The following is a 288,358-nucleotide window of genomic DNA, read 5'->3' on the forward strand; positions in this document are numbered from 1 at the left end:
CTACAACTCTAACTTTTCCTCCCTGTCTCTCCATTTAATGAACCTTGTTGAGCTAACTATTTAATTTCTTTGTCCATGCATATCCCTAGGCCTAAAAAGTCTCTCCACATGCCATTTCCTTACTCCTCGTGGGGACTTGCTATTTATCTTTGAAACTCAGCTTAAATATATTCTTCCTCTCCCTCATTCCTTTGAATAATCTTTATACTTTAAACATATTTCTATTGTTATTTATGCCTATTATACTAAGTCAAATTGGTTTTATATGTGCTAGGTTGTTAGGACATGAATTAATGTGTTAATGAATTTATAATTCATTACAAGCATTTATAATTATTTAAACTTTCAGGGTCACAGTTCACGTTAGATGCCCAATAAATGTTAGCTTCTCTTTTTCTTTCCCCTTTTCTTCTTTCTTAATGTCAATGTTTTACTTACACACACACACACACACACACACACACATACACATACACGATGTTGTGGAAAAGCCTAAAAGACATCCTTGAGAAATGCTTGCTTTAGGGAAACCAAGTGAATAATAATTTCCATAGGAAATAGCACACTAGGTGCAAGAAAGCCCCCAAAGGTGCAGTGAATGATATGGAGCAATTCGTTTAGATTACTTTCTCATTGGTATGAATATTGGTAGGAAAAAAAATCTGTCTCCTATTTTCTAGCCCTTTACTAAGCTCCTGGAAGTTCACTGAAAGTGCCTTTCTGTAAGCTACTGTCTCTCTCTCTGGGATAGTTTCTCCCTTTCTTCAGCCAACTGTCTCCAATTTGAACCATAAATTAAGGCTCCCTTCCTCTGGGAAGCAGCCCTAACTTGCTGAGGCTGGTTTCATTACCTCTTCTCCGTGTTGTCCTATCCCCTGAGCTTTCTACCTTCCACTCTGTCTTATAATCATCTGTTTATACATTATTCTTCCCCATCTGGTTGTGAGCTTCTTGAAGACAGGGTTGGTGGTTCATTGGTCCCTATGTTCCCATGACCTGTACAATGCAGACATTCAATAAATATTTGAATGAATTATTGAGTCACAGAAGGAGGTCTTTGCCTGTCATTGTTTTTTCTATGTTCCCCTTTCCAGAGTGTATCCCTCTAGGTGGCAGTGACTGTTCTTTGTGTTCTGTGTATGCAGCAGCGCTTTGCATGTTATTCAGACTGAGTGGAGGCAAAAGCCCTAAAAGCCAGGAGTACCTACCCTAACTCTTCCCATACAAGAGAAGTGGGGGATGTAAAAAAATCAATTTGGAAAAAAGACTCAGAGATACAAGCCTACACTTTTTTTTTTAGTTTTTATTTATTTATTTATTTATGGCTGCATTGGGCCTTCGTTGCTGTGCACAGGCTTTCTCTAGTTGCGGTGAGCGGGGGCTACTCACGGGCTTCTCATTGCGGTGGCTTCTCTTGTTGTGGAGCACAGGCTCTAGGAGCGCAGGCTCAGTAGTTGTGGCACATGGGCTTAGTTGCTCCGCGGCATGTGGGATCTTCCCGGACCGGGGCTTGAACCCGTGTCCCCTGCATTGGCAGGCGGATTCTTAACCACTGTGCCACCAGGGAAGCCCCAAGCCTACACTTGATCTTGACATCCACTTGCAAACATTTGCAATGTCTTTCTCTTTTTGGCCTCTCATTAAACCTGCAGAAATTATGGGAAAGTTAAACAGCTCTTGGCTGGCACTTAACTTTTTCCTCTTTGAAGTCTGCAAGTTCTTGTTATTTCTTGCCCTCACGTGGGTCAGAGTTCCCTTCTCTGCTGGAAACAGCCTGCCCACTGATGCCCCAGCCCACCCCCACTCCTGCCTTTCTGCTTGCATTTTTAGAATGCTCTAACACTTAGGGAAACTTCTTCCGATTAAAAAGGTTTAAAATGAGTCAAGATGGCTGGTTAAAAATAACGGAAATGCTCCTGCTGTCCCAGTTATTAAACGATGTCCTGGCAGTTAAAACCTCCAGGCAGTGCCTCCGGCATACTGAGTCCAGCACCTCATCATTTTCCTCCAGAAATCCTTGGGTCGATTGAATCTGCAGCCATTAGCTAGAATGGAAAGGTTTTGACCTGTCATTTAAACAAGAAAAGTCAACCAAGCCAAGTTCTTAATTACAGGGAAGATTTTTAGTGTTATAAGACTAAATGGCCTCTCTAATTTGTAAAGGAATAATAGGGGAGCATCTTACAGCTTCCCTGACTATCCACCTTTCATTTGCATCACTGACAGTCTGGATTAGGTGTCCTTCCCATGCATTCTGAAAACACTTCCATGATCTGTGTATCACAGCTCTCACTGATGTGACATGTACCTCAGAGTGGTAGCTGGGAAGGCAGCGTCTGGAGTTGAATTGCTCAAGAGTGGATGTCAGCCCTGCCACTTATTAGCTGTGCCATCTTGGGCAAGTTACTTTACCACTCTGTGCTGCAGTTCAGTTGGAACAGGGGGATGTTTAGCTATTTTTGTGGTTGTAGAGTAACCTTGACTCTGCCTTGTTTTAGACATGGTCCCAGCATGGCCTTGTCTTATTACTGTTTATATGGCATGACCACAGTTTATGCCTGGTTGGGGAATTATGGCCCAGGGTTCTTTTGAACTGCTGATTCCATAGGAAGTTAAAAGTCCCCTCTCTCTACTTCTCCAGTGATTTCATTCACATGGTCACCTCAGGGAGCCTCCAGTACTCTCATTCCTATCCACCCCAACCAACCAATAGCAATTCATGTGCCCCACCTCCTCATTCTGACCACTATTGTGTCAGTTTAGAAATTTAACACTTCTTTTCTCTGTTATGAAAATATATTTTAAACAGTTTCTATATCTTCCTGTTTGTCACTACAACATCCTTAATTTATCTGAACATTGAACATAATAAAACTTCTAAATATAAATCTGATTATGACACCAGCTTGTTTAACAATGTTCCCTCCAGCACTGAGGAAATTCAGCTATTCTTGGATTGGCTTATGAGACCTTCCTGATAGGGTCCTTGCCAGTCTGCATTGGAAATACAGCTCAACCCATGCCCTCAGGCAGCTACCGTTTGTAGGACACGGAGATCAATCCTCTCCCCATGTGTGAGCTTCTTCGAGTTATATCCATTAGACCAGAAACATCTCATTGGCTGAAAGTGAAACTAAGCAGGACCCTGCAGGGCCTTCACAGGGACAGAAGTCCCCCGGTCCAAGTCCCCCACACCTTGTTTGTAAAAGAGCTTTAGCCTCCTAGGCCTTCCTCGAGTTCCAAAGAGCAAATTTAATCAGAGAAATGAAAAAAAAAATGCAGAAACAAAGGAAAACAGTCAAGCAAGACAAAATAGTTTAGCCATGAAACAAAGTCAGAGACCTTTAGTTACTTATCAAGTGGTACAGATAATACCCTGAGCTGTTGAGTTGTTTGCAGATACTAAAACCCTTACCAGGTGGAAGAAGTTAACTACATGCTGACCACCAGCACGTAGACCCCAGACAGGTTGGAACCAGAAGGTTGATGATTGAGATTCCGCAAATATCACCCTGTTACATCACCACCAATCAATCAGAGAATTGTGCACGAGCTGATCACGCACCCTGTGACCCTCTCCCTCACACTATCTTTAAAAACTCTTCCCTGAAAGCCATCAAGGAATTGGGTCTTTTGAGCATGAGCTTCCCAGTTTCCTTGCTTGGTGTCTTGCCATAAACTCTGTACTTTTCTTCACAACAACCAGGTGTCAGTACATGGGCTTTGCTGCACATTGGGAGAGCAGACCCAAGTTCGGTTCTGTTACAGAAGAAAGCTTTGATGAAAACATAGATGGATGGAAAGATTAATGATGAAATTTACACTTGGGGACAGAGTATGAGGGGAGAAGGAAATAGGAAATGGGAAAATTCGGTCGAGAATTGGAAGATGGAGAAGAAAAACAAAAAAAGAGGATTTGTGAAAGGAAGAAAGATAAAAAGCACAGGGAAAGTAAGAAAAAAAAAAAAAAAATCCCTGTATTGTGTCCCAGGTGTGAGTTCTTTGACTCTGACCATCCTATTGTTTCAGGTGGGCATCTTTATATTCCCACCAGATGATGCAAAGACTTGGCAGCAGGCAGACTTTGGGAATGACGGCTGTGTCTGCTACAGGGTTTGGGGCATGCTTTCTTGACAACCAAACTTTTTAATATAATTAGATTGATCTTTCTTATCACTTGCCGTGTAAATTACTTGTAGTAATTTACACTGAAAAATTAAAAAGAAGGAAGTTTTGTACTATGCTGTGAAATTCAACCAGAGGGTATTTTCTGTTGGGTGGCTGGCTTACAAAAATTATCCCCAAATGATTCAAACACAGTGTTGCACTGCAGGTCCAAAAGAGGCTTTGAACAGAGCAATATTTTCCCTTACTATCGCAAAAATCTTTTGGTCCACTAATAAAAAAGTGAAAGCAGTGACATAGATTGGGTCATAACTGCTAAACACGTGTTAATCCCTTGACCATTTTGACACTCTATCAGATTCTATGAAACGTGTTCAAAACACACTTCTGGGAAAGAGGAACATAATACCATCCAGATTTCCAAACCTGTGATGTGTTACCGGCTAGAGAAATAATTGAACTCTCTAAAAAATGTGTTTCTGATAGTTAGTTTTGCATTCACACTGGAAATAACAAGTGTGATATAACTAAACGTGTAGGATTTGATGCATGTTTCAGTTATAATTACCATCAGTAATCCAATTAACATTGCGAACTAGAAAAATTCATTAAAATTCGTGCAGTACAGTCTTCTCTCACTGAAAATTATACTTCTTGGGAAGATGCTTTTATCTTGATTATCAAATTTTGGTGAAATAAATAAAATTGGTGAATAAATGTTGCCATACCTGCAAGAGTCTGCTGTGGAAAAGTTCCATTCCATTAATTTCATCACTTATTGTCTGAACACTTGTTTATGCAAGATGTAGTCAGGTTTTGGGGGGGGGTACAGATCTCTTATGAGGAATTTATTAACCGTCAGAGAGATAAGAAAACTTATAAATAGCCATGGTTGGGTAAACAACAGGACACAAGAGACACACAGATGACACTGTGGAGCTTCAGGAGATGTAGATTAAGACAGTCTCTTCAATAAGTGGTGCTGGGAAAACTAGACAGCTACATGTAAAAGAATGAAATTAGAACACTCCCTAACACCATAGAGAAAAATAAACTCAAAATGGATTAAAGACCTAAATGTAAGACTGGCACTATAAAACTCTTAGAGGAACACATAGGAAGAACACTCTTTGACATAAATCACAGCAAGATCTTTTTTGACCCACCTCCTAGAGTAATGGAAATAAAAACAAAAATAAACAAATGGGACCTAATAAAATTTAAAAGCTTTTGCACAGCAAAGGAAACTATAAACGAGATGAACAGACAGCCCTCAAAATGGGAGAAAATGTTTGCAAACGAAGCAACGACAAGGGATTAATCTCCAGAATATACAAACGGGTCATGCAGCTCAATATTAAAAAGACAAACAATCCAATCAAGAAATGGGTGAAGACCTAAATAGACATTTCTCCACAGAAGACATACAGATGGCCGAGAGACATGTGAAAAGATGTTCAACATCACTAATCATTAGAGAAATACAAATCAAAACTACAATGAGGTATCACCTCACACCGGTCAGAATGGCCAGCATCAAAATATGTACAAACAATAAATGCTGGAGAGGGTGTGGTGAAAAGGGAACCCTCTTGCACTGTTAGTGGGAATGTAAATTGATACAGCCACTATGGAAGACAGTATGGAGGTTCCTTAAAAATCTAAAAATAGAATTACCATATGACCTAGCAATCCCACTACTGAGCATGTACCCAGAGAAAACCATAATTCAAAAAGACACATGCACCCCAATGTTCATAGCAGCACTATTTACAATAGCCAGGTCATGGAAGCCACCTAAATGCCCATCGACAGACGAATGCATAAAGAAGATGTGGTACAGGGACTTCCCTGGTAGCCCAGTGGTTGGGAATCTGCCTGCCAATGCAGGGGACATGAGTTTGAGCCCTGGTCCGGGAGGATCCCACATGCCGCGGAGCAAGTAAGCCCATGTGCCACAACTGCTGAGCCTGTGCTCTAGAGCCTGGGAGCCACAACTGCTGAGCCCACATGCCACAACTGCTGAAGCCCACGTGCCTAGAGCCCATACTCCACTACAAGAGAAGCCACTGCAATGAGAAGCCCGCACACTGCAACAAAGAGTAACCCCCGCTCACTGAAACTAGAGAAAGCCCGTGCACAGTAATGAAGACCCAATGCAGCCAAAAATGAAAAGATAAATAAATTAATTAATTAATTAAAAAAAGAAAAGTAGATGTGGTACATATATACAATGGAATATTACTCAGCCATAAAAAGGAATGAAATTGGGTCATTTGTAGAGATGTGGATGGATCTAGAGACTGTCATACAGAGTGAAGTAAGTCAGAAAGAGAAAAACAAATATTGTATTAACATATATATATAGAGTCTAGAAAAATGGTACAGATGAACCAGTTTGCAAGGCAGAAATAGAGACACAGACATAGAGAACAAACGTATGCACACCAAGGAGGGGAAGGGGGAGTGGGATGAATTGGGATATTGGGATTGACATATATACAGTAATATGTATAAAATAGATAACTAATGAGAACCTGCTGTATAGCACAGGGACCTCTACTCAGTGCTCTGTGGTGACCTAAATGGGAAGGAAATCCAAAAAAGAGGGGATATATGTATACATAGAGCTGATTCACTTCTCTGTACAGCAGAAACTAACACAATATTGTAAAGCAACTATACCCCAATTAAAAAATAGAAAGAAGAAGATGTAGATTCTGTTCCTTTGGTGTCAGAGATAGGAAGAGGCTGTGCAGAGGCGGTGGCACTGAGCTGAGACCTGAAAGGCAGAGACTAGAGTATAGGATATTTGAGGGGAAGGGTAGAGGGTGGGCAAAACCACCACTTTGGAATCATTTCCAGGTATCTGCTCTTTGATGACTTCGCTCATCTTGACTGCTTGCAGGGAATCACCTGACATTTAAAACTGCACTCCTTGAAAAAAAGCTCACAAATTAAGACAAAACTAACACTACACAACTCACAGCATGGCTGGTAAATTGAAAGTTTAGATACAATGGCATTGTAGGGGAAGGATTGGTAGAACATAGGGATAGTGTGAGTTGGAAATGGCTGGTTGGAGATAAAAGATGCCAAATTGGTCCAAGATAGTTCTAAGGATATGAGTAATAATACTTCACACCTTCAGCAAGTGTGAGTGAGTGCCTACCATGTATCATGGCAATTCTAAAAGCCTGGGAAATGAAAATGATGCGATATAGTCCTTATTATTGAGAAGGAAAGAACCTTTGCCTTTTCTGAGCCACACTTGTCTGTTTACATACTAGATATTTCCTGTGAATTGATTTCCATTTACCAGCCATGCTGTGAGTTGAGTATAATGTTAGTTTTGTCCAACAGCGAGTATGCAAGTGTGGCCCACTGTTATAGTAACGTAGTAACTGTGGTAGGTTGGTTCATTCAAGATGCCATGTTACACATTCCCTTCGGGAAAGAGACGGACGTGACTAACAATTCCGATGTTAGCTAACAAGACCCACAATTATGACCACGGGGGTCTTTATCCAGATCTCAGCTTAAATGGTGATTTTTCTCAAGTCATCAGGAGAGGAGGCAGGGCTCTGATTCCAGGGCCCCTGCTAAGGTAATGTGATCCTGGAGCCAGCTGCTGGCTCAGAGGTTTCCTGTTTCTCCTGCTTCCTGGTGTGGCTAAGGCAGCAGCTGCTTTGGAAGATCAGCCCTGCACAATTGCTCTGGGAGGATCAAGACGGTCAACCCAGACCTGGTCTCCAGGTTTTGAATACTTTCTGCTTAAAATCATGACATTGGTTTCTATTATCTGCAACTGTACTCTGATTGGTGAATACAGTAATAAATATAATTCACCATATGAATGCGTCATAAAAGAAAACAACATAGTATTACCTACATAAATGCTAAAAAAACATTTTCTCAAAAAATGTCTATGTGTGAGCAATAATCAGGTAGTGAAAATAAAATAAATACAAATTATGCACTTAGCAGTCAAGTATATAAACAGTGCTTTTGTATACACTTAACAAAAATGATTTATATGAAGAAATTTTAAAATTCTGCTAAACACACACACATGCACTCACATACACACTTGTACCTATAATAGTTAAATAGAGAACCATTGTACTTGCAGAAGACTTGTCATTATTTATTAATTTTATTACTTAAAAGTTCTCCTGAATTTTCTAATTGTTCGTACTAGTATATTTTAAAGTTGGATTTCTACCTTGCTTCTTATACCAAAATAACTTTAGGTTTGACACATTTTAACCTAAAAATAAACCACAAAAATGCTAAAATTAAGCATGACTGAATTGACATATTATCTTGAAGTAGACAAAGTATTCTATGTAAGATTCAGATTTCGTAAGATTTAAATTAAAATAATAATAAAAGTAACCCATAAAATCTCTGAACTTTGCATGTTAAAAACATCACAGAATCAAAACATAAATGAGAAACTAGAGAATAAATATTTGCAACATTTATTTCACTGACTCTATAGCAGTACTATAAAAATCTAGTACAATTAATAAATGAGAAAGTATCTTAAATGATTTTCAACTAAATAAAGTTAAAAAATAAATAAATGAAAATATGCTAAAACATACTCCTAATTAAAGACATCGAAATGAAATTAAAAATGGGATAAACTTTCTAATTTATTCAACTGGAAAAATTTTTGAATTTGATAATATTGATACTGAAAAGATGAGTTATTACTTCTCTTCAGAGGAAATTAAAAAGCTTAGTGCTTAGATTCAGCAATTCCAATCTCTTTATTTATACCTGGAAAAGTTGGCCAAGTTACTGGAACTAGAATGTTCACCACAGCTTTGTTTATGATATAACAAATAACAGAAAAGAAGGAATGGCCAAATAAAATATATTTTAAAACCTAAATAAATATTATAATAGACTATTTTATAACCATTAAAAAGTGTAGGAAGTCTAGGAAGAGGATATAGATAATATATGCTTTGTGGAAAGATCTCTAACGTATATTATTAAGTGCAATAAACAAAGATGTACATTATTATTTGTTGCATAAATATGAACAATTATCTATATAGTCACAAACAAGTATACATTGGTGCATGCACAAAACATATTGTCTTGAAGGAATTACATGAGCTTGTTATCATGGTGACTTTGGACTAGGGGACTTGGAATGTGCAGAAGGACACTTTGCTTCACTACTTGTATTTTTCTACATTATTTGAATTTTCCAAACTTGACCATGACATGTTTTAATTAGAAAATTTATCTACACAGATTATTTAAAATGTGAGATTGTAGGCATTTTTGCCTTTTTTATTTTATACATAGCTTAAAGAGTCTAGTTAGTGGGTATAGTGGATCAGATGTATGTAACCTTTCTTGAGAACTTACTAGGTGACTATGAATTCTCCCTATTCTATGCCACAGTGATGTGAATCACGGGAGACTGATGCCACCCCGCCATATGTGAAGCTTCAGAGACTCAGAAATGTCACCAGGACTTGGCTAATGTCACACACAAGGTAGGAAGTGGAGAAAGGATTTCAACACACACGTTGTCTCCTCACGTTGTACACATTCCACATAGATTTCACTTCCTACTGACCATAACGAAAATATATTTCCTTCACACAATACATTTCTAATGTTAAAAGTTATTTTAATTTCAAGTATGAATGAATGCTTAATTTTTGCCCATGAATAAAAATAGAAGATAATATGCCGAGATGACACTGCATCAGTAAAAAATGATAATCTATTATCATAGCATGTGTAGGTGTGATATCTTCTCATTAATGACTTGCTATGCATAAGCACCAGGAGATGAACTTCACATTTGATACTGATACAACCTTAAAGAGGAGACCTTGTATTGTTCTTAAGGAAAACTATTATACCTTCCTTAAAGTTTGAAGAGCTTTATTTTCCAAAAATGGAAGTATAGAATTGGTCCTAGTCAGAATGGAGCAGTCGACAGCCCTCTGACTTTATATTCTGTTCTTTTTCCCTCTGCAAGACCCTTTCCTACCTCTGTATTTCTTAGGCTATGTGTCTCTTTTTTCATCAGTTCTCTCCACTTCTATAGCCTCAGAGTCTCTTAAAGGGGCAGTGGCCCAACACAGGGCCATAGTGATTCACAACTCCTGTCTGTGGGGTTAAAGTTATGCTTTAATTTGAACCTATATCTGAATTCTGTCATAGGCGTCATTGGTATTTTAAAACATTCTTTCATCTCCCATCAAAAGAACTTCAGGAAAAGGGTGAGGGGTTCTTGTTTGGAACTGGAACCAAGGCATCTGAGCGGGCTGAGGGCTTGAGACACCAGAGGCTGCTTTGGTCTCGTGAGCAGTTGTTTCCATTTCAATGTTCTTGTAGCCCCAGCAGGGATGCTGGAGGATTAAGCTGGGCTTGATTGAAAGGCTACAGAAGAGAATGGAGACTAGATATTTCTTGCCCTACTTGTCTCTGTTCTCCTCAGTCTCACATTTATCTTCTTGCCACAGTATCATCTCAAATGTCACCTCTTCCAAGAGGCCCTTGCCTCACCTGGCAGAAGCAGAAGAGGAACAAGGAACCAGTCTCTGTAAATGCCGTTTCAGTGACCTACCTAACATAAGTCTTTTCCTATACTCTGTTGCTCCAAAGCCTCCTGCAGCATCTCCTATACCTGGGCTTGAATCCTCAGCCTGACAATTCAAACACTCTCCAGTTAGGCCTCCCCTGTCCTTCTAGTGCCTGTTCCTCTGGTACCCGGTCCCATCCTTGGCCCTCAAACACCGTGCTGGATCCCCTAACACCTGAGTGCGTGGAAAAGCCTCCTTCACTCATGTAACTCACACATCCCTCAGGGCACCTTCCTTTTCCATTCCTTAAATTAATTACATTAAAATGATTTTATAGGTTTGTATTATGAGTCATCAGCCACCATTTAATGGTAATATATAATCTCTCCCCATGGGGTGCTCTAGTCCAATTTCTCTACGGTGGTTTACAGCGCATTCATCACTAGACCATGTCCTGTGGTTACCTGAATAAACATCATTTCTCCTCTAACTTACTGCAAGTTCCTGTTTATGTCTGAATCCCCGCTCCTGAGGGCCTTGCGCATGGCTAAAGAAAACCTTTGTTCATCGGAAATGACTGAGGATATATAGGAGCTCTTTGTGTTTACTGAGGACCATACTGAGGACTTCTGCATACAGAAGGCATTCATATAGGACCCAGATTTTCTGAGATTTTTCTCAATTTCATAAATTATGTCTCATTGTCACATCATATGTCTTGACTTCTGGATGCAAAATATAGTGACATCAGTGTATTAACATTTCTCTTTATGTAAAACATAATGCTTAACATGGGAGTATCATTTCTACTTTGAACTCATAACAACGTTTACTTTATTTTTTCCTAAATTGTTCTTGATTTGTAGTTGCTCCAACTCACATGCAAGTAAACACACAAATACACAAAAACACAGTTTTGATGTCAGTGTTGTAGTATCTGTGCAAGAGGCTGAAATTAGTCCAGCCTTTCCCGTGACTATCTCAAAGGTCCTTTCCTGCCATCACTTCGCAAGAGCAGATCTGCAGTTCTTTCTTTAATACATGCCTCAAGTACCTGGGACATACCTTTCCAACCACTGGCATACAACTCTCAGAACCAGGACAAGAAAGAAGGCCAAAATGACTAGAGTTAATAATAACAGCTTCATTTAAAGGTTTTCTAAAGTCAAACATCTGGGCATCCTCCGGAACCCAAGATGTGATGGAGAGAATTTTTTTTTCCCTTGAAAATCTCAAAACTGTGAACTTGATGAGGTTAACACATCCCACAAATCAATGCCTTAAAACCAAATATCTTCTGCTAAGTATGAAAGTGGGTGCATTTCTGTGTTCATCTTGCCCTCTCCCAAATCCCCTTCCCTTCATCCTTCCTGTCATACAGTCCCTGCTGGTCCCCTGGTCCCCCGCTGCAAGCTCTTTCTTTACAGGACTGCAGCACTGAAGCAGCACAGTTTTAAAGCAGAATTTAGGACCTGGCACAGAGGAAGGGATCCAGCGAACTCTGCAGAGAGAATCTAATTAGGTAGATGGAATTTGAGGAGCTGGAGTTTTTCTAGGACACCTGGCTCACCCTTCTGTGTAATGGAAGTTGTCACTGGCCCTTTGCTGGCAGCTGAGGCATCAGGACGTGGGTGTCACTTCTCATCTGAATTAAATGCTGCCTCCAGCATGACATTTCAGGCAAACAGGAACTGCTCAGTGCTCAGGCACTGGGACCTTTACCTGAGGTTCTTTTTAACTAAGAGACACTGTGATTTTTGCAGAGGGAGAGAGCTGTCAGCTCAGGATAAGGGAGAACTTCCTAAAACTCAGAACTGCCTCAGACAGACTGTTTGGTTGAGTAGTGGGATATCCACTACTGGCCAAATTCAGCAGAGAGGTGGCTTGCTGGATAGATGAAAGGAGGGTCCACCTCAGAGCCACAGGACTTACTAATTTACAGCTTTCAGCCTCAGTCTCACACCCATAAAGTGGTGGATATTATATTCATTCATTCACATATTCAAAAAATATTTATTTATTGGGAATCCACTGTATGCCAGGCATTCTTCTAGGGATGGGGATAGAATGATTAACAAAAGAGGCGAAGCGCTTGTCCTCATGGAGTGTGCGTATTAATGAAGAAAGGCAGAAAGCCAGCCGAACTGGCCATCGTGTGGTACTATTTGGTATAAGGGGAGAGAGAATGATGGCGGAAATGCTGCCAAACCCGCAAAATTAAATAAAATTGATTTTTAAAATTTTCATTTTCTATTGGAGTATAGTTGATTAACAGTGTTGTGTTAGTTTCAGGTGTACAGCAAAGTGATTCAGTCATGCATATACATGTATCTCTTCTTTTTCAAATTCTTTTCCCATTTAGGTTATTACAGAATATTGAACAGTGTTCCCTGTGCTATACAGTAGGTCCTTGTTGGTTAAAAACTGAATGATGTTAATGAAAATAAGATAATAATGACTAATATCTATTAAGCATGTTCTGGGTTCCTGGCACTATGCAAAGCACCATACCTTAAATAAACCACCTATCGATGAGAACTAATAGTCTCACTTTACAGGCACTGCAGCTGAGACTTTGAATAGCTGTGTAACTTGTCAAGTAAACCTAGATAGTTAGCGGTGAAGCTGGTGATGGAATTCAGGTATGAGCACCGCGCTCATAGGAGGTACCTAATTAATTATGTTGCTGTTGATGAAATTTGTTAATATTCATATGCTATTGAGCTATTATGGAGGTTATGTGAAGTTAAAATTTTATATGTTTAACAAATATTGCCTATGGTGTAAAGCTAGAGGCTATGGTGCTTGCAAGGAAACATAGGACACTGTCCTTGCCTTGCTCTGGCTTTCTGTCTAGTTTGGGGAGTTCTGCCTCAGGAAAAAATAGCTTAAAGCAGCACGTGACTCCAGTATATAATAGTTCTAGACAGCAGAAGTCTATTGGCAGTAGGAGATAAAAGGAGGAAGGTAGCGATGGGGATTCTTGTGGTCAGGAAAGATATCTGGGTTTCGGGTGAGGTCTTGAGAATGATAAATATGCAAAGGAGTGGTGGGAAGGAGAGATTAAAACAGATGGGATGGCTCCTTTGAAAAAATTAATGAAGCTTTAAAAGAAAAAAAAAAAAACTGGAAACAACCCAAATGTCCATCAACAGGACAATGGCTAAACAAATGGTAGTATATTTGCCCAATGGGATATTATTCAGTGATAAAAATGAATAAACTGACACACGCAACAACATTGATGAATCTCAAATGCATTATGATGAGTAAAAGAAGCCAGACACAAAGGGTATGAACTGTATGATTCCATCTGCATGAAATTCAAAATGAGGCAAGCTAATCTATGGGGACAAAAGTTAGCAAAGTGATTCACTCTTGAGTTGTGGAGGGGATTCATTGGAAATGGGAATTAAAGAACATTTTGGGATAATGGAAGTGCTCTACATCTTGAACTGGGTGATAGCGACATAGGTGTATGCATGTATAAATGTCATTGAGTTTCACATCTCAGATGGTGCATTTTACTGTACATAAATTAAACCTTAATAAATCAAACACAATAGAGGAAAAAAAAAAAGATGAGAGTGGGAATACTCTAGAGAGCAGAGATTGGCTCATTTCACCAAGACAGAGATCTACAAAAAGCATTTTGGAAAAAAAATGTTTGGAGTCAGTTTCCAGAAGGCTATGAGTAAAAAAAGTACAGGAATTATGATTTATTCTATGAACAATAAATATCCTCTGGAGGTTTTGAGTAGAAAGCTAATAAATGATGTTTGTTAAAACGTAAATTTCTAGATCCCACCACAAAGGTGTTGGTTGGGGCCTGGAAATTTTCATCTCTTACCAGTTCCTAGGTGATGCTGATACTTCAGGTCTGGAGACCACATTTTAAGGACTCTAACGTTAGTCTGCTTCTCAGACATCTACGGGGTGCAGGTTGAAAGAAAGCCTAAGAGAGAGCGAGTTGTTGAGGATTTGTAAATGGTGGAGTTAGAGGCTCCGGAGACAATGAGCCTGGAGCCAAGTTGTGTTTTGAAAGAAGCCATATGGAGGCTACAAGAGAGGAGGGCTGGGCCAGAGGGAAGCCATCCAAGGAGGAGACTTTTGTTGTAATTTAGGAGAGGGATGAGCAGAGTCTAAACCAGAGTGATATCCAAGGGGAAGGATAAGAAGAGATTAATTCAGAGTGATTCAGGAGTTAGAATTAGACGATCTGAGATTGCATATTAGGAATAAAGGTGAGAGGGGAGTCTTAGATGTCTCAAAATTTCTAATTTGGTAGATAAGGTGAGTGATAGTGTCATTTGGATCGTGAAACAGGGTAAGAGAATTATAAGAAGCTTAGTCAGGATGTGTGTGAGTACCACAGAGGGGTGGTGTCATGGGTAGCCCCAAGTTCCTGCACAAGGACCAGAGATCCACCGGAACTGATAGCAATGATACCTGGAGGCTTATTGTGACCTCAAGCTGAGAATGATTCTGCCAGAACTGAGACCAAATAGGAAGGTCAGGGAGGAAGGTTTTAAAAGTGGGGTTGATTTTATTTTCAAAGTACATAGTTTTCTGTAAGGATTTTTAGAAAGATTTTGGAAGTTAAGTAAATAAATAATAGCAAGGTCTGGGGCAGCTAGAAAAAAGTGATAAAGAGGCAACTGTGTCAGCGGCAGCTAAAAATTCTCAAGGATAAAATAACAGTCATGAATAAGTCAGAAGCACACACGCGTACATATGAGATAAAAACAGAGAAGAAAGAAAGGCTGGGTTCTTTAAATAGTCTTAGCTTATATCTCAGATAAATAGTAGCAGTTTTAAATATAAATATGAATACATATATGTGTAAATAGATTAAAAACCTGAAAAGAAGTATGTTAATACATGAACAGTGAATCTGGGTGTTAGGTTTATGGGCTATATTTATTTTCTCATATAAACCTGGATTTTCTCAATTTTCTATGATCAACATGCTATACTTTTAAAACTTGAGAAAAAGTTATTTAAATGTTTTTTTCTTTTAATTTGTATTTGAATAATGGAAGAGGAAAAGCATGATAGAATTCTCTAGAGAAAGGATTAGAGTTTGGCTTTCTGGTTCTCTTCTCTCTGCATCCCAAGACAGATCTTGGCAGTCCCACAAAGAAACGTCTGGATCTCTCATTGCTCAGTGATTGGCAGGCAGTAACGCCCTGAATGCTGCAACCTCACAGGCAATTTGATCCATTCTCACTGGGAAGCCTGGGGCTAGGAGGCAATATTTAGAGTAACACAACGTTGAAATCAATCTGAAATACCTAGAAAAATGGTTAGTGATGCATAACAGCCTCAGCCACTGCTCACCCCACCTGCAGCCGCTGGGAGACCAGGACAGAGAGTGGTTCTCTGGCAGATTCCCTCGGGAGCTGTGGGCCTGCCTCACCAGCCTCCCTGGCCCCCACCCCAGGACTCCTGGCAACAAATGGCCCAGGGCAACACTCATGGAAGCCAATAATAAACACAGAAAATTTAAACAGGAAGCAAAACATATACCATTGCTCCTTACTAAGAAGTAAAATAGGTCTGACTTTAAGATCCACTCTTTATATGAGACAAAACATTCATGGGAAAAGGAAAGAAAATATAGATTTTGCTCCATTTCCCACTGATACTTGTGTTTTTCTTTTCATCCATCCCTTTGCTTGTCAGTTTGTTCTCATTCTATGGTCTGTGATCTCAGAAATGCAAACACTGGGGTTCAGAGTTATAGAGAATGCCTTCCCTTAGTGATTCATGTTTTCTGCCTTCCTTCTCTGTGGAAAGATTCAAGTTACCCTGACTCTTGGGAACCACGGGTCAACTGCTACCTACAAATATGCACATACTAATCCTCTCCTTTCCTCTCTGTCTTCCATAATCTCTCAAAAATGACCCACAGAACATTTCTAAACCTTTACTCATCTGCATTGAATAATTCTCACTAAGGTCAACACAGAAATCACCTTCAGCCTCTATTTAAACTCTTGTTTCTTTATATTGCACATTTCATAGAGAGCATGCAGTGGCCGACTCCTATCTTTCCTTCAACACTATCATCATAGCTGTGAAGTGGCTGTGATCACACAACAATGGGAAATTGATGAGGGAAGTTTCTTGTCTGTTGCTCTACAAAGATAACATCTTTCTAAATCTCTTTGGGGCTCAAGATTGGCTTTTTTATCATAACAGGTTCTCTGTCATTGGGTAGCCTTGAAGGGAAGGGTGTTATTACCAGAAGGAAAAGAGAGCTGTTATGTGTAGCCTTTGGTGGTGGAGGAACACTGCTAGTACCAAATCACAGAGCAGCAGGAAGGGAGCCCAGGGAATAAACATTACTTAACCTCTCCTTCGTCCTCCATGTAATCTCTAAGTAGTACTGCCCACCGGCCTAGACCAGGATCTGGATGGATTGCACTGCATATTTGTACTCACACACATGAAAGTGTAGATCTATCTATATAATTTTATTTTATGTAAATATGATTATATTATATATTTTTCTTCAACTTGCTTTCTCCTCTTAATAGTATATATAAGCAAAATAGCCAAGATCTCCACTGAAACGAAATGGGACCGGAGCAGTAAATACTGATAATCAGCTTGTGAGCAAAGGTTTATTTCTATAATATTACCAGAGTCAACCATTAGATCATTCCCTCTGTTAGGTCTATGCTTTGTCCAGTGTTATAAAATCAGATACATAAATGAAGGTTTTAAAGTATCTTAAATCACAAGAATGTTCCAAAATATAGTTATTCTGCAACAAACACCATTTTCCCAGGTGAAATAAAGAAAGGGGAACTTTTCTGGCTAAAAAGGTCATTAGTTAATTTCATAAGCACTTTAGTGAAAACAAGGAAAAATATGTATTTCTGTGCTGACTTACATAACTAAGTAATTTCTGAAGAGGCTGTTGGAGAAGATCATGGAGAGGACAAGACCACTGGTTGACCCAAGAGGGGACTTGGGTCATCAGAGGGTCCTCACCCCTCCCTCCATCCTTGGAAGGTATATTCTGCCCACCCCAGTTCTTGTGGTTTTTTGAGGGCACAGCCTTGAGGGAGTTACTTGTTGTTGACTGAACCCCATACTCCTCTTGGGGCTGCCCAAGCCCAGCCTCCTAAGTGAGTTCCTTTGCTTGTTAAAAATGCCACCTACCTAGCTGGAGTGGCTCTTTCTTAGGTCCCTCCCTACCCTCTGTGTACGGGGCTGGTTTCAGATTCCACCCTGGGAATTCCTGAGTTTTCGAACCAGTGAGGCTGCTTGAGGTGGTCAAGGAAGTTACCTTTATTTATCCAAGAGTAATTTGAAAACGGGTCATGATTTTAAATGTTTTTGCGGGGAGAGTGAGGAATCACATTCTAAATATTTTATATCTTATGTTCCACCTCAATATCTTATCTTAATATCACAGTGGGTTTTTTTGTTTCTGTTTTTTGTTTTTCTGGGGTTTTTTTGGCTATGCCATCTTAGTTCCCCTACCAGGGATTGAACCTGGGTCCTCGGCAATGAAAGAGCTGAGTCCTAACCACTGGACTGCCAGGGAATTTCCAGTATCACAGTATTTTAAATGACTGGAGATTATTCCATATTAGCTGTACACCATAAATTGATTCATCACTAACATACTGAAGGGGATTTACATTTGTTCCAATTTCTAAACTGTATCAAACATCCTTTTAAAAATTACACTGTATCAGTATAGAAATACACAGAGAAAAATGCATTAAAATGTAAAGGAAGTTCAGTATATTATTATTAACTAGATAAATAGTCCAAGGACTAGAATATGGAGAATCGGAAAGCTGTCCTCACATTCCCTCCCAAACATTCCTCTCTCTCTTTTCCAAAGTTTACAAGTACCATGGTTTCTAATACTGCATATTAGTTTTTCTATTTTTAAATTCCCATAAGTAGAATGATCCTGTAAGTAATCTTTTAAGTTTGTGTTATGTGGCTCATAACGTCGGATTTATTTATCTTTTAACATGTACTTGTGGTTTTAACATTTTTATTGTTGTATAGTGTTCCATTGATTTATCATTTAGAATGAGTGGATATTTGTCTGGTTACTCGTTTGTGGCTATTATAATTAATAACACTATAAGTATTCTTTCATGCACTAATGTATTTCTGCTAGACATTGCCAGATTATATGTCATGCTCAAATTTAGTTGATAATACCACTATGTTTTCCAAAATGTTTGAAGCAAATTCTCAGTATTGAAAAGGATGCCATTGGTCCACGTTCTCATCAAACTTGAATTATCAAAACTTTTATTTTTAGACATTTTGGTGAACGTGAAGTGATATCTCATTATTGATTTATTTTCCACTTTACTGATACTAATATAACTTCATATAGTTACTGCCCATTTGGTGAAGTACCTTTTTAAATTTCTTGTAATTTTTTTTATTAGATTGTCTTACTGATTGTAATTGATTTTAAGTTAAGCTTTTTTATTGATTTGAAAGTATTCCTTATATATCTTGATAGGAGCCCTTTTTTGTGTATGTATACTGAAAATATATTTTTTTCACTTTGTGGCTTACTTTTTTTTTTTGGCCATGCCACACAGCTTGTGGGATCTTAGTTCCCTAACCAGGGCTTGAACCCAGGCCACAGCAGTTAAAGCACCGAGCCCTAACTGCTGGACCCCCAGGGAATTCCTGTGGCTTATTTTTTAATTGTTTTACTGGAATATCATGATGAACAAAAGTTGACAGATAAAGGTAGTTTCCACGCCTTTCCACCCTGTGCTTTTTTGAAGCCAGTCACAAAGCCCAGCCCACAGTTAAGGACAAAAGGAGTACATTAAGGTGGAGGGGGTAGTACATACATAAAGTATTTGGAAGTTTGATTTTAGGATTGTTTCTCTTCCCTTCACCATATATAGTGATTTTTAAAAAATTTATTTTATTGAAGTATATTTGATTTACAATGTTGTGTTAACTTCTGCTGTACAGTAAAGTGATTCAATTATAGGTATATCTACATTCTTTTTCATATTCTTTTCCATTATGGTTTGTTATAGGATATTGAATGTAGTTCCCTGTGCTATACAGTAGGACCGTGTTGTTTATCCATCCTTTATATACTATTTTGCATCTGCTAATTCCATACTCCCAATCCACCCCTCCTCCATTCCCCCTCCTGCTTGGCAACCACAAGTCTGTTCTCTATGTCTGTGAGTCTATTTCTGTTTTGTAGATATGTCCATTTGGGTCATATTTTAGATTCCACATATAAGCGATATCATATGGTATTTGTCTTTCTCTGTCTAACTTACTTCACTTAGTATGATCATCTCCAACTCCATCCATGTTGCTGCAAATGGCATTATTTCATTCTTTTTTATGGCTGAGTAGTATTCCATTGTGTATATATGTATTGATATATAGTGATTTTAGACATGCCTCTGATTATTTGTCATATAAATTTTCTTGGGTTTTATTCTGCTTTGCTTATGATGTTTTGCTTCTTTGTGTGTTTTGTAATTTTATATTGCAAGTGCATTGTCAAAGGGATTTCATCTGTGGTGATTATGCATAGCCTGGCATATAAGATACTACTTAGGCTCCACTTCAGAGCCTCTCAGCCTAAACTGCCTGTTATTCCCACTGTCACTATGGTCATCAGCTCTCCCTGGGCTCCTACTGACTTCGTGTAGACACAACCCACATTACTTGGCCTCATGCTCACACCCCTTGCCTTTTGCCTCTTGCCCAGGACTTCCCTTTTGATGTCAGGGTTTGGAACCTTAAAAGCCTGGCTCAGCAAGCACTGGGACATTGGGATCTTTAATGCCTCATGGGGCATATGTTTGACAAATGAAATATTGAAGCCAGGAAATGGAGCCATCCCCTTGCTTCTCCTGGAAAGATTGGCGAGATGTAGTTATCTGGTTACTTAAAGGACAGTCCCCGAGGCATCAAGGAAGCAATCGCACTTCTCAGGGGCTGACCCCACAGCCCATCCTCAGATTGGCAGCTTTGCTTTCCTCCCAGCCTGACTCCCTTTTCTCTCACTGACCCTAAAACAATAGTAGCCTATAGGTCCTTTGCCACACGCTCTGCTTTCTAAGGAATCCAGGCTAAGGTAACTGCCTTTGCCTGACCCTCCTGAAGTATTACCAACCTAGAACCACCTTTTGTCTAAATGTATTACATTGGGTTTCTTGGACTATGCAGACATTGCAAATTTCAAACTTAAACCCTTATGAGCAGAGAATTATGTTTATAAATTCTTAGAGTATTTTTTCTTTTCCCTTATTCAGAATTCACAGCAAAATAGATTTTTTTCCCTTTCCTTTATGTCTGAGATGCCATTAAAAAAATCCTAGTCTATCATACCACAGGAAGATGAAGCATTTTTAGCATCCCAGGCTTATATGGAGATATTAGTATTCGCCTGTCCTTTTCTCCTAACCATATCTGGATGTTAAAACTCTAATTCTCAGTTATTAGGATTTCAGTTACCCCCAAAATAGCTGAAACCTCAGTGCCTACTCTTGTCTGATTTCAGATTCTTCTTCACTTTAGGTCCCTCAATATTTCCCTTATATTCTTTAGAGTCCTGCTATGCATTCTTTAGAGTTCATCCAATTTTTTCTAGGTGTTTTTATTGGTAGTACTTATATGATATATTGTCTTCCCTATTCCCAAGAACAGAAACCCTGAATATTTGCAATTCTGCCAAGCTTGGAGATCTGTTTTATAAATGCATATCAGCTTGGAAGCAGAAATTCAAGAGGAGAGTTTGCTACAAGCAAACACATGCCTGAGAAATAACATGGAAGTAGAGAAGACAGGAAACATAGATACAGACCAAAATAGTATGCATTGCAGTCCAACAACAGTTAGTGTAGGACAATCATCTCTACATATTTCAATAAGCCTGAGGGTCACACCAGACCTAAATTGTAACTCATGTTAATAATGTTGACATCAAGGAAATGTAGCGTTTAAAAAAATATTCACTGTACTGAGGATGGTAACACTATGTAAAGTATATTTAAAAGCATTTCTTCCTGAAATAATTCTAAATGTTATGTTACTTAAAAGAGTGGATAATAATAAGATTAAATTATAATCATTTCCAATTATTGAGCTTCTCATAGGTGTCTGGTACTGGGCTCTGTTTTTTACCTAATTCTTAACGCATCATCTTAATTCTCACAATAAACCTGCAAGATAACTATTATAAAGCCTTGCTTTGTAATAAGTACGTTAAAGTTACACAATTAGTGAATGGCCAAGACAGAATTATAGTTTCTCTGCTATTTCTATTTTACTGTATTCTTATTCTTTCCCATTCAGGAAAACCTCTTATTCTATAGACACATTCTAAGAATGTCCCAGATGGCTGAGTCATTATCTATCACGCTTCCTTGCCCAGGAGACCCCCTGACAATTCAGGAAGAGGCAGCCTATACTCAGTGTATCTCTTGACCTCTGTTTATGACTGGTCTCAAGCAGGTTCCCAGGGTGGTCAGAGCCTCTACCTGGAGAGGCAGTGATGGAAGTATTTTGCACACATGCCAAATCTGTGGCATTGAAACCAGTGGGGAGACGAATAAGGGGGCCTGGGTAGTGAGTCAAAAGTGACAAAAATAGCAACAAACAGGAGGGACAAGTTTTCAAAGGTGATAATTCTGTCTGGACAGTTGACAAAGAACAAATGCTCCCTAGCTCCCTGTGGAAATTATCATTTTAAAAAACAGACTGGGGAGCTTTAGATAATTATTTAGTCCTTTTAAATATTTATGAGTTCCAGTGTGCTACATACATTTTAAAAGACAGTTGACAACTGCAGCATATATCATCCCATTCCCTCTGCGAGCTAAAAATAGTTTTCTTTTTTCATGTAAAAACAATACTTTCAGTTTTGGTGTCCACGAAATAAAAGACATAAAAATACTAATTTACAGGCATGACAGCAAAGAATTTTCTAAGAAATTCTACTTGTAAACTTGCAGGTGAGTCATCTGGTCTGTCCGTTCTGCCTGGGAGAAAGAATGCAGAGGGCACCCGTGATTAGTGGCCAGGACAGGGGATGAGGGTTTGGCGGGCCTGAGGTTGAGGCAGTCAGTCTCTACCCATGGGGCCCTGGAAGCTTAAGGAACCAGCCCGGCCATTGCCCGGAGGAGTAAACTTAGATTTGCTTCAGAAATGAGAACCAAGCCTGGGAACAAAAAGGCAAAACATTGGCAGGAACAGGAGAAAAAGCAAGAAAATAGACTGCCAAGATGCAAGTTTTGACCATTGTTTCCAATCGGGCTAATGTTTCCACTCCTTTCCTAGGGGGCAGATGCAGGTGTGTAGATGAGTCTGGCTGATTTAATGGGGCAACTGGACACCTCCCACTCTTTTCTGTGTCTTCCTGGGGTAGAAAGCGTTCATGAATGCTGTCAGTGCCCCATCCACATCCGCTTCGCCAGCAGGAACCCCCTTTCTGTAGCTACTGACACCACCGGCTGTTAGCATCCCACCAGCACTCCTTTCTCTAAAGAATTACCTTTGCTCTAAAAGGAGCTACCTTACTTTATAAGATACTTCCTCCTTGAGTCAGAACTTGATCAGTGATTGACTGACGTAGGGTGCAAAATGCCAGCCCCTTTGCCTCCGTGTGAACCTGACTCTGCAGTACAGTTCGTGCTCCAGAGCTCCCAATGGGATCAGGCTGAAGTGCAGCTTCCATGGAGACCACATCCTACCCCTGCCCCATTGTGCTACCTTTACTTCTTCACATATTTTACCTAAGTGCACCCTCTCCAGAAATCTTTTGATGAGAGTCACCATCTCAGGCCCTTCTAGGGAATCCCACTAAGCCGGAAGGATAAGGAGGGCAGTTGTTCTGCCAGCCAAATGGGGAAACCGAATCTGTAACAAGGGAAGTGGCACTTCTCACACCATACTATACAAAGTGCAATCTATTATTTGATTTTTTGCACAGGAATGATTGGGTGACCCAGAATACAGCAGGAGCTGAGTAAACTGCACCACCCTCCATGTGTAAAATGCCCTTCTCCTCCTGAACACTCTACTCAGGCTTTAGGACTCAGTTCTCATGTCACTGTCTTGGCAGGTGCTTCCTGCTGGTCCTGACTCCCTCCCGAGCCTGCGCTGTTCCAGTTTCTTCTTCACTTGAGCTTCCATGGTGGTTTGCATTGCTCTCTGTCATTGACATATCATCATGTACCATGAGGTGAGCTCTAATGTTTGTTGAATGCCCCATAAATGCCCTAGCTTGCTTCAGCCAGAGGGGATGAGGCAAGGCCATGTTCTATACCTGAGGTCCTGTTTCTGAGGGTGGCTGTTTCTTTGCCCTTTCTCCTCCCTAATGAGGGCACCAAACTCCCCATCCACCCTTATTTCACACTGTCTGAGGATGGCAGGAATGCCCAGGGTCAACAGCCATTGCATTAGGTCTGTCTCATAGGTGGGTGTAGTGATAGAAGGACACTGGCATTATCCTGGGAACCGGTGTCTCCTTGAACAAGACTAAAGAGGAAGGTAGTTTATCTTCATGAACATCAAGCATCTTTGCTGAATTATGTGCTGAGTCATACCAGCACACAAGCAAGGATGTTATCCCATCATGGAGCTGGCTATAAAATTGCTAGGGTGCCATGTTGTCTTGGTAACACACCACGGAGAAGCTTCCAGGCCTAAGAAGGCCTGAGTCAGGGGTAGGTCTGCTGCAGCTGGGCTAGACGAGCAGACTGCAGAGGTGGAGCCAGCTCCTGCAGGTTCCAGGGCACGGAGCCCTGGAGCCGAATGCACGATAACCAGCACACTCCCTTGAGTCCCACTGTGCCCAGGGAGAGTCTACACGTATCGAAAGACACATGCGAGAGCACATGCAGTGGTGTGTGCACATGCAAGAGCGGGAAACCCTGCCTGCAAGTCCGAGCTGAGACCTCGGGACTACTCAGTACAGCCCCTAGGGGAGGGGACACCATAAAGCCGGCTTTAGGGAGCTTCCTTGACCCATAGGCTGGAGGCCCTGAACCTGTAGCTACTCCTCCTCCTCACACCAAGGCCTGGAGTCTCAGGCTAAGGGGACCTCATCCCCAGGTAGCTTGAGTTTTAGGTACACACCCAAAATCTAGTGGATGGACCAAAAGTGATGAGGAGGCCCATGGTCACCCCAAAAGCACGTCCTCAGACAAAGAATAGGGCTTGTTAGTGGGAAGGTGCAGACAAACCTGTGAGGAGCCCAGACCCACAGAGAGAGGTCAGTGCCAGCATGGGGAAGTGTCCGTCCTCAGCCTCAGTTGCCGCAGTCCTCCTGCAACTGGCCGAAACCCAGGGGCAAGAAGAAGAGTTTGATGAGTGTATGAAAAGGATTCCAGAGAGAAAATCCCTCATGTGCTCTGGAAACAATAAAGAAAGGTCTGTCCCAGTCAACACAGTGTGTGTGAGAACTGAGGTCTTGCATCTCCATCCAGTCTGGAAGGGGAGATTACGTCGTGAGCATAGCGCAGTCTCTTTCAGACCCGCAGTTCTTGTTCTCCACGCAGGTCAGTTCTGCAGGCAGAACGAGCAACGGAGGGATTAGAACTCTCAGCCAGGGCTCGCAGATGTTGTGGGAGGTGCCAGGGTCAGGTGCTGCACGGGGGCTCGGACACGAGGCTGCGGTCATTCCTTGGCGGGTTCAGGGCTTGCAGATGCTGTGGGAGGTGCCAGGATCAGGTGCTGCATGGGGGCTCGGACACGGGGCTGCGGTCATTCCTTGGCGGGTTCAGGGCTTGCAGATGCTGTGGGAGGTGGCAGGGTCAGGTGCTGCACGGGGGCCCGGACACGGGGCTGCGATCATTCCTTGGCGGGTTCAGCCCTTCTCCAGGCCTGAGTCTCAGCCTGCCCGTGGGCCTCTGTGACCATGGGAAGAATAATAGACTTGGAGGCAGAAGACTGAGTGGGACTTCTACTAATGAGACCATTTGTTGGTTGTCAGATTTTAAGAAAGTAACATTAGCCTCTTTCCTCATCTGCAGAAAGGGTACAATGACGCTCCTGTTTCCGGGTTATGGTGAAAACCAAATGAGATCACTTCTGAAAGTGTACGTCGCATTCTGCCAACTACACAGTTAAAAAATTGCAAGCATTTAATAAGCCTCTATTATCTGCTAAATTCTTCATTAAGCGAAGTAGTGGTGATACAAAGATGAATAAGACAAAATCTCTTCCTTCCGATGGCCGTACCACAGCTGCAGGTGATCAGATCACAGGCAGATTAGGACGTATTGCATGATATTTAAGGCCCTGTAAGAGGAATCTCAAATATGCCTGGAGCACAGAGGCCTGACTCTATTTCTCAGGTTTATAGAGTTAGAACTAAAGTCAGTCCGAAGCTGGTCCTCGCCCTCCTGTGGAGGCGTGTGGCTTCCTTAGTGCTGAGGCTGCAACAGGACTCAGACTTTCTGACTCCCAGCACAGAGGTGTTTTCTCTACATCACACTTTTTTGTTTTTCCATCAACAGTAAAGGCAGTAATCTTGGTTTCAGAGTCTAAATGAAAGCACTGGAGTTGACCTTTTGGGAAGCTACTATAGACCAAATACTTTTTCCCCGAAGCATCATTTTTCACAACCCTAATTAGAGTTATTTTATAGCAGCCTAATGCCAAAGCACAGATTCCTAATACACTTTTCCTTTATGATCTAGTAATAAACATCTGATGCTTAGTTAAGTTGACAATCTAGTTCCTTCTCTCAAGAGAGAAAACAATAACATTGCATCTGAAAAGCCGGCTCTCTGGTTTGAGAAAAGTTGATTTTTCATATTAGGCGGTTGAAAAGCTGAATAACGGAATAAACACCCCAGCTCCTTTTTTGGAAGCTGGGGGGCTGCCCAATGGAAATGTGCTGTGGTGTTATCTTCTGCCCCAAATCGCTCTTGGAGAAAGAAAGGTTACAGATTCAAAGCGAATCATAGGGACTTCCCTGGCGGTCCAGTGGTTAAGACTTCACCTTCCACTGCAGTGGGTGCGGGTTTGATCCCTGGCTGGGAATTAAGATCCCACATGCCTCGCGACAAAAAAAAAACCAAAAAAAACACAAAAACATAGAACAGAAGTAATATTGTAACAGATTCAAAATTCAAATGGTCCACATCAAAAAAAAATCTTTAAAATGAAAAAAGCAAATCATAGTTGTGGCTGACTTCACTTGGAGAGTTGCCCAGGTCAGTGTTGTTTACCCAAAACAAGAAATTATCTGCTGTATCCTTGATGCACCAACCTATTCCTGAGAGAGAGCTCAGGACTAGAAAAGGAGTCACATTATGACTGAAGCAAGAATAGGAACAATATTTAAAACTGATAAGAACAATTCAGCCAAATGGAAGCTGCCTAACACTTTGACACTCACTGTCATCATTCAAAGGGTATCCTTTACTTATGTTAATTAAGAAAAATAAACACCGCTTCATGTTGCCCCATATTGTCAAAGCAAATACACAGTGGGAAGCATAATCCATTTACCTCCCTGCATGTTCTTACTACTGAACCAAGCCATTTGGAGAAATTGTTTAGCTCAGCTCAGGGCGACTTTATCAATTGCTGATTCTAACCCTAATACCAACATTTATTAAGCTTCTACACTGGGCCAAGAACTGTGAATGCAAGGAAAGAGGTAACACTCCATTTCTCGGGGTCTTGCATTGTAACTAGAAATTTCTATGATATTTTATATTTATAGAGAGTATTTTATGTTTATCCATCCACTCAACAAATATTTATTAAGCATCTAATTTCTAAAAGCTAGGGATCAATACTGAACCTGAAAGAGACAGTTACTGCCCTATTTCTAATGCAGGAAGTCTGATAAACAAAATAGTTAAATATGTGGTGTGCTAGAAGCTAATAAGTAATAGGAAGAAGAATAAAGGAGTTAAAGAAGGATCCAGAGTACTAAGGATGTGGTTGGGAGTATTATTCCGTATTGAGTGGTCTTAGGAAGACCTCTCTGTTAAAAGACATACGAGAAATCAGAAGAAAAAGAGAAAGTCATGTGACTATGCGGGAAAAGGTATTGTAGGCAGAGAAAACAAGTGAACAGAAAATGAGGGGGGAGTGTTCTTGATCCAGGAGTCTTGGACCAGCAAGGAAGTGGGTGTGGCTGGAGGGGGGTGATGGGAAAAAGGGTGGGGAAGAGTTTATAGAGGCAAAGCAGCCAGATCGAGCCAGGCCTTGCAGCATCATTAAGATCTCGAAAAATGGTACAGATGAACCGGTTTGCAAGGCAGAAATGGAGACACAGATGTAGAGAACAAATGTTTGGACACCAAGGGGGGAAAATGGAGGGGGGGAGTTGGGATGAATTGGGAGATTGGGATTGACATACATACACTAATATGTATAAAATAGATAACTAATAAGAACCTGCTGTATAAATAATAAATAAATAAAATAAAATTTTAAAAAACAAAGATCTTGGCCATGACTCTGAAGGCTCTGGGAATTATAGGAGGGGTTCAGCAGAAGAGTGACATGATCTGGCTTAAATCTGAGAAAGAATGCTCTGGATGCTTTTGAAGAATAAATGGTAGGGTGACAGATAAGCGGAGAGACCAGATTAAAAACAAACAAACAAATAAACAAAAAACCAATCTATTGCAGTAATCCAGGCAAGAGACGCTGGTGGCTAGGACCAGGGTGATAACAAGGGGAGAGGCTAGATTTTGGATGTATTTTTAAGATGGAGACAAGAGGATTTATTGATGGATTTGCTATAGGGATTGGCTTCTAGGTGTGGGTATAAATACCATAACTCCCTCGCGTCCTGGCCACAATAATTATACAATTTTTTTGAAGTGATTAAGCTTCCCGTACTCACTGTAGTAGCTGATTGCGCCCTTTATGGGTTTCCTTTCCCTTCATTTCCTCATCTCCCTACCAGTGTTACCTTCACGACCTAAGTAAATTTTTGCACGATAGTGGTCTCAGTAATTGTTTCTAGAAGAACCTAAAACTAAAACAGCAGATACAATTTAAATGGAGACTAGACCATCTCTGTTGCCCTTTTATATTAATAGAAGTTCTGGTTTTTGCTGATGATTGCAGCGTTGACCTGTGTGGTGGTGGAGAATGTGCCAGCTCTAATTTTTAATTTGCATTTCCTGTCACCCAGAAGATGAACGCAGGTCTTGCCTTTCCTGCACACCTTCAGGAAAAGTCACTGATTTGTGTCCCTTTGTCATCTCATTTCAACAGCAAGGGCTCAGGTCACTGGGCCTGATGGGGGCACAGCTACTGCTAGCAAGGGGCAGTGACAGGCAGTGATACAACTTCGCTTTCCTCTTTATTCAGTAGGGAGCACACTAGAGTAAGCAAGGCAACTCTTTCCAATTTTAATTTAAATTAAAGAGCATTTGTGTCTCTGGCCAAGCTCTTGTAGCCATTCTCTCCGAGTTAATAATGGTGGGTTGGGCAAGAGGGGCTCTGATTTTCTGTGCTCCCCTCTTCTCTGGGTAAAGACCTTCCGTGGTCATTACTGATAATCTTATTTCTCGTAGATGGATCCTAATATCAGTATGAAATGCCTCCATAAGAGAAACACCCTCACAGAGAATGCAGTGAGAGGGTCTCCAAGACCTTAACTATTTAAAGAGGTTTTAAGTTGTTCCATCTTTGGTGGTTCAACAGGCACATGACTGAGAAATAAAGTTCTGAGGAAGGGAATTCACGTTTCTTAAGCACCTACCATAAATCATGTGAAGCTTCAGATTCTTTCTTATATTTTATATTACACAATTGCCCTTAAAATTAACAGATGAACAAATAGATCTCAGAGAGATTAAGTGACTTGCCCAAAACAACAACTGGTGGGGCCAATATCTGAATAGAACCTGCTCTGATTTCAAAGCCATGATTTCATAACAACATCATCCTGCTCAAAAGTAGATGGTAAAGAGAAGCAATGTCTCAACATGAATTTTTTTCTACTTTCCCAAAAGTGAAGAGATGCTGAGACAAGGTAACAGGGGACTTTGAGCCCAATGAGAAGGGATGGAGGGTTTTTGTTTTCCTCAGACTCAGAATGCATTCAGGGAAAGGAACGAGTGTCCTAAAAATTAACTCCAATTAAAGGAGACAACAGAGACTGTCCCTTTGGCAGGGAGCTAAGAGTGACACAGGCAGAAGACATGTGTGACCAGAATCCAAGGAGGATGATGCTATCAGACCTGGTGTCCCCAGACAGCAAGAGGTTTCACAGTTTTCTGGACACAGAAGCCATTCCCTGTAGTCCTGGGCATGCAGCCCAGAGGGAGGCTGGTTGGTAAAGACTGTGGCAAACTGGGGAATCTGCTTAACCTCTATACTAGATACTTTATGTAGCATAAAACACTATTGCAAAATTTTGGAGCTTAAAACAACCAGCGTTTATTTAGCTCAATATTCTGTGGATCAGTTGGGTGGTTCTCCAGGACTAGGTTGGCTTGACTGATCTTTACTGGGATCCCTCAGGCATTTGTCATCACCTGGCAGGTGAGCTAGTGGCTGCATAGGATAGCTTCGCTCATACATCTGGCAGTTGGTCAGCTTTTGTCCAGGTTGACAGAGGTGACTGCAGCCTATGTCATTCTTTATTCAGCAGGTTAGTCCAGGATACTTCCACTGATGAGAGAGCTAAGGTACCAGGAGCAGCAAGAGAGGGCAAGTCTCAATGGTCAAGTTTCCCCCCCCAAAGATAACATCTTGTAAAACTATAATACAATATCACAACCTGGATAACAACTTCGACACAATCAAGACAGGACTTCATTACCACAAGGATCACTCTTATTGCCCTTTTGGAGCCACATCTTACTGCTCTCCTGCCCCGACTTCTTCCTTAACTCATGACAATCATTGGTCTGTTTTCCATTTCTATCATTTTGTCATTTCAAGAATGTTATATAAATGGAATCACAGAGTTTAAACCTCTGCTTGAGATTCATCCAGGTTGTTGCATGTAGCAATAGATATTTCGTTTTTACTGTTGAGTAGTATTCGTGATATTGCATTTTAACTATTATCCGCTGAAAGACCTCTAGGTTGCTTCCAGATCTGGCATATTTTGAATAATGCTGTTGTAAACTTTTGTGCACAGGTTTTATGTGGACATAGTTTTCACTTCTCTGGGATATTTGCTAAGGAGTGTAATTGCCAAGTCATATGATATTTGCATGTTTAATTTTTAAAGAATATTTCAAAATGTCTTCCAGCATCAATATACCATTTTACATTCCACCCAACAATGGATAAGTGATCCAGTTTCCCCACATCCTCAACAGCATTTAGTGTTGTCTGAGAGGTCTGTAGTGATATGTTATTTTGGTATTAATTTGCATTTTCCTAATGGTTAATGATGCTGAACATCTTTTCATGGGCTTATTTTCTATTTGCATATCTTCTTTGGTGAAATGTCTCTTTATGTCTTTTTTTATATAAATTTATTTATTTATTTATTTATTTAGTTTTACTTATTTATTTTTGGCTGCGTAGGGTCTTCATTGCTGCGCATGGGCTTTCTCTAGTTGCCGTGAGCAGGGGCTACTCTTTGTTGCGGTGCGCGGGCTTCTCATTGCGGTGGCTTCTCTTGTTGTGGAGCACGGGCTCTAGGCACGTGGGCTTCAGTAGTTGTGGCACGTAGGTTCAGTAGTTGTGGTGTGGCATGTGGGATCTTCCTGGACCAGGGCTTGAACCTGTGTCCCCTGCATTGGCAGGCAGATTCTTAACCAGTGAGCCACCACAGAAGTCCCTCTCTTCATGTCTTTTGTCAATATTCTATTTGGATATTTTTAAACCTGTTGAGTTTTGAGAGTTCTTTATGTAGTCTGGATACTAGTCATTGTCAGTTACATGGTTTGCAAATATATTCTCCCAGTATGAAGCTTATCTTTTCATCTTCTTCACAGGGTCTTTCATAGAGCAAAAGTTTTTAATTTTGATGATGTCAAGTTTATCAACTTAAAAGAATACCTAGATGGGTGGGATTGGGGGGGTAGGGTGGGAGGGAGGTCCAAGAGGGAGGGCATATATGTTACCAAGGGCTAAGTTCTGAAGATTCTATTCTATGTTTCTTTCTGGATTGTTTCCTACTAAAAGTGTGGTTTTATGTTTACATGTATGATCTATTTTGAGTTAATTTTTGTATCAGTTGTGGGATTTGGGTCAAGGTTTTATTTTTGGTCTATGGATATCCAGTTGCATCATTTGTTGAAGAGATTATCCTTCCTACACTGAATTAATTTTGCACCTCTTTTTTAGAAAAGCTGTTGGCTGTACTTGTGTTGGTCTATTTCTGAGTTCCCTATTTTCTTGCATTGATATATGTGTCTATCTCTCTGCCAATACCACAGTCTTTATTACTGTAGCTATGTTATATAATAAGTCTGGAAGCCAGGTAGACTTATTCCTCTATTTTTATTATTCTTTTCAGAATTGTTTTAATTATTCTATTTCTTTTGCCTTTCCATATACATTTAAAAACAATATTTATTTTTCTATAAAAAAATCTTGCTGGGATTTTTATTGTAATTTTGTTGACTATAATAATTTGTAGAAAATTAACATCTTCATTGAGTCTTTGAATCTATAAACACTGTATGATTCTTCATTTGTTTAGAACTTCTTTGATCAGCATTTTATAGTTTTAAGCATACAAGTACATGTTTTGTTAGATTTACCCTGAAGTAATTCATTTTATAAGCAATTATAAATTGTATTATGTTTTTAATTTGAGTCCAATTGTTCATTGCTAATATATAGAAATATAATTTGTTTCTGAATATTTATCTTCTACCCTGTGACCTTGCTGAACTCACTTAACTCCTTTATTAGTTCTAGAAGACTTTTTTGTGGGTAGATTTTTGGGAGTTTTCTATGTAGATAATCATGTTATATGCAAATAAGTACAGTTTTATTCCTTTCTTTCTCCTTTGTCTTTCATTTCCTTTTCTTGCATTATTACACTGGCTAAAACGTCTAAAACTAGGTTGAATAAATGTGGTGAGAGCAGACATTCTTGTCTTGTTCCCAGCTTTAAAGGGAAAACAATCAGTCTTTCACCATTAAACATATTATATTATTCATACATGTTCCTTATCAAGTTGAGAACATTCTCCTCTATTCCTCATTTTCTGAGAGTTTTTATTATGAATTAGTGTTAATCTTTCATCAGATAGATGCTTTTTCTTTATCAACTTACAGGATCATGTGATTTTTCTTCTTTAGTCTATGAATACGGTGATTACATTGAATGATTTTTGAATTTTGAAACAGTCTTATCACCAAAATTCACCTCACACAGTAATGGTGTGCAATCCTTTTTATATATTTCTGAATTCTGCTTGCTAATATTTGGTTAAAGATTTCTGTCTACATTTCTGAGGGGAACTGGTCTATAGATTCTTTTTTATAAACTTTTGTTTGATTTTGGAGGCAGAGTAATACTAGTTTTCCTGTAAACAGTAGTCACAGAAGCACTTTTAAAGTCTCTGCTTATATCAGGTTTCTACTGTCTCAGGAGTCACAGTCACAAGACCAGTCCTAAATGGTGGAGAACTGACTCTACCACGTGATGGCAGAAGTATGTAGATGCAGGAAGGGGAGGAATTAGAGGAATTAGCAGCCACTTTTGTAACCTCTCTTATCTATCCAAACCTCTCTGATAGATAAGAGAGGAGGAGATGAGAAGAGAGTTGTGCAGCAGAATAGAAAGAGAAAGAGAGGTAGAGAGAGGGAAAGAGTGGGAGAGAGGAGGAGGGAGAGAGAAAAGAGGTATCAACAAAGTTGTTAGGAAGAACAAAAGAAAAACTATCATCCATAACACAATTGTCAAGAAAAAATAATTCCAGTCAGTTAAAGCTGCATATTGCACAAATGGGTAATAAGAAAGTCCGTAACCAGCCATTAAAGATGTGGAATACAGAATTTTGTGTAGGGGGTAAGAAGAACATGGGCATAGGGATATGGCATGGCCAAGGTACCCCTTATGGTCTTTCCCAGTTTCTTATCCCCTAGTATGATGAAAATGTTTCACTGTTTCTAATGTTGCAGAATGAATGGAACAGTAGCTAGTTTCGTGTACTTTTAGAATGGATTATGATGTTTTTTTAAGTTTCTGAGATCTAATTTTTTTTTCCACTTACAGAACGTCCAAGTTCTCCCACGTTATGTCTGTCAGTGACTGGGAGTAATTAGAGATAAAGTTTGAGATTCCTTGTAACTTTCTTCCTAAAAGCAAACCTCAAACTGTTCTGTTTCCTGTTGATTCATCCATTTTCCAAAACAGTATTTTCTCAGTTCAGTGGGCAGCACGAACATTTCCACAGAAGCTGGGAAGGTTCACTTCAAGTGAGAAGTGACCAACCTCACCACCATGATGTAGCCCAGACTGTCATGTCCAGGGGCATCTTGACACCAGAAACCTCCAGCAAGTGATTATAAAGTGCTGAGTCAACTTCATTCTGCCTCTGGGTTTCAAAATACCATGTGTTAAGTGATATCTTTGTGTTAAATAGTATGCTATGCACTCTAGATAAAATGTCTCACCTACTTTGATGTATGTATTCTAATCACCATTTCACAGGGAAGGGAACATATTTAGAGGAGTTAATGGCTATCAGAAGGCACATTAACAGTGACATAATTAGGAATAAACCTGAGTTCTCTCTGGTTCAAAGGTCAAGCCACTTAAGCGCAGTGTCATATTGTCTCCCCCTATGAATCTCAAATGGCAACAACAGAAAGTCCAGGATTCTAGGGCTGAGGGACTTGATTACACAGTTTTTGAAACTTTAAGCCTTAAAGTAAAATTTATGATAGTGAAGTTGAACATCAAAAATATGAAGAGGTTGGAAAGGCTGCATACTTCCAAGGATGCTCAAACATAGCATTTTAGTGATAGACGTTTGAGAGAGAAACTTTATCAGAGTTTTCAGCAGTCTTAGATACCTCTAAATGCTGCAATGCATTCTTATTCTGAGCTTAAATTAATTAATACTGACATACTGCTCCAAGATACAAGATTCAGAGTAACTTTACAAATAAAAATCCTTCATCTTATTTTTCTTGACGACTTACTTGTCCTGTTCAGGCCAGTGTTAGAGCAAATACATCTTTCTGTAGCATCTCGAGTAATGGCAAATCTTTCATCCAACCAATAAACGCTAACATATTTGAAATTAATAACTACAGAATGTCTGAAGCTTAGCTCTTTCTGAAAATAGATATTACAACTCTTACAATTCTCCTGCAGTTATGAGGACATCACAATTGTGAGAAAGGAATCATTAAATCAACAAATCATAAATTATTGCAGACCAATTCCGATTGTCTGCATATATGTGGGATTTGAGAACTGTCCCTTCTTTCAAAGACCCATTGACAGTGGGGATCCTATGGCAGGGGTGCTTTGGAAAGAGACAGAAAAGAAAATGAACTCCCAAGACTGGGAGATGAAAAAGACCCTAGAGATTATGTTTATTCATTGATTGCTTCATTTATTGGCATGCTCAGTCATGGTAGGCATCATAGCACAGTGGATTCATGCAGACAATTTTCATATCTAACTCTTCCACCTCCTGTTCATATTGCTCATCCTTTCTGAGCTTGAGTTTTCTCATCTGCAAAATGGATTTTCTTATAGAATGATTCTCTCATCATTATGAGATAATCTTCTTTATCCCTGGTTGTATTCCTTGTCTTGAAGTCTACTTTGTTTAATATCAATATAGCTACATCTGCTTCCTTTTATGCTTAAAGTTTGCATGTATATCAGTTTCCATCCTTTTATTTTCAATCAGTCTATGCCTTTATATTTGAAGTGTGTCTTGTAAACAGCATATAGTTGAGTCTTTCTTTTTATTCATTATGAAAATTTTTGTATTGAATTGAATGTTCAGACTACATTTAATGTAATTATTGTATGGTTGGAGTTAAATCTACCATCATGTCCTTTGCGTTCTCTTAGCTGCTTTTTTTTTTTCTTTTCTTCTTTCTGCTCCATTGTTGTCTTCCTTTGGGTTAACAAAGTATTTATTTGCTTATTTACTTTTTTAGAAATTTTTCTATCTCCTTTACTGTTTTTAGGCCAAATAGGGTTTTTAAAACTTTTGTTTTTGTTTTTTTGAGATGTTTATCTCAGTGGTTAGGATGTAACTTATGATAGCTATTTCTTAATCATAAAATTTTCACACAACATAATGAATAATCTACTATTGCTGACATCATGTGCAATCCAAATGGATGGAACATTGTTTTTGCCCTAAAAGGGACTGAGAATTTAATGGGGGAGTATAATATATAGACTACCTACAATGACATATGTCAAAATGGAAGTATATACAAGTATGTTCAAGAAAGCATTGAAACACAGGGTATGTAGGGTTTGGAGAGGAAGGATGAGAAAGAGATTTTTCAGGTGACATATTGAGAAGGATGGTTTATTTGCAAGTGTTCACATACAGAGAGGGAAAGGTCACGTTAGCAAACTCTGATTATTATAACTGGATTAAAATGTGACATATGTGTGCATGTGTGAAGAAGGTGGGGCATGAAAATGGCACATTACAGATCACGTGGTATTCTAATATCAATCTAGGGAATCTGTACTTCATTTTAGTGGTGATGAGGAGTTACTGGAGGATTTTAAATCGTGTGGTTGAGATGACCTGATGTATATTTACAAAAATCACACTGGTGGTTGTGTAATGGATGTTGACTGGAGGGAGAGAAGCAGAAAAGCCACACTCTCTTTTGTACATAAAGAAAATGAGACTCAGAGAACTGATATAATTTACTCAAGTCACACATTACTAAAAGGTGAGCATGGCATAGACAATCCTGATAAGCAAAACAGTTTTAACATGGTTGTATTCACCTGGTAATTTTAAAAATTACATATTACATACTCACATAATAAATGCTTTTGATGTTAAAAGTGTTAATATAATATGGTTGCTTCACAAAACAGATACATTGATATTTGCAGTCAAAACTACACTGACCTGAGTGGGAGAGATGTCTTAGTGTATGTTTACATAAGTCCTAAAGGGAAGAAGGAAAAATGGTGGAGTCATCGAAGTCATCCAGTGGCTGGTTTAAGAGGACAAACTTTCTGTTCCAAACCTAACCAAGTATAACGAATACATTTTTATGTTCCCTGAATAGATTTCTTATACATTGTGTCAGCCAAGTCATTTTAACTGCTTTTTGCCCCTCTTCCATCTTAAGCTAGATATATGATTGACTGGAGACTACATTTGATTGACAGATATAACAATTTAAATGTAAACACTTTATTAACCTGCAAAAGCATCTTAATAAAAGAACGTGATGGGGATAGACATAAAAGGTAGATGAGTTGATTTTGAAGCCAACAGCCTTGTAGCTTAATGTGGCAGAAGCAATGAATCAATTGGAATGCTGTGAACATAGTAGCTCCAAAGATATTTTCTCCACACTCTAAATCAGCAGCTCCCTGTAAGTAAGCAGTGCTAAAGGATTATGCAAAGGCTTAATGTTTTCTTGCCCTTTATAGGATTTTAACCTGAGTCATTATATCTAGATGAGTTGATGGGCCAAAAGAAGCAGTTTTGGTAATAAGGCCAAATGCACCTGGTGTCAGCAGAGACCATGTGTAAGACAGGAACTCCCACCCCAGCCCTGGATAGTGTTTGAGATTCTTCAAACACCAGGAGGGCTCTTCCTGGTCTCTTGCCCTGTTTCTCACTGACAGACTAGCTGGCCTACAGTTCAGCCTACATCATCAGTGAATCTATACATCTCCTCCCAGTTGTCTTTCAAGACAAATTCCACTGTTTTAAAGACCATTTTTAGGCTTGACCTTCTCCACGCTCTGTTGCAAATGAACTCAGTTTCTCTGGGGAGGGATCTAGAATTCTGGTCTATGGCCTGCTTCTTCCTTCAGGAAATATCTCTGACCCAGAGCTGGGGTGGGGAAAACGGTACATTAATGTCTAGGTGACAACCCTGCTCTAGGAGCTAAGACTCCATGGATGGGGGATCGGCAGCCCAGGTCTCCTCAGCTTGTCTCTTTTGGGGTGGCTCCTCCAACCCATGAGCTGGAGAAAGGGCAGTCAGGGCCCTGGGTATTCCCAGCTATGCCAGACCTAAGATGGAGCTCCATCTCCTGAGGGGGCACTGGGGAGAAGAAGGATGCGCCTACCTCTGGGCTGCACTCACCTAGAACTTACCCTCAACCACAGGTAGCTGGGGCAGGCTGACAACTGCTGGCATTCTACCCTTCCCAAGGAGGTAGCCCTCTGACTGGGAGCTGGGGGGAAGGGTCCCCGCACTTTGGGCCATACCAGTCTGTGTGATCAGGCCACCCAAGATGGCTGTTCTCTTGCTCTCTGTACATCCCCTGCTGGACCAGTCCCTACTCACCTGACTGATCTTCCCTCTTAGTCTTAAAGCCTAGTCAGTAAATGCCTAGGTACTTGCCCCATCCCAGCTAGTGACTGTTCTCATCTTAAAATCAAAACTGTCTCCACTATGGCAGTTTATCAAAGGGACAGTGAGAGGCATGCCCCTCTGCTGGTTTCCCTGGTAATGGATGAGCCAACCTGATGTCAGTTCCCTCCTGTAAGTGGTAATCGCCCTCTTGCCCTGGGAGCCAAGACTACTGCCATGTCCTGCCCACTGTCTGCCGCACCGTGTGGGGTGTCGCTCCAGGACCTCGCTTCACATGTGTAAGATCCCCCATCCATTAAACAATTGACGTCTCTGTCGCTGCCTCAGGGCTCTTTCTTTAGTTTTGAGGCTGGGCAAGTACAGGGCTTGCAGGCCTGTGGCGTGCAGCCCTGCACACTCCGAAGTGGAGTTTCTGTCCTACTGAGTTGGGAGGAGGAAAGGAGGGAGCAGGTTTTGTTTCCAGTACCACAGACTCACACAGTTCTTACAGAGTTTGAGCAGATTTTCTTGATTGTTTATTTGCTGTATACCCATAGGACCATTTCAGGAGACTTAATTTCTTTTTTTTTTAATATTTGTCATCAATTTCACTGGGGAGAGGCCATGAGGAGCTCTTCATGCTGTCCTGCAAACTCCTCTCTGTATTATTTCTTACAACTGCATTCTACTGTTGACTGGAAAAAAAACGTACAACCTGAAAGTTGAGAATTTTGTTTTATTTGGGACATTACTAAGGACTGTAGCCTGGGATGGCAGCCTCTCAGATAGCTCTGAGTGTTCCCATAGAGGTAAGGGAGAAGCCAGGATATATAGGAGTTTTTAAAAAAAAACAAAAACAAACAAACAAACAAAACAACACATAGTCAAACATCAAAAGATTATGGCAAATCACAAAAAAACCCCAGGTATCTCAAGTTCATGATTTCAGTGCTTTTCTCTGTATGGGAAGATGCATGAGTCTGGGCTTATTGAAATCACCCCTTTGATATGCATCTTAACTATCTAGGGCCAGTATCCTATGTTTCTCCATTCTGAATTCCTCTCAGGGTACAAGCTCTTGGGACGGTGGTGCTGGCCACAACATCCTTTGTTTACTGAAATGGCAGGCAACATTCTTTGTCTGCACTACAATTATTCCAAAAATTTTTTTAAAGTTTAATAAAAAGAAAAAAAAAACAGCATGGAAATGGTGTCTTAGATTAGTTCCAGGGCAGATGTTTTTGTGCAAGTGATTCTTTGGGTGGGGCTTTCAGGATTAGGGGAGTAAAGAAAGGAGAAGGGGCACGGGGAGACCTCAGCAAGGATGTGGCCTCAGCTGAAAACCAGCTTCCAGTTGATCCCATCGGAGTTCCAGAACGTGATTTACACTGTAGATTTGTCCCCATTTTGAGACAGGTCAGTCATTGATTAAATTCAGGTTATCCCTGAGAGATGACTGCCTCTTTGGCAGGGTGGCTCATAGATGCCAAGCACATGCACCTGGAGAAAAGGCCAGCTGTGGGCAATTAGTAGCCAACACAGGTGGGGGGCAGGTACACTCACCAAGTAAAGGGGATGTGAGTGGCACATCAAGAGCATCTGTTTCTTCTAGACATTCATTTGTTCTGTTATTCATTTATCGAGTTGAACACTTTCAGGGGCTGGAGATACAGAGATCAATGAGAATCAGTCTGTGCCTTCTGTATGTCAAGAAAGTGATGGAAATAGCAAGTTGTTATGAGAATGGGGCAAGCCAGGTGAATAGAACGGTCCCTTTTGCCCTATGGCATATAAAACATATTGTCAACTGAAAAATAATGTACAACCTAAAAGTTGAGAATTATGTTTTATTTGGTTGACAAAACTGAAGTCTTAAGCCCAGAGGACAGCTTCTCAGATAGCTCTGAGGGACTCCTCTGAAGAAGTAAGAGAGGAGCCAGGATATATGGGGAATTTTTGCAACAAAAACCAAGTAGTTGGAACATCAAAAGTTTACTGTTAATTAAAGAAAACCAGACATCTCAAGTTAAGGAATTTAGCGCTTTTCTATGTATGGGAAGATGCAAGAGTCTGGGCTCTTTGAAATCCTTTGATATGCACCTTAGGTATCTGGGGCCAATATCCTGTGCTTTCCCAGCCTGGGTCCCCTCAGGATGCACCACTGGGGCAGCGGTAGTGGCTGATGGCTTGATGGTCACAGCATCCTTTGTTTGCAGATATGGCAGGCGACATTTTTTCATCCACAATGTATAAACATATATAAAGCAATACAGCTGAATTGGCAGCTCTAAGGTGCTCCTTTCCCATTGAGGAAACAAGTCATGGCGTTGTTCAATAATCTCACGTTTCGTTTTCTCACTCACTCGTTTAACAAAGAGCTAATGAGCACCTTGCTAGGCACGATTGCCACGAAAAAATAATCCAAGCTCTGAGTTTAAGGAGCTAATTGCAGTGGGAACACTGAGGAAGAAGTGGGTGAATGCAGAACAATCCAGGAAGCGCCCGCGCGTGAGGAAGGTCAGTTTCAGGAACAATAGATGCTCAGGGGAGGCACTGCTTCCTGGCTGAGAACTTGCCCAGATCCTTTGATTTCTAATTCAGCGCTCTATTCCTAAACTACAAACAGAAACACTGGAGGGGAGAGGGTGCTTGAGGAATTCCCCAGGGTTTACATTGAATCGTAATCGTGTTAAGTACCTCAGCCATCACATTATGCACTGCTAGAGTAAACTCACTATTAAAATTTACTGTGGTTATAAATAAAAAATCGTGTTGTTTTTACTTCCATAAATTTAACTCTGCCTTCTGAAATAAATATAATTACATTTATTGGCACACTTAGAATGGGTAACCTTGTGAAAATTATGCCTAAGTGTTAAGAGAGACAGCAGGGGAAAGAAGCCGAGGGGAAGAACACACAGGATATTATCATAACAATTGGAAAATGATTTTTATATTTACTAGCAAAACATTATGAAAGCATGTTCTAAAACTCTTTCTTCACAGCATTTTGATCAAATTACCTGCGTAGCTGAACCCCTCCTAAGTGTTATTTTCCTATCAATTTAAATCAGAGCAATATTATAAAAATGAAAACACATTCAATACAAAACAAGGAAAATCTTTATGCTATTTTATAAAATTTTTTTCTATTTTATAAAATTTTATAAAGTATTCTATAAAATTTCTCATTTCTACTATATATCAATTAGTCTTACTTGGCCTTTCTCTTTTGAAGTATATACATATTTATTTAATAATATATTTATTAATTCTATGACATTTGAATTAATGCTTATAGCCATTTGAATTTTATTGTGAATTAGGAGTAAAAAATATTATATCCTTGATGAGTGCTCTTTTGAAGATGAGAGTGTATTTTTTTGTCACATTTTCTTTTCCATTTACAAGAAATTGCCTATGGAGAAGAAAGTACAGACACACTGACTTTCAACTATATCTAAGGATATGTTCTAAAATCAATTGAAATAAAACTGTAGTTTATTTTCTTGCTAACTGGTATAAGTAGATGGAATGTGGGCATTTCCTAGGGCTGCCGTTGAAAAGTACCACAAACTATGTGTCTTGAAACGGCAGAAATGGATTGTCTCAAAATTCTGGAAGCTAGAACTTTTTTTTTTTTTTTAACATCTTTATTGGAGTATAATTGCTTTACAATGGTGTGTTAGTTTCTGCTTTATAACAAAGTGAATCAGTTATACATATACATATGTTCCCGTATCTCTTCCCTCTTCCCTCCCTCCCACCCTCCCTCTCCCACCCCTCTAGGTGGTCACAAAGCATCAAGCTGATCTCCCTGTGCTATGCGGCTGCTTCTCACTAGCTATCTATTTTACGTTTGGTAGTGTATATATGTCCATGCCACTCTCTCACTTTGTCACAGCTTACCCTTCCCCCTCCCCATATCCTCAAGTCCATTCTCTAGTAGGTCTGTGTCTTTATTCCCGTCTTACCACTAGGTTCTTCATGACCTTTTTTTTTTCCTTAGATTCGTATATATGTGTTAGCATACTGTATTTGTTTTTCTCTTTCTGACTTACTTCACTCTGTATGACAGACTCTAACTCCATCCACCTCACTACAAATAACTCCATTTCGTTTCTTTTTATGGCTGAGTAATATTCCATTGAATATATGTGCCACAGCTTCTTTATCCATTAATCTGTTGATGGACACTTAGGTTGCTTCCGTGTCCTGGCTATTGTAAATAGAGCTGCAATGAATATTGTGGTACATGACTCTTTTTGAATTATGGTATTCTCAGGGTATATGTCCAGTAGTGGGATTCCTGGGCGTATGCTAGTTCTATTTTTAGATTTTTAAGGAACCTCCATACTGTTCTCCATAGTGGCTGTATCAATTTACATTCCCACCAACAGTGCAAGAGGGTTCCCATTTCTCCACACCCTCTCCAGCATTTATTGTTTGTAGATTTTTTGATGATGGCCATTCTGACCGGTGTGAGATGATATCTCATTGTAGTTTTGATTTGCATTTCTCTAATGATTAATGATGTTGAGCATTCTTTCATGTGTTTGTTGGCAATCTGTATATCTTCTTTGGAGAAATGTCTATTTAGGTCTTCTGCCCATTTTTGGATTGGGTTGTTTGTTTTTTTGTTATTGAGCTGCATGAGCTGCTTGTAAATTTTGGAGATTAATCCTTTGTCAGTTGCTTCATTTGCAAATATTTTCTCCCACTCTGAGGGTTGTCTTTTGGTCTTGTTTATGGTTTCCTTTGCTGTGCAAAAGAAAAGCTTGTAAGTTTCATTAGGTCCCATTTGTTTATTTTTGTTTTTATTTCCATTTCTCTAGGAGTTGGGTCAAAAAGGATCTTGCTGTGATGTATGTCATAGAGTGTTCTGCCTATGTTTTCCTCTAAGAGTTTGATAGTGTCTGGCCTTACATTTAGGTCTTTAATCCATTTTGAGTTTATTTTTGTGTATGGTGTTAGGGAGTGTTCTAATTTCATACTTTTACATGTAGCTGTCCAGTTTTCCCAGCACCACTTATTGAAGAGGCTGTCTTTTCTCCACTGTATATGCTTGCCTCCTTTATCAAAGACAAGGTGACCATATGTGCGTGGGTTTATCTCTGGGCTTTCTATCCTGTTCCATTGATCTATATTTCTGTTTTTGTGCCAGTACCATACTGTCTTGAGAACTTCTAAATTATACTTTAATGGCAGTTAATATTTGAAGTTTTCTAATCTCTTATGTATCCTCTAAGAATGGGGTTCTAAAAATGCTTCACCTATAGCTATAGCATCCTCAATAGAATATTTTCTAGTTACTGTAAATAATTAGAAATATATTTTCAGTGGGGAAATATATGGCAGCCTATATATGTGGATTAGTTAGGAAGATTCTACAGGCATCTCTGCCCTTATAAGAATCACATGAGGTGATTTTAGCAGCCTGTGATCTCAGACTGTACGTCTTGGTTTAAGGCTCAGATTTGGCCCTGTGTCTCTGTAACTAGGAGAGGATTTTGTTGTTTAATCAGACCATTAAATTAGCTTAGCTAACCATGAAATATTGCATCTTCCTCAAGAGAATCGTCTCTGCAAGATACTTTTCAGAGCACTTAGTTTCATAACTGAAACTTTATCAAGGTTACAATAAATGTTTTATAACAACAACAACAAAAATCAAAGTGTCAGTAGGGTTGCTTTTTTTTCTGAGGGATCTCAGGAAGATACTACTCCATGCCTTTCTCCTGTCTTTTGTTGATGTCTCCCAATCCTTGGTCTTCCTTCTCTTCTAGGTGCGTCATTCCAATCTCTGCCTCCTTCAAATGGCATTCAGAAAACAAGATGTCCGCTTCCAAGACACAATGGTGGACTTGTGTAGGATAGACAATCCCATTTCAAAAGGGAGAAATTCGAAGGAAAAAAGGCATCACAGGTCTAAAGCAAGTTTGCAGCTCAGCAGGGCAAATTCCATTAGGTTCCAAGACCTGAGAATACTTCTCTGTGACTTGATGCTCTGTCCTCTGGCTTTGCTGGAGTGGCCCCACTCCCTTTGGCTCTGGGTCACCCTTCCCTCTGGAGACTAGGAGGTCCCCTTGGTCCAGGTCTCTGCATCTGTGGCTCTGTCCTAAAAGTCATTCTTCCTTCATTTCATCTCATCTTCATCCTTCTCAGTCTAGGCATGCAGTATTTCTGCTAGTATAAAATTCTCAAAACCTTCTTGGTCTTCTTTGGATATTGAGGGGATTACAAAATAAGACAACGGGTCCCTACAGATCCTTCTCAGAGAACCACATCTTTATTCCTAGTTACTGCTGAGATGGTTGATTGGAGATTGATTGGATCAATGAGTCACATACCTAATATCTCTAGCAAATGGTTGTCCAGCCACAATTTTGACCCTGTTCCCGGAGCATGCTATCTGGGTATTCCAAATCATTAAGCACTTGTTCCTTTCTGCTTAGCAGCTCTTCTTTGATTTATCTCTTTTCTTTCACTTATTATAAGCAGCAAGGAGAAACCAGCCCACTTCTTCCACTCTTTGCTTGGAAATCTCTTCAGCTAAGTTTCTAAGTTCATCACTTGTTTTTCATAAAACAGCAGAGCAAAATTCAGTCACGTTCTCTGTCACCAGAAAGACAAGAAGGGTTCTCTCTCCTCCAGCATCCAATAACATTTTTCTCATTTCCATCTGAGACCTCACCAAGACCATATTTAATGCCCATATATCTATCAACAATCTCTTCGAGGCACTGTAGGCGTTTCGTATCATGCCCCTCAAAATTCCTCCAGCCTCTACCTATTACTGTATTTCAAAGCCACTTCCACCTTTTTAGGTATTTGTTACAGCACCACCCTACTTCTTGGCACCAAAATCTGTATTCGTTTCTTAAGCCTGTCGTAACAAGTTACTACAAATTGGATGGCTTATAATAACAGAAATGTATCACCTCACAGTCTGGATGCTAGAAGTGTGAAATTAAGGTATTGGGCAAGGTTGGTTCCTTCTGAGAGCTCTGAGGGGAAATTGGACCCTTGCCTCTTTCCTAGCTTCTGATGATGCCTGGCAATCCTTGGTATCCCTTGACTTGTAGCTGCACCATTAAAATCTCTGACTGCATCTTCACAGCATTCTTCTGTATCTCTGTCTTCACAAGGCCATCTTCTTATAAAGTCACAGTCCTATTAGATTAGGGACTTACCTTATTCCAACACAACCTCATTTCATCTAGTTACATATGTAACAACGCTATTTCCAAATAAGGTCACATCCTGAATTACTAGGGGTTCGGGCTTCAACATACCTTTTGGGGGTACAAAATCATCAGTTTTAGAGAAGAGAATATATTTTTCATCACCGCCTTTTCTTTTCTCACTAATAAAAACTCTCTGGCGAAGGAGGTACAGGCAAAGCAACCTGGTACTATATCAAGAATGTGTTGTAAAATCTGTTAATAAAACAGAACAAAGCAACAACTGTAATTATTTTTCTTGCTAAATGGTAGAAGTGGATTGAAATGAGTATTTATTTTGATACCTTTCTGAAATCTTACAGAATGATAGGAAAGGGATAAAATAGAATAGAAATAACTTATGATAAAGAAGAAGGGAGAGGAAATGAGAGCCATAAAATTCAGGAAGCTGGAGAGGAGATAGAGGAGCAATCATGGACTTAACAGACCTGGGGAAGCTGAACCCTAACTTGACAGTGTAGAAGCCTAGAGGCCAGTCTGTCCACAGTACAGAGCCTCCCCTACTGCATACAGACACAGACCCTTGTGATTGGAGTTTTCAAGAACATCCAAAAGTTGGGGAAGCAGGTGGACTAACAGCAAGAGGACTGAATGAAAGTCTTTGTAAAACCAGTTAGGCACCCAGATCCCTTCCCTGACTGTGCTCACCTGGGCATCCACTTCCCTATCTCAGCAGAGGGCTGGAGGCTTATTGGCTGGAAAGTTGGAGGCAGAGGGACTTTGGTCTTGGGGAATCCAACACTCACTTGAGTGTAAAAGCATAGAATGAAATCATGGAGTTGAAATGATAGTCCAAAAATGCTGGAAACCAACTTATACCCCCTGTCAAGAGAGGATTTCCCTCTGGAGAAACTAATAAGGCCAAGAAAACAGAGTTATAGAAAGTTGTGGAGTCCCCCCAAATCGGGGGAGCCAAACTACCACCTGGTAAATCTACACATGGAAAGCCATATCCTCACACACGGGTGGCCAAGCAAGTTCTTGCAATGTAAACACTAAAGCAAGGACCACCACACAGTTGAGGAAAGCCCAGAATCACAGTCAGAGGCCAAAACAAACAATGAAAATAAGAAAGAAGAATTAGAGATAATGCAGAAGGCAGAAGGAAACTTTAAAAATACTTTTGTGTACTGTTGGTGGGAATGTAAATTGGTATAGTTATTATTCAAAACAGTATGAAGGATCCTCAAAAAATTAAAACTAGAACTACCATATGATCCAGCAATTCCACTTCTGGGCATATATCCAAAAGGAAATGAAATTCTAACTCAGAAAGATATCTGTGCCCCCTCATGTTCGTAGCAGCATTATTTATGAGGGCCAAGACATGGAAACAACCTAAATGTTCATCGGTGGATAAGAAGTTGTAATATATACATATGCAAAATGGAATATTATTCAGCCATGAAAAGTAAGACAATCATGATATTTGAGACAACCTGGATGGACCTTTAAGGCATTATGTTAATTGAAATAAGTCAGACATAGAAAAACAAATATTGTATGATCTCATAGGTGGAATCTAAAACAAAAACAAAACAAACTCATAGAAAAAGAAATCAGACTTTTGGTTACCAGAGGTTGAGGGTAGGGAGATGAAGAATTGGAGGAAGGTGGTCCAAAGGTACGATCTTCTAGTTATAAATAAGTACTAGGAATGTACAGACACACCTTGGAGATATTGTGGGTTCAGTTCTAGACCAGCACAGTAAAGCAAATACCTCAATAAATTGAGTCACGCAATTTTTTTGATTTCCCAGTACATATAAAAATTATGTTTATACTATGCTGTAGTCCAAGTGTGCCATAGCATTATGTCTAAAAAAAATGTGCATACCTTAATTAAAAATACTTTATTGCTAAAAAACACTAACCATCACCTGAGCCTTCAGCACATGATAGTAGTAAAATAAAGATCACTGATCACAGATCACCATAACAAATATAATAATAATATTGGAAAATTTGAAATACTGTAAGAATTACCAAAATGTGACACAGAGACATGAAGGGAGCAAATGCTATTGGAAAAATAGCATTGATAGACTTGCTCAATGCAGGGTTGCCCCAAACATTCAGTTTGTAAAAAACACAATTATCTGTGAAGTGCAATAAAGTGAAGCACAATAAACAAAGTATGTCTGTAACGTACAACATGATGACTATAGTTAATACTGATGTATGATATTTAGGAAAGTTGTTGAGAGTAAATCCTAAGAGTTTTCATCACAAGGAGAACATTTTTTTTCTTTTTTCTTTTTTGTTGTATCTATATGAGATGATGGATATTAGCCGAACTTATTGTGGTAATATTTTCACAATATTTGTAAATGAAAGCATCATGCTATACACCTTAAACTTATACAGTGATGTATGTCAATTATTTCTCAATAAAATTGGAAATAAATAAAAATAATAAGTATCCTCAGAAAATGCAGAGGTCATTATATCCTGAAACAAAAATAAAATCCAAAGAAAAATGAATATTTAAAGAAAACAAATTGCCTAACAAATGGAAGTCACATATTTTAAGTAACATCATCCTGATTGATATTTGTTCTCCAGAACACCAGAGACAAATAAAAAATCTTGAAATCCCAAAGAAAGAATGAAATAGTAATACATGTAGAAGTGGGACTCTAATGACCTGAAACTTCTCACCAGCAGCACTGGAAGCAATGGCCTCCAAATTTTTAGTGATAAATAAAGTGTTCAACAGACTTGTAAAACCATCCAAACTATGAATGAAGTAAAAAAAAAAAAATGGATATTTTCACACAAGCAAGTTCTCAAAACGTGTATCTCCCCTGTATCTTTTTCAGGACATTACTGGACTCTGTGTTCCATCAAGGGAATAAATTAAGTTAAAGGAAGATATGGGGTATGAGAAAAAGGGACACAACATAGGACAAAAGAGAAAGATATTGTTGGGATGATGGAAAAGCGAGGTCCAAGGTCAATAGTTATAGAGGAGGTTGAGAGAGGTCAAGAAATGTGGAGCTCTGGTGGAGGGAGTGGGGCTGTTCTGTGGTCATTCTGGGGAACAATCCACTGGTACTTACCCATATCCATGGAAGCATAAATGTATAACCTGATCCAGCTCTTTTTGCTCCTATGAAAATGGACCTAGGTGTCCCTTTCTGTAATGTTGTTTAAAGAAAATGGGAGGAATCCACAGCAGTTAGAGTAAGATATTAGCTGCACACACAGCAACATAGTTTGATTTTAAAAGAGGATGCTGAGAGAACAAAACAAAAAAGATGAGAAATATTTATAGGCCAATGCCACTGATTGAACTAAGAACATACACAAAAATATATTACCCAAAGCAATCTACAGATTCAATGCAATCCCTATCAAATTACCAATGGCATTTTTCACAGAACTAGAGCAAGAAATTTTACACGCAAAAGACCCCGAATAGCCAAAGCAATCTTGAGAAAGAAAAACGGAGTTGGAGGAATCAGGCTCCCTGACTTCAGACTATACTACAAAGCTACAGTAATCAAGACAGTATGCTACTGGCACAAAAACAGAAATACAGATCAATGGAACAGGATAGAAAGCCCAGAGATAAACCCACGCACATATGGTCACCTTATTTTTGATAAAGGAGGCAAGAATATACAATGGAGAAAAGACAGCATCTTCAATAAGTAGGGCTGGGAAAATTGGACAGCTACATGTAAAAGAATTAAATTAGAACTCTCCCTAACACCATACAAAAAAATAAACTGAAAATGGATTAAAGACCGAAATGTAAGGCCAAACACTATAAAACTCTTAGAGGGAACATAGGCAGAACACCCTATGACATACATCACAGCAAGATCCTTTTTGACCCACCTCCTAGAGTAATGGAAATAAAAACAAAAATAAACAAATGGGACCTAATGAAACTTAAAAGCTTTTGCACAGCAAAGGAAACCATAAACAAGACGAAAAGACAGCCCTCAGAATGGGAGAAAATATTTGCAAATGAAGCAACTGACAAAAGATTAATCTCCACAATATACAAGCAGCTCATACATCTCAATACCAAAATACCAACAATCCATTCAAAAAATGGGCGGAAGACCTAAATAGACATTTCTCCAAAGAAGATGTACAGATGGCCAAGAGGCACATGAAAAGATGCTCAACATCACTAATCATTAGAGAAACGCAAATCAAAACCTCACACCAGTTAGAATGGCCATCATCAAAAAATGTATAAACAATAAATGCTGGAGAGGGTGTGGAGAAAAGGGAACCCTCCTGCAGTGTTGGTGGGAATGTAAATTGATACAGCCACTATGGGGAACGGTATGGAGGTGCCTTAAAAAACTAAAAATAGAACTACCATATGACCCAGCAATCCCACTACTGGGCATATACCCTGAGAAAACCATAATTCAAAAAAGAGTCATGTACCACAATGTTCGTTCAGCACTATTTACAATAGCCAGGACATGGAAGCAACCTAAATGTCCATCGACAGGTGAATGGATAAAGAAGATGTGGCGCATATATACAATGGACTATTACTCAGCCGTAAGAAGGAGCGAAATTGAGTTATTTTTAGTGATGTGGATGGATCTAGAGTCTGTCATACAGAATGAAGTAAGTCAGAAAGAGAAAAACAAATACCGTATGCTAAGGCATATATATGGAACCTAAAAAACTGGTACTGATGAACCTAGTGGCAGGGCAGGAATAAAGACGCAGACCTGGAGAAAGGACTTGAGGACACGGGGGGGATGGGGAAGCTGGGATGAAGTGAGAGAGTAGCATTGACATATATACACGACCAAATGTAAAATGGATGGCTAGTGGGAAACTGCTGCATAGCACAGGGAGATCAGATTGATGCTTTGTGATGACCTAGAGGGATGGGATAGGGAGGGTGGGAGGGAGGCTCAAGAGGGAGGGGGTATGGGGATATATGTATACATATAGCTGATTCACTTTGTTGTACAGCAGAAACTAACCCAACATTGTAAAACAATTATACTCCAATAAAGATAAAAAAAAAAAGAACATACACAAATAAAAGGATACATGTTGAACACATTAGAACACACCAGGGTGGGGTGGAGAAAAGAAGAATTGTGGCAATAAAGGGAAGATATAAATGAGTAAATAAAACCAGAGGAGGGCCTTCCCAGGATCAATGCACCTGGTCTAACTGCCACCTCTTAAACTCCAGGTAAAACCTCTGTAGCATCTGTCCAGTGTCTGGGCTTGAACTTCCTCCTGGGTCTTCCATCATCTCTGAAAATGGAAGAGAGCAGAAACGGCTTCTTCCCATTCTCTAGACTCTCCATGACACTATTTCACAGATAGCTAACAGAATTTTAATGAACTTAATCACTGGCAGAATTGAGTCCAATTTTCATCTTTGTAATACAATTACATAATCCAAGAGCTTAAAAAATGTAAATGGAAAATGACACCTCTAGGCACATATGTAAAAATTTTTGTTTCCTAACATATGAAAGGACAATAATAATTTCTGCTTTTAGGGTTATTTGAAACTCAAATGACATTATATATGTAAAATGCTTACCATAATACCTGGTGCAGGGTAAAGCACTCAATATGTAGTAGCTACATTAAGTGAAATTGCGGTAGAGAAATTGTTTTGAAGATGGTTAGTTGGAATTGTAAACATTTTTGCCTAAGAAACAATATTAAAAATGGAGATGGCTGTAAATCCAGTTAGATCCAAAAGACAATTTAGAATGTTAAATGATTTGAAATATTGCAGTCCTAACTAAACCACTGCTAATCAAATAACATTTATTAAGAGCCTGCTATGTACTATAGTAGGTGACTAATTTCCAATACGAGACAAAGTGTTTGGACCTCCAGAGGTTTCCCTGACTATGGCATGTGTAAGTTACTCCCAAACTGTGGTCTGAGGACAGGGGCCTCTGCAATCCATTTGCTAGTGGTCTGTGATTAGAAAAGAACAGTCACTGAGAATAGACATTCAGAAAATTTTATGGCAATTTGATGGAGTAATTTTATGTCTATTGAATCTAATAATTACAAAAATCGGATTTAATTTTTCGTAAGTTATTTATATTGTATTTTACAAAAGTTTTGGCCCATAATGGGTTAGGAAGTGGGTGTAAGAATAACATATCCTCAACACAGACCACAGACAGTTTGAGAAGCACAGATGCAAAGTACGTCCCTACTGCAGTCACTCCATCAGATCACCCTCATTTATTTTCTTTGTAGAAATTACCAGTGTCTGAAATTAACATGTTTGTTGAATTTTGTTTGTTTGTTTGTTGAATTTTTATCTTGTCTCCTTCCTTCTACTAGAGGGTAATTTTGGGGAGGGGCAGTCTTTGTCTTAGTACTAACAATCAGAACAGTGTCCAACGTACACTAGACACTAAACAAATTTTAGTTGGCCCAACAAGTGGGTTCAGTTTTAACTGCTGCTGTTAATACAACAACAAGAGTTGTCATTCAAGAGGCAGAGACCCTCAAAGCCCCATCCAAGTGTGGTTTCCAGCTGTCCTGAGGCAGCGAGAGGGGCCAGCGGCTCCCTCCTCCAAACCACAGGATTCAAATTTGTGACTCCCGAAAACCTTCAGAATTTAATGAGTAATTAACTGCTTTGAATGACAAAGCTCTGCTCTCTGACCAATTAGCCTGCTAATTATAAACCTTTTTTAAGCTAAAGATTTAGATTAGACTATAGTGTTAACGTATTTGAGCTAAACACCCTATGTGCCTGTGGTAATGAACTCTATTTTTAAAAAGAGTTTCCACGTATTTGCAGACCATTTTCTAATTCAGACCGACCTCCCTTGCCCTATTAGTGTGAATTACAGATCCTTCACTGTCATGGTTAAACAGAGTAAGTTAATTTAGACCCCTGGATGACTAAAGCTGGGAGGATATTCTTAGTGGTTCTAATGACTGAATCTTGTGGTTTGCTGCGAGGACAGCATTAGGAGCTTCTATCGAAGTTAGAAAGGGGTGATGAAGAGATGTGTGTTCCAAGGGTTTAGGGGGACATGGGGGGAGAGACAGGAAATAGGAAAAAAAAAAAACCTGTTTTCCAATTACATAACAACAAATGCCGTGGCTATCCTTATAAAAGGTCAGAAGCACAGCAACTGAAGCTGTCACATAATAGAAAATTTGATGATAGTAACTAAGAAAACACAAAAGGCAGCTAATCTCCCCCCTACTGCTAAAGCTGGCTGAGGTAGATCAATTTAGTCATGGTTGTTGTGAAGAAATTGGACTTGTTTGATGTTTCACCAGCTGATCATGTGGTTTCCTAGGAAACATCCTTTTTCACTTAAATCTAATTCTCCCACGTCGTGGGATCTGATGAGTCACTCAGCCTGGCTTTCTTCTCACTTCCTTCTACCCATTAAAGGGGACCCACCCGCTGGAAATCTACCAAATGAAATGAATTTATTAGTTCTTTTCACCTTTGTTCTTCACTTAACTCTTTTGCTTCTTCCTCATAAGTCTAACTGCTTCCCTGGTGTGAAGGGCCAGGGATAATGAAGAAGCCAGCAGGGCGCATGATGTGAGCCAGTGCTGGACAGCGAATTCCATCAATTTCTCAGTTATTAAACTGTATCTCAGCTTCTACCTTTAAATGGAAAGCATTACGTGCATAGAGACATTTTTGCCCTGTAACTTGTAGTGGAATTTGATGTCAGCTTAATTTTAGATTCCCAGTCACACTTTAATGTATGGTTATGAGAGAGAGAGAGACAGAGAGGGAGGGAACAAAGAAGTAAGAGAACTTATGCAGATGTTTTTATTCTTATTCGAAACAATTCATAGATGCATTACCACAACAAATCTAGAACTTCAAGGTAATCAAAATATAATTTTAATTTGTGAAGTGCAGATATACGATATATATTTAATATAAATATATAAAAATTAAATATAAATATACAATATATAAACATATATTTAATATATTATCTATATCTAATAAAGATAAATATATAATTATATATAATATATAAATATATTTAATTTCTCTCTGTGTAAATTAAAGTAGCGTGCCTACCCCTCCTAAATACGCTGAGCCACAGTTAACTGAGTTCACACATTCTAAGCAGAGCTGTCTCTTTGGTAACTGGGGAAGTGGCATAGACATGAGTGACAGAGAGAGGTCTGTCGAGATTCAGCATGACTAAAGAATTCTCAGAGCAAAACCTCACTGACTCTTTGCTCCAATGGCAGCTCATGGAAGAGCCTAGGCTGCAGACTGTAGGTACACCCTCACTGGCCTATGCTGAGTTAGCTGTATTGTCTTCTTCCCTTTTTGCTACACTCACTGGGCCTTTACTCTGTGCTCATTACTTTCCTTATGTTATCTCATGTGAGATAAGGTATGGTATTTTTACCTCCATTTTACAGATGAGAATAATCAAGGTCTAGAATTGGTAAGTGCTTTGCCCAAAGTCACACAGCTTGGGGCAGTTTTAGGGCTCATTCTCACCTCTGATGTCCATGATCTTTATAATTCTATTGAATACATTCTTTCTCTCATGGGCAAATGTATTGGTTTTCTTTAAGATGAGAGATTGTAGAGGCTATGAAAATGCCTGCATCCGAGCCATCAAGCTACTAAATTCACAAAAGCCATTGTAAATATATCCCAAGCCTAGATGGGTCTCACCAATATGGCTCAAAAAAAGCAGGATCAATATGGTTGGAAATTGAACTTTTGCAGTAAAGTTACCTGGGGCAGAGTGCCTATCAGAGACCTGCTAACATAGCATCAGATAATCCTGAGAATGAGCTTTCACTCCTAGGATATGAGCAAAAAAATGATACATTCTCAACCACCTCCTGTGCTGAGGTTTCCTCAGCCATTCGTTGCCGTTTGTTGTATCCACATGGATGGAAGGAACTAGGTTAGAGCACATTTCATGGGTGCCTAGGAATAAAGCCACCTTTGGTTAAAATCATAACAATCTGCTCACTTATATCTGCTTCCCACTTCAGGCTTCTTTTTTAAAAAAACTATATATATATATATATATATATTTATTTGGCTGCGCTGGGTCTTAGTTGTGGCATGCAGGATCTTCATTGCCATGTGCGGGATCTTTGTTGTGGCACACGGGGATCTTTAGTTGCGGCATGAGGGATCTAGTTCCCTGACCAGGGATCGAACTTGGGCCCCCTGCATTGGGAGTGCAGGGTCTTAGCCACTGGACAACCAGCGAAGTCCCACACTTCAGGCTTCTTAGTAAACACTGATCTGATTAATGGGCTTCATTGATAAACTCTTGAAAACCAGTAGTCTAACTCCAAAACAATGCATAAGTTAGCTCTTTGTCCATTATGAACCGCCATAAACTTCAGTGACGTGCAACGATAAATCTGACTGTGGAGTAAAACTGCTCTAGGCTTGTATGATCTTGGATACACTCACATGTCTGCAGCTGTCTAGACATCTAGGCTGCACTTGGTTAGGGAGCCTCTGTCTGCTCACATGTCTCTCATCCTTCTTCTGGGTCCAGTGGGCAGCCCAGGCCTGTTCTTTTCTTCCTGGTGACAAAGGCTCCAGAGCACAAGTATAAAGACATAAGGCCTGGTTGAGGTCAGAGTCAGAACTGACAGATCATCACTTTCACAGTTCTATTGGCCACACGGAGCTGTATAGTAGAACCCAAAAGACGCGTACCCTGCTCTCCACAGAGCACTGCAGCGCTCAATGGCAAAAGATGTGGCTACAGAGAGGATGCAGAATTGAGGTTGATCATGTAATCCACCAGAGACAACGGACCACATTTTAAACTCTACATCTAACACTAATGGTGTGAAATTGGGCAATTTATTTATAATCTGAGTCTTAATTTCTTTCTTTCTTTTTTTTTCCTTGTTAAACTGCATTATTCCTAGCACATGCAGTCCTTGTGAGAACTGAATGAGGAAAAGCACATGAAATTCCCCAACATGAAAATGGAAAAGTAGCTGCACTAGGGCTCCACAAAGCGCCATCCTCCTTCTTACCCTGACCAATGCGCTCCCTCGCTCACTCATTTCCTTTCAATGTTCCCATTTCAGAAATGTTCCCATATGATGTTCAAGGAGACTCCCTCCTGAGGTCAGGAGACTGCATTCCGAGAGTCTATATTCTTTGTTTTGTCTCATTTTAGGCCATTATATGCTACCATATGACAACTAAGACTATACAAGCAATTATTTTCCAGGAGGCACAGATGTTGTTTGTTTCATTTGAGAAGCCAAGTCCTTATTGGTCCTACTTTCAAGGTCCATTTCCCAGGAAACATTTTATCCACAGAACAATAAAGAGAAGCAAATGACATTATTAGTATCTAAAGACTCATTAAATTCTACTCAGTATTAAAATTTCCCAAACTCTCTAGAGAGTTCTGAATATAGATGTTCATTTAACCTTCCTTTAAACTGCAGTATTTGAATGGGAGACGGAATCAGATTTTGGTCAGCAAATGTTACATAACAGCTGCTTTCAGAGGGCTCTTGTCTGTTCCCATTTCTTTTGGATGTTTGCATTTGCAACTGTAAGAAGAAATCTTCTCTTGGATGTAAGTTTGCCTTTACCTTCAGGCTCAAACAGCTTCTCTCACTGCTTTTTGGGGACAGTCATTGGATAGACCAATGTGTCTTAAATTCCAGTAAAAATATCACAAACCCGTCTGGAATCCATCAATGACAGCTTCTGTCATGGCAGATGTAAAAAAAGATTAAATCAGAAAGAATAAGAAGCTTCGTGCATCTTTTGGGAGACCAGTCAGGACACCTTGTGACCTGGTTGAATCTGGAGGAGTTGTTTTTCTAAAGTTTATGTGTGTGAGTAGGCACAGATGTACTTTGCAGTGTGAGGATGACTCTGGATGTTTTGGAAGAAGGCCAGTAGCAGGCAGCTAAGCAACCAGCCAGGACCCTAGGGAAGTGGCAGTAGGAGGTATCCTTGGCCTCAAACATTGGGTGGATTGAGCATTGTAATGGGAAATAGCAGCAGGGTATCTGCAGGTTCACAGAGGTATGTAGAGAAAGGGTGGACTTATCCTCTGGAGCAAGATTGGGGCCTGGCTCAAAAACCAGGTCAAAAAAATTTACTAGACCTGGATGCAAGGTTAAAACTAGATTCACCACGTCATTACACTGATGCTCTCTGTTTTGATGCTGAACTGAACTGCTCTGACCCCCAACCCTATTACACGCTCAGGGTAGAAACACTTCTGCATACATGTGACTTCTCTTCCATCCATCTCCACCTCTGCATACATGTGACTTCTCTTCCATCCATCTCCACCTCTGCATACATGTGACTTCTTTTCCATCCATCTCCACCTCTGGTAGAGAATATTTGTCACCATTCACTCTGAGCACTGAGAACAAACAAAAGTGCGCTGTGGACCTCTTTACAACCTGAGCACTTGAAAAATCCCATAGGGCCTTAGAATAAAACAGAAAGTTGGAATTTCAAAGAGAACATAATTAAGTGACTACAGAGATGAGGTTGGGTTGTACACGTGATGCTAAAGCTCCCAGGGATTAGTGAAAGTAGAAAACCATTTACCACTCAGAGACCTGAAAGGGCAAGGAGAGGAAACAGAGGCTGGTGAGAGCTGAAGCTGAGAACTTGAGACCACCTGATGTAAGGCCATTCTAGAGGTACTGGGTTCCTAATACAACTGAGACACTGAGGTGAGGAGACAGCTAGGGGATAAGTACCTTGACCTCTCTCTGTCCCAGACTCCTGGTAGGACAGCCCATTGGGGAACCCAATCAGAACCCAGAGGGTAAGGGAACCTTGGTGATGTAAGGGGTCAGACCTCGGGGGACCAGGGCCTGGCAGAGAAGGTAGGGTTTGGATATGAGGAAGGACAAGTGGAAAATGATGTAAAATGTAGGCCCTTGAAAATCATTTAGTCTATCAGTCTGACTTCTCTTTTTCAAATAAATTACCCTCACTGCCTTTAACCATCTTCTACTTATCAATGCTGAGGCCTTGGAGATGAAATATTTCATAAATACATTCATATCATTTTAATAATTTCTTAGTGTAGGATCTCAGAGATTTGTTTGCATTGCTAAAAAAAAAAAAAAAAAAAAGCAAAACCAAAAAGCAAATCTGTGGTGCTGACATGTAATATGATCTTCATTTCACTAAGAAGGAAGCTCGAAGACCCTGCAGGAGCTGAGACCTGGACATATCCTTAGAGTGACATCACAGTGAGGTCTGATGCTAAGGTTACAGAACTCCCCGATTGCCAGAACACTTCCGTGCTGCCATGAAACCCTGTGAATGCCATAGGACCAATGCAATGGGACCAATTCCATTCCTCATTTACTGACCACTTAATATGTCCCAGGCACTGTGCTAGGTGCATAGTAGGGAGAGAGTGGCAGTAAGACATCATAGAATCAGAAACTTTAATCCTTTTAAAGACCCACTTAAGAGTGTCTGCCGTCTGCATACTGCTGGTGTGCCAATGATATTTTGCCTATTTTTACAATAGTGGAAAAGCTAGCATTTACTCATTTGCTTCAATAATCTTCTCCCTTCTCTATTTTAGGTCCTTCTATGATATCATTTTAACTCCTCTTTCTCCATCTCTTCCTTCCTACCCACACCCCCAGCCCCATCTGCCTTCCCACAGTACTGAAAGCCAGTAGTTCCCAGGGGAAGCACTGCACCAGGATGAGGTTGCCTCTTGACACAAGGGATTTGAGATATCCTTTTTGCTCTGAGACATTGGTCCTCTGGTTATAACACTACCTAGCTAATTACCAAGCATCTCCAGGTACTTGGCACGGAAACAGGCAAATTACACACATGATCTCCTTTAATTTGTTCCTATGCGTAAAATTTATTTGCACATATCAGTTCTTTGCTTATAGTGCTGCTGCCACCAAAATGATTAGTGTCATGAAACTGACAAGAAGCAAATCATCCTAATTTCTAACTTTGATGGCACTAAGTCTCAGTCTTCTCAGGTCTACGTGGTTCTCATTTGTTTGAACGCACGCAAGTCTGAATATAAAATCAAGTAAAAATGGCTAAGTGGGGAGGAAAGGCTTGAAAAGGGAAAATGAGACATCACATGGCATATGCTAGACTAACCTTGAACGAGTTTCATGAACACACATAACAGTGATAGAAAGGCAGCATGTAATCTAAGCCTGAATACTTGGTAAACCCCCCACTCTGTTATTCTGAAGCAGATCTCTGATGGGATTATATTCCTTTCCTTCTGTCTTGAGCCCTCTTTCCCTCTGTCTTGAGCCCTCTTTCCCTGAAACACCTCTTTTTTTTTCCCTGCCACTTTTTTTCCGCACTTTTTAAAAACCAATCTTGGCTTTGGGGAGGGTTTCCCCAGCAACTCTGGGAGAAGTTGCATTCAGTTACAGAACCGTGGAAGTTTAGAGTCAGGAAGTAGTTTGGAAATCATCTAGTTGATCTTCCTCACCTCACCTATTAAGAACCCATAGTCTAGCAATGGCAGAAATAGAAATTTCCATGATGATGGAAAATTTCCATATATGCACTGTCTGAAATGGTAGCCACTAGCCACATGTAGCTATTGTACACCTGAAATATGGTTAGTGTGACTGAATTCTAAATTTTATTTGCCTTTCATTTTAATTTAAATTCAGAGAGCCACATAGGGATAGAGGCTACCATATGGCATAGTGAAGGTCTAGAAAGTTCTTGGATTGTACCCAGTGTCACATAGCTTTAAAGTAGAAGAATTCACCTGATTGTACAGGCCTATGACTCAGTGCAGGGGTCTTTAACGGTTTTCAAATACTGGAGTAAATCAACCAACTAAGCCCAGCATGCATAATTAAGGTACAGGGGAGAAGTGTCAGCTGCCTTGGCAACGACAAAATAACATGGGAGCTGTCAGAATCTGGTAGGGCAAGAGGAAGAGGCGTCCACCAATAGCATCATCTTATGTTGTACCAGATATGATGCTCACACTGATGAAAAGAAAAATAAGTTTGGATGTATTTTAAAATTTTTATAAAGACAGCTGAAATGGAAGCTAAAATATTTATAGAACCATAAAAATTAGGAGATGGGGGAACAAGAAAGACAAGATTGAATGGTTATAAGAATGTTGAATTTACTATTGAGCAGGAAGTTAATATACAGTGTCCTAAAATGGACAAATTAAAGAATAAATAAGCATGAACGGTCACAACATCTCTGAGCAGAAGAGGTGAAAGCTGTCTCTGCGGATGGGGCAATGAGTAGGGAGGGATGCATAGACACAGTGAGTTAATACTTCTCTGCATTTTATTATTTTGGGCTATGTTCATGCTTTTTATTTCTTAAATAAATAAAAGCTATTTCTATGAGCTTCATGGGTTTGAAATTAGGGCAGAAAATATATTTATCAGATTTTTTTTTTTTTTAATGGAGGGATGCTCGGAAACAACACTGCACTCAGTGCAGGGGTCTTTAATGCATAACACTGCACTGAAGGCACAATTAAGTAGATCACTGCTTTTCCTCATGCATTTAGCCAGACGTACAAAAATATTTACCCACAGAATCATTTGTATTTGTCTAATATATAAAGCCAGTGATTTTTTGTCTGGCAATCTCAGTCTCTGGCTGCAGTAAGTTAGATCTTCTGAACAATTATTCAGTGCAGTCAGAATAAGATGAATCAGGCTGAATATCACACAAATTCAAACGCAGCTCTTAACACACTCCAGTCAAAGAACAGCAAATATAAAGGCAGATGTGATCTTGCCTATTAGAATATCCCAGGAAAAAGTGTTCCCAGCCTGTCTTTTTGACACACATGCTGATACTGAATGGGGGTAGAACAAGAAGGCGCTCACTTATGAGAGTTACGGGAAAGGAGGCAGAGATGCCCAGGTTGTGGCAATTAGAGCCCTTTTTTTATTGGCGGGGTGGGGGGAGGGGTTTGGGGCCATCAAACAGCAGGTTTTTTTGGGCGAGAACTCAGCTCGGGAGCTGGGTGTTGCAGAGCCTGCTGGGTCCTGGGCTGCCGCAGCGGCGACTGCGGCAGCTCGTGCCTATGTTTCTCCTCCTTGAGGCACTTGCGATGCTGCTTCTCCCGGTCCTGCAGCAGCTTCCGGAGGCGGGCATTGCTCGGGTCCACGTGGTACCCCAGGCGCTCCTGGGCCTCAGCTTGGAGCTCTTCCTTCTCCCTCCGGTCCTGCTGCCGCCGCCGGCGATTCTCACTCCTCTGGGGCATCTTGGCCATGCGCTCTTCCATGAACTGCTCCCCGGTTGACGCTGCTGCACCCTCAGGGACTCCCGCTTGGCCCCCAGGCTCGGGTACCATTCGCGCCTCTCAGCCTGTGGCGTCTGCAGCTGTTTCCGCAGTGGCCGCAAGAAAGCCACCCTGGAGGCGGCGCCAGTCCGCGTGAACTGCAGAGCCGCGTAGCGCGGCCCCAGCTGCCAGCGAAGGGTCAGCGGGTCATCCAGGCCTGGCCGCCAGGCTCCTGGGGTCCAGGCCGAGTGTGGTCACCAGGCCAAGCAGGCTGTGCGCCTCCGCACGGGCGCCGCCATCTTGCCTGTTAAAATCCACTTTTGAGCTGGGTGTTGAGAATTGTGGACACCTGGCTGTAGATAAGAGCTGAGGATAAGCAGCTGACCTTCTGCAGAGCTGTTGTACACAGACTGAGGGGCCAGAGTGTGGCGAGTCCACAGATCCTAACAGGGCATGGACATCTGGGCAAATGATACAGTTCATGGGCCGGGAAGCAGACTGGAAAGACCAAATGGAAGACGAGACCTCAGCCAGCCAGCGGGCGTGTAGGAACGCCTTGCCCAGCACCGTCAGACTGCTCAATCCATCCCTCCTCTGCAGGAGCTCACTCTCCAAGTTCACACCTGAGAAGAGGTAAGTGGGGAACAAATGGGGTGTACCATAGTGTGACCCCTGGGCAATAACCCCTGACCTTCTGACCATGGTCTGATAAGACTCTAGGTGTCATGAATTTATTTTTATATGATCCTCGTACTTAACTTTAGCATTTCTATTTTCTTTTCTTTTTTTTTATAAATTTATTAATTTATTTTTGGCTGTGTTGGGTCTTCGTTTCTGTGAGGGCTTTCTCTAGTTGCGGCGAGCGGGGCCACTCTTCATCGCGGTGCGCGGGCCTCTCACTGTCGCGGCCTCTCTTGTTGCGGAGTACAGGCTCCAGACGCGCAGGCTCAGTAGCTGTGGCTCACGGGCCCAGTTGCTCCGTGGCATGTGGGATCTTCCCAGACCAGGGCTCGAACCACGTGTCCCCTGCATTAGCAGGCAGACTCTCAACCGCTGCACCACCAGGGAAGCCCCTGGCATTTCTACTGTGAAGTCTCACTTCCTAAAATTTCATTTTGAGTCATTTCACATTCTTCAATATGATCCATACAGTAAACCTCCTGAAAAGTCATTGTACCTCTGTGGTCTAAGATGGTGCAGGATTCTCTCCATCTAGGCCTTATCAGGGCAAAGGAAACAAAATAAAAGCAATGTTAGTTGCTCTCATTCCGTAGTATAAATGAATTCTGGACACAGACTAGTCCATGGTTTTTCTGTGCCTGACAGGCCTAGAAAGAGAAACATTCATCTCAAGGATTTCATCCTCCTTCCTACGTTGACTGCGCACTGCCCGTCTCACTAACCCAATAGACATACTTCTTAGGCTCCAACACCAGAATTTTGCCAAAAATTCCCAAGGAAACTGTAAGCTAGCCCTATACAGGATCTAGACCTGCTTGACCTCATCCAGTTTCTTTTTTTTTTTTTTTTACATCTTTATTGGAGTATATAATTGCTTTAAAATGATGTGTTAGTTTCTGCTTTATGACAAAGTGATACATATACACATATCCCCATATCTCTTCCCTCTTAAGTCTCCCTCCCACCCTCCCTATCCCACCCCTCTAGGTGGTCACAAAGCAATGAGCTAATCTCCCTGTGCTATGCAGCTGCTTCCCTCTAGTTATCTATTTTACATTTGGTAGTGTATATATGTCCATGCCACTCTCTCACTTTGTCCCAGCTTACCCTTCCCCCTCTCCGTGTGCTCAAGTCCATTCTCTATGTCTGCGTCTTTATTCATGTCCTGCCCCTAGGTTCTTCAGAAACTTTTTTTTTTTTTTTTTTAGATTCCATATATATGTGTTAGCATACGGTATTTGTTTTTCTCTTTCTGACTTATTTCACTCTGTATGACAGATTCTAGGTCCATCCACCTCAATACAAATAACTCAAATTCGTTTCGTTTTATGGCTGAATAATATTCCATTGTATGTATGTGCCACATCTTCTTTATCCATTCATCTGTCGATGGACACAGGTTGCTTCCATGTCCTGGCTATTGTAAATAGTGCTGCAATGAACATTGTGGTACATGTCTCTTTTTGAATTATGGTTTTCTCAGGGTATATGCCCAGTAGTGGGATTGCTGGGTCGTATGGTAGTTCTATTTTTAGTTTTTAAAGGAAGCTCCATAGTGTTCTCCATAGTGGCTGCATCAATTTACATTCCCATCAACAGTGCAAGAGTGTTCCCTTTTCTCCACACCCTCTCCAGCATTTATTGCTTGTAGATTTTTTGATGATGGCCATTCTGACTGGTGGGAGGTGATACCTCATTGTAGTTTTGATTTGCATTTCTCTAATGATTAGTGACGCTGAGCATTCTTTCATGTGTTTGTTGGCAATCTGTATATCTTCTTTGGAGAAATGTCTATTTAGGTCTTCTGCCCATTTTTGGATTGGGTTGTTTGTTTTTTTGATATTGGTAGTTTGAAAAATGCCATTGGTAGTTTGATAGGGATTTCATTGAATATGTAGATTGCTTTGAGTAGTATAGTCATTTTCACAATGTTGATTTTTCCAATGCAAGAACATGGTATATCTCTCCATCTCTTTGTATCATCTTTAATTTCTTGCATCAGTATCTTGTAGCTTTCTGCATAGAGGTTTTTGTCTCCTTAGGTAGGTTTATTCCTAGGTATTTTATTCTTTTTGTTGCAATGGTGAATGGGAGTGTTTCCTTAATTTCTCTTTCAGATTTTTCATCATTAGTGTATAGGAGTGCAAGAAGTTTCTGTGTATTAATTTTGTATCCTGCTACTTTACCAAATTCATTGATTAGCTCTAGTAGTTTTCTGATAACATCTTTAGGATTCTCTGTGTATAGTACCATGTCATCTGCAAACAGTGACAGCTTTACTTCTCTTCCAATTTGGATTCCTTTTATTTCTTTTTCTTCTCCGATCGCTGGGGCTAAAACTTCCAAAACTATGTTGAATAATAGTGGTGAGAGTGGACAGCCATGTCTTGTTCCTGATCTTAGAGGAAATGGTTTCAGGTTTTCACCATTGAGAATGATGTTCGCTGTGGGTTTGTCATATATGGCCTTTATTATGTTCAGGTAAGTTCCCTCTGTGCCTACGTTCTGGGGGGTTTTATCATAAATGGGTGTTGAATTTTGTAGAAAGCTTTTTCTGCATCTACTGAGATGATCATATGGTTTTTCTCATTCAGTTTGTTAATGTGGTGTATCACGTTGATTGATTTGCGTATATTGAAGAATACTTGCATTCCTGGAATAAACCCCACTTTATCATGGTGTATGATCCTTTTAATGTGCTGTTGGATTCTGTTTGCTAGTGTTTTGTTGAGGATTTTTGCGTCTCTGTTCATCAGTGATATTGGTCTGTAATTTTCTTTTTTTGTGACATCTTTGTCTGGTTTTGGTATCAGGGTGATGGTGGCCTCGTAGAATGAGTTTGGAAGTGTTCCTTCCTCTGCAATTTTTTGGAAGAGTTTAAGAAGGATGGGAGTTAGCTCTTCTCTAAATGTTTGATAGAATTCGCCTGTGAAGCCATCTGGTCCTGGGCTTTTGTTTGTTGGAAGATTTTTAATCACAGTCTCAATTTCAGTGCTTGTGATTGATCTGTTTATACTTTCTGTTTCCTCTTGGTTCAGTCTTGGAAGGTTGTGCTTTTCTAAGAATTTGTCCATTTCTTCCAGTTTGTCCATTTTATTGGCCTGTAGTTGCTTGTAGTAATCTCTCATGATCCTTTGTATTTCTGCAGTACCAGTTGTTACTTTTCCTTTTTCATTTCTAATTCTATTGATTTGAGTCTTCTCCCTTTTTTTCTTGATGAGTCTGGCTAATGGTGTATCAATTTTGTTTATTTTCTCAAAGAACCAGCTTTTAGTTGTATTGATCTTTGCTATTGTTTCCTTCATTTCTTTATTATTTATTTCTGATCTGATCTTTATGATTTCTTTCCTTCTGCTAAGTTGGGGTTTTTTTTGTTCTTCTTTCTCTAATTGCTTTAGGTGTAAGGTTAGTTGTTTATTTGAGATGTTTCTTGTTTCTTGAGGTAGGATTGTATTGCTATAAACATCCCACTTAAAACTGCTTTTGCTGCATCCCATAGGTTTTGGGCCGTCGTGTTTTCCTTGTCATTTGTGTCTAGGTATTTTTTGATTTCCTCAGTGACCTCTTGGTTATTTAGTAGTGTATTATTTAGCCTCCATGTGTTTGTATATTTTACAGATTTTTTTCCTGTAACTGATATCTACTCTCATAGCATAGTGGTTGGAAAAGATACTTGATACGATTTCAATTTTCTTAAATTTACCAAGGCTTGATTTGTGACCCAAGATATGATCTATCCTGGAGAATGTTCCAGGAGCACTTGAGGAGAAAGTGTATTCTGTTGTTTTTGGATGGAATGTCCTGTAAATATCAGTTAAGTCCATCTTATTTAATGTATCATTTAAAGCTTGTGTTTCCTTATTTATTTTCATTTTGGATGAACTGTCCATTGGTGAAAGTGGGATGGTAAAGTCCCCTACTATGATTGTGTTACTGTCGATTTCCTCTTTTATGGCTGTTAGCATTTGCCTTACGTACTTAGGTGCTCCTATCTTGGATGCATAAATATTTACACTTGTTATATCTTCTTGTTGGATTGATCCCTGGATCATTCTGTAGTGTCCTTCTTTGTCTCTTGTAATAGTCTTTATTTTAAAGTCTATTTTGTCTGATATGAAAATTGCTACTCCAGCTTTCTTTTCATTTCCATTTGTATGGAATGTCTTTTCCATCCCCTCACTTTCAGTCTGTATGTGTCCCTAGGTCTGAAGTGGGTCTCTCTCTTATAGACAGCATACATACGGGTCTTATTTTTGTATCCATTCAGCTTTTCTACGTCTTTTGGTTGGAGCATTTAATCCATTTACATTTAAGGTAGCTATCGATATGTGTGTTCCTTTTACCATTTTCTTAATTGTTTTGGGTTTGTTATTGTAGGTCTCTTCCTTCTCTTGTGTTTCCTGCCTAGAAAAGTGCCTTAAGGATTTGTTGTAAGGCTGGTTTGGTGGTGCTGAATTCTCTTAGGTTTTGCTTGTCTGTAAAGGATTTAATTTCTCCATCGAATCTGAATGAGATACTTGCTTGATAGAGTACTGTTGATTGTAGGTTTTTCCCTTTCGTCACTTTAAATATGTCCTGCTACTCCCTTCTGGCTTGCAGAGTTTCTGCTGAAAGATCAGCTGTTAACCTTATGGGGATTCCCTTGTATGTCATTTGTTGTTTTTCCCTTGCTGCTTTTAATATTTTTTCTTTGTATTTAATTTTTGATCGTTTGATTAATATGTGTCTTGGCATATGTGTCTTGGCATGTTTCTCTTTGGATTTATCCTGTATGGGACTCTCTGCACTTCCTGGACTTCATTGACTATTTCCTTTCCCATATTAGGGAAGTTTTCAACTATAATCTCTTCAAATATCTTCTCAGTCCCTTTCTTTTTCTCTTCTTCTTCTGAAACCCCTATAATTCGAATGTTGGTGCATTTAATGTTGTCCCAGAGGTCTCTGAGACTGTCCTCAATTGGTTTCATTCTTTTTTCTTTATGCTGCTCTGCGGTAGTTATTTCCACTATTTTATCTTCCAGGTCACTTATCTGTTCTTCTGCCTCAGTTATTCTGCTATTGATTCCTTGTAGAGAATTTTTAATATTTATTGTGTTGTTCATCATTGTTTGTTTGCTCTTTAGTTCTTCTAGGTCCTTGTTAAACATTTCTTGTATTTTCTCCATTCTATTTCCAAGATTTTGGATCACCCCTGAATTCTTTTTCAGGTAGACTGCCTATTTCCTCTTCATTTGTTTGGTCTGGTGGGTTTTTACCTTGCTCTTTCATCTGCTATGTGTTTCTCTGTCTTCTCAGTTTGCTTAACTTACTGTGTTTGGGGTTTCCTTTTTGCAGGCTGCAGGTTTGTAGTTCCCGTTGTTTTTGGTGTCTGCCCCCAGTAGCTAAGGTTTGTTTAGTGGGTTGTGTAGGCATCCTGGGGGAGGGAACTAGTGTCTGTGTTCTGGTGGATGAGGCTGGATCTTGTCTTTCTAGTGGGCAGGACCATGTCCGGTGGTTTATTTTGGGGTGTCTGTGACCTTATTATGATTTTAGGCAGAGTCTCTGCTTTAGAGAGGGGTTGTGTTCCTGTCTTGCTAGTTTGGCATAGGGTGTCCAGCACTGTAGCTTGCTGGATGTTGAGTGGAGCTGGGTCTTAGCGTTGAGATGGAGATCTCTGGGAGAGCTTTCGCTGTTTGATATTACTTGGAGCCAGGAGGTCTCTGGTGGACCAGTGTCCTGAACTCAGCTCTCCCACCTCAGAGGCACAGGCCTGACATCTGGCCAGAGCACCCAGACCTGGTCAGCCACATGGCTCTGAAGAAAAGGGAGAAAGAAAGAGAAAGAGAGAGAGAGAGAGAGAGAAAGAGAAAAAGAAAGAGAGAAAGAAAGAAGGAAAAAAAAGTTATTAAAAAATAAAAAATTATTAAAAATTAAAAATATTAAAATGTAATTAAAAAAAAGAATGAACGAAAGAAGAGAGCAACCAAACCAAAATACAAATCCACCAATGATAACAAGCACTAAAAACCATACTAAAAAAAAAAAAAAAAATTGGGCAGACAGAACCCTAGGACAAATGGTCAAAGCAAAGCTATACAGAGAAAATCATACAAACTCCACCCCCTCAATTTTGGGATGATTCGTTGTCTCTTCAGGTATTCCAGAGATACAGAGTACATCAAGTTGACTGTGGACGTATAATCCACTGCTCCTGAGGCTGCTGGGAGAGATTTCCCTTTCTCTTCTTTGTTCGCACAGCTCCTGGGGTTCAGCTTTGGATGTGGCCCCGCCACTGCGTGTAGGTCACCTGAGGGCATCTGTTCTTCGCTCAGACAGGACGGGGTTAATGTAGCAGCTGATTAGTGGGCTCTGGCTCACTTACGCCCGGGGGAGGGAGAGGTACTGAATACGGGGCGAGTCTGTGGTGGCAGAGGCCAGTGTGACGTTGCACCAGCCTGAGGTGCACCGTGTGTTCTCCCGGGGAAGTTGTCCCTGGATCACGGGACCCTGGCAGTGGCGGGCTGCACTGGCTCCCGGGAGGGGCGGTGTGGAGAGTGACCTGTGCTCGCACACAGGCTTCTTGGTGGCTGCAGCAGCAGCCTTAGCATTTCATGCCCGTCTCTGGTGTCCGCGCTGATACCTGAGGCTCGCGCCTGTCTCTGGAGCTCGTTTAGGCAGTGCTCTGAATCCCCTCTCCTCATGCACCCCGAAACAACTGTCTCTTGCCTCTTAGGCAGTTCCAGACTTTTTCCCGGACTCCCTCCCAGCTAACTGTGGCGCACTATCCCCCTTCAGGCTGTGTTCATGCAGCCAACCCCTGTCCTCTCCCTGGTGTCTGACCTCCGAAAGCCGGAGTCTCAGCTCCCAGCCCCCACCTGCCCCTTGGGTGAGCAGACAAGCCTCTCAGGCTGGTGAGTGCTGGTCGGCTGCAGTCCTCTGTGCGGGAATCTCTCAGCTTTGCTCTCTGCACCTCTGTTGCTGTGCTCTCCTCCGTGTCTCTGAAGCTTCCCCCCAGCACCACCACCCCCCCGTCTCCGTCAGTGAAGGGGCTTCCTAGTGTGTGGAAACTTTTCCTCCTTCACAGCTCCCTCCCAGCGGTGCAGGTCCCATCCCTATTCTTTTGTCTCTGTTTTTTTGTTTTTCTTTTGCCCTACCCATTTATGTGGGGAGTTTCTTGCCTTTTGGGAAGTCTGAGGTCTTCTCCCAGCATTCAGTAGGTGTTCTGTAGGAGTTATTCCACATGTACGTGTATTTCTGATGTATTTGTGGTGAGGAATGTGATCTCCACGTCTTACTCCTCTGCCATCTTGAAGGTCTCCCCTCCCTCATCCAGTTTCTGTAGATCCTTTCTATCAAGTGTGGCTCTTCCTTCCAGAAACCCCCTTGCTTCCATTTTGGCCTCATTGCCCTTGCAGGATGCCAAGAATTACCATGGGTGTCCTACTTACTTCAAAACTGAGTTCACAAAAAGTCATGCCTACTGTCTTAGTCTTCTCAGGCTGTCATGACAAAATACCACAGACTGGGTGCCTTAAACAACAGATTTTAATTCTTTTACAGTTCTGGAGGCTGGAAAGTCCAAGATCAAGATGTCAACTAATTGATTTCTGGTTTAGCTCTCTTCCTGGCTTGCATATGGTTGCCTTCTCGCCATGTCCTCACATGGTCTTTCCTCTGTGCAGGCACATGGAGGGGGACAGAAATAGCTCTCTCTCTTCCCCTTCTTATAAGGCCACTAATGACATCATAAGGGCCCCACCCTCATGACTAATCAAACCCTAATTTCCACCCAAAGGCCGCATATCCAAATACCATCACACTGGGGATTAGGCTTCAATATATGAATCTGTGGGGGAAAACAAACATTCAGTCCAAAACATTCCACCCCTAGCCCCCTTCTCCAAATTTATGTCTTTCTCTCACACAAAATACATTCATTCCATCTCAACAGTCCCCAAAGTTTTCACTCTTTCCAGCATCAACTCTAAAGCCTGAAGTCCAAAATCTCATCTAAATATAATCTAAATTAGACATAAGTGAGACTGAAGGTATAATTCATCCTGAGGCAAAATTCCCCTCCAGCTGTGAATCTGTCAAACAAGACAAGTTATGCACTTCCAGAATACAATAATGGTACAGGAATAGGTTAGACATTCCCATCCCACAGGAGAAATAGGAAAGAAGTAAAGGGTGACAGGTCCCAAGAAGATCCAAAACCTAGCAAGGCAGATTCCACTTCATCTTAAGGCTCGAGAATAATCCTCTTTGGTTCAATGCTCTGACCCGCTGGGGTGGCAGTTCCATCTTCTAGACCCATGGTCCCATCTTCAGACCCCCTGGGGTTGATAGTCCACTCCTCAAGGCTCTGCCAGGTGGCAGTAAGCTCCCAAGGATGGAGCAGCCCTGTCCCCAAGGCTCTGGACAGCACCCAGTAGAGTGGAGGCAGTCCTGGTCATCTCTGAATCCCCTTCAGGATCAGTCTTTTCTTTTCTCAAAGCATGGCGCACATTCACAGCTGAGCAGCTGTATGGTTCAGTCCTGTAAGATCAAAGAATTTTCACAATTTCTTGTTTTTTTCTGTCCCCTTTATTACCAGATGGTAGTGTTTTACTTGTATAATCCCATCTCTATTCCTGGCTTCTGCTGAGATGGCGGCTTAAGTTCATGGATGGTACCCATGATCTCTTTTTCAAACGGTTGTTCAGTCATCCTCTTAGTGTTCTCTTCAGAACAAACTTTCTCATTTTTTTGCAGTATGGATAAACTAATAATTTTGCAATATCTGCATGTTCTGGTTCATTTTCGCTTAACTATTCTATCTTCATCCCTCTTCTTTTGCATTTTACTATAAGCAGTAAGGGAGACCCAGGCCACACCTTCAATACTTTGCTTAGAAAGCTCCTCTGCTAAATATCTGATTTCATCACTCACAAATTCTCTCTTCCACAAAACACTAGAACACATTTTAGCCACGTCCTTTACTACCTTATAACAAGGATCTCCTTTCTTCCAGTTTCCAATAACATGTTCCCCATTTCCATCCAAGCTTTCACCAGAATTGCCTTTGGCTTCCATATTTCTAGCACAGACCTCAAAACACTGCCAGCCTCTACCCATTACCAGTTTCTAAGTCACTTCCACACTTTTAGCTATTTGTTACAGCAGTATCCACTTCTTGATACCAAAATCTGTATTAGTCTGCTCAGGCTGCCATAGCAAAATATCACATATGGGGTGACTTACACAATGGAAATTTATTTTCTTGCAGTTCTGGAGGCTTGGAAGTCCAAGGTCAAGGTGCTAGATGATTCCATTTCTGGTAAGGGCTCTCTTCCTGGCTTGCAGGTGGCTGCCTTCTTGCTACACCCTCAACCCAGTTACCTCCCAAAGGCTCCATTTCCAAATAGCATCACATTGGGATTTAGGGTTTCAGTATGTGAATTTTGTGGGGGACACAAACATTCAGTCCAAACAACTACTTAGCATGAATGTATGTTTGTTGCTCACAGACCTAGCTGCTAAGGGTGGATAGAGATCATATTCCCTTGCTTTATGATCCAGCCCTCTGATTATCCCTCTTGATTTGTTTTCCTCCAGCCCCTCTTAGCATGAGTGTTTGAACTTGGATCACACCATCCACAGGAGAAGTTTGCGTGCATTTTGGTCCACATAACATAATTCATGAATTTATGTAATCACTGTTGTCCCTTCCCCAGATTATCTCCCACCTCAAAACCCAGCACTTACATTTTTTCCTCCACTTCAATTACATCTTCTGGCCAGTGTAGAGGTTTCCTTGGTTCACTAAGAAATAGTACAGGACCAGAACTCAAACATACTTGACAGGTGTGTGGTGCTGCTGAGAATTACCCTGATAATGGAGTGATGTGAAGACAGCCAGCCACAAATTTCACATTAACTCTCAATCTCAGGCTTTGTGTTAACTCTCGATCTATTTATTATAGTTTCCAGTGCTCTGTGTTTGCTTAACTTATGGCATTCTGTCTTTAGTGATTTGACCATTTGGAGGTCAGCTTGACCCAGGCAGACAGCAATCTGACAGTCTAATTTCTTTCATGCCACCTGAGGTGTCCTCTGAGTTGCAGCTGGGAGAAATTCAATGCTAATTGTTGATGTGTTGAAAGCTTGTGGTGTCCATCTTCAAAATCAGGCGAGAGACGTTTCCAGCTGGCTAGGACTTCAACAGAGTAATTCAACACTTAAGTCGTGGACCCATGACAAATAGATCCTATAGGTCTCTGCTGGTTAAAGGGAAATATCAGAAAGAGATTGGGTGGCTTCTTAAAAAATTTAGATACAAAGAGGGAAGGAGGAAAAGATGGGAAAAGAAAGAAAAGGATAACAAATGGTTTTTATACATGAACATTTTCTCATCTTAATATAAGAAATAGGGAGACTTTTTTTTCTTTTACTGTTGAATCTGCTTCTGATCTTAATCATGATTTAAAATTAGCTGTTGGCTACAGAGTATGGGTATTTCATCTTTGTCTTTAACATCGGTGAAGTTGTGGTAAGGTGTCCATGGACTTGAAAGAACACAAATAGTTCAGAGGTTTTATGGGAAGGTTTTCAAGCATCGGACAATTTGCAGTCAAGAAATCTTCATTAAATTCTAAACTCTTCAACTAAAGATGGTATATCAATTATTTAAGCTCCCGGGACCTTAATATCCACATTTGCCAGTTGAGAGGGTTGATGAAATGACACCTAAGTCTTTCAGAAATTCTAATAGAAGTATTCTATGCTATGCTATGATATGCTATTCTGTTCTTCGGTGTTCTTGAAATCATTCATAGATGGGAAAATCATTTAATTTATCATCCAAACCAGGACAGTTTTGATATCCTTCAAAGTCAAAATGAAATATTGCTTTGTAAAGGAATTAACCTTTTAAAAAGTTTGAAAGATCACAGAGGGAGATGGGAGGTAATTTAATTAAATTTTCTTATGGATTTTGGAAATAAAAATTCGATTGCTAGTAAAGAACCCTTTCTTTACATGTATGTTAGCACTTCTGCACCCCCAGCTTTAACGGTGTCGGGAGCCATGCCTGGAGTTGCCGTTCAAGGGGCTCCTTTGCTAAGAACCCTACCTTAGTGTGCTGTTCCCTCCCACCCACCTATGGGTCAGGAGTCCCTCCTTGGGGTTCCCACAGCACCAGTGCAAATCCCTAGCACAGTAGCCAGTACACTGTTTTATAATTGTTAGTTTCCTTGCTTGTCTCCTTCAGAAGATGGAGGGCAAAATCTGGCTCTTTCATCTCTGTCACCCTAGGACATGGGCATCAGGGCTGAGACTAAAGGAAGACAAGTCATTCCCTCTCAGGGTTGTGTCATGTCGTGTCGTGTCGTGTCATGCAGGGCCAGCACTTGTGTGGACCTGAGTGTGATGCCTCCTGACGTTTGGTCCCCTAGGTGCCTTGCTTGCCTCACTCTAGTCCAGGCCCTGATGGGTAGAGTGCTTAGCACATAATAATCCTGTAGAAAAACCAGTGACGTGAGCAAATACTGAACTTTGGAGTCAGGGTTTGTTTTTAAGTGTAGGTTTTATTATTATTTCAGAATGGTGAGGCCAACAGATGAGAAGATGATTGCCATTGAAAAGACGGTTTGTTACTCACAGTTCCCAAGAGGAGGGCGCATGCCACGCTATGCAGGGGTCACACGGGGAAGCATCAGGGTTGGTAAGCCACTTGTAGGCCAGTCCTTTACTAGCTCTGGAAATTGTCTAGTCCTGGGAAGGCAGTCTCTCCAGGTCAGCAAGGCTCCAAGATGTCAAAGCATCAGAATGAAAAGATGTTTGTAATCCAGGCCTCCCTCAGTTTGAATATGTGCTGCCATATATAAGCCTCATGGCCTTAAGCATACCAGCCTGTCTCAGAAAACAGGAGTGTTAATAATGCAACAACCTTACTGGGTTGTCATGAGGATTAGAGCAAGGAGCCTGGTACACAGTAGGTGCTCAAGAAGTGACAAACATTAGACAGTATGCACAGTAGAATATCTATAACATGGCATATGCATTTGTGCATACATACCACAATTTGTGTGGAGAGAGAGCTTTGTTGTTGTTTTGAAAATGACTTCCACTTTTGGCCACTTCTTTGAATCATATTCTGAATAATTCTGCAAAACAGACTAACTGCTCCTGGAAACTTGAGCCTCTCTCCAGGGTCCTAAAACTTTCTGCTTTGAACAAGGCTAAAAATAAGCCAAGTACCTTCCTTCCCTGTGGGATGATGGTGCTACAGACTTCACAGAGGAAGTCAGGAGATTCAGGGGACTGTGGACGTGTATTCCAAAGAAAGTTTCTGGAACTTTCCAAAGCTTCAAAAAGAAGTTAATTTTGAATGCTTTATGAGTTTCAGAAGAAGCTCTCTCTAGGCTGGTACGGTGACAGCAGCAGTTTCTTCCGACATCAAGCAGGAATTTTTATTAGCACAAGGGCACGTTAAAGAGAGGCCCTAGACATGGCACATGGAAGCAGCAGTGGACAAAGAATCAGTTTTGTCATCAAGCATTAGCTTTCACTTGACAACATTTAGGGATCGGGGGTTATATAGAACCATTAACTTCAGACCTTTGCCTCCCATATCAGGGTTAACATCAGTGGGATGGAAGAGAAGAGAAATCACAAATGATGTGTTGTGTGAGCTGCAAAGAAGAGGTGCTGTGTTTGTGGTAGAGAGAAACATAGCACCGTTCTCCGGGGACCTGTGCTCGTCTCATGCTGTCATTCTGTGTAAAATAGGATCCTGATCAGGCATCCTATGACAGTGAGAAGCCTTCCCCTGGGCCTCCTTCAGGGGTTGGAGTGGGTCTTTGCCAGGCAGCGTTAGGAGGCTGACACTGCTTAAGCTGAGCCTAAATATATACAAAGAGACTAGAGTGTGGGCAGCATAAACATGTTCTTAACTTCTCTCATTATAACAGTCTAAAACATTTCCTTGGAATCTTCCATTTCATTCCTTCCTGCACTAAGAAGCACCCATGCACTTTGGAACAAGGGCAGTGAGCCCATATACTATTGTGGCCTCGATACTCAAAAACAGCGTTATTAAATGTTAAGTGGTCTCTTTAGTCTGTTTAGTCATTTTTGTGTATTTCTTTGAAGAAATAGCTACTGTAGCATTTAATGTAACTTTTGCATTGTGGAATTTGTTGACAGAATATATGTTGCAGCACCGACCTTTGGAAAATTACTTTCCTTATGAGATAATTTATAACCTGTAGAAGATATTTGGTGTCTTAATGTTTTCTTTCAGTCTCTTACTCTGTCACTGTTTCTTTTTATTGCATTAAGTAGACCCAGTACACAGGGAAGCTTCCAGGATGAAAATAGTTATTTTCCAAACAGCTTCTGAGGGATAGACTGAGGTAAGGTCCAGGGCTACGCACCTGTAAGCCTGATTAACCTTGTGTTGTTCAATTAAAGCTCTTAGTTCAAGTAAAAAAGAAGGAAGAGGAGGAAGGGGCGGGGGGTAAAACGCTGATAAGTTTTTGTTTGTTTGAGCATTTACAGAATGCCAGGCCTCTTGCTATGCTTTTTACGTATTTTCATAGACAACCTCCATCACAGCTCTTTGAGGCGGGTGTTATTTTCATCTCCATTTCATAGATAAGAGCATTGAACCACAGTGAAGTTAATTGTCCAAGATCCCAATTACTGGGTCAGTCACAAATCAAACCTAATCCTGATGAAACAGTTCAATTATTTTTCTTTATCAGATTATACAAGTAGTTATTAATTAAAATCAAATGCCACTTAACTTGCAAAATCTTTCTCCACTCTTCAATCCTTCTCCACAGTGGAATACATTGTAAACTCTTCTTGATTTCTTTCCTGCACTATATCTCCATATTTCTAAAAACTGGGATTATATTGGGCTTTTTTATTTCTCAAGCTCGTCACCTTCCTGTGATGGTTCATATGAATTTATTTTGCCTACACGTATCCTTGCTCTGATTCCTCCCCTCTCATTCTCCCCATCACAGTGTTCATTATTTCTATATAAATGATGTCTTCTGCCAATTGAGTGATTCTTTTTTCTTCTTTTTATAATTTAACATTTTTTCTTAGACTTAATATTTACCTAATTACTTCATTCACTGAATTAGCTACATTTTTCTTACAGATTTCTTCTCAAATGTTCGGTAGATCTATCAACATTGACTCTTCAGATGAGCTCTGAGTCTTATCACATGTCCCCAGAGATCATCTTTTTCCTTTCCTTCCGGGAGAGGCTGGTTTCCTTTCACCACAATCCTGTTGGATACCTTGCATCCATGTCTTTCTAAGCTTGCACACTCATTTCTGGTAGCCCGTAGCCTCCAGTAATTTCTTTTAAAAAGGATTGTTGTTGTTTGTTTGTTTTGAGTTTCCTTTCTCTTACATTGTTGAGCAGTTTGGCTGAGTAAGGATTCTAAGTTGAAAATCGTAATTTAGACAGTGATGCTTCATTCTTTTTTAGTTTCCTATGGTGCTGTTGAAAAGTCCTATGCCATTCCAGATCCTCTTCTATTACATGTGATCTCACTTTTCAACTTTAAAAGGTTGTAGGAGGTTCTCTTTATGTTCACTTCTCTGACACATCCCTATGATATGCATTGGTGTGTGTGTGTGTGTGTGTGTGTGTGTGTGTGTGTGTATTTTGTGCTTTTTTTTTTTTTTTGTCTTGGAATCTCAGTTCTTTCTTTTTCTGATGTTTCCTATCCTTCAATACTGGAAATTTTTCTTGCATTATTTCTTTAATAATGTAATAATACTTATTTCTTTTATAATTTCCTCCCTTCTGATTATTCTATTTCTATTCTCTTTATCTTTTAATTTTCTTATCATATCTCTTCTTTTCAATCTCTCTCATTTTTTAATTTTGCTATTTGGAAGTGACCTTAAACTGTTGAGATTCAAAGCTTTCTATCTTCTGAAAAGGTTCCTGATGTAAGATTTTCAACATCTATGAGTTTTTTAAAAATTACTTATTTTAAAGCATTCTGGTCTTGTGATATCTTCTCTTATTTCTCCTGGGATATAATAGTCTTTCTCTTAAATCTGTTTTACTTTTATTTATCTAATTCTTGCTCTCTACATTTTCCCTGTGTCTTTTAGGTTTCTACTTTTTTGTTTGTTTTGGTTTCTGTTTTGTTTTTTATGTTGAAAATTTTATTTAGTTGTTGGCGTTCTTTGGCTACCCATTTTATTTTTAAAAAGGAGGCATGAAAATGCTCATTCAAAGCTCTGCGTCCAGGCACATGACATAAACTTTGTAGTTTCATTGTACGGTGATTTGTAGCAGAGAAAGCTTTTTACTGAAGAATTATCACTTAATATCATTGTCTGGAGATATTTTCTATAGAGCTATTTTATTCTTGTAGTGAGGAAAGCTTCTTTTCACATGGGATGTGGGGTGGGTGAAAACCTCAATGTTTACTTGGCAGATTTCAACTGTGTTCAGATGCATGCCTCACTCATACCCTCCCTGTGACCTTGGTCCTCCGTGTCCTACGCCTTTCTCAGGACTAAAGGTCGTGCTGCCCTTTCCCAGCGGGTTCCCTTCTGCAGGCACTTTACGTACAGCTTCCTTTACTTTGTTAACTCTAGTACCAATCGTCCATTTGCTTTACAACTTCCTCAAACTTTGTCAAATCTTTTCTTTACCATTGCTGTTTCTCCTTTTTCCTTTGCCTTTGTTGGAAGGCCCTGTTAAATTCCTCTGCTATTATTTCTTTAGAGTTTATTGCAAAAAAAGTAGATAAACATGCATAGCTCATCTGCTCTGCTTAATAGCAATCCTTACTGTTCCTCATTGCTTTTTAATATATACTCTGTGCTTGCAACATGTCTTTACAGTTTGTGTGCTTTTCTCGTATGCATCATGTTTTACATCCTTGTGATGATTTACAGTTTAAGAAGCACATGTTGGGACTTCCCTGGTGGTCCAATGGTAAAGAATCCGCCTTCCAATGCAGGGGACGTGGGTTCAATCCCTGGTCAGGGAAGTAAGAGCCCACATGCTGAGGGGCAACTAAGCCTACGTGCCTCCAACTACTGAGTTCATGCGCCTCAACTAGAGAGCCCGCGTGCCCTGGAGCCCACGCACCACAACTAAAGAGACCGCATGCCACAACGAAAGATCCCACACGCCACAACGAAGACCTGATGTAGCCAAAAATAAAAAAATACGTAAATAAATTTAAAATAAATAAATGTGCTTAAAAAAATAAAATAAAATACCAAATTTCAAATTGCTAAAAAAAAAAAAGAAGCAGCACATGTTTAGAAGCACTATCTTATTTTATTCCCAGAAAAATCCTTGGTGTAAGGCACAGTATATTATTCTATTTTTCATACTTGACAGATGGAGGGACTTCCACCCAGGGAGTTTAATTAACATGCCCAAGATCACTCAGTCAAGTTTTTCAAGCTTCCCCAGTTACAGGATTTTGCCTCCCCTCCCCTCTACATCTCAGGCCTAATTTGTGGCAACTTTATAAAATAAATAAATAAAGGGAAGAAGCGGATGAATTTCAAACACTTAGTTTGAAAAATCTTATTTCTAAACTAAATTGTGAAGTTTCAAAACTAGGTTGGATTTTGGTGTATTTTGTGACACACAATCATTATTGCAGTGAACAATGAGATTTGACTGAAATAATAGAACTATACTGTTCTGGTGTCTGTAGAAACATTTAGAGAAGCAAACAATTTGTTGAGTTGGGGGGTAGTTAAAAAATGAGGGGCACAGTTTACCTATTAAAGTCCTTTTAACATCAACATTAGGTAGGTTCATTGTGTAGCATGAACAAAATTGACAGCCACATCTGTAGGGCTTTTTCCACCTCTGGACATCATTTAATGGAGCTAATGCATGTTTATTACAGCATGGTTCCCATTAAACAACAGCCTGGCCATTAGACATAAAATTCCTGCAAGCGACATGATGCACTTTCTGCAAAGGAACTTCTTGACCACAGAGACCCTGCTGTGATAATGCTGACAACTTCGCGTTCTGTGGGCTGGAGGGATGCGAGGCAGGGGCCCTTGGCCTTCGTAGCCCAGTCTGCTCGGGAGCCCTCTGGTGGAATTGAGAGAGGTCTGTGTTGCTTCCCTGGAGGCAGGGACCGAGGATTGGCCAGGCTGACATCTTCCTCCCAGACCCTCTCTAGTCAGATGCCTGGATCCTGAGGGCTGAGCTCTAGCTGAGGATGCCAGCTTCCCCTTTTTCTGTGGAGAGAGCTTGCTGGGTTGGAGCACTGTCTGTGGAAAAGGCAGCCCTGAACAATCCCTGCGCAGCATTCCCCACCTCACTGGCTCTGAGACATTTGAATAATTCCTCAAGTCCTGAATCAAAGAACAGTCCTCATCTTGCTGAATCTTTAGCTAGCCACTCGGTCAACTGTCTGCCCTCTTCCACACCCTGCTGGAATACCATCGTGTCTATAAAAACTTCTCTTAGTCCAGAAAGAATGAATCTCTCCAATTCTTACTGTCTTCATGTGCTATTTATGCTCTGTCTGGTACTTATTTCGCTGTGCCCTGCACGGTGAGGACAACAGTGGGCTGATGCCAATGATGGTGCTGTTAGGACAACATGTGCTTCAGAGGCAGCCTTCTGTTTGAGTCCTCTCTCTGCTTCCCACGTGGTCCAGTCTCCCTGTGTCTCGATTTCCTCATCTGTAAAATGGAAACAGTAATACTCTCCTTTCCAAGTTGTAATAGAGATGTAGGATAAAAATGTACATACATTGTCTGACACTAACATCATCTTTCTTCTTTTTTTTTTTTTTTTAATTAATTAATTATTTATTTATTTATTTATTTTTGGCTGTGTTGGGTCTTCGTTTCTGTGCGAGGGCTTCCTCTAGCTGCGGCAAGTGGGGGCCACTCTTCATCACGGTGCGCGGGCCTCACCATCGTTGTCTTTCGTTGCAGAGCACAGGCTCCAGACGCGCAGGCTCAGTAGTTGTGGCTCACGGGCCTAGTTGCTCCGCAGCATGTGGGATCTTCCCAGACCAGGGCTCGAACCCGTGTCCCCTGCATTGGCAGGCAGATTCTCAACCACTGCGCCACCAGGGAAGCCCCATCTTTCTTTTTTTTAACGCTATTTATTTATTTATTTTTGGCTGCGTTGGGTCTTCGTTTCTGTGCGAGGGCTCCCTCCAGCTGCGGTGAGTGGGAGCCACTCTTCATCGTGGTGCGCGGGCCTCTCACTGTCGCGGCCTCTCTTGTTGCGGAGCACAGGCTCCAGACGCGCAGGCTCAGTAGTTGTGGCTCATGGGCCCAGTTGCTCCGCAGCATGTGGGATCTTCCCAGACCAGGGCTCGAACCCGTGTCCCCTGCATTGGCAGGCAGATTCTTAACCACTGTGCCACCAGGGAAGCCCCCATCATCATCTTTCTTTCTTTTCACTTTTGTGTTATTTACAAATGATTTATTAGTTTAGATTATACTTTTTCATTAAATGTAATGTTATATTTTACATTTGAGAATCTGCCTTTTGAAAAACCTATGTTTGCACCTACAGATCCTACCTAAGTCTACCTGTGTCTCTCTTCCTGAATTTACCCATCAGTAAGAAAATGCTGCTATTTTACCATTAGGTTGGTTGCTTTCTGTCATGGGCCCAAGTTTGGGCTGACTCCTCTCCATTTCCCTCTGAGCTCCTTTTTTTTTCACTTGTGCACATCAGTGTGATGACCAATTTGGGCTGTTGGATGTTCTGGATGGTGATCAGATGGACCTCCTGAGCTCATGATCTACATCGTCACCCAGCAGGGGAAGCTTCCTAAGAATTAGAGCTTCATTCCCTGATGCCTGGATCTCAGTGCTTTGCCCTGGGAGAAGAGGACCAGGTTGCCATTGGCCACCACTAATATCAAAGAATAGTTCTGTGTATAGCCATCACGACTCCTTATCTTGTGCTTTACAGCTGTTACAGTGTTTTGATAGGTACTCTCTACTGCAATTCATACTACTGACTTGGAGGAGGTCACATACCGCCTCTATGGGTGGGGACATTGAGACTCAGGGGCGTATGAGATGACCCTCAAGTCAGCCAGCAGATGCAAGCCTGCATCTCACATCCTCTGATTCCCAGTTGGTGCCTGGTCTCCGTCTTCTCCACGGTGCTATAGAGGCTTCTGCTGCTGGTACCCACTCTCATCTTGTCATACTAATCCCACAGAGACAGACCCCCAGAAACTCACAACACACTTGCAGAATGTGATTCATTCTCCCTAGAACAGGGAGACCAGAAAGACGTTTTGTTTCAGACCATCTTCTTGAAAGAACTCCTGCCTGATCTCACCCTGGGCCTATTGTTTAACTGTGAAGGAGGGTTGCAGCTTGAAAAGGCATCTTCTGTGATTGCTACATATCACTCTAGGGGGAGATCTCCCTCCACTCAATGCTTTTGGCCTTTTGGGAGAATGTTTCCCCATTTACTAAAGGCCAAGTCCTTTGAGAAAAATGTACTGCTGCGCATACTGATTTATACTGATCCTTCCAGCGAGCTGTGTAGAAGGTTCATTTATCAGTTGGATGGTTGGGAGTTTATGGGGATTCTTACATTAGACCCAACTGTGTCTTTTAACCATTGAGTTCTATTATTCTGTAATTTTTACTTCATCTCTTTAGGAAGGGAATTTCTTGTCAACTAGGACTATATGCCACTTTTTACAACATAAATATAGTCTCTTAATGACAAAAGGAAGTGCAGGGTCTAGAAAATATAGCTCAGTCTGAAATCATGCAGAAGAAAATGCAAGTCTCACTGGGAGTAGGGGAGTTAGAAAGAATGACAAACCCAGACTTGCAACAGAGGCGTGGAGCCAGCACGGCAAGCTTGAGTCCTCTCAAGTAGTCGGGACCTGTGTGAATTGCTGTGTGTCTGTGTGTGAGGGGACATTCTGAGTCAGAGTCTAAAGTGACAGCTGGGGGACTTCCCTGGTGGTGCAGTGGTTGAGAGTCTGCCTGCCAATGCGCGGAACATGGGTTCGATCCCTGGTCCAGGAAGATCCCACATGCTGCGAAGCAACTGAGCCCATGTGCCACAGCTGCTGAGCCTGCGCTCTAGAGCCCGTGAGCCACAACTACTGAAGCCTACGTGCCTAGAGTGGGTGCTTTGCAACAAGAGAAGTCACCGCAATGAGAAGCCCGCACACCGCAATGAAGAGTAGCCCCCTCTCGCCGCAACTAGAGAAGGCCCACGTGCAGCAACAAAGACCCAATGCAGCCAAAAATAAATAAATTAAAAAAAAAAAATCCTCCTGGGTTGGGGCACATAGTTTAAAAAAAAAAAAAGTGACAGCTGGTGTTTGAATCCTGCATCCATGGACACAGCAAGGGTGTGGGGCGTGGGTGAGCTGGCCAGGAATGTTTAACAGCCTGGACCAGAGTCCCAGTTTAACTCTGTCCTTATAAAGAAAGACTTCAGGTACTCTGGATCCAGCTGATGTTCTGGATTCTCCCAGGGCTAAATACAGGCTAAATAAACCCCAGCCTCCAAGCCCCATAGGCATTTGGCCAGTAGGTCTTTCAGAGAGGTTTTTATCCGTTTTGCTCATGGAGAGTCTTGGTGAGGTTATGTGGTGAGGAATCACAGGTCTGCATTCTAGACATGGTGACTTTTACATGACCAATAAATATGCCTGCTTGTCTGAGGCCAAAATTGGTCTCAGTGGATATAATTGAAATTGCTTTGTGTTTCTGATTTCTCATCACTTTTTTTTTCCCAGCACGACCAGCATGTATAGGAAATTTTGTTCTATACAGTTTAGTTGCATATAACTTTGGGAGAAAAATGAGAAATAATTCAGTTTAACTTCTGCTGCATAAATGAGGGCTGGAGCTTTGGGAATGTGTTAGGCAGTAATAACAGGAATCACTTGTTTCCTAAAAAGGCATTGCCTGGAACAACAACAAAACTTTTTAATATATGCCTGGGATGACTTTAAAACCACTCATGGGGGTTTTTAAAGGGTTTTGCTACCTGTAGTTTGAACAAACAGTAAAAAGCAAAAACTTGCATTTACTAATTCCCCGAAATGTGTCTGTTCTGAACTGGGCTGTTCACAGAGATGCATCTGTAGCTGAACTCGTGTCTTTGTGCTCAGCGCTTTAGTGCTAGGTTTATATGCATCCAGATTCCAAGAATCACGCTTCCAGAACACTCTGCTAGCATTTCCCAGAGAACCTTGTCTGGGCATAAAAAGGAGAGCTGAAATGTGCTTTTATGAATAAATCCTAAAACGCCTTGCTTTTGCGACGCATCCCTCAGGAATGACCCCTTCTGCTTTCACTGCCTCATTCGCTACCAATAATAGGACTGCTTAGAGATGCCAACTCATTGTCTTAGAACTACACCCAACACGTGAAGGCTTTGACTGTCCTTTAGCAAAGGCCCCCTAAATACAGAGAAGTAGCGCTGTATCCTACGAGTTTTGCTCAAGATAAAGAAGAAAGAAGTTGCCTGCAGATTCTCATCTTGTCCCTTTTAGGTCATCACTTCTTAGTCAACATGCTCTGGGGTCTGGCAGTACTGCTTTCTTTTTTCCTTCCTCCAAAAATCTAGGAGCTGAGATAGCTTCTTTCACTTATTTTGATTAATTCATTCATTTTCACCATGCGATCTGTCTTTCCTATAGGCAGCTGCATAACTGATTCCTTTTTTCATTGACCTTTCCAGAACTCTGCCTTATTCTTTCCTATCCAAGACCATCTCTTCCCAGGAACTTCTATGTTATGAATTTTTCTGTTCAAGAACACTTAGTACTCAATAGAATGGTTACATTTTCGTGTAATCTCGAGCAAATAGGTGGGAAGGAGGGGAGGCAGGTTGCATAGGTCAACATGTGGGAATTCAGGTGTTTTCAATTCCTAGGGGTTCCTCAAACAGTTTGTGATTGTACCAGCTGGAATGCCACCCTTCCCTCTTCAATATCGCCACCTCCTCTATGTCAGCATGGTCCCAGAGCTCAGACTAGAAGGGTTCAGCAGTCTTTGCCAGGCAGGAAGATGAGAAATGCTTTCCTTACATGGACTTCAGCACTTTCAAAGGCAGTGCATACAAATTACCTGGAGATTTTGTTAAAATGCAGATTCTGATTCAGATCCTAGGAGATTCTGATGCTGTTGGTCCAGGGACTACACTTGCAATAGTAACGTCTAAAGCCGCCCTGTGCAAATATAGTAGCTACGAGTCACATGGCCCTAGTAAGCACTTGAAATGTGACTAGTCTGATTTCAGATGTTCTGAAAGTGTAAAATGCACACAGGATTTCAAAGGTTTATTACCAAAAAAACCCCGTGAATTTGAAGTTCCTCATTAACAATTTTATACTGATTACATGTTAATAATAGTTTGGATATTTTGGGCTAAATAAACTATATTATTATAATTAATTACACTTTGTGTCTTAACATTTTAATGTGGTAATAGGAAATTTAAAGATACAAATGAACTTTTTTACAAAACAGAAATAGACCCACAGACATAGAAAACAAACTTATGGTTACCTAAGGGGAAAGGAGGAGGGATAAATTAGGCGTTTGAGATTAACATGTACACACTACTATATATAGAGTAGATAACCAACAATATACTGTATAGCATGGGGAATCATACTCAATATCTTGTAATAACCTGTAAGGGAAAAGAATCTGAAAAATAATATGTATATATACATATATATATGTATAACTGATATATATATATATATGTATAACTGAGTCACTGTGCTGTACACCTGAAACTAACACAACATTGTAGACCAACTCTACTCCAATAAATAAATAAATAAAGTTACACATATGGCTCGTATTATATTTCTGTTGGTTAGAATGACTCTAATACTCTTTGACTTCCATTTCCTCGGTTATCAATAACACTTAGCATATTTTATCCCAATGGTTCTCAAACTTTACTGTGCATCACAGTCAACTAGATGACTCATTAAAACAGATTCCTGGCCTACCCTCAGACTGTGATTGAGTAGTTCTGGGGTGGGGTCCAAGAATTGCTAGTCCTTACAAGTTCCCCAGTGATTGATACTGCTGATACATGGGCTACACTTGGAGTAGCAAGACCCTGAAGCTCTTTCCCGTCTTGCCTATCCAGTAGCGCTTAGCACACGCTGCTCCTCTATTTTGCAGTATAGTCTGTGAGCATATCTTCTACCTGTTCTCCTGTTCCCATCACCATCTCTTCACCTAGTGGTGTTGTAAAGCCCTTGAAATAGGTTGTGCCTGTTCTTCTTGGTATCGCCAAAGCTCCAAGTTAAAGAATTGGTTTTTCAGTTGAAATGAATTAAATGTAATGGAATTAATTCTTGCTCTTTGTTTTAATTCCCTTACTAGAAGCTCTGACAAGCACAAAATACTAAATCAGGAATGAAATAAAACAGGGATAAGGATTGGTCTGTTGGGCAATCTATTATTTTTTATTGAAGTGTAGTTGATTTACAATGTTATGTTAATTTCTGCTGTGCAGCAAAGTCATTCAGTTATACATATATATGCATTCTTTTTTTTATATTCTTTTCCATTATGGTTTATCATAGGATACTAAATATAGTTCTCTGTGATATACAGTAGGACCTTGTTATTTACCCATTCTATATATAAAAGCTTACATCTGCTAACCCCTACCTGCCACTCCATCCCTCCCCCAACCCTCTCCCCCTTGGCAACCACCAGTCTGTTCTCTATGTGTGTGATATATATTTTATATATAATTCTTTTATAGTCTTTTAATTATTTTAATATTCCATTGTATATATGTACCACATCTTCTTTATCCATTCATCTGTCAGTGGACATTTAGGTTGTTTCCATGTCTCGGCTATTGTGAATAGTGCTGCAGTGAACATAGAGGTGCACGTATGTTTTTGAATTAGAGTTTTGTCTGGGTATATGCCCAGGGGTGGGATTGCTGGATCATATGGTAATTCTATTTTTAATTTTTTAGGGAACCTCTGTACTGTTCTCCATAGTGGCTTTACCAACTTACATTCCCACCAACAGCGTAGGGAGGGTTCCCTTTTCTCTACACCCTCTCCAGGACTTGTTATTTGTAGAGTTTTTAATGATGGCCGTTCTTTGTTGGTCAGTTTATTGATTTACTGTTTTTAAGTACATTGCATTGCATTTTGTTTCTGTGCCTCTTCATCAATTTATCTCAATGTATATTTTTTAGCACTTAAGGTACAGATGCTTAGGGCAATGAGTTAGCCCAGTTTCAAGTGATATGCATAGCTAGTCGGAATTCCAGGAAAACACTACCAAGTACACTGATGAAATTACAGCTAGGGTGTCTTGGGAACCCAGAGATAGGAGACAAACTAGCCTAATGTGCTGATTAAAGCGTTGCTACCCAAAAATGTCCTCATCCTTAGACCAGCAGTATCAGCGTCACCCGGAAGCTTGTTCCAAATGCAGAATCTCAGGCCAACATCTGAACTTATGAATTAGAGTCTGCATTTTAACAAGAATCCCCGATTATTTGTAGACACATTAAAGTTTGATAATCACTGGATTGAAAGACAGCTGTAGACTCAGGTGCCATATAAGACTGAGGTTAGCTCTGGGCTTCTTTCCTGCTTTCCCTAAGGGAAGTCTGGGTGTTTGGTCTAAGACAAGTCATATGGCAGATGCCTCACACAGATGGAGATACATTTCCCTGGGATAAGCATACCACAGCAGAGCTCCGCCAACTGCAACAGCCTTGTTCACAACAAGAGCAAATCCCTGAAAGATCTGTGGCTAGGGGAATTAAAAGGAGAGAATTTCAATGTGACGGGGAGGCTGTGGCCTTCAACCAGCAGGATGCCGCTGCTCCTTGACAGCGTGAAAGGAAGCCCGGCTCCACCAGCCTACCTGTCTGGGAGCCACCTGTCACATAGGAGTGGGAAGCAGATTTACTGCCAGGTAGTAGGCAAAATGGCATCACCTCTCTCCAAAATCGTGGGCATGAGATAAGTGAAATGTAGGACTGAGGTTGCAGGGATGATACCACCATGGGAACATTTCCCCCAATTCATCTTCTTTATAAGAAGAATGGGGCATGTAAGGCCACCAGGAAGGTCAGAACCAATTACAGACTAACTCTAGCAACTTATAAGGCTCTGAGACCGTGTCGAACATCTGTGTTGAATATTATTTTCTCTAGTATATCTAGTGGAGGTTTTCATTTTTATTCATGTCTTAATACCACGTTATGATTATTATATGTTTAGTGGAATAAAGCAATTAAAATAAACATATAGAAGTGGATATATCATTGTGACTGAATTTCTTTTACATTATGAAGTCTTCATCAAAGCTATTTAAATATAATGAACATCTATAATTATAATGTTAGAAACATGGAAAAATAGGTAAAGTAGGTAGCAATGATAGAAAAGTAATTTAAAACAATAATAGGAAATATACTTTAACAATATACATAAAAGTTACTGAGGATTTCTAGGGAGCACTAGGGAGCATAAAAGTTATCCCTAATATAACTGGTAAAAATATTCGTTTTTATCTAGGTGCTTTTGGAACATTTATTTATTAACACTTATTCATCTAATCATGTGTTCATTTATTCAACAACTATTCACTGAGCCCCATCAGTGTGCCAGTTCAGTCAGTAAGTGTTTTGGATGCATCAGAGAATAAGGCAAATAAAGCAACCATCCTACATTTGCAAGGAAACAACCAATACGTAAGTAAACAACAAACAAAACAATACTAACAGCCTGTGACAGATGATAGTAGAGGGAAATAAACGTGTACCTATTAGCAATTGTTGCTTACTGAGTCACCCCAAAGCGAGTTAAAACAACTAGCAATTACTGAGCTCACAATTCTGGAGTTTGCAGTTTGTGCCAGGATCAGCTAGGGCTGTTCTTATCTGAGTTAGGCCCACCCGATCTCAGCTGGGTGTCACCTGTGCTTCCACAGACGGCTGCTAGATCAGTTTAAGGCTGGTGGGTCATCTCTGCTCCATCATTCTCATCCTCCAGGCTACCCTGAGCTTGTTCATTTGGTGATGGTGCAGGGATCTCAAAAAAGAGGATGGAAATACACAATGCTTCTTGAGGCCTGGGCTTGAAACCCAGTAGATTCCAGCTCTTGATGGAACTACGAAGAATTGAGGCCACTTTTGCAATTGTAACACATCAGAACAGAACACCCAGGACTAAGTGCCAAAGCATTACAGTGTTTGGAGCCTGGTTAAGTAAAGAGCCAGTAAGGAAACTAGCAGAGTGTGATGTTCTAGAAATCTCCAAAGGAGAGCAAGAGATAAAAGACTTGAAACTAATGAAACAGATACAAGGAGCACAGATAAGGAACCCCAAATAAATGATAACTTTTATGACCTATAAAGCATAAAATTATATAAATTATGAAGTGGTAGAAAACTATCCTAGAGTTTGGTAAAGTTACCAAGAAGTAAAAACTCAGTGGTCCTTCTGGTCTTTTCATTTTTCACCAAATCACCTGTATGGAATCTGTGAATTAGTTACGTTCTTGTATTTTGTGCTACTTATCAAAAAGGAATCCCTGTGGGGACCCAAGGGAGGAGAGAGTGTTCAAGAGTGTCCAAGAGGGAAGAAAAAGGCAGGAAGGAAAAAAAAAGCAAATTTAGTTTGATTGCTTATCTATGGATCTAACTCTAGAATTTAAGAATAAAATATATTAGATTGCATCCAAAAGTTTCAATGTCATTTCCTTTAATATATGTAATATATGTTTGTATATGTATATGTACATATATAATATATAATACCTATTTTATATATGTATAATATGTATATATATACACACATATATCTTTTTCATTGTATATAATTCCTTTTGGAAAAATGCACAGTTACTTAAAGGCTTTTGCTGGTCCCTTATTTTCCCACTTTTCATTGTGATCTGTCAGTGGCAATGTGACCTATTGCAGACTGCTCTCAGAAGTTTGATCATCAGGATTACTCAAGCGTTACTAATGAACCAGGAATGATGTGTCCTGTGGTATTGGACATCCGGTATTATGAGAAATAGGTCTACGCTCTAAAGAAGAAAGATACACTGCTATCCAGCATAAATGGAAGGACCCTAACCTTGCTTGATTCCACAGATAAACAGAGGTTGCTTTCTAGCTCTGATGAGAAGGCACATTTTGAAATGGAATTAAGAAGCTGACATGCACACCTGAGTCAGATTCACCCATGCCTCAGGGATTTAACCGTGATGATGGAGCTTATACTGCCTCTTCGCGTGCAAGCTGGAGTTCTTTCGTTATAAACAGTTTGTGTCAGAAAGGATGAAACACATATTTAGGACTGAACTCAGTGGCTCTAAAAAGCTTCTCCTTGCTTCTAAAAAATAAAGATGGAGATTAGCTGTTTTTATATAGTTCATCTCCTGACACAACTGAAACGGAAGAGGAGTTCCATATCTCTAACAATTTATTTCTGTGATATTATGTCCAGAGTCCAAATTTCCCAGTTAAGCATAATATTATCCATGTTCATGAAGATTCTGATGACATGATTATTTGAATAAATAAATAATTGGATAATTTAGCACTTCCCAAAGTTTATGGATAATAAATAAAAGTTTATATTGTAGAAAACACCTAAGAAATCCAGTGTAGTATACGTTAGCGTAGAAAAACTTTTGAGAATTGTCTTATTAAAGAAATTGGTTAAATATTATATAATCCAGAATTTTTACATATACTTTATAAAACATGGAGCTGTGTTATTTTCATAAAATGTCAATTTGAAGTTCATATTACTTGGTGTTCTGCAAAATACAATTTGGGAAACTCTGAGCTCTTTTGTTTTTTCACTTCCTGAGCAAAACACCAGCCCCTTTGGGAGAGGGCCAAGTCGTAAAAGAATTACCAGGAGTGGGTGCATGTGTCCATTTACTCAAGCAGGTGTAGCTCTCAGATCCACAGTCTTAAATCATTCTAGAAGAAAACTCCAGAAAACCAGGATGACAGGGATACAAGATCTCATGCAAAGAGAGCTAGTAGGGAGCATGGTGACAGAGAGAGGCAAAATAATCCTGAGAAACAATACCATAGAGCGGCAGGGTGGCCCAGTGGCTCAGAGCAGTTAGAGACACATCTTTGACACTTTCTGGCTGTCTGACCTCTGCCAAAGTATTTAACTCCTTTGAGCCTCATTTCCTATCTTAAAAAAAAAAAAAAAAAGGAGAGCCCTAATACTCAGTTCAAAGGATTGTTGTGAGAATTAAATCATGAGAATGATATCTGGCACATAACAGGCACTCAGTAAATTATTATATTATTAGAGAAAAACAGGAAATGGCATGGTCGGAGTCAATGTTTCATCCCGGGTAGATATTTATATCTATAGCCATTGTCTCAGATTTATTGACAATGACACCTGGAAGGGAATTTAAGTTCATTGAGCTCATCCCCTTGATCTTACCTCTACACAAACTGGAGCCTAGCAGTGATAGGGCTGGAAGCACTTAGGTCTTGTATATTTAGTCTCTCACTCATGGGACTGTAGGAATTTAAAGACACAGAAGACGTTCTTGTGCATAAAATTAGCATGGTATTTTGGAGCACATATTGACCTTCTTAATTCCCCAAACATTTTGAATAATCCGAAATATACTTTTGAAGTCAAACATTTCAGTGTTATTCCTGAGTTATTTGTAAGGCTTTTAGCATGCTGCCCTTTAACTTGAACTGGATGTCAATTTCAATAGAATATTCCTCATTTTTGGAAGGGGAACTCTATTTGCATTATCAAAGAGTTTTCATTGGAAATGGATGCTAAGGAATTTAACCTATCTGGACTGGATCATTTGGATCTGTCATCTGTTCTCCATAACTGTTACCTCTTCTCTAATTCTCATTCTTTAGCTTTCTCCATCAAATTTTAGGATTCTGCCTTGTTTGTCTTCTGTTCCAGTGATGAAGTTTTCTGCAGTATCAAGTCTACTGCCTCACTTTAAATTCAGCTCTCAGATTTTTCTTTTCCTTGTACATATTTCTGACAACAGGTTATTTTCAACTATCTGCCTTGGCTTTGTAAATACATGAATCTTTTTAACTAACATTCTGAGAATAAAAAGTCTTCAAAGTTGTCTCCCTTTTTTTTTTGTTTTTCCTGTAACTTTTTGGTTAAAATTTTGCTATTCATTCCTAGTCTTACTGCTTTGTTACAGAGAAAATGGCCTTCACATTTTCTAGTTCTTGGAATGTATTGAGATGTTCCTATAGTCTCTTATGCAATTAGTTTATGTCCACGTTCTAAGAAAATTACAAGATAATTTTTTACTCTGCATGTAGAAAGCCTATTTAACCATTGAATGATTACAATTGCTCCCCTAATTACAAAAAACTCTATATTTACTTCATTTTTAAATTTTTGAAAGATTGAGATTTTTGTTAAAAGCTACCATAATTATAAATTTGTCCATTTCTCCCATTTTTCAATTTTTTCCATATAAACTGTTTTCAAACTGTTATATAATCACCGTGCATTCTACCTTTTATAAAAGTAAATAACTACTCTTGTTTCACATAATAAATTTATTCAAAGTTTACTCTGTCTGATACTAATATTGAAACTACATTTCATCTTTACATTTTCTAATTCTTTCTCATCTTTACATTTTCTAATTCTTTCTATTCATACTTCAAGTGTCAGGTGTGTCCTTTTTAAGCAATACATAGTGGAACTTTCGATGAAGTGAGGTCACAGAGAGCTGAGGAAATTTTTGTCATAAACTGCGGGACACTTTCACCTTTAGTCTCACAAGCTCTCATAGACACTCACTCATCACTTTATCTGATTTTCTTTTGCAAGCTAGACCTGCTGTGTATCATTTCTTAGTAAATTACACAGTAGTCTAATTAATTAGTGAGGAAAATTTTCCTTTCTATTGTCTTAAGATAATAGACTTCTGAGGTTGATCTATTGAAAAAGTAGCTTGTAAGAAGGTATTGGTATAAATGTAATGAATTAATATGTCAAATTTCTTATTAAATGTGCTAGGGACTGTTGGACACACAGGGAAAAGTACAAAGCACGTCTTCGAAAATTTCTCCCGTGTTGACCTTTGGCAAATGCTGTGAACCATCTGAGACTGTTACCTCATGTAGAAGATGAAGCCATTGGTCTGTCTTGACTGTAAAGTGCTCCTTCTCACTAGGAGGTTTTATAACTCTGCAGCTCTAAAAATAAGACAGATCCACGTACTCAGCTAAGATACAAGCATTTGGGAGAAGATGCACAAACTCTTGGAAACACAGTTTAGACTTTAGTGTGGTTTATGGACAAAAGAGATGGTAGATGATTTGAATAAATGATGGCATGCTATTGAACTGTTTTTTTTTTTCTGGCAATTGGTTGTTTTTTTAAACAGATACAAAAGTCCAGTGTGATGAGTCCAATAACTAAAGGCGTTTCTCTCACAGAAAATATGTATTTCTAAGCTCTAGTCAGTGCCGAACGCATTTATTTATGTAATCATTGAATATTAAGTGATCACTGACTCTAAGTAAAACTGCATGCTGAGCACTGTGCAGTGATACAAACATGAATGGGCTGTGAAACCCTGGAGGCCTTTTGATAATTGTCACTGTAGTTTGATGACTCTGAGAGCAAAGAAAGGGACTTTGATTTTGGCCCTAAAATGATATGTAGTGATAATGAACAGATGTTTCATTAAACACTAGTTCTATAGGGCATTATAGATGTTATGTAAAAATTTATTATGTGTATTACACATTTTAATATCATAATGTTCCTATTAATCTCCAAGAGAAAGATAGAGCATTCAACATATTTGCCCAATAAATTCTTTTATTTTTGTGTTTGTTCATTTGGCAGAACGTCCTGATGGACACATGTTACATGGAAAATCTTTGGGGTGGAGATTTTAGTTAGAGCACCAGTATAAATGCAGATGGATTGAACACCCTACATACCATTCAGGCCAAATGCTGAAGAGCCTTATTTAAACAGACAAACAAACAAGATCAAGAAACAACTGTTTAAGGTAGGTAGAAATGACTTTCGAATGATTTATTCTTTCAGTGATTGGTACTGTATTTCCCTGAGGCTCTGAACTAAGTGTTTAATACGAACGTAGAATTAGACTCATAGGACCCCTACACATAGTTTCTTCTCTGAGTGTGTCACCAATAATTTTGTAGGAAAGCAAGGTCATATCACATTATCTTGCTCTATCTGCAAAGCAGTCTAGAAGTAAACTCAGAAAATGTCTACTGTATCTCATTTCACACCAGTCCTCAAAATAACTCTGATTCAAGTCATGGAAAGAACCTGAACCTAGAAGACAGAAGTTATTTAAAAAACCTTTAGATCCTGAGGAAAAGCTCTGCTGGCTTTGGACTTTTTATATTTTCATCCATGATGGCAATTCCTAGATGTGCCATTGGCCCACATGATACATGCAGCTCAACACTGTAGCTGCAAAGTAAATTAGGGGCCAGGAGGGGAAGCAGATGTTAAGGTCTTGCAGCCAGAACCACCCTAAAATCAATGGTAAAGTGATTAATGCTGATGACATACGGAAAAGTCAACAAGGCCAGACAGAGAACTCTGCCAGTGGGGACCCAAAGGTGAAGCGTGAGGACCTCCAGAGTGAAATATACAACAATAATAGAGAACAATTCACATGTGCTATTTATTTAAATGGGGAAACTGTAGGAAGAGACACAGTTTCTCAAATATAAATGGAAGTGGTGGGTACAAATGTTCTAGCCAGACAATGATGCTTCAGTGGGTCACTATGATGAGAAAAGAATGAGGCTGGACAAGTTTGTGTGTCAGTTATCCATGGGATTCACAAAAATAGGCTATCGTTTTCAATTAAATAGCTCTCCTATGGCAAAATACTCACTGATGCTTTTGTTCCTGTGCTTTTCTTTTTTTCTTTTCTCCTCCCTCAGGAAGCACAGGACAGATCTAGGTAGCATCACTGTTGAACGTCAGATATTTTAAGCTTTCTCCATATTTTTTTAGTCCTACAAAGAGTAAGGTATGAAGGATAGACACAGGATGGTGCCTGCTTCATTTTGCACAAAAGCCTTTTAAATTCTCCAAATCCTGGTCTCGAGATACTCTGCTGTGGAAAATACCAAGAGAAAAAGTGAAAACCCCAGGGACAAATAAAGGATGAGATGAATGATGAAGATTTTAAGATTTTGATATTTTCTCTCCTTTAAATAAGATTACCTACTCTCATGCTTACTGTCCATTACACATATGTTTTGGCCTTTAAATAAGTGAGTCAGAATGCCATCTGGGTGTGCCACTTCCTTACAATTAAGCTGTAAATATGTTGATTTAGGAATAAAGGTACACATTTTATATAGTGTTATGTAAATGTGGTTATAGTCATAGTATTATGCAGACCTTTCTTCAGAAAGGGCTTTTTAAAATTCCCCTGCAGAAGTTATCAAATAATTGTGAAACTATTTAGTTCCTGTACAAACCCATCTAAATATTGAAATCTTTAACCTTCCTGGTACATGCATGTGGCTCAATGCAATTGAGTTTTTTACTGTTCTCCCTCTTCCCATCCCAGGGAACAGGAAGGAAAAACATACAGAAAGATTCCACTGAGACATGAATTACATTCTCACTATAACATCAGCTTTTGCATGATCTTTTGGAATTGTGGTTTTGTTACTGAGTTCAAGCTTATACTGCTCTTCAGCATGACAGGCCAATAAATGGAGAAATGAGGTGTTGGGGCAAAGAACGGTGACCTTGTTCGGAAAGCCAGCAGACCAAGAAGATGGTAGACTAGTGTCCCAAAGAACCATCTTACCCCAGTTAGAATTCAGGCTTCTTTTATACTAAGAGGGGAGGGGATGTGGCAGGTTGTTGCAAACTTCTGGGCGCTGGAATTCTTTGTTCTTGCAGCTGTCCATATAGGTCTGGTCACAGTGTTCCTGTCGATTAGACATTGTTATTTTCTGTTTTGCAACTTTTTGTCTCTCTATGAATGGGAAGGTGTTTTACCTTTAAAGGTCAAGCCTGGAAGTCAGAGCCTTGAAATGGGTTATCATGTATATTTCAGGCTACAGGCAGGGTTCTTTTACAGAGGTGCAGAGCCAGCATGACTAAGCACAGGCAACAGAGCACAAGGGTTAGAGCTAACAGAAGAGATCCAATATGGAATCAGGTTTGTTCTTCTGTGTACCGATTTTGCTTTCAGATGTTAACGTATCTTGAGTTAGTGAATGATGTTAGAGGAAACAATCAAGGATAAGGCTTCAGTGGTCTCACCCACTGTCCTCCACCCTTCCCCCCCCCACACACACTGACCACCATCAGTGTTGCTCTATAGGTAATACAGCTGCGCTGAGGTAACCCATTGGTCTTGACTGCAAAGTAGTATAGCGTTAGGTTTCAAAAACTTGAAAAATATGGTGGATTAAAAAGAAGCATGTATCTTTGCCAATTCTCTCACTGGGTTTGTGATTTACTCAGAGTCTGTTTCCTCATCTACAAATAAGGGATAACCTTTTATTCTCTAAAGAATTCTTTTGAAAATTAAGGAGTCAAAGCATTTAAACATACTTACTCTAGGACCTGGGACAGAATAAGTGGTTAGTACCTGTTGTTTGACTTGATGTCTAGAAAAAAATTTAGTATCCCTGCCCAACCTGGTTATTCTTTAAAGCATCTTTGTTTCATGTTGTAAGTGGCAAAATGTCACAGGAAAATTGGTAGATAGAAAATAATACAAAAATAGCTCCCTGTTTTGCATTCCATAACACATAAAAATTTTTAGGATATTTTCTTCTAGTCTTTCTTCATTATCGCATGATGTTTCATTTTATCTTGGTAATCATTCTGTACACACAATTGGCATACTCCTTTTTCATACTATTTTCCATATTTTTTCATAACCATGAAATTTTAATACCCACAGAAAACTTCATATCAGAAAAATTACACTTAATATTTAAATTTTTTTCTTACTTTGAAATTTCAAAAATTTATTTAAAACAAATACACTTGTAACAATTACCCTCATGTATCTATTAAAATGAGTTCATTGATTTACACTGTGCATGGATTATTATATCACATCCTTGTTACAGAACTTTTATTTCTTTCTTTTTTTGTTCAGTTTATCTTTTCAGCATAAAGCAATCATTAAGTTACCTAGAGTTAAAAATGTATTATGTTTGAAATATCTTTCAAGCTAGAATAAATGCAGTATGCCAAAAAGATAGCACTAAGCCCTGGATACGCTAACCGATGCATTGTATGCGGAAATGATGGATTTTACCTGGAAGTAAATTACTCATCTGCGTGGTTATCTGAAAACATTAACCAAGCAAAAATATTTGCTGAGAATACAGTACATTTTCCAGCAGGTTTTATGTCCTTGATAAAAAATTTTGAGAAGTCTGTTGATCAAAGAAAATTTTATTTCTCCTTCCGTTCTTGTTAAAAACTATCCGTGGAGGGAATTCTTCATCTAAGATCCATGAGCCATGTGTTGGGACGTGGCGGGGGTGCATTTACAGGTGGACACTACTTAAAATTGTGTGCCAAATGTAGGATTTTTATACCCATGTGAATTGGTCTTGGGAGAGGGAATGGACTTTCTTCATAGGATCCAGTGCTTAATTTGTGGCTATCTCAGTTTCCTTCCAACTGTAAAGGGCAGTGGCCTCTGATGGTCTGCCGGCTCACCCTTGTGTTTGGAAAGGTGTGTGCCCATGCTGAGACTAGTCAGGCTAGTCCTACTCTTCATTGCCCTCTAAATCCTGCAGGAAAAGAATTGACCAGGCTGCAGGAAGAGAATCTGAGTATGGAAATCACAGCTGGTGGGATCTCCCTGGTATCATGGAGAAATGAACTAGAGAGATTTGGGGTGGGCTGCTTGAAAACAAGCCAACCTCAAAACAACTTCTCCCCCAGTGGCAGACTGTCCAGACCACACACTGTTGTTTAATTTCCCCTTCCACAGGTAAAATATATATGTGTGTGCGTGTGTGTGTATGTGTGTGTTTCTCTTTGGAGGGGCTCACAGCTTCTGAAAATGGAGCGAATGTGCCTCGTTATCCAACCTTGAATTCTCTTCTTTAAACTTACAAAAAGCCTTAAAAAACATTCTATCGCTCAGAGAATTGAGCCCAAACCAACACATTGTAAACACTCCACATTTCTTTTCTTCTACTTTTTAACAGTATAATATCTGTGCATGTGTCTAAAAATAATATGAATTCTTTCATGTCTTTAACATTTCAAAATATTAAAAATGTTTAAATTGCTGAGCACAGAAGGATATTTTCTAAAAGTCAGAGAATTTGTGCTGTATTTCTAGAATATACAGTCAGATCCAGGGGACATCAATTTTTATTTTGGTGCCTAAAATTTCCAAAACTGTGTCAAAGAAAACTAACATGGGAATTTAGTGGTGTGTCAGGCACTACGCTAAAAGGGTTACTTACATTATTTCATTTACTCCTCACAGCAAATTGAAAAGGCTGCTATTTTCAACCTTATTTTATTTATGGGGAAGCAGTCCCAAAAATATTAGGTAACTTGCCAGAAACCTCAAAGCTAGTACATGGTCAAACAGGGTTACACCAGGTTTTTCTTTTTCTTTTCTTTTTTTTTTTTAATTAATTTAATTAATTTATTATTTTTGGCTGCATTTGGTCTTCGTTGCTGTGCACGGGCTTTCTCTAGTTGTGGCGAGTGGGGGCTACTCTTTGTTGCGGTGTGTGGGCTTCTCATTGCGGTGGCTTCTCTTGTTGCTGAGCACGGGCTCTAGAAGTGCAGGCTTCAGTAGTTTTGGCACGTGGGCTTCAGTAGTTGTGGCATGTGGGCTTCAGTAGTTGTGGCTCGCAGGCTCTAGAGCGCAGACTCAGTAGTTGTGACGCACGGGCTTAGTTGCTCCACGGTGTAGGGGATCTTCCCGGACCAGGGCTCGAACCTGTGTCCCCTGCGTTGGCAGGTGGATTCTTAACCACTCTGCCACCGGGGAAGCCCACACCAGGTTTTTCTGATTCTACTGCCTTTACTCTTTCCAAACCTTACCTTTTCCTTAGAGAAACTAATGATTCTTTTAAGATCACATTTCAGAAAATGCATATGCTGGTGTGCTCAATGGAAATAAAACTGGCAAAGACTGGTGTGGTTATGTTGGTCTCAATCAAGGCTGAGCAGAAGCCACCTTGATCGATCCACTGTGGGGATGTGGAGGAAAGCAATTGCCTGGAATGTCTACAAAGTAATGCTTTCACTACTTGATTGGGGACCTGTGAGTTATGCAAATGATGCTCTCAGAGAATCACATCATTGATGTGTGTCATTGTTTATTCTCTTAGCAAAATGGATCTACTTAGATACGAGGTTTGTTATCACTTGAAATTTGGACCTAGCCGTGCTTTCATTTATCTAAAAAATCCCTCCAAAGTGAGAACTCATTCACTCTTAATGATTCTCCTATAAATTTGCTTATGGGTGATTTCAGCTGTGGGGTGTCAACGGGGACATGGAGATTTAATGAACACGGCTATGCCAAACCTTGCATTACAGTGGGCAAATGAGGCATTTTGTCCAAGACAGTTGTACTAAGTGTGCTCTGTATAATGAGCTCTGCATTGTAACAGAGTGAGCATGTGTCTCCCGTTTGGTTTAGAGAAGAGCTGTATCAGAGTTGATGGCTGACCACAGCAGCTTTTACAGTGGTGCTCTTGGGGCTGTAATATGACAAGCTTTCAGAACAGCATGGCACCACACTCACTTTTGTCAATGCTAAATTAAGGGCTCTTACCCTTATTCTTATGGGGTGTTGGGGAAATTAAAGAGATACACATCTTTAAAAAAATTTTTTTTTATTGAATTATAGTTGATTTACAATGTTGTGTTAGTTTTTGGTGTACAGCAAAGTGATTCAATTTTATATATATACATATATGTATATATACACACATATATGTATATTCTTTTCAAATTCTTTTCTATTATGGTTTATTATAGGATACTGAATATAGTTCCCCATGCTATACAGTAGGACCTTGTTGGTTACCCATCCTATATATACTAGTTTGCATCTGCTAATCCCAAACTCCTAATTTATCCCTCCTCCACCCCCTTTCCCCTTTGGTAACCACAAGTTTGTTTTCTGTGAGTCTGTTTCTGTTTTATAAATTAGTTCATTTGTATCAAGCTGTAGATTCCACATCATATGATATTTGTCTTTCTCTTTCTGACTTACTTCACTTAGTATGATAATCTCTAGGTCCATCCATGTTGCTGCAAATGGCATTATTTCATCCTTTTATATGGCTGAGTAATATTCCATTGTATATATGTACCACATCTTCTTCTCTTCTTCTTCCTCCCTCCCTTCATGCCCACTCTCTATCATTCTCTCTCTCTCTTTTTTAAACAAATATGTGTTTATGTTAGGGGTAAGTGTGGGAAGGAAATTATGTAGTCCAGGGAATAACACTCTTTTTCTGTAAAAGGTCAGACAGCAGATATTTTAAGCATTGTGGGCCATATAGTCTCTGTCACAAACACTCGATTCTGTTGTAGCATAAAAGCAGCCACAGACAATACTTGAAAGAATGAGCAGGGCAGTGTTTCAATAAAGCTTCATTTATGGATGCAGAAATTTGAATTTCATGTAACTTTCACACATCAAGAAATGTTCTACTTTGATTTTTTTTAACAATTTAAAAATATAAAGATTTCTTAGTTCACACGTCTTACAAAAACAGGCACTAGTGTAAGTTTCTGTCAAAGGTCAATTCAGCTCTGGTGTCTGCCTGATTCCATATGCTGATAAATTTGGTATCTGATGTTTTCCTCAAAGACGTTGCCTCTGCCCAAAAGATCTCTTTCCCAATTTCTATTTCATGCTTAAAATTCTCAGAATTATCCTTATCTGCTGACTATCCAGACTCTTTCAATCTTTAAGACTATTCAAATGACTTTGATCATGAAATATCTCCTTGCCCTCTGTATTAGTGTGCTAGGGTTGCCATAACAAAGCACTCACGGACTGTAAGGCTTAAAGAACAGGAACTTATTTCTCACATTTCTGAAGGCTACAAGTCCAAGATCAAGGTGTCAGAAGAGTTGAAGAGTTGGTTTCTCCTGAGGCCAATTTTCTTGGCTTACACATGGCCCCCTTCTCACTGTGACATTACATGGTCTTTTTCCTGGTGTCTCATCCTCTTCTTATAAGGACACTAATCCTATTGATTGAGGACCCCACCTTTTGACCTCATTTAACCTTATTTACCTCCTTAAAATCCCTATCTCCAAATACAGTCACGTTGGGGGTGCGAGCTTCAACATGTAAAGTTTGAGTGGACGCAATTCTTTCCATAACATCTTTGATCAAATGTGCAAAACCTAAGGGGAAAAGAAACTCAGTAATCAAGATAAAAGCTATTTGAATGCAATATTTTTAAAAATCAAAATCAATGCAAAAGGTTAATGATTTTTAAAAATCAAGATTTTAAACAAAGACAGGTTCTGTATTACTGATTTTTCCTTTTGCCTCAGGCTTCAATATGGCTCAGCATGACTTATTCCTCTTTGCTCCTTCAGCCTGTCCTTCTTTTTAGTCCCTTTTTCATTTATAATATATGATTTCCTTTTCCTTTATTTAGTGAATATTTTTAAAGCAGATATTCTATTTCATGACTGTATCCATCTCCATAGTTTCTAGTATACCACGTAGCACAGAGAAGGTGCCAGTAACTATTTGTTGGTTCGAATGCAGCCACTACATGCTTTTAAACTGTGTGCCCTCTGATGGGGCATTGTGGGGTTCATGAGGCATTTAAATATTTGGAACATTTTTCTTTAATCAGAAACGTGTAAACGAAGAGGCTGCAATGACCTTTCTTATGATCTTTATGATGAGGACTTTTTGAGAAGCTTGAAGGAAATGGAAGATGGGATGGGCCTGCAGTGAGATGGAAGGAAGAGCTTTATCTTTCTGTGCAGCAAGTGGTACATGAGGCTCATCATATAGGTGAGAAGACAAAGGAGCAGAGAAGGTGAATAACTTATAACCCACAGCCAATGAGTGAATTAGAGAGGATTTGAATCGCTCTGAATCCCATAAGAGCTACTTCCATAAAATTATATTTGTGTACACATTAAGGAATAGACATTCTTCTTCTTTTAAGGGATTTACATTTATGTAAAAGAACAGCAAAGAACAGTGCAAATCATTAATGGCTTTAGGGTTCTGGAATAAAATGGTCTCTGAATCAGCCATTCTGCCCTTTCAAATTTCTCCTATCAGATAGCAGCTTGAGAATAAGTCATGTTCTCCTCAACCGGGTATTTGCCATGATGTCGTGGATTATGATGAATGAATGTTGGACGAGTCCATTGCAGTTACGCATTGGTTGGAAGAAGCAGAGGGTCTGTCAGTTTCCCAGATCAACCCAGTGTGTCCACCCTTTGGATGTACTCAGTCATGGGGCCTCAAGAAGGATATCCCAACTGTGCTTATGGCTCCTTAAGGAATGTATGGCTTCTTCCTCCAAAACAATGGCAATGTTATTGTGAGTCCATCCTTGGCATCCATTCACTAGAGATCCTGTTCTTGTTCCTTTGTGACCCTGGACATATCTTTTAGAAACATTCTCTTACTTCCAGCCTCCCCAGCATCTTACCACCACTGCTATTCAGGAATCGAAATTTCTCTGATCTTTGTTTCCTGTTGTACAGTGGGAGACTTCCCTGTGTTGACAGGGAAGTGGTAACATGTGTTAGCATGTGTTAACATGCCCAATGCATGCTTCTAAGACTATATTTAGAACTCCTGATTACCCTTGCCCACATGAGTGGGATGATGAGACAGAGGGTGATCTAGGAGCTCTGAGGACACCTCCTGTTACAACTTTGAGGACTGTATGATTGCCTAACAATCATCACCCCTCGCTGGGGTTGTGTATTTCAACACTTGACATGGTCCCCAGTGATTCATAACGCAGTGAGCGTGACAGGCTTCCCCACATGACCTCTAGTAGCAGCGGCAGAAGCTTAAAAACTGGGGGAAAACCCATGATATGTGTAGATGTTGAGAAAGAGGCAGCTGAACGAAGGAGGTGACCTTGAGGACCCACATTTCCCTTCTGCCTATAAGAATAGAGGAAGCTGGAATGTGGAGGCAAAGGACACTGGTCTCAGAGCCAGGAAACTGGGGACATATCCCAGCCAGGACCCTCATTGTCTATGCAACTCAACATCTAGCAAGTTACTTTGTATTTCTTCATCAGTATGTGGGCGATAATAGCATCCTCATTTTAGGATTGTTGAGGATATTAAAGGAGATGCTGATGAAGCTTAAGCTGCAGGGCTTCTCACTTGCATAGGTCTTGTAACTCATTACATACTTAAAATGTGTTTGTGTGTGTATATATATGTATATATACACATACATATATATATATATTTTAAGTGTGTATATTTGAGGCCCAATAAAATCTGGATCCACGCTTGTTTTAAAACTTTTCATCATGGAACACCCTTAATATCAGATATTAGGAGAATGTAAGATCTTAGAGCAAGACATGAGATACTTATGTTTTTTTAACCAACCCTAAAAGAACAAAAGCACACGAGGTATAAAGGAAGGAAGATGTTTATTTAGAAATCTAACATTGTAACAGAAATCATATCGCTTTATTCCAGTCCCATCCCAATCTGTGTGTATGTATATATAAAGGATCTTGTGTACAGTTGTTGCCATAGCGTGTTTACATTTCGGCTTTCCTTGTGATCTCCCTGATGGCATAGCTGAAACAGATCTGAACACACAAGAAGTTAGCTCAGTGTAAGAGTAGAAGCACTTCTTTTATTTTAATCATGAATTGGTCATATGTCTAACATTTACTAAGCACTTACCATGTGATAAGGATTGCTCCAAGTACTTGAACAACATTAACTCACTTAATACCCTCAAGTACTTTGGGAGATGGAGTCTATCACTGTTTTGAACATAATGAGGGCAAAATAGAGGTGCAGAGCAGTTAAGCCACTCCTTTCTACCCACACAGCTATTGAGGAGAGGAGCTGGGGCTTAAAGCCAAGATGGCCTACTGTAGAGTCCGTGTCCTCAACCACCATGATGAGGAAGACTCATAGATTTCTGGGTGGGAAGAGATAACACTTCTATGTTATGAATTTCACTTATTAAATAAATAACTTGGCTTTTAATTAAAGAATGATGCCAAGTCAATAGTTGAGGGTACACTGGGGCAAGGAGAAGATATCAGTAGCCATGTTGGAGAAGGGAAAAGTGAATTTACTAGAGAAATATAGTAGGATTTTGGAGTAGTGCTAGTTTAGTTCTTTTATTGTCAGCTTAGTCTCATGGCAAGGGTTCCTTATGCCAGCCACATTGGTTTCTCATCCTGTTGTGTATATTATTGCTGTTTTTAAAATCTTAGCCTGTATTTGTTAATTTTTTATATTTTAAATTTTTTGAGATTCCTAATGTCTTTGTTATTTTATTTATCTATCTACCTACTTATTCCATTCAAAGTACTTTCCAGTTTTCTTTATAAAATTTATTCTCATACTACAGGAGATAATATTAAGAGATATTATTCTAGTGTTCAGGACAGAATTCCCTATTACGTGTTCCAGTCTTTTCTCTGCACAACTCATATTATGTATATATGCATATACATATATAATTTTTTCCTATTTAAAATGAGAGTGAATCTTTCTAGACATAATGTTTTCCTACGTGCAGGTAGGTGTATTGGCCATGGCTCCTCTACTTTTGATTTGGACTCTGGTTGGTTATTCCATCATCTGACCTATAGCTTGGGAGTATTACTGTGCCTCATTTTTAGTCCAACTACAGTGTTTAGCAGACTTTTTCTACTACGGCCCTGGGCACTTGAAGAATTCTCTCCTATCTTTATATTGTCTAAACTCTAGACCGGGGCGGTGCATTTTTTAAAAAAAATTAGCAGTCATTATGTGTTGTCTCTAGTGATTTTCCAGACTCCACGTACTCATGAAATATTTTGTTCCTGGGGATTGTGCCTCCAAAGATTTAACACACTGCTCCCACTTCTCTGAAAGTATCCCATCATTTGTTGTTTTCAGGAAGTCGTGATCTCTGAATACATGTAGATAGAAGGGAAAAGGAGGGAGGAACATCTACTCAGCCTCAAAAATAATATTTCCTCCTAATTTTTCCATTTGGTACAGCCTGAGCCAGGGAGCATTAAGTGAAAAGTGGGAAAAGAAAGTGTTTTGTTAGTGAGTGCTCTGGGGCTTCCCTGGTGGTGCAGTGGTTGAGAGTCTGCCTGCTAATGCAGGGGACACGGGTTCGAGCCCTGGTCTGGGAAGATCCCACATGCTGCGGAGCAACTAGGCCCATGAGCCACAACTGCTGAGCCTGCGTGTCTGGAGTCTGTGCTCCACAACAAGAGAGCCGTGATAGTGAGAGGCCCGCGCACCGTGATGAAGAGTGGCCCCCGCTTGCCACAACTAGAGAAAGCCCTCGCACAGAAATGAAGACCCAACACAGTCAAAAATAAATAAATAAATTAATTAATTAAAAAAAAAAAAGTGAGTGCTCTGGTGCAAATACCAGATACCCCTTCAGGACAGAGGCACGTACTCTCCCAGCTGTTTCAGGCACTGACAGCTGAATTGTCCATCACTGAATGCCACTGGATCATCAGAGGTTAAGTGCACCTCCTGGGGACAACCATGGTACTGTGACTGATCAGTGTAGGGGTGTAAAAGCCCTGCCCCCAGGTGAGGACCCTCCGCAGAGCCGTTCATGCTCCAGAGCTGATGATAACGAGATCACAGTTAAACTTCTCCCCCAGTCTAAACCCATTTCCCTCACTCCCTTGTAGGTGTTACTTCGTTTTAAAAAAAAAAAAATTTCTTTTCTTTCTTTTTTTGGCTGTGTAGGGTCTTAGTTGCGGCATGTGGTATCTTTCGTTGCAGTGCTCGGACTTCTCTCTAGTTGCAGTGCACGGGTTTTCTCTTCTCTAGTTGTGGTGAGCCGGCTCCAGGGCACGTGGGCTCTGTAGTTTGCAGCACACCAGGCTCTCTCAGCACGTGGGCTCTCTCGTTGAGGTGCGCAAGCTCAGTAGTTGTGGTGCGTGGGCTTAGCTGCCCCGCCGCATGTGGGATCTTATTCCCTAACCAGGGGTCGAACACACATCCCCTGCCTTGGAAGGCCAATTCTTTCATTACCACTGGACCACCAGGAAAGCCCCACAGGTGTTACTTGTAAAAACTCTTCCTAATAGAGCTAAGGCATGCACATTTCCACTCAGGAAGACCGGATTTAGGAAAGTGTTCTCACCTTATTTCAGCTGGTTAAGGTTATTTCTCGAGCCAAGTGTATGGTTACATTTCCATTTTTCTTCCCCTCAGTCTTGTTCAGTTGTCACCAGTAGGGAAACTTCCTCCTACTATTTGGCGATAGGCGGTCTTCTGATTGTGGTTTTTACTCTTGTGAATTTTACTCTGCTTATGTACCTTCATGATCATCTGTCAGTGAGATGCTAGGTGAGGCTGCTTCAGGCACTACTAGCCTTTTACCATTTTAAACTCAACCATTTTCTCATTAATCTTCAAGTGGTACAAACTATGTGGAGACTCCTGGCTGTTAAACACAAATGGAAGTGTCAAAAAAATTCTAGCTAGGTGATAATTTTAGTCATTATCCTCTGTCCTCCTAAATTATCCATGAACTTTCAGTATGCATACTTGAACCAAACTCCCATTTGTTTATTTTCTGGAGATTTTTTTCTATATTTTAATGAGATCAAGAGGCTGGCTAGCTCAAACTGAAGACTTCGATGTGAGCATATTCTGTGTGTACCAAGCCGTAGGCCTTCCTGAGGGGAGTTCAGGGCCCTGGAACAGTCAAGAAGTCCTTCCAAAACACGTTTATATGTGTGCAGAAAGAATCAACCATAAAAGCAGAGATGAAGAAAGAATGCATAACAGGCAAGCTGGTGCCTTGGAGCTTAAGGGGAAAGGCATAAATAAAGACCGGGGTTCAATTACAGCTCAATTTACCAACTCAATTTACCAGCTGTATAATTTGGGAACATTTTCCTAAACTTTATAATCCATTTTTTTAATCCACAATATAAGGATCATCATACTTATATTACTGGGTTATTAATGAGGATTAAATTATATAATGTAAGTAAAGCCCCCAGAACAGTGATGTTATCTTACTGAAAAGCTTGAGGTCAAAATGTTGTATATTGTAGACAAATCCTTTCACTCTCCTTGGCCTCATTATCCTCACCTTTATACAGAGAGGGATTGAGATTGAGTGCTTTTATGATCTCTTAGGTAGTACCTTTCTAGCTGTAAGTTTCTATAAATATACAATAATTTAAATATGATTATACCCATTTTTCAGAGGATACTGATAAAATTAAAAAGCCAGGTGATTTCCGCATAAATAGTCATACAAATAGAACGTGGCCAAGCTAAAGTTGGAAATTAAATCTTCGGGCTTCAAGTCTTCAGTTCTCTACAGTTTACCTTGCTTAGTGTATATGATATAGTGTGCTCTTATTGAATAAATGTATATTCTTATGGGTCTGCATTTATTTTTGATTATTTATTCATTTGAGTACGCAGACTTGCAATCATGCATATATGTCTGGAAAATTTAGAGACAGTGAATACAGAATTTGTTCAAAACAGGAGACCTTTGTTTCTTCTTTCTCCAAAAGCAGACCATTAATAAATGAAGCTGCAGCCCCATGATTTTATTTATCTCCCAGTGTGTCAGTTACATGATTTTCTGGGTCAGACAGAACTTGCCTGATTATTTTTTTGTCCTGGGATGACAGCACAAGTATCATGGGAGTGTGAAAAAATGAGGCAACATACTTGGACTTTTTTTCTCTTTTAGCATTACCCTCAGTAGTTCTGGTTCAGTTCATAATTGTACAACGCAGATGTGTGTGATTTGGGGGAATGGTATTTAGCTGATCTAAATTCTGACTTCACATTCTGAAAACAGAGATATTAATTAATTAAATCTAAGCAATTTACCCTGACCTTCTAAAACATTACAGTTTTATATTGAGGCAGCAAGTAGAATTCTGACTTCATTCATTTCACTAATGTTCCATTTTTTTCCCCCAGAATATAGACCGAAATCTTAAGAAAAGCTTGAAAGATAAGGCTTAATCTGGTCCCGGCCAACTTCCGTAGGCTGGACATGGCCATCCCTCCCCATCAATCACTATGGTTCAGGCACAGTAACCTTCTCTTTGGTCCTTGAACGCCCCAGATTATCCCCTGGGCCTCTTCATGGATGTTTCATCTGCCTGGACTTTCCTGGTTCCTTTCCTTGCCAAAGCCTATTTGTTCTTCTTGCCTTATCTATCTACCAGGATATCTTCTCTAAGCACTAAGACCAGATTAGGTACCCATTTATAAGCTCTCAAAGCATTCTGCAACTCCTCTCATATTCATAGCACTTTAATTATATTTTCTGTGGCTACCTTCTTAGCTAACTGTACACGATAAGATTATAAACACTAAGTGTGGCTTGTTCATTATTGTTTTCTGGGTGCCTTTCATGATGCTTGACATATAGTGGTTAAAAATGTTTGATGAGTGAAGGAATAAATGAATAAGAGCTCAATAGAGAAAAAAACACAGAAGAAAAAAAAAAGAACAGTAGAAGAAACAGATAATGCTAAATGCCTCAACCACCAGCATATTCAAGGAGAAAGTTGATTAACATTCACTGAATGACAACTCTGTAGATTAACATTTCATTCAGTTTTCATAATAACCATGTGAGATGGTATAACTAGCTTCATTTTACGGATGAAGAAAAAAACCCTCAAAGATTATGTAAGTCACCAAAAGTCACACAACTTCCAAGTAGCACAGATGAGATTTCAGCACAGTTTGGCCAAGGTCCACATGTTTTCTGCACAGGTCAAATGGGGGAGTTGAATGAGGATGTACTGGGAATCACCACTCCAGCATCTTCCATTCCTTGATGATGGTACTAATCTGTGCAGTCCCTGCAAGAATATGGTACTAATTTGCCGGTAGAGACAGTTCTAGTGGTTTCCACCCGGCCTCTCCCACTGTCATAATAGCCTTCACTCCACAAGTCAGAGAACCAATGTGGGCATTCTGTTAGTTGCTGAGTGTGTCTGTTTGAACTATGCATCCTAGAACTGGGGAAATAAACACAGAATGGGTTTGGAATGTGAGCTGAAACTTCATTGATGGCCTGACTTCCATATGTTCTTACTCCGGCTGGTGGACCACAGTGATGTTGTGGGTCTCCTGGAAGTAGTGTCAGTTCAGGGACAGTGTCTAGAAATCACCAGAAGTTCTGATTTATTGCCTTTCTCCATAGCACAGTCACCCTGGTAAGTGGCCTTAGGTCCCTTTGGGGGAAAGCTAAGAGAAAAATTAATAGTGTAAATTTTGGATGTTGTTCCAGGATCTTCCCTCAAGTGGACTTTACTCCTTCTTAATTCAGCGGGATTTGGATCTGCAAACTGGGTCAAGTCAGGGAATTGATTGAGGGGCCATGATTCTGTTCTGGTTATTCAAGTTAGACATCTGTTTACTAGACTTAGAACTCTACTGCATTTACAGATCAAGTGAGAATTAGTAGATTTCCCATGTGTTTCTTTTCTAGGGACACCTTGGTCAACTAGTTAATGTCATAGATCTCTGTGAGTCACAATATTCTGATTGCTGCTTTGGCTTTGGTATTCCTGTCTTTTTTTCAAGTTTATGTGGAAGAAAAAACATGAAAATAAATATACATAAATCAGCACCATAAAAACTATTTTCTACTCTCTTTTCGTAGAGTAGATTAAAATTAGAGATCAAAATAAAATAGAAAAAACAAAAACTCTTATGTATTTAAAATTATAACTATTATTTCTAAATAATTTGTAGGTTGAAGAAGGAATCATATTAAAAGTTACAAAATTTTAGAGAAAAATCACAACGAAAAAAGATATATCAAATATGTAAACAGTTTTATGGAAATTTGTAACCCTAAATGCATGTACTAGGGAAAAATCTGAAAGATAATAAATTAATGAGCCAAGTCACTAATCAACAAGTTTGAAGGTGAATAATAGAATAAAGCCAGACTAAGTAGATGAAAGGATAATAAAGATAAGAGACCCAAGTTAATAAAATAGAAAATTGAAAAATTGAGAGGATAAGGAAAATCAGAAACTGTGTTGGTCAGTTTTTTTCTTTTATTATTATTATTTTATTGAAATATAGTTGATTCACAGGTTGTGTTAGTTTCTGGTGTACAGCAAAGTGATTCAGATATATATATGTATATATATATTCATTTTCATATTATTTTCCATTATGGTTTATTATAGGATATTGAATATAGTTCTCTGTGCTATAAGTAGGACCTTGTTTTTTATCTATTTTATATATAGTAGTTTGTATCTGCAGGTTTTTTTTCTTAAATACATATGATTAAAAAGAAATCAGGCAAAATGTTACTATATGTTGAATATGTGGGTGTCTGTTTTATTATTTTTTTCATATTTTAATGGTTGATATGTTTCATAAAATTTTTTTAAATGAAGAAAAGGGAAATAGCTTGAACATTTTTCCTTGTTCTTCTTTTTTTCATTTTTAACATACTAAAGAACTAAGAATAAAAATGGAAACATGAAATATAATATCCTCAATGAACAGAGTAAGTATTTCTGTATCAAGTTGGAAAGAGACAGGAGAGAGAAGATCTGACAGAATAGTATATTTTAAAGCAGTTTTCTTTTTGTAATGGGGAAAAAGGGAACCTTTTAATAACTTTGTCAATTCTGTTCCTCTTTGTGTCTATTGAGAAGGAAGAAAGAATACTTTTATTTGGAAGATTGTATTGTGTTTATCATGAACTACTTGTCTAACTGCTTTGATGGCTAATTGTCCATTCTATTCAGAGGTACCAGACCTTACAGTCAATTTACCCCCAGTCTCCTGACCCCAACTGGAGCAGCTAAAATAAGGGAGACTCAGCTGTGGGCCCAGTTCACTTCTCTTGACTTCAGTTCTGAATTTTCTCTCTTATATAATTAAGGCAAGCTTGGGAAAATTCATGTCATGCACAAGGAGTTCTTGCTAGTCAAATTATTATCATCTGAAATTTTAAATTATTTATTTATTTATTTATTTATTTTCGGCTGCGTTGGGTCTTTGTTGCTGCATGCGGGCTTTCTCTAGTTGCGGCGAGCAGGGGCTGCTCTTCATTACGGTGCGCAGGCTTCTTATAGCGGTGGCTTGTCTTGTCTTGCCAATGTGTCCCCTGCATTGGCAGGCGGATTCTTAACCGCTGTGCCACCAGGGAAGTCCCTATCATCTGAAATTGATTACACCCATTCACTGAAAAAAAATTGTACTGAATGTTCAGTACATGTTAGACACTGCTAAAGAATCTGCCAGTGTTTCTTGTATTAATATTTGATACAAGGGGACTAAACTAGGCCCTTTTTTTTTTTCTGGCCAGAACGAAAAACAGCATCTTTTTTGGAAAGAATATCAGCGTGCCTTCCTTCCTTCCTTCGATTCTTTGTTTCTTCTCTGTAGGCTTTTCAAAAGATAACCTAAAACTGTCATGTGTTAAAGACGAAAACTGAATGTGAAGAAGGGCCATATCAAGTACTACCAAGAAGATAAATTCAATTACTGAAGTATTAATCGTATAAGGTCCGTGTTCCAATGCAGTCTCACTCCTTTTAAAGAATATTTATGGATTGTTTGATGGTTTGTAAAATGTTTTTGCATATATTTTATCATTTACATTCACAGAGCTTTGTGAGGCAGATATCATATCTCTTTTACAAATGACGGAATTAATGTTCCATGGTTTAAAATGTGTACATTTATATTGCTATCATTGGTGGAAGCAAGACTCAAGCCCCAGGTTTCATTCTAGGTCCTGTGGTTTATCTGTCACCCATGCTGTTTCACACAGGTGACCTCATGGCATGGGGTGGGGGCTTGGGGACTGTAGGGTTGGGGGGGCAGTTTTTCTTGGAGGCTTCTATCATGTTCTTGGTGATCTCCCCAGGTGGACCTTCAAGTTAAATAATATTTGTAAGGGCTTTAAACTTCTTTCAGTTTTTATTTTTAACATTACAAAATTTTAGTGTGGTATAAAGTTTTAAAAATCTCTAAATCCACTACCAAGAGAACTACTTATTTATTCAACATTAAAAATTATTATTTTCTGAATTACTTCACTCTGTATGACAGTCTCCAGGACCATCCACGTCTCTACAGATGACCCAATTTCATTCCTTTATATGGCTGAGTAATATTCCATTGTATATATGTACCACGTCTTCTTTACCAATATCATATATTAACACATATATGTGGAACCTAGAAAAATGCTATAGATGATCTTATTTGCAAAGCAGAAATAGCGGCACAGATGTAGAGAACAAACGTGTGGATACCAAGGGGGGGGGGTGGGATGAATTGGGAGATTGGGATTGACATACATACACTGTTGATACTATATATAAAATAGAACTAATGAGAACCTACTGAATAGCACAGGGAACTCTACTTAGTGCTCTGTGGTGACCTAAATGGGAAGAAAATCCAAAAAAGAGGGGATACATGTATGTGTACAGCTGATTCACTTTGCTGTACAGTGGAAACTAACACAACATTGTAAAGCAACTATACTCCAATAAAAATTAATAAAAAAATAAAAATAAAAATTATTTTTAAGTACATGCTAAGACCATTTATTTATTTATTTATTTTTGGTTGCATTGGGTCTTCGTTGCTGCATGTGGGCTTTCTCTAGTTGTGGGGAGTGGGAGCTACTCTTCGTTGCGGTGTGTGGGCTTCTCATTGCGGTGGCTTCTCTTGTTGCGGCGCATGGGCTCTAGGTATGCAGGCTTCAGTAGTTGTGGCACATGGGCTCAGAAGTTGTGGCTCACAGGCTCTAGAGTGCAGGCTCAGTAGTTGTGGCGCATGGGCTTAGTTGCTCTGCAGCATGTGGGATCTTCCTGGACCAGGGATCGAACCCGTATTCCCTGCATTGTCAGGCAGATTCTTAACCACTGTGCCACCAGGGAAGTCCTGTTGTTGAGTTTTAAGTGTTCTTTAAATATTCTAGATACTGGACACATTAGTTACATGTTTTGCAAATATACCTGGAGAAAACCATAATTCAAAAGGACACATGTACCACAATGTTCATTGCAGCACTATTTACAATAGCCAGGACATGGAAACAACCTAAAAATCCAATGATAGATGAATGGATAAAGAAGATGTGGTACACATATACAATGGAATATTACTCAGCCATAAAAAGGAATGAAATTGGGTCATTTGTAGAGATGTGGATGGACCTAGAGTCTATCCTACAAAGTGAAGTAAGCCTGAAAGAGAAAAACAAATATCGTATATTAACGCATATATGTGGAATCTAGAAAAATGGTACAGATGAACCTATTTGCAGGGCAGGAATAGAGACGTAGACGTAGAGAACAGACAAGTGGACACAGTGGGGGAAGGGGAGGGTGGGACGAATTGGGAGATTAGGTTTGACATAAATAAACTACCATGTGTAAAATAGATAGCTAGTGGGAAGCTGCTATATAGCACAGGGAGCTCAGCTCGGTGCTCTGTGATGACCTAGATGGGTGGAATGGGTGGGCATGGGAGGGAGGTCCAAGAGGGAGGGGATATAGGTATACATATAACTGATTCACTTCACTGTGCAGCAGAAACTAACACAACATTGTAAAGCAATTTTACTCCAATAAAAAAAAAAACGCTAAGACCATTTAAACAGAACATGTGCATATAAAATGGAAAATAAAAGCCTTGGTCTTCACATCAGTCATTCCTTTTCCTCCTAATTTAATCATGATCAACAGTTTCTGGTATATCCTACTAGAAGTTTTATCTATCTATCTATCTATCTATTTATCTAATATCTATCTTATCTTTCTATCATAGGTGTGGGAATATATGTGTTCGGTTAGTGTGAGTATACTTATTATATGCTATTTACATAAGAGGGATCATATGCTACATACTGTTTGTCACCTTATTTTTTCACTTAATATATCCTGAAAATCTTTCCATAGTGGGCAATGGTTCGTGAGGTCGGTAGCAAATCACTGTTGTAGCCTGACTTGCTCTGGCCTTAGTCCTCCACGCTCTTGTCTGCAGCGTCATCTGATATTGTCGTGTCTGAGCTCCTTCTTAAGTTTCCTCACTCTAGGGAGCAAGAGTGAGATCTTCCCAGCATGGCTTCTGCTGCATCCTTGGCACATGTGTTTGTGGGGTCATCCCTGTGCACTTTATATCCAAGAGGAGTGCCTCTCAGCCCCTCAGTGGCAAGTTCCCCATTTTTAGTCCTGATTGTTCAATGTAAGTAGGAGTCTTGGGTGCACTTTTCTGGATATGCTATGGACTGAACTGGATCCCCATATAATTCAGATGTTGGAGCCCTAATCACTGATGTGACTGTACCTGGAGATAGGGTCTTTAGGAGGTATTTAAGGTTAAATTTAAGGTTATTTAGGTTATAAGGCTGGAGTCCTAACCCACTGGGATTGTGGCCTTGTAAGAATAGAAGGAACACCCTCTCTCTCGCTCCCTCTCGCTCTCTCTTTCTTTCTCTCTTTCTTTCTCTCTCTCTCTACCATGTGAGGACACAGCAAGATGGTGACCATCTGCAAGCCTTCTTGCAGGATGAGAACTTTCCCTAAGAGCTGAATCAGCTGGCACCTTGATCTTGGACTTTCCAGCCGCCATAACTATGAAAAAATACATTTCTGTTGTTTAAACCACCCAGCCTATGGTGTTTTGTTATGGCAGCCCAAGCAGATTAAGGCACCAGATACGAAAAAATGCCTGAAGAAAATCCACAGGGCATGAAGTAGATGAAGGAGAGAGATGAGGGCCAGGATCGTATTGGTAGCGTGTACAATGGGGTCGGAATCCTGGGGCAGGGAGTCCAAGTAAACACTATGTTAAAAATAAAACCGCTTCAGGAATTAAAGTTTACAAACCCTAGTTTGCAGGGGACTGTGCCTTTTATGTGTAGTCACGATCATCTCACGAGGGCTGACGTGAACCTTTCTGGAGCAGGAATACTCAGATCTTTCAGCACATACCCCTCCCTGCAGAGCAAAAATGAAGACACATCCTGAGGGTTCTAGGGGAAACGGAGAAGCACAAGTAGCTTATGCAGGATGGAAGTTTTAATCCTACTATGTTTATCTTAATGTATGTGCAATTTGCATTCTACTTCTTAATATATCTGTATTTATTTTTACGTGAAATAACATCTGCATTTCCTTACTGAGCGATACAGTTGGTGCTTCAGAGATAGGACAATAAGCTATGTTTATCCTTTATTTCTGGCCTCCATTGCCCCTGCCTCACTTGCATACCCCCTGGAGATGTTCATCCTGCCTCAGGAAGCCCTATAAAGGAACTACGATACCCAGAGAGCAAAAGGAAGAACTTCCCTCTGCTTGGAGGAGCATTTTGCTGGCGTCTTACAATACAAAAACAGAAAATAGGTCACACGACCTTTCTAGATTCTTGCCAGAGACAGTTCTTCAAAATTTTCCATTCTGACTTTCCTTTTAGTGGAGCAGCAATTGCAAAGATAGAGCTCAAATTTTAACCACAGCCCCCTGAGGCAAAACCCTGCTCCAGAGGGTTGGAATGAAGAGAGCTAAACACAGAAAAATGATCTGAAGCCCTGTTGCTACTCATCTCCATCAGTTTCCAAGCACCGATTTGGACAGAAAGCTCTGTTCTGTCATTTGAACATGAGGCAGAAAGTAAACGCCTTCCACTGGACTCAGGCCATTCATCTGGTTTTGTACCTTCCACTTTACAGTGGCTTTTCAGGATTGATGTGCTGGTGTGTATGCACAGGATTTCATGCGATCAGAGGGATTCGAATGATTCACTCAGCAATGGGATCCACACTCTTTGTCGTTGTATAACCTTCACATAGTCTCTTTATCCTGGAAATGCAATGCTACATCTATTCCTTGTAAATAAACATTCACAGTAAATGGTACACTGTATCCTCATCTATTCCAGTTCCATGTAGCTTATGGAAACCGTGTCTTGCACTTTGCAGAACTCAAAACAATGAGAATTTAGCACAGTCCATTTTTTATTAGGTATGTCAGAAAATAGGCACAGTCTCAGAGCATCTGAGGGCAATGCGTGTTGTACTGTTGTGATGGTCATGGGTTGTGGAGGGACCTGTAACTCACTCTCCAAATTTAAGTATGAGTCAGGATTTGAGGTCAGAACTAGATCATCTGTAGAGAATGGTCAGCCATGCTAAGGTCTAAATTTGAAGGAGCAGTTTCTGATTTGCAGAGAAGTTAGAAGGTCTAGACACAGCATCCATCCATCCATCCATCCATCCATGCAGGCTTCCAATTAACTTATTCTTTCATACGACTTTATGAAAGTAATATAAAATCATTCATTTTCTCTCACATACTCTAAACAAATTTGCAGGCCGATCATTGCCTTTAAAAACCACAAGACATGAAGACCTTTTTGGTGTCTGGGTTCAGATTGAAGAGTTTCTTGTTTGTTTGGGTTTTTTAAAAAACATCTTTATTGGAGTATAATTGCTTTACAATGGTGTGTTAGTTTCTGCTTTACAACAAAGTGAATCAGCTATACATATACATACGTCCCCATATCTCCTCCCTCTTGTGTCTCCCTCCCACACTCCCTATCCCACCCCTCTAGGTGGTCACAAAGCACTAAGCTGATCTCCCTGTGCTATGTGGCAGCTTCCCTCTAGCTATCCATTTTACATTTGGTAGTGTATATATGTCCATGACACTCTCTCACTTTGTACCAGCTTACCCTTCCCCCTCCCCATGTCTTAAAGTCCATTTTCTACATCTGCATCTTTATTCATGTCCTTCCCCTAGGTTCTTCAGAACCATTTTCTTTCTTTTAGATTCCATATATATGTGTTAACATACGGTATTTGTTTTTCTCTTTCTGAATTACTTCACTCTGTATGACAGTCTCTAGGTCCATCCACCTCGCTACAAATAACTCAATTTCGTTTCTTTTTATGGCTGAGTAATATTCCATTGAATATATGTGCCACATCTTCTTTATCCATTCATCTGTCAATGGACACTTAGGTTGCTTCCATGTCCTGGCTATTGTAAATAGAGCTGCAATGAATATTGTGGTACATGACTCTTTTTGAATTATGGTTTTCTCAGGATATATGTCCAGTAGTGGGATTGCTGAGTCGTATGGCAGTTCTAATTTTAGTTTTTTAAGGAACCTCCATACTGCTCTCCATAGTGGCTGTATCAATTTACATTCCCACCAACAGTGCAAGAAGGTTCCCTTTCCTCCACACCCTCTCCAGCATTTATTGTTTGTAGATTTTTTGATGATGGCCATTCTGACCAGTGTGAGGTGATATCTCATTGTAGTTTTGATTTCCATTTCTCTAATGATTAATGATGTTGAGCATCCTTTCATGTGTTTGTTGGCAATCTGTATATCTTCTTTGGAGAAATGTCTATTTAGGTCTTCTGCCCATTTTTGGATTGGGTTGTTTGGTTTTTTGATATTGAGCTGCATGACTTGCTTGTATGTTTTGGAGATTAATCCTTTGTCAGTTGCGTCATTTGCAAATACTTCCTCCCATTCTGAGGGTTGTCTTTTTGTCTTGTTTATGGTTTCCTTTGCTGTGCAAAAGCTTTTAAGTTCCATTAGGTCCCATTTGTTTATTTTTGTTTTTATTTCCATTTCTCTAGGAGGTGGGTCAAAAAGGATCTTGCTGTGATTTATGTCATAGAGTGTTCTGGCTATGTTTTCCTCTAAGAATTTGATGGTGTCTGGCCTTAAATTTAGGTCTTTAATCCATTTTGAGTTTATTTTTGTGTATGGTGTTAGGGAGTGTTCTAATTTCATTCTTCTATATGTAGCTGTCCAGTTTTGCCAACACCACTTATTGAAGAGGCTGTCTTTTCTCCACTGTATATTCTTGCCTCCTTTATCAAAGATAAGGTGACCATATGTGCGTGGGTTTATCTCTGGGCTTTCTATCCTGTTCCATTGATCTATATTTCTGTTTTTGTGCCAGTAGTGTACTGTCTTGATTACTGTAGCTTTGTAATATAGTCTGAAGTCAGGGAGCCTGATTCCTCCAGCTCCGTTTTTCTTTCTCAAGATTGCTTTGGCTATTCAGGGTCTTTTGTGTTTCCATACAAATTGTGAAATTTTTTGTTCTAGTTTTGTGAAAAATGCCATTGGTAGTTTGAAAGGGATTGCATTGAATTTGTAGATTGCTTTGGGTAGTAGAGTCTTTTTCACAATGTTGATTTTTCCAATCCAAAAACATGGTATATCTCTCCATCTGTTGGTATCATCTTTAATTTCTTTCATCAGTGTCTTATAATTTTCTGCTTACAGGTCTTTTGTGTCCCTAGGTAAGTTTATTCCTAAATATTTTATTCTTTTTGTTGCAGTGGTAAATGGGAGTGCTTTCTTAATTTCACTTTCACATTTTTCATCACCAGTGTATAGGAATGCAAGAGATTTCTGTGCATTAATTTTGTATCCTGCTAATTTACCCAATTCATTGATTAGCTCTAGTAGTTTTCTGGTAGCATCTTTAGGATTCTCTATGTATAGTATCATGTCATCTGCAAACAGTGACAGCTTTACTTCTTCTTTTCCAATTTGGATTCCTTTTATTTCTTTTTCTTCTCTGATTGCTGTGGCTAAAACTTCCAAAACTATGTTGAATAATAGGGGTGAGAGTGGGCAACCTTGTCTTGTTCCTGATCTTAGTGGAAATGGTTTCAGTTTTTCACCATTGAGGACGATGTTGGCTGTGGGTTTGTCATACATGGCCTTTATTATGTTGAGGAAAGTTCCCTCTATGCCTACTTTCTGGAGGGTTTTTATCATAAATGGGTGTTGAATTTTGTCAAAAGCTTTTTTCTGCATCTATTGAGATCATCATATGGTTTTTCTCCTTCAATTTGTTAATATGGTGTATCACGTTGATTGATTTGCATATATTGAAGAATCCTTGCATTCCTGGGATAAACCCCACTTGATCATAATGTATGATCCTTTTAATGTGCTGTTGGATTCTGTTTGCTAGTATTTTGTTGAGGATTTTTGCATCTATGTTCATCAGTGATATTGGCCTGTAGTTTTCTTTCTTTGTGACATCTTTCTTTCGTTTTGGTATCAGAGTGATGGTGGCCTCATAGAATGAGTTTGGCAGTGTTCCTCCGTCTGCTCTATTTTGGAAGAGTTTGAGAAGGATAGGTGTTAGCTCTTCTCTAAATGTTTGATAGAATTCGCCTGTGAAGCCATCTGGTCATGGGCTTTTGTTTGTTGGAAGATTTTAAATCACAGTTTCAATTTCAGTGCTTGTGATTGGTCTGTTCATATTTTCTATTTCTTCCTGGTTTAGTCTCAGCAGGTTGTGCATTTCTCAGAATTTGTCCATTTCTTCCAGGTTGTCCATTTTATTGGCATATAGTTGCTTGTAGTAGTCTCTCTGATCCTTTGTATTTCTACAGTGTCAGTTGTTACTTCTCCATTTTCATTTCTAATTCTGTTGATTTGAGTGTTCTCCCTTTTTTTCTTGGTGAGTCTGGCTAATGGGTTATCAATTTTGTTTAACTTCTCAAAGAACCAGCTTTTAATTTTATTGATCCTTGCTATTGTTTTCTTCATTTATTTTTGATCTGATCTTTATGATTTCTTTCCTTCTGCTAACTGGAGGTTTTTTTGTTCTTCTTTCTCTAATTGCTTTAGGTGTAATGTTAGGTTGTTTATATGAGATGTTTCTTGTTTCTTGAGGTAGGATTGTATTGTTATAAACTTCCCTCTTAGAACTGCTTTTGCTGCATCCCATAGGTTTTGTGTCGTCGTGTATTCATTGTCATTTTTGTCTAGGTATTTTGTGATTTCCTCTTTGATTTTTTTCAGTGATCTCTTGGTTATTTAGTAGTGTATTGTTTAGCCTCCATGTGTTTGTATTTTTTACAGATTTTTTTCCTGTAATTGATATCTAGTCTCATAGCATTGTGGTCAGAACAGATACTTGATACGATTTCAATTTTCTTAAATTTACCAGGGCTTGATTTGTGACCCAAGATATGATCTATCCTGGAGAATGTTTCATGAGCACTTGAGAAGAAAGTGTAATCTGCTGTTTTTGGATGGAACGTCCTATAAATATCAATTAAGTCCATCTGTTTAATGTATCATTTAAAGCTTGTGTTTCCTTATTTATTTTCATTTTGGATGATCTGTCCATTGGTGAAAGTTGGTGTTAAAGTCCCCCACTATTATTGTGTTACTGTCGATTTCCCCTTTTATGGCTGTTAGCATTTGCCTTATGTATTGAGGTGCTGCTGTGTTGGGTGCATAAAGATTTACAGTTGTTATATCTTCTTCTTGGATTGATTCCTTGAGCATTATGTAGTGTCCTTCTTTGTCTCTTGTAATAGTCTTTATTTTAAACTCTATTTTGTCTGATATGAGAATTGCTACTCCAGCTTTCTTTTGATTTCCATTTGCATGGAGTATCTTTTTCCATCCCCTCACTTTCAGTCTGTGTGTGTCCCTAGGTCTGAAGTGGGCTTCTTATAGACAGCATATATATGAGACTTGTTTTTTATCCATTCAGCCATTGTATGTCTTTTGGTTGGAGCATTCAGTCCATTTACTTTTAAGGTAATTATCGGTATGTATGTTCCTATTACCATTTTCTTAGTTGTTTTGGGTTTGTTATTTTAGGTCTTTTCCTTGTCTTGTGTTTTCTGCCTAGAGAAGTTCCTTTAGCATTTGTTGTAAATCTGGTTTGGTGGTGCTGAATTCTCTTAGCTTTTGCTTGTCTGTAAAGGTTTCAATTACTATGTCGAATCTGAATGAGATCATTGCTAGGTAGAGTAATCTTGGTTGTAGGTTTTTCCTTTCATCACTTTAAATATGTCCTGCCACTCCCTTCTGGCTTGTAGAGTTTCTCCTGAAAGATCAGCTGTTGACCTTATGGGAATTCCCTTGTATGTTATTTGTTGTTTTTCCCTTGCTGCTTTTAATATTTTTTCTTTGTATTTAATTTTTGATAGTTTGATTAATATGTGTCTTGGTGTGTTTCTCCTTCGATTTATCCTGTATGGGACTCTCTGAGCTTCCTGGACTTGGTTAACTATTTCCTTTCCCATATTAGGGAAGTTTTCAACTGTAATGTCTTCAAATATTTTCTCAGTCCCCTTCTTTTTCTCTTCTTCTTCTGGGACTCCTATAATTCAAATGTTGGTGCATTTAATGTCTCAGAGGTCTCTGCGACCGTCCTCAATTGTTTTCATTCTTTTTTCTTTATTCTGCTCTGCGGTAGTTATGTCCACTATTTTATGTTCCAGGTCACTTATCCGTTCTTCTGCCTCAGTTATTCTGCTATGGATTCCTTCTAGAGAATTTTTAATTTCATTTATTGTGTTGTTCATCATTGTTTGTTTGCTCTTTAGTTCTTCTAGGTCCTTGTTAAACGTTTCCTGTATTTTCTCCATTCTATTTCCAAGATTTTGGATCATCTTTACTATCATTACTCTTAATTCTTTTTCAGGTAGACTACCTATTTCCTCTTCATTTGTTTGGTCTGGTGGGTTTCTACCTTGCTCCTTCATATGCTGTGTGTTTCTCTGTCTTCTGATTGTGCTTAACTTACTGTGTTTCGGGTCACCTTTTCACAGGCTGTAGGGTCATAGTTCCCGTTGTTTTTGTTGTGTGCTCCCAGTGGCTAAGGTTGGTTCAGTGGGTTGTGTAGGCTTCCTGATGGAGGGGATTGGTGCCTGTGTTGTGGGTGAGGCTGGGTCTTGTCTTTCTGGTGGGCAGGACCACGTCTGGTGGTGTGTTTTAAGGTGTCTGTGACCTTATTACGATTTTAGGCAGCCTCTCCGATAATGGGTGCGTTTGTGTTCCTGTCTTGCTAGTTGTTTGGCATAGGGTGCCCAGCACTGTAGCTTGCTGGTTGTTGAGTGTAGCTGGGTCTTAGCATTGAGATGGAGGTCTCTGGGAGAGCTTTTGCCATTTGATATTACGTGGAGCCGGGGGGGGTCTCTGGTGGACCAATGTCCTGAACTCAGCTTTCCCACCTCAGAGGCACAGGCCTGACACCCGGCCGGAGCACCAAGACCCTGTCAGTCCATGGTTCTGAAGAAAAGGGAGAAAAAATGAAAGAAAGAAAAAATAAAATAAAATAAAATAAAGTTATTAAAATAAAAAATTTAAAAATTATTAAAAATAAAATAAATTAACAAGTAAGAAAAGAAAGAAAAGAAAAAAAGAAAGAAGAGAGCAACCAAACCAAAAAACTAATCCATCAATGATAAGAAGCGCTAAAAACTATACTAAAAGAAAAAAAACCAGTCAGAACCCTAGGACAAATGGTAAAAGCAAAGCTATACAGACAAAATCACAGAAAGAAGCATACAGATACACACTCAGAAAAAGAGAAAAAGGAAAAAAATATATATATATCTTTGGGAAGTCTGAGGTCTTCTGCCAGCGTTCAGTACGTGTTCTGTAGGAGTTGTTCCACATGTAGATGTGTTTCTGATGTATTTGTGGGGAGGAAGGTGATCTCCACGTCTTATTCCTCTGCCATCTTGAAGGTCTCTCTCTTGTTTGTTTTTTAAAGCAAAAATGAAATCAGTGAAATCACTAAAAATATAGCTAAAAATTTTAAATAAAACCAAAATGGTATCTTACATGTTTTTGCAATGAAAGCACAAACAAAAACACAAAACAATACAATACAAAAGGCTGTTAAAAAAACTGAGTATTTTAAAGAGGATTATTTTTGGAATTGTTTATGTATGCACGCACGATAAATTTAGTACTTTGATAGTGGTTGTCTAACTATGTTTTCTTGAAACAGTAATATTCACCTGGTTGGACTGAGGTCATCTATTCTTAAATCATAACTGTCATATTTTTCTAAGCATGTGTGCTATTTGTCACCAGTACACAAGGAGATAGATACAGAGACTGAGAGTAAACAGGTGGAAACTTTGGTCGGCAAAGTAATTTAATTTCTGTTTAATCTAGTAATACAACTAAATGGGGTTTACATTTTTTATCTTTGTTTTTTCTTTCATTTTTAAAATAATTCTTTTATATCACATTTTACTAAAATATTGGTCCATGGTAGAGTGGGAATAAAACAAAACAAAGCAACAATAACACCAACAAAGAAAAAATCCATCTCGTTAGTTAGAAGAGCTTTGTTCTAGAATTCTCTTGATTAATCTGGAGTTTGAAAAAGAAGTGTATTTTCCAAAGCTCCTCGTCTCCATGACACATTCGGCACATTAATTCATTTCAGTGCAAGGCTAAAGGTAAAAGTGCCTCCTCTAATATCAACATTTCATATTTTCATTTAACGAAGCCTATTTAATTTTCCTGTTTTATAGAAATGATTTTAAATAGAGAGAATACTTATTTAGAAAACACTTTCTTCTGACAAAGTATACCTGACCTTCGAATTGACATTGTATGGCAGGCAGCCTGTGAGCCATAATGACGATAATAAGTTTTAATACAAAATATCTTCCGCTTTTCCTGGCAGAGTAACGACATCTTTGCTGACACTCGTGACACACTGTCTTGGTGGTGATGCCAGAGTGGGGGCAGCTTGTTTGAAACTGCAGAAGAGTCTGCCCTTAGCTGCCTGCTTCTCTGATGGTCCGGTGCTTCCAGGGGCTGGCTCATCACCTGTAAGCAGAGTGTCTGAGGGCCTGTCAAAGCTTTTGCCACATTTGGGGTGCAGACAGCCCAAATCCCCTGGGTTTCTCTGAGATTTTGAACCGGAGTTTCCTGCTGGCCTATTACAAGCAGCATCTCTGCAAGGTCCTCATTAAAATCGCAGAGAGGTGCCTCACAAATAAGGCTCTTGAGCATGGCCGTGAATAATGACTCCACTTCAGGCTGACTTTGGGATGTTTCAGCCAGAGAAGTCAGGATTTTTCTAATAAGGATTGGGGAGAGTACCGCCCAAAGGTACTCAGCTGTGAGCGTGATGGAGCTTCTGTTTGAAGTCCTCTGTAAATCTAGCCTGCCCCTGTGGTCCTCACATCCTGTAGAGGTCTTCTAAGGGGAAGACTCCTTTGAAATTCATGAGAGTTCTGTTTTATCAGCTTCACGGGGTATGGGGCAACATGAAGACAGGATGCCAGCAAGTAAGGAATGGAACCAACACAGTGCATACTTTTCTCCACACTTGGGTGAGGAAATTACTGCTTTCTCTACTGTTATGGACTGAGTGCCCCTCAAAATTCATGTGTTGCAACCTTAACTCCCAGGACCTCAGGATGTGACTGTATTTGGAGATAGGCCCTTAAAAGAGGAAATTGCATTAAAATGAGGTGATTAATGTGAGTCTTAATCCAACCTGGCTGGTGTCCTTATAAGAAGAGGAAGACCACTCCAGGACTCAGCAAGAAAGTAAGGGGAGAGACATCAGAAGAAACTAAACCTGCTGCCTGGGTGGCTTACGGCTCCAGAATTGTGAGAAATAAAGGTCTGTTGCTTAAGCCACCGGCCTGTGACATTTTGTTATGGCAGCCCTGGCAAACAAAAATGCTTACCTGGGCTGATCACAGATGAAACTACGCTCTACTTTTGTGTCTCACGTTGTTTGAACTAAGGATGAACAAAATATAAAGGTATATGAGTAAGGATGTGAATATATGGGCATACGTGTGATGTGAAGGTCAATTACTGTGACTGTGTCTTCAAGCCGTGCAAGTTCATTTCTGCATAGCTCTGCTCTATATCTGGAGAGGACAGTCCACCTTTGCAGAATGAGTTTGATGATTGAAATTAGTACCCTAAGGGCTGCCCTTGGATCTCACACCTGCCATAGCGTGTGAAGGGCCACATACAGGTAAGATAACTGATCTGTAGGGATTTTTCTTGGTGGGTATCAGTGAAGAACGTAGGCTTTGAAACTCTGGTCCTGTAATACAGCTTATGTCAAAAGCTGCGACCTGAACAGAGATTAAAGGTGATTCAATATGTCCTCAAAATAAAGAGTCTCCCTCTTGTTGGTGAAATCATCTTCCCAATTCCATATTTAGGTTGGAGGTTTTCTCCCTACTTTTGACTTTTGGACAATCAAAAAAATGTGTCATAGTTATTATTACTGTAGAAGAAAATGCCAACTTATGTAAATTTCAGAGGCCCTAATGTATTAATTAATTTATTCATTCAACAACTATGTATTTAGTACCTACTAGCATTATGGTAAATTCCTGGGACCATTGTTGTTTTCTTTATGAAGTTAAAATTCTGAAGTGTCTGAGAGAGGTGTGAGAATTGGGGAATGGAAAACTGCAAGCAATCCATCGAATAAATACAATTATAATAGATTCTCTAAAAAGAGAATACTAGAGGATGAGAGCTTTTTCTAGGAGGTCTAAATGGTGAGAATAAAAAGTCCAGTGAAGAGTTGAGGGAGGACAGCTCCAGAAGGGGGGAACATAAAAAGAACAAGACTCAGGTGCATGTGTTCAGCGATCAGGAGGGAGAATGTGTCAGAGATAAAGGAGATGGAGATGGTAGGAGGTAAGGTCGGCCTCATCAGCCCAAGCCACATAGTTTGGAGTTACTCTAAGAGCATTTGAAAGCCACTGGAGGGCTTTATGGAGGCAGCTTAATATTTTTAAATAATTTTTTTATTTCTCAAATACTCATGACATTATCTCAGTGGTGATGCTTGTGTGGGGTTGCCTCATTTAAACTACAGAGGAATAATTGCAGGGGATAACTGAGATGAATGTAATTTATATGACATTCTCACCTTCCCAAAATAGCTCTATAGGAATGGCATGACCATGCTAAGGAATTTAAACTACTGATAGTGGTTTCAAGGGAGACATTAAAAGTTTCCATGGTCAGAACTGTTCCCTGGGAAGATAAATAGGGCAGAGGAGAATGTGGTGGAAATAGAATGGGCTGTATTGGACTTGGAGAGTCAGGTCAAGAGGGCCTTTCAGTAGCTCAAGAGAAGAAGTGATGTGGGTTTCTGCCAAAGCAGTGTCAATGGGGAGTAATGCGAGAGTATAGGTATTGGAGTAATTGCAAAGGAAGAATCTATGTGATTAGTAACAGGATGGTAGGGCAAGAGAGAGAATGAATGAGTCCAGGCTTGTGAACCTCTAGATATCTTAGCTGATGGTAATGATGGTAGTAGAGAAGAAGGGACAGAAATGGAGGAGTCGTTTGAGTTCAGAAAATCTAATATGGAGCTATCTCTACTTGCATGTCAAACACACACAAATATTGCCTGAAACACATAAGTATTTGCTTTATATGAGAGTAGGATGGTCTTCCTAATGAAACAAGCATAGTATCAATGTTCAGTCCCTCCATCAACACATCATTAGTAAGGATTTAGGGACTACCAAATTATTTACCATTTTTATAATTTTCTGTTTGTACTGTGTAGGTAATTGTAGCTGCTTGTTTGTGGAACTGGCCACCATTATATATACCTCCTTGTATCCATGATCCTTTGAAGTGTGCTGACTTCTCTCATAAAGAGGTAGAATCTATTTCTCTACCTCTTGAAGCCAGGCTGGTTGTGATTTGCTTTGACCAGCAGAATGAGGGGGAAGTAATTTTGTACCAGATTTGAGACTAGGTCTCTCTCTCAAAACTCTCCCCCATGGAGCTTCCCTGGTGGCGCAGTGGTTGAGAATCTGCCTGCCAATGCCGGGCACATGGGTTCGAGCCCTGGTCTGGGAAGATCCCACATGCCGCAGAGCGGCTGGGCCCGTGAGCCACAACTACTGAGCCTGCGCGTCTGGAGCCTGTGCTCCGCAATGGGAGAGGCCGCGGCAGTGAGAGGCCCGCGCGCCGCGATGAAGAGTGGCCCCTGCTTGCCAGAACTGGAGAAAGCCCTCACACAGAAACGAAGACCCAACACAGCCAAAAATAAATAAATAAATAAATTTTAAAAAACTCTCCCCCTGCCATGTGAACAAGCCTGAGCTAGCCTGTTGAATGATGAGTTGTTGGCCAGACACATCTGGTACCCATTCAGACATCACTCACATGTGTGAAGCTATCTGAGACCACGCAGCCTCAATCATGTCAGCTGCCAGCGGACAGCTAGAGCCCAGTCAAGAACAGCCAACTCTGGGCTTCCCTGGTGGCACAGTGGTTAGGAGTCCACCTGCCAATGCAGGAGACACGAGTTCGAGCCCTGGTCCAGGAAGATCCCACATGCTGCGGAACAACTAAGCCCGTGAGCCACAGCTGCTGAGCCTGTGCTCTGGAGCCCATGAGCCACAACTACTGAAGCCTGTGTGCCTAGAGCCCATGCTCCGCAACAAGAGAAGCCACTGCAATGAGAAGCCCGTGCACCGCAATGAGGAGTGGCCCCTGCTCGCCGCAACTAGAGAAAAGCCCACACGTAGCAACGAAGACCCAACGCAGCCAAAAATAAATAAATTAAATTAAATTAATTTTTTAAAAATCTGAATCATTAAAAAAAAAAAGAACAGCCCACTCTGCCTAGATCAACAGAACTGCCCAGCTGACCTGTAGATTTGGGAACATCCGTAATATATAATTAATGTTTTAGGTCACTAAGTTTTGTAATGCTTGTTATACAGCAGTAGATAACTATAGTGTTATACATGTGAACCCAGTAAAAAATTTGAAATATAAATTAAAAGAAAAAAGATAATTAAAATCATCCATACTTCCACTCAGTTATCAGCTCTGTTATCGTACTGTGGTACAATTAAATCCTTTCACAGTTATGTACCCACAGTGCTATATTGGACTGAATGTTTGTGTTCCCAAGAATTCATATTTTGAAGCCTTACTCCCCAAATGTGATGGCATTTAAAGGTGGGGATTTGGGGGTGGTAATTAGGTTTGGATGAGGTCATTAGGGTGGAACCCCCCTGATGGTACTGGTGCCCTTATAAGGGAATGAAAGGACTTGTGTTCACTCTCTCAGGCATGTGAGGGAACCAGGACGGGAGCTCTCACCAGAGCCCCGCTATGCTGGCACCCTGATCACAGACTTAGCAATCTCCAGAACTGTAGAAATAAATATTTGTTGTTTAAGCCACCCAGTCAATGATATTCTTGTTTAGCAGCCTGAGTTGACTAAGACACAAAATGAAAATGGGATGACTCTCAATAATTTGATTGAAACCAACTTTTTTCATTTAATATACAGTATGCATCTCTCCATAAGAATAAATCCACTTCTACATCAGTTTACCGTTTATACTCTATCCATAGCCTGTAAATGGACATCTGGAATTCTCTATCTGTCTTATTCTACCCTGAGTGTAATTATTCCACCAAGTGTCTTCTTTGACCAAGGCAACTTATATAAAATATCCAGTATCTTAGCAGAAACTAGTACACAGTTTTGTCTGGAGTGGCCCTGGAAGTAGGAAAAATGCTTTTAATAGAAGAAAAGCGTGACCTAACTTATATTAAAGGTATCATGTTTGGTGAAGTGTGAGCTAGAGACAAAGGTAAGCAAGAGCTGAGTTGTCAGTATTTTTCATTTGTCAAATTAAAGGAAAAATGTTTTCTTTTTTAATAGGAAAGGAATGAGTGGGAATATTATCAAAAACAGTTTCTTTCTTTGGGATAGTAGTGCAGGCAAAGAGATTAAAAATTGACATATGATATTAGAGAGAGATCCAATTTATTTGACCTTCTGTAAAGGATAGGTTTGACATAAACAGTCAAGGGAAAATTGTTTTCAGTAAATGTTTATTAGATACCTTCTTGTTTATGATGTGGTATAAGGTGCTAAAAGGGATACAGATGCATGGATTGCATGATGACTGCATTGGTCTCTTACTGTATATCTGCAACCATAACTGTATGTTTTACATATTGTCTCACTGAATTCTTCCCAGACCCCTGTGCTCCAGGTATAATTTCCATGGCTTTCATAGGAGACACAGATAGTCTAGCCATTTTTTTTACATTGTTGTTTTAATGGGAATCTAGTGCATTATGACCAGGGAGAAAAGTCAGCCAATTAATGAACCTTTATTGGGCATAAATTTTTAGTGAAACATTTCATGAAGCATAAAGAGCATATGGACCTTGAAAAGTTTCCTCTTTTTGAAGGTTTGCAAAATAGTTGCCCATGCCCTTGACCGAACTCAACATTTGATGTGAAAAACTAGCATGAAAATTATGAAGAAACCCTGGGGGCAGCAGAAGGTTTGAAGTTCAAGTGTGTAGGAGATTGCTTCTCAGAAGGGGAAGGGCACCTCCATTAACAACCAGGGTAACAGGGGGAGTGTTTCCAGTTTTAGGTGAGCACTTCCCCTAACCCACCCCTGTCCCATTTCCCTAGGGGAGTCCTGGTTAACCCTCTCAGCACAAGGAAACAACAAAACAGCCCTGGATAGCTGAGGCAACCAGAATTCCAGATAGCAGTATGGCAGTGATTAGAGATGAAGCAGATGGAGGTGAGGGTATGCTAAAAGAGCAAGTGGCCCATTGGCAACCCTGAGTGGTTGACAGGTATCCGAGATGATAAGATCTAATGCCCTCCAGCAGAGGTGGCAGGGGCCGGTGTAGCCAGTGTTCCTGACAGGTCCAGGAACCTGGACCTCCAGCTGAATCTGAGAGTAGCCCCGTGCATTTACCCCAGGGTGCCAGTAATATTTCCTAGCGGATTATGACAACAGAAGGAATTGCTCCAAGCATCTAATTCTATTTAGAAGGAAGATATAATAATTAATAATCTTAATAAATTTATATGGTAAAATAAAATGTACTACTGCTCTTAAATACTTTATAGAGAATCACGAGAAGAATGAATTCAATCTTGACAATGGAAGGACAAGCAGGAGAATAAAAAACCACCCATGAAAACTTCTTGTGAGTGAAAACAAAACAAGATAGAGTGTCTAAAATACATTCAGATTTATCAGTTATAATAAATGTAAGTGGGATTAACTCACTGATCAAAAGATAAAGAGTTTCAGATTGGATATTAAATGATCCAATAAAAGCTGGTTCACAAGATGTATATTTAAAGTAAAAGTACAGAAAAGTTTGAGAATAAAAGAAAGAAAAAGTTATACCAGAAAAATATGTCTGCAAAATTTGGGTTAGTAGTTTAAATATGAAACAAGATAGATTTTAAGTAGAATGTTTTTAAAGGACAAAGGGGCATACTCTTAAAGGTCAATCCCACATGTTGTTTTTTAAAAAATATGAACAAGATGCGCACGCCTCTGGAAAGACTGAGCAAACAAATAAGAACAGAGAATAAAAACACTAGTAAAAATATCACTATGAATAAATATATGCTAATATATTTTAAAATCTAGATGAAATGTTTCTGGAAAAATGGAAAATACCCACACTGAAAGAAAAAAAAAGTTTTTCTTAATAGACTTGGAAAAAGCACTTAATGTTGATCATCATTTGCTAAGATAAAAATTATCAGAAAACTAGAAGTGGAAGGCAACTTCCTAAACTTAGTTATGGATCAAAACCTTCAGCAGATCTCTCACTCCACTTAAACCTTTGGGTGTATCTGCCTTAACACTGAAAAGCTAACAATTTTGTTTTCACTATTATTACTGCTCACTATTATTACTGCTTCAGTTTTGCAGGTACCAACCAATGCAGTAGGACAGGAAAAAAACAAAACAAATAAACAAAGATAAACAAATTAAAAGAATAAGATAAGACAGGAAGAGATTTAAAAAACTCTCATTTGTAGCAGAAAATATGATTACCTACATAGAAGATTCAACAAACGCCACATACAAATTATATAATCAGAGAGTGAGAGTAAATCAAATCACAGAATCAATAGCATTTCTATATACCATCAAAAATAAATAAATAATTTAGGTGAAAATATAATTTGCTGTATAAAACTATGAATTAAAGAATTTGCCTATCGGAATTCTCAAGATGCTATGGAAACAAATTTTAACATACCTTGAATTCACATGGAGAAAATCTTAAATAAGGAGAAATAATACTTCATCCACTTATAGGCGATTTAAGATTATAAAATATTAATTCTCACTAAATGAATCTACAAACTCAATTTAAATTCCAGATTTCAGAAGGGGTTTTACTAGAAATTTGGCTATGTTTTCTTAAATGTGTATGAAAGAATAAATTTTTATACAAAGCTAAGGCCACTTTAAAAAATAAAATAATGAAGTTGAAATGGATTATTTCAAAGTTAAAGACATTCTGTTAAGTCAAAGTATTTAAAATGGGTGACACTGATGTGATGGCAGAAAAACAGACCAATGGAAAAGATTAGAGAATTCATAAACAATGCATATGGCAAATGATATCTGATAGAGCTGGAAATACAAACAAGTAAACAAAGGAGTAAACAAGATATAATTTAGATGGACGGAAGAAAAATGTAGTTTTAGTCCTACCTCACACAACATAAATGGGGAACTAAAATTACAAAGCTAATAGAATAAAAATGTTAAGGAGTATGTTTAGGACCTTGGGGTGGAACATGAGCTTTTAAATAAAACACAAAAACATACAGAACACTTGATTATTCAAAGTTTTGAAAGTCACCATGAAAACTGAAACACACACTCACGCCCACATCCTCACACATTCCCCCTGCAACCTCCCCTGCACACAGAACGGTACCCGACAATTTAGATGGGCGGAAACCTAAATGGAAAGAACACATGTAAAGACATGCTCTCCCACACTGTTAATCAGAGAAACAATAGTTGAACAATAAAAGATACATCAGATTGGCCAATAATAAAACATCAGTTAACACAAATATGGACAGTGTGGTAGGACAGAGGAACTTTTAATAGACTTCTCATGTTAGTCCCTTACTGACATTGTGAGCACTTAGTAACCTGAAGTTCTCATATGTCCTAATATCTGAAATCCACACCAAACAAGGTCAAATATGTGCCCTTCTGGGGACATGTATAAGGATTTTCTTCACTGTGTTATTTGTGGTATTGGGAGAGTTGAAGACTGCCTAGGGTAGTGGAAATATGAAATATGGTGCACGCATCTATGGAATACTCTGCAGCCATCAAAAACAAATTACAGGCACACACCGTAATAAGAATGGATTTTTAAAAGCACATTTTTGAGTAAAAAAAAGGTTATGAATAAAAAAAGATTTATAGTGCAATAATATGTACATGAAATGAAAACACGCACACACATGTTCAAAACAACACTGTATATTTTTCAAAGACACATGCATAGCCAAGCATTTGTAACGAACACCTATGCCATAAATTAAAAAGAAAGAGAGGAGCCTCAGAATGGGGAGAAAAATACAATGAAACAGGAAAGTAAGTGCGGTAAAAACAAGGAATGTCTATAAGGGGAAAAAGTGCCTGAGACATATTATGGGAAAGGTCACTGATACCATGTGTGTTTTGCTTCCTGTTCATCCCAGATCAAATTAAATCCAGCTTAGCCCTCACCTGCTAAAACTGGCAGGAAATCTAATTTCAGTTTTTTTTTTTTAAGGTGTCATTCCTGTTCTAGTTGATTTTACCAGAACCCCATGAACCCCATACCCTTCTGTGACCCAATAAAGTTTCTAGAGGTCCCCATGACTTTAGCTTGCCATAGTTACTAAGCTCTTTGGCTTACCACCCTTCTGTCAAGAGCTAGACTTTTTTTTTTTTTTTTTTTTTAAGAGCTAGACTTTATTTTTGCTTGGTACTGTTGCTCCTACGGGTAGGTTGCAGGAATGCCTGCTTTCTGTATTCTGCCTTACGATTGTCAGTGGTCCTTAATGTAGCCTTTACCGGCACCTCCCTTCCTGTGAGTTTAGGCTCCTCCATAGAGTTAAGTACTTGTTCATCCTCTATCCTCCCAATGAGCCTTTGTTAATCCCCCTTCCAGGCTAGCCCAGGACAAATAAAGATGAAACTGACCCTTGGAGCTATCAAGAACCTGAACCATAGAACAGAAAAGCTCAAGTCTTTGAGTGAGGCAAGGGTGGATTGAAAGAAATGGAAAATATCATCATTTTATATAGCTATCCCTTACAGCTACCAGAGCCTGGTGCAAATTAATGTCTTCATGGATCAGCTGAACACAGATGTGAACCTGGCACCTTTAATTCAGGGTTTCCCATACTATTTATTTTGCTAAAGAATTGCAAGGGGATCTATGCACACAATTTCACCAATTTATTTATCCTTGGATTTTTTTTTTTTCTTGGAAATATGTTGTAAGACACTATTTGGGGAACTCCGGTTGGGAAAATTTTAACCTAAGGAATTGCTTTACCTCATTAGAGGTCATCATTGTGTGGCTAACTTCAACTCAGAAACTGAGCTACACATGAATTATTTGATGACCCAGAATTCATGCAAGCCCAAAACAGAGTTGTTCTTTCTAGTATCATTTTCTATATTATATATCTTCAATGATGAAACAATTATATCGTCCAGTTTTTCCAGATATGGCAGAAGAAATTGATTCTGCCACATGGATAAACAGGAATCAATAATATTTGATATTGTGCATTCCACTGGTGATTTACTCAATTAGTTCTTACAGAACCATGTTATTCGCTTTGTTGGATATAGAGTCATTTTGTGTTAAGTGCAGTTCAGTGATAAAAGCTGAGTTTTCCTTATAAGTGAAAGTGTTTTTTCATGTTATTACTGTTATTTACAGTAATATTAAGTATTAGGATCCCAATAATTGTCAATAATAAGGTAGCATTAAGGAACTTTTAGTTCAAACTTATAATTTTCTTGATAGGGGAACAAGCTTTTAATTGTCAGGTTCTCTATGTCTACATCAAAGATGACCCACCCCAGAGACACATTTGAAGAGAAGCAGGGTCAAAGTGAATACAAATCCTTTTTAGTTTGACTTGTGTAGTGATAATAATTTATATTTAAATAGCCTATAAGTTTATACAAAACACTATTTTTTTTAGAATTCTAGGCTGCAGTAAAACATGAGCTTAATTGCAAGGAGAAACATCAAAAGGCCTCCTGGATACTTTTCATGGAGGGACGAGAAGGTAAGCGATGCTACAGACCTATTTTTGCTGTGTTTTTCCTAAGTGGCTAGAAGTTAATAACATCTACTGCATTGCTTTCTGTGTGTGTGGCGAGGTGAGGTAACAGTTTAAAACAATATATATTTTTTGATGATCCTCATTAAACATAAACAATTGTGATGAAATGACAAGACCATAGACTTTCATATACTCCACGAGTTAGGTACAAAATTTAACAGAGCAGCATGATTTTAGTAGCTAAAAACTGGAAACTACCAAATACACATCAGCAGTGTAATGGATAAATCCATGTAGTATATCTATGCATTGGAATATTATCCAACAATGAAACTGAATAAACTACAGATACATGTAACAATATGCACAAATTCACAGTTATAATATTAGATGAAATAAGTCAGACGCAAACAAATACATTTCATACCTGAGAGTATGTGTGTGTTTGTGCGTATATTCCCCTTAATACAATTTACATAGGCATACATAAATAAATTATGATGTTGGAAGTCAAGATAACCTATAACTTTGGGGGAAAAGAAAGGGCAATGATTTAGAGAGGAAATGAATAGAGGGTATCTTCCAGATTATTGGCAATATTCCCTTTTTTGACCTGGAATGTGGTTACAAAGGGATGTTCATGTTGTCAATTATCTACTCAGCTGTACATTTCTTTTTTGCACTTTCCTTATGAAGGTCATATTTTATTAAAGAGTTTAACAATCCTACTTTTAAAAAAATGGAGAGAGGGTTTGGGTAAGCAGACCATTCACGTTTCAAATCCTGAATCTGCCACTCATTAGCTTCTGTGGCCTTAGGAAAATGTTATTTAATAATCTGCATCTTGGTTTCCTTATTTGTAAAATGGAATTTATTATAAATTCCTGGGAGTTTGTCATAGATTTAGTAGATTTCACATAACAAGTGCTTTCCGCTCAGTGGACTTCAATAAAATTAACGAAAGTTAACTCCTCCCCTGCCTCAACTTTTAATATGCTATTTCATGACAGTATACTGATAGCCGGGAGAAGACTATGTGGTCATGTTATTCTGCCATCTGAAAAAGCATTGAGATTCTAAGTCAGCTGGGCTGAGTAAACAAAGTTCAATACAGACTTATAGACACCTGCGATTGCTTGACTACTGCCAGTCTGCCCAGCATTAGCGCATCAGAAGGGACCAAGAGGGACCTGGTTATGAGACTGAGCTGATTAAAAAGCCTTGACTGAAAAACTCAATTTGATTCTTAGACCAACATTGATCTATCCATTTCATTCAGGGGTTAGCAATTGATCTATCAATGAGCTAAGACTCCATAGTTTTTTTTGGATCAAAATCTTCACTCCCAAGAAAATCCACCAAGTTTGCATTTCTTGCATGTTTACATCATGCATTTGAATTTACAAATGCATAATGCACTCAGAGACAGTTTTCTGAGTAATGTGGGGCTAACATGGTAAAAGTCATTACTTTATTGACTGATTGATTCAACTAATAAATATTTATTAAGCACTGATTTTGTGCTGAATCACAGTTCAGTTTTGGTTTGAAGACATGAGCAATTGTTAAGGCATGTCTAAAGAAGGTTATATTCAATAAACCACCTTCAATCACATAGACTTACTTGTAGTCTTCTATTTGAACAAAACTTACAAAGTTGATGTAATCTTGGGGCTTTACATAGATTTTCAAAAGTTGTTCGATACCTCTGTATAGAAGGTAGCCCAAATGTTATCATCATAACTTCATACATTAACTCTAATTTACAAATGTATAAACTCTTAACATATAATAAAGCTGGACTAGAACTGAAATCTCCTTGTTTTAAACCTACAACCAGCCCAATTAATATTTATTCAGAAAAACATAGTCTAAAAAGAATGACACAATTTTAAGAATAGGTATAGAAGATTTTATTTGTATCTACATTTTTGTTTAATTTTATTTTTAAATGAATCAAGGCATTGTGTTAGTACACGTTGCAAAATCAGGATAGCTCCTTAGTGTCAATGAGTAGAATTATATTTTTTAAATGTCTTCTTTGTGGTCGACAGCAGTATGAATGAGTAAGAAAGACTGGCTCAAGCATTCTATTTGACTCAACTTTATGAATGAGATTCTTTTTTTTAATTTATTTTATTTTATTTTATTATTATTATTATTATTATTTTTTGGCTGTGTTGGGTCTTCGTTTCTGTGCGAGGGCTTTCTCCAGTTGCGGCAAGTGGGGGGCACTCGTCATCGCGGTGCGCGGGCCTCTCACTGTCGCGGCCTCTCCCGTTGCAGAGCACAGGCTCCAGACGCGCAGGCTCAGTAGTTGTGGCTCACGGGCTTAGCCGCTCCGCGGCATGTGGGATCCTCCCAGACCAGGGCACGAACCCGTGTCCCCTGCATTGGCAGGCAGATTCTTAACCACTGCACCACCAGGGAAGCCCATATGAATGAGATTCTTTGGGGAATTACAGAATTTTGATACTGATATGGTGTGGGTATAGGCCAGCATTAAAATGACTGAAAACTAGAAGACTTCTGTATCTTCTTCCTTGGCCTTTGAATCTGGTGAGCTTCCTCTTCAGTAGCAAGAAGACAAACTAACACAACAGATGAGAATCCTCCTGGAAAGCCTGAGCAGAGTGTGTAGCACATCCTGAGCAGCTGGGGACATTAGAGAGTAGTAGTCTCAAGCTGGCCATTGTCTTTGCCTATTTTTGTGTCTGTCTCTTCCATTTAATGGTTAATTCCTTAACAAAAGGGATTGCTTCTTAATTGTCTTTGTATCCAAAATACCAAGCCAGGGACTTGTACATAGTGGACACTTGATAAATGTTAGTTAACTTCATTTAAAAAAAAATGATTGTCATGCTCAATTATGTTTGTCTCCCTACCTCTGCTGAAACCTCCATAAAGGCAAAGATCTGTCAGTCTTATTCTTTATTCTAGCTGAGTGTCTAATATTACATCTGGCAAATTATAGATGCTTAATAAATATTGATTATTGGAAACACACTCTCCTCTGCTTACACATCTCTCATACGGCTGAAAATGGTTGCTCCAGTGTTTGAGCTTGGACGGTATTCTAGATCCAGCCTCAATTAAAAAAATACAGCTCTCATTTGGGTTTGCTTGCTGTTAACATGGCTGGCTATTCCCTGAACAATGTATTATTTCTATAGACAGAATTACTTGTTAGAGAACAGATATGTATAGAGCCTCAGAATAGCTCACCCAAGAAGGAGGAGCTTTGGACAAGAATAAGTCAGTCAGAATTCCCAGAAAATAGTCAAGTTACAAGTTTCAAGTATGCAGCTATATATACTCATTAAATATAATGTTGGCAGTAGTCAGTTCTACTTCATTGAACTTTTCCAACAATCCAATTTGAAAAGCTCATAAGAATAATTGATGCCCAACTCATTGGAGACAGATATTAGAAAAGTCGAAGAACTTAGCATTTATTTTAGATGAGTTTATAACCTACTGGAAAGAACAAGGAATATACCCTTGAAGTGATATTACGGGCAAAGTTCCATAGAGTGAAGATAAACAAAATTTGGACTGTATCTAAAATGCCCACCTGTCTCCAATTCTGAGAGCAGGGGAAAATTGGTGCAAACATTTTTTTTCCATCTAGAAACAGAAAATACAGACAAATATGAAAGTATAGGATATATGAAATTATTTGTAGGACTGATGACATTTGAGGCAACTTCTTTCCTTTGATATTGCAATAAATATTTTACTTTTGGGGGAGTAAAGTCTAAAGGATTAATAAATATCAGAAGGAATGACTTCCAAATTAAGAGTATTCGGGTTAGATTAAAAGCATTTTTCTTTTATCAAGCAATTATTCTATGGCAGTATTCTCCTCTGTTCTTTGTCATTCGTCTTCCACTTATTTCTCATAAAGCCCTGTAAGTTGAAACGTTTATCATCATTAGTTTAGAGATGAGGAAACTGAGTCACGGAGAAGTTCATCAAGCAAGGAAGTAAGGGGGCCAGGATTTTCCCTTGGTGACCTGAATCAGAGTCCATACTTCTAACCACAAGAGGAGCTGGTTGCCTGAGCCCACTCCCAGGCCTTGATGGATGGTGGGAGAAAAAAGAAAGCAATTTCATGAGAATGGCTTCCGGAATAAGGGAGGAAGGTGAGAAGGTGCAGAATTAATATAAAGCTTATGAAAAATAGAGGACATAAACCTCCAAATACCATTTTTGAGCAAAGACCAGTTGTAGCAGTTCAGAGGTAAAAGGTAGGAGGATTCCTGTAAAGTCCTATAATCTAACAGATGCAGACATTTAGGCTTTGAGTGGGAACGGTATTTTGGAAGGTCCCGGTGCTCTGAGATATGGAAACAGTCCTGGAACCTGGATAAATCTTTGTTGAACTCCTCGGTTCAGGTATGTCGTGTGGACTAAACATTGGCAGATTACCAAAGACTGAGAATAACAGTAAGATCAGGCATAAAATTTAGGTATTAGGGCTGTGCAACTGGAAACCACAGTTATGTTATTCACATATATTGTTTCCAATTTAATGTTCATTTGAAAATATCACTTACTCTACCCACCTAAAGACTTTAGAAATAAGCAGTGGCTAATTAAAGAGCCTGGGAATATGATTTCAAAAGATATACACTCTGGAATCACATAGCTGAAAGTAAAATGCAGTTTCGTTAAGTACCTAATGCAGTGATATATCTAAATTGCGAAGCGAGATCACTAGCAAGGAAAAAAAGCCATTTGGAGACTTGAAAAATAGAATTGGATGTCTCTCCTGTTTTTGTTTTTGGAAGATGTCAGATATCTTTTCACTGTGAAGGTGTATGCTTTTATCCACCACTTTAAACCTTCCTTAAAATCTGCAGGAAAAATTAGCTTGAATCCTGTATTTGCTGTATGTCATGGAACCTCATTACCACATACCTGGCATTCTGACAGAAGCTGGAGAAAATTAGTACCTACAGTTTAGCAATGCTTACACTTAAGAGGTTACTCCGAAGAGTTCTTCCCACTAGCCTGATTGTCCTTACGTGCCAAAGGGGGAAGAATGCAATCTATTTCTTGCTGCATAAACTACATGAAATATTGTCATAAATGAATTCCTTGCTCCTTACGGAGAAAGCCTGAGATTAGTGTATTCTCTGGAGTAAGGGGGCGTAATTATTTCACCATGTGTTTGTTTACTAAAACATTTTTTTATGAAGGGATAATTTCCCTATGGAACCAGCTCCTGAAGAAAGTTCTGGATTTATACCCACTGATAAACCTGTCTTACTATATCTTCTGCACGAGGCTGTATAGTTTTGCAGCAGGCTCCATATTTGGGCAGGTGTTTCCTTCAAATGCTGCTGGGCTTTGTAGCTTTTTTCCCCTCTGATCAACTTTTCCCCCCTTTTTAAACCTGTCAAATTGAAAACTATCAAGAAGGTGTAAATAATTACTGGTTGTTATATTTGTTTAAGTGAATCTTTCATTAAGAGTGAGACCACATGCCTAGAATTTCACACATTTTCCACTTCCACAGATGAACCTTTCAGAGAATCTTAATTTGGAACTAAATAATAAACTGCAGGGGGAGATGAGAAATCTTTGAAAATACTTTGGGGAATAGCCATTCAATGAAAAGGGTTAAAGATGAAGAGCCTACCAACTTCAGTCCTAGGAATGAACTTGGCTTTTCCTAGATGGAGGCTTTTAGGAAGGAGTTGAAGTTCGCTTAGCCTCAGTTTGCTTTACTGGAAAGATGAAAAAAGGAGGCATGATTTTTTTTTTTAATCAAATGAAGTTACGTCTTAAATTTCAGAATATTAGAAAACTATTATTTTAAAAAAATTTTTATTGGAGTACAGTTGCTTTACAATATTGTGTTAGTTTATACTGTACGGCAAAGTGAATCAGCTATACATATACATATATCCCCTCTTTTTTGGATTTCCTTCTCATTTAGGTCAACACAGAGCACTGAGTAGAGTTCCCTGTACTATACAGAAGGTTCTCATTACTTATCTATTTTATACATAGTATCAATAGTGTATATATGTCAATCCCAATCTCCCAATTCATCCCACACCCCCCTTCCCCCTTGGTATCCATACGTTTGTTCTCTACGTCTGTGTCTCTATTTCCGCTTTGTAAATTAGATCGTCTCTACCAATTTTTTCAGATTCCTCATATATGCGTTAATATACGATATTTGTTTTTCTCTTTCTGGCTTACTTCACTCTGTATGACAGTCTCTAGGTCCATCCATGTCTCTACAAATGACCCAATTTTGTTCCTTTTTATGGCTGAGTAATATTCCATTGTATATGTGTACCACATCTTCTTTATCCATTCCTCTGTTGATGGATGCTTTTGCACAGCAAACGAAACTAAACAAGATGAAAAGACAACCCTCAGAATGGGAGAAAATATTTGCAAAGGAAGCAACTGACAAAGGATTAATCTCCATAATACACAAACAGCTCATGCAGCTCAGTATCAAAAAATGGGCAGAAGACCTAAATAGACATTTCTCCAAAGAAGAGATACAGATGGCCAAGAGGCACATGAAAAGATGCGCAACATCACTAGTTATTAGAGAAATGCAAATCAAAACTACAATGAGATATCACCTCACACTGATCAGAATGGCCATCATCAAAAAATCTACAAACAATAAATGCTGGAGACGGTGTGGAGAAAAGGGAACCCTCATGCATTGTTGGTGGGAATGTAAATTGATACAGCCACTATGGAGAACAGTATGGAGATTCCTTAAAAAACTTAAAATAGAACTACCATATGACCCAGCAATCCCATTATGAGGCATATACCCAGAGAAAACCATAATTCAAAAAGGCACATGAACCCCAGTGTTCATTGCAGCTCTATTTACAATAGCCAGGACATGGAAAAATGTTGTATTATTATTATAATTCTTTTCTTATCTTGTCTAATTATTATCCATTGAAATTTATTCAGGTCCAAATGCCACAATGATTCACTTCTTCTATAGTTACATGGCACAAAACCTGAACCTACCATTGTTCTAGGTTCTGAAGACAGAGCAGTAATCTCTCCTGCATCTCTGATAAGGGAAGCAGATAAAAAACATAATATGTCAGTGCCATCAAGTACTAAAAAGAACTGAAAAAGAGCAAAGAAAGGAGAGCAAAGGGTGCTGTGTTGGATTGGGTAGACAAGAGAGTCTTCTGTGATAAGGTAGCATTTGAGAAGAGATCACAGTAAGCAAGGGAGTGAGCCAGCTAATGGAAGAGTGTTGTGGCAGAGGGAACAGCAAGTGCACTGAGGCAGGAGCAGGCTTTGTGTGTTTCAGGGAGAACCAGGAGGTCACTGCAGATTGAGCATGGTTAGCAAGGGGCCACTTGGCAGAGACAAAGTCAGAAAGTTAGCACGGGGTAGGATGATGGAGGGCCTTGTAGGCCAAGTTAAGGAGCTGAGATTTAATTCTGGGGGAGATGTGATGCATTGGAGGGTGCTGAGCAGAGGAGTGACGTGATCTGACATGGATTTTTCTATCAGTTTTGTGGAGAAGAGACTACAAGGGGGGCAAGAGTGGAAGCAATTATAAACAAAAGGCCAGATGACAAGTGATGGAAGTAAGGGAGGAGATGGTGACAAGTGATCAGATTCTGAAAATATCCTGGAGGCAGAGCTGACAGTATCTCCTGAAAGACTGCATTGTGGGGTATGAAAGCAAGAATAGTCAACTCACACTGCTGCCCTTAAAAATTATAGGTAATTAATTTGAAATGACACTCCCAGCCCATACCAAGTGTTTGTCCTAAGATGCATACTGAGTTAATTTTCTTCTCTTTCACTTGACTTTTACTTTACTTTTACTTTATTTTCACGTTCCTTTTATTTTATGTTAATATTTGAGGATCTCAGGTACATAGAATTGAATTATTCATGTGCCTTTGTTTCTGGAACATCATTATCACTAAGGCAGGCAAGCCCTGTTTTACTTATTTAATTTTATTTTAATGTTTTAACCCTTTCATCTATGATTCTTGTTTGTCTTTTCACCTTTTCACTCTAGTACACAATAAAATATATCTGATATTTGTCCTTGTATATTCATCTTTGAAAAATATTTGGGGTTGTTTATAAATCTATGCCTAAAATTTTATATAAATAATATCAAGCTATAGATTGGGCTTTCTTATCTTTCCCGAAATAACACTATATTTTCAAGAATGTATTCACATTGCTTTATATGCTTGTAGTTCATCGTTTCTGAGTGCTGCAGAGTTTTCCATGCCATGTATCAAGCCTGCTGAACTCACCCATTCTTCTAGTTATCTCATACTCCTTACAGCTAAATGGTGCTATGAGAAATATCCCTTTACATGTCTTTTTATAGTCTTGGATGGCAATTTCTGGGGAATATGACCAGCAATTAGTTTTTGTTTAAATGATATTTATCAACATAGCCACAATGAATTTTAACACAGTCAACGTTCATTTCACATTGACAACAGCGAATAAGGGTGTTTGGTCAATTTTAAAAAGATAAATAAGTAAATATGTTTATTTTTATTGATCTTGGGGCAGTGGAGAAGATTATAGAATGCTTCAGGACTCAGCTTTGGAAACTAAAAATTGAGAATAAGAATTCTACCTGGAAGAGAAAATGAAAACAAACCTTTCATTTATGAGAATGAAACAAAGCAGAATGAAAGATAGTGACAGTCATTCTAAGTTCCAGACTAAATTACATCAGAATCAGATCCATTCCTTCATTCAAGGTTTCCATTCCCCTGGAAAGGTTCTTAACCCCAGATCAGAAACTGTCTCCCCACAACTAGTGCCCTTCCAACACTGCAGAATAGACTGCTAGGATATGTACGTAAACCTCATGATACACGTTTCTCACTTATATAAGTACCCATAGAAAAATTCTATTAAAGCGTATTTATACAAATAGCTTCAGAACAAATTCTAATAACATTTTGTGTTTGAATTATATATATTTATATATATATGTGTGTATATGTGTGTGTGTGTGTGTGTGTGTATATATATATATATATATATATATATATATATATATACATATATAAAACTAAATTGATCCGGCTACTCTGAAAGGCTATATGGTAGTATCAATAAAACAAAATTATTTTATACTCTGCAATTTTATTACTAAGAAGCTAGCCAAGAGAAATTTTGCATATGTACATGAGGCATTTGTGCAAGGATATCAATGCAGTGCTGTATATAATTCCCCCAAAATTTTAGAAACAATCTAAATGTCTTATTAATAGGATAAAAGCTAAATAAATGATGATATCCTCATGTTATATGGTATGCCATGCCTTGGTTCCAAAAATTGAGATACATCAACCTTTACATACATAAAAACAAGCTTCATATTTCTTTTTCAATAAAAAAAGCAATTCTCCTAACAGCATGCACATTATGGTACCATGTCCACTCTTCAGACTCACCATGTTTCTGTGTAGCTCAGAATCTGTTGTTTTGCTCCCAAAGTAAACAAGAGATGGAGCCTTCTTTTGAGGTTTGCTTGTGTGTGTGTTTGTTCACAGAGTGTGCAATCAGCATCTACTCTCTTGCAACTCAAATCCTTGATAATCCCCTGAGTCTACTTCAGTATGGGCCACAAAAATGCAAAGCTTGAGATACTCCAGGATACTGAGCCAGCTGACCGAGAAGACTAATTCTACTGGATGCACCACTGCCCTTCTCCCCACACTACACAAGTTCTTAAGAGGAAATGAGTTGATGGATGTTGATGATGAAGTGTCTACTTATGTGTCAGGCACTGTGCTAGACCCTGGAGATTTGATTGGTGAGGAAGAACACAGTGTTGAATGATGTCCGATGTTGAAGCCAGTTTTTAGCATTGGCAGTGGAAAATGTTCTTAATATTCCCAGGTCTAACACCTTTACTAGTCAATTACAGAAGCTTAGGAAGGGAAATCTTTCCTTAGTCCCAGGCTACAAGCTTCATCCCAGCGAGCTTTGTGTTACTGTCATGATTAGCCTAGATCCTAGAGCTGCCATACACAGGTATCATCAGGATGTTTTCCAGCTTAGTGAAAAAACTAAGAAAAACCTGATCTTCTACTTAGAAATATGGTAGTTAAGTGTGGGATCGTGATTATAGATTCAGGCTTGGTCTTGCAAGCTTTGGACTGGATTCCGCCCTGCTGATGGGCCCTGCCACTTACCTGACACCACACAGCGGCTGCATCCAGTCTGCTCTGTGCGTGGTCCATTCAGCAAATAGACTCCCAGGTGCTAATAAACAACTCCCACAAGTCTGTGAGTATTGCTCACTTACAAGGGAGGTTTTTCTCTCGGGTTGATACAGCAGTATTTCATTCTCCTTCTAATTTAACACTCCTCCCCTCCCCCCCCCCTCATCCTTTCCAGCAGGAGCTATAGAGATCCTGATTAAGCTAAGCGGCAGTTAAACATCCTAACACTGTCATTATCTTTCCTTAAGTAGCCTCTTCACCCACGAGAAGAACATTAACTAAACCAGGATTTAATTTTCCAAGGGTATAGGTAGGCTTTCAATTTTCCTGGTTATGGGTTTGTCAGAAGGAACAGAGAGGCTTTTGTTTATCCTAAGAGACTCTTTAGATTGAATTTAGAATTCACGGGGATGGAGTTTCTCTTTGGATCGTGATATTTGTGAAATATATTTCCATCCAACAGTAAAGCACTCTCTGCGGGGGGGAGAAACCACATCTTGCGCGGTCTATTGAAGCTCTGTCAGGTCAGCACTGATGGGGCAGGCAGGTGGCCCACTGATCAGTAGTGACTGCCAAGGCATCACCTTCTCAGCACGCCTTCTGCTTGTTCCTTAACCGATACGAATTCTGGACTCAGAAATCCAAGAGCTTCTGCAGGCTGCTCTCGAGAAAGATCTGCTCAGTCTTCTCCATTCTTCACTGGGCTGGGTCCCCATTCTAGTTATGCCTTCACAGTGCTCCCAAATCGGTCTTTTTTTCTCAAAATGTGTAATGGTCACACTTCAGCCGGTGAAGTTGAATGCCAGGACTCAGGTTTCATAGGCTGTGGAAATTCAGGAGCCTGAGATACTCTGTAAGGGAAGTAGAGGGCAGCTGGGTTTGGAGACTCTGATGTGATCTGATTCTGTGGCGTGGCCCACCTCTTTTTTCCAAGCCATTCTGTGCCTCTGATCTCCTTGCCAGCACCTTCCAGTCGCATGAGCCTTTTTTTGTCCCGGAAACTCGCCAAGATGGTCCCCATTTTAGAGCCTTTGTAGACTCACTCGGTTTCACTACTTGTAAATATTGTTTCTCCTGACCTTCCCACACATTCAGCGTGTTCCTTCAATTCAAATACCAGCTTAATGTCTTCTTTGGGACACTTTTCCTGACTTCCCAATGAAAGTCACCACCTAGTAACTTCTTTCACTTATTTTTTTGTATTTTTGCGTGAGTAACTTTTCATTTTACTTTTATATTTTGATTTTCATGTTAAAAAATTCAAATGAATTTTATTCTGGATTCAGTGTCTGCCTTTGTTTTCTTCTGTAATAATTTTAGGATAACCCTAGGACAAAGGATTTTCTGAGTTGTTGGGTAAATCTCTAACAGGCCTTGAAGAAGTCACATATTATCCCAAGTGCTTTTGGTAATTGAATATGGTGGAATCCCCCTCAACCAGCAACACTGATAAGAAAGCCTGGATCCTCAAAGACCGGCCTTCCAGGTTCACAAAAGCTAGATTGCTTATAGCCAACATTATTTTTTAAAGAGTATGACCTGAAAAAGCCCCAAAGCACCAGGCAAATTGTACCTAAGAAAAATTAGATTAATTATCTTGGTCGCTAGGAAGATCCCTGTTGGGTCCCTAAAAAAGATTAGAGCCCCGAGGCTGGTATTATTACACCTAAGATTTCCCGGGGCCTTATGTAGCACATACTCTTGAGGTCACTAGGAAAACTTCTAAAGAACTTCCATTCTGTAATTCAGTACAATTTAGTGAACATTCATTATGTGATAAAGGTCCTGTGGGATAATACAAACAGGAAGAGGACATGGCCCCTGCCTTCAAGGAGCTCATAGTCTAGTGCAGGAGATGGGAATGGAGACTTATGATTGGGGGCACAAGGTACATTGTAGAACAAGAGTTCTAACCGAACAGCCAAGGAAGGACAGACAAAGAAGGGATGAATCCCAGATGGTGCATCTGGCTGGCACCAGACTGTTTATCACATAGTGTATTTAGGGAAAGTGGCTTAAAATAAATGTCCCTCATACGCCAGTGTTGAAGGGGTTGTCAGTCTCTACCTCAGCATTTCAAATACTCATAGCTTCTGATGAGCTTAGCACTCTTAACATTAGGCTAAGAATAGCACAGGGCAGGCAGTGAGGCCTGAGATCAGTGGTGTTGCCAGGGAGCTGGGGAGGAGTTAGGCTCCGCAGGCAAAATCAGAAACCGATAATCCAATGCTCCTCCATTCAGAAAGCTGTTGGCAACTGCAGTCTGTAAAACAGCACCTCTGTACCTTGCAACTAATTTGGAAAAACTGTCCTTTATCCAAATTTAATTTACTCCCTCTCCACATCCATATCATTCCTAGATTCCAGAGTCCCAAATATTGATGAAGCGTTCTGTTACTAAACTCATTTTGCAGTTAAGGTATATACTCTTTACTCAAGCAAGCATCAAAAGTTATGGTGTTTCACTCCATATTGTCTGGTGCTTACCCCTATGAAGGGTAAATCATTGGCAAATGGTATAATTATAGCAATTTTCAGATACTTGTCCTCTGCGCAAGAGGGTTTTGTGCCTACATTTCCTCAGTTGACTATATGTTATGAGCTTGGGATTCAAGCAGACATGTGGCTTCGCGGGGAGGGCTCTTTCCTTTTAAATTAACCACTTTCCTCTACATGTGTATCTCCTAGTAAGCTTTGACAGTGCAGAGGTCCAAGACAGCCAATGGTGGTATCCAGTGGTATTAATTTTTTGCTTCCAAGTATGGAAGCAACTGGTTCACCATGCGTATCTGGAGAAAATAAGTTAGAAGTAATTATGCCAGAGTTGAGTCCGGGAAAATAATTCAAAATTGTGTATTTTACAGGAGAAAATTTGGCAAATAAAACTATTATTTATATCAACAAGTTAAATTGACTTTCTTATGATTCTTTTTCACATGTTAGGAATTTGTTTAAAATACATCTAGTAGAATATTTAAAGAAAAGTTATTTTGACGGGGAGGCCCTAGTTTCTATTGAATTTTATGACTTGTTACAAAATATTTTTCATTACCATCGCTAATCTTCCTTAATGGGATGTTTTGTCATTATCACCTAGGAGAACAGTTCCCAGGCTTGTTTCTTGTGTCACCAGAGGTGTTTAGGGTTCCATGGTGTCCAGTAAGCTACAGAATGCAGAAAGACAGAGATTGTGTATTTAGTTGATCTAAGAGAACAATGAGGCACTTGGAGCATAATCTCTTCTTTCATTTGGTTGCCCAGTGTAGCTTCACCAACTGGGGTTAAAACCACAGTCAAAGCAAGGGAACATAAAGCTGTTGGTGATCTCTTCCTAAATCCACTTTCCAGCTCTGATCTACCAGTGGACCCAAGATGGCACATTTTCCTTAATCTTGCCTTAATGAAAACTTGCCATTACAAATGTAAACCACTTTCTTGGAGTCTTCCACAATTCCATGTTTTTCCTCTACTTTGAGTATATTTCACCCTTTCTTTCATTTTTTATTCAAGGTCTAGGGTCTTTGACATCTCTGTCAAGGTTTAGTCTAATAATCCCAGGCATTTCTGCTGTGTGCCAACAGCACTTGACTCAAATTACTGATGTAACACTTACCTGGAAAAATTAGTATTAGTTTCATATTGTCTGCTTTTGTCCCCTTTTTAGCAGCTTCCAAGCCTCATATATTTTGTATTTGTATGCCTCACAAAATAAATAACATCCAGTAGAGCTAAAAATAATTCAGTATTAACTGATATATTATTGTTAAGGAAAAATATGAAATATGGCCTATTATAGAAGAATTATCTCTATCAAAGTAAATAACATTTAATGCATTTGTTATACTTGTATATATATACATATACAATCAAAGTAACAGTAGTCTAGATAAATGATTTTCATAGTAAGAAAGTAGACGATTCACAGAAGAATGATATTTTGCAGCCATTAATAAAATGACTCAGTCCTAGAGTTGGAGGAGGATCTTAGGGATTGCGTAGACTGAGCTCCACGTCTTTTGAGAAGGAGACTCAGAGAGGTAAAATGATATATGATCTCAAGCATATTCATGATTTTGATTAGCAAATGAATGCCAACAATTAAGAAACAGCTATGGGGACTTCCCTGGCGGTCCAGTGGTTAAGAATCCGCCTTCCAATGCGGGGGACGTGGGTTCGATCCCTGGTCGGGGAACTAAGATCCCACATGCCGCGGGACCACTAAGCCCGTGTGCCCCGACTAAAGAGCCCACGCGCCACAACTAAAGAGCCCACATGCTGCAACTAGAGAGCCTGCACGCCACAACGAAGAGCCTGTGCACTGCAACGAAGACCCAGTGCAGTCAAAATAAAAAACAAAAAAACAAAAAACAGCTGTGGCTTCAGCAGTAGCTTCTCCATGTTGCAGAAACTTCTATCCAAGTCCTTTGTGAATATCTCCTTCACATGTCCCAGTGGCACTCAAATATCTAAAACTGACCTTAATATCTACTCCTATCTTCAAATTTATTTTGCCTCTTCTATTTGACTATAGCAGTTGTTATCCCAATACATCCACACTTTCAATCCCAAAACCCAAGTTTTGCCTCTGAATCATCTTTTCTTATTTTCATCAACCTCTGCCAATATTCTCTGAAAGTATAGTATTTCTCAAATTTATCTTGTCAGTCTCCACTCACTCAAGCTTAATTTACTCCCACTTACCCCTCTATGATATGGGTTAATTTAATAACTTTGTGACTGTCTCCCTTCATCCAAACTGTTCCATCCAGGCGATCCCAGGCATTGTGGTAAGAATGATCTTTTTGTGACTTACTCCTCAAAATTGAAGTCCAAACTTCTTAGCATGACTTTTCATGATACTGCTCCACCTATTATATCCAGACCCTTTTCTTATCCCGTGCATATATCAACCTCATGACATCCTGACCTATTAGAAGTTTTTCAAACATACCATGCCCACTCCTACATCCCTTGTTGAGGATAATTTTTGACTATTCACTGTCTGTCCCAAGCCCCTTAGCCTAATCTATGGCACATGATAGGTTCTCAATCAATATTTGTAGAATTTAAACTAGATAAGGAGTGGAGATGATATGTCTTGAAGTTCATGGCTCCTTCTATTACATTGTGTAACCAACCTGCTGGACAGAAATGTTTGCAATCACTTATGAAGAACATCCAACTCAACTCTTAAGTGCCCAGAGGTGTGGCATTCACATTTTCAAATTGTCTAGATCATTTCGTCCCTCTTGCCTTGCTTTGCCACACTTGCCTTGGGATATTTTAAAGTCAACGAGAGAAGGCATGATGTAGTATAATGTACATGGTATTTTTGTCACTTTGGTCATTGGTTGAAGTCTTAGTGCTCACAGCTGTAAGCTGTGTGATCTTAGACATGTAGATAAACATATCTGAGTGTTAGTTTTCTTCTTAGCAAAATGCTATAATGATAATTGCCTCATAAGGTTAAAGAATAACAGCATATGTATAGCAGGTAGAACTCCAAGTACACTCAATAAATGTTTGCTTTCCTTTTTTATTGTTTTGTGACCATAGTCTAGTTTGGCCTGAGATATATTTGAAACGCTGAACCAAGTTTTGTTTGAGAAGATGTTTGAACAACTGCCAAAAGCAGAATATCAAAATATATGGCTTTCAATTATTCATTCTCTTTCATCCTTTACATTGCTTTAAGTATTCAGATATTGTCTGCATCGCCAAATATGCATTAGGTTGATAAATTGAGAGTGAAGGAACATTATCCTAGAGCAGTATGAACTAGTCTGTGATGCTGTCTAATGTGGCCTGAGAGAAATGTATGGTTTAGTGTAGCATACTTGTAAAGAACACTGGCTGTAATTATGGAAACTGGAGGTTTTATCCCAGGACTATTGTTACCTGAATTTGGACAAGTTACCCATATTTGCAGGGTCTCTATTATTCATCCATAGAATAAAATAATAGAGTATTGACAGTTGGTGGGAGGGGTCTTACATAACTCAAGGTTTTAAAAAGTCTATGATTCTTTTAGTGCTTGTCAAATAGAGTCAATCATAAAGGCCACAAACAGATAATTATTTTTTAAATGATTAATAAATAATAAGATAACACTATAACAAAATGGATGATTTTGGCTTACGAGGAATGCTTTATTAGATATCCTTTTGTGTGTGTCTATATATATATACACACACACACACACACACACAACTGATCATTGATCTAAACTGAATTAAAAAGTGATGCTGGGGGGAAAATGTTTCCCAGGGAAAAGATGCTGACTGAATCATTTTTTAATGTGATTGGGAAGAAATTTCTTAATGTAATTAAAAAGACAGTACTTTATGTAGAACATTCTGCAACAGCTTTATTTGGTCCATTTTCTAATTTTAAAAAGGAAAACACATTAAAAATGAAATGAATGGACCATAATACATGCCCTATGCCAGTTGGAATGATGGATGGGCTCCAAAAAGAAACAACCAAGGTCCACAATAGGCTTGTGATAAAAGAGTAAGTCCTTGGTTCTTTGTAGCCAACGGAAGTGAAAATGTTTAATGATCCCTTCTAACAAATGAGTAATTTTCATTATCTGTCAGTATTCTTTTGTTTTCTCTTCTTTACATTATTCTATTCAACTTTGTTTCCTAGTTTTATAACTAGGAGTCCTTGAATATGAGTAAGAGGGGAAAGAGAAAAACCCTATAAGGGAATACTTTTTATAAAGGCAAGTATTGCCTTTCAGAAAACTTAGGAAATGATCCCTCTTTGCAGTAGGGAAGGAAAGAATTTTGATTGAATGATGATGGATCTGTCTGAATAATGAAATCTATTTGTTTCTTGTTAAACAATGCAGCTTTTCAGAATGTTAAATATAGGTTTTTATGCCCTCTAGCCAGCAAAGTGCTGTTTGGATGTGCCATGTCGTATGCAGTAAGTTTATTCCCAGGCAGTACAGCAGAGCTCTGATGAGGCATCTTTAGTAGGGGAAGGAGACCTAGTTGAAGGTCTTGCCCTGAAGTTGTGCAGGCACTAGGCCAAAAGCTGTACCCAAAGAAGCATAGTGATACGGGACTTTGGGAGCTGTACGAAGGAGAGCCAGCCTGGGTGAAAGAGGGCCAGGGCATTTTCAGATAGAATCAGTATTTGAAGTTATTAGGTCATAATGCATGGTTTGGGGTGTTCTAATTAATTATGGTAGAGTCCTATCCTGCACCAAAGTGGAAGAGGAGAATGCATCCCATGGAGAAGTGCTGGTTATAAAGCTATTTTTTCTCAGCTTCAAACCCACCCTTCTGTACTCTGCTTTGTGATGCAAAGGCTAAGAATTTGCAAACCACATTTCTCCTTTGGAAACTGAGTTTATGTCAGATTCCAGCAATAGGAGTGCAAGAGGAAGACCAAGAGTCTGGCTGAATTAAAAGGATAAATGCAGCGTTACCAATAAACACGCAGGATGTTTTAGCATGACTCAAAGGGGACTTAGAAGGGACTTCTTTTTTTATTTGGGAGTTAAAACTATGCTGCCTGTGCTCTGTGCAAATGGAGGAGAGGTATATTGTTCTACGTATTCACTTTTGATTAAATAATCTTCCAGCCTATTTCTCACTCCCACTCTCCATCCTACATCCCATGCTGGGTCCAGTGACTCTCTTGGACTTCTTTTAGAAGAAGACTTCTTTTTGCAGCTTCCTCATACTTGCATTATTCCATCAGTCAACAATCTCCCATTCCATTCCCTGTCTATAGTCCAGAATTTTCTTAACTGTCTCACCTATTCCTGAATTCAGTTCCCTTTCCCACTGTGGGTTTATTCCTTTTGAAAGCTCCAAACTTTGATTTCATTTGAATCTGGGTGTGAACTAGAGGTGAATGTATATGTGCTCTATCCTCCATCTTAAACCTAAATTTTTAAGTCTTCTTTAAAGAAATTGTTGCAAATTATAATTGACATTGATTTTTGCTTCCATGTCTTATGCATTCAGTAAAAAGGAGTTTGATGATGCCTTCTTTAATTTTTCAGTATTGTCACATTGTTTCAGATAAATAAATTGTTACTATTTATTCAGAAATTGCAGATAGGATTTATACTCTGCAAGAAAAATTTGTTAAGACAGTGTATGGAATAAGCTGTAGCCTCAGATGTATCTTCTTATTTGAGATTCACTTATCACTTGCTATTTGACCTTAGCAAGTCACTTAACCTCTCTGAGCCACCAATTTTCTCATCTGTAAAATGGGAATAATGATACTTATCTCATAGACTTATCTTAAAAATTCAATATATATACTAAAGCAAATATTACACACACACACACACACACACACACACACACACTCTAAAGCAAATAAATTACCAGGAAACCAGGAAATTTTGAAAGAGAATAAATTAAAATCATAGAGGAAGACCATTTTTATGGTATAACTGTAGATAGAAAGTGATAAATGTGGTCCTAACCAAACATATCCAGTTTCTGAACTTAAGAAAACAAAGGCTTAGAAAAACTTAAATGCACTATTTTCTCTATACAAGAATCATTTACTGGAAATGGAAGAAGAAATACTTGCCTGAGAAATCTGGAAAGGCTTCACATTTGTCATGATTTGGGAAAAGAAGTTCTATAGTTCAAGAAAGGAGGAAGAGCCAGCCACATAGATCTAACTGCATGAGTGTTGATGGCAGAATAAACCCCACCCTCACCCCAAAGATGTCCATGCCCTAGTCCCTAGAACCTGTGAATACATTATGTTACATTGCAAAGGTATCCTTACAGATGTAACTAAGGTTATGTGTTTTTTGTTTTGTTTTTGTTTTTGTTATTTTTAACATCTTTATTGGAGTATAATTGCTTTACAATGGTGTGTTAGTTTCTGCTTTATAACAAAGTGAATCAGTTATACATATACATATGTTCCCATATCTCTTCCCTCTTGCATCTCCCTCCCTCCCACCCTCCTTATCCCACCCCTCTAGGTGGTCACAAACCACCGAGCTGATCTCCCTGTGCTATGCGGCTGCTTCCCACTAGCTATCTATTTTACGTTTGGTAATGTATATATGTCCATGCCACTCTCTCACTTTGCCACAGCTTACTCTTCCCCCTCCCCATATCCTCAAGTCCATTCTCTAGTAGGTCTGTGTCTTTATTCCCGTCTTACCCCTAAGTTCTTCATGACCTTTTTTTTTTTCTTAGATTCCACATATATGTGTTAGCATACGGTATTTGTTTTGCTCTTTCTGACTTACTTCACTCTGTATGACAGACTCTAGGTCCATCCTCCTCACTACAAATAACTCAATTTCGTTTCTTTTTATGGCTGAGTAATATTCCATTGTATATATGTGCCACATCTTTATCCATTCATCTGTTGATGGACACTTAGGTTGCTTCCATGTCCTGGCTATTGTAAATAGAGCTGCAGTGAACATTTTGGTACATGACTCTTTGAATTATGGTTTTCTCAGGGTATATGCCCAGTAGTGGGATTGCTGGGTTGTATGGTAATTCTATTTTTAGTTTTCTAAGGAACCTCCATACTGTTCTCCATAGTGGCTGTATCAATTTACATTCCCACCAACAGTGCAAGAGTGTTCCCTTTTCTCCACACCCTCTCCAGCATTTATTGTTTGTAGATTTTTTGATGATGGCCATTCTGACCGGTATGAGATGATATCTCATTATAGTTTTGATTTGCATCTCTCTAATGTTATGTGTTTTAAAATATGGCCATTATCCTGCATTAACATGAATTACCTGATCGTATGAGAACTTAAAAACAGAGAGCTTTTTCCTGGCTGAAGTCACAGAGATGTAGCGGAAGTAGGCAGAGAGAAGATGGAGGTGGCCAAGGATCTCAGTCCTACAACAACAAGAAATTGAATTCTGCCAACCACCTGAATAAGCTTGGAAGTGGATTCTTGCCCAGAGTCACCTGAAGGGAGTGCAGCCCTGCCAATACCTGGGTTTGCCCTTGAGACTCTAAACAGAGTTCCTGGCCTGGCTGAGCCACCTGGACTTCTGACCTACAGAACTGTCAACTAATCAGTGAATGATGCTTTAGGCCAATCCATTCCTGGTAATTCGTGATGCAGAAATAGAAAACTAATACAACAAGAAAGAGGGCAGAATGTGTATGGCAGGTTCTGGGTTTAGAGAAGAACCCATTCTAGGTTAGGTAGAACAGTGGGGAAAAGGAATAATTTCAAATGACCAGACATATATATAAGGGGGAGATTTTTATCATGATCTTGTTAACAATGGAAAACTCTAAAGAATTTGAAAGAGAAGAGGAATGAGATCAGAACTTAGTGAAAGGAAACTCTGTTGTCAATGAGTCAGGTGCTATGCAATTTTCCAGGAAATAATCTGGGTATTACATGAGCATGGAGAGGTGAGATTTGGGGATGTGGGGAGTGTAGGAGAAAGATAAGAAAGCTGTAAGGTTTCTAACTTGGTCTCAGTCGCTAACGAGGTGATCGAGCAGATTAGAAAATACAAAGAAAAGCACTTATGTTCCTAAGAGCACAATCTTTATGGTAAACTACAGCTAGTGTATTTCCTCCCTCTGGGAGTCAGTTGTCTTATCTGAAAGTGGGTGTGATAATAATGCCGAATTCTCAGGGTGGTGGTGAGGATTAAATGAGATGATGCATATTTACCTTTTAAGGCTATTGCATAATTAGATGAGGTGACAAGTGCAAATCTGGGATTAATGTGCTGACCCCCAGAGAGCACTAAATTGAGATGGGAAATAATTATCTTTATTTCAACAGTTTCTGCAGCTAATTAGAGGCAAAGCATGGCTACAACTGGCTGTCTTGACCTGCTCTCACAGCCTTTCCCCACTTATGATTTCCAGCCTCCAGAGGAGGACAGATTAGCTGTTCTTTCCCTTTCTTAAAATAGACAACTTTCCTTAAAATAGATTCTCCAGTTAACCCAAATTGTCTCATGAAATGGAAGCTACTTTTCTTACTGAAAACTGGCTAAGAAAAGTGATGGCAAGTTCTTTTTCAGATAGGAATAAATCATACTAAGACGTTAACTCACTCTTCTGAAGATCCACTTTGCTCCCATCCATTGGCAAATTTGCATCAAGTCTCAAAGCATTAATTAAAATATCTTTGCCAAATATCTTTTGTTAATAAGCTGTTTTTCAAGTTCAAATGGTGGAGTTGTTACCACCAGAGAACGTGGACAGCTGGAGTGTCTGAGAGAAAGCAGATTTACCAAAGACGCAAAGCTCTGACTGCTGGGAGCATCAAACAAGCTGTTTTCTGAAAGGAAAAATAGCGGTAGTGTGGACCTTGAGGTATATATTCAAAATATTTCCAAGTCATTTTTGAGCTATTTTAAATGAATTATTTTCAGGATGTTAGTCATGCGTTGCATTTCTTAAAATATACATGTGGAAAAGGGAATAACACTGCTTATTTTAGGATAAGGAGATAATTTGGGATGAGTGGTGCATTCATCCCTTGGATATTGGTGCTTTAAAAAACAATGCCAGGAGGATGCACAGTTTTACAAATGTAAACCTTCTTAACGTGCTTTTAAAAAGTTCTTAGGGATGTAAAATTTTCCAACATAATACATTCAACTTTGGTCTCATTTTCTTGTCTATTTTTATTATATTTATTTATTTATAACTTGCTGAAAAATAATTTAAACTGTCTTATAAAAATTCATATCTTAAAGCAGAATGAAAAACAGAAGGAAGTGAAAAAGTTTGAAATAAAGGGAAAAATGTAGAAAGTAAGGCAGAACCAGTTGATAGATAAACAACCACTTCAAAGCTTATATGCCTTGCTCAAGGTGCCACACATTTGAATCTAAGCTTAGCTCAGGAAAGAACAGCTCTTTCCTTGTTTTGAGACTGTAGGTTAGTTTCTTCCATTGATCACAGCGAACAGAACACTGAACAAAATCATGAGCAAAATCCTCAACAATGTCCATATGTTAAGCACACCGAACACCAGTTGCATAGCACTGGTTCTTTTGATCTTCATGAATACAGGTAGCTGGCATGATATCAGTACACTCAACAAACACAGTTTCTTCAATGGTCTGATATGATGCTGCCCGTATTATTCAGGGGTATATTTTAGAATTAGGAGAATGGATGGGTATGCATCTATCCGCCTCATTTTCCATTAAAGCTCTTCTCTTGGATGATGTTTTAAAGGACTTGAGTAGTGGGGAGTTCAATATTATGCTCCAGGAGAGGTTCCCCTGTGCATGCTTAAATTATCTGAGCAAGAGAGAAGACTGACATGCTCTTGGGGAGCACAGGGAATCTGTGTTGTAATTGTGCTATTAAATTCACGGTTCTCTCCCTATTTATTTAGTAGAGAATTGCTTTATAAATCAATTCATTTATTAAAAACAAATATTTATTGAGGCTCCATTAGCTCCTCCCAGGCAGTTTTTCTGGAGGTCACAATGATTATACAATAAATCTCATTCAACACTTCAAAAATTTAAAGTCTTGAGAGGGACTATACACAGAATAAATTACACGAAGAGAAATTGATGAGTGCCGAAAAGCAAGGAGGGATACATTGTTTTGTATATTTAAGGGAGAGTTAAAAAGAACATGGCGTACATATATTTAGGGGCCAGAAGGAGGAGAGGCTATAAAAGAAGACAAAGGGTGGAAAAAGAAGAAGAATGAGAATGAAGAGATTGTGATGTTTTGGATTTTAGGGCAATGGCAACCTTTGAGAAATAGGCAGAGTCACTGGTGTCAAAAAGCTGGAAAGAGGTAAAGGAAGGTGAACTGTGAGGGACCACCGTTGCCTATGAGACTAAGGTACTCACCGGATGTCAACATTTAGTAATGGAATAGCTAACAAGAGAAGAGTGTTTGCCATTTTTAAATGATGTTATTCTAATTCTTTCCAAGTAAAATTAATTATTTTCATCATACAACAGGTAACCTTCTCAGACTGGCTTCTTTTACTTGACAATATGCACTTAGTGTCTCCTCCATGTCTTTTCATGGTTTGATAGCTCTTTTTTTAATTTTAATTGCTGAATAATATTCCATTGTCTGGACGCACTACTGTTTATCTACTCACCTACTGTAGGGGATCTAGTTTGCTTTCAAGTTTTGGCAACTATGAATACAGCTGTTATAAATATTGATGTGAGGGTTTTGTGTGAACCTAAGTTTCCAACTCATTTGAGTACATATTAAGGCATGTTTAAGGATTCTTTCTGTATTTTGGATACAAGTCCTTTATCGGATACGTGTTTTGCAAATATTTCCTCCTAGGGGGGATTGTCTTTTCATTTTCTTAACAGTGTTGTTTGCAGAGCAGAGATTTTTAAAAAAATTAAGTCCAACTCTTCAATGATTTCTTTCAAAGGTCATGCATTTAGTGTCATATCTAAAAAGTCATCACCAAACCCATTTTCTAGGTTCTCGCTTATGTTACCTTTTAGAAGTTTTATAATGTTGCATTTTACATTTAGGTATAGTCCATTTTGAGTTAATTTTTGTGAAGGGTATAAAGTCTTTGTCTAGACTCCCCCCCACCCCACCTTTTTTTGTTTTTGGCACATGGATGATAGTTGTCCCAGCACTATTTGTTGAAATGATTGTCCTTTCTCCATTGAAGTGCCTTTGCTCCTTTGTCAAGTCATCAATCAATGGGCTAAATTTGTGTGGCCCTACTTCTGGGCACTCTGTTCTGTTCCATGGATCTATTTGTTTATTATTTTCCAATGCCACACTATCTTGAGTACTGTAGCTTTATAGTAAGCATTGAAGTTTAGTACTGTCAGTCCTCCAGCTTTGTTCTTCTTAGTATTGTTTTGTCTATTTTGAGTCTTTTGCCTTTCCATGTAAATTTTAGAATCAGTTTCTTGATATTCAAATCATAACTTGCTGATATTTTTATTGGAATTGTATTGAATCCAGAAGTCACATTGGGAAGAACTGACTTCTACAATATTGAGTCTTCATAATTTAGAATCTAGACTTAATCGTTTGAAGATAATAGCATCTAAAACATGGAGGCTATTTTCAGGAACTAAAGAACAGATCATTCTGGGCTTACGTAGATTATAGTTAAAGTAAAATATAGAGTCTATTTTGCTTCTTAAAAGTACATTTACAAAACCCAAGAGTGTTGCCTGCATGTTTTAATATATCAGGTCAACTTCAAGAGGGATATCTCCATCAGTATGAGTTCTGTAAGATACAAAGAGCTTGGCCACCCTTGTAATGCAAAGTGCACACATCTCATTCCTTTTGGAAGACACAGATTATGGAAGCTCACAGAACTTGCTTTGTATTTGCCAAAAACTCTAGTCCTTTACACATAATAACCATAAAAATGCCATCGAGGGCTTCCCTGGTGGCGCAGTGGTTGAGAATCTGCCTGCCAATGCAGGGGACACTGGTTCGAGCCCTGGTCTGGGAAGATCCCACATGCCACGGAGCAACTGGGCCCGTGAGCCACAATTACTGAGCCTGCGCGTCTGGAGCTTGTGCTCCGCAACAAGAGAGGCCGCGATGGTGAGAGGCCCGCGCACCGCGATGAAGAGTGGTCCCCACTTGCCGCAACTAGAGAAAGCCCTCACACAGAAACGAAGACTCAACACAGTCATAAATAAATAAATAAAAAAAAAAAAAAAAAAAAAAATGCCATCGAAAGCACATTTAACCTCCAAAAAGTAATGATGGTATTGCTTCCTGGCATTTGTCAAAGACTTTAGCAGATTTTCAACTTATTTAACTTTGATGCTTCTGACAAAGAAAATCAACCTCCAGGGTGACAAATGTTAAATACTCTATTTGAAACTAGCTGTTGCTGCTTTATCCATGTTTCAATTCATAACACAGAACCCATGGATTAAAGCCATCGTGTCTTTCGCATCAAAATAGGGTTGATTTTAAACTCATTCCCACTCCCTTCCTCCAAGACACTATTCTCTGAATAACTGAAAGACCACCCCTTTATATATCCTAAAAAGGGGTGGCAGAATAAATGTCAGTAGAAGGAAGAATATCAGATGTATTGAATTTGATTTTACATAAGACTTGCCCTCTCTAAGGCAGTGTTCTCCTGAAATTTTACTGGTCAACCAAAGCATTTTGAAAGAATATTTAGCCTCTCTCATATTTTAGAGTTAATATATAATTTTTTATCATAAGTGTAAAAAGTTTCAAGTTTGTAATTTCTGTTAATTTATGAATACTAGTTTTTAAAAAAAATAAGATCATTACATCACTTTTTAAAATGTATTCATTGAATTATAAAAACAAATTTTATGCAATAGGAAAATATTCAATAAATTTTTTTTAGAAAAACTTGTCGACAGTAAAGTTTATGAGGTGTGGAATGCATGAAATTGTCTTAATTTTGCCTTCATACTTGATTCATAGTTTGTCTTTATTATTTTCTTTACTTCTACTTTCAAACAAATTTGTACTCAGAACTTGAAAATTGCACTATATATTTTTCTTGAAACTCATCGCATTCTGATCATTCCTCAAATGTTTCTAAGAAGTCATTTATTTTTCTTAATCCACGGATACTTCTAAGATTTTCTCATGATCTTCTGAACACTAGAAAAACTGCATTTTATTGTATTTTTCTCTCTCCATTCTTTCTGTTTTATCCTTTGGGAACTCATAATACACAGATGTTGGAACTTTAGAATTTACCTTCTATGTTTCTATATTTTTTCTGTAATATTTTTCATTTATTTATTTCTTTTATATTTCGTTTAGGGCTGATCACTGGGCTCAGAGTTCCAGCTCATTAATTCATTCTCTGGCTTTTGTTTCCCATGAAATCATCTGTTTAATTTTTTGTTTCAGTGGTTCAATTTTTATATTATAAGATCCTTAGAGTTTCTTTTTTCAGAGATGCAGTGTTCTTCCACTATCTCTACGAATATGCAGTAAGCTCACCTTGAGTTCTTCTGTTTACTCTATCAACTGTTTCTTTTGGTGTTCCTTTATTTACTTAGATGCCCCCTTTTCATCGTGTTGGCATTCTGAGTTTTATACTTATCAGTTGTTTGCTCATATTTGCGTTTTAGTATTCCTAATTCATTTTTTAGATGTTTGTTCTGATTACAGTGACTTGTCCTTGGAGATTTTAGTTGTGGTATGGGAATTGGTGAATGTAGGAGGCTCCATAGGACTCTGCCCTGCTTCTCTAATTTGAAGACAAACACTCCCTGCATTAGTCTCCCAGCACACTGGTCCCTATAGCATGCAGATAAACACAAGTGGGATGGTGGGAGTGTCCAGAAAGTTCATCTTCTCTGAATGCTGCCCTACAGGAGACCGCCCAGAAGGCCCCCTGGGTTCCCTCTTTTGCTCCTTGAATTCACTCATATTCTGAGCTTGGAGATTCCCTGACACCAACCATGCTTCTCTGCATAGGTTTCCTGCACACGGTTTCAGCTCAGACCTTTTTAAAATCCTATTTATTCGAAAGTATAACACATTAGTCTTTCAGTCTTTTAGAAATTCCCCAGAATGGCATTCTTGCATTCCTTTTCTGTTGACCAGCTTTATAACAGATTTAAATTTTTCTGAAGTACACTTCCTGCCATTTCTCATGATTTTGTGTGGGAAGCAGGTAGATGCGTTCTCATTCTGCTCTCTTGATCCAATTGCCGCTTTATTCTCTAAAGAAACTCTCAAGTCAAATTAAAATGCAATTATTTTCTTATCTTGATAATACCCTGTAATTTCTCTAATGCAGTTTCAGAGGAATGATAAAAGCAAACGGGTATTGCATCTCCTAAAAGAGCTATAAACCAAGGGGAGCAGAGTTGCATATGTCAAGGATTTAACATTGACACATTTTATGCCATCTTGAACTCCACCAGGAAGCATCATCGTCCTCAAAGAGTTTCTTGGGAGCAGCCATTTCAATTAAGTTGTTTATATTACCAAGCCCATTTGTACAAGCACATGCTTAGCTGCCCTGCATGATAGCATAATGGATGGGTTAAATGATGGAGATAAAGTTTTCTATCTAGCTGAAGTCCTTGTGTGTGTGTATTCACACGTAGACCTAGACATACATAAACTTCCCTTCAAGACTGGATGGATACATTACCCACACATTCCTTCAAGACTCAACTTTAGTGTCACATACTATAGGAGACTATTTTTCTCCCTGTAGAATTGGATATGTGCCTTCCCACTGTGCTGTGAGCACTCTATTATCCCAGGTTCTATGGCTCCCATCACCCTGTACTGTATTTTTTCCCTCTGTTTGACCTTTCCCATCCCCCATCTTGCACTGAATCTGATCTATTTGAGGACAAGATTGGTGGATGTTCTATTCATTCTCTTGCAATGGTCTGTCACGTAGTGAGTTTTATAGGCTCAATAAATATATTTTTAATATTGATATACATATATACACATATACACACAGAGATAGTTATTCATACATAATGTCAACTATGTAGAAAATGAATACAATTGTTATAATGAACAATTCTGTCCTGCTTAAGGTACTTGACCCTATGTATACTCAAAAGCTATTTGTTTCTAGATACTATCAGTACATATTTAAACAAGTATATCTTCTGGATTCTCATATAAAGCACACACACACTTTAGCTACAGAGAGTGGTTTATCTTTATAATTTTATATATTTATAATACAAATTTTTAGTCTCTTTATATAAAATTTGTGTTAAAATATATAAAAATGCACACATATACCAGTTTGCCCCTATATTTGTATATGTGCACATATAGTATATGCAAATATAGAGAGTGATAAGGAGAGGGAAAAGGAGAAGAAATGCTTCTTATTACTTTATTACTATGAGAAATTGGGTATTGATGAAAAGTTTGTGTTTTTTGGTTATTTTGATGTTTTATTTTAATGTGTATATGTGTGTGTGTATGTTTCTTTTCAAGAATCAGGGATTGACAGAGTAAGAAAGAAATGTTGTGGACTTTGAGATCATGGGATTTTATGTGTATTATAAAGCGTATATTATATGTATTTACACAGGCATGTGGTTTGGTCCACTGTTTATTGAGTTTTGTTTTGTTTTAGGCATTGGAGCCCGGGGCTAAGTGAGTCCTAAAAGGGATCTTTGTATGGTATTTGCTGCCTAGTCTAAAAAAAAAATCCCATATCTACATAAAAAGTTGGGAAGCAAATGAGAAGCACCAAAAGAAATGGGGCAGGAGTATTATTCTCTTGAGAATCGAAGAGGAAAAGTTACCCATACATATTTGGTGTTTGAAAATACACATTGCAAACAAATACATCTAGATCTGTTTATGTTGAGTTTAAAGAACTTCACCTATGATAATCTCTGAATTAGACTCAGCTCGTGACTCAGAAAGGCTCAGTAACCCTGAAGATGGATGACTTCAGCCTATACCTCAATGCCTTTAAGGGATGGACCTCTAGTGTTAGGTTCAACTGTCTTGATATGAATTATAAGTGAGTCTTCCCATTTATAGATAGAAACATCCAGTAATTTCCCCACAGCTTTCCTAAGATTTTGACAGTCATTGTGACTGTCCTATCTAATACAGAAGTTACATTCATCCTTTAACAATCTGATGCCTGGGACCTACTTGAGATTGGAGGGCAGTACGTGTCACAACCATATCCTTATGCCTGTGGAAGAGCTATAGAAACCACACCAGCTTGTAATACAAAACAAACAGAACCTTGAAAATAAAGCAATCCTCTTAACAATGCCTCAATTTAATGTATCTCATCCATATCTTAGAGCACATGGTGTGTGGGAGGAGGGATTTTGAAACCAAGTACTTTACTATGTCCCGGGCACTATATGTTTCTTTGTTCTTAGTTTTAGATCTTAGTTCTTGGGACACTGTAATCACTTAGCCAGTGCTAATGATCCCTTCATGTCAAAACATTCTGACTTACCTGTCTTTGCTACCTATTTCAGTATTCAACCTATGATACCTCTGACAGTTAAAAGCTACATGTGGCGTCTGCCACACCTGGATCCTGTCATCGCATTGAGATGAGATAGCTGACTTCAATGGCAGTATCTACTGACATCATCCCCTGAGAGAGAGTTTTGTTAGGTGGGCATACTGCTGAATGCTTCCTCCAACTTGATTGTCAGTTGAGAGAGGATTCATGACACACTATTCTGTGTGCACCAATTTTACACCTTACAAAACACATATGTTTTGGATTTTCCTGTCCCCAAACCTAGACCAGAATATTGCACTCCCCACTTTAAGCTTTGACCTTATAGTGGAGGAACTAGAGTATCCGTGTGATTCACTGGTATCCTTATTTAATGCCTAGGCATCCTTTTTGTTTTCTTTTTGTATTTTCCTCAGTGTTTGGTAAGTTGCAATGAAGACTGGTCCCTTCCTTAATCTGGTTTCTTCTGCTATAATTTGCAAAAAGTCACTGAAGTATTAGGCAATGAATAATAGTGATGGTGATACAATTAAAATAATAACTAACAGTGAATCATTACTCTTTGAGACTATGTTCTTAACATGCACTGCCATGTTAATTCTTATGACAACAATTTGACATAGTAATATGATGATTCCTATTTTACAAATGAGAAATCTGAGGCTTAGAGAAATTAAGTATATTTTTCTTGTTCTAGGCTTCACATCTACTAAGTTGTGCTACTTCACATAATGGCATATACTTTTTCCCAGCATGAATGCCCACACGAACATACACACATACTTCAGCTGGGATTTGGCAAAGAAAATAGTAACGTGCAAGGCTTTTATGACTATATTAAATCAGAAGTCTACAGACTCACTAACAAAAGTATGTACTAGGTAAATATATTACAGTAGGTGTAAATATAATAGGTAAGATAGCCTTCTAAAGAATAATTTAAACACACATATGATTATAAATTTTCCTCATTAAAATTACTATTAGCTAATCCTGATTAGAGCTAATCCTGATGAAAGGAATCCTGGTTTATATAAACTTTGTCTCTATGGACATTACAATAATTAACTTGGAGTTCATAAACAATATTTCAAAAATATCCCTCATCCACTCAATTATTGCACATATATTTATTTGGATGACTTTTCACATTTAAAGTGATATATAAATAAATATGTACATTAATAATAGTAACTTCCTATTGTAAATACCAACCATTGCTACAGTCATTTGCTATCTTGGATATTTATGATTGTACATAACAGTTTTCTCACTGTAAACATAAGGTAACTTATCTTTCATTATAAATTAAACCACCCTAAGTTTCATTTTTCTTCTGGGGGGAAACTTGTATATATCATATGTCTTCTGGGGGAAAATTCTCCTTTCTAGATGACTAAATAACCTTTAATATTTTGGCATTTCCATCTAGCTAGTTATTATACCTTATGATCTAATTAGCATTTGGTATTTGATATCTCCAATGACTAACAAGGCCATCTAAATTAAAGCATTTCAAATTCTAATGTCTTGTTAGAGAATTCTATTAAAATGGAAGAGAAACAGTGGCTTCCTCCATTCCTCACAGTTTACCTTCAGATTTATTGGTTAATGTTTAATTCTACAGTGAAAACTTAATGATCTCAGAATGTCACGTATTACGAAGTCCCAGGTTGCTCCTTGCTGTGTCTCATTTCTGAGCTGAATTCTCTGAGGACTTTAAGAATCTGAAAATTTCAGCTTTAATTGTTAGGAAAATTTTTTCAAACTTCGAGACAATATCCCACAACCAATCTTTTTTTAAAAAATATATTTTTAAAAAAATATATTTTAAAACCACCATTATATAGAAAGCAATACAAAATTCCCTAATTATTGTGGCCTTTTAAAACTATAATTCTTTTTTTTAAGATTTATTTATTATTTATTTTATTTATTTTTGGCTGCATCGGGTCTTAGTTGTGGCACGCAGGATCTTCGTTATGGCACACAGGCTTCTTTCTAGTTGTGGTGCGCAGGCTTCTTTGTAGTTGTGGCGTGGAGGCTCCAGGGCGTGTGGGCTCTGTAGTTGTGGCGTGCAAGTTCCAGAGTGTGTGGGCTCTGTAGTTTGTGGCCCGCAGGCTCTCTAGTTGAGGCGCGTCAGCTCAGTAGTTGTGGCACGTGGGCTTAGTTGCCCCGCGGCATGTGGGATCTTAGTTCCCTGACCAGGGATGGAACCCACGTCCCCTGCATTGTAAGGTAGATTCTTTACCGCTGGACCACCAGGGAAGTCCCTAAAACTATAATTCTTTGAAATGAATTGTAAGTAGTATTTTTTCGGAGATTCATGATACATTCATCTGCACACACATTGTAAAATATTGAATGAAGTTTAATTTGTTACATTTTACTCCTAGGTTAAAAACGATAGATTTTTAAAGAATTGGTACAAAACCCGGTATCTCCATATTTAGTTACATTATACGCTATAACACACACACACACGGCCCCAAAAGAGAGTAAGCAGTTACCAGAAGCAGATTTTAAAAATTATTAGGTCTTTTAAAATTCAATTTAGATCATAAACTTAACCCAGAATCATCTATTTAGATCTTGCCACAACTTCTTCTTTTGTAATGTCCTCAACTTTCTTTAACCCATACTCAGGAAATCCACAACTCTTAAAACCCACAACTATTAAGTACATATGGTAAATAGAACAATAGGTGTTAGTGGTGAAAACGAAAGGGAAACTGGAAGTATACAAATTCAAAAGCAGTCCCTGCCCTCAGGAGTTTAACATCTATTGGGAAAGGGATACAGAGGTAAATTGCCACACACATAAATGGGCCTTAAAGAAATCAGTGGGGAAACTTTCCCTCCAAAAGGATTAGATTCAATAGTCTAGCTCCAGCTACTTAAGCTATGGGAGAATTGCCACTGTGGCATGGAAAGTATGCAGTAGAAAGTTCTCCACTAAAGGGACACTGGGTTTGACTGTTATTTTTTCAAGGAACAATGGATTTGAAAGTTGTTTTCTTCCCTGCAAAAGGGTGGTCATTCCACTAAGTCAAGTATGATATGCTTTGAGAATTTGCAGGTGACCAAATCAGGATGTTTACATAATTAAGTAAATGTAATCACCATCTTTTGTTAGGAATATATGTAGTGACAAATGTGATAAGAAATATTACATGCCATAAAAATTCTTTGTGGAGATTCTTATCTTTCTTTCAGTAATTCTACCTTAAGATTTTTTCTGCAATTAGCCTAAAAGCTATGACTGAAGGAACTTTAAATTTATTTTTAATCAGCATTGCTCAGCACAAAACACAGACCAACAGTATACACAGAGGAATCAGAGAATGTTTTAAGTTTATTTATTTATTCATTTTTGGCTGCATTGGGTCTTTGTTGCTGCGCCTGGGCTCTCTCTAGTTGCGGTGAGCGGGGGGCTACTCTTTGTTACGGTGCGCGGGCTTCTCGTTGCGGTGGCTTCTCTTTGTTGCGGAGCACAGGCTCTAGGCGTGCTGGCTTCAGTAGTTGTGGCTCTTGGGCTCTAGAGCACAGGCTCAGTAGTTGTGGCGCATGGGCTTAGTTACTCCATGGCATGTGGGATCTTCCTGGACCAGGGATCGAACCTGTGTCCCCTGCATTGGCAGGCGGATTCTTAACCACTGCACCACCAGGGAAGTCCCGGAATCAGAGAATGTTACTGAGTCATGGAAAAAGCAAAATATGACAAGATTAGGCTGAAACTCATCCTTTAGGAACTCCTGGCTAACTTCACAATATCCCAGGCAGAAGGGATTGACAATTAATTCTAGAACCATTTTATAGTTATAGCTCTTGTATTTACAATTATATATTTGCTATGTTTAAATTAACAGTGAAGTTATATTAATATAAATATATAATTTTTTTAATGTGTGACATTTATTTAGTCATTTCCTACTTTTATTCAATTTTCAACTAATCTTTGTGTTAGTAAAGCAAAAAGGTTAAATCACACCCAAAAACAGGGACTCTGGAGTATAAAATACCTGGATTCAAACTGCATCTCTACCACTCACTCACCAGCTGTGTGATTTGGGGTAATAAGACTCTGCCTCTTTCTGACTCAGTTTCCTCAACTGTATAGTAGAGACAGTAATACTATCAGCAGGATATGTTTTTGCAATGAGTAAATGTGGTAATCCATGTGTTATACTTGCCGATAGCCTAGTATGTATAAGCACTTACTAAGTGTTAGCTACTATGATTACCAACATGATTTGTCTTATTTCCAAATTTAATACAAATTGGAAAGGCACCTAAGGCATATGATCCTATTAACGTTATTAGACAAGGGACTCAGCTATCCTTGTTGTGAAAGGAGCAGGTAACTTTCCTTTCAGAATTCTGCTTGAATTCCTCTACCATCTGTCAAAAAGTCATAAAAACAATAAAACTATTCCCAAAAGACATATACAAGGACTAAGTGAAAAAAGCAAATAAAGTTTTGGGAAATACAGGGAAATAGAAAAGCAAATAAGGTGTTGGAAAAAAAAAAAAAAAGAAAAAGGAAGAATGTATTGAAGATATAGCATTTGAACAAGGTTTTTAATAAGGAAAATTTAGATCCAAGGAAATAGAGAAGACCAACCAGAAAAGAATCAATAAAGGTCTCACAATTGGAGATGTCAGAGATGCGTCCTTCATCTGGATCTTTCAGTCTCCCTGAGTGAGTAAAGGAAACTTGCAGTACATGTTCTTGGAATGACAGGGCTGGAGCACTTCTCAGGGAATCTTGAACATAGGCTTGTGGTTCATCCTATTGTTCAACCACATCTATTCTCTTCTTATATAGTAATAGGATTTTACATTTCACATGGAGTTGTCTAGTGAAAGACTCTATTTCTTCGTTTCCCTCTGGGTTAGTAGTGATCATGAACTAAGTTTCAACCAACGTCATGGAAGTTGGTGTAATATGGATAACTTCTTTGTTGTACCCATCAAGGAAAAAATGTAACCTTCTCCCCTCTCCTTTTCCTTCTTCCTGCTGACCTGAATACAGGCATTATCATGCTGGACTGTAAAATAGAAGCAATATGTTTAAGAAAATAGAACAACTTGGAGTTCCTAAAGATAACAGACTCACTATGCCAGCCCTGGGTGACCAATCTGGATTTTCACATGTTAGAGAAATAAACTTCTATTTTGATTAAACTATTATTATTTTGTAAGTCTCTGTTACAACAACAGAAGAAAAAAAAAAACCTTCATTTTGATGAACACCTTTTGTATTAGGGAACTTGAAAGAAGTTGTCATTTTCATGATAGTTTAACCAGATAGTATGTGACAAATTTTAACAGTGCCTCAAATGTAGATAGCATTCAAAATGTTAGTTTAAAATATTACAGTTTATCCACAAAATATATTTTCTGAAAGTACTAAATTGTGTGGGAAAAACATTTCACATGTTCACCACTATCTGGACCGTCTCTTTTCCTGAGCACATGGCAGCATTGTACTCTCCTCTTCCCTCCCTGTGAGGTGTGGCCAGACGATCTACACTGGCTAATGAGATGTGAGTAACAGGTGTTACTGTCGGGATGAGGCATATAAAAGCTGGTGTGTGATTCTCCATGCTCTGTTTCATGGCCTTCATCATTGCCTCCATTTCAAATAGTGGCGTCTCTGTCAGCCCTGTCCTACCCCATGCAAGGAACAAAGAACACGTAAGGGAATGAAGGGAGAAATGTCTTCACTGTTTAAGCCACCAAGAACCGGAGTGGCCAATAACCTCACCATAACCCAAAGCATCCTGACTTACCCAGTGGGGGAATTCAAATCACACCACCTGTGAATTAGGACATTGCTTTTGCTGACAATCTTTGACTCTCCCCTTGTGCACTTGTTCCTTGTTCTTATCTTTTAGATCAAAGAAATGAGGGTAAGATTTCCAATTATTTTACTGTAATCAGAGGGCAGATAGGAAAGCCAGACTTGTTTTCTGAATCAAAACCCAGGGCACATCTAACAAATTGTATTCAGTTTTCAACGTAGCTAAATAGTTTTACCCCCACTACATCAGACTTGTATGAATGTTGAGCAGAAATGGGTGCAGAAGTAAGGTCATTTTTCATAAGGCAATATGTTCTAAAATGTATTTAAGAAAACATTTTTTTATGTATTATTCTATTTGGGAATTTAATCCTTCCATTAATAAGGGTTTTCCTCTGCTTATACACCAATGATGTGAGGTTATTTAAGGTTAACTCAAGCCAAGTTATCAAAAGAGTTTTCCTTCCATATTCTGCAAGGCACTACTGTTTCAAATTCAGAATGACTGAATCCAAGATGAATGTAGTAGGAAATCAAGATTGGAACAATAGTGTTTTTTTTGGTGTCCTCTTATTTTGTTGGGCCAAAAATATTATAACTACCAAAGAAAATGATGGTACACAGGTGTTGTTATTGCATTTACAGCCCTGTGTGGCTTTTAATATGGTTGCTATAGTAACATGATCATTTGTAGACTATAATCCCATTAGGAGAAACTAATGATGAAGTAAGCTCATTGTAACAGATCTTATATTGCTTCACTTCCGGTTGTGTCTGTTTTATGGCAAACTGCATTAGTAGAGCTATTAAATAAAAAAAAAAAAGCACATAAGAATATCACACTTAGTCATAAAATATTTTTTGGACAGAGGAAATGGGGATTTTGAAAATTACTACAGATGATTTTTTTAATGTTAGCAAAACTTTGCAAACAAATGCAAATTGTTCAGTTCTAAAAGACTACTAAAGTAGTGAAATACAGAATACACATACACAGTAAATATATGATATGATATATGTACGTGTATAAGAAATAAATAATATTATGTATTTTGCTACTTTGACATTTCAGTCCTTCCTCCTACAATATCCTCGTAGGATCACATCTCTGGATAAATAGGCCAACAAGACGTTATTTTTACAGAAGGGTACTAGGATCCAGACAAGATCCATGACCAGCCCAAGAAGTTAGTGAACGGACTAGCCAAAATTTTAAAAAGGACGTACTTTACTCCCAAATTTCTTCTCTCTGTTCATCCTATTGGAGAATTGTTTCATTACTCAGAATTATTCTAAATTGCTTTGTGTATTTTATTTCAAGGATACTGTTTCCCGAAATTGAGTTATTTGTAGTGAGGTGGTTGGACATAGAGTCTGTCATACAGAGTGAAGTAAGTCAGAAAGAGAAAAACAAATACTGTATGCTAACACATATATATGGAATCTAAAAAAAAAAAAAAAAAGATGGGTCTGAAGAACCTAGGGGCAGGACAGGAATAGAGATGCAGACGTAGAGAATGAACTTGAGGACACGGGGAGAGGGAAGCGTAAGCTGGGATGAAGTGAGAGAGTGGCATGGACATATATACACTACCAAATGTAAAATAGGTAGCTAGTGGGAAGCAGCCGTATAGCACAGGGAGATGAGCTCAGTGCTTTGTGACCACCTAGAGGGGTGGGATAGGGAGGGTGGGAGGGAGACGCAAGAGGGAGGCAATATGGGGATATATGTATATGTATAGCTGATTCACTTTGTTATAAAGCAGAAACTAACACACCATTGTAAAGCAATTATAGTCCAATAAAGATGTTAAAAAAAAAAAAAAGAATACTGTTTCCACTATGTAAAATCAGATTCCTGCCCGCATCTTGGACTGAACATACATACCCGTTTCTTCATAAGAAGGTATAAGAAATTAGTCACCTGGTTAGGAGGGTGTGTGCTGATGGAGTTGAGTTAATTAAAGATGTGGACTGACTTCACCTTTCAGAAAAATGGAGCAGAATCACTTTCCCTGTTCCTCCCAGTGATGTCAGCCTAGGTGACTTCTTCAACACTGCTCCTTGAGGACTGGGAGTACTCATTAAGACTGAAACAGAAAATGAATGCGTTTTGCTTGCTGAGCATACATGGCAACTAAGTTGCAAGGATTTTTTTTTTAAATATAAAAGATATACAGGGCTTCCCTGGTGGCACAGTGGTTAAGAATCCACCTGCCAATGCAAGGAACACAGGTTTGAGCCCTGGTCTGGGAAGATCCCACATGCTGCAGAGCAACTAAGCCCGTGTGCAACAACTAGTGAGCCTCTGCTCTAGAGCCTGAGAGCCACAACTACTGAGCCCGCGTGCCACAACTACTGAGCCTGTGCTCTAGAGCCCGAGAGCCACAACTACTGAAGCCCGCACACCACAACTACTGAAGCCAGCACGCCTAGAGCCTGTGCTCCGCAACAAGAGAAGCCACCACAATGAGAAGCCCGTACACCACAACGAAGAGTAGCCGCCACTCGCCGCAACTACAGAAAGTCCACGCACAGCAACGAAGACCCAACACAGCCAAAAATAAATAAATAAAATAAATTTATTTAAATAAATAAATAAAAGATATACATATATTTACCTCCTTCTGCTAAGTATCTGAAAAAAAGACCCCTAATTAATATCACAAAAATATTGAAAGTAAATACCTAACTAAGCTATTCACTTTCCAAATGAAGATTATCTGTTAGCAGATGCTCATCTCCCACTGTGATCTGGCACTAGAGTAGATTATTTGATTAATTACTACCCTCCCTGAAAAACAAATGCTTTGCCCTCTATTCAAGCCTCTCAAGTCCACATTAACTGCTAATTTCCATTTTTAAGTTCAAGCCTATTTACTGAACTCAGACAATTCTGTATCCTGATGAACGTTCCCTGGACTCTACACACTGGAAAGTCAATGCTGGGTGATTATATCAATTGAAAGTAAAATTATTGTCTACAAATACATATAAACGATTTTATATAACCTAGATATGGCCAATATCTAAAGAAAGATATGTTGTAATGGAGTTAAGTTTTCTGTGCTGGCTATTTAAGGCCAGTTTACTATTGGAAGGATACTGTTGGAATCTCCAGTGCCCTGGAGGATGCTTTGTTCTTGTCTTTTTATAGGTGAGGAGAGAGAGTGTTCTGTTTTGTAATCTTGAGTATCTCATGACACATTTTATCCTTGCATCACAGAAAACCTCTTATTTTGGTGTGGGGTGTGATGCAATGTGTGTTCCACACTAGCCTAGTGAGATGCTGTAAGGAAGAAGTATCCCATGGTGACATAATTTGGGGAGAACTTTATTCTATTCATACTCTCACACACACTCACAGTTGGAGATTCATAATACATAATAGCATATATTTGTAACTTCAAAAGGTTTGGTAGTGTCGACTTAAAAAATATTCACAACCTAAAAGTTGAGAGTTATGTTTTATTCAGCGGGAATTTTTAGGACTTTAACCCCGGAGGCAGCATCTCAAGTAACCCTGAGAGAACGACTCCGAAGAGGTGAGGTGGGGGAGCCAGGTTATATAGAAGTTTTGCAACAAAGGACAGGTAGGCGGGAACATCAAAAGATTATTGTTAATTAAAGAAAACCAAATATCTCAAGTTAAGGAATTTAGCACTTGTCTATGTATGGGAAGATGCAAGAGTCTGGGCTCACTGAAATCACTCCTTTGATAATGCGCCTCACCTGTCTGGGGCCAGTATCCTATGTTTTCACATCCTGAGTTTCCTCAGGGCTCACCTTAGGCAGTGGCTGCAGTCTGATGGCTGCTAGATGACAGGTATTCTTTCCTTCCTGACTTTTTTCAGGGCTCAGCAGCTCACGTTGGAGGGCCACAGTTGCTGATGACTGTGACATCCTTTGTTTACTGATACGGCAGGCAATATTCCATTTATCAGTAGTAACAAACCTGCTTAACTTATTTTGACCTCATGTTCCTTAAGTCCATTCAAACACAGACCCTGTTTGGAGTAATACATTCTTATATCCTATGCAAGAAATATTCCTTGGAAGACAATTTTGAGAAAGTTTTATTAAAGGTTTCACAATCAGAAGTATGCAAACATCATATGAATTCTTAGTTCACAGCACAGATCCTGACATATATATAACATGTATATAACAGCTTCTCCCAAATTCTCACATATATAACATGTATATAACAGCTTCTCCCAAATTCTCACATTAAAAAATTGCTTAGTAACAATTTTTTTTCACCATTTGCTTGACAATCCACCCTTTTAAGGGGACATTACTGAAGTGTTTTCCTCCCTCTCACACCTTCAACTTCCAAAGCATAGCACCAAGGAAAGATCCTGTGATAAGGTAGAAAGTATGTCAGATGTAGATTCAGATGTTAGGTTCAAGTCCTGGTTATGCCTTGAGATATCGAGAAAATCTGCTTGCTTTGGTTTCCTCATCTGCATTTATAAGGGCAGTTGCCTTAGAAGATTCACTGCGGGTAGGGGGAAAGATATTAAGAAGTTACTTATTGTGTGTAATTAATACAAAACTGAGTTCTATTATAATTGCATTCTTGGAAGCAAGGAAAGCTCCATTGGGCCTGAAAGCTTCAATAACTGAAGGAAGAGAAAGTCCAGATTTCTTGTCCACTACTAACAGCATTTAATTAGATTCAGGTTTAAGATTAAGATGTATGACAGTGACCACTTGAAGGAAAAGCAAAATGGGAGTCAGAGTACTATAGAACCAAATATCTTTGAGTATATAGCTACGTCTTATGATTGGCAACATTTCAATCCACACCAACAACTATTGTCTTACCACTAAGTGGAAGATGTGTGACAGTGCTTGACCCTGTACTGAGGTGAGAAATATCTCCATGGCTACACAGAAAATCTTTAAAAAGGGAAGAAATCAGGAGAATAGTGGTTCCCAGAAACAGTGGACTCTAGATCATGAGAACAGTAAAAATAAATCTCAGGTTCTGTGCTCATTGCTCCTTTAACAAATACTATGATTAAGAGAATGAGATGCTCTTAGTGAAATGGTGAAGAACAGACATAATCTATCTCCGCAAGAGCAAATGCAGTTAGAAACTCAAGGGGAAAAGTGCCATACAGGAGAGTCATGGCTCAAATATAAGGAAAACCAAAAAGTGGCATGATTTGGGGCAAAGGATGGAGAGAAGAAAGGAGGATACATTTGACCTTAACACTTTGAAAAATTTCTCTAGAGAACAACATTGCTGTGAAAGGATTACTTCCCCTTTCCTATGAACCCAAGGGATTGAATGACATTTATGTAATAGTAACAACATAAAGCTACTTACTGAGTTTTTAATTTTTAAAGACAAATTGGAGACAAACACTGAAATGTAAAGTAAAATTCGAGTTTGGAAAATAAATATTGTAAAATTTTAAGTGATGGATATAATGGTATAGCTAAAAGAGTTTAGGCATCGGAAGAAAATAAATGAAAGAGTGCAGGGATGCTAAATTACTTCTAGTTTGTAAAGAGGGAATCAATTACACTGCCTAAAAGGTTAATGGATTTTAAAATAAATAAATATGACCAACAGATGTATGAAAGTAAAATTATAATGAAACCTGGGAGGTAGTTAAGAGGAGAAAAATAAGACCAGGGGAAGTGATCAAAATTCCTTGTCTCATAGCAGGGAGCATACAAGTAAATCTTAAATTTCAGAATATTAAGAAGTAGAGTGAATACGTATAGGTAGAAAATCACCAAAAAAGTGGAAACAGAAATTCTAAAAATTAATTACCTCCAAGGGTAGGCAAAGGATAGAGGATTTTTAATTTCATACTCATCTGTACTTGCTGAACATTTTATACAGGCTTAACTTTAATTTAAAAAATTGTTTATCCATTTGCAGATTTGGATCATTTGAGGTAAATGTATTCTTTTTTTTTTGGCTGTGTTGGGTCTTCGTTTCTGTGCGAGGGCTTTCTCGAGTTGCGGCAAGTGGGGGCCACTCTTCATCGCGGTGCGCGGGCCTCTCACTGTCGCGGCCTCTCTTGTTGCGGAGCACAGGCTCTAGACGTGCAGGCTCAGTAGTTGTGGCTCACGGGCTTAGTCGCTCCGCGGCATGTGGGATCTTCCCAGACCAGGGCTCGAACCGGTGTCCCCTGCATTGGCAGGTGGATTCTCAACCACTGCGCCACCAGGGAAGCCCCGAGGTAAATGTATTCTTATCTCCTTTTTCTCTTCCCTTGCTGAAATATTTTCCTAATTACCCAGCAGTCTCAACAGAATGTTATTGTTTTGTTTCGTTTCGTTTTGTTTTAACCATCCAGTATAGGTTTATCAGCCTTTACCTGGGATTGAGCTGTGTCATCTGATGCTCTTTGCCCCTGCTGAGTGAGCTGCTGTTTTCCAATTCTGCACAGACAGAATTCCAGGGCATGTGGCATTGCAAGGTATTAGCAAACCTAGCAGAATCCCTCTGAGTTCTGCTGAGATTCAGGAAGATAATCCAGGGTAAAAGGACACTTTTGTTACTTGATCAGAAATAAGAGAACAAAGGCTAACAATCACTGGATAACAGAAAACATAAATCACCACCAAAGTGAATCAGACTATAACAGCAACAATTTTCAAAACAACAAGAACAACAATTACAATTCTAGCTATCATTTACTGAGCCCCTGCACTTAGGAAGGTAATAGATGTTTTTCATACAATGCAACACACATACCCCATACTTAAGTTTTACAAACTCTGTAACTTATCTTTTGAAATTTGAATTTTATGAAAAAATCAATTTGAAACTCAGAGAGATCATGTGACTTCTTCAACAACACAAAACTAATAAATGCCAGGTCTTCCTGTCTCTGTTAGAAGCATTTAAAGGGAGATAGACCTGGGGCATCTGGCCTGAAAAGGAGAAATATCACCCACTCAACTGCTTGACAAACACCTGAAATGTAAAGGTTCACCAACTTAACTCTTTTCTTTGTGCTCTACATCCAATCACTAAGTCCTTTGAATTCCACCTCAACATATAGCTAAGATACTAGTGCATCTCACATCGCCACTGCCAGGGCCTATGAAAGCTGCCATCTCTTCCCTCCCTGACAAAAACAACCACCACCTCACTATTCCCCTGCTTCTCTGCCTACCTCCTCTCTCACCCACACTTACAGAGCATCCAGAATAAACTTTTTTTTTTTAGAAAGGGTTTTTTTTTTTTTAACATCTTTATTGGAGTATAATTGCTTTACAGTGTTGTGTTAGTTTCTGCTTTATAACAAAGTGAATCAGCTATACATATACATATGTCCCCATATCTCCTCCCTCTTGCATCTCCCCACCACCCTCCCTATCCCACCCCTCTAGGCGGTCACAAAGCACCGAGCTGATCTCCCTGTGCTATTCGGCTGCTTCCCACTAGCTATCTATTTTACATTTGGTAGTGTATATATGTCAATGCCGTGCTCTCACTTCGTCCCAGCTTACCCTTCCCCCTCCCCGTGTCCTCAAGTCCATTCTCTACGTCTGCATCTTTATTCCTATCCTGCCCCTAGGTTCTTCAGAACCATTTTTTTTTTTTTAGATTCCATATATATGTGTTAGCATACAGTATTTGTTTTTTTCTTTCTGACTTACTTCACTCTGTATGACAGACTCTAGGTCCATCCATCTCACTACAAATAACTCAATTTCATTTCTTGTTATGGCTGGGTAATATTCCATTGTATATATGTGCCATATCTTCTTTATCCATTCATCTGTCAATGGATACTTAGGTTGCTTCCATGTCCTGGCTTAGAAAGGGCTTTTTATTTATTTTTAATTTTTTTATTTTTTGGCTACACTGCATGGCATGTGGGATCTTAGTTCCCTGACCAGGGATCAATCCTGCACCCCCTGCAGTGGAAGCGCTGAGTCTTAACCCCTGGACTACCAGGGAAGTCCCCAGAATAAATTTTAATTATGCAAATCAGATCAAATCACTCCTTTGCTTAAAATGGCTCAAAGCTTTCTTTCTGCACTTGGAATAAAATCTTGCATTTCACCAAGATTTGCAATCTCCTCGTGGTTAGGTGCATTTGTGCCACCCCCTCCCTTGCTCACTAAAGACAAATCCACACTAGCTTTCACATACTACCTTGGAAAGGCCCACGCTAATGACCTCATTTTAACTTAACAACCTCCTTGAAGACACTGTCTCCAAATATAGTCATCACAGTCTGAGGTAGTGTGCCTCAGGACTTCAACGTATGAAATTTGGGGGGACACAATTCATCTTAAAATCACGCCTGACAATGCACCAGTGTGCAAGACACAGTCACCACTAGGAAATAATTTATATTCCATGGGAGGAAACAGTTATTTTAAAAAGTCACATATACCAAAATAACAAGGCGTTGATTAGTGCTAACAAGGAAAATAAAGGTGGATAAGGGAAAGAGATGATGGAGGTTTACAGTTAGAGAGGATAGTTAGAAATGTTCTCCAAGGAGGTGAATTTTTAGGAGAGATTTGAATTAGTAGAAAGAGTGAGCCCTGCAAAAATAAGAAGATTCCAGCAGATAAATAAATAGTAAACCTAGCATCCCTTAGGGAATATACTTGAAATATTTGATGGAATATATAAAAGCTGTGAAACTGAATGTGAACACATGACATCAGAGAGATAATTAAGGGTCAGATAAAACAGGGCATTTAGACCATGGTAGAAATTTTCGATTTGGTTTCATGTGTAATGAGAAGCCATCAGTTTGGATCAAGTCAGGGAAATGGTGTAATTCATGTTTGAAACATATTTCTGGGTTCTGTGGAGGAGAGACAGTAGAGAGAAAGACAAAGAATTAGGAGCAGTCACTTTAGGAAGTCATTGCTCCAGTTCTTGTGAACCATAAGTTGGCTTGGATTGTGTTCAGAGTCGTGGGGTGGTGATGGGAGATCAGATTCAGGATGTATTTTGAAGGTATAGTCAATACATAGATTTATGGTGAAGCATGAAAGAAAGAGGGGTACACTATGATTCTGAACATTTTGGCCAGAGTAATGGAGTGAATATAATGCCCTTCACTAGGATGGGGACATTTCAGAAAGAGTGAGTTTGAGAAAGTCAAGAGCTCCCCATTGGGCATGTTATATTTAAAATATAAATTAGACATCCAACTAGAGAAGTTGAATAGACAATCTGGATCTGGAGCTATGGGAAAGATCAGGAGTGGAGATGGAGATAAGGGAATTGTCATTATGTAGATCAGTGCCATTCATCGTGCATTTCTTGGCTAGTATCAGTGTGTGAACTGCTGTTAGAAAGCAACCTGGGAAGTGTCACAATTGAGACATTGCTTAGAAATTGTGTTATTGAGTGCCATCAAGATCACATGGGAGTCATGCACAGTGTTCGTGTTACAAAAGTATCAGTTTGTGATAGATTGGGGGAAAAAAACAAGACAAAACATTTTATCACTGTTAAAGTGATATAAAGAAGGGTTAAAGAAGCACTGATACAGATGCTATTTAACTCCAAGGGGCTTTCTGTGATCTTCTGGGGATGAAGTATAGATAGAAAAAAGAAAAGAACCAAAACTGAGCCTTGGGACGCTCCATGTTGTCGAGATCAGGTTGAGGAGGATGGACGGGCTAGAAATTGGAAAGGAATGGCTTGTGAAATAGGATAATAAAGGGAAGCCAAACAAAGACAATGTTTCAGAGAGGCAGGGTGTGGTCATCCATGTGATATGCAGTTGAGGGACTAAGATGAAGACTAACATATAGCCTCCTCAACTTCAAATATCAGTATATATCTATATTTATATCCATATCAGCTTCTGTATTTATACTTACATCTATACCTAATTCTATGTATATCTATCTATATCTACCTATATATCTATATCTTAAAGACACCTGAGCTTATTATGGGTATTATTATTCTGTTCCATTGATATATTTTACCAGTCAGATTTTGGGACAGTGTAGTTCTGATTTCTTGAGCTTAGTATCTCACATAACAATTTAATATTTATCAATTTTTTTATTAAAAAATATGAATCATATAAGTTTCTTCATATTTCTTGTTTGGGTATTGTTGGTACCAGATTTTATATCTATGTTATAAAGGGGAATAAGATGAATTTTCCTATTCCTCATTTGTAGGGAAGTTGTTGATGTATTTTTTTTTATTTATAACTAGGTATCATTTCTAAAATCCTATATTTTAAAATATTTTCATTTCACTAGTTTATTTAACTTAGATTTTTAAAATTTAGTTTAATTTTTATTAAAAAATAAATTTTATTGTATTATTTATTTAATTGAAAAATATAAAGCTTTAATGTAACTGTATCATATATTTTTATATACTTTTCTTCTGTTTTTCAATTGAGTATCCAGGGCATTGAAGTTAATGTTTTGTGGGTCTTATTTTCCTTTTTAAATAAATAACTATACTTCTAATTTATATTTCTGAATTGAAAGTGAGAAATTTTGTGGGTTTTTTTTTCTAAATTTAGTACTGAATTTTCTACATTTTAACGATTATATATGATATTAGTAAATACTTTGAAATATATAGAAAGGGAATATTTGATTTTTATTATAAAAATACACACATATGTATATGTGTATGTGTGTTTATATTTAGTTGTACAAAAAATCGTTTTTTACATCTGTTGGACTTTCTCATTATTTATTTGAAAAGTTATATTAGTAGATTTCTTTTTTTTTTTTTTTTTTTTAAAGCACTTTTCTTTTTTATAGCTACTTTATTTATTTATTTTATTTTATTTTTGGCTGTGTTGGGTGCTCGGTTCATGCGAGGGCTTTCTCTAGTTGAGGCAAGCGGGGGCCACTCTTCATCGCGGTGCGGGGACCGCTCTTCATCGCGGTGCGCGGGCCTTTCACCATCGCGGCCCCTCCCGTCGCGGGGCACAGGCTCCAGACGCGCAGGCTCAGCAGTTGTGGCTCACGGGCCCAGCTGCTCCGCGGCATGTGGGATCTTCCCAGACCAGGGCTCGAACCCGTGTCCCCTGCATTAGCAGGCAGACTCTCAACCACTGCGCCACCAGGGAAGCCCAGTAGATTTCTTAATGTTTGTTCACTCAAACATTCTTGAAATCCTTCTATATGATCATGCTGTATTTTACCTTTCTATATTTTTATTCCATTTACTATCTTTTTCATTTTTAAATGTATATTTAGAATGCATTCTTCTTTATCTGGGCAAACATGCAAGTCACACTCTTAAACTTTCTCAAAGAATTCCTTCAAAACAATGTTATCCACAATTTTATGATTCCAATTTAATCACTAGCACAGAGCATTCAAGCACTTATTAGAGAATTAATCCATGAATTGGCTGCAATTTCACTCTTTCTAAAGGCTCATTTAAGGTAATTGAAAGGAAAACAAATCTAAGGCAGATGTATTATCTATCGCTGTAGGATCTTTAAGCTCAATCCTTGTGTTGTAGTAGGTTATTAGAAACTAGAAGACATTAAGTATGTTCTCTTGGCTTCCTGAAGATTTAATGGCACTCTGTCCCCATTTTGATATAAGAGAGATCCAGCTGACATGAATTATATTTTATATGAAATGATTTAAAATAAGAAACACCCCTTTGGAGACTCTCTACACATTTTGTTAAAGTGTAGAACTGAAAATATTTTATATTTTATTGAAAAATATGTAAGTACCCACATATCATATCTTTACAGAACTTAGCAGCATGGAATATTTTGATTTTCAAAATAGGCTTGAAATTTTTAAAATTTATTTGAAGGGTTATTTTAAAATTTAAAGCAAAACTGATATTCTTTCTTTGTAAGATACTCAGAATCTGTATTCAATGTCAAGTTCAATCATTAAATTTTCCAAGTGGTTGCTGATGTTTATTTTACAATTTTACTCTTTCATTTGGAATTATTATATAATCTGTTTCAACTGACTTTTGAAAGTAAATCAAAATATCCCCAGCTGTATGGATTAGTAGCATATGCAATTAGATTACTGCTGATTAACTGAATACCCAATACTCAAAAAACAATCAGCATGTTCCTATAATATGAAGAGCTACTGTGTACTTCATAATGTTTGATATTTTATGGAAGAGTTGGTAAGTCAACTGAGATTTATGTCTTGTCCTCAAGGAACTTCAGATTGGAATATGACAAATGTAATTAGCTGTCAGGTTACATGATATGATCTCTGAGTACTGAAGTATTTTGAAGAAGCAAGAGATGAGTGAGGTCTGGGTTTGTCAGGGAAACTTCTACGGAGCAAGGAAGAATTTAGGTTGGCCATGAAGAAAATAAAATAGAATTGAGATAGGCAGAAGATATTCTTAGTAGCTGAAGTCACATAAGGAAAAAAAGTCTATGTACTGTTTGTTGGACACTGTGAACATGAAGGTGAACAATTATATCTGAGTAAATTTCTAGTGAGCGGAGGAACTGAGTCTTCCTCCTAATGCTGCCTGTGACAGACCACACACTATGCAATTCTGGTTCAATCAATGGGTTTTTTTAAAAAAAGATTACCGTATGTCAAAGATCTTCGCACACCACCTTTCTGTCCTGCAGAATTCAAAGTGCAAACTAACTTGGTTTTAGTGAAAAACACCTTTTTTTTAAAAAAACTTTGGGGTTAATTTTAAAAAGGCCAGATTCTTCAGATATGTTTTTTTCTGCTGCCGAATGTTTTGCATTCAGTGGAAAATGAGTTCCATATGCTATTTCTGTGAATGTCCATATTAAGTATGAGGTCATAGGAAGCTCTAGAAATTTAATCTAGAAAAGGGCAGGGCACAAAGAAGGGAACCAATATCAGTGGGATTGGATATGGCTCCCGGTTGAGATTCTGAGTGTATTCAGTTTTGCTTCTGAATGCATTTTTATGCTTTCGCTATAATGTTTGCCCTTCCCCTATTGTACCATTCTCCATGACAGATACCAGATAGCATAGGATCATTTAGAAGGAAGAAAAAGTCTTTTGTTTCATAACCAAGCATTAATCTGCAAATTACAGCATTTGTTTCCTATGTTGGTTCCATAAGGAATATCCTAATGGACTCATAATAGAACATTACCACATCAGCGAAAAGTAAGGTGCCTTTTGTAGGCTAGACTATTATATTACAATTAAGTAAGTCCTGTGGACTTATTGGTAGTTCCACAAAATTATACCCAAATGCTTGATTATGAAAATCATTGAAGGGGAGACTATAATTAAAATCTCTCTCTGTCTCTAGCAAGGAGAAATGCCTCCAAAAAAGCAATATGGGTTTCGTATATAAACTTTTATTTTTATGATCCAAAAAGTATACTTAGTGGGGTACACGCAATTTTGAGTGCTCACTATGCATCAAGCATTTGTAAACAGAAAATACAAATAAAATTACAAACAGTACTTTTCCTAAAGAAGAGGCAGTTTCAATGATGGCAGATAAATGAATATTCACCATTCATTCTGTGTACCCGGTTAGAAGTAGGCATAGGATCTGGCCAGATCCCACAGAATCTAGAGGTTAGGGCAGTCTTTCTAGAGAGAGCAATGGCTAGACTTAGTATTTGGTGTGTAAAGATTCAATCAGATAAAAACATTAGTAGAAAAACTGGTGAAATTCGAATGAAGTATGGAGTTTAGTTAATAGTGAATGTACCAATGTTGTTCACATAGATTTTTCAGATATACCAAAGTTAAAACATTAGGCGAAACTGGGTGACGGACATATAGGAACTCACTGTGCTATCTTTGCATCTTTTCAGTAAATCAAAAATTTCCAAGAAAAAAAAAACAACATGTATGGTGATAATGTTTGCTGGTCAAGAGGGTGGGACCCTAATATCTTTCAGGCAGAGGAAGTCAGCATGTCAAAGTTACATGAAAAAAAACATGGCAAAATAGGCTAGTGTAGAATGTCAGTGACATTTGGGCAAAGAGGCCATGAAATAACCAAACAGGACAAACAGGGCAGCTTGTGAAGACACATGGGTTTCAGTCTATGGAGAGGCCCTATTCTGTAGGAAATGGAGGCCACTGGAGGATTTTAAGCAGAAAAGTGGCAAAATCAGACTCCTACTTTGAAAGGAGATTCGCAGCCCCTTTTAGAGCAGAATTTCTCCTCACTAATCTTTCAAAATTGATGATTGAGTCCCTAATTACAATGGGTCTCCTTGCCAGCATGTTACCTTCTTTCCTAGTGGTTCCAACAACCTTATGGATATTCTGAACTAATTTTTCTTAAACATTACCATGATTGCAGCCACTTTGCTGTGCTTTTATACCTTCAAACACCTGACTCTTGCTGTGTTTTCAACCAGATATATGAAAATTGTGGAATTTACAATAGAAGAGTATTTCCGAACTTGAAGGAAAATACTCACTGGACTTTTCACCAGAGTGCTTTCACATAATTGCCAAATTGCCTAGAATTTAAGATTACAAGGAAAAATCAATCCACTTCTTTCGAAATCTGTGAAGAGGCACGTTTAATCAGATTTCTCTAGTGTCTGTGCTTTTGAAAATGTGATATTTCAGGCTCCTACTTTACCGATTTGACAATTTACAAATTACCTTTCAATAAGAAAGAAAGAGACTGGATTCCTCTGCCCTTGCTCACTCTGTGTATACTTCACATAAAATAGCTGGCATTGCGTATATAATGAGACAGCTTAGAGATCTCTGTGACGCCGTATGATTTTACAGCAAGAGTCAAAATAAACATCCAAAAGGGTTATTCTCATCCATCCCATTTTGCCCGTTATATCAGTTATGTTTTTAAAATACAAAATGTGAATATGGGTTTCTTGGTCAGAGTTAGTCATTTTTTCCCCAGACACAGTTACTGGGTAGTATTTTTTTTCTACTAAAATCTTTATTTGCTGCCCATCTTCTGGATCCGTCACCTTCTATTTCACTCTCTCCTCAGTTGGGTTGATTACAACCCCCTTTTCAAATTAGACTTAAGAATAGATTCCCCCTTAAGGACATGAGGATGGTCTTGCACTGTGTGCTTCAAGCTGTCTGGAGAGAGGAACTCTTACTGTTTTGTTTTAGCTCTCTTACAGACAGAAACCGATATTTAAAACTCTAACGTTTTTCAAAGTTAGCCACTAGAATTGTAAAGTGTTTATTAGGTGGCCTCTGCTCTAAATCCTGTATATGGATTAGCCTGTGCAGTCCTCACAATGGCCCTGTGAATTCACTATTACAATTATCTGCAATGTAGAGGAGAAAACTGGAGTGCAGAAATTTAAGTAACTTGCTCAAGTTCACCCAGAAATGAGTGGAGAAACTCAGAGCTGACACTATAGTCTGTGCTCTTAACCACTGTTCTAATACTGGAAAACGAACCTGTCGTCACCTTTGTGCTCTCAGATGTGGCATCCGTCTGTATAAACAGTATATAAATTCCCATTTATATGATTATGAATTCACATGTCTATGATTATGATGATTTGATCCTCATTTTACTGATAAGGAACCTGAGATTGTTCCGATTTTGGGGGTTGGAGACCCCACGTTTGGAGTTAACACGGGCACAATGCTGTCTTTTAGAGTTCCACATCTGTGAAACAAATATTGCTACCTGACCTCTGAGGGTGTATTGAGTTAGAAGCAAACAACTATAAAATATCACTATACATGCCAATATGCTTTCCAGCAAAATGCCTGGTAAATCCATACCTACTCCAAGCCATGCTTTGACTAAGATTTAAAAGATAAATATTGGAAATGCATGAGGTTTCCACTTCTCTATACTGTTTCCTCACAGTAATTTATATGCAAGCTCTTTCCTCAAGTCTCCCCATAGAATTTTGGCTCTACCTACAAGGAGAACTTTTCCTTCAGTGTTCCCAGATCTAGGAAATTAGACTATTTATTTTTCCCTTTCATTGTCTGAAACAAATTCATTCTTACAACGCTGAATTCCTTGAAGACATCCTTTGTGCCTGGTGCTTTCCTAGCTGCTAGGGAGTACAACAATGAAAAAAAAAATTAGGCAAAAATCCTTTCCTCACTGAGGCTTGTATTCTGAAAGGGGAGAAGGTGACAGACAATAAACAAATGAGACACATGATAGACCATGTAGTGGTAAGTGCTAAGGAGAAAATAAGAACGAGAATGAGGCTAGAGAAAGATGGAGGGTACAATTATATCACTGAGAAGGTGGCTTTAAGCAAAGACCTGGAGGAGTCAAGAAGGGAGATAACAGGGGTATCTGGAGGAAAAGCATTGCAGGCAGAGGGGACGGGACGTTTGGGAGCAGCAGAATGATCAAGGGCAAGAGTAAGAGCGAATAAAACAGAACCTTACTGAAGGGTCAGGGCACAGGAGCGATATGACAAGTTTTGAAAGGGTCCTTCTGACTGTGAATTGAGAGCATTCTGTGATGGGACAAGAAGGAAGCAAGACAGTCTTCTAGATGGAGCTGTTGCAAATCTGGGTGAGAGATGATGGTGGCTTGGGCCAGGTGGTGGCAGTGCAGGTGGTGACAGTGGATTAATTCTGGATCTACTTGGTGCAGAGAATAAACAATATTTGTTGATGGATAGTGTATTTTACATTACAGAACCAGAGGAGTAAGGATGATGTCATGTTTTTGGCTTTTGCAAGTGAAAGAAAGGGGAGAAGAATAGACTGTCTTGATTATAAAGGAATATTAGAAATTAACAACAAATAAATGGGCTCTTTGATGAATAAATGAACCAGCTGGATTCAGATTAAAACACAAAGAACAGCCTAGAATGACAAATATTGATAGTTTTCTAGAAGGTGGCATAAAAAGGATATGCTGATGAAGACAGGTACTATCTGGTTTAACATTCATGATAGTAGAGACTTTTTAAGGTTAATTAGTTAATGTAGGTGTTTTGGGGCCCTATTTGCCAGTATACATTCTTCTGCCCACCGACATTCAGAATTTTTCCTTTTTTTTAAAACTCAGCCTGTGGTACCAAATAGAGGAATTGTGGTGTCATTTTTCAACAAGACAAAAACTGTATCTGTAATTTTAAACAAATTGGAGCTAAGGTGAGAAGTTAACTTGGTCTGAAGGTTTTTCTCTCCCAGAGTGATAGTTCAGTGCATGCATAAATCCCCGTATCTAATGCTTGAAGATTTCACAAGACATGAGTGGAATTAAATCAATTTGGAAATGAGAATTAATTTGGAAATAGGACTAACTAACGTTTACTCTTACATACAGCATATGCATGAAATCACCGTTAATACTTGGCGCACACACACACACACACACACACAGCATACAACTATTTGCAATAAGATTTTCTATGTACTTTCTGAGGTCGCCTTGTCAATAACATCCTTGAGTGGACGATGCAGTTATTCTCATCAGCCTTTTATATAGTTGAAAAATCGAAGTTCAAATAAAGAGACTTTTCCACAGTCACCCAATAAAGAGTTGCTGAGGCCAGACTTGAACTCCAAGGTTTTGGGTCTCCCACCACCATCAGACACCTCACCAATTCATAAAGTATGTAACCACTAATTCTTTGTGTTATAGTCTCATGAATTTATTCCTCTCTTTTCTTAGCTCAAATATTTAAAGCTGATCTGGAGAACTCATGGTGCTGGTTTTTTTAGGCTCCAGTAGCCACACCGGATCAGTGGAATTTCATACAGGATTTGAAGGTTAAGGCATTTGAAGCACTTAATTTTTTATTGTCCCAAAGATACACTTTCCCTTACCTGCTGTCAAAGCCTCATATACTAACCCTTCAAATTCAGATTAAAATATGCAGGATTTAGTCTGTTTTGACAATCTCATTGTCAGTAATCAATACCCCATAGGTTATACAAATGGTAATAAAGAAGGTGCCATCCTGTTTATTGCATCTTAGAATCGTTAAATGTCATCCAATTCTTATGTTTACAGACAACTTTTTTTTCCTGATTGGTTCCTCAGTTAGGTTTTGTTTACCTTCTCGATTCAATGCCCTATGGTCTCCTATTACTTTCCTTTTTCTTCGGTTATTCCTGCGGAAAGACCAACATGCTATGGAAATATGCCACTGAGACTGTAATCCACTTAGCTTGCTTCTGCCCTCAGACAAACCCTAATGGGAGCAGACACTCAGCACACTGATTATAGAGATTTCATCCATATGTAGTAACTCACCAAGGTTTAAAAACAATTCCATGCATTTGTTCATACAATAAGCATTTCATCTTATTCATACACTTTTGTGTCTTTTGTAACCAGGACTGTTCAAGATTTTTCTTGAAAGATAAGTGGAAGTGCTTGGCAGGGGAAAGTCATTCTGTTCTGGAAATAAAGATGCACTGCCTTGTTGGGGGTGGGGTCCCAGCATTGTGTACTAGAATATGTTGGGGGTTAGCTCAGCATCACTGAGAAGGAATAATAAGGACACTGTGGACCAGTCAGGCAAGGTTCTACCCTTGGGTGATGAACACAGAACTCTCTTCTTTTTCTTTCTTTCCTGAAATTTGTCACCGAGGTATTTTTTTGCTCAACAAGAGTGAGTGACTCTGCTCTCTGAGTGAGTGGCTCACACTATATCCTGTAGAAAATGCTATTTATTATTGATATCGCTATGCATATTCTATGGAATATAAAACACTAAATTTTCTACTGGTGCCTTTGGCACAATGGAGAAGGAAACTTTTTAAAAGGAAAACATTGCCTCATCTATAATAAATTAATAACAACTCAGTATGTGGTTTTTAAAAGTAACTAAATGCATTCTAGCTGTTTTTGAAGGGATTTTAGGCTATATGCAAATATGCAACTTTAAAACTTTCAATTTAGGGATTAGCATTTTTATACTTTCTCTCCCTCAGGTTATGCTTGCCCTACCTAAAGTGTTTATATCATGTCTGAAATTCTGTATATGGACAGAAATAATTAACTCTCATTTGTGAAGTGTTTTACAACTTACAGTTTTGTGTTTTGTTGTTTATATCCATTTTCTCTTGTTAACTGTGGAGAAATGTCATAGGATGGGTTATTATTAGTCCATGTTCCAGAAGAGAAAACTGAATCTTGCAAAAGTTGTGGTCACGTCATGTCATGCACTGGTTTGCTTAGAATTGAAGACTTCATTTATGTTCCAGCCCCTTCGAGATTTCTTTTTTTAGGCTCTAACTTTTATCTGCCTGTTGCCTCCTTGCACAATCTTTTTTTTTTTAAATAATAGCTTTATTGAGATATAATTCACATACCATACAATTTACCCACTTAAAGTGTATAATTCAGTGGATTTTGCATATCCACAGAGTTGGGCAACCATTACCACAGTCAATATTAGAACATTTTCATTACCCCAAAAAGAAACTCTGTATTTGTTAGTCATAAATCCCCATGTCCTATATACACTACCAAATGTAAAATAGATAGCTAGTGGAAGCAGCCGCATAGCACAGAGAGATCAGCTCAGTGCTTTGTGACCACCTAGTGGGGTGGGAGGGAGACGCAAGAGGGAGGAGATATGGGGATATATGTATATGTATAGCTGATTCACTTTGTTATAAAGCAGAAACTAACACACCATTGTAAAGCAATTATACTCTAATAAAGGTGTTAAAAATAAATAAATAAATAAATAAATCCCCATGTTCTCCCAACTTGTAGACAACGACCAATCTACTTTCTAACTGTATAGATTTGCCTGTTCTGAACATTTTATGTAAGTGAAATCGTACAACATATAGTCCTTTGTGACTGGCTTCTTTCACTTAGCACGTTTTCAAGGTTCATCCATGCTATAGCATGTATCAGTACTTCATAAGAAAATCTTTGGTTGTTTAATTCTTCAAGAATAATTGAAAACACGATGGTGTGATGGAAAAGTTAAGTCACAAAGATATCGTAATCCACTAATATTGTTTCAAAATACATTAATTGATTATAATAATTGGACAATGTAGCTTGAACAATTTCTTTTTTTAAAATTAATTATTTATTTTTGGCTGCATTGGGTTTTTGTTTCTGTGCGTGGGCTTTCTCTAGTTGCGGCGAGCGAGGGCTTCACTTGTTGCAGAGCACGGGCTCTAGGTGCGTGGGCTTCAGTAGCTGTGGGCACAGAGGCTCAGTAGTTGCGGCTCTCAGGCTCTAGAGCGCAGGCTCAGTAGTTATGGCGCACAGGACTAGTTGCTCTGTGGCATGTGGGATCTTCCCGGACCAGGGCTAGAACCCATGTCTCCTGCATTGGCAGGAAGAGTCTTAACCACTACACCACCAGGGAAGTCCCTGAATAATTTCTTTAGATAGATACGCCATTCTGCTCATCTGTTTCTTCAACTTGCCTTCTGAATCTTTGCTGTTGGTATATTTCTGTGTTGCCTATTTGTACTTAGCTTCTGGAACTCCATTCCTACTCTTGGTCCTCAAAGTGAGTAAGGCAGAAAATCTGACATGAAGGAAATAAAGAAAAGTAGTTCTCTGTTTCCATATTGTCTGTCTATCCTCAGAGTTTTATCAAGAGAAGATGGAACTGTCGTTCTCCTATGCTTGTATCTGCAGGGCAAGGGGGTCCCAAAGCCTTGAGTTTCTGTCACTTTTTCAGCATCTGCTAGATGGGTTAACGTTTGCAAGTCATATTAGCCACTCTGGTTTGCGTTCTCTTGATAAAAAATGTCGATAATAATTCCTCATTTTCTGACAAAGCTATTATGAGGAGCAAATGGTCTGTGAAAGTGAGTATTTTTGCTTTGTAAAGCTCTATGTAAGGATACATCAGCTACTATAATTATCATTACCATAGACCTCCTCAGAGCAATCAGGGGCAACTGCTTATCGCTAATGGAAAAAAAAAATTTTTGAAACCACAATGAACATTATGCTATCCCTGAGAAAGGTATGAAACTTCAACAACAAGCTCAGATAAATGAGACATTTAGTGTCTGCTTTTCTTCTTTAAAATAATTTTAGTTTGAATCTGTTTCTCATTCCTCCAGATGGGCAGGATATACAAAAGTACAGAGTTTTAAGACATGTTTACACATTGGAGCTGTCTCATGATTGATCTGTTTTATGTTTTCACCACTGAAGTACCTGTTCTCCTGCCATGAGGTAGGTCCAAGGGCTGTGCTATTTCCCTGTGAGGTTTGAGACACAGGATTCTTTAAGCACAGGGAACAATGGTCAATATTGTGTAACAACCTAACAGGGAAAATAATTTGAAAAAGAACAGCTACATATATATGTATAACTGAATCACTTTGCTGTACACCTGAAACTAACACAACATTGTTTATCAACTATACTCCAATATAAAATAAAAAGTAAAAAAAAAAAAAAAACCCTGAAAATCAAAGCACCTTGGAATCTAGCTGTCCTAGATCTACCAGGCAGTCATCTCCAAGAGGTTGTACCATCTTTCAGGGTGGTACCCAAGTCCTAGGCCAGCTGCTAGCCCACTAATCTCCAAAACTTCCAAGCTTTCCCGGGAGTTAGAGTTCTCTACCTCTACAGACTTCTCAAAGATGCCACCTTCAGTTCCCTCCCCATCCAGAGCCCCTCTCATCATCTCTTTATTCTGTGGAACTTCCCTGGTGGTCCAGTGGTTAAGATTCCATGCTTCCAATGCAGAGGATGTGGGTTTGATCCCTGGTCGAGGAACTAAGATACCGCATGCTGCATGGCATGGCCAAAACAAACAAACAAACAAACAAAAGAAATATTCTATCACTTTGAATCAATGTTCTGTTTTTGATTTGTAAAGGACACTGAAGAAAGAAAATAAAAAGAACCTGACTACCTTCTTGTAATGGTGGAAGTCAGCTTGTTGATTTGAATGTGAAGAATTCCTAATAATACCTCACCTCTGATCTCATCTTGCCTGGGGCATTTAGAAAGCCACTTAAGTTTCTCCTGGGTTTCTACCATACAGGGTAGGTGAAATAGCTGCTCTTAGCACATGGGACTCAACCTAAATAGATCTCAGAAGACTCTAAAACTAAAGGGAAAGACCAAATGTGTAATCCAAATTTTACTTTAAGAATCAGAATCTGAAGCATATTTTTCATGGGATTTTTTCCCCTGAATATTATATGCTATCTTCAACCAGAGAAGACATTGTGCCTGCATGTTGAGGAAGAGCCTCAAAAAACTATTTAACTTGTTTTCAAAATAATAATGTTATTATAATTTTTACTATTACAGTCTCTTTGAGGCTTACACTGATTTTTTTTTTTCCTTTGGCCACAGTGGTTTGTGGGATATTAGTTCCCAGAACAGGGATTGAACCCATGCCCTCAGTAGTGAAAGTGCACAGTCTTAACCACTGGACCACCAGGGAATTCCCTCAAAGTAATATTATTTTAGATCTGTTTTGACTGTCCCCAAGCATTGTGGCCATGAGTAAGTCATTTAACGGCAAAAATTTCCTCATATGAAAAGTGGTTAGAGTTACATCTTGTTGTGAAGATTCAATATGGTAACACAACATGAAAGCATTTTGAAATCTGAAAAGTACCAGAAGATAACAGGGGGCAAACATGCAAAAAATAAACTTTGGCGGAAGTCAGGAGTCCAGCTCCTGGCCAAAACACCTGTGTGTGGTCTTTCAGGCCTGATCATAGTCAATTACAAAGGCTGTTTATCCGGCAGGATTCAGGGAAGAAAGCTGCCCTCCTCACCCCCAACCTGGGACACAGCCAGTGCGCTGCAGTTTCCGAAGGGAGTTGCAGTTAAGGACGCACGCCCCCTGGTGGCCATATCCATACAATCTGCTTTTTTTCTGTACCCTTAGCCCAGAAACCACCATTTGGATGTTTCCTTGTTGGGACACTTCTCCGCACTCTGTCGAAGACACTGCCCTCTGACTCAGACTCAGTACTTTTCCACCCCTAGTCCTCCCCGCTGTCCCTCTCCCAGGACTCAGGATAGGACCACTGATTCTTCTTTAGCCAGTGACTCTGCACATGAGCTAGCTGGGTGAGTCTGATTAGATCCAACAGAGGGGTTTCAGACCTCTTGGAGAGTGTGACTTAATTTAGAATGCTGGTTTAAATTCAGAGTCATATCTTCTTGGACTCTCTGTAAAATAGGAGAATTTGACAATCTTTTTCTTTTCTATTTTCTGTGTAATCATTGGTCCGCAACTCAATTGCCTATTCCAAACAGTTTCACCAATGTTAAGAACTTTATCCAGGACTTTTTATTTCACTCTTTGGATGTTTGAGATGTTTAGATTTTCTTTCTGGCATTTTATTTGATGTTTTTTTCTCTATGGCTTTATTTTAGTCTTCTCTTTATAGCTTTATTACTTTGTAGAATTTCCAATTAATCTTTCACTTTCTGGGCTTCTTTTCTCATTAAAAAAAGAATATTTTAATAGAAAATGTTCAGCTAATTTCCATCCATGTATTAACACATTTCATATGTGTTTTCTTCTCTAGTGTACATCACATGCTTCTTTTTTCCTTTTATTAAGATAAAATTCATATGCCATAAATTAACCCCTTTAAAGTATACAATTTAGTGGCATTTAATATATTTACAGTATTGTGCCACTGCCACTCTATCTAGTTCTAAAATATTTTATTACCCACAAGGAAGACACTGTACCCATTAGGCAGTCACTTCTCATACATTATGTGACCTTTTGTGTCTGGCTTCTTTCACTTAACATAATATTCTTGAGGTTTATTCATATTGTAGCATATATCATTACTTCTTTCCTATTTATAGCTGATTAATATTCCATTGTATGAACATATCTCAACTGTTTATTCATTCTTCCACTGAAGGACATTTGGCTTTTGTGAATAATACTCCTTTAACGTGTGGGTACATGTATTCATTTGAGTACCTGTTTTCAGTTCTTTTGGGTGTATACCTAGGAGTGGAATTGCTGGGTCATATGGTAACTATGCTTAACTTTTTAAGAAACTATCAAACCGTTATCCAGAGCAGCTGCACCATTTTGCCTTCTCATCAGCAATATGTGAGGTTTCCAATTTTTCCACATCTTCACAAACACTTGTTGTTTCTGCTTTTCTTATTATCACCATTCTGGTTGGTATGAAGAGGTATGTCATTGTGGTTTTGATTTGCATTTCCCTAATGACTAATGACTTTGAGCATCTTTTCATGTGTTTGTTGTCCATTTGTATATCTTCTTTGGAGAAATGTCTATGCAAGTCCATTTTTAAATTAGGTTGTATGTCTTTTTGTTGTTGAGGTTTTTTTTTTTGTTTTTTTTGGCTGCATTGGGTCTTTGTTGCTGTGCGCGGGCTTTCTCTAGTTGCGGCGAGCGGGGGCTACTCTTCACTGTGGTGCGGTGGCTTCTCTTGTTGCGGAGCATGGGCTCTAGGCGCGGGGGCTTCAGTAGTTGTGGCTCACAGGCTCTAGAGTGCAGGCTCAGTAGTTGTGGCGCATGGGCTTAGTTGCTCCATGGTATGTGGGATCTTCCCAGACCAGGGATCAAACCTGTGTCACCTGCATTGGCAGGTGGATTCTTAACCACTGCACCACCAGGGAAGTCCTTTTGTTGTGTTTTAAATGTTCTTTAAATATTCTAGATACTGGACGCATTAGATACATGATTTGCAAATATATCTTACATTCTATAGGTTGTCACTTTCACCATCCTGGTAATATCCTTTGATGCACAAGGTTTTTAATTTTGATGTAGTCCAATATATCTATTTTTTTCTTTGTTGCTCTGTCATACACTTTTTTGCACCGTAATTTACTTGGTCTCCTGGTACCACATTGCCATACTTCAAAACAACATTCTGAGAGTTCTTTTGTGTTTTCACCTTTAAAAAAAAGTTTTTTCTTTTGCTTCTCTGTAAACAACGACCGCACTTGTTTTAGTTTGTTTTCCTACTTGTCTTTACCACCTATGCTCTACTTTTTTATCTTTTCGTTTTAATTGTTATCCTCTGTTATGTTTATGTAACCAAGGTTCTTGTAAATGTTTTCATCTTTAGCTCTTCAAAAGAAATACCTTACTCATAGTATATAAAGGTCTGTGCTATAGAATAATTTGTGGTGGGAAGCTAGATCAACACAAGTGTAAAGAAGGTCCTGAACTTACTTCCTCTTGCCCATGACTGTTCTTTTTACCCTTCCCTTCATGACTTGAGATGACTTTCCTGAGACCAAATGAAGGAAGCAGGGACAGTGAGGACGAAGGGAAGAAGAAAGGGAGCTAAACAGCCCATCTCTGGTCACGTGCCATCCCAAGGACTCTAACCAGTAGATCCCAAAGCCCTGACTTTATGACAGTGTCCTTTTTTTTTTTTTTTTAAACATCTTTATTGGAGTATAATTGCTTTACAATGGTGTGTTAGTTTCTGCTTTATAACAAAGTGAATCAGTTATACATATACATATGTCCCCGTATCTCTTCCCTCTTGCGTCTCCCTCCCTCCCACCCTCCCTATCCCACCCCTCTAGGTGGTCACAAAGCACTGAGCTGATCTCCCTGTGCTATGCGGCTGCTTCCCACTAGCTATCTATTTTACGTTTGGTAGTGTATATATGTCCATGCCACTCTCTCACCCTGTCACATCTTACCCCTCCCCCTCCCCATATCCTCAAGTCCATTCTCTAGAAGGTCTGTGTCTTTATTCCCGTCTTGCCACTAGGTTCTTCATGACCTTTTTTTTTTTTTCCCTTAGATTCCATATATATGTGTTAGCATACTGTATTTGTTTTTCTCTTTCTGACTTACTTCACTCTGTATGACAGACTCTAACTCCATCCACCTCACTACAAATACCTCCTTTTCTGCCATACGACCCAGCAATCCCACTACTGGGCATATACCCTGAGAAAACCATAATTCAAAAAGAGTCATGTACCAAAATGTTCATTGCAGCTCTATTTACAATAGCCAGGACATGGAAGCAACCTCAGTGTCCATCATTGGATGAATGGATAAAGAGGATGTGGCACATATATACAATGGAATATTACTCAGCCATATGACAGTGTCCTTTGAATCTGAATTTAAATTTTAAAATGCATTAGGGTGGGAGGCACAAACCGTTGGGTGTAGGATAGGCTCAAAGATGGATTGTATAACCTGGGGAATGTAGCCAGTATTTTGTAATAACTGTAAATGAAAAGCAACCTCTAAAAATTGTATAAGAAATAAAAATATATAAAAATCAAAAACAAAACAGCAAAAAACTATAGAGGGCAGCTAATTCATTTGGAAGGTCAGAAGGCAGTGTGGCACTATAATAGAATGGATGGGATTTTAAGCTAGAACTACCTTTGAAACCTGGCCCTGCTCCTTCAGAACCACGTGCCCTGCCACACACACTCTTTCTTAATCTTTCCAGCCCTCGGGCCTCTCAGCTGTGTTTCCTTTTTTCCCTCCTTTTATAAGGACACAATAAAATAATAATTGTAAAGCTCTGCATGTGGTAAATATTCACCCAATGTTAATTCCATTTTATTATTTTATGATTCTTATTGCAAAGGGAAAGATCAGTGTATAATGAGGTCATCATAACTTTGTTGAGGTGAGAAATGTTTAGGTTAGGTTTCTCTAAGATTCAACCATAGAACTTCTAAATGCAAAATGTAACGCTACAGAGAAGCACAGGGTAACCTACAAAAACAGCACTTTTACATGACATAACCTCATAAATTTCCCTCATCATCCCAAAGTTGTTTTCTCCCCACTTTAGCCCCAGTTTCTAACGAAAAGCCTAGAAACTTTACTCTAAAACAGAATTAGGAAAGAAAACACCCTTAGAACTTACATTAAGATATATGAGACAAGGAAAATAAGCACAGAGAGGCAAGTGCTATCAGAGAGGGAAATTAAAGGTGGCTGGTGTCATAAAATATGAAAACACGGTTTAATCAGAAGTAAGATATGGGACTTCCCTGGTGGCGCAGTGGTTAAGAATCTGCCTGCCAATGCAGGGGACACGGGTTCGATCCCTGGTCTGGGAAGATCCCACATACTGCAGAGCAACTAAGCCTGTGTGCCACAGCTACTGAGCCTGTACTCTAGAACCCGAGAGCCACAACTACTGAGCCTACGCGCCACAACTAGTGAAACCCACGTGCCTAGAGCCTGTGCTCCGCAACAAGAGAAGCCCACGCACCACAGGGGAGAGTAGCCCCCATGGGTGCAACTAGAGAAAGCCCACATGCAGCAATGAAGACCCAACACAGCCATAAATAAATAAATAGATAAGTAAATAAATAAATTTTTTAAAAAAGTAAAATATGTAAGTGAACTTAATTAGAAATACATATTATTATTTGACTTTAAAATACAAAATGAAAAATAAAAGCAATCTTACAGGGTACGTAATCAGTGAGGAATAATATATTAGAAAATGAGTCTGATGTTGTAATTGGTGTGTGCAGTTGAAATTAATTTTAGTTAGCATACATGCAAGCAAATATGAAATCAACAAATTTAAAATATTAAACTCATAATTATAGTGTCACTGGTATGTTGCTATGAAGAAGTGAGAGATTGCTCCTTGACATGTAGTCACCCTCAGCTGTCATGTGCTGTTTCTGATCAAATCAGGGAGGTATTCTGTCTACAGGTTGTTTTGGGCAATTGTGATTATATGAAGTACACCCACTCTTAAATTTTGTTTAATTAAAATTCAAGTGATGTTTTGCCTGTGTCAAACTTTCTTCCCTATCACATCTTAATTGAAAAAGGGACTTAATTTTAATTAACACATCATTGCAGGTACTCTAATATTAATGTTCACTAAACCCTTTATAAGATTCATTAACAACCATTTTGTGATGAAAGGACCCAGGAGACAGATAGAAAGTTGGGAGCTATTTTTAGTGATTTCACTATTGATTTTACAAAATACTGAAGACAGAAGTACAATGCCTTAGGGGACTTCCCTGGTGGTACAGTGCTAAAGAATCCACCCCCCAGTGCAGGGGACGCGGGTTCGAAGATCCCTTGTTGGGGAACTAAGATCCCACATGACGCGAGGCAGCTAAGCCCGCACACCACAACTATTGAACTCTCGTGCCTCAACTAGAGAGGCTGCGTGCCACAAACTACAGAGCCCACATGCCCTGGAGCCTGCATGCCACAACTAGAGAGAGAAAACCCACACGTCACAACTAGAGAGAAGCCCACACGCCAGAACTAGCGAGAAGCCCTCATGCCACAAGTAGAGAGAAGCCCACACACCGCAACTAGAGAGAAGCCCATGCACCACAACGAAAAATCCTGTATGCCTCAACGAAGACCCTGCGTGCCACAACTAAGACCCAATGCAGCCAATAAATAAATAAATAAATAATAAATTTTAAAAATTAAAAAAAAAAGAAGTACAGTGCTTTAGGATTCCATAGTTAGGTAGGAGTGAAGTCAGTGTTGACTTAAAAAAATGCACAACGTGAGAGTTGCAAGTTAAGTTTTATTTGGGGCAAAATGAGGACTGCAGCCCGGGAGCCAGCATTTCAGATAGCTCTGAGAAACTGCTCCAAAGAGGAAGGGGGTAGATCAGTATATATGTGACTTTGGTGAAGGGGGAGTACATGCAATCGAGCACATATTTTTTTGCAGAAGGTTTCTGCTAGTCACTAGGAGCAGTCGTCACCATGAAGGATTTTAGTGTTTTTCTAGATATGAGGAGATACAAGAATTGGACTCATAAAATTGGCTCCTGAAAATATCTAACTATCTGAAGACCTGTTCTGCCTGTTTTTCCCAGAGCACAGAGTGCCTCATTTCAGCTCTCCACCCTGAACTCCTTTCAGGGGGGTGTTGAAAATCAGCAGCTGCAGCAGCACATGATTTAATCCTTGTAGAGGTAGATGGCAAGTACCAATGGTGAGTGCCAGTTGTAGTTGACATCAGTCTAATAAGTAAGTAGAGAGAGAGGGAGAGAAAGGAAGAGAGTAGCTATCTATCTGTCTATTTATCTATCTATCTATTCCTCTCTCATATGTATGTGTCTATATATAGGAAGAGAGAGAGAGAAAAAATGCTAAAGCATTGTCTGACCCAAAGTTAATATTGATAGACACCAATGTTGTTGTCATATAGGCCAAGCATTCGGACTGGGAACAAAATCATGATAATTGGAATAAAATTTTGACCTATCATTTAAAATTGAATCCACATCTGTATATTACAAAAAAGAAGATGAATTAATATATCCTTGGACTTTGAAGCAGGTGCTGCTGTCATGCATTATTCATCTGTCCGTAGCCAACACCAGTCCGTAAAGGCAATCTGAAATTACTAGGTTATTTATCTGTATGCTTCTTCTGTGCCACCGTACCATCCACTGCATTTTGCTTCTGACATATTCTACTTGCTACTAGACTCCATCTGCTTGGCTCTGTTCGGGCTATTTTTGCCTCTAGTCCAGTGGTAGAACTTGGTACATGCAGCTGATGCCCCAGGACCACCCTCGTCTATTATGAAGGATCAGGCAGAACCTTCTCTCCGAAGATGAACGCATGACATATCCCATCCACTTCAGCAATATCTGTCCTTACCACATCCTATCAGAAAGATACCAGAAAATGGAGATGGACAAAATGGAAGAGGAGAAAACAAGCAAGAGGAAGGAATTCAAGGAGAGATAGTAGCATTAGTGGGGTCTTCTCAGATACTCTTTTGGTCTTCAAGAATAGACTGATGGATACTAAAATGCATCAGCTGAATTTTACAGCTGCATGATAATCAGCCTCCATGGCAACATTCAGGATCTAGCTCTGGGTCATTGACTTTCTTTTGACTTATAAACTACTCCCAACACCAAATCGAGAAAAATAGGGGGAAAAAATTGGCTTTCTACTATGCCCTAACCAATACTGTTTCCTTGGACACCACAATTCCCCTGCTCAAATGGTGAACAGTTTGTGTTTTTTTAATTGATTAATTTATTTGCTTATTTATTTATTTATCATGAAGTAGTAGTTATGTTGGACTTTCTCTTGATGCATATTTTTAGCAGTTACTCTCTGGCTCAGACTCCATCCATTTGGATCCCTCTGCATCTTGGACATGGCCCTTCCTCATGAATTTGGAAGGCTGTTGCAGCCACTCTTCCTTTGCTTCAAGTAAAGAATTTCTGCTCAGAATCCGTGAGTTTCTGTAACTCACTTCCCATTTATCTTGTGAGGGAAAGGATTTGGACCACATGGCTTTAAGAAAAACAGTAACAACAATAGCAACAACAACAAAACAATGGGATGGTTTTCTGGACACATTACTCAATGTCAAGGCATAGGGGTATAACTAGTGTTTCTAGGGATACACAGTTGTCTGAAATGAAGACTGTCTGAAATAGACACAGAGAGACTGTCTTCTTGGACCTTCTTGGACCAGAGAAACTGTGACATTGTACTATCAGGGTTCTCCAGAGAAATGGAACCAAGAGAATTGTGTATATATACATGTGCGGTGTATGTAGATAGATAGATGATATAGATATATAGATATAAATATAAATATAGATACAGAATCACATGTAGATGCTATCAAAATCTCAGCAAGATTTTATTTGACAAGATTTTATTTTATAACCAAGATTATTCTAAAACTTAAATGGAAATGGTAAAGGAACTAGAATTGCAAAAGTTCAGAAAATGAAGAGTAAAGTGGGAGGAATTACGCCGCCTGATTTCAAGACTTATTATACGGGTGTGTGGTTGGAGGGATCAACACCTTGATCAGTGGAAAAGAATAGAGAACCCAAAATAGTTTCACACAAGTACGTAGAACTGTTTTATCTTTTAAAAGCTTCACTGAGATATAGTATACAACTCAGCAGTTAATGTATTTCAAGGTACAGTACAATGATTTTTAGTACATTCATAGATATGTACAACTGTCACCACAGTCTATTGTAGGACATTTTAATCACCTCAAAAAGAACCCTTATATCCATTAGCTGTCACCTCCTGCATATATTCCTGCATCTTGTTCTTCTGCTCAATATTGTGTTTGTGTCATCCATGTAGTTGCTTAAGCTCTTGCATTTTTAAATTTCATTTGATTGCTGTATTGTATTCTATCATGCAGATATAACCTATTTCCTCTTGTACTGGTGAACAAGTTTAGGGTCCATTTGCTATGTAAATTTTATATGCATATGTATGAGTTATCTATTGCTGCATAATAAATTATCCGCTTTGCCATATTCTATTGGTTGGAGGCAAGTAACTAGGCCATCCTGCACTCAGAGGGGCGGATGACACAGGCATGCACATAATAAGAGATGGGTCTTTTTAGAGGCTGCCCAGCACAACATACTATACCCATTTTTAAAAAAGTAAATGGAATCTCACTTTACAAATGTCTCTGCAAGATTTAAAGCCTGAATAATAGGAGTTTTGCAATAGAAACTTTGCTTAGCACTGAAAGCAAGTAATCTCTAATCCTCTTAACTACCCCACAACTATTATTATCCTCCTTGTACAATTTAAGGAAGTATGGCTCAGCAGGGTTAAGTAATTTGCCTTTGGGAATTCTGGTACGCAAGCGAGAACATATTGCATGCTTCGGATCTGATGTTGTCAGCATGCTGTTTACATATAATAATAATAAGCATTGATTATTATAGAAAGTAAATATTGATGTTCCTCATCTTAATTATGATGGTCACCCCCTATTGCCACCAAACGCAAGATACCATTGAATGACTTTCCTCTAGACTTCATTCTAGATGTATTCACAAGGGAAAAATGTACTTCATGTTTCCATATGTAATTCTACAACCTTTTGATTCTTTAAAATATCAAAATATCAAATTGGAACCTATAATTCAATAATGTGTAGGTACTCCTAGCCAAGGATAGTACAATTACATGATTTACTGCAAAGAGTAATACTAGTTCTGTGTAGCATTGGGCCAGTCTAGGTGCAAACTATACTGGAAATACATCCTATTAGACACCTAGACAAAAAAGTACATTTTATCTCACTGTGTTTTAAAAGTTAGAATAGAGAGAAGTCTCCTTTTTTTCTGTTTGTCATTGTTTTTGTTTTCTGTTTCAAGTGGTAGATTCTCCTCTTATATAGGTATTCTTTAAAAGATGACAAAGAAGTATCTGGAATAGACAGCCACATCTGGCATTACCCATCTTATTTCATTGCTGATTGAAGGCCACAAAAGAGTGTAGGTAGATTCACAATGAATAAGTATATATTTTGGAGAACAGTTTTTCAGCTCTCAGCATCTCTTCCTTGAACAATTTTAATAACCCCCTAGCTGTACTTTTTCATTTTCATTCTTATTCCTCCAGTTTTAAATTTACTCATTAGTGAATATTTATTAACCTGCTAGGTGCTTGCTTCCAGAAATCTGTTTAAAATGCATATCTGATCATGTAATTTCTCTGCTCGGTTCCTTATCATCTTCAGGACACAGACCCAAGACTAGAATAGAGGGCTTCAGGCCTAGCTGCTCTCCCCATCTGCTACTGTAAACACATCATCGGGGCATACCAAACAACTTTTCCATCCACTACTCCATCCCATTTTACTCTGCCATGTTTTCCTTTGTCTTCTGCTTTTCTTACCTTGACACACACCAATTTTTTATTGCATTTTAAAGCTCAGACAAATTTTTGCTTTCTATTTTTCCCCATAATATTTTGTATATAACTCTATTAACACTTTTTAAGCTGTTCAATTTTTGCCTATTTTTATAACACAAATAATCATGAACATCTTCCCACCACAAAAGATTAAAGCAGCATGTATGAGCCAGAGTAATCACCCAGGTGATTTACTGGGTCACCCATTAATGAAGTTCTGTGGGTCTCCACATAAATCACCTGGGTTCTAACACAGTCTTTCTTGCATCTATTGTGTAGCAATAATGTAATTTCCCTTTGGCAAATGGAACCTTTCACCTCAACCTTCTCCTAAGCTTATTGGTTCATTAGCACAAGAAGACCAAACTGGCAAGTGGATATTCTCAGATTGTAATTTGGGGGGACCATGAATATGTTTTGTGATGAAAATATTCCTCTCTTAGGATCTAGGAACTCTAAATTAGCCAAGATCATGATTTTAGGGACAAGAAGCAAAAATTATGTAAGTGACTTATTAGGTGAGTGGAACCCTCCTATATCCACCCTAAATTCCTGGATTCATATATATTATAGGGAAATGCCATCATACATTGGTCACTGGTTTAAAGAGTATTTCACATCTGTTAAACAGTATCCCAACCTTATATGGTGTTGTCTGCCAGCTGGTAGCACGACTCTTCCTTTAATAGGCCATTTCCCCATTGTAGCAACCCAATTGCCTTTGAGTGATGGAACACAGGATAGACCAGCGAACACCCTAGGTATTAAGCCCGTTGCCTACTTTCACGTAAAATGAGGTTCGCCACCATTGAAAAATGGTTTGTGAATAAGTCATTCTGTCAGTCTAAGATGGGGCTGATGGAAAAACTGAGGACAAGAAGACAAATGTGAGTTCGGAATATATTTCTATTTCTTTTCCATTTCTCCCCAAGATGGAAAAGGCCCAGTGTAGTCAACCTGTCACTAGGTGCCTGGCTGATCCCCTCTGCCCGTCAGTTCTGGGAATGATGCCATATTAGTGCTTGGATTTGACCTCTGCTATAGGCAATTTGTATCCTCAGTAGGCATAGCAGTCAGATCAGCTATGGTGAGGGGGATTTCATGTTGTTGAGCCTACATGGAACCTCTGTGACCGCCAAAGTGGCCGCTTTGTTCATGAGTCCAGTAAGCAAAACCTGGGATAGCTGAGAAAAGAGGCTCACTGACAAGCCCAGGATAAGTCCTGTTGACCACCTAGATGTTGACAGCCTGAGTCACACTGAATGCAACCTGTAAACATTTTCATGTTATACAAGTATATTCTCATTCTCTTCCTATTTTGAGAGGAACCTCCAAGTACTTCTTCCCTAGACTTCCCAGACATTTATTTTCCAGTTTTATTCAGTGACTATGGAAACTCAAATCAGATTTATCTCCATTGATCTAGAATTGATCTGATTATATAAATCAAGTAATATCTTAGTAAGTTTCCCATCTATTTCATCCCTGTGGGCTCTGTGAAAAATTAGTCACAGTCCCTGAAAGTCAAAACACTTTGATTGTAACTCTGCCCCTATGGAGTTGTTGCAGTAATTGCACCCACCTAGTTAGGAATGATAAGTGCTGCCATGTGGCATCTGCCACTCCAGGATCATATTTTTCTCACTAAAATAGAAAGCCCAAATTCATAATGATGAAATGGGATCCCAAATTCCCCTGTATCTTCAGACTAAATTAGAGACTACAGTAGACAATCAAACATAATAGAGGGTAATAAGGATGCAGATGTTCCCTTCAATAAAGCATTTTTAAAATGATTTAGTGAGGAGAGTTTCCTCTGAGCTCCCCTGAGGTGTAGAGTCTATTCCAACATTCCCATATCCCTCAACCTTCAAGGTCCTTTCTCTACTGTATGCCAGAGAAGTTATGGAATCTCAGTCTTGTTGAATTTAGTACACTGCTGAACTCAAGCTTCAATATACCAACTAAGAAAATTTTTAGATCCACTCCTAAGTTGTGAATCCCTGTATTTTGACCTCCTTTGTCTAAAACCCTTAGAATCTCTTTTCCACCAACATTCTCCAGGTTCCTCCTAGAGCAGAATGTAATCATCCCCCTGGTTCATGCAGGGATTTCAGTCACCTTATATGCCAAGGGACAATGGAGGGTGGTACCTTTGGACTGAGGTGAATCAGTATCTCCTTGTGAAGAACTTGGCCCAGGAAATGGTCATTAAAATGTCTTCATGCAATGGAGGCTAGCTTCCTCCTATGATAGAAAGGAGCTGCTTTTGCTAGGAAAGGAGGATTTGCTGGTCAAGATTCTCAGTTTCATCTGTGTCTGTTGAAATGTTCCCATCCTAAATATCAGAGTCCCCATTTATTCCTAAGTTCGTAACCTTAACTTTAGCATAGATCCTTGGCAAAGGTAGTGGAGATAGATAGATAGAGAGACAGGTAGGTAGATAGATAGTTAGATAGATAGATACGTAGATAGATAGATAAATCGATAGATCAATCTATGGAAATCTCTCTTTCTCTCTGCCTCTCTCTCTCTCCATATATTGAAAGAGAGACAGAGAGAAGTTCTGAAGATCAATTAATAATAATGTACAATATATTATTGTCAACATAATCATTTCATAGGGAAAGAAGTAGAATGGTGTTTTGGATTAGAATAAATAATAAAAATAAAACTAGGAGGGAAAGCCTTTGTGAAAAATGACAGATGGGGGTCAGAAATGGTTTGTGTTAATAGGGTAGTGGTCTTTTCATAAGTTAATGATTTTTTAAAATTGTTTAGGCTTTTAAGATATCCTATTTCCCTTTAGTCCTTTTTTCAGCTTGCAGGATCTTAGTTCCCCAAGCAGGGATTGAACCCGTGCCCCCTACAGTGGAAGCTCAGAGTCCTAACCACTGGACCGCCGGGGAATTCCCTCATAAGTTAATGATTAATTGTATATATTCTGTGTCCCTTTTCTATTTTTTATTCCCAAGAGAGATCTTTTAGTTGGTTATGAATATGGATTTGTATTTTGTATCCACATTACAAACAAGTCTCCACATCTGTCACATGTCAAACTCTTATGGTAATTTCTACAATTCATATGACGTGTGTGAAATCAGTTCTGTCACCATTTTACTTTTTGACTTTTAGATTTTGCATCTTGAAATACTTTTCTATCATCAAGTTACACATACATGTATATTATCCTATAAAATATTTTAATACTACCGTACATATTCTTATGCTGTTACTTTTCTTGGTACCAGACCCTTAATCTCTCTCTTTCTCTCTTTTTCTCTCTCTCTCCCCCTTTCTCTATCCCTATCACTCTATCTTTTTCACTTGTGAAGGAGTACTCTAACTTTGTGTCAAGAATACTTACTGACTTCCCCATATTTTCAACAAAAATTTGAAATTCCACTTACATAATAAGTTAAATTCCTACAGATTAATTGGTCTAATTCTGAACTCTATTCTGTTCTATTGATCTATTCTTTCACTGATGCTAGAGTGGTTTAATTACTGTACCATTGTAGTAAGTTTAAAATCTGAAAGGACTACCCTGTCTCTCATAATTTTATCATAATAAAGGTTGTTTTTCACATTATCCCCTAGAGAAAATTGTCCAGGTTGTTATTGAGTGTCTAACATTTGACTTTCCTTTTATTTAGCTCATTGCTTGTGTCCTTCACTGAAGTGTTCTAGTTTTTATAACAGACCCTTCACATTTATATAGTTAAGTCATTTCTGATTTGGTCAAGTTTTTAGTTTTACTGTGAATGACTCATTTTTCCAGTTGCATTTTCCAATATAGCTGTTGTCCTGGAAAGCTTTTGATTTGTTTAGGTTGGTGTTTTTGTTTTTCACCTACCTACCTCCTTGAACTTTTGTTTTTTCTATGTAGAAAATGATATTAATTGAAATAAGTGATAGTGTGTTTTTTCTGCTCCAATATTCATATACTATTTATTTATCTTGTCATCCATTTATTATACACTCCATTGCCATGTTAAAAAAAATTATTTTTGATAATCCTTTCCTATCTCCCCCCTCATCTGATTTTGGTCAGAATATATAAAATACTTAAGAATTTTATTTCATTAGATTCCTGGTAGAAAATCTTTATGGTATTAAGATATACGATTTGCTTCTATTTTTAGCTAATATAATAAATTTTGGCTACAAATATTGAATGTATTACTGCTTTTGGCATCTGATTGAGATCATCACATCGCATCCTTTAATCTTTTTGAATCTCTTAAAATATTAGAATAGCTTAATACTTGCTGAAATTAAGCTACCTCTACCTTCCTAGAATAAAGCCTGCTTAGTGTAGTAATCTTTGAATACACGTGCAGATTTGTTGATTAGAGGTCTATTTAGATTTTTAATTCTGTTTATATCAGAGTCTTGTTTATACATTTGAGTTTTTGTACTACCAGTATAATAATTTAGCATCAGGTTATGATAGACATAAAGAACAAATTAGAAGAGGTTTTCATCGTATTCTATGACTTGTGACACTTTATAAAAGTTGAAGAATTATATGTTCAGGCATGCATTTGCAAAACAGTGCATAATGTGTTATACTCTACGGCAGGCATCGGGTTGAGCTTTGACATGGACTAATTTACTTATCTTAAAAGAAAATACTTGATGTTATTATTATCTCCAGTATTAGAGATAAGGATAATGTGGACTAGAGAGGCTATGTTATTTTTACATAATGTCCTTGGTGGTGCATGGATTAGAAATTCACATTGCCTCCTCAAGCAATTTTGATTCCCATTTATAACTATCCAAAAATGTAATCTTTAAAATACCTGAAATGTTTATTTGTAATATCTAATATAAGAGCCACAGTTTAAAAAATAATTAAATCATCGCCTATATCTCCACCACCTTGTTTAAGAGGTAGAATAGTAATACCAACTCTTAAAGTCTCTGTGTGTTCTTCTTTGATGTCCTTCCATCTCGTCTCCAGAGATAATTACTCTTCTGAATTTTGAGTTAATCAACCGTATACTTCACGGTTTTACCCCTATTTATTTGTTCTTAAATATTTATCCACTTGTTTTGTGTATTTTGGCTTTTATTACCAGTAGCGTCAGGAAATGTATTTCTTGGAGTATTTCCCTTTTTGTTTTCAGTGTTGCTCAGTAATTGATTATTGACTGTACCATGTTTATATATTCATTTTTCTACTGCTAATAATTTGTTTTGTTAAGAATTTTCAGCCATCACAAACAATACTGTTTTCAATATTCTTGTACATGTTCTCACAGGGCAAAGATGCAAACCTTGTCTACAAGGTATACACTTGTCAAAACCCACAGAACCTACCACATAAGAGTGAACCCTAATGTAAACTATGGGTGTATCGATATTTACTCACTAACTGTAACAAATATATCACATCAATGCCAGATGTTAATAGTAGGTGAAACTAAGGGGAAAATAGGGAGTATATGAGAGCTCTCTGTAGTTTCTACACAATTTTTCTGTAAACCCAAAAGTGCTCTAAAAATAAAGTATAAATTTAAATTTTAAAATATATATACTAATAAATATGTGAGGATAGCTAGGTAGGAAGGTATATAGATAGACACCATGGACAAATTCAATAGACAGACGTTAGATTGGTAAAAGTACTTGAAACAAGTGAAATTGATATCTATAACATAGAAAATATTTTAACAAATTGGCGTTAAAATGATATAAATAATAAAATGAAGAGAGGACAAGAATATCCAATTTTGAAAAAATCCCAGTGGCCAGCATTTACAAAAATGTTCAATCTCAGTAGTAGAAAAGGAAATGAAAATTAAAACAATAACGAGATATCACTTAAACCCACCGGTTTCACAAAAAATTAAGAGTGATAGTATTTACTATTGAAAGTGATTGAGAAAATGGGTTGTCTTATATACTGTTGGGGAAAACCAATTGGTAGAGACATTTGGGTAAGCTATCTGGCAATATCTATTAAAATTAGGAATGTGCCTGTCTTTAAACCTAGGAATCTCATCCATGAAAATCTCTCTCTCAAAAATGAAAGTGTACATTATAATAATATATATGGAATATGTTTATTACATGTAGAGGGATAAAAAAGTACATCTAGTGTGGTTTTCTGTTTCTGGGGAAAAGGCAGAATAAATTGTGGTATGCTTCTAAACTAGCTATTGAGCTAGAGAAGTATTAATAACATGATCCTAACTAAACCATGAAGAAGTCTCTACACATATTGGCATATGATGATATAAGTATGGAAAAACTTACGTATGAGCATATGCCATGTTGTTACCATTTAGGTATAGGAAGAAGGGCCCTTATGGGTGGAGGGGGAAGGTTTGCCACTCCTACAAAAAAAATTAAAATAAGATCTTATATTCATAAGTAAGTGTATCCACTATTACAGTATCATACAGAATAGTTTCACTCACCTAAAAATTATCTGTGTCCTACCTATTCGTTTTTCCCCCCATCCCCACCTCAAGTCCTGGTAACCACTAATCTCTTCATTGTCTCATAGTTTTACCTTTTCCAGAATGTCATATAGTTGGAATCATACGGTGTGTAGAATTTTCAGACTGGCTTTTTTACCCTTTGGTTCATTTACTCACTCAAACCTATTCACTCACCTAGCGACATTACATTTCCTCCATGTCTTTTCATGGCTTGGTACCTCATTTCTTATTATTGCCAAATAATACTTCATTGTATTGATGTATCACAGTTTGTTTATTGATTCACCTAGAGAAGACATCTTGATTGTTTCCAATGTTTGGAATAAACTAAATAAATGACTAAAGCTTCTTTAAAAATTCATATGCAGGTTTTTGAACCAAGGGGTAAAATACTCCTGGAGAGAGAAGTTTGGGAACGTCTACATCATAACTGGTCTCTCTGCCTCCACTTTATCCTGCCTCAGTGTAGCTAGTATGAACCTTCAAAATTGTGAATAAGGTCATGTCGTTCCCGTGATCAAAACCATTTCACCATACTTATAATATAATGTAATATGACTACTATAACCTTCAAGTCTCTACCTGATCCAAATCCCAACCCATTCTTCTCCCCCACTGCCTACCACTGAGGCAAAGACAGTATCTGCAGCATATACGACCAAGTACAATATAATTCTAAACATTTAAAGGATTCCTACAAATCAATAACAAAAAGACCAGCAATCCAATAGAAAATATCACTAGGAGATTTTAATCAACTCCTTAAAAAAAACCAAAAAGATTATTCAAATGTTCGAAAAACATAGAAAAACTGCTCAATTTTATTTTTAAAAAGGAGGAATTTAAATAAAAATGAGAAGACATTACACATCTGACAGAAAGGCTAAAATTACAAACATTGACAACACCAAGAATTTGTGAGGAAATGGAACATCAGAACCCTTATGTACTACTAGCAGGATTAAATAATATGTACAACTACTTTATTAAATGTTTTGGCAATATCTATTAAATTTGGACACAACCGTACCCTATGAGTCAATGTTTCCACATCATCCTATATCCCTAAAATTTTATGTGTGTGTGTGTGTGTGCATCAAAATATCTATGAAAGAATACTGATAGCAGCAAAGCAGCATAGGATGGATAAATACACTGTAGTGTACTCATTCTATGGAGTACTATACAACGAGAAGGTACGGGCTAGTCAGATACAGTAACACGGATGAACACCTTCAATATAATGTCAAGCAAATGGATCTGCAAACAAAAGAACATACATGGTCTATTTCCATTGTTTGGAGTTCAAGAACAGGCAAAACTCATTTATGGGATAGTAGTGGGAGATAGGCAGGAGGAACTAGGTAAGAATTGGAAGGGACATGAAGGAGGCTTCTGGGATACCAATCATGTTCTGTTTCTTCATTTAGGTAATGGTTTACTGGTGTGTTCATTTTTTGGTAATTTATCAAGCTTTATGATTTTGTGCACTTTTCTGTAGATAGATAGATAGATGATAGATAGATAGATAGATAGAAAAACGTTTGTATGGTCAGGCCACTCAAGGTAGCTGTTCTCTTGCTCTCTGTATACCCCCTGCCTGACCAGCATCCGCTTCACCTACGCCCTCCTCACCTGACTTACACACTTGCCCCTGCCCCAGCTGGTGATTGTTCTTATCAAAGGGGAGGCGAGGGGTGTGCCCCTCTGCTGATTTCCCTGGTAACCAGTGAGCCAAGCTGATGTAATCCCCCCTATAACTGGTAACCTCCCCCTGCCCCTGAGAGACTGTCGCCCTGTCCTGCCGTCTGCCACATATGGTGGGGTGTCGCTCCAGGACCTTGCTTCAGACATGTAAGATTCCCCTGTCCGTTAAACCACTGATATCTCTGTTGCTGACTCCAGGCTCTTTCTTCAGTCGTGAAGCTGGACAGGTACAGGGCTTATAGGCCTGCAGGGTACAGCCCAACAACGTCAAAAAAACAAAATAATAAATTAGAAGAAAATCAATGTAATCCAACAATATGCCATACAGTATTATAGAGAGAATAATTTCAAATATATGACCCCTAAATAACTTGAGTATATACGTCTCTTTCCTTTCCCTTTTCAATACTTGCTAATTTCTATATGATAATTTTGTATTATTTTTATAATTTTTGAATACACTACTAACCACAGACATGTTTTTTGCATGATTGCTTCTTTTGAAGACCAGAAAGGGAATCACTAGTGAATAGTCACCTTCTAAAGCTTTAGTGAAATCTGTTGGAGGGATATCATCCTAAAATTATTTATTGGAACCAGATGTTTGTATTTCTAAGCCTATGGTCTTAGCTACGTATTTAATTTCTGTAGTTTCTTGTCTTTATTATTTCTGAATATAATTTTTTTTACCGAATTGTTGAAAGGATTAAGAAAGGAAGCATTCTGAAGAACCTGACATGTAGAATGTAAATACCTTTCCATGCTCACCCATCGTCTCTTTTCTTGACAGGAAAGAAAGTTGCTAGCTCTTAAAAACCACATGGCCAGGGCATTGGCCATATTTTAATTTTAATCAAAATTCAGTAATCTATAGCTTGATTGATTTCATACAACCATATACATCGGCACAAGAAGCCTGAGATCAGACTGGAAAGAAAGTGGGCTTAGAGAGCATTTATTATCACAAGGAACTCAAGATACAAGTAGACTGAAAATAACCATTCTCTGCAATCATCAAAAACCAACACACCAAATCAATATGCCACTTCAAGTCTCCTGTAAAAGGAAAATTGTTAAATGGAGTTCAGGAATTCCAAATTTATGACAACATCAATGATAACAATTGGTTACTAAATCTTAAACAGCAAATGGTTAGCTGGTTATTTATTTCAAAGAGACACATTTTGGATTCCACAATGTATTTGAAGCCACTGGGAAATCTCTCTTGTATCGAGTTTGTTTTGCAGAAGGCCTTTATTTCTACTTTCTCTTAGGCTTTGGGGATCAGGTCTTATTTCAAAATCCAAGTTGGCAACTCAGTAAAAGGCAAGATGTCAGCACTTTCCAATAGACTGGAAGAAAACTAAAGCAAGGTGCGCAGGGGGCGGGGCGGAGGCCGGGGAGGAACTCTCTCAAGGTTTCACTTTTCAGTTTGCCTTAGATAATCCTTGAAAAGTTCAGATGCTTACTGGAGACTTATTTGAGGGACCTTAAGGGACTCCAGGATTCCTCTGGAAGCTATTTTCTGCAAGATGGTTAATATTTTCTTCTTTCTCAACACAAATAATGCCAAAACATTTTTTTTTCTTCTCAAGCAAGTTCTGTTGGACTTTTCTTTACAGATAGATTCTGGAGGGGTGAGAAAACATTCTAACAGAGTGAAACTGGAGACAGTGTGTGAATTTTTAAATAATTTAATTAATATGTTTTCCAAAACAAGCTATGGGTTAGAAAGAATATGTTTATAATTGCATTCTAATTACTACATTCTTATTTGTAACTTTGGAGCCTTTTGCTAGAGATATATCACCAGGCAGGCATGAAAAATGGAAGCAAACAACATTCTATGTTATTTTATATGAACATTTTATTCTCAGACTTTTTAATATACTCTCTGATATTTGTTTTCATACATGAGCGCATTTTGAGGAGGGCATTATGACCCAAGTAAGAGACAGACACAGAAGATCACAAATTTTGATTCTCAGTGTATGGTTCATGTTAATTTCTCCTGGAATGAAAAATCACCAAAATGTTTTGATTTATCTTATTCCTATCACCTGCACAGGCTAGAAGAAACTTATTCATATCTAGAAATATAGGATGTCATCATTATATCAATATCCTTATATCCATTATATCATATCAATATCCCTGCATGATCTAAGATTAACATAGAATTACCATCTAGTCTATACCTAGTAGCTTTTGTTATATAACAAAATGCCACAAAACTGGTGGTTTAAAACAATTGTTTTATTTAGCTCACAAGTCTGTGGGTTCGGTGGTTTAGTCTTCTGGTCCAAGCCACTTGGCTGATCTCTGCTGGCCTGTCACGTGTGTTTGTGGTCAGCTGGGGAGTGGGCTCATGACAGGGTGATCTGGGTTGGCCTTACTCATATGTTGGTGGTTGAGAAGCTACTAACCATGGTGACTTGGTTCTCCTCCCAATGGCCTTCTGTCTTGTAACAGATTAGCAGAAGCTCGTTTTACATGGTGCTCTCAGAGAGCATCAAGAGAAAAGGTCCAACATGAACAAGTACTTTTCAAGTATCTGAAAGCCACATGGTCAAGCCCAGGGTCCATGTGTGAGATTACAGAAGGGGTGATCACAGGGAGGTGTGAATGAATTAGGGGGGTGGCATTACTTCAGTATCAACCACATAGTTCCCTTGCTTCATTTCATAGATACTAAATTAAGATGCCAAATTCTACACTATTTGGAAGACATAGTTACGTGATACTTTTGCCTGACTATCTCCTTTCACCTCTGTCCTGGTTTGTTGCTCAGTCCTTGTACAATTTAAAAAATTTTGTACTTCTTTTATAGCAATGTTTATGTTTGTCTTCCTTACAAGGTTCTTAGTTCTTTGAGGAAAAGGATCTTAATTTAGCACATAATAAGCATAGCATCAAGTAAATGAATAAATAGATGAGCTAATAAGGAATTAGTTGGTAATCACTTTTCTCAAAGGGATTTCTGTGTGGTGAAAGGACAAACAGGTTGCCGCTTAATTTGTAGAATTCCTGTGTAGTAAAGAATTAACCTTATCCCCCCAAATTTCTGGCCTTTGCCCTCAGCTCCTGTGAAGTAATCTTTAGACCTGTGGAATGCCCTGCCTGATAAAAATGTCTTTATTTACCTGGGGGCCTTGGACCACACTGGGCAGTTGACAGTTTATGGTGGGGTCTGCTCCATGGCGTATCTGCTCTACTTCTGGAATAGTGAGAGACCCAGCCACATGGAAAGTTAACCATGTTTACATGATCAAGCGCCAGTAAAGATTCTGAATATCAAGACTCGAGTGAGCTTCCCTGGTCGGTAGTACCCCAAGTATGCTGCTCTGCATGTTTGCTGGGAGGAATCAGTGCTGTCCATGACCTCGTGGAGAAGGGATAACCGGAGGATCCATGTTTGGAATGTCCCTGGACTCTGCCCTAGGCGCTTTTCCTCTTGGCTGATGTTTTTTTTTTTTTTTTTTCCCCTGCACTGCGCGTCTTATGGGATCTTAGTTTTCCGACCAGGGATGAACCCGTGCCCCCTGCAGTGGGAGCACTGAGTCCCAACCACTGGACCACCAGGGAACTCCCCTCTTGGCTGATTTTAATCTGTATCTTTTCAATGAAACAAAACATAACCGTAAGTATAACAGCTTTTGATTAGTTCTTCAAGTCTTTAGCAAATCATTCAATCTGAGGGTGGTCTTGGGGACCTCTGAATTCTGCAGTCGGTGGTGGTGATTTTTTTGGACTGTACTGTAAATCTTAAGCTGAAGCACTATTTTCCCAACAAATATGGTGAACATTTCCCAAACTCTTTTCCAAACAACTAGTCTCCTGTAATCTGCTAATAGATGTACTTTGAAAAAAAGGGTCTGTGTCCAAATTTGGCCTTAAAGCCATAGCAGCAAGACAGATGAAGTCCCTGCTGTCATGGGAATTACACTGTAGTGAGCTCCTGTGAAGTAATCTTTAGACCTGTGGAATGTCCTACCTGATTAAAAATGTCTTTATTTACCTGGGAACCTTGGACCACACTGGGCAGTCAACAATTTATGGTGGGATCTGCTCTATGATGTATCTGCTCTACTTCTGGAATAGTGAGAGACTCAGCCACATGGAAAGTTAACCATGTCAAGAATATCAGAGAGGGTTATAAAGGCTATAAATTTAATAAAACAGGATAATCTGAAAAGATCAACTGCTACAGGTGCTGATAGGAAAGAATATTTAGAAAGAGTAGCTGGGAAATGTGTGTCTGAGGATGCGATATTTTTCCTGCAATCGGAAGACAGTTAGGGACCAGCCATGCCAATATGTATGGCAAGAGATTTCAGGAGGAAATGTTGCTGAAGGGTCAGTGTGGCTGGATTCTAATGACAGGGGGGCAGAGTTCGGTGGACCAGGTCAGAGATGTGAGGAGGAACCTAGTCATTTGGGAAATTGGTTCTCCTAGTGTGGGCCAGTCATCAGCATCACAGGGGAGCTTACCAGAAATGCAAATTCCCAGTCTGATCTAGACCTACCAAGTGAGAAATTCTGGTGGTGCATCCCAGCAGTCTATGTTTTAACAGGTTCTCCAAGTAATTCTGATGCATGTTTCAAATTTGATTACCACTGATGTAGGTTCTTGAAGCCCCAGTAAAGATATAGTTTTATCTGAAATACAATAAAAAGTGATAGAACCATTGAATGGCTTTAAGCACAGAGACAGTAAAATTTGATTTGTATTTTAAAATCACACTTCAATGGCTGTGTTATAGCAGGGGGCCTGAAGAGAATTGGGGAAATCAATGCTGGTGGTGCTGCCATCATCCAGGTGAGAAGATACAGGGTAAAGTGCTGCTAGAAGACAGAGAAGGGATATGGGATACAGTTTGCAATTAAATATAAAATTGATTAGCCTTTAAATGAAGGACTTATTAGAGCTTCTTTGACCCTCAGTGCAGTGTGAACCTCTAAAAGAATAGTGTAATATGGGATTGATCCCCATTTGCATTTCACCGTGGGACCCTTTATCTTCTATGCCGTTACACATTTATAGAAAATCTCCTAGGATGCTTGCTTCCATGGAAAAGAAACATGGTTTGGAAAACAGTGCATTAGTGCTAAGAGAGAAAGAAGTCAAATACTTTATAATTAAAAAAGTCATAACTATATAACTTGCTTTAAAAATAAATGTAGTTTTCAAGAATATTCAGCCGCTACCAGGCTAACCAAGTGGTTTTCTAATAAAAGTCCCACTTTGGTGAATAGATAAGAGTTTTGCCTTTTAAAGAACGTCTCCAAGAGAGCTGCCCTCTCTGTAAATCATAACTACAGTTATTCTCTGCCCAAATGGTCATTTTAAAATATGCAAAAGCACTATAATCAAATTAGAAGGAAATTATATTTACTTTACGTATATATTTTTATAATTTATTTAGCAAATCCCTCAAAAAAAAAGAGGTGTTTGGCCCAGGTGCAAATTATAATTTTTAATTTAGTAAAGTATGGTTTTGAAACCCTTTATTATGTGAATGATCAATCTATTCTGAGATTTTAAAGGATCAAGTCACCTTCTGATGAATGGCATTAGCAAAGCAATACTCGATATGCTCCAAAATTAGCTGGAATTCATCCTTTTTTTTTTTAATGACGGGGAATATAATTTAGAAGTGTCAGACCCAGAAAGTTCACGTTCTCATGAAAGTTCCCTGTGAAGAAAAAGATGCGTTCACTCTGGACTCTTTTGGCAGAAGGCCTGAGGCATCACCATTTTTCTGAACTTGTATAAAAGTAGTTTTTAAAAATCTGTGAACAACTTCAATATTGAGGTCTTTTCTGACGCTTACACTTTTATACTGTCAGTAGTTTCGTCTTTCCTCCATTCAGCAGGGTTTCTTTTTTTTTTTCTCTTTGTGAATTTTCTTTTGAAAATGCTGAGCTATTATCAAGGTGCAGTAAACAGAACTCTCCTATGAAGAATGCCTGTTTCAAGCAGGCCCCTAGGCCTTCAGAAAGGACAGTGGAACAAAACCCACTCATTATCATTTCTCAGACTGAACCGGGTGAAATGTGACAAAGCACACTTGTGGAGAAGCTATCTGAACCAAGCACTTCTTTTCACGGGTAGGGCATTTGACCCCAGGGAACGACACAAGCAACGAACGTATTTTTTTCCTCCTTTGCTTATATTTAGAGAGTAATTTAAAAATAGATTACAGAAAGTTTGAATATTCTAGAGTGGCTGGCTTTCCTAGCTGAGCTCTTAAAAGCACTCCAGATTGTTAACAATCATAATTATACCTTCACTCCTGGATACCGGAAATAATAGCACTGTTAATACAATGATATCCTTTTAGTTCAGACTGACACTTGCACAAAAATGTAGGAGGTTAAACTGGGACTTTAAAACGGACACTGATGACTGTTGTGTTGAAATTGACATAGACAATATCGAACATGTGTATAATAAGATGTTGTTTTAATGCAGAATAATTTGAGAACCGCAAAGAGAGCTGACCACTCAAGAATACTTGTTTGACGATGCAGTTAATATCAAAATGAACTAAAATTTTGGGGAAACCTTCAAAGAGTTCAAACATTAATGGTGCTTTTTGTCACTTGACTCTCTGAGACAGGTGTTTCAATTCCTCTTCACAAAATGTCTGTGTATTCAAGACTTACATGTTAAAAGAAAAAAATCATCAATATTTAGGTTTCCTTAATTCAAAATTTATACTTGTCTTGGTGTGTAAATAACTTGAAACTTAAAAAAATAAGTGTTCAATGAGCCTGCTGCTTTGACCATGTGTTAGACTTAGAAGTGGTTGTGGTGGGTGTCTACTGTTTACCTTTAATCCCTCCCATCCTCCATACCCCTCCCCGCACTCATTTTCACAGATTCACACACACATACATACATGCTTTCTTTGGATTTACTCCTATCTCTACCACAGTAAGTGCACCCAACTAATTCACTACTGTTGACTGGTACAGAGGTGGGTACAAGATCAAGGGGGGGTCAGAAATCTTCCCCGGGATTTTTTATTTCCCAGATTTGAACTGGAGCTAAAGATGCTATTCTTCTATAGTGATAAAGCCTGGAGCGTGAGATTAATAACTCGATTGTTTTTTCATTTTCATTACCATTTGTAAGAAAGAATTCCAATATATTTAAGTAAGTGTGCGGAGAAAAGCAGAGATGAGAGAGAGAAAAGGAATGAGACCTCCCCACACCTTACTTCCTGCCAACTGCCTGTGGTTATAAGAGATATTACAGTGTCTTTTCAATAATTCCCGATATTTGCTTAACCCAGCTAAAGTTGGGCTTCTGTATATTCCAACCCAAAGAGTCCTGGCTAATCCAGTAAGAAAAAAAATGCTTATTTCTGAATGGAGGGAAAACAGATTTTGGTTTCTGAAGGATCTTAATTTGAATACCAGGTCAATAGTTTGATTGGCTATGTCTTTTGGGGTAAACTACTTTTCCCTCTATACCTCAGATTTATCTTTGATTACAGAAAAAATAGGTATAATAGTACCCAGTTTACTGTAAAGACTAATATATCACAATGCATGCAAATTTGAAATATGGTTCCCTTTCCCTTTCTTATCTAGGTATTTCTAAAACAAACTATTGCAAAAAAATGAAACAAGACATTTATGGTAGAGGAAGAATGGAAGTGATAATTTTATATCTATTTCTTATTGATTTTAATGATAGGGCAGTTTTCTTATAAGTTGACAAGCACCTATTAGAATGCTCCCAATGATAATGATATTGTTTACTCAAAATTAAATGTCACTGGGTGCAAGTTCCAATAAAAGCTTGAAAATATCATATTCAGATACACAGAAGTCTATGGAATGACTTGCTAAATGAACCACCAACAAGCAGTGGAAGAAAATAACCCAGGAACAAATAAATATCTACAGTATTTTGGAAAAGGAAAATTCCAAGTTTAAAGTGAATGAATGGCCATGCGTGGAAACTTTGTTTCACATTCAGCTCCAACTTTCAGGCTTGTGCAGCAAATTCCCAGGTTAATATTTTCTGCTAATTGTGATTTGCAGGTTGACCTTGTATATTTCACGGAAGCTCTCCCTTACCTCCCTTGGCTTTCTCCACAGAACACAGGTAGAAAGCTGGACACCACCCCGGGAAGATGAATGAGCAGTGGGGCATATTCTTTGTCAGACAAGGCTGTGTGAAGGATGGGGAAGAAAGCTCCATTCACTAGGCACTTAGCTTGACAAAAGAATTGATTCTGATGGGGAGTGGGGTGTTAGATCCTTTGTTTGATGACAGAAAAACCTTTCTTTAGAGATAACATGACACTCATGGGTGGATATCGTGGAGAGCAGGGCCCTTGATAAACTGATTCCTACTGTAAACTGTGATATAATGTCAATTACAGGTATATCAACTTACCTCAGCACTTCACTTTATAGTGTATAAAATCTTTTCTCATACCTGAGTTTAGTTCACCTCCAGCAGCCTGGAGTAATAAGTAGGTCAGGAAGTAAAGCCTCAGTTATCTCAGAGGGCTTATAGTTTTTGCCCAAAGTCACAGCCAGTGAGTGCTGGGGCAGGGTTGAAAGCCAGGCCTACTAGATACAGCCAAATTTTGCTATCATCTCCCCATGCTGTCCATGCATGCGAGCACCTGTGAGTCAGGCCACCCCAAGAAACCCTGGGATGGAGCGTGGTTAATACTCTGTCTTCTTCCATAGTGTTTTCTTTCACAGTTTTATTTCTTCTTTTTTCCCCCCTGTATTCCTGTTTAATTTATATTCCTTCATTCCCTTACTCCCCTTACACTATTGCATTATTCTCCACTCTAAATGTATATATTAAAAGTATTTTAACAGCTATACTACCACTGCTTTTCACAACAATCCTGTAATGGAAGAAAAAATTTCAGCCCCATTTACCTGTGAGAGAAGCTGATATGCAGAGATGTTCTACAACCACGCAGGGCACGAAGGCAGTATCAGGACCAGCTTCCCAGATGCATGAAGACAGGCAGAACCTTAGTGCCTTTCACTGTTTTAAAGCCTTGATAAGAAAACCAGTTTCACAGCCAGAAAGCAGGTTGTCAATGTGTTTAAATTCATCCACCCACCCATCCATCTATCACCATACATATCTATCCAACAGAGAATGTTACTCTTGACTCTGAAATGACAGAGGGTAAAAAGATCCAATGGTCCCTGCCGTTAAAGAACTCACAACATGTTATGTGAGACACACTTTGGCAGATCCTATGGGGGAAATAATGAAGAATGAGCCACTATTCTAAAGAAGTGTTCCCCTAGGGTGGAGATGCGCAGGTGCACTTATTAATGGGGAGGTCATTCGAGTTGAATGACCAAGACTTGATACCAAAGGTCTTGAACTGTGTGTGACTTTGGCAAGTTATTCTCCTTGAGATTTTAGGCAGAGGAAATAACATATTGGGGAGGAAGGGTATTTGGGTCAACAACTACATTTAAGTACTATGAGAGTTCTAGCTCTTCCATTCTATTCTAATTGATGTTACATAAATTCTCTCTCGTAGCTCCTATCCCTACCCGCTGCGTGCCCAGAATATGGAAACAGACACATTTTATATTGTTTACGTGCATGAATAATATCTGCAATAAATGCTATTAAGTCCACTGAATTCAGTATTCCCAGACCATTTTTATATTGCCCTTTCTGCTAATTGGTGCCCAAGGAAATGGATGTGGCACAGGATCTGGAAAATACAGCAGAAAACCAAACAAAACTAACTGCAGCAAAAAACATGGTTTAAACAAGAAATTAGTTACCTTACAGAGTCTTCTTTAGACATACTATATTTATTGACATGCTAAATGAGGCCAAGGTGAGCAAGGGAAATACTGATTAAGAGAATAGAACTGAATTTTAAATTCCAGTTTTAAAAAAAAAGAAGAGCTAATAAGAATTAATGGTGTTGAAGGAATTGATGAGAACTAGTAATATATATTTAAATAGTGCAAAACAATATGACTATGTATTAGATTGCTGTAAGTGAGCAAATAAATAGGAAATAAGGTTTACATTTTCTAGGAAATTGTAAATCTTGACAGTGAGTTTCAAGGAATACTTCTTTTGCCAAAATGTCTACATTTTATACTGATATGTCACATTGTTGGCCCTGCCCCACCCCAAACACGCAACTCTATCCATTGTCATTTTGATTTGGGTCATGATTAACACCCAGAATATTTCATCTTCGAAATCCGTAAGAATGTAAACATTTTAACCAGAGCTTCCTACAAGTATAAGTAGTTCTGCCTAGGCTTTAGGAATAAGTCGACTGGAGCTAGAGATATTTAGCCTGGAAAAGAGAAGATCAGGGGGATATAGTAAGTATGTTTTAAAAAGTGAAAGATTAGCCTTTGGAAGAAAGATGAGTTTTGTAATTTGGGACATCAGAAAATAGAATCAGCACCAGTAGATAAAGGTAGAAGAGAACAGTGTGGTTCATAAAAAGGAAGAACTGTCTAATAATTAAGCGTGATTGGAGCTGAATGGCTTGGACGTGGCCAGTTCCCTGTCCTTGGAGATGTCTTTGCAAATGCTCAGTATCCACTGAGTTGGAGTGTATGAGAAGAGATTAAGTGACAGATGGAAGAGTAAACTAGAGTAGCATTTTGAAAACTGCGGGCTATACCACATTAAAGGATGTGGAATCAAATTAATGGATCTTGCACAGCATTTTTAAAGGGATATGTTAATTGTTTTTACAAAAAGTAGTCATTCATGTTTATTGCAGATAATATACAAATATAGGTAAATTTAAAAAATAATCCAGAAACAGTATTATAGAGAAAATCATCTTAATCACTGTACTTTCTTTTAACACATTTCTGTCTTGTAGATATATGTCTAAGCATATCTATTACCTATCTATATATGTAGGTGTGCATATTAAATGCATATTTAAATATATGTATACATTTCTAAATACACTTTTAAAAAAAAATTTTTTTTATTGACTGCACCGTGCGCCTTGCCGGATCTTAGTTCCCCAACCAGGGATTGAACTCAGGGCTGTCAGTGAAAAGCCGCAGTCCTAACCACTGGACGGCCAGGGAATTCCCAACATTCGAAATATATCGTTTTCTTCACATGTTTGGAGGGCTAAAAAGCCCTATAAGATATTTTAAATTAATGCCGCCCTGGTAAAAATGTGGCAAGTCCTGTGCTTTGCACTCTGCATGTATTGTTTTGCCTAGTTCTTCTATCCACAGTGAGGTAAATATTATTATGCCCAGTTTACAGGTGAGGATGCTGAGGATTAGAAAGATTAGTTTTGTTATCTGGGTCATGTTATCTGGGTGATTTATCAAAGTCAAACCAATAGTGTCTGGCCTGGAATTTGAACTAAATGTGTTCTAAACCACTGGCTGTAGTGCCTGGGGTTTGCCGGGAAGGGAAGCGGAGTCTGCAGGGTGTGTTTTGTGGCTTCGCGTATATGCGCGGGCGGGGGGCTGCTGATGGTAAATACAGGTCCACATGGAAGGGCAGTAGGAGGATGGGCTGGGATGCGCTGAGGGTCGCGGTGGCCCAGAGAATGGCAGAATCAGGCCCGAAGAGCTCCTCCCGTCACCCCTCGTCCAAGAGGAAGCCAAGTCTCAGAGGATCTCGCGAGTTTTTAGGAGGCTGGCGGGATTGGCCTGGGAGGAGAAACACCTGGGTGCCGCCCGTGCCGAAGGCTGCTCCTCCCAGACTCCTTAGAAGGAAGTCCGGCTCACACCACCTACCAAGCAAACACCTCCTGTGGCTGCTTCCCGTGCTGCCGTCCGCAGGGCGTCCCAGCAGCGGCCTGTTGCCCAGCCCTCCGCAGCTGTCGAGGATCTGGCTCTGACCGGCGGCTGTGCGGGGGCGGTACCATCTAAGGCCCGAGTGGGAGAGTGAACTGCTCGAGCTTGGGCTGCAAGTCTATTGACTTCTGGGAGGCCAAAGGGCCAGGGCAGCCCCCCAGGCTGCTGGTGTGGGCCACTGGAGGTCCCAGCTGATGTCTGCCAGGTCCAAGGCTGCAGCAACCTGAGCGGGCCGTGCCATTGCACGTCCTCCGGGCTGTTGTTCCTCTGCGCTGCGCCCGGAAGCAGTGAGGGGCCTAGGAGTTGTCTCCGGAGACCATAGCTGCCTGTTCCTGGAGCGTTTCCCCTGAAGAAGAGCCTCAGGTAATTGCTCTCTCTTTCTGGAAATGTAAATTCGTTCAGTTCCTATGGAAAACAGTGTGGAGGTTTCTCCAAAAATTAAAAATAGAACTGCCATGTGATCCAGCAATTCTACTTCTGGGTATATGTCCAAAGGAAATGAAAATAGGATATCAAAGAGATATATGCAACCCCATGTTTATTGCAGCATTATTCATAGTCGCCACCATAGGGAGACAACCGAGGTCTCCATCAATGGATGAATAAAGAAGATATGTATGTATACATATAATGGAATATTATTCAGCCACAATAAAGAAGTAAATTCTGCCATTTACAATAATATGTATGAACTTTTGGATCTTGAAGCCGTTATGCTAAGCATCAAGGTAAGACAGAGGAAGACAAATACTGTATGATATCACTGATATGTGGGATCTAAAAAAGCAGAACTGGTACCAGAGGCTGGGGGCGGGGGTAGGGAAATTGAGGCTGTGTTGTTTAAGGGTACAAACTTGGAACTAGTAGATAAATAAGTCCTGGAGATCTAATGCACTGCATACGGGTTATAGACAACAATACCGTTTTATAAACTTCGAAGTTGCTTAAGATGCTAGATCTTAATTGTTCCCAATACAAAAAAGAAATGATAATCACGTGAAGTGATAGAGGTGTTAGCTAATGCTACTGTGGTAATCATATTACAGTATAAAATTGTATCCAATCAGGATGTTACTCTTATACAATGTTCTATGTCAATTATATCTGAATAAAGATAAAATTTAAAAAATTTTTAAATGTGTATAGAAGAGTTATGCACCACAGACTGTATTAAACTCATTTTCAGTACTTTGATGCCAGTGTTGAACTTGCATTCTAAGTTTTTCACCACCTGGAAATTAAATTATTTGGATATTTATCCCATCTTGGCCTCTAACCAGTTGTGGGACCTAAGATGAATCATTATGTTTCTACAGGTCTCTGTCTATCAGCATTGTATTGGCCAGGGCGCTCCAGAGAAATAGAACCAATAGTAGAGAGAGAGAGAGAGGGAGAGAGGGAGAGAGAGATTGGGAAAGAGAGGGAGAGATTTAAGAGAATTTTTAATATGGTGTTTGGCTCACTCAGTTATGGAGGCAGAGAAGTCCCACAATACACTGTCTATAAGCTGGAGAACCAGGAAAGCTAGTAGTATAATTCAGACAGAGTCTGAAGGCCTGAGAACCAGGCTCCTTTGTCTGAGGGCAGAAGAAGGTGGATGTCCCATCTCCAGAAGAGAGAAAAAGAGAATTTTCCCTTCCTTTACCTTTTTGTTCTATTCCGGTCCTTAATGGATTGGCCTGTGCCCACTCACATTGGTGAGGGTGACCTTCTTTACTCAGTTTACTGATTCAAATGCTTCTGGAAATACCCTCACAGATATACCTAGAATAATGTTTTACCAGTTATCTAGGCATCCCTTAGCCCAGGCAAATTGATACATAAGATTAACTATCACAAGTGTTTTGTTTTGTTTTTTTAAGGTATAATATCTAATGCAGTAAAAGTCACCCTTTCTAGTATAAGTTATGTGATACTGACAAATGCATGCAGCTGCGTGACCACCACCGCAATTAAGATACGGAAAAGTTCACCTGCCAAATTCCCACATGTCCTTTTGTAGTGAACCCTTCCCCCCCACCCCCAGTCTGGCAACCACTGTACTGTTTTCTGTCCCTATAGTTCTGCTTTTGCAACAATGTCATAAATGGTATTATGCAGAATCATACTGTCAGTAATCTTTTGTGTCTGGTTCCTTTCACTTTGCCTACTGTTTTGGGAATCATCAGCATTGTCTCATGTGTGAATAATTTGTTCCAGTTTATTGCTGAGCAGTATTCCATTATTGTGCGGATGGACCATAGTTAGTTTATCCATTCTATGCATGAGGAACACTTAGATTGTTTCCAGTCTTTTGCATGGATGACGTTAGATCTGCATTCCACCCAGGAAAATGTAGGAGTTCCTGTTGTTCTGCACTTTTACCATTGGTTGGAATTATCAGTTTATTATTTTTTTTTCCTTTTATTTTAGCCATTCTAATAGATGTGTGGAGGTGGTTTATTCTGGTTTTAATTTGCATTTCTCTAATGACTAATGATGCGGAACACTTTTTCATTTCCCTATTTGTCATTCATATAACTGCTTTGGTATAGTTTTTGTTCATATATTTTACTCATTTTAAAAAATGTGCTTTATTTTATTATTGAGTTTTCAGAGTTCTTTATATACTAGATGCAGGTCCTTTAATAGTTGTATAATTTGCAAGCTTTTTCCCAGTATGTGGCCTATTTTTAATTCTCTTAACAGTGTCTTTTGAAGAGTAGCTGTTCTTAATTTTACTTAAGTTCAGTGTATAAGTTTTTCTCTTGCGCACCTCACTTTTGTGTTATATCTAAGAAGTCTTTGTTCAACTCAAGGTTAAAAAGATTTTCTCCTGTGGTTTCTTCTGAAAGTTATATAGTTTCAGGTTTTATGTTTAGGTTTATGATCCATTTGGAAATAATTTTTGTATAAGGTGTGATATATAGATTGCGATTCATTCATTTGGCTTATGAATATTCATTTATGCCAGCACCATTTGTTGAAAAGACTATCATTTTTCCATTGAATTACCTTTGCACTTTTGCAGAAAATGAATTGATCATACATGTGGCTCTATTTGTGGACTATTTATTTATTCCATTGATCTATATATCTAGCATTTTAATGGAATAAATATACTAGAAAAATAAAGAAAAGAGAAATGAAGGAAAGGAAATAAAACATGAGAGGAAAGAAGGAAAGGGAAGGGAAGGGAAAAGAAAGGAAAATATAAGTATGTATCTTTCCTGGTAAGGGCAAATGTTATTTCATGAAACTTCTTGTTCAGTTAAATGTGTGTGTGTGTGTGTGTGTGTGTGTGTGTCTACTGAATCATCCTGCATAGTACTTTTGAGGTTTCAGTCACAACTAGGGAAATACTGAATTAGATGTCTTTTTCTCCCCTCATCTAAGATCTCTAAGATTGATGCCTTAGTGGTTTGATCTCATTCTGGCTCTTCCCCCTCACCTGTAAATACATTGCATGAAAGATAAACAGCTGAAATGATAGAATATCTAAGATTTGAATATATTTGAGGTAATGGAAATGAGTAATGTGCTCAATAAGGACTATATTCTCATTTAGAAAATGCTACCCATGTTTTTACATGTATGCCCTTAGGAAAATTAACCCCATCCTTTTTATTTGTTTTCTGCGATCAATCGATCCATCGATAGATAATCTCCCAGTTCTACTTTTGTTCTCTTCAATGGTTCATGAAGTTTGCAATTCCTTCTGCCTTTCCCTCAACATATGTGTTCCCCTTCTTCTACAATAACTGACTTCATGATTAGACAAATGTCATTTAGGAAAAAAAAATGCATTCGTGTGTGTCAATGTGATTATGTTCTTACTGATGGTATATAGGGTGAAGTGTCATGTGACAGATTCAGAGCTTTTTAATTTCTTTTTTCCTTGAATGAAGTACTGTCATGAATACTATGGTCTGTTTCATTCTTTCCTTTTTAATCTTTTCTAGTGACTGGATTGAGCATGCAAGCTTGCAAATTTGAAGATGAAGCTCACACCCACCAGTGCTGAAAGGAGCCTGAGTTGCTGAGAATTTCGTAGAGTGAAACTGTCATTCCAACTACTGGCAGCATAACACTGTTCATTCAGGTAAGGAACACTCAGCTTAGATCCTGTTTTTTAAAATTTATTTTATTGAAGTATAGCTGATTTTTGATGTTGTGTTAGTTTCTGGTGTACAGCAAAGTGATTCAGTTATTCATATATGTATGTTATATATATAATATGTATTCTTTTTCATATTATTTTCCATTATGATTTATTACAGGATATTGAGTATAGTTCCCTGTGCTATACAGTAGGACCTTGTTGTTTATCCATTCTATATATAATAGTTTGCACTGCTAGTCCCAAACTCCCAATCCATCCCTCCCCCCCAACCCACCCCCCCGACCACTAGTCTGTTCTCTATGCCTGTGAGTCTGTTTCTGTTCGTAGATAAGTTCATTTGTGTCATATTTTAGATTCCACATATAAATGATGTCATATGGTATTTGTCTTTCTCTTTCTGACTTCACTTAGTGTGATAACCTTTAGATCCATCCATGTAGCTGCAAACGGCATTATTTCTTTTTTTTTATGACTGAGTAATATTCCATTGTGTGTTTCCTCTTTATCCATTCATCTGTTGATGGATATTTAGGTTGTTTCCGTGCATTTTAAATACTGCTGCCATGAACATAGAGGTACATGTATCTTTTCTGAATTACAGTTTTGTGCAGATATATGCCCAGGAGTGGAATTACTGGATCATATGGCAACTCTATTTATAGTTTTTTGAGGAACCTCCGTAACTGTTTTCCATAGTGGCTGCACCAATTTACATTCCCACCAACAGTGTACGAGGGTTCCCTTTTCTCGACACCCTCTCCAGCATTTGTTATTTGTAGGCTTTTTAATGATGGGCATTCTGACCAGTGTGAGGTGGTACCTCATTGTAGTTTTGAATTGCATTTCTCTAATAATTGGCGGTGTTGAGCATCTTTTCATGTGCCTATTGGCCATCATATGTCTTCTTTGGGGAAATATCTGTTCAGATCTTCTTCCCATTTTTTGATTGGGTTGTTTGTTTTCTGTTATTCAGTTGCATGAGCTGTTTGTACATTTTGGAAATTAAGCCCTTGTTGGTCGCATCATTTGCAGATATTTTCTCCCAGTCTGTAGGTAGTCTTTTCATCTTGTTTATTGTTTCCTTTGCTGTTCAAAAGCTTATAAGTTTGATTAGGTCCCATTTGTTTATTTTTACTTGTATTTCTATTGCACTGGTAGACTGACCTAAGAAAACATTGGTATGATTTATGTCAGAGAAAGTTTTGCCTATATTCTCTTCTAGGAGTTAAATCTTATTTTATTTTATTTTTTTAGTTAATTTAGGTTTTTCTGTTACTTACAATGACACAGCCATCATCCCTTGACAGTATCCTGATGTCCCCTCACCGCTGTACATGATCCCTTTGTTTTCCCCACCTATATAAATCGTCACACCACACTGATACCGGTTTAGACCAACGGAACTTGGAGTCAACTGTGATTCTTCTTCTCTCTCCTCATTCAATCCATCAGCAGAATCTCTGTATTCAGCCTTCACAGCATGTGTCGAAACCACCTTTTTCTTATCCTTTGAACGTGGCCTGAGCCATCATCATCTCTCCTGTGGATTGTTACAGTTACCCTACAGGGGGTCTCTCCTCTTCTACAATTGCTCCTTTAATTCAGTTCTCATCAGGACAAGCAGAGGGAGGCTTCTTGAAATCATAGTACATCACTGCACCCTCTGCTCCAACCCTGCCAAGGGCTCCAGTCTCATTCAGTTAATCCAGAGCTCTTAGAATCGCTTATAAGATGCCAGTTTTTCTGACCCCCTTATTTCTCTACCGTCTTCTCCTCTGTTTTCTCTTCCGTCTTCTCCTCTGTTTTCTCTTCCGTCTTCTCCTCTGTTTTCTCTTATTCTCTGATTTCTATCCACCCTGGCCTGCCTGCTGTTTTCTCTGCCAGATACCCTCTTACCCCAGATACACTCATAGTTCACTCCTTTCCTCCTTTCAGGTCTCTGCTTAGATGTAAACTCATCTGAGAGGTTTTTTTCACTTACATAAAATATCCCTTACAACACTTTACATCTCATACCTTTTCCATATTTTTTAACAACGCTTAACCTCACAGACATTATCTTTTTAAATTCATATGTTGACTCTCACAGACAGCAGGGTTTTGTTTTGTTCACTGATGTATCTACAGTACCTAGAACAGTGTTTGGCATGTATGGTATCCACTCAAAAAAACAGTTGTTGAGTGAATGAATAAATGGATAAGAAGAAGATGGGTTGTATACTTTTGAATCACGACTGCTATAATCACGAATCGTTTCTACCTAGAAAGTCTTGAGGAATTAATTTACCTGTGACCCTCAAGTTCCTCCTCTCTCAAGTGGGCATAATAATACTTACCCGAGCATCCTGATGTGAGAATTAAATAAAATTATCCTAGTAAAAAATGTTCATGCACAAGTCCCTTTACAAAGAGAGATTCAATAAAAGTTTGACAAATCAATGAATGTTGAAAAAAATGTAACCAAAGGCATCTAATGATTTTGAGGGAAAGTATCTTGCAAGATTTTCCAGGCTAATGACATGAGTAAATTCAGATAATCTCCAAGCATTAAATAGAATTTACAGTGCCTTAATTCAGTTCTCCAAAGCATTAAACATCCATGATTAAGAAGTATCTGTGTGTCTTATGACTTATCAAATGAATGGTATTTCTGATAAATCTGCAGCGTTTGGCTGGAGGCTTGGGAGCCTTTGTGGCTAACCTCCTGAGAGCAATCTTGGTGAGAGATTGACACTTTCCAAGGAATACCTTGTCCCCAGGGAAGGCTGCTGTAGTTTTTAACATGCAGAGATGGCCCTTTTATTGCTCTATTCACATGGAAAGTGCCTCCCTTGGGAGTGCAGTCAGCTCAGATCTGAGCCCTTTCCCACCACAGTAATCCTGAGATAAATTAATTTGGAAACCTTCCTGTCATCCCCGACATCCTTGTCAGTCTTCATCTCCTCTGCTGGACTCCTTTCTCCCTCACCTCCTGGCCCAAGCTCTTCTAGTCTTCCTGTTTTGTCTCTAGCTCTGTCCACTTCTTCCATCTCAAGACTTTCCATTGAGCCCAAAGAAACCCGCTTTTCCTCCTTAACAGCTTGAAATTTCTCTTCTCCTTCTGGTATCAACATATACATTTTTCTCTAATGAGGACATTTGCCCCCTGAAGTTATCTCAAGCTTGTGCTGCTCATGCTTTTGTACTTCGTATACCCCAGGCTTTGGAGGTAGGTTGGAATTTCTCATCAGGTTTTTGCCATAGGACTTTCTGCTCTGATGGAAGTGTTTGCTATATTTCCATGCTGTCCAACATGGTAGCCACAAGCTAAACATGACTATGGAGCACTTGGAAGGTGTTTAGTGTCACTTAGGAAGTGATTTTTTAATTTAATTTTATTAATTTAAATTGAATGGTCAGAAATGGCTACTGTCTACAATATTGGACATCACAGTTCTAGACCCTTTCTCCTCCACCCTCAAGTAAAAGGATATATTTGATTCTAGAGATACCACCCTCTACCCTTTAACCTCTAACTAATTCAGTTAATCAGCTGAACTGATCAATTCTTTGTCTCCTGGTTTGCTGTCATGTATTCAGTTTCAAGTCCTGCCGTTACTCTGGGTAACTTCAACTTATACGCATGTAACTCCTGTTCAATGCCTGATGCCCCAATTCTTTTTTTTTTTTTTTTTACTTTTATTTGCATTTATTTTTTTGCAGCATTTATTCCCGGGCCATAAGTTTTTGTTTCTTCAATTTCTTCTGGGATATCTTTTTCTTCTGGGCAACCTCCTCTTCTGGTTTAGGAACAGTCTGTTCTTTTTCAGTAAGGATCATCTCAGTGTGGCAGGGAGAGCTCATGTATGGGTTGATCCGACCGTGAGCTCTGTATGTCCTGCGCCGCATCTTGGGGGCTTTGTTCACCTGGATATGCTCAATGACCAGAGAATCTACATCTAAGCCCTTAAGTTCAGCATTACCCTCTGCATTTTTGAGCATGTGCAGTAAAAATTCAGCACTCTTTTTGGGCCACCGACCCTGCGTCCAGCCCCACTGTTTGGCCTGGGCACACCTACCAACTCCACCATTGTAACGACGGAACGGCACACACTGCTTCTTTAAAGTGACATCCTTCAGATACTTGGTGGCTTTTCAGATATGCATACCCTTAATGGCCTGGGCTGTTTCACGAGTGTTTTTAAAGTGAACACGAAGATTTGAACCTCTCGACTTGCATGATTTTGTGGGGTTTTCTGGGTCAAGTGAATAGCGAACCATTTTTAGAGGTCACCTCAGGCCGCTGACTGGAAAAGGCCCCAATTCTTAATATTCTTACATTTAATTTACTCTGCCCCATAAGTTACTCACACCTGAAATGTTAAAGTCAAACCATGCCATCTTCTGACAGCCTGCAACATAGCTGAGAGGAGAAAGGTTAGATAATGATGTTGTTTGCCTCTTAGATGGCCCATCTACTAGAAAGTGTTCCCTGGTGCTTCAGTTTATATTTAAGAAATCTTCCCTACTATAAACCACCACCAACCTGGTCCATGACATTGCAGCACTTAATACTATTCCAACATAATACACTGTAGCACTTAACAGCACTGACTGTAGCTACCTCTTGACTTCTCTATCTTCCCGTTAGAACATGGGAATAAAACTTTCTTACTTACGTACTACTGCAGAACAATCACGTATAAGGTTCTCAATAAATGACTGGAGGTATGAGTTAGTGAATGAATGGACTCATTATTTTATTTGCTGAAGAGAGGAGGGACAGTGATTTATAAACAGATACCTGAAAACGACCTGAGACTCAGAGGAATTATGAACAGTGATCTGAATAAAGAAACAGGGCTGTATTCCATCTCCTGGTAATCACAGAGATCCAGGCTGGATCACAGGTATCTTAGGGTAGCCTCTTCTTGATGAAGATGTGTATTTATAACTAGAACTTTATCTACCAGATCAATTTTATAGGTGATAATTAGTAATTTCATCAGATTTAGAGCCATTACAGAGTTCTTAACTCAAGTTTCACAGCTTTTATTAGAACTTACACTTTTGGATTTTCTTGGTTGATTTTTTGTGTCTGTTTATTTTTTAAAACCACTTTATTGAGATATTATTGGCATACAAAAAGCTGTACATATTTAATATATACGATATTATAAGTTTGGAGATAAGTATAATATATGCTGTGAAACCATCACCACAGTCAAGATCATAAACATCTGTTACCATCAAAAGTTTCTCCTGTCTTTATTTTTGCGTGTATATGATAAGAACACAACATAAAATCTATGCTCTTAGCAATTTTTAATTATACATTACAGGTTTGTTTACTATAGGCACTGTGCTGTGCAGAAGACCTCTAGGACTCGTTTATCTTGCATAACTGAGATTTTGTTCTCTTCGACCAATACCCACTCATTTCCCCATTCCCCCCCACCCCTAGTAACCATCATTCTACTCTCTGCTTCTACGAGTTTGACTTTTTAGATTACTCGTATAAGTGGGAGCATGTAGTATTTGATCTTCTGTGACTGGCTTATTTTACTTAGCATAATGTCTTCTAGGTTCATGTATATTGTCACAAATGGTAGGATTTCCTTATTTTTTAATATTCCATTGCATATAAATACCATGTTTTCTTTATCCATTCATTCATTAGTGGACATTTAGATTGCTTTCATGTCTTGGCTATTGTGAATAATGCTGCGGTGAACATGGGGGGTGCAGATAGCTCTTTGAGATAGTGTTTTCATTTCTTTTGGATATATGCCCTGAAGTGAGATTGCTAGATCATTTGGTAGCTCTACTTTTAATATTTTGAGGAACCGCTATACTATTTTCCACAGTGGCTATACCAGTTTATATTCTTAACAGTGTACAAATTTTCCCTTTTCTCCACATCCTCATCAGTACTTTATATCCATTGTGTTTTGTTTTTTTAAAAAAATAGCCATCCTAACAGGTGAAAGGTGTGAGGTAATATCTCACTGTGGTTTTGCTTTGCATTTTCCTGATGATCAGTGATATTGAACACTGTTTCATATACCTGTTGATCATTTGTGTATCTTCTTTCGAGAAATGTCTATTTAGATCCTTTGCCCATTTTTTAATTGAGTTATTTAGTTTTTGTTTGTTTTGTTATTTTCATTTTCTTTTTTTTTTTTAAGATTTTTTTGATGTGGACCATTTTTAAAGTCTTTATTGAATTTGTTACAGTATTGCTTCTGTTTTGTGCTTTGGCTTTTTGGCCACGAGGTATGCGGGATCCTAGCTCCCTAACCAGGGATCAAACCCACACCCCTTGCATTGGAAGGTGAAGTCTTAACCATTGGAAGCCAGGGAAGTCCCACTTTTTTTCTTTTGCTCTTTTGTTTAATGTTTTTTTTATTGTGGTAAAAGTCACATAATATAAAACATACTATTTTAACCATATTTAACTGTACAGTTCAGTGGCACTAAGTACATTCACATTGTTGTGCAACTCTCACCATCATCCATCTTCCAAATTTTAACCTTCCTAAACTGAAACTCTATCCCCATTAAACACTAACTCCCCATTCCCCCTCCCCAGCCTCTGGCCCCTGGCATCTACCAGTGTACTTTCTGACTCTATCAATTTGACTATCCCAGGTACCTCGTATAAGTGGAATCAAACAGTATTTGTCTGCACCTAATGTATACTGGAATGCATTTATTTATTTATTTATTTTATTTTTGGCTGTGTTGGGTCTTCGTTTCTGTGAGGGCTTTCTCTAGTTGCGGCAAGCGGGGGCCACTCTTCATTGTGGTTCGCGGGCCTCTCACTATAGTGGCCTCTCTTGTTGCGGAGCACAGGCTCCAGACGCACAGGCTCAGTAGTTGTGGCTCACGGGCCCAGCTGCTCCGTGGCATGTGGGATCTTCCGAGACCAGGGCTCGAACCCGTGTCCCCTGCATTAGCAGGCAGATTCTCAACCACTGCGCCACCAGGGAAGCCCCTGGAATGCATTTTTAAGGTTATCTTAATATATGTCCTGCAAACAGATTGTACCTCTTTTTTTTTCCCCTATGTTATACAGTAGGCCCTCACCAGCCATCTACGTAATACATAGTAGTGTACATACGTCAATCCCAATCTCCCAGTTCATCCCACCCCCTCTCCCCCCTTGGTGTCTATATTTTTGTTCTCTATGTCTGTGTCTCTGTTTCTGCTTTGCAAATAAATTCCACAGATATGCGTTAATCTGTGATACTTGTTTTTCTCTTTCTGACTTATTTCACTCTGTATGACAGTCTCTATGTCCATCCACGTCTCTGAAATGGCACAATTTCATTCCTTTTTATGGCTGAGTAATATTCCATTGCATATATGTACCACATCTTCTTTGTCCATTCGTCTGTCGATGGACATTTAGGTTGCTTCCATGTCTTGGCTATTGTAAATAGCACTGCAGTGAACATTGGGGTGCATGTATCCTTTCGAACCATGTTTTTCTCCAGATATATGCCCAGGAGTGGTATTGCAGGATCATATGGTACCTCTATTCTTAGTTTCTTAAGGAACCTCCATACTGTTCTCCATAGTGGCTGTATCAATTTACATACCCACCAACAGTGTAAGAGGGTTCCCTTTTCTCCACACCCTCTCAAGCATTTATTGTTTGTAGATTTTTTGATGATGGCCATTCGGACCTGTGTGAGGTGGTACCTCACTGTAGTTTTGATTTGCATTTCTCTCATAATTAGTGATGTTCAGCATCTTTTCATGTGCCTCTTGGCCATCTGTATGTTTTCTTTGGAGAAATGTCTATTTAGGTCTCCTGCCCATTTTTTGATTGTGTTGCTTGTTTTGTTGATATTGAGCTGCATGAGCTGTTTGCATATTTTGGAGATTAATCCCTTGTCAGTTGCTTTGTTTGCAAATATTTACTCCCATTCTGAGGGTTGTCTTTTCCTTTTGTTTATGGTTCCCTTTGCTGTGCAAAACTTTTAAGGTTACTTAGGTCCCATTTGTTTATTTTTGTTTTCATTTTCATTACTCTAGTAGGTGGATCACAAAAGATCTTGCTGTGATTTATGTCACAGAATCTTCTGTCTATGTTTTCCTCTGAAAGTTTAATAGTGTCCGGCCTTACATTTAGAACTTTAATCCATTTTGAGCTTATTTTTATGTATGGTGTTAGGGAGTGTACTAATTTCATTCTTTTACATGTAACTGTGCAATTTTCCCAGCACCACTTATTGAAGAGACTGTCTTTTCTCCATTGTATATCCTTGCCTGCTTTGTCATAGATTATGTGACCATAGGTGCGTGGGTTTATCTCTGGGCTTTCTGTCCTGTTCCATTGATCTGTATTTTTTTTTTGTGCCAATACCATACTGTCTTGATTACTGTAGCTTTGTAGTGTAGTCTGAAGTCAGGGAGCCTGATTGCTCCAGCTCTGTTTTTCTTTCTCAAGATTGCTTTGGCTATTTGGGGTCTTATGTGTTTCCATGAAAATTGTAAAATTTTTTGTTATAATTGTGTGAAAAATGCCATTGGTAATTTGATAGGGATTACACTGAATCTGTAGATTGCTTTGGGTATATAGTCATTTTGACAATATTGATTCCTCCAATCCAAGAACATAGTATATCTGTCCATCTGTTTGTGTCGTCTCTGATTTCTTTCATCAGTATCTTGCAGTTTTCTGACTACAGGTCTTTACCCTCCTTAGGTAGGTTTATTCCTAGGTATTTTATTCTTTTTGTTGCAGTGGTAAATGGGATTGTTTCCTTAATTTCTCTTTCTGGTCTTTCGTTGTTAGTGTATAGGAATGCAAGGGATTTCTGTGCATTAATTTTGTATCCTGCAACTTTACCAAATTCAGTGATTGGCACCAGTAGTTTTCTGGTGGCATCTTTAGGATTTTCTATGTATAGTATCATGTCATCTGCAAACAGTGACAGTTTTACTTCTTCTTTTCTGATTTGGATTCCTTTTATTTCTTTTTCTTCTCTGATTGCTGTGGCTAAAACTTCCAAAACTATGTTGAATAATAGTGGTGAGAGTGGGCACCCTTGTCTTGTTCCTGATCTTAGTGGAAATGGTTTCAGTTTTTCGCCATTGAGGATGATGTTGGCTGTGAGTTTGTCATATATGGCCTTTATTATGTTGAGGTAAGTTCCCTCTATGCCTACTTTCTGGAGGGTTTTTATCATAAATGGGTGTTGAATTTTGTTGAAAGCCTTTTCTGCATCTATTGAGATAGTCATATGGTTTTTATTCTTCAATTTGTTAATGTGGTGTATCCCATTGATTGATTTGCATATATGGAGAATCCTTGATTCCCTGGGGTAAATCCCAGTTGATCATGATGTATGATCCTTTTAATGTGTTGTTGGATTCTGTTTGCTAGTATTTTGTTGAGGATTTTTGCATCTATGTTCATCAGTGATATTGGTCTCTAATTTTCTTTTTATGTGATATCTTTGTCTGGTTTTGGTATCAGGGTGATGGTGGCCTCATAGAATGAGCTTGGGAGTGTTCCTTGCCCTGCAATTTTTGGGAAGAGTTTGAAAAGAATCAGTGTTCGCTCTTCTCTAAATGCTTGATAGAATTCACCTGTGAAGCCATCTGGTCCTGGACTTTTGTTTGTTGGAAGATTTTTAATCCCAGTTTCAATTTCATTACTTGTGATTGGTCTGTTCATATTTTCTATTTCTTCCTGGTTCAGTCTTGGAAGTTTGCACCTTTCTACGAATTTGTCCATTTCTTCGATGTTATCCATTTTATTGGCATATAGAGTTGCTTGTAGTAGTCTCTTACGATCCTTTGTATTTTTGTAGTGTCAGTTGTTACTTCTCCTTTTCCATTTCTAATTCTGTTGATTTGAGTCTTCTCCCTTTTTTCTTGATGAGTCTGGCTAATGGTTTATCAATTTTGTTTATCTTCTCAAAGAACCAGCTTTTAGTTTTATCTTTGCTATCATTTCCTTCATTTTTTTCATTTATTTCTGATCTGATCTTTATGATTTCTTTCCATTTGCTAACTTTGGGTTTTGTTTGTTCTTCTTTCTCTAGTTGCTTTAGGTGTAAGTTTAGGTTGTTTATTTGAGATTTTTCTTGTTTCTTGAGGTAGGATTGTATTGCTCTAAACTTCCCTCATAGAACTGCTTTTCCTGCATCCCATAGGTTTTGGGTTATCATGTTTTCGTTGTCATTCGTTTCTATGTATTTTTTGATTTCCTCTTTGATTTCTTCAGTGATCTCTTGCATATTTAGTAGCATATTATTTAGCCTCCATGTGTTTGTGTTTTTTACAGTTTTTTTCCTGTAATTGATTTCTAATCTCATATCGTTGTGGTCAGAAAAGATGCTTGATACGATTTCAGTTTTCTTAAATTTGCCAAGGCTTGATTTGTGACCCAAGATGTGATCGATCCTGGAGAATGTTCTGGGTGCACTTGAGAAGAAAGCATATTCTGCTTCTTTCAGATACAATGTTCTATAAATATCAATTAAGTCTGTCTGCTCTATTGTGTCATTTAAAGCTGTGTTTCCTTATCTAGTTTCTTTCTGGATGATCTGTACATTGGTGTAAGTGAGGTGTTAAAGTCCCCCACTATTATGTGTTACTGTCGATTTCCCCTTTTATGGCTGTTAGCATTTGCCTTATGTATTGAGGTGCTCCTGTGTCGGGTGCGTAAAGATTTATAATTGTTGTATCTTCTTCTTGGATTGATCCCTTGATCATTATGTAGTGTCCGTCCTGTCTCTTGTAACAGTCTTTATTTTAAAGTCTATTTTGTCTGATATGAGTATTGCTACTCTAACTTTCTTTTGATTTCCAGTAGCATGGAATATCCTTTTCCATCCCTTCACTTTCAGTGTATGTGTCCCTAGGTCTGAAGTGAGTCTCCTGTAGACCGCATCTATAGAGGTCTTGTTTTAGTATCCATTCAGCCAGTCTGTGTATTTTGGTTGGAGCATTTAATCCATTTACATTTAAGGTAATTATTGATATATATGTTCCTTTTACCATCATCTTAATTTTTTGGGGTTTGTTTTTGTAGATCTTTTACTTATCTTGTGTTTCCCGCCTAGAGAAGTTCCTTTAGCATTTTTTGTAAAGCTGGTTTAGTGGCGCTGAATTCTCTCAACTTTTGCATGTCTGTAAAGCTTTTGATTGTCTGCAAAGGTTTTGATTTCTCAGTCGAATCTGAATGATATCCTTGCTGGGTAGAGTAATCTTGGTTGTAAGTTTTTCCCTTTCATCATTTTAAATATATCTGCCACTCCCTTCTGGCCTGCAGAGTTTCTGCTGAAAAATCAGCTGATAACCTTATGGGGATTCCCTTGTATGTTATTTGTTGCTTTTCCCTTGCTTCTTTTAATATTTGTTCTTTGAATTTATTTTTTGTTAGTGTGATTAATATGTGTCTTGGCGTGCTTCTCCTTGGATTTATCCTGTATGGGACCCTCTGCGCTTCCTGGACTTGGGTGGCTATTTTCTTTCCCATGTTAGGGAAGTTTTCCACTATAATCTCTTCAAATATTTTCTCAGACCCTTTCTCTTTTCTTCTTCTGAGAGCCCTGTAATTCGAATATTGGTGTGTTTAAAATTAAAATTAAAATTTAAAATTGTCCCAGAGGTCTCTGAGACTGTCCTCATTTCTTTTCATTCTTTTCTTTTTATTCTGCTCCTCGGCAGTTATTTACACCATTCTGTCTTCCAGGTCACTTATCTGTTCTTCTGCCTCAGTTATTCTGCCATTGATTCCTTCCAGTGTATTTTTAATTTCAGTTATTGTGTTGTTTGTTCATCACTGTTTGTTTGTTCTTTAGTTCTTCTAGGTCCTTGTTAAACAGTTCTGGTATTTTCTTGATCCATGCCTCCATTCTATTTCCCAGATTTTGGATCATCTTTAGTATCATTACTCTGAATTCTTTTTTGGGTAGATTGCCTATTTCCTCTTCATTTATTTGGGCTTGTAGGTTTTTACCTTGCTCCTTTGTCTGTAACATATTTCTCTGTCTTCTCATGTTTTTCGATGGGTGAGGCTGTGTTCCTGTCTTGCTGGTTGTTTGGCCTGAGGCATCCAGCACTGGAGTTTGCAGGCAGTTGGGTGGAGCTATGTCTTGGTGCTGAGATGAGGACCACCAGGAGAGCTCACACTGATTTATATTCCTGGGGTCCTCAAGTTCTCTGTTAGTCTAGCAGCTTGGACTTGGCGCTCCCACCACAGGGGCTCTGGTCCAACCCCGTTCTGGGAACCAAGATCCTGCAGGCCACGTGGCACGACAAAGAAAAGAAAATAAAACGAAGGAAACAAAACCAAAAAACAGACAACAAACAAAAAAGAGCAGAACAATAACAGAGAGTAAAAAATAAGATAAAATTAGAAAAATAAAAAATAGAAAAAATAAAAATGAAACAATAACCACAAAACAAAACACAATGCAAAAAAAAAACATTAAAATTTTTTTTAAATTAAAAATAAATAAATAATAAAATAAATAAATAAAATTTCCTGATGCCTCCACTATAAGTGTCTTTGCCCCCATGGTGAGCTACATCCAACCTCCACTTTCCCAGGAGGACCTCTGAGACCTCTAGGTAGGTCTCTGGACCCACTGTGTCAGCCCCACCTCTGCGTATGTTACTTTCACCAGCATCTGTTCCTGAAGCTGGTGTGGAGCACACATGCCGGCCAGCTGGGGTGCAGGATTCCTTGGGAGTGTTTGCAGGAGGCAGCACAGCCAGAGGAGGCTTCGTTGGGCAGCAGTGCTCAGCCCGCCTGGACTCACGTGGCCAGAGGAGGCTTCGTCAGGGGTGGCACAAGGACCACCAGGACCCATGCAGCCCATGGAGGCTTTGGGGATTTGGTGCTCAGGTCCACTGGCACCTGCACAGCCAGAGGAGTCTTTGGCGGCGGCAGGGCCTAGGCCCAGGACCCAGTTGGCCGGAAGAGGCCCTTTTGGGGTTGCACGCAGGTTGCTGGGACCTGCGCGGCCCGTGGGGGCCTCCGGTGGCGGGGGGGTCAGTGCTCGGACCACTGGCACTCACGTGGCCAGAGGAGGACCTATCTTGGGTGGCAGATGCGCCACTGGGACCCACGTGGCCTGTGGAAGCCTCAGGGTGTGGCAATACTCAGGTCTACTGGGACCTGCCTGGGCAGAGGAGCCTTAGCGGGGGTGGGGCTCAGGCCCAGGAGCCACGCTACCGGAGGTTTGTCAGGGGTGGCGGGTGGGCCCCTGAGACCCATGTGGCCCTGGGAGGCTTTGGCGTTTGGTGGGCCCAGGCCCAGGACCTGCTTAGCCAGAGAGGCCCTGTCAGCGGTGGGCCTCAGTCCCAGGACTAGCAGGCTTGCCTGGGCTTTGGAGGGGTGGGCGAGCCTGCTCAGGTGTGCGCCCCTGCCACTGCCCAAGGAGACCGGGCCTGCAGATGGGGAAGGACACAACAGTGGCGGCCCCGCCCTCTGTGTGCCACTCAACAACGGCACTCCACTTCCTTGGTTGCCTGAGCCTCCCCCGCCAACCTTCCTGGCCATGGAGCCCCTCCCACCTGCTGCCCCAGACCATCTCCTCACTGCCAACAGCCATCCCCTCCCTGGGTCCACCCTCCAAACCCCACTCTCCTGCACCCAGCCCTCCTCCCCACCAGGAGACACACAACCCAGGCTGGGGTGTGCAGGACCATGGCAGGTACCATGCGCACAGGCCTCACTCCGTCCCACTCCCCACAGACCAGTCGCCACGCTCTCCTCCGACCCCCTGAAGGTCCCCCTTTGTCCCTGCTGATCCCCCTGCTGCGAGTGGGCCCCCCTGAGTGTGGGAACCTCTCCTCTCCCCCAGCCCACCGCCTCCCTTATTTAAGTCTTCAGTTCTGTGGGACCAAGGCAGGCCTTGCTGGTCCTTCCAATGTCAGCTCTCCCTTCATGTACTTTACAATCTGTCTTGAAGTTCTAAGGAAAAAGACTATGACTTAAAATATTTTAACACAGCAGTCTATCACAGATCCCAAGGAGAAGGCTGAAATTTTTGCACGCTCTAAGAATTTCTTAAGAAATTTTGAAAATTACTTTTGTTCTTTTTCTTTTTATAAATTTATTTATTTATTTTTGGCTGCATTGGGTCTTCGTTGCTGTGCATGGGCTTTTCTGTAGTTGCGGAGAGTGGGGGCTACTCTTTGTTGTGGTGCACGGGCTTCTTACTGTGGTGGCTTCTCTTGTTGCAGAGCACAGGCTCTAGTCACGCGGACTTCAGTAGTTGTGGCACGTGGGCTCAGTAGTTGTGACTCGTGGGCTCTAGAGCACAGGCTCAGTAGTTGTGGCACATGGGCTTAGCTGCTCTGTGGCATGTGGAATCTTCCCGGACCAGGGCTTGAACCTATGTCCCCTGCATTGGCAGGCAGATTCTTAACCACTGTGCCACCAGGGAAGTCTTACTTGTGTTCTTTATAGTTTATTATTATTATAGGTTTAAAAGAAATACAATGATCTGACTCCAATCCTAACCCGACTGTTTTGACATACTCATTTTTATCAAATAATAAGAATAGCAATTCATAATAACCTAGGATTTGGAGCATTTCTCTTGAAAAATAACTTTTTTTTTAAATATTTATTTATTTGGCTGCACTGGGTCTTAGTTGTGGCATGTGGCATCTTCAGTTGCAGCATGTAGGATCTTTTAGTTGCACATGTGGGATCTTCGTCGCGGCATGTGGGATCTTTAGTTGTGGCATGAGAACTCTTTTAGTTGCAGCATGTGAACTCTTTGTTGTGGCATGTGGGATCTGGTTCTCCGACCAGGGATCAAACCCGGGACCCCTGCATTGGGAGTGCAGAGTCTTAGCCACTGGACCACCAGAGAAGTCCCCTAAAAATATCTTTGTTAAATGCTCTATGTAACTTATATAATTGAATTGTCACATTAACACATAAGTTGAATATCAATATAAGCATTTTGCGGATGAGGAAGCTGAAGCTTAAGCATCAGAGAGCTTAAGCATCTCTACTAACAAGAGAAAAATTACACATTTTGGTTGTGAATCCACTCAGTTTGGCTCCAGTGCCCGTGCCCTTAACCACTGAGCAATATTCTCCTGTATGCATTACACAAGTCTCTGGTATCATTTTTTTCTCCAGTGTAAATATTACATTGTTTTAATTACCATAGATTTATAGATTTTGAAGCTATAGAACATCTGCTAGGGCAAGTTTTCTCTCATTGTTTTTTATTATTTTTTTAAAATACTATCTATAATATGTATTACTCAGTAATTGTATATTATGCATATGCTCATTTAGAATCAGAGTATGAGGCTCCATAATATAGCCTGTAAGGATTCTGATTAGCATGAAATTGAATTCATACATTGTTTTAGGTAAAATGCTTTTGTGTATAACTTTGAAGCTTCATATTTAACAATATGGTATGTCTCTTCATTAAGATATATGCTTTCATAAAGTTTTATATTCTTGTATTTTTTTTCACACACACACACACACACACTGTATTTTATTTTTACAAGAGAGAAATAAACTGACACCAAGCATTGTAAATGGATGACCACAACAAAAGCAACAATGATTGCAATTACCAAATACGAAACACACTCATACTGTGTCATAATATTGACATTCAGTCCAGTAATTCTCCACTGTAACAGCTCCTTTACTTTGCAGTGAAAATTGATTTGTATATTTTTTGCCTCTGAGTCCTTGTGGGATTTTTTTTTTTTATTCAAAGAGAAAGTCACAAAAATTATAATCATACTCATCAGTTCACTCAGTCCCATGTAATTACTTTTTTTTTCATCTTGATCTTTTGTTAGCACTTTTATGAATTCATCAGTTTTCCATTAGAGTTCTGAAAATGCTTATTCGTTCAGTTCAGCAGTATAGTCAGTTACCAGAAACCTGTACTTGTCAGAGTCTTTTCCATGAATTCCTTGAAGATGAAACCCTTTTATAGGAACATTTTTGCAAAAGCATCAGAGTACACCCAGAACTGTCTGTAAATGACAAAAGACTTAAAAATGACCACGGTTAAAGATTTGATGAAAGTTCATAATAATGCAATTGACAAGGAAATTTAGTTATTTCTGAGATACACATTTTAAAGTAATAACTAGAATTATAACTTATAACATTATACCAGAACATATAAGATTTTTAGAAATTTCATGTAATGTCTGAAACATTTATATTAACATATTTCCATACAAATAACCCAAAGAGAGTTTAGTGTTAGTTGTTTTTTTGTTTGGTTGTTTTTTTATACTGCAGGTTCTTATTAGTCATCAATTTTATACACATCAGTGTATACATGTCAATCCCAATCACCCAATTCAGCACACCACCATCCCCACACACCGTGGTTTTCCCCCCTTGGTGTCCATACGTTTGTTCTCTACATCTGTGTCACAACTTCTGCCCTGCAAACTGGTTCATCTGTACCATTTTTCTAGGTTCCACATGCATGCGTTAATATACGATATTTGTTTTTCTCTTTCTGACTTACTTCACTCTGTATGACAGTCTCTAGATCCATCCACATCTCAACAAATGACTCAATTTCATTCCTTTTTATGGCTGAGTAATATTCCATTGTATATCTGTACCACAACTTCTTTACCCATTCGTCTGTTGATGGGCATTTAGGTTGCTTCCATGAACTGGCTATTGTAAATAATGCTGCAGTGAACATTGGGGTGCATGTGTCTTTTTGAATTATGGTTTTCTCTGGGTATATGCCCAGTAGTGGGATTGCTGGATCATATGGTAATTCTATTTTTAGTTTTTTAAGGAACCTCCATACTGTTCTCCATAGTGGCTGTATCAATTTACATTCCCACCGACAGTACAAGAGGGTTCCCTTTTCTCCACACCCGCTCCAGCATTTATTGTTTGTAGATTTTTTTGATGATGGCCATTCTGACCAGTGTGAGGTGATACCTCATTGTAGTTTTGATTTGCATTTCTCTAATGATTAGTGATGTTGAGCATCCTTTCATGTGCTTCTTGGTCATCTGTATGTCTTCTTTGGGGAAATGTCTATTTAGGTCTTCTGCCCATTTTTAGATTGGGGTGTTTGTTTCTTTAATATTGAGCTGCATGAGCTGTTTATATATTTTGGAGATTAATCCTTTGTCCATTGATTTGTTTGCAAATATTTTCTCCCATTCTTAGGGTTATCTTTTCATCTTGTTTATGGTTTCCTTTGCTGTGCAAAAGCTTTGAAGTTTCATTAGGTCCCATTTGTTTATTTTTGTTTTTATTTCCATTACTCTAGGAGGTGGATCAGAAAAGATCTTGCTGTGATTTATGTCAGAGTGTTCTTCCTATGTTTTCCTCTAAGAGTTTTATAGTGTCTGGTCTTACATTTAGGTCTTGAATCCATTTTGAGTTTATTTTTGTGTATGGTGTTAGGGAGTGTTCTAATTTCATTCTTTTACATGGAGCTGTCCAGTTTTCCCAGCACCACTTATTGAAGAGACTGTCTTTTCTCCATTGTATATCTTTGCCTCCTTTGTCATACATTAGTTGACCATAGGTGCATGGGTTTATCTCTGGGCTTTCTATCTTGTTCCATTGATCTATGTTTCTGTTTTTGTGCCAGTATCATATTGTCTTGATTACTGTAGCTTTGTAGTATAGTCTGAAGTCAGGGAGTCTGATTCCTCCAGCTCCGTTTTTTCCCCTCAAGGCTGCTTTGGCTATTCGGGGTCTTTTGTGTCTCCATACAAATTTTAAGATGATTTGTTCTAGTTCTGTAAAAAATGCCGTCGGTAATTTGATAGGGGTTGCATTGACTCTGAGAATTGCTTTGCGTAGTATAGTCATTTTCACAAAATTGATTCTTCCAATCCAAGAACATGGTATATCTCTCCATCTGTTGGTATCATGTTTAATTTCTTTCGTCAGTGTCTTATAGTTTTCTGCATACAGGTTTTTGTCTCCCTAGGTATTTTATTCTTTTTGTTGCAGTGGTAAATGGGAGTGTTTCCATAATTTCTCTTTCAGATTTTTCATCATTAGTGTATAGGAATGCAAGAGATTTCTGTGCATTAATTTTGTATCCTGCAACTTTACCAGATTCATTGATTAGCTCTAGTAGTTTTCTGCTGGCATTTTTAGGATTCTCTATGTATAGTATCATGTCATCTGCAAACAGTGACAGTTTTACTTCTTGTTTTCCAATTTGTATTCCTTTTATTTCTTTTTCTTCTCTGATTGCCGTGGCTAGGACTTCCAAAACTATGTTGAATAATAGTGGCGAGAGTGGACATCCTTGTCTTGTTCCTGATCTTAGAGGAAATGCTTTCAGTTTTTCACCATTGAGAATGATGTTTGCTGTGGGTTTGTCGTCTGTGGCCTTTATTATGTTGAGGTAGGTTCCCTCTATTCCCATTTTCTGGAGAGTTTTTATCATAAATGGGTGTTGAATTTTGTCAGAAGCCTTTTCTGCATCTATTGAGATGATCATATGGTTTTTATTCTTCAGTTTGTTAATATGGTGTATCACATTGATTGATTTGCATGTATTGAAGAATCCTTGCCTCCCTGGGATAAATCCCACTTGATCATGGTGTATGATCCTTTTAATATGTTGTTGGATTCTGTTTGCTAGTATTTTGTTGAGGATTTTTGCATCTATATTCATCAGTGATATTGGTCTGTAATGTTCTTTTTTTGTAGTATCTTTGTCTGGTTTTGGTATCAGCGTGATGGTGGCCTCATAGAATGAGTTTGGGAGTGTTCCTTCCTCCGCAATTTTTTGGAAGAGTTTGAGAAGGATGAGTGTTAGGTCTTCTCTAAATGTTTGATAGAATTCACCTGTGGAGTCATCTGGTCCTGGACTTTTGTTTGTTGGAAGATTTTTAATCACAGTTTCAATTTCATTACTTGTGATTGGTCTGTTCATATTTTCTGTTTCTTCCTGGTTCAGTCTTGGAAGGTTATACCTTTCTAAGAATTTGTCCATTTCTTCCAGGTTGTCCATTTTATTGGCATAGAGTTGCTTGTAGTAGTCTCTTAGGATGCTTTGTATTTCTGTGGTGTCTGTTGTAACTTCTCCATTTTCATTTCTGATTTTATTGGTTTGAGTCCTCTCCCTCTTTTTCTTGATGAGTCTGGCTAATGGTTTATCAATTTTGTTTATCTTCTCAAAGAACCAGCTTTTACTTTTATTGATCTTTGCTATTGTTTTCTTTGTTTCTATTTCATTTATTTCTGCTCTGATGTTTATGATTTCTTTTCTTCTGCTAACTTTGAGTTTTGTTTATTTTTCTTTCTCTAGTTCATTTAGGTGTAGGGTTAGATTGTTTATTTGAGATTTTTCTTGTTTCTTGAGGTAGGCTTGTATAGCTCTAAACTTCCCTCTTAGAACTGCTTTTGCTGCATCCCATAGGTTTTGGATCATCGTGTTTTCGTTGTCATTTGTCTCTAGGTATTTTTTGATTTCCTCTTTGATTTCTTCAGTGATCTCTTGGTTATTTAGTAACATATTGTTTAGCCTCCATGTGTTTGTGTTTTTTACGTTTTTTTCATTTGTAATTGAAGTAGTGTTGTGGTAATTCATTTGTAATTCATTTGTAATCTCATAGTGTTGTGGTCAGAAAAGATGCTTGATATGATTTCAGTTTTCTTAAATTTACTGAGGCTGGATTTGTGACCCAAGATGTGATCTACCCTGGAGAATATTCCACGCGCACTTGAGAAGAAAGTGTAATCTGCTGTTTTTGGATGGAATGTCCTATAAATATCAATTAAGTCCACCTTATTTAATGTATCATTTAAAGCTTGTGTTTCAATATTTATGTTCATTTTGGATGATCTGTCCATTGGTGTAAGTGAGGTGTTAAAGTCCCCCACTATTATTGTGTTACTGTTGATTTCCTCTTTTATAACTGTTAGCAGTTGCCTTATGTACTGAGGTGCTCCTATGTTGGGTGCATATATATTTATAATTGTTATATCTTCTTCTTGGATTGATCCCTTGATCATTATGTAGTGTCCTTCCTTGTCTCTTGTAACATTCTTTATTTTAAAGTCTATTTAATCTGATATGAGAATTGCTACTCCAGCTTTCTTTTGATTTCCATTTGCATGGAATATCTTTTTCCATCCCCTCAATTTCAGTCTGTATGTGTCCCTAGTTCTGAAGTGGGTCTCTTGTAGACAGCATATATATGGGTCTTGTTTTTGTATCCATTCAGCAAGCCTGTGTCTTTTGGTTGGAGCATTTAATCCATTCACGTTTAAGTTAATTATTGATATGTATGTTCCTATGACCATTTGCTTAATTGCTTTGGGTTTGTTTTTGTAAGTCCTTTTCTTCTCTTGTGTTTCCCACTTAGAGAAGTTCCTTTAGCATTTGTTGTAGAGCTGGTTTGGTGGTGCTGAATTCTTTTAGCTTTTGCTTGTCTGTAAAGCTTTTGATTTCTCCATCAAATCTGAATGAGATACTTGCTGGGTAGAGTAATCTTGGTTGTAGGTTCTTCCCTTTCATCACTTTAAGTATATCATGCCACTCCCTTCTGGCTTGTAGCTTTTTTCTGCTGTGAAATCAGCTGTTAACATTATGGGAGTTCCCTTGTATGTTATTTGTCGTTTTTCCTTTGCTGCTTTTAATAATTTTTCTTTGTCTTTAATTTTTGCCAATTTGATTACTATGTGTCTCGACGTGTTTCTCCTTGGGTTTATCCTGTATGGGACTTGCTGCGCTTCCTGGACCTGGGTGGCTATTTCCTTTCCCATGTTAGGGAAGTTTTCGACTATAATCTCTTCAAATATTTTCTCTGGTCCTTTCTCTCTCTCTTCTCCTTCTGGGACCCCTAAAATGCGAATGTTGTTGTGTTTAATGTTGTCCCAGAGGTTTCTTATGCTGTCTTCATTTCTTTTCATTCTTTTTTCTTTAGTCTGATCGACAGCAGTGAATTCCACCATTCTGTCTTCCAGGTCACTTATCCGTTCTTCTGCCTCAGTTATTCTGCTATTGATTCATTCTAGTGTAGTTTTCATTTCAGTTATTGTATTGTTCATCTCTGTTTGTTTGTTCTTTCATTCTCCTAGGTCTTTGTTAAACATTCCTTGCATCTTCTCGATCTTTGCCTCCATTCTTTTTCCGAGGTCCTGGATCATCTTCACTATCATTATTCTGAATTCTTTTTCTGGAAGGTTGCCTATCTCCACTTCATTTAGTTGTTTTTCTGGGGTTTTATCTTTTTCCTTCATCTGGTACATAGCCCTCTGCCTTTTCATCTTGTCTGTCTTTCTGTGAATGTGGTTTTTGTTCCACAGGCTGCAGGATTGTAGTTCTTCTTGCTTCTGCTGTCTGCCCTCTGGTCTCTTCTACTTTTAGATGTGCAATATTCCCTGATAACTATATTTCCAAGAATTTGGTAGTATTTTTGCTATTTTGAATGGCATTATTTTTCCATTAATTAAAAAATTAATAGTTAAAAGTATATCAATATATTGATAGAATTTATAAAGAATATTGATTTTTCTAACTTTTAATTTTTTAACAATTTTAGATTTAAAGAATTGGACCAATATAGAATAGGGATATCCCAGATACCCTTCACCCATATTCCCTTCATGTGAACATCTTGCATATACGTGGTACAATGACAGAAACTAGGAAATCAACATCTGTGCAAATATTATCAAGTAAAGTGAAGACTTTATTTGGATTTCACCCATTATTAAGATCCTTTTTCTGTTCCAGGATCCTGAATTGCATTTAGTTTTTTTCTCCAGTCTGTGACACTTATTTTCCATTGTCTTTCATAACTTTGACACCTTTGAAGAGAACTGGACAGTGATTTTGTAGAATATCCCTCAGTTAAGGTGAACCTGATAATTTCTCATGATTAGATGGAAATTATATCTTTTTAAAACAATACCACAGAAGCAACATGTCCTTTTAAATACATTATATCAGGTTACATGTTGTCAGTATGTCTTATTACTGGTTATACTACTACTACTATCACTTGGTAAAAGTGGTGCTTATTGGGTTTCTCCACTGTAAAGTTTTTATTTTCCCCTTTGTAATTAATAAATATATTGGGGATATACTTTGAGACTAGCAAATAGCATATTTCTCCTCAAACTCTGGCCCACTAATTTTATTGTCCATCATTAAATCTTGCCTATAGCAATCATTAGCATGGAGCTCTACTTATAATTTTTTATTCTGTTATTCCTTCTACATTTGGAATTCTTATTTAAGGAAGAGCTGTCTCTCTCCCCTATGTATGTATTTATTTATTCAAATATTTATCTGTATCCATTTGGACTCATGATATTAATTTTATCTATGGTTTTCAATCCATTACTATTAGTATTTAGTTTCTTGATCAAACCGTTCCAGTTTTGTCTCTTGGGAACACCTTCTGGTTGGCTCTGGCACCATTTTTGCCAGGTCCCATCCCTTTTTTGAGCACTTCCTGACTTTCTTGTACCACAAAATGTTCCAGGATCCCTGCCTTTTCTCTTAGGAGCTCTGGTTCTGTGTGGATATTAGTTTTAGTTTAAAGTGTTTATCTTTAAAAATGTTTGGCAGGATACTTTCTATTCTGAAGTGTCTTGTGAAATGTTTCCTAAATATTTTTCATCTTAATCTCAGTTATCACCATATTTCTCTGTCTCCATTTTACAGATAATCTAAGAACATTCATGTGATTTTTGAAAGGCCTAGATTACATAGCTAGGGAATGGCAAAAGACTTGAACTTGGTACAGCTCTTCTGATTAAACATCCATGTTCTCTGTTCATACCAATGGACCTGTCATCATAGGAGGCATGTAGCATCTGCTTACCACAGAGTGTTAAGCATTTAAATCTCTGTTTTTTTAAATTCATGATGTTTATAGCTTCTGTACTTGCCTGCAAGCTCCCGCTATGCAGCCCTGACACCATTCACTGTATCCAAATTCATATACCTGGTATCTGGTAACCATGAGATTCACACTTGCATTCAACACTACGCTACCCTGCCATCCCTGAAACGTGAGCAGTCTGTTGAGATGTTAAATTTCAAAACTTTTATGGTGAAAAACATTAGTTAATGGATATCAAAAAGCTTAGATTTTTGTCTATAGTTTGATCAGCCAATAACTTCTTCAAGGAATCACTTGAGGAAATATGAATAATATAATCCTTGCTTAAGTTATGGAATAGAGATGGATCCCTTTTGTCTGTGGCTGCAAAGGATCGAGTTAGTTTCAAAATAATAGCAATAAAAAGATGGTTCAGTGCTAAAGAGCTATGAGCAAAAGGATACACACATACACACAAATTTATTGTGGCTATTATTTTCTGGGTCTATAATAGTTCACTTCCTGACAAGTGAGACTTTTTTCCAGAGACAGTATTTGAATGTGGTGCTGTCAAGCTGGCTGTAGGTCTATGTAGAAATTTAACAAAAATGGCTGCGTATAGGAGAAACTAATCAGTTCTTGTCAAATCTGGGAGAAATACATAATAATTCCAATGTACTTCAACAGCAGCTTGAGCTTCGGAGCTTGACATTTGCCACAGATTTCACAAGTGACTGGATATTTTTGATTTTGGTTTCCTTATTATTGAAATAGTTTTAACAATATCTACCCCCAAAGGTAAGGATTAAGTCAGATACTATAGGTAAAGCCATCAGCACAGTGCCTGGCATGGATGAACTGCTGTGTTAATGGTGGGATAACTGCTGGCGTTATCATCATCGACATGAACATCATTGTCATTACTCACGTTAATATTTATTACAGCCTCCAATACATGTGCTGTCTCTAGTCTCAAATTTGGATCTCTTTTTCCTTCTTTGTAAAATAGATTTAGCTGAGCAGGTGTAGCTACGCTAGAGATCCCTGCAAATGCTTTGCTAAGACCTCAGTTTGGTAACGCTGGTGCTGGCTATGATTGAAGAAAGGACAAGAACCCACTTCACTCAGCAACACTTTATAACACTGTCTCAGAGAGGACAATTTCCTACCCATGACAGTTTTATTATTGCAGCTTTCATCTCAACAGGCAGAATAAATACAACCTTCATAAGAAGTACTCTAGATAGGCCAGAAAGTATTACACTGACTTCTGACACAGAAAACACTGCTGTTATGAATGTAATATTGTCATGTTTGTTTTGTGCTTTGGAAAACCAGCTAAAATATTGAATATAAAGCTGTTTTGAGAAATGTTAATCATCTGGTAAACTATATTAATATGAAGAAGTCTCTCTTTCCATTCTCCAGATCTTGTTCTCTTTGCCATACAAACATTCCAATTATGGATTAATTGTTCTTTATGCTAATGTACAGTAGCATGAGTTTAGAAAACATGCTGAAGTCTGCCTTAAGATATTCACCTAAAAAGCATTTAGTATATATATATATTCTTTCATCTTTGAAACACTACCTTACATTGAAGAAAACATTAAAACCAAAAAAAAAAAATCAGAATTATTCTTATCCAGCCTAGTTTGCTCACATCTTTAATTCCATACTGAAAATATAATCCTAGCATTAAAGTTGCTGATTTTAGGGATGTGCAGTGTTGAGACAGCTATAACATAATGGTTAGTTGGTTAATCTTTGAGCTCTGAGTTGGGTTTCCTGGGTTCATATTCTGCCTTCTTACCAACCACATGGCATAGATGAATTACTGAACTTCTCTGTGCTCCATTCATCCAATGGATATTCATTGAGCTTCAGCTATAGGCCGGGCACCATTCTAAGTTCTGGGTACTCAGTATAATACAGAGATATCTCACGACTGCACGCCTTGCTTAAAGACCCATATGTTTATCTCGACCCAGGGAATATCTTGATGCTGAAAGAAGGGAATTGCATAGCACTGGAGGTCCTAGGTGTCTCCCAGCTTTTCCTCTGTTTTGAGACTATTTGTATCCTTGGAATTAGTAGTAAAGTTTGATACTGGGTAAGGCTCTGATTAATGTTAGTCTTATATGGCAGTCTGCTTTTTTGTATTATCCCAAATCCAAAAATTAATGTGGAAGAGTAAAGAGGGATAATAACCCACAGGTTTTTGTTTTAGAATAATTGCAAATACTGACTGGCTGTACCAGATATCAAAGATAATTTTAAATCCATGGTATGAAATTGGATAATATTGGATGAAACAAATACAGTAGAGCCAAAAACGGTATTTTAGACTATATGTAATTCAATAACTCCTGGTCGTAATAGATACCACTCAGAGAGCAAAAGGTAAACCTCAGAATGGGAGAACATATTTGCAAGACAACATTTTATTTTATGCATTTGTGCTCACTGAGAAAATTAATCACTTTGGAGTTTTGATTAACAAGTTCATTTTTAGTCAGTATCATACTTGATGGTATACTTTTTTATGGTATACATTTATAAAGCATCTTTTAAAAAACAGATTGGAGAGTCATAGTCAATGCATTAAGCACATTTGAAAAACATCGGATGAATTTCTTAAATAATGTATGATCTTTCATTTAAAATATTTATGATAAATCGTTCACAATTACAAAAATAACTCATGGCTATGAAGTTGGAATTTTAAAAGAAGATTTTCATTTCCCGCAAGCAGTGTGAGTGTCTCTGTGTTCTTTAAGGTATAGTTGGTTTAATGCTTCCATGATGTGCCACATTTAGATGATTTCCATGGAGACATTTTCTGCTTAACCTTAGGTGAGAATATTAGTTAATTTTATTAAAATTTTTTTTATTTTTAGAAAAAAATTTAAAAAATTTAAATTTTATATTAGAGTATATTTGAATAACAATGTTCTGTTAGTTTCAGGTGTGCAGCAAAGTGGTTCACTTATACATATACATGTATCCTTAAATTCTTTTCCCATTTAGGTTATTAAAAAGTATTGAGCGTAGTTCCATGTATACCTGCTATACAGTATGTCCTTGTTGGTTATCTGTTATAAATATAGCAGTGTGTGCATGTCAGTCCCAAACTCCCAATCTGTACCCACCCCACCTTACCCCCTCTAATAACCGTAAGCTCTTTCTCTAAGTCAGACTGTTTCTATTTTGTAAATAAATTCAGTTGTATCATACTTTTTAGATTCCGCATATAAGCAATATCATATGATATTTATCTTTCTCTGTCTGACTTAACTTCACTTAGCATGATAATCTCCAGGTGCATCCATGTTGCTGAAAATGGCATTATTTCATTCTTTTTAATGGCTGAGTAAGAGTCCATTGTGTGTGTGTGTGTTTGTATATATATATATATATACACACACACACCACATGTTCTTTATCCATTCATCTGTCGATGGACATTTAGGTTGCTTCCATGTCTTGGCTATTGTAAGTGGCACTGCAATGAACATTGGGGTGCATGTATCCTTTCGAACCATGTTTTTCTCCAGATGTATGCCCAGGAGCGGTATTGCTGGATCATATGGTACCTCTATTTTTAGTTTCTTAAGGAACCTCCATATGGTTCTCCATAGTGGCTGCACCAAATTTACATTCCCACCAACAGTGTAGGAGGGTTCCCTTTTCTCCACACCCTCTCCAGCATTTGTTATTTGTAGATTTTTTTGATGATGGCGATTCTGACCAGTTTGAGATGATACCTCACTGTAGTTTTTTTTTTTTCTATTTTATTTATTTATTTATTTTTTAACATCTTTATTGGAGTATAATTGCTTTACAATAGTGTGTTAGTTTCTGCTTTATAACAAAGTGAACCAGCTATACATATACATATATCCCCATATCTCCTCCCTCATACATCTCCCTCCTACCCTCCCTATCCCACCCCTCTATGTGGTCACAGAGCACCGAGCTGATCTCCCTGTGCTATGCAGCTGCTTCCCACTAGCTATCTATTTTACATTTGGTAGTATATGTTAGTACATGCCACTCTCTCACTTCGTCCCAGCTTACCCTTCCCCCTCCCCATGTCCTCAAGTCCATTCTCTACATCTGCATCTTTATTCCTGTCCTGCCCCTAGGTTCTTCAGAACCTTTTTTTTTTTAGATTCCATATATTTGTGTTAATATATGGTATCTATTTTTCTCTTTCTGACTTACTTCACTCTGTATGAGAGACGCTAGGTCCATCCACCTCACTACAAATAACTCAATTTCGTTTCTTTTTATGGCTGAGTAATACTCCATTGCACATATGTGCTACATCTTCTTTATCCATTCATCTGTCAATGGACAGTTAGGTTGCTTCCATGTCCTGGCTATTGTAAATAGAGCTGCAGTGAACATTGTGGTACATGACTCTTTTTGAATTGAGGTTTTCTCAGGGTATATGCCCAGTAGTGGGATTGCTGGGTCATATGGTAGTTCTATTTTTAATTTTTTAAGGAACCTCCATACTGTTCTCCATAGTGGCTGTATCAACTTACATTCCCACCAACAGTGCAAGAGAGTTCCCTTTTCTCCACACCCTCTCTAGCATTTATTGTTTGTAGATTTTTGATTATGGCCATTCTGACCAGTGTGAAGTGATACCTCATTGTAGTTTTGATTTGCATTTCTCTAATAATTACTGATGTTGAGCATCTTTCCATGTGCCTCTTGGCCATCTGTATGTCTTCTTTGGAGAAATGTCTATTTAGGTCTTCTGCCCATTTTTGGATTGGGTTGTTTGTTTTTTTGATATTGAGCTGCATGAGCTGTTTGTAAATTGTGGAGATTAAACCTTTGTCGCTTGCTTCACTTGCAAATATTTTCTCCCATTCTGAGGGTTGTCTTTTCATCTTGTTTATGTATTCCTTTGCTGTGCAAAAGGTTTTAAGTTTCATTAGGTCCCATTTGTTTTTTTTTGTTTTTATTTCCATTTCTCTAGGAAGTGGGTCAAAAAGGATCTTGCTATGATTTATGTCATAGAGTGTTCTGCCTATGTTTTCCTCTAAGAGTTTTATAGTGTCTGCCCTTACATTTAGATCGTGAATCCATTTTTAGTTTATTTTTGTGTATGGTGTTAGGGAGTGTTCTAGTTTCATTCTTTTACATGTAGCTGTCCAGTTTTCCCAGCACCAATTATTGAAGAGGCTGTCTTTTCTCCATTGTATATTCTTGCCTCCTTTATCAAAAATAAAGTGGCCATATGTGCGTGGGTTTATCTCTGGGCTTTCTATTCTGTTCCACTGATCTATATATTTCTGGTTTTGTGCCAGTACCGTACTGTCTTGATTACTGTAGCTTTGTAGTATAGTCTGAAGTCCGGCAACCTGATTCCTCCAGCTCCGTTTTTCTTTCTCAAGATTGCTTTCTCTATTCGGGGTCTTTTATGGTTCCATACAAATTGTGAAATGTTTTGTTCTAGTTCTGTGAAAAATGCCATTGGTAGTTTGATAAGGATTGCATTGAATCTGTAGATTGCTTTGGATAGTATAGTCATTTTCACAGTGTTGATTCTTCCAATCCAATAACATGGTATATCTCTCCATCTGTTGGTATCATCTTTAATTTCTTTCATCAGTGTCTTATAATTTTCTGCATACAGGTCTTTTGTCTCCTTAGGTAGGTTTATTCCTAGGTATTTTATTCTTTTTGGTGCAGTGGTAAATGGGAATGTTTCCTTCGTTTCTCTTTCAGATTTTTCATCATTAGTGAATAGGACTGGAAGCGATTTCTGTGCATTAATTTTGTATCCTGCTACTTTACCAAATTCATTGATTAGCTCTAGTAGTTTTCTGGTAGCATCTTTAGGATTCTGTATGTATAGTATCATGTCATCTGCAAACAGTGACAGCTTTACTTATTCTTTCTGATTTGCATTCCTTTTATTTCTTTCTCTTCTCTGATTGCTGTGGCTAAAACTTCCAAAACTACGTTGAATAATAGTTGTGAAAGTGGACAACCTTGTCTTGTTCCTGATCTTAGAGGAAATGGTTTCAGTTTTTCACCATTGAGAACAATGTTGGCTGTAGGTTTGTCATATATGGCCTTTATTATGTTGAGGTAAGTTCCCTCTATGCCTGCTTTCTGGAGGGTTTTTATCTTAAATGGGTGTTGAATTTTGTCAAAAGCTTTTTCTGCATCTATTGAGATGATCATATGGTTTTTCTCCTTCAATTTTTTAATATGGTGTATCACATTGATTGATTTGTGTATATTGAAGAACCCTGCATTCCTGGGATCAACTCCACTTGATCATGGTGTATGACCCTTTTAATGCACTGTTGGATACTGTTTGCTAGTATTTTCTTGAGGATTTTTGCATCTTTGTTCATCAGTGATATTGCCCTGTAGTTTTCTTTCTTTGTAACATCTTTGTCTAGTTTTGATATCAGGTTGATGGTGGCCTCATAGAAAGAGTTTCGGAGTGTTCCTCCCTCTGCTATATTTTGGAAGAGTTTGAGAAGGATAGGTGTTAGCTCTTCTGTAAATGTTTGATAGAATTCACATGTGAAGCCATCTATCTGGTCCTGGGCTTTTGTTTGTTGGAAGATTTTTAATCACAGTTTCAATTTCATTGCTTGTGATTGGTCTGTTTATATTTTCTATTTCCTCCTGGTTCAGTCTCAGAAGGTGTGCTGTTCTAGGAATTTGTCCATTTTTTCCAGGTTGTCCATTTTATTGGCATATAGGTGCTTGTAGTAGTATCTCCTAATACTTTTTTTTTTAAAACATCTTTATTGAAGTATATTTGCCTTACAATGGTGTGTTAGCTTCTGCTTTATAACAAAGTGAATCAGTGATACACATACAATATGTTCCCATATCTCTTCCCTCTTGCATCTCCCTCCCTCCCACCCTCCCCATCCCACCCCTCTAGGTGGTCACAAAGCACCTAGCTGATCTCCCTGTGCTATGTGGCTGCTTCCCACTATCCATCTATTTTACATTTGGTAGTGTATATATGTCCATGACACTCTCTCACCCTGTCACATCTCACCCCACCCCCTCCCCATATCCTCAAGTCCATTCTCTAGTAGGTCTGTGTCTTTATTCCCGTCTTGCCACTAGGTTCTTCATGGCCTTTTTTTTTTTTTTTCCTTAGATTCCGTATATATGTGTTAGCATACTGTATTTGTTTTTTCTCTTTCTGACTTACTTCACTCTGTATGACAGACTCTAACTCCATCCACCTCATTACAAATACCTCCATTTCATTTCTTTTTATGGCTGAGTAATATTCCATTGTATATATGTGCCACATCTTCTTTATCCATTCATCTGTCGATGGACAGTTAGGTTGCTTCCATGTCCTGGCTATTGTAAATAGAGCTGCAATGAACATTTTGGTACATGACTCTTTTTGACCTATGGTTTTCTCAGGGTATATGCCCAGTAGTGGATTGCTGGGTCGTATGGTAGTTCTATTTGTAGTTTTTTAAGGAACCTCCATACTGTTCTCCATAGTGGCTGTATTAATTTACATTCCCACCAACAGTGCAAGAGTGTTCCCTTTCCTCCACACCCTCTCCAGCATTTATTGTTTCTAGATTTTTTGATGATGGCCATTCTGACCGGTGTGAGATGATATCTCATTGTAGTTTTGATTTGCATTTCTCTAATGGTTAATGATGTTGAACATTCTTCATGTGTCTGTAGGCCATCTGTATATCTTCTTTGGAGAAATGTCTATTTAGGTCTTCTGCCCATTTTTGGATTGGGTTGTTCGTTTTTTTGTTATTGAGCTGCATGAGCTGCTTGTAAATCTTGGAGAGTAATCCTTTGTCAGTTGCTTCATTTGCAAATATTTTCTCCCATTCTGATGGTTGTCTTTTGGTCTTGTTTATGGTTTCCTTTGCTGTGCAAAAGCTTTTAAGTTTCATTAGGTCCCATTTGTTTATTTGTGTTCTTAATTCCATTTCTCTGGGAGCTGGGTCAAAAAGGATCTTGCTGTGATGTATGTCATAGAGTGTTCTGCCTATGTTTTCCTCTAAGAGTTTGATAGTGTCTGCCCTTACACTTAGGTCTTTAATCCATTTTGAGTTTATTTTTGTGCATGGTGTCAGGGAGTGTTCTAATTTCATACTTTTACATGTAGCTGTCCAATTTTCCCAGCACCACTTATTGAAGAGGCTGTCTTTTCTCCACTGTATATGCTTGCCTCCTTTATCAAAGATAAGGTGACCATATGTGTGTGGGTTTATCTCTGGGCTTTCTATCCTGTTCCATTGATCTATATTTCTGTTTTTGTGCCAGTACCAAACTGTCGTGATTACTGAAGCTTTGTAATATAGTCTGAAGTCAGGGAGCCTGATTCCCCCAGCTCCATTTTTCGTTCTCAAGATTGCTTTGGCTATTCGGGGTCTTTTGTGTTTCCATACAAATTGTGAAATTTTTTGTTCTAGTTCTGTGAAAAATGCCAGTGGTAGTTTGATAGGGATTGCATTGAATCTGTAGATTGCTTTGGGTAGTAGAGTCATTTTCACAATGTTGATTCTTCCAATCCAGGAACATGGTATATCTCTCCATCTATTTGTATCATCTTTAATTTCTTTCATCAGTGTCTTATAATTTTCTGCATACAGGTCTTTTGTCTCCTTAGGTAGGTTTATTCCTAGATATTTTATTCTTTTTGTTGCAATGGTAAACGGGAGTGTTTTCTTAATTTCACTTTCAGATTTTTCGTCATTAGTGTATAGAAATGCAAGAGATTTCTGTGCATTAATTTTGTATCCTGCTACTTTACCAATTCATTGATTAGCTCTAGGAGTTTTCTGGTAGCATCTTTAGGATTCTCTATGTATAGTATCATGTCATCTGCAAATAGTGACAGCTTTACTTCTTCTTTTCCGATTTGGATTCCTTTTATTTCTTTGTCTTCTCTGATTGCTGTGGCTAACACTTCCAAAACTATGTTGAATAATAGTGGTGAGAGTGGGCAGCCTTGTCTTGTTCCTGATCTTAGTGGAAATGGTTTCAGTTTTTCACCATTGAGGACAATGTTGGCTGTAGGTTTGTCATATATGGCCTTTATTATGTTGAGGTAAGTTCCCTCTATGCCTACTTTCTGGAGGGTTTTTATCTTAAATGGGTGTTGAATTTTGTCAAAAGCTTTCTCTGCATCTATTGAGATGATCATATGGTTTTTCTCCTTCAGTTTGTTAATATGGTGTATCACATTGATTGATTTGCGTATATTGAAGAATCCTTGCATTCCTGGGATAAACCCCACTTGATCATGGTGTATGATCCTTTTAATGTGCTGTTGGATTCTGTTTGCGAGTATTTTGTTGAGGATTTTTGCATATATGTTCATCAGTGATATTGGCCTGTAGTTTTCTTTCTTTGTGACATCTTTGTCTGGTTTTGGTATCAGGGTGATGGTGGCCTCGTAGAATGAGTTTGGGAGTGTTCCTCCCTCTGCAATGTTTTGGAAGAGTTTGAGAAGGCTAGGTGTTAGCTCTTCTCTAAATGTTTGATAGAATTCACCTGTGAAGCCATCTGGTCCTGGGCTTTTGTTTGTTGGAAGGTTTTTAATCACAGTTTCAATTTCAGTGCTTGTGATTGGTCTGTTCATATTTTCTATTTCTTCCTGGTTCAGTCTCGGCAGTTTGTGCATTTCTAAGAATCTATCCATTTCTTCCAGGTTGTCCATTTTATTGGCATACAGTTGCGTGTAGTAATCTCTCATGATCGTTTGTATTTCTGCAGTGTCAGTGGTTACTTCTCCTTTTTCATTTCTAATTCTATTGATTTGAGTCTTCTCCCTTTTTCTCTTGATGAGTCTGGCTAATGGTTTATCAATTTTGTTTATCTTCTCAAAGAACCAGCTTTTAGTTTCATTGATTTTTGCTATTGTTCCTTCATTTCTTTTTCATTTATTTCTGACCTGATCTTTATAATTTCTTTCCTTCTGCTGGCTTTGGGGTTTTTTTGTTCTTCTTTCTCTAATTGCTTTAGGTGCAAGGTTAGGTTGTTTATTCGAGATGTTTCCTGTTTCTTGAGGTAGGCTTGTATTGCTATAAACTTCCCTCTTAGCACTGCTTTTGCTGCGTCCCATAGGTTTTGGGTCGTCGTATCTCCATTGTCATTTGTTTCTAGGTATTTTTTGATTTCCCCTTTGATTTCTTCAGTGATCACTTCGTTATTAAGTAGTGTATTGTGTAGCCTCCATGTGTTTGTATTTTTTACAGATCTTTTCCTGTAATTGATATCTAGTCTCATAGCGTTGTGGTCGGAAAACATACTTGATACGATTTTAATTTTCTTAAATTTACCAAGGCTTGATTTGTGACCCAAGATATGATCTATCCTGGAGAATGTTCCATGAGCACTTGAGAAAAATGTGTATTCTGTTGTTTTTGGGTGGAATGTCCTATAAATATCAATTAAGTCCATCTTGTTTAATGTATCATTTAAAGCTTGTGTTTCCTTATTTATTTTAATTTTGGATGATTTGTCCATTGGCGGAAGTGGAGTGTTAAAGTCACCTATTATGATTGTGTTACTGTCGATTTCCCCTTTTATGGCTGTTAGTATTTGCGTTATGTATTGATTATAATACTATTTATAATTGTTATATCTTCTTCTTGGATCGATCCCTTGATCATTATGTAGTGTCCTTCTTTGTATTTTGTAATAGTCTTTATTTTAGAGTCTATTTTGTCTGATATGAGAATTGCTATTCCAGCTTTCTTTTGATTTCCATTTGCATGGAATATCTTTTTCCATCCCCTCACTTTCAGTCTGTATGTGTCTCTAGGTCTGAATGGGTCTCTTGTAGACAGCATATATACGGGTCTTGTTTTTGTGTTCATTCAACCAGTCTGTGTCTTTTAGTTGCAGCATTTAATCCATTTTCATTTAAGTTAGTTATCAATATGTATGTTCCTATTACCATTTTCTTAATTGTTCTGGGTTTGTTATTGTAGGTCTTTTCCTTCTCTTATGTTTCGTTTCCTGCCTATAGAAGTTCCTTTAGCATTTGTTGTAAAGCTGGTTTGGTGGTGCTGAATTCTCTTAGCTTTTGCTTGTCTGTAAAGCTTTTGATTTCTCCATCGAATCTGAATAAGATCCTTGCCGGGTAGAGTAATCTTGGTTGTAGGTTCTTCCCTTTCATCACTTTAAATATGTCCTGCCACTCCCTTCTGGCCTGCAGAGTTTCTGCTGAAAGATCAGCTGTTAACCTTATGGGGATTCCCTTGTATGTTATTTGCTGTTTTTCCCTTGCTGCTTTTAATTTTTCTTTGTATTTAATCTTTGATAATTTGATTAATATATGTCTTGGCGTGTTTCTCGTTGGATTTATTCTGTATGGGACTGTCTGTGCTTCCTGAACTTGATTGACTATTTCCTTTCCCATATTAGGGAAGTTATCAACTAAAATCTATTCAAATATTTTCTCAGTGCCTTTTGTTTTTCTCTTCTTTTCTGGGACCCCTATAATTCGAATGTTTGTGCATTTAATGTTGTCCCAGAGGTCTCTGAGACTGTCCTCAATTCTTTTCATTCTTTTTTCTTTATTCTGCTCTGCGGTAGTTATTTCCACTATTTTATCTTCCACGTCACTTATCCGTTCTTCTGCCTCAGTTATTCTGCTATGGATTTCTTCTAAATCTTTAATTTCATTTATTGTGTTGTTCATCATTGTTTGTTTGCTCTTTAGTTCATGTAGGTTCTTGTGAAACATTTCTTGTTTTTTCTCCATTCTATTTTCTAGATTTTGGATCATATTTACTATTATTACTCTGAATTCTGTTTCTAGTAGACTGCCTATCTCTTCTTCATTTGTTTGGTCTGGGGGGTTTTTACCTTGCTCCTTCACCTGCTGTGTGTTTCTCTGTCTTCTCATTTTGTTTAACTTACTGTGTTTGTGGTCTCCTTTTCGCAGGCTGCAGGATCATAGTTCCCGTTGATTTTTTGGTGTCTGCCCCCGGTGGCTAAGGTTGGTTCTGTGTGTGTGTAGGCTTCCTGCTGGAAGTGACTGGTGCCTGTGTTCTGGTGGATGAGGCTGGATCTTGTCTTTCTGGTGGGCAGGACCATGTTCGGTGGTGTTTTTTGGGGTGTCTGTGACCTTATTATGATTTTAGGCAGCCTTTCTGCTAATGGGTGGGGTTGCATTCTTGTCTTGCTAGTTGTTTGGCATCGGGTGTCCAGCACTGTAGCTTGCTGGTCGTTGAGTAGAGCTGGGTCTTAGTGTTGAGATGGAGGTCTCTGTGAGGGACTTTGCCGTTTGATATTATGTGGAGCCGGGATGTCTCTGGTGGACCCTTGTCCTGAACTCAGTTCTCCCACCTCAGAGGCACAGGCCTGACACCCAGCCAGAGCACCAAGACCCTGTTAGCCACACGGGTCAGAAGAAAAGGGAGTAAAAAAGAAAGAAAGAAAGAGAGGGAGAGAGGGAGGGAGGGAGAGAGGGAGGGAGGGAGAGAGGGAGGGAGGAAAATAAAGTTATTAAAATACAAAATAATAAAATAGTTAAAAATAAAAAAAATTAACAAGAAAAAAAAAGAACGAAAGAAAGAAGAGAGCAACCAAACCAAAAAACAAATCCACCGATGTTAACAAGTGCTAAAAACTATACTAAAAAAAGAAGAAACAATTAGGACAGACAGAACCCTAGGACAAATGGTAAAAGCAAAGCTGTAGAGACAAAATCACACAAAGAAACACACACACTCACAAAAAGAGGAAAAGGAAAAAAAAATATGTTTATATATAAAAACGAGGAACAGAGCAACCCAATGAATAAACAAATCTACCAATGATAATAAACTCTAAATACTAAACTAAGAGAAACATAAAACCAGAAACAAATTAGATGCAGAAAACAAACCCCAAGTCTACAATTGCTCCCAAAGTCCACCACCTCAATTTTGGGATGATTCGTTGTCTATTCAGGTATTCCACAGATGCAGGGTACATTAAGTTGACTGTGGAGATTTAATCTGCTGCTCCTGAGGCTGCTGGGAGAGATTTCCCTCTCTTCTTTGTTCGCACAGCTCCTGGGGTTCAGGTTTGGATCTGGCCCCGCCTCTGCATGTAGGTCGCCTGAGGGCGTCTGTTCTTTACTGAGACAGGACGGAGTTAAAGTAGCAGCTGATTAGGGGGCTCTGGCTCACTCAGGCTGGGGGGAGGGAGGGGTACAGAATGCAGGGGGAGCCTGTGGTAGCAGAGGCCAGCGTAATGTTGCAACAGCCTGAGGAGTGCTGTGTGTTCTCCTGGAGAAGTTGTCCCTGGATCACCGGACCCTGGCCGTGGCAGGCTGCACAGGCTCCCGGGAGGAGAGGTGTGGATAGTGACCTGTGCTTGCACACAGGTTTCTTGGTGGCTGCAGCAGCAGCGGCTTCAGCGTTTCATGCCCATCTCTGGGGTCTGCGCTGATAGCTGCAGCTTGCGCCTGTCTCTGGAGCTCGTTCAGGTGGTGCTCTGAATCCCCTCCCCTCACGCACTCTGAAAGCATGATTTTTTGCCTCTTAGGCATGTCCAGACTTTTTCCCAGACTCCTTCCTGGCTAGCTGTGGCGCACTAGACCCCTTCAGGTTGTGTTCACTCAGCCAACCCCAGTCCTCTCCCTGGGGTCTGACGTCCAAAGCCTGAGCCTCAGCTCCCAGCCCCCACCCACCATGGCGGGTGAGCAGACAAGCCTCTCAGGCTGGTGAGTGCTGGTCAGCACCGATTCTCTGTGTCGGACTCTCTCCGCTTTGCCCTCTGCTCCCCTGTTGCTGCGCTCTCCTCCATGGCTCTGAAGCTTCCCCCCTCTGCCACCCGCAGTCTCCACCCGCGAAGGGGCTTCCTAGTGTGTGGAAACCTTTCCTCCTTCACAGCTCCCTCCCACTGGTGCAGGTCTCATCCCTATTCTTTTGTCTCTGTTTTTTCTTTTTTCTTTTGCCCTCCCCAGGTACGTGGGGAGTTTCTTGCCTTTTGGGAGGTCTGAGGTCTTCCGCCAGCGTTCAGTAGGTGTTCTGTGGGAGTTGTTCCACATGTAGATGTATTTCTGAGGTATTTGTGGGGAGGAAGGTGATCTCCACATCTTACTCCTCCGCCATCTTGAAGGTCTGTCTCCTCACTGCAGTTTTGATTTACATTTCTCTAATAATTAGCAATGTTGAGCATCTTTTTGTGTGCCTCTTGGCCATCTGTATGTCGTCTTTGGAGGAATGTGTGTAGGTCTTCTGCCCATTTTTTGATTGGGTTTTTTGTTTGTTTTTTTTTTTTTTTTTTTGTTTGTTTGTTTTTGATATTGATCTGCATGAGCTGTTGGTAAATTTTGGAGATTAATGCCTGGTCTGTCTCATTATTTGCTAATATTTTCTCCCATTCTGTGAGTTGTCTTTTCATTTTATCGTTTCCTTTGCCGTGCAAAAGCTTTTGAGTTTAATTAGGTCCCATTTGTTTATTTTTGTTTTTATTTCCATTACTCTAGCAGGCGGATTGAAAAAGATCTTGCTGCAATTTATGTCACAGAGTGTTCTGCTGATATTTTCCTCTAAGAGTTTTTTAGCATCCAGTCTTACATTTAGGTCTTTAATCCATTTTTTAAAATTTTTATTTATTTATTTTATTATACAGCAGGTTCTTATTAGTTATCTATTTTATACATATTAGTGTATATATGTCAACCCCAATCTTGCAATTCATCCCACCACCACCCCCTGTGCCCCCACTTTCCCCCCTTGGTGTCCATACATTTGTCCTCTACATCTGTGTCTCTATTTCTGCCTTGCAAACTGGTTTATCTGTACCATTTTTGTAGATTCCACATATATGCATTAATATACAGTATTTGTTTTTCTCTTTCTGACTGACTTCACTCTGCATGACAGTCTCGAGGTCCATCCACATCTCTACAAATGACCCAATTTCATTCCTTTTTATGGCTAAGTAATATTCTATTGTATATATGTACCATATCTTCTTTATCCATTCATCTGTCGATGGGCATTTAGGTTGCTTCCATGACCTGGCTATTGTAAATTGTGCTGCAGTGAATATTGGGGTGCGTGTGTCTTTTTGAATTATGGTTTTCTCAGGGTATATGCCCAGTAGTGGGATTGCTGGGTCATATGGTAATTTATTTTTAGTTTTTTAAGGATCCTCCATACTGTTCTCCATAGTGGTTGTATCAATTTACATTCCCACTAACAGTGCAAGAGGGTTCCCTTTTCTCCACACTCTCTCCAGCATTTGATATTTGTAGATTTTCTGGTGAGGTCAGTTCTAACTGGTGTGAGGTGATACCTCATTGTAGTTTTAATTTGCATTTCTCTAATAATTAGTGATGTTGATCAGCTTTTCATGAGCCTCTTGGCCATCTGTATGTCTTCTTTGGAGAAATGTCTATTTAGGTCTTCTGCCCATTTTTTTGATTGTGTTGTATGTTTTTTTAATATTGAGCTGCATGAGCTGTTTATATATTTTGGAGATTAATCCTTTGTCTGTTGATTCATTTGCAAATATTTTGTCCAATTCTGAGGGTTGTCTGTCTTGTTTACAGTTTCATTTGCTGTTCAAAAGCTCTTAAGTTTCATTAGGTCCCATTTGTTTAATTTTGTTTTTATTTCCATTACTGTAGGAGGTGGGTCAAAAAAGATCTTGCTGTGATTTATGTCAAAGAGTGTTCTTCCTATGTTTTCCTCTAAGAGTTCTATAGTGTCCAGTCTTACATTTAGGTCTTTAATCCATTTTGAGTTAATTTTTGTATATGGTGTTAGGGAGTGTTTTAATTTCATTGTTTTTACATGTAGGTGTCCAGTTTTCCCAGCACCACTTATTGAAGAGACTGTCTTTTCTCCATTGTATATCCTTGCCTCCTTTGTCATAGATTAGTTGACCATAGGTGCATGGGTTTATCTCTGGGCTTTCTATCCTGTTCCTTTGATCTATATTTCTGTTTTTGTGCCAGTACCATATTGTCTTGATTACTGTATCCTTCAGTATAGTTTGAAGTCAGGGAGCCTGATTCCTCTAGCTCTGTTTTTCTTTCTCAAGGTTGCTTTGGCTATTCAGAGTCTTGTGTATCTCCATACAGATTTTAAGGTTTTTTTGGTCTAGTTCTGTGAAAAATGCCATTCATTGGTAATTTGATAGAGATTGCAATGAATCTGTAGATTTCCTTGGATAGTATAGTCATTTTGACAATATTGATTCTTCCAATCCAAGAACATGGTATATCTCTCCATCTGTTTGTGTCCTCTTCAGTTTCTTTCATCAGTGTTTTATAGTTTTCAGAGTAAAGGTTTTTTTGCCTCCTTTTGTAGGTTTATTCCTAGGTATTTTATTCTTTTTGATGCAATGGTAAATGAGATTGTTTCTTTAATTTCTTTTTCTGATCTTTCACTGTCCGTGTATAGAAATGCAACAGATTTCTGTGTATTTATTTTGTACCCTGCAACTCTACCAAATTTATTGTTGAGCTCTAGTAATTTTTTCTAGTAGTTCCCACTGTGCCTACTTTCTATGTATAGTATCATGTCTGCAAACAGTGACCGTTTTACTTCTTGTTTTCCAATTTGGATTCCCTTTATTTCTTTTTCTTATCTGATTGCTGTGGCTACTCATTCCAAAGCTACGTTGAATAAAAGTGGCGAGTGTGGACACCCTTGTCTTCTTCCTGATTGTAGAGGAAACGCTTTCAGGTTTTCACCACTGAGTATGATTTTAGCTCTAGGTTTGTCATATGTGACCTTTATTATGTTGAAGTAGGTTCCCTCTATGCCCACTTTCTGGAGAGTGTTTATCGTAAATCAGTGTTGAATTTTGTCAAAAACTTTTTCTGCATCTATTGAGATGATCATATAGTTTTTATTCTTCAATTTTTTGATGTAGTGTATCACACTGATTGATTTGCGGGTATTGAAAACTCCTTGCATCCTTGATTCAAGGATCCTTGCACAGAGGATCATACACTACACCACTTGATCATGATGTATGATCCTCTGTGCTTCCTGGACTTGGGTTACTGTTTCCTTTCCCATTGTTAGGGAAGTTTTTAGCTATTACCTCTTCAGACATTTTCTCAGGTCCTTTCTGTTTCTCTTCTCCTTCTGGGACCCCTATACTGCAAATGTTGATGCATTTAATGTTGTCCCAGAGGTCTCTTAGACTGTCCTCATTTCTTTTCATTTTTTTCCTGTACCCTGTTCCACATCAGTGATTTACACCATTCTGTATTCCAGCTCACTTATCCATTCTCTGCCTCAGTTATTCTGATATTGATTCCTTCTAGTGTATTTTTCATTTTAGTTATTGTATTGTTCATCTCTGTTTGTTCTTTAGTTCTTCTAGGTCTTTGTTAAACATTTCTTTTATCGTCTCAATCTATGCCTCCTTTCTTTTTCTAAGATCTTGGATCATCTTTACTATCATTACTCTGAATTCTTTTTCAGGTAGATTGCGTATTTCCACTTCACTTAGTTGTTCTTCTGGGGTTTTATCTTGTTCCCTCATCTGGGATGTATTCCTCTGCCATCTCATTTTGTTTACCTTTCTGTGAGTGTGGTTTCCATTCTACAGGCCACAGATGTGTAGTTCTTCTTGCTTCTGCTGTCTGCCCACTGGTGGATGAGGCTGTTTAAGAGGCTTGTGCAGGCTTCCTGGTGGGAGGGAATTGTACCTGCCCACTGGTGGTTGAGGCTGGGTATTGTCCCTCTGGTGTGCAGGGCAGTGTCAGGGGTTGTGTTTATCGGGCAGCTGTTTATTCAGGAAGACTTTAAGCAGCCTGTCTGCTGATGGGTGGGGCTGTGTTCCCACTCCATTGGTTATTTGGCCTGAGGTGTCCCAGCATTGGAGCCTACAGGCTGTTGGGTAGGGCCGGGTCTTGGTGAGAAAATGGTAACCTCCAAGAGCGCTCATGCCAAAGAGCACTCGCCAGAACCACTGCCACCAGTGTCCCCATTCCCGCAGAGAGCCACAGCTGCTTCCCACCTCCAAAGGAGACCCTCCAACACTAGCAGGTAAGTCTAAACAAGTCTCTTATGAAGTCACTGCTTTTTTCCCTGGGTCCTGGTGTGCACAAGACACTGTGTACGCCCTCCACGTGTGGAGTTTCTCTTTCCCCCAGTCCCATGGAATTCCTGCAATCAAACCCTGCTGGCCTTCAAAGCCAGATTCTCTAGGGGCTGCACCTTCCAGTTCCGGGCCCCCAGACTGGGGAGCCTGACGTGGTGCTCAGAACTTTCACTCCTGTGGGAGAACTTCTGCGGTATAATTATTTTCCAGTTTGTGGGTACTCAGCTGGCGTATATGGGATTTGATTTTATCGCAGTTGTGTCCCTCCTACCACCTTATTGTGGCTTCTTCTTTGTCTTTGGTTGTAGGATATCTTTTTTGGTAGGTTCCAGCTTTTTTTTGTCGATGGCTGTTCAGCGTTAGTTTTGATCTTGGTGTTTCCATAAGAAGAGGTGAGCTCACATCCTTCTACTCTACCATCTTGTCTCCCTTGTTAGTTAACTTTAAATGAGTTGAGGGAGTAGATAGTTCGTGAAATAAATGGAAACCATATCTGTCTAGCTAATCAGTTTTATACGCTTGTTGAAATCTTTTTTTTTTTACCTTTTTTTTTCTTTTTATCGTATGCCTATTTTCTCCCTCATATCCTCCCTTCTCTCTTTGTTTTTTCTGTCTACTGCTTCCCATTTCCTTACCTATTATCCTTTTAGCTTCACCTTCTGCTTCCTCCTTTTACTTCTTAATGAAAATCATTTTAAAAAATTTGTATAAATTATAGAAAATTGCTAGAAAATTACTTTTTCTAAATTTAATACGGTCTTGTCTTAATTATTTGGTTGTCTGTTGCATTTTACAATGACTACAAATACACATGGTCATTGGGATTACCTTTTCCAGCATGGGGTTTGTTTCCTTCTTACCTTAGCCTAGAAAGAGAGGCTTCAGAGATCTACCTGGGGACCTTGATATGTGTGTGTTAGAGTTTGAGGGACCCAGAAGAGTTAGACTCACACCCCAGTAATCGGAGGGTACACGGCTGGCAGCAATAGTCTGTGCCAGTGGAGGTGAGGTCTGCCATTTGGGAAACAGTTCACTTGCACCAATGGCATAAGAAAAGTGCAAGCTTCCTATGGAGGAAGGATGGAGAAGAAAGCCTGGTTAAAAGACAGAGAAAGAAATAAGACTTTGTGGGCAGTGGAACCCCAAGTAAGAGAGCCTGTGAGGAGGTGACACTATAGATTGAAGGGTGAGTCCTTGGGGGACAACCAAAGAATTCCCACATTAGAGAATTCCAGGGAAAGGGGGACTCTCCCAAGAATCTATAAAATCACCCCACAGGAAACAGAGTCAACTCTACCCATGAGGGTAAGATAGACACATTTCAAAGGGGACTAATTAACACATTTTGTGTCCTTCATCCTCCTCCCTTCCCAGCTCAACAGTGGAGGGGATCAGGAATTGAAGCCGAGTTGGGAAGTTGGAGGAAGCAGGAATGGTAGTGAAAAGGTCAACCTTGTCCTCTGTTCTCAACAGGTTTTCCACCATCAGTAGGCCTGAGCTGGTTGAAAAGAGAAGCTTTAACTTTAAATTATTTCAGAGGACTGGACATCTAAATTATTGTATCTAAATTATCTATTCTAATAGATAGAAGGGACCAGTGGTCTTCTTCTTTAATTACCTAAGAGTAAATTGAGAAGTGATATTTCTTGGCTAAGCAGTCACTCAGGGACAAAGAAAAACACTAATCTTAGAGGAAAGTTCAGAAAGAACAGTGGGCTCTGAGAGGGGTGGCAAGCTAGAGTCATTTGATGATGGTATCCTACTCAGTCTTTTTTTCTAAATTCACCAGGGCCACTAAAGAAACATTCCATTTTAAGCTATCTATCTTTTAGCCATATCTAGAAAAGTATTTATCTGTTGTTGTACAACCCAAAGATTTACTTATTCACTCCCTAAATTTGGGGTCCAAGTGACTGTCTAGCACTTTTTTTAGCATCTCTTAAAATTTATTTATGGTAAAAGTTGTTTTTACTTTGCAGATGGTGAAGTATCAAGTGCTACTAAAATAATAATTATCCTCATCTACTATTTCCATGAATATGGGCTTCTGCATAGTATTTTAAGTGTTAATTTACTAACAGAGCAGACATATATAATCAAGACATATAATCAATATAGCAGGCTATTACTGTTATACTGACAAAATGACATGCAATATTTGCAAAAATTCTGAAATCACTAGTCTATATAAGAAAGGCCACGTTTCCAGACTAAATTAGCGCTTGCACTATAAAAGGAAGTTGCTGTTCCTAAACAAACAACAAATCATTCAGAAAGTGTCTAATAAATGTGGATACACATCACTTTTCTAGACTGTGTCTAGTGAATAAATCAAGGTTTAGCTTAACAGGAAATCAAGCAATTTGGTGAATTAGTGTATCATCTCGATGTTTACTAAACCCTGTTAGTATGACAAATTTTCATTTATTTTAGATGGAGAAAAAAAAATAAAACCAAAACTTTTAGTGCACTAGATGTGCAAATAGTGTAGGTCTTCTACTGTATTTTCTTATTTGATCTTTCCAAAACATGTCTCTAAGGGAGTTATTATTTGCCTTTGACAAATAAAGAATAATTGATCACAACAAATTCTTCAAGTCTCGTTTTGCTTGAAAACTCTACAGATCTCAAGAAATACATCACCAGCTTCTTAAAATCCTCTCCTTCCTTGGCTTTGGAAATAACTACTCTCTCCTGGTAATTCTACCTCTCAGGGTCTTCTTATTCCTTATCTCAGTCAGGTTCCTTTTAGGTGCATAGTTGAAAGCTTTCCTGGAGAGACAGGGAACAAGAGAAGAACATCTATTATCACCACTTCAACTATTATTATACTACTGGCCTCAGCTAGTGCAATATGGCAAGAAAAAAATAAGAAATCCATAATAATTAATAAATAATATATATTTGTTCTTATTGTCTGATGGTATTTTTGTGAACATAGAAAAATACAAAAGCATCGACAAACTATTAGAATTAATAAGTAAATGTAGCAAGTTTACTATATGCAACTTACTATAAAATTAATTATAATTCTATCAGCAACAAAAAATAGGAAATAAATTGCCTAAAAAATACCGTTACAATAACATCAAACAGCTCAAATAAAAGGATAAATCTAACAGAAGTTGTACAAGCCTCTGCCCTTCAAACTACAATCATATTAAGGAAAATAAAAGAACATCTAAATAAATAGACAGTTATACCATGTTCAGATGTTGGACAACTCAATATTGTTATGATGCAGCTCTCCTCAAATTAATCTATGGATTTAATGAAATCTCAATCAGCATTCTAGCTGCATTATTAGAAATTGACAAATTAATTCTAAAATGCAAAATGGAATGCAAAAGCTCAAGAATGTCAAGGCAAACTTGAAAAAGCAGAACAAATTTGGGGTGATTACGCTACAGTATATTACATATCGATTTAAAGCAACGATTTTTACACCCTTTTTGGTTCAATTAATTTTCACTCAACTTCTAAATCTGGCCTTAAATTCTAGCTTCCTCAAAACCCCCAAACAATTTGGTACCAGTATTTGCTATTTTCCATTGGACCATTAATCATCCTTTTTATATGTTCATTAATTATTTGTAATACTTAAAAAGTTGTAGATATTTCAATTGTAATGTGCATGCCAGAGCTCACTAATAAGACTTAACACATATTAATATAAAGTAGTTTTAATATTATTAACACTACATTCTAATAATGATTTACATGCAGTCATTTACATGTATATCTGTATATCTGTATATATCTAATCACATCTAGTGAGTGGAGTCTAAAGATGATGTTAAACATCTACAATGCACACGACTGTCCACCACACAAATTATCTGACCCAAAATATCAGTAGTGCCCTTGAGAAATCACACACACACACACGTGTGTGTGTGTATACACATACATATACCCTCCAATCTTTCTCCTCCTTTCCTCACTGGACAGAAATAGCCATGTTCCTGAAGTTAATATGTGCATTATCAGTTTAAAATACTTATATTCTTTGCTGGATCATGAGTCCCTTGAGGGCTGGGATTGTACCTACCCAGATTGTACCTATCCATGTCTATGGTGTACCCCAGTGTCTAACATAGTGAGTTCCAGACCCATATACTTAATATGTTTTTTATCTAATTGACTAGATATTTAAAATATTTTTCAGTGTTCTGTTTTAATTTATCTACTGGCATCTTGGCTTCATCGCTGTATTATCGTTATGTATCATTATCATGCCTCCTCTAGGGAATTGCACTATACATATCCTTTCACAATCTACTTAGAACTAACTAACACTGTACCACTTCAAAATGTAGAAACTTTTTGTAGAACCAGCTATGTTCCTTTTGCCATCCCTAGTGTAATTTATGTTACAGTTTTTCATATACATTGTATCTGCATACATTATGTCTGCATTCTTTGATGAACTTATTCCTGAGATGTCATATTCTTTACTTGAGATGCAGTGAGGCATAACTATTGGGAAGCAGAAATTGGGATTGACAGCCTGGTCTTGGATTTTAGTTATGCCACTTATTAGATGGATGAATTTGCATAAAGCACTTAATACAGACAATTGGGATAGTAAAAGTTCATACGATGGCTGAAAAGTCAAATGAATTAATGTGTGTAAACCACTTGGCAAGACTCAGTAAATATTAGCTTTTATTATTGGTCAGGCAGTTTTTATTAGTTTTCACTTAGGTTGTTCTATTTTCCTCCAAAATGAAGTTCTGGCCTCCAGAGTTACCTACATCAGTTTTACTACAGCATTTAGTTTATAAAATTCCCATGAAAATGATCACATCCTTTCATGTATTATAGTTGTATGCATTTTCATTGTCACTGTCCAATGAGAGGGTAAACTTTTGATGAAGGACACTGTGTTTCAAATAGCTATACCAAGAACTATTGCACCAAGAAGAATGTCAATAAATATTTGATGAACGAACTAATGTATACCAGTAGAGACTATATTATCCTTTTAATCAAACAGACATGAATTTAATTTCAATTGCATCCCTCACTAAGTAGTTTCCCTTCTCTTGGAATAATAATACAGAAATGATATGAGAATTAAATAAAATAGTGTATGTGAACACACAAATCATAGTACCTTGTGGGTGTAGATGGTCAGTACATTAACATGTATATATATATAACATGTGCTCACATATTGCCTAAATATTGGATGAATATGTGTAACTGGTAAGAACCTTTTCTCCCATGAAGGGTACAGGCATCTATTGATTTTCATTACCAATTTCTCTAAATTGCCCAGTATAAGAACTTGGGGAATCTATTTTGAGATTGATACTCTGTTTTCTCTCTAGTGTGTATTTTTAACAGTTCATATTTGTATTACACAATTTGCATACTTGGAATTGTTTTTTCAAAGAATTCAGGATGGCTGACAAATGCCCAAATGACTGTAATGAAGACAGAATTAGAATATGTCACCACGTAGCATTATTGACCTTTAGTGAGAAAGTAGGAGATGCTCAGTGTGTTCTCACATCTTACTAACAAGATGATATAATTTAGATTTTTTTTCAGTTGCTTAGTTACCAGTATCTGTAAATCTTTTCATGTTGCTTGTAAGATTTTTTTTTAAAAAAGGAAGTGTCCACATTTTTCCACTTTTCTTAAAAATAACACACACACATACAGATGGAAAGAAGAAATCTCTCTTCATAGGGAAGGCATGATTGGAGAAAAGGAATTGTAGGTGATTGGAGGGAGGATCATCATCTAGGTAAAATTCTGGGGAGGGAGAAGCCGTTTACATATCTTCCATGGAGAAGTGTCTATTCAAGTTCTTTGCTCATTTTTGAATCTTTTGTTGTTGTTGTTGTCATTGTTGAGTTTTACAAGTTTCCTATGTATTAAGGTTATCAATCCCTTATTAGATATATGATTTGAAAATATTTTCTCCCACTTTGTAGGTTGCCTTTTTACTCTGTTGATAGTATCTTTTGAGGCACGATTTTAAAAAAGCATGAAGTTCAATTTGTCAGTTTTTTTTTTTTTTTTCCTTTTACTGACTATGCCTTTGGTGTCATAGCCAAGAAATTGCTGCCAAATCCAATGTCCTAAAGCTTTTCCTTATGCTTTATTCTAAGAGGTTATTGCTTTTGTGTCCTACATTTAGGTCTTTGATTCATTTTGAATTAATTTTTGTGTATGGTATTAGGTGAGGGTTCAGCTTCATTCTTTTGCGTGTGGATATCCAGTTTTACTAGCACTATTTGTTGAAAGACTGTCATTTCCCCCACTGAATGGTCTTGGCCTTCTTATTGAAAATTATTTGACTGTATATGGAAGGTTTTAGTTATGGGCTCTTTATTCCACATGTCTGTCTTTATGCCAGTACCCAACTGTTTTGATTACTGAAACTTTGTAGTAAGTTTTGAAATCAGGACACAGTGTGAGTCCTCTAGTATTGGTTTCTCTTTGTCAAGATTGTTTGGGTTATTTAGGGTCCCTTGAGATTCCATATGAATTTTAGGATGGATTTTCCTATTGCTGCAAGACATCATGGGGATTTTGAGAGGGATTGCATTGAATCTGTAGATTGTTGGGGGTAATACTGCCATCTTAACAATATTGTCTTCCAGTCCCTGAACAGGGAATGTCTTTCCAGTTATTTATGTGTTCTTTAATTTCTTTCAGTAATGTTTGGTAGTTTTTCATTATGCAAGTTTTTCATCTCCTTGATTAAGTTAATTCCTAAGTGTTCTTTTTAATGCTATTATAAATGAAATTGTTTTTTGAACTTTCTCTTCAGATTGTTCGTGTATAGAAAGGCAACTTTTTTGTGTGTATTGCCTTTGTTTCCTATTTTAATGAATTCATTTATTCTAACAATTTTTTTGTGGAATCTTTTATGTTTTTCTGTATATAAGGTCATGTAATTTGTGAACAGTAACAATTTTACTTATTTCTATATGATTTTGGTACTTTTTATTTGTTTTTATTGCCTGATTGTTCTGGTTATTACTTCCAGTACTGTGTTGAATATAAGTGGTGAAAGCCAGCATCCTTGCCTTGGTCTTGATATTAAAGAAAGACATTTAGTATTTGAATATGATGTTCTCTGTGGGTTTTTCATGTATGCCGTTTATTATGCTGAGGTAGTTTTCTGTTCTTACTTTATTGAGTGTTTCTGTCAAGAAGGGGTGTTGAATTTTGTCAAATTTTTTTTCTACATCAATTGAAGTGATCATTTTTTTTTTCTTTACTCTATTAATGTAGTGTATTTCATTGATTTATTTTTATATGTTGAACCATCTTGGCATTCCAGAAATAAATCCCACTTGGTCATGGTATATAATCCTACCAGTATGCTTCTGAATTCAGTTTGCTGCTATTTTGTTAAGGATTTTTACACAAATGTTTATAAAGGATATATTAGTCTGTAGTTTTCTTTTCTTGTAGTGTCTTTGCTGTCGGGGTAATGCTGACCTCTTACTGAGTGGGAGGAGGGGCATATGCTGATCGAATGCTATTGATAAGTGGAGGAACATTGGGAGTGAATATTTACCATTTAGCCTAACAACATTCACTGGTGGCATTGGTAGGAGAAATTGCAGTGGAATTGGAGATGCAAAACCTGACTGAAGTGGGTTCTAAAGAGAATGTGAAAGAGAAATGAGAGTCAGTTATGATTTCTTTCCAGGAATTAGATATAAAGGTAAGGAGGCAAATAATACCAAATTGGAGGGTGAAGTAAATCAAGAGGTTTGTGTTGATATGTTTGAGTGTTTGTTCAAATGGAGAAATAAGAACCTATTTTAATGCTGATAGGAATCATCCAATAGTGAGGAAAATCATATTGCCAGACATAGTGCACAAACAGATGAGCTGACTTTCAGTAGGGGCATAGATAGCTCATCCTGCTAATGGGAGAAAAGGTAGAGCATGCGGGCCCAGATGTAGGTGGCTGGGTTTATATGGTGGAACTTGTACACATATTCCTTTGACTGCTTCTGTTACTTCAGTGGAATATAAACAGGGGCATCTGCTGATAGTGAAGATGGAGAGGAAGTAATGGTATTTTAATTTTCTTGGTATTTTGTTTGTTTTAGATTTTTTTTTAATATATGGTATATTGGAAAAGAAACTTATTAATAAAAGTGAGATGTGTGAGATATGACTGATACTTCTCTTTTTTAATTTTTAAAAAAAATTTATTTATTTTATTTATTTATTTTTGGCTGCGTTGGGTCTTCATTGCTGCGCGTGGGCCCTCTCCAGTTGCGGTGAGTGGGGGCCACTCTTCCTTGCGGTGCGCGGGCCTCTCATTGTTGTGGCTTCTCTTGTTGCAGAGCACGGGCTCTAGGCATGTGGGCTTCAGCAGTTGTGGCTCGCGGGCTCCAGAGCGCAGGCTCAGCAGTTGCGGCACATGGGCTCAGGTGCTCCGTGGTATGTGGGGTCCTCCCGGACCAGGGATCGAACCTGTGTCCCTTGCATTGGCAGGCAGATTCTTAACCACTGCGCCACCAGGGAAGCCCTGTCAAGAGAGCATCTATACTTTTCTAAAAGTCTTCTTCATGTTCCACTGTTCTTAGACTGGGAGAATGAGGGCATGCCAGCTTGAGAAAGTTTTCTCCTAGTACTAATGAAGAAGACCGGGCATACTGGACATTAAGGAACATTTAAGCCAATAATGTATTTACCAACATAACACACATCCCCTCACATTTACAGAGACAAAAGAGAGAGAATAGCCAGTCACGGTATTTAAGAGCAGTGAACAAGTATGAGACTTTCCAGAACATACAATTTCCCAACTAATAATGGCTTCATTCAATTTGTCAGGGATGACTGCTCATCTGTCTCACATAATAAAAGATCACAGGAAGATTTCCAGGCAGAGAAAGGTTTCCATTTAAACAGTAAACTCTAGACACTCTTTCTAGGTAAATGACCTAAAATCTATTCTATAATTATGACAAATAGGAGACAGCAGCACCGCACATTGAGCTCATCAGCACCCTGCATCTCCACTGGAGACAAAATTCAAATGATCATTTATCATTTCAATTGTATTAGACACCATTTGTCTGCATTATTTTAACATTAACCTTTCTCACCTAATATCTTTCAACAGAATTTACTTTAAATAGCTCAGAGAGGAGATGGCTAACTTCTTTCAATTTACACATTTGGTGGGGGGTTAGAGGTACATCTAAAGTGACACCAATTATGCAAATTATCACTGAAGCTAAAAGATAACCAAAAAAAAAAAATACCCGAGGATAGCTTGTATCTGATTGATTTGTTTTAGGAGGGGATAAAGGAGACAACAACATCACATATTGTATGTGACACTTGTATACATATATATCTATGACATACAAATTCCAATGCATAATATAAAGGAGGCAAAATCAACACAAGTGTGGATGCAAGGGCCAAAATTGAGCTATCAATTATTTTTTCCCAATTGAAGATAAAATTGGCTGCTTTTGCCAAAATAAGAACATTTTTAATCCTTTCAATCTCCTCCTTCTTTGGTTAGGGAAGAAGTGACAGTGGTTGATGGAAGTGTTTTCTGTCTCTTAAAATACCTGTAGGGAGATAAGAGTTACTAGATGGCACAATTGATGGCTTACTCTGGGATGGAAAACAGGCAAGAGAAATAGAAACTCTAATTACAAGTTTTTAGAGGCCTTAGGGTTCAATCTCAGGGGTTGGCAGACTTTTTTTCTAAAAGGACAAATAGTAAATATTCTGTTTTATTTCTAATTCAGTTCTGTGGACCATGCTATCTGTCACAACTACTCAACTCTGCCACTGTAACTCCAAAGAAGTCATAGATGATATGTAAATGAATGGATTGACTGTGTTCCAATAAGACTTTATTTACAGAAGTGGGCTGGGCAGGATTTGGCCTATGGGTCATAGTTTGCTAACCCCTGTTCTATCCTATGGCATATCCCCTCTTCTCTATTAAAAAATAGTTTACGTTTTTCACCCCAGGAGACAGGAAACAAAGAACGAAATAAATCTGGTTGGAAATACAGAGAAGCTTTACTGACACAGGTATAGAGATTGTCTTAGTAAAAAATATACCCAGTGCGTTGACCTCAATTAATAAAATTAGTGTTTGTATGAAAATATGGTTCCTTTACCAGCACCATGTACAGTGTGTGTCAAGGTGGTGGAGGGGTTATTGGAGAATCAAACATTGAGCATAACCCTCATCCCCTACCAGATTTACACTTAACAAGATATTTGTGATGGGCCTTAGGACAGGATATATACAGGACATTAATTGTGCAGTGGGCTCAGTGTGTCTTGAAGAGAACAGGGTCCAATAGGAGTAGGTACAGTGTCTTCAGGCTTGTGCTGTCATTTGTGTCTTTGTTCTGGGAATGGAGAGGTTCAGATATATGTGTTTCTTCTATAATGCTATATATGCATATGTGAATGTGTGTGTGTGTGTGTGTGTACCTATATCTGTGTGTTTGTGTATATCTGTGTCTATATTTGTGTTGTGTATATCTGTGTGTGTTTGTGTGCACATTTATGTATATCTGTTTCTACAGTTGACCCTTGAACAAACAGCACAAGGGTTAGGGGAGCTGACCTCCCCCACACAGTGTAAAATCTGAGTGTAACTTACAGCCACCACTCAGTGTACAAGGTTCCTCAGTATCTACTGTTCTGCATCTGCAGGTTCAACCAACCATGGTTCCTGTAGTACTGCAGTGTTTACTACTGAAAAAGGGTGTACCTGTGCAGTTCAAACAGTGTTGTTCAAGGGTAAACTGTGTGTGTGTGCGTGCACACACTCAACACTAAAATTTACAGGGCTTATGGAAAAAAAAAATAGAGTAGATGAAAATCATTAAAAAGTTATGAAACTTTGTAATCATAACACTGGAAAAATATTAAAAATCAAAACAAAACAAAAAAAGCCTACCACAGTTAAATCTAAACTGTCATCAACATCGTTGTCACAGACATCTCAACCACCTGATACCTTGCAGCCTTAAACTGGGCTTCTTGCTTCAAAATGAGGAACTTGAGGTCATTTCCTTGGGAGAAAGTTTCTTTAAAATTAAAAATCTCATCTAGAGTGTTGATGTCTTCACATTCAATTATTCTAATCCTGGGGTAAATGTCTTTGCAGCTTCTTCATCTGTATTCCCAGGTTCCCCATATAATTTAACACGAGGGAGAGTATGGCAGTTTTTGAAGCCACTAAAACAATTATATTCATTTTCTGTTGCTGTGTAATAAATTATCACCAGCTTAGGGACTTAAGACAAGGCACATTTATTATCTCATAATTTCTGTGGATCAGAGTTTGACCGGTTAAGCTGGGTCCTCTGCACAGGGTGCTGCAAGGCTGCAATCCAGGTGTCAGCCAGGTTGTGTTTCTCTGGGGAGCTTGGGGTCCCCTTCCAAGCTCACATGGCTGTTGGCAGAATTCAGTTCCTTGCTATTGCAGGAATGAGGTCCCCCTCTTCTTGCTGGCTGTGGGTGAGGGCTGCTCTCAGCTTCTAGGAGCTGCCTATAGCTCCTTGCCTCATGTCCTTCTCATGGGCTCTCATTCACCCCCCTCTCACAACATTGCAGCTACTTCTAGGCTAGAAGGAGAATCTCTACTCCAGTCTTCTAAGAGGAAGTCTTATATGACATAACTTAATCACTGGAACTACTATCCCTTCACCTTTGAGATACTCTGTTTGCTTGAAGAAAGTAGCAGGTCCCAACCACATTCAAGAGGAAAGGATTATAAAAATGTGTAAGTCATTGGGGAGCGCCTTAGGGTGTACTGGCCATATCAGTCAGCCACTGCTGTCACTAAAAGAAGTTTTTTTTAGGACTTACACCTTCTCACATTTGCTTTTATATATTGCTGAGTCTTTCTTTTTACATGTGAGGAAACTTATGCTTGAATGGTTCAAGTCACTAATGTGTTGGGGAAAATCTTGTATGACCAAACATATTTTTCATATTATGATCACATCACCCCTTCATTTACCAATTGGATGTGAAGTAATTTGGATTAAAAAATGGGTTGCAGTGAAACAGTTGTATTTATCCCATTCCATACTCCAAATAGACTCTGAGTCCTAATGTAGTAAGTGAGGGTGGGTGAAAAAAACTGGGTTGGATGGGATGGGGTAGGATCTGTCTCAGGGTTAACTGGTTTGACTTGTTTCAATCTCCCTGTATTGTGAGGACCACGAGGATGGGTGGAATTTTGGGGGCCAAGAAGGTATGTTGCAGGATGTAGGGTCATGTAATAGATAAATTGCAAGAAAATTTTAAACATAATTTGTCATTTTTCAAATGACTATTTTTAACATGTGGCTGTGGAAATTGAAGAAACATAAATACCTTTTATATTAATTCCTGTGTTTCTGGTTAATAATGTTAATAAATAATTTAAGGAAATATCAGTTCTTTTAGCTTTCCTTCCTCAATTCTCCATTGTGTATAATTTTATATAGAGCTGATGTTTATTTTTTATTCAGTCTATAAATATGTTTTCTAAATGGCATGTTTAATTCTTAATACTGATGATAATTCTTGATATATTTAGATTCAATTATACCACATTATGTTTTCCTATCCATTTACCAGGCTTCCTATTTATTTTTCCTATTAATTTACCAGGCTTCCTACTTATTTGGTTTGCTCATTTTCTTTCTGGTTTCTGTTTTTTTCTATTGAAAAGTTTACAACCATGTCAATTATTATTCCTGTTAAAGTAGTCTCTCTTTCTGTTGGCTATTGAGATAGTTTTTCTCTATATTTGTATACAGGTCATATAGTTGTAGATTTATCAGTTATCCTGCTTGAGACTCATTGTATCTCTCTTTTTAAAAATTTATTTATTTATTTATTTTTGGTTCTGTTGGGTCTTTGTTGCTGTGTGTGGGCTTTCTCTAGTTGCGGCGAGGGGTGGCTACTCTTCCTTGTGGTGTGCGGGCTTCTCATTGTGGTGGCTTCTCTTGTTGAGGAGATGGGCTCCAGGTGCGCAGGCTTCAATAGCTGTGGCTCCCAAGCTCTAGAGCGCAGGCTCAGTAGTTGTGGCACACGGGCTTATTTGCTTCGCGGCATGTGGGATCTTCCTGGACTAGGGATCGAACCCGTGTCCCCTGCATTGGCAGGCGGATTATTAACCACTCTGCCACCAGGGAAGTCCCAAGACTCACTGTATCTCTTAAACATGAGAATTCCTGCCATTAACTTTCAAAAACCCTTCCCATTGTCTCTTTGATTATTGTCACAGCATTGTAACTTCTCTTCCTATACTCCATGTATCTTAATCTGTCATCCGTACTTTTTCCCTCTCCTCTCTGCACTCTATATTTCAGTTTTAATTTTTTTCTAAAGAAATTGTATGTAATTTTCTGTGTAAAAAAAATTGGCCTCTTTTGTCATGATGTCTTTTCATGTCTTTAGTTTCAGTAATTCCTTTTATTTCTGCAATCATTTAAAACAGAAATTTATTATGTTCTCGTACAGATCCCTCACTCAGGGTTGGATACCTCAGGAGAAAATTTTTAATCAGTTCCAGAAGAGAAATAGAGAAGAGAAGTCTCCGTGGTCCACCTGTGCCAGTAAGTGGACATTTTTTTTATGATTCCTGTGGTCCTTTGTAGGTTCCAGCTTTGTGCAGGGGTCTCTATTCCAACAGTACACCCCAAGTAAGCCCCTGTTTCCTGTCCATACAAGGGCACTGAAACCCAAACCCAAATTTGACAGAGGCAAGCACCTACCTGCCTTTCTTTCCCTCCTGTTCAGCCCCCGAGGCAGTAATAATAAATAGATGCTTAGAGCTCTGGTTTTTATTCCCTCTTCATTTCAGCACCTGGTGGTTTACTTTTCATTTGTAAGTGTTCTTTTGTGCCTTTAAAATATGCTTTAATTATATTTTACCCAGGCTTCCTAGGAATTTGTAGCAAGAGTACTTTCAGATCATCATAGTGGAAACATTCTTTGTTATTTTTCTATTTAAAACATCCTAAATTAAAATTATTTTTCAGATTGCTTTATTACCTGTGTCCCTGGGAGGCAGCCCTCCCATTTGTTTGTCTACCAGCTTTAACATTAATGTATTTCTTCAGGTGCTTCGTATGTTTCTGCAATCTCCCCTTTAGCCGGTATTGTTTTTAGGGGTCTCATGCTGAGTTGTGGGAGTGTTCCTAGGGCTTCGATATGAGCTTTCATCTCCAGAAGCCCTAACTATTTTACAGGACTGAGTTTCAGTTAATTTTTTGGCTTGGGGTATTCACAAGTTTAGTAATTGAGGTTAGCACTCCACACCTAGGGCTAGCGCAGGCCTGTATTCCTAGCTTTGGCCTAATAGTAATAGACAGCTTACTATCTAAAGGTTTCATTGTAGTTGCTGCTGCTGCTGTTGTTTTCTTTCCTGGTGTTTATGGGAGAAAAAGATTATTATTTATTCTCCACTGTATATGGGTTTCCTGTCGATGTTCCATCCCAGACCCAAAGTATGTATCTGTTTCCAATGAACTGTGTTCCTTTTGGCTTCATCTCCCACTTACATCTGTGTCTTAGAAGTTCATTGTCACTTCTGGTACTTTGAATTTCCTACTTGCTTCTAAGACTGTCTGTATATCTTATAAATATTTCCTGTTATATTTTACCTGACATTTATATGTGTAAGAAGTATGAGGGAGGCAGAAGCTTCCTGTTTAACTCAGATTGTATACTAGCGAACAATCAAAAAGTAGTGAATAAGGAAAAACAAATATAAGAAACCACAAAGAGGACTCCTGCTTCCAAGAAGCTTGTTGTAAGTATTGGCAGCTCATCCATCCTACAACAACATCTAGAAAAAGCCCAGGAGCTGAAAAACCACATACATCATGTTATTAAAGACATCATAAAGATGTGGAAGCAAAACCAGGAAGATCCATCCTGGGTGAGTGGAGGTAATTAACCATTTGCCAGATCTGGAGATGAGTGGAGACTCTGGCTTGTCATAGTTAGTGTGTCTTTACTAGGAAAACAATAAATCAGCAGAGTTTGATAGCTGTGTGGGCCGGCATGGCAGATTGAAATCTAGAAGGTGGTTAGTTACCTCCAGAAAAACTTTTGCTGGGATCAGAGGCAGCATGGGATATTGGAGGCCTAGAATAGACATACAGATCAACGTCTTTCTCAGGCTCCCAATATGAAGGACACAAAGCCTCAATAGAAGGAGAGTCTAAACAAACATATCATAGGTGTTTCTCTGAAGAGAGAAAACCAGAGGTGAAGTGAGTCCAAATAAACCTGCAAGCTAACCTCTGTCTGCCTCGGTTATAGAATGGGTAGAGGTGATCAGTCACTAATCCCCTCTTCCTAATGGAGGGAAGAATAAATTCTGTGTGTGGTGGGGTGAGGGGGTGTCATACTGAGGATTTTCTTGACTGCAGTGAAATTAAACTAGAAATCAGTAACTGAAAGTAAGTTTGGAAAATAAATACATTTCTAAAAAACCTCTCAATCAAAGAAAAAAATCACAGAGAATTTTTAAAAAATTTGAATAAGAGAAAAAATTTTAAATTATGTTATCCAAACTTGAGGGATGTCACTAAATTTGTAACAATAAATGCATATATTAGAAAAGTGGAAAACCAATTATTAAAATTCATCTTAGGAAGCTGGAAAAATAAGAGCAAACTCAATTCCAAAAATTGAAAGAAAGAAATAAGGAAGAGCAGAAATAAATAAAAGAGAACACAGACATATAATTTAGTGAACAAAGATTAAAGTAATAAAATTGAAAAGCACCTGGCAAAACTGATCAGGAAAAAAGAAAGGTAACACAAATTTCCAATATCGGAATGAAAAAGGAAACATCACACTGCAGAACTTCTAAACATTAAAAAGTTAGTGAAATGTATCGTAAATGACCTTATGCTTATTACTCAAAAATTTAATGAATTTTCAAAAATCTTTGAAAAAACTGAACTTACCATTATGAACAAGAAGTAATAGAAAATATGACTATTCCTAAACCTCTTTACAAAAACAAGTAATTTAAAATCTTTTCTATAAAGAAAACTTCAAGAGAAAATAGCTACCCTGGTGAATTTTTCTAAACATTTAAAAAAGAAATAGTACCAAATCTTTTACAGAATCTTTCAGGAAATGGAGAGAACATACTTCCCAGTTTACTTTATAAAGCCAGACTAATGCAGATATGAGAATTTGACAAGGATATTACAACAAAAGAGAATTGCATGCTGATATATCTCAGGAAAATATACAAAACTCCAAAATATTATCAAACTATAATGAAGTTAAACCAAAATGTTATGAAAGTTATAAATAAAAATATATCATGACTCAAATAACATTTATTTTGGGAATTCAAGATTAACATTTGAAAAGCGACCAATGGGATTCACCACATGGACAGAATAAAGGAAAATAAATATAACCATCTCAATAGATGCAGTTAAATAATTCGATATAATTCAAAACCAATTAATGATAGAACTCCCAGGAAAGTAGTAAAATTTAAATTGAAAAATGAAAACCTTATTCATGTAACACTCAGACCCTTGAAATATCTCTTTATTCTGGTGAAGTTGAAACTCAGACATTGTGACCTTTGATCTTTGCTCAGTACTTTGATGGCCTCAGACCTCATTAGCCTCAGTTATCTCACAGGATCCTCACAGCAACCAAGCAAGTTTGTCCAATTCAGTTCAATTCAATTTTAGGGGCATTTATTTATGACCAAGTTGCCAGCACTGAACTATTAAGGTAATTGTCATCAGTATAGGGAAGGAGGCAAGAAGAAAGCCAAAGAGATTAATACTTTTAAATCAAAATTTAAAATGTTATACTTTAAGGGACACTATAAAAAAAACAAAAAGATAACACACAGGGACTTCCCTGGCCGTCCAGTGGTTAAGACTCTGCACTTCCACTGCAGGGGGTACGGGTTCGATCCCTGGTCGGGGAACTAAGATCCTGCATGCCACGCGGCACTGACAAAAAAAAGGAGAAGAAAAGACAACACACAGTATGGGAGAAAATATATGCAAATTATATATCTGATTAAGGACTTATATCTGAAATATACATATAAACACAACTCAGTAATAGAAAGACAAATAACCAATTAAAAACGGTGAAGAATTTGAATGGACATTTATCTAAGTAAGATATACAGATGGGTACGTGAAAAGATGTTCATCATCATTAGTCATCAGGGAAATGTAAACCAAAATTACAATGAGTTATCACTTCATACCCACTAGGATGGCTAGGAACAAAACATCAGATAATAACAAGTGTTGACAATGATGTGGACAAATTGGAACCCTTGTATGCTGTTGGTGGAAAAGAAAAATTATGCAGATATTTTGGAAAACAGTCTGGAAGTTCTTCAAATGATTGAACTTAGAGCTGCCTTATGACCCAACAATTCCATTCCTAAGTATATACCAAGATAAATGAAAGCATATATCTACACAAAAACTTGTATATGAATGTTTAGCATAATGACTCACAGTCAAAATAATAGCCAAAAGGTGGAAACAACTCACATGTCTATCACCTGATAAATGGATAAGCAAAATGTGGTCTATCCATAAAACGGAATAGTATTAAGCCTTAAAAAGAAATAAAGTACTGATACATGCTACAACTTGGATGGACCCTAAAAACATGCTAGTGAAAGAAAGCAGCTACAAAATCTCACATTTTATACGATTCCATTCATATGAATATCCAAAACATGAAAATCTATAGAGACAGAAAGTAGATTGGTGGTTACTTAGGGCTGGGAGTGGGTTGGTAGGGGGCTGATAACTAAAGGGTGATCGCCAAAGGGTTCTTTTAGAGGTGATGAAATGTTCTAAAATTGACTATGGTTTTAATTGCACATATTTGTGAATGATTAAAAACCATTGAACCACCTTAAATAGTGAATTGTATATTACATAAATTATACTTCAATTAAACTGTTAAAAAAGGAACGCCATATAAATGGAATCTTCAGGAAAAAAAACAAGGACAGTATATAATATAAAGTAAAATAATAAAATGAGTGCTACTTAGTATAAAGAATACAAACCCTGGCATCTGAAATGGGCTTTTTTGTGAACTCCCTCATCGCCAGCTCTATGACTTTAAACACCAGAGGCTCTTTTCTCACTTGGATAATGGAGAGATCATCACCTCCTTTAAAAGTTGTTTTTAGAATTAACTGAGAAAGTGTGAATATCATTTGCACAGTGCCTGGCACACAGCAAGTTCTCCAGAAATGTGTTAATTTCCAATTCCACCTCCCTGTTCTATTAGAGTCACATTAAAAGCGCCATGGTATCATATGCAAAGGAGTAACAACTTCTGTCAAAAAGGGACTAGTAATGTTTCCAAGGGGAGTGAACTCAGAGATGGCTTGGAAAATGCTAAGAATTTTACCAGCAGAGATTGGTGGGGGATGGGGAGGGAGATGGAAGGCAAAGCAAAAGAAGCATATTTCCCCAGGAGCAATGGGGTGAGAATGTGTGATAGATATTCCACGTTGTACATTTCAATTTCAGAGACAAGAAAACTGAGGCTTAGGGAGGCAAGTGACAGTTCAAAGTGCCACAGTTGTTATGTGGTGAAGGTGAGGCATGACCACAGATTTTCTGACTTCAATCTAAAGCATCTTTAGTGAAAAATGGAAATGTAGTTTCCTTTTACAGTTTCTATAGGTAGAAACAGTTGTTATTCATGACCCAGAGCCTCACGATATTCTAATTTTGAAGTTATCCCATTTGGGTCAGGATGAGTGGTCCTCATTCGACATTCTCTGCCTAACCTGCCGCCATATTCTCAGTGAGATTGTGAGCCTCAAAGCAGGAGCTGTATGTAATTCAATATCCAGTAAGACAAAAATATTCATGATCAGAATAAAATGTGTTAAGTAAAATGTATTCAACTGTAGAAGGTGCAGTAATAAATCCTGAGTGTTCTTAAACTGTAAACATCCTGAAAATGTCTTAAAGAACAAATCATTTTAAAAACATGGCTAGCTGAGACTCTTCAAAACATCAGGGTTATTTCCAAATGTTTTGGACAAAAACATAGTATAGTTTCTGATGTATTTAGAGAGGCAAGGAATGAAAAATAAGTGGTATCAAATATTCATTGGGATATGTAATGCAAAGATTTCTTTTGCAGCAGCATAATACTGTAATTCCCTCCTGTGACTACTCAAAATATAAAATTCGGCAGCAATTTCAAGAGAAGCTCCTTTATAATAAATAGATGATGCCTGTGCTTGCCTTTGTAAGAGCACTTAATGATAGTACTTCAGTTTTTATCCCTCTCTGCTGTCGTAAAAGCATATTTCAAACATTTTTTGGGCTGAAATCTTCAAAGACACCTGACATCTTAATGCCAGCGTATTTAAAAATTATTCCCAATAATAATGAAATCCCAAGCACAAGGTCAAAAAAAATTTGTAAAAGTTTTCTGCAAGTTTATTTCACAGCTTCCACATATATCCACAGATGAATAGAAGCTATGATTGCACGCAGTGGAATATTCAAAGTACTTTATCCTTTACATATTTCAAACCTATCACTCCAGAGATGCTCTCTATACATATTCTTAAGAAGGTTCTGTGTACACGGAGTAGAATGTACCAAGGTATAATTTAGGGCACCATGTATAATAGAAAATCAATGAAAATCACCTAAATATCCTTCAATAGAAAATTGGGTAAATAAATTTCATTTATATGCATATTGCAGAATATTCTGCAAGCTTTCATAGGAAGTAGATCTATGAACTGTCATAAAACAGGATTTATGGCATATTTTAAATTAAAAAATAAAGTTGTGTTTATGTCATATATGTGTGTGTGTGTGTTATAATATATATATATTATATATATATAAAATACATACCCAGTAGATGTTACTAGACGCTCATAAATGATATGCTAAAAGAAGATAACAAAGTTAAAAGAAGAATACTGTTTCTACCCTATATATTTTTTGATTGTTTGGATCTTTAAAACTTATGCATACATAGTATCTTATAAACTTGAAAACAATAAATAAGGAGAAAAATCTGTGTTAAGGAATTTTAATTTGAAGTAAATTATTTTTTTGAGTCTCTGAAACATCCTTATGTATACTCTTCAGGTGCATCAACCACCCTTGGTCCAAATTTTATTTTTCTCTCTCCTTTTCATGTTTTCCAAGTCTTGTATTACTCATTACAAAATTATTTCCTCTGAGTATATAGTTGGTGATATAGGAGAAAAGTTGGACGATATGTATGCCTTTATGAACAGATTTGGGAAATGAAACTCAGAACTGCAGTTCCCCAGTTCATTTTCATTTCAAGTTAATGAGATTTTACACCCGATAATTACTTTCATTCAGGTCTCTTTTCACCGTTACTCAAAGCTAATTTAAAGATATGAATTACTTTTCCTCTCTGTCTGAGGCAATAAGAAGGGTGGACCCTGTCCTTTAAAAAGCACTTGAAATCTTCCTTCTAAAAGCACTTCAATTTATCTACACATGTGTTGGTGAAACCTTAATTGTTCCCATCTCCTTTGTGAAAATGGAGAGATCACCTATTCATTTTGTGGAATATATTTCTTAAGAGTTATGTGATGAGTCTGCTACTAAGCCCTCCTTTTGGATGGTGGGGTAGAGTGATGGGGCCGCTGGACCCCCATCCCTGTAGTGCATTTTCATGAAAGAATCTTAAATATATGGGAATAAAATTAACCAACAAAAACTATTAAAAAACTTTATTGGCATTTTGTAATTTGATTTATTATATAAAGTGTAGCTCTTTTTTTGTTATCTATTTTATTACTATTTTTTTAGCATCTTTATTGGAGTATAATTGCTTTACAATGGTGTGTTTCTGCTGTATAACAAAGTGAATCAGCTATACATATACATACATCCCCATATCTCCTCCCTCTTGCGTCTTCCTCCCACCCTCCCTATCCCACCCCTCTGATAAAGGGTAGCTCTTGCCAGAGGAACATGTGTAGCTATGTCGTGAAAGTTGGCCAGTAATGTTAAGTTTAGTCATCAGACTCAACGTTTTGAAAGTTTAAAATTTCCAAACTGTTGACTGGGTGAAACGTTTTCACAGATGTCTTCACTGACTTCTGCTTCAGCCAGACTGTTTTGACCAATAATTTTCTTATGGTTGAGGAATATATATATTGCAACCATCCCCTCAACAATTTATGTATGTATATATGTGTGTATGCATGTATGTATATATATATTTTTAGGGACTCAGTATATTTCCAACATTAATTTATTGTGCACTGTGAGATAGAAGAAGTGCCAAGCATGGTCACTCTCTTTTAGGGCAGGACAATTAACAAGCAATAAAAATAGACGTTGATCAAATGTTAAACTGTGATTATTTAAAAAAAAAACTCTATATAAAGCAACTGATTTGAATTATTTATGCTATCATTCCCCAAAGTAATTTATTAGGTTTTATGAAAAGTTAATTATGAAAAGGAGCTTCAAAAGTCAAATTACTTTGACAAGCTCTTGGATTAATAAAGTTAGACAGGACATAAAGGGTTCTTGAATGCAGGAGTACACAGTATCTGTATTGCGATACCTTTGGTATAATTAAAGAAGGAGTTGTGCAGCATTTGCCGAACTCTGTAAATGTAGAATCCTTCCCACAGAGTACTACTTGGAAGCAGAATTTAGGAATCATAGATAGATAAATAGATAGATAAAAAGAGATAAATTGGACTTGGGAATAAGTTTAAATAATACTACTCTATCAAACCTTTTCTTAAAGGCTTGATATAAAACAATCAGACAAAAGTAAATAAGTAATATAAAGCTGCAAAAGTATCTTTATTTTTAAGCATTTCACAAAATTTTATTAATCAATAGTTAGTTATAAAATTCCATATTATCACCTTACTTTGAAATTTTGTACCAAGGAGAGGATAGCTCCCTGATTTGTTACTTCAAGTCCTCTTTCAAAAGAAAATTAGGTTTCTCTCTTTACAGTGTCTTTCAGAAAAGTGAGAACTGATCTCATATTCAATCACATTAACTAGATTTGCTTAGGAAGTGAGTGCATTTGACTTGTACAAGTTGAATTAGAATTGGTGTGTGTGTGTGTAACATACGCATTATATACAATTACATTGTAAGACACTTCAAATCTATTTTCCCCCGCAGTGAGTATTAAAATATAAATCAATAACTCAAGAGCAAGGAATCTGAAATTCTGTCTCATAGTCATGGCACAGTTATTTTAGTCATATGTTATTTAAGAGTTGCCACACCTTTTGGCAGCAGAGACAGTTTCTTCGCAGAGCAATTATGGGGGAACACACGTTGGGCATCCCAGATTTGGGGATATTCAGCTCTCTCTTGAGGAATGTAACCTTCAGGCAGCTGAAGGAGGAAACTGGACTACTAACATCTGCTGTCTTGCCGGCCATTTCGTAGAGAATGAGAAGAAATGAAATAACTACATTTGCTCCCTACTCGCTACAGGATTTAACAAGTGAAATAAAAAGCCATCATGAAGGTCCAATGTTGCAGTAAGGAGAAAAGAGGCTTGGCTTAAGAGTGTTGTGATAGAGGATGAGGAAAAACAAAAAGACAGAGAAGGCAACTGAAGTCACAGCTCCATCTGGCAAATGGAGCTTTAGCAGAGTTGGCAAATAGCAGAGTTTGCCACCAGACACAAATAGCAGAGTTTGCCACCAGACACAGCAACAAGTGCCTGAGTCACGTCAGCACCTACAACTGTTGCCTCTGCCCAAAGGGGCAGTCAGTCACCTGGAAAGGACTCACTCCTGCAACCCTTTATTCCTCTTTCTACTTTCAGCTGGCAGATGTGTGGGCTTGCTGCATCTGGGATTACACCATCACCTTCGCCTGAGAACTCTCTCTCTTCCAACTTACAAAATGGGGCATTGGCTCATACCTTTGGAATTCACTGGCTTTCCATAGACCCAATCACCCCGTAGCAACTACTCAGATTGATTGGTGGAATGGAATATTGAGATGGCTGACAGCATCTTGCAGACTGGGGATCTGTCCAGTCCAATGACATATATTCGTGGAGCTTCTCTTCAGTTTATGATTCTCCCCTATCCAGAATATAAAGATCTTGAAACTAAAAGGGTAGAAAGGAAATAAAAAAGCCCTGAGTCTTGGATGGTCAAAGTCTCATTTTATACTTGGTATAGATCAGTTATCAGCTGTTAATTATTTTAGAACCCCTTTCACTCACAAAATTGGTACATTGGAGTAATAAATATGGCCTCTTTCCCAAAGACCTTTCTCTTTTACAACAGTATTTGCTTATGTTTCATTTGAAGATAATATTTACCAGACTGAATAGGATGTTCAGTTTGCTTACCATGTTAATTGGTTTCTTTTCCCTGTTAAAGTAATTTATTTTTAAAACTATATTGGGACTCCAGTTCTAATTGAAGACGTATGTTGAGTTTTTATTCTTTGTAAAATATTCTTTGAAATGCCAATAACATAGAACGAAGGAAGACAGAGAGGAGGCTATCAGGGAAGCAAGGACTCTTTCCTTTTTTTTTTTTTTTTTTT

At 38.5% G+C, this 288,358-nt stretch overlaps 2 pseudogenes; both read right to left on the reverse strand.

The window, feature by feature from the left end:
• Positions 1 to 60,199: 60,199 nt before the first annotated feature.
• LOC118904255 lies at positions 60,200 to 61,760 on the reverse strand (annotated as a pseudogene).
• Positions 61,761 to 227,621: 165,861 nt separating this feature from the next.
• LOC118903753 lies at positions 227,622 to 228,217 on the reverse strand (annotated as a pseudogene).
• Between the last annotated feature and the right edge of the window lie 60,141 nt (positions 228,218 to 288,358).

Source organism: Balaenoptera musculus, chromosome 11, assembly GCF_009873245.2.
Source record: "Balaenoptera musculus isolate JJ_BM4_2016_0621 chromosome 11, mBalMus1.pri.v3, whole genome shotgun sequence".
Taxonomy (NCBI): domain Eukaryota; kingdom Metazoa; phylum Chordata; class Mammalia; order Artiodactyla; family Balaenopteridae; genus Balaenoptera; species Balaenoptera musculus.